This window comes from Opisthocomus hoazin, chromosome 4 (genome assembly GCF_030867145.1).
Source record: "Opisthocomus hoazin isolate bOpiHoa1 chromosome 4, bOpiHoa1.hap1, whole genome shotgun sequence".
NCBI classification, from domain to species: domain Eukaryota; kingdom Metazoa; phylum Chordata; class Aves; order Opisthocomiformes; family Opisthocomidae; genus Opisthocomus; species Opisthocomus hoazin.
Window position 1 is genome coordinate 28,162,963 of NC_134417.1, and position 286,988 is coordinate 28,449,950.

The 286,988-nt window shown below is 44.0% G+C and overlaps 6 protein-coding genes, 1 long non-coding RNA gene and 1 other non-coding gene across 14 annotated transcripts; 6 read left to right on the forward strand and 2 right to left on the reverse strand.

Annotated features, from left to right (window-relative positions):
• Positions 1-452: 452 nt before the first annotated feature.
• GMPS (guanine monophosphate synthase) lies at positions 453-30,353 on the reverse strand. Its single transcript, XM_075418430.1, has 16 exons — positions 29,961-30,353; positions 24,980-25,161; positions 21,320-21,434; positions 19,623-19,720; positions 18,485-18,588; positions 16,680-16,873; positions 16,209-16,374; positions 14,533-14,684; positions 13,902-14,075; positions 12,213-12,318; positions 11,064-11,179; positions 10,003-10,128; positions 8,771-8,886; positions 6,977-7,107; positions 5,181-5,353; positions 453-3,709 (listed from the first exon to the last, which is right to left on the reverse strand). The coding sequence occupies exons 1-16, from the start codon at positions 29,985-29,987 to the stop codon at positions 3,608-3,610; spliced, it is 2,082 nt and encodes a 693-aa protein (XP_075274545.1). The 5' UTR covers positions 29,988-30,353; the 3' UTR covers positions 453-3,607.
• Positions 30,354-30,521: 168 nt separating this feature from the next.
• SLC33A1 (solute carrier family 33 member 1) lies at positions 30,522-41,079 on the forward strand. Its single transcript, XM_075418431.1, has 6 exons — positions 30,522-31,342; positions 35,144-35,334; positions 35,989-36,173; positions 36,950-37,067; positions 38,405-38,620; positions 40,291-41,079. Exons 1-6 carry the CDS (start codon positions 30,586-30,588, stop codon positions 40,456-40,458), a joined length of 1,635 nt encoding a protein of 544 aa, XP_075274546.1. The 5' UTR covers positions 30,522-30,585; the 3' UTR covers positions 40,459-41,079.
• Positions 41,080-42,470: 1,391 nt separating this feature from the next.
• C4H3orf33 (chromosome 4 C3orf33 homolog) lies at positions 42,471-46,460 on the forward strand. Its single transcript, XM_075418432.1, has 5 exons — positions 42,471-42,554; positions 42,645-42,704; positions 43,759-43,912; positions 44,715-44,875; positions 45,317-46,460. The coding sequence occupies exons 1-5, from the start codon at positions 42,474-42,476 to the stop codon at positions 45,581-45,583; spliced, it is 723 nt and encodes a 240-aa protein (XP_075274547.1). The 5' UTR covers positions 42,471-42,473; the 3' UTR covers positions 45,584-46,460.
• A 3,665-nt stretch (positions 46,461-50,125) lies between these two features.
• PLCH1 (phospholipase C eta 1) lies at positions 50,126-132,625 on the forward strand. 5 transcript variants are annotated; one of them, XM_075418433.1, is made up of 23 exons: positions 50,126-50,186; positions 64,186-64,286; positions 87,669-87,815; positions 88,889-89,132; positions 91,091-91,220; positions 93,991-94,161; positions 101,118-101,211; positions 103,961-104,164; positions 105,741-105,861; positions 107,364-107,535; positions 110,381-110,488; positions 112,763-112,924; positions 115,645-115,716; positions 118,455-118,549; positions 119,238-119,338; positions 120,133-120,312; positions 120,398-120,505; positions 121,503-121,627; positions 122,078-122,162; positions 122,919-123,065; positions 123,470-123,549; positions 126,074-126,434; positions 129,480-132,625. In XM_075418433.1, exons 2-23 carry the CDS (start codon positions 64,208-64,210, stop codon positions 131,582-131,584), a joined length of 5,091 nt encoding a protein of 1,696 aa, XP_075274548.1. In that variant the 5' UTR covers positions 50,126-50,186; positions 64,186-64,207; the 3' UTR covers positions 131,585-132,625. The 5 variants fall into 5 exon arrangements, with proteins under 5 accessions (XP_075274548.1, XP_075274549.1, XP_075274551.1 ...); XM_075418434.1 differs by having other exon boundaries at positions 119,241-119,338; XM_075418436.1 differs by lacking the exon at positions 110,381-110,488.
• A 26,921-nt stretch (positions 132,626-159,546) lies between these two features.
• LOC142361262 (U4 spliceosomal RNA) lies at positions 159,547-159,704 on the forward strand. The gene has a single exon (XR_012763857.1). It is a non-coding gene; the product is annotated as a U4 spliceosomal RNA (small nuclear RNA).
• An 8,191-nt stretch (positions 159,705-167,895) lies between these two features.
• Positions 167,896-172,391, forward strand: STRIT1 (small transmembrane regulator of ion transport 1). Its single transcript, XM_075417494.1, has 2 exons — positions 167,896-167,908; positions 172,297-172,391. Exons 1-2 carry the CDS (start codon positions 167,896-167,898, stop codon positions 172,389-172,391), a joined length of 108 nt encoding a protein of 35 aa, XP_075273609.1.
• A 15,413-nt stretch (positions 172,392-187,804) lies between these two features.
• Positions 187,805-235,291, reverse strand: MME (membrane metalloendopeptidase). Of its 3 annotated transcripts, XM_009942383.2 has the most exons (22): positions 235,129-235,291; positions 233,635-233,670; positions 226,195-226,356; positions 224,498-224,578; positions 223,643-223,738; positions 223,419-223,537; positions 222,330-222,395; positions 218,833-218,967; positions 216,410-216,511; positions 213,284-213,420; positions 213,091-213,184; positions 210,200-210,328; positions 209,179-209,277; positions 207,269-207,349; positions 206,192-206,295; positions 204,917-204,975; positions 199,697-199,816; positions 198,901-199,034; positions 196,625-196,690; positions 192,848-192,943; positions 192,359-192,435; positions 187,805-189,135 (listed from the first exon to the last, which is right to left on the reverse strand). In XM_009942383.2, exons 1-22 carry the CDS (start codon positions 235,286-235,288, stop codon positions 189,036-189,038), a joined length of 2,253 nt encoding a protein of 750 aa, XP_009940685.2. In that variant the 5' UTR covers positions 235,289-235,291; the 3' UTR covers positions 187,805-189,035. The 3 variants fall into 3 exon arrangements, with proteins under 3 accessions (XP_009940685.2, XP_075274554.1, XP_075274555.1); XM_075418439.1 differs by lacking the exon at positions 209,179-209,277 and having other exon boundaries at positions 235,129-235,288; XM_075418440.1 differs by lacking the exons at positions 209,179-209,277; positions 210,200-210,328 and having other exon boundaries at positions 235,129-235,288.
• Positions 222,918-232,151, forward strand: LOC142361141 (uncharacterized). The gene is made up of 2 exons (XR_012763690.1): positions 222,918-223,063; positions 231,748-232,151. It is a non-coding gene; the product is annotated as an uncharacterized LOC142361141 (long non-coding RNA).
• Positions 235,292-286,988: the final 51,697 nt, after the last annotated feature.

Sequence of the window (286,988 nt, forward strand, 5' to 3'; positions counted from 1 at the left end):
CTGCCTCTTTCTTTGCAGAGGGGGAATTCGCACGCGGTCTTGAAACAGCGACCTCCTGCTCAAGCCAGCTGACCACCAGCTGCAGCCCAGAGCAGCACCCCGAGGGTCGGAGCAGCCTGTCCCGCTCCCTGCGGGCATCGCCAGGCGAGGTTAACGGACTGGGCTGCTAAAGCAGAGCCCTGCAAAAGGCTCTATACCCGTTTTTCAATGGAAATTACGCTCGCCATAGCGCAGAAGCACGCGCGAGGCGAGCAGCAGTCAGCACCCCACCCCGCTGCAGCGGGCGAGCAGCAGCTGTGTGCGGGCAGGGACGTCTCCTCACCCCGGGACGCTCTGCAGCCTCACAGCACGACCACCGCAAACCAGCTTGTTCAACCCCAAACAGACAGTCCCTTTATCCTGCAGTTCTCGACACGCAAGCCCTAAAAAAACAGAATGAAAACACGTCAATGTTCAAACATAATATTTTTATTTGTGGATAAAAATTAAGGCTCACAGTACTTTATCGTTTCACAAGCAGAAAAATGTTAAAAATTGAGAATGGTGGGGAACGCCCCAATACAAATTCCTCTGACTGCTGACATGTTTTACTGAAGACCCGAGGTGAACAATCGTAGAGGGCAGCTACAGTTACCAGCTTGTAAACTAGGTGCTAAATATGACTTCTGAAGAAATGTGAAGGGTGTTCTGTTTCTCTCCATTCTGGCTGTCCAATGCACGCAGATTCCACGCAAACACTCCCGAGCCGCCGGGACAATAGCACCGACCTTCCCAAGAACAACCCACCATGTCGACATCGCACAGCGCAGGCGTCAAACAGGGGGAAGAGCGCTGAAGATCACAAATTTCCTTTTGACAGGACAGTTCGATTCTAGTGCAATGGTTTATGCCTAAAATGTTCATTATTCAACTTTCTGGCTTAACAAAAACCCAAAAAAGAGAACAAAACCAAAGTGTGTTCCTGAAGAGCACAGGAATCGCTGCCAAGCTCCATTCCGTTGGACACGAAAGCAGCCCAGGTGATCAGAAGATGGGAAGAGTGCGTCAAAGCGCAGTGCCCACACAGAATACAGGCACACATCACGCCTCCAGTTAAGATGCAACTCCAAGAAGGACTTCCAAGGGTGCAACACCCAGTGAATAAAAGATTTCTGTCTAGGTAGGTGGCAGGTTTGTGGTCTGGAGGTACAACAGCTACCGTAACCCCCAACCCAACGGGCACCACCATCGCCACGCAAATTTTCTGGCTAGTTACATCATAACTGTGGGACTACATAATGATTTATTTACACAGAGACCAACTAAGCATCTCAGTCAAGACTGAGAAAGGTGTGGTGGATTTAAGAGGTGCTCTGTATCCTCTGCGTTACTTCTCAGTAACTCCTTCTGGTTTGCCCGCTTGCTGTCGGGGCAGCACATGCCAGTGGCGGCAGCAGCGAGAGCGAGCCTGCTTACAATGAGCAACAACCGCTACAGCATGAGGAGGCTGCAGGACTTCTGCACCACACGAAAAAGAATCTTTTCTTGGTGTCGCACCCTTTGCGACTGAGATGCCAACACACCCGTGAAAACAAACACTCCACAGCTTTTGCTGACGAAATCGCAAGCATACTCGAAAGCCATCATTTCACTGGGGAGCCTTCTTTCAAGATAAGCTACAAAGGAAATTTGTCTCCAGGAGAACCCACGCAGTAACAGATTCTGCCACAAGCAAACACCAATTTACAGTGGTTTTGACCAACAGCTCTTACAGATCACAATCCAGGAATGAAAGAACATTTGTATCGATAGTACTTCACTTACATCACCAAAAGCTCATCCAAAGGGCTCGAGGAGGTTACGACAGACGTGGGTGAGCATCACGACCCCATCTCAGACAGGAGGCAGCGCAGGTCCCGGTTCAGACAGAGCAGGGCTGCGTGGGGAGCCCGTTTTCTGCCCGCCGGGCTGCCGCCTCCTGCCTGTGTCCCCAGAGGGGTTCGACGAGCGAGCAGAGGGCTGCGACACGCTGTCTCCTCCCCAACGCGAGAAACCACCGCTCCTCAGCGACATGGGCAAAAGAATAGAGTCACACAGGTTAGCCATTTCCTAGAAGCAGAAATTAAACTAAATTCCCATCATGTGTAGGCAGTAAAAACAACAGGGAAATGTGTGTAAGCAAAAGAACACAGAACAAACACTTCCACCCATTATTCCAGTTCACAAATCTACGCAAGTGGGAATATAAGTAGCTACAGCCATGACATACTCCACGTTATTGAACAGTTTAAAACAAGTATTTTGCCCCATAACACTACGGTAATCTTGCAGCTGAATGAAATGCAACTGCTTAAAATAAAAAAAAGGATCAGAGGGATGAGCCTGGATACACGGCGACGGCTCCACCGGGACAGGCACCCAGCAAGCTGCTCAGGATAGGAGTGAACTGTTGCTTTCAGAGACAGCAATTGCAGGATGTGCTCAAAGCTCTCCGGCAGATGCAAATCACTTTGCCCCAACACATCCGAAAAGCACAGGCGTCCAAAGTAACCACCTCTCAAATTATTGCTGACTTAACTACACAAACAGCAGAATATGAACAACGGAAGGGATCTACACGGAACGGGCAAGCCACCTCCGACACCGTGACTCCACACTAACAACTACAACTATCTTACAGATCAAGATAAGCACAACACGTATTAAAAAACCGTAATTCCTGTAAAAGCAAATGCATAGAAAATCAACTGTCATCAAGTATAAGGAAAGCACCCCAGCAGCCGGTTGCGCAGCGTCGGAGGCCGGGAGCAGGATTCGCGGCTCCAGCAGCGCTGCATGACAGCTTTCCAAGCCGCCTGCCCGTTCCCACACCTCCGCCAGCGTCCCCAGCAGCCCACGAAGACGCTCACTGCCCAGCCTGCAAACGCCAGTGTGCAGTAAGGCCATGCCAACGATTCGCCGGTGTGCGCACGCCTGTCACCAACACGCACGCCTACCGAGCGATGCGGGGGGGAGTGAGGACGGACAGACAGATGGGGCTCGTTTCATCACATTTTAGCATTGCTCTTTCGGAGCTCAAGGGTATTGCCACAGGCTAACACCTCAAATAATACAGAACAGGCTAAACAGTACAGAACAGATACACGGTCATTCCACAACTCAACAGCACCCACTACTCCATTTGGCAAAATATTTATTTAGAATAAATCCGTTCAAAAGCAGTTGGTCACAAAGAATTCATTTTACATTTTGAGGCTGTAACAATGCTTTTGGTAGAAGTAAATAAACTGTCTCTTCTTACACGGCGTACAAAAACAAAGAGACGTTGAAATGACAGTTAACAATAAAACACATGAAACTGGGAAGAACTGGTAAGACAAAGGCAAAAGCAATAGGAATCTGTCTGCGCACCGGCAATGCTGCCATGATTATTTACCCGTACAAATCCTCAGCCCCACTTCGTCATCATCCCCAGCACAGCTCTTAACGGCAGGTTTACGCTCCAGGAGAGGAATCTGATGCGATGTAGCAGCTCCAGTCACTCTTTCACAGTACTGCATGTCAACACTGGGAATGGTTTCTGATATGATTTAGACTGCACACAGTACTTTAATAGAAAAAAAGTTAATTACTCCCACTCCGTAGTTCCTGGTGGCTTTGATGTCAAGTCATACATCACTCGAGAAATGCCAGGAATCTTCTTAATCTCTGCCACCATTTTTAACACAACCTATTGTGGAGGAGAGGGGGGAGAAAAAAAAACATCAGAAGCAAGCACATAAAACAGACCTAATGAAAACCACCCGAGAAAAGCTTAAAAAAAGGAAAACTTTGTTCACGCTTATTCTGTTACACACAAGAGAGAAAAAGCCTATTGCTACTAGCAGATCACTACCAATTAAGAAATAAAATCAGCTTAAAGAAAACCTCCAGCTTCACGGTATCTGCAGTCACATTTGGGACTTGCTGATTTTTGGCACTGACAATAGGCCAGGGTGTGGATCGCCACGCGCTTCCCTCACGGCAGCAGCTCTCCAGCTTCAGCGCTATTTCGTGAAGTTCAGCAGGCACACACGCTGTTACGTCCTGCTACCCATCACGTTCAGACTTCCCTCAGGCCATCATCTCCAGCTGAACCACCACACACAAAGCAACAGACCGAGCAAAACCCCTTTACAAACAAAAACCGGAGCTCTAAAGGTAAAAAAAACCAGAAAGAAGCATCCTAAGGGAAGGGTTTCCATTGAGAGCTATTCTCGAGAGTTCAAACTCACTTCATGCTAGCAAAAGTATTCCAGATGAGAACGTGCTGGTCCTTGGAGGCTCAGCTTCCTTAAAAACCCCACGGCTCACAGCAGTGCCACTTAGGTGACACGCTGCTCTACAGTGCACACAGAAGTGAAGCGATGCACTGCTCTCCATGGAAAAAGCACAGAGCATTTCTAGTCGGATACGATTATTTTCCCCATAAATATGGGTATTTTCCACAACCTCTACTATTTTGTTACCACATTATTACCTAGCCTCCAAGTGACCATTTTACATTGTGAAGAATGTGGAGGTTTTTGTTTGGTTGTGGCTTTCGTGGTGTTTGGTTGTTTGGGGTTTTTTTTAAACACAAACTGCAAGGTCAAATGAATCCTCATTTTATATAGTGGAACAGTTTGCACTGCAACTTCACCCTGAATCATTTCTTTTCAAATGGACAGGCTGCCTTAAAGCAGGCGACTTCCATTCCATGCAATCACTAAACAATGCCTATATGCTTGCAAAGTATGTTTAAAAAAAAAAAAATGTCAATTCCGTTCATCTACAGTGCATTCCCAGAAAGACAAAGTACTTGAAACCGGACATGGATAAAGTTTCCCAGAAAAATATGCCTGAACTCGACTCCTAAATCCTTAGCAACCTAAACAGAAAACAGCACGCTGAGATGTTAAACAGCAGGTTCGGGTAAAATCAGAAGTGGGGCTCAAGGGCAGTTCTGTACATCAGGACATACCCATCTGCTAGCGTCTCATTTTGTTGCAATTTTTTTCCCAAAACACCACCCTATTATTCCTAATGAATACTAAGAAAAAGACAAAAAATTGCAATAAAATCAAAGTCAAGGCAAGCAATCAAGAGAGAGGGAAGAAAGTTAAAATCAGTCTTCTACAATACTAGCTCATGTTGAGAAGAAACTTGAAAACCTGTATTACCTCTTCTGGAACCTCATTACCCGGAGTTGCTGCAATACCAGTCATAAAATCACTTGTAATGAAAGTTCGAATAACCACAGATCTTTGACAGGAAGGTTGTTTCTGTAGGGGGTCCCGATCAAAATGCAACGGTGTCAGTATTATTGGCATCTGGCTAATTTTTCCGGCATAACCTTCAGAAAATAGCAGTACAAAGTGCATTAATTTGGTTTAAAGACAGAAGTGTGACAGAAGTTTTACAGAATTTCCCACGTGTCCTTCAAGCTATATACCAAGAGCTACACTTGGACCTTCTGGGATCTTTTGGCTACTGTTGTCACACCCCAGACCACACTCCGTGGTGTAAACACTAAAACGACTCAAATTGCCACTCGAAATGATCTGCAGCATTTGCAGGCACGCAGAACAAACCTAGATAATCTCCGCTACCCCCGTAACTCGCTGTGAATGCAGTTTAAGAGCTACTTTCCTTCCCACATAACGTAAACATGGGGTTTTATCTATGCCCACATGAAGCCCAGTAAAGACCCGTTCACAAGTATCTCTGCGTCTCTGACATGTTTAAGAGAAAGCTCTTAGGTATCCCTGTTGCTGGGGGTTGATAGGTAACTCGACACTTTTTTTTTTTTTTTTAAATATCTCCTTCTGCAAGGCAATACACAGACCACCTAATTTCACTGTTTAAATGATGCAAAAGTTAGAGACTGAGGTGTGTGGCAGGCTGCAGAGCCAGCCTAACGCCGACGCAGGCGCTCACCCTCGGCTAGCCCCGGCCTGAGCTGTCAGCACATGGACTCTCTATCACCAAACGGTAACTCAAGTCTTATTTTTGGGAGCGACTCCTTCACACAAAGCCAAGTGTCCCCAGAAGTTAGCGAGACACATCTACAGCTTTACAAACATAATCAGCTGTGTTATGCTCAGCCATTTGAGGCTATTTTTATACAAATTATGGTAAGACAGACTTGCAAACAGAATACTTATTTTCAAAAAGACATAGCCTTTGTAACTTGATTTATACAAAATATAGGCAAGTCTGATGAACTGGTTCCCACACAGACATCTTCAAATATAATTAAGTAAAAAAAAAAAAAAAAACCAAAACAAAACACCACCACCAAACTCTGAACCTCGGAACTACTGTATTGCCAGACTGCGCCTGTGTACCACACCACAGGGCGTTGAATGATCCCTGGACACTGAGGGTTCGAAGTATCACCGCCTGCTAGCCTGAAGCGGTTGGGTTCACAGATACAGCTTTTACTTTAACTTAAGAAACATGAACCCACCACAGATAGTGTGCATCTCCATCACTAGAAACTCAGTATTTGGGCTCCCTTCTTTCCACCAAAAGAAAAAAAAAAAAAAAGGTTTGGAAACTACATCAAGCTTCTTCACAGTTTATTTACTCCAGCTAAATACTGATGAACGAGATCATCAGCAAAGGAAGCAATTCAGTTGACTTTCAGCTGGCTAACAGCACTTTTTGCAGGACTTTGCACTGCAGAGAAGCACCACACCTCTGAGCTCCACGACACACAGAGGCAAGTCTCAGCCCCCCAAAATACCCTAAAATGAATTCTGCTAGCAGAGAGGCTAGCAATCCCTGTCCTTCAGCTATCAGCTCCTACAACTTCCAGAAAAGGCTCTTGCCTGCCACCCCGTTAATTTATCACTTCTCTGGAGATATTCAAGCAGCTTGTAGATATTGACAGTAACGCTCTAACTACGCCCAGTTAGGTTTGTAGGGATCTTGAAACAAGAGCCTAACCCATGGGACAAGGTGATGTACCCACCAGACTCCCTGAGAATATTGTGGGCCTCAAAATCCGCTTGACGTAAGGTGCTGAGGACTCCTGTGGTCAGGAAAGTGGGGGTGACATCTGTAGGAGGTTCTTTGACTGGTGGACCGAACACGTAGACAACTCTGGAAAACAAACAGGATGGTAGGAAACCACATTTTGCGTACATAGAACAACACAGATTGCCTATAGACTGCCTCTTTAGTATTGCAGTGAGAAAATAAAACTAGGGCAAAAAGGCATAATACTTGATTTTGCTCCTTAGCTACTAACTAGAGCTTAACACACATATATTCTATAAATCTATCATGCCTACTAGCTTCAGAAGTCAGATGCATTAATTTATTTTGGTTTGCTAGAGACTAGCAATAGCCCCAATACTACTTATTTAAGAGAACAATCCTTTGAACAAAACCAGAAATACTAACTCAGTGTTATCAGAAAGGGTGTTTTTTTCAATTTTACTTTGACATCAGCAAAAGTTAAGATTGTTCTAAGAAAGCTACTTAACAAGTGCTTCCCATTTCTATCTTCTCTCCTAATAGAAAACCACCAAAAATACTATTAAATAGCAAACTTTATTGATAATGAATAGCTGTGTTTTCATCACAGAGCACTGACATGGCTATTTATAAATCTACACAACTGTATTTGTAATAAAATGTCTTCTGAATTCAAACCAGTCACATCAGCTTTGTCTTTTTAATTTCACTTATGTTTTACTTGTTGCAGAACAAACAGCAAAGTATAATATTGTCTGACGGGCCTCATACAAGGATTTACTACGACGTATTCACTCAAGTTATTTCAGTTTGTAGATACAAACCAAGAATACTTGTCTAAAATCCAAAGCAGAAAAATATGCAAGCTTTGTATTACAGACAGAAACAGGGAATGTAACATTGCAAGCACAGCTGGGCAGAAGTCCAGCTATTTCAGCGCACTCCTCGAACCGGCAGCTTCAGCGTCCCTGCGCACAGCAATGAAGGATTCTGAAAACATCCCCCGGAACAGCAGAGCTCCCAGGGCCGTGGTATATTCGGGAGGGTAGTGTTTAAGGACAGCAATGCTGTAAATCCAGCACATGCTTTGAAATTGCACACGCAATCCTGATTTTATGCCTTCTTCTGTTGCCTCTGCACTTAGTTTAAAGCAGGCTCTTGCAGTTCAAGATCTTGCCTTTAAGAACACCACCTCTTTCAGTAGGCATCACTTATATGACAAAATTCAGTTTTGCTATGAGCAGTTTCATCAGAAAGCCTACAGCCAGGCAAGGAGGATATGCATTCTCCAAAACTGATTTATTATCCAAGCAACTTCAGCTGCTAGAAAAATTATGGAATCAAATAGCTAGAAAATTCATCTTCACAAGAGCTCAATTAAGATTAAACTGCCCACCTCTGGAGCTCTCCTATATGCCATTAGAACTGACAGTCCCACATAAATTCCCTTTTTGGCACAAAGCAAAAAACCACTGCATGACATCCCAACCCACCAACAGGCCTGGAATCCTTCAAAAAAGATTTTGCATAAGTTACATTGGATGTTGTCTAACAAAGTGCTTAAAAAAAAAAAAAAAAAAGAGAAGATAAGCCTATCAATTTCTTTTTCAAGCTAGTAATTCCAGAAACAAACCTATGTTTTGATTTATTGTGTATTTGTAACCTCTGTATGATACACTTGTTCAACATACAAAAAAATTCTACCATACATTAAACAGGAGAATGCTTCTGCATGCTAAGCTTCCACACATTAAGTAGATCACTAAGGATAATTCAAAATACTTACCTGTTTATGTTGTGGCACATGCGTGGTATGAGCCTGGCAAGAAACATAAGAGACTCCCAGTGTGGAGCATCTTTACTAGAGATCCCACAAACATAGCTATATGAACGACAGTCACCCTATAATAACAAAAAAAAAAAGAAATTGAACATGGACTTTGCTGCCCAAACAGTCCATCATACCTTCCCATTCATCCTGTAGGGGCTACAGGACCATATTTTGTACCAACATTCAGCAGACACTAAGCTGGTGAAATCAGTATGCTGCGAGATACCACATGAATCAGAAAATACAGAGTAAGACAGACCTCTTGTGAGCTACCAAGAGCATATTAAAGGCAAATTATCCGAATGGAAAGAATCATATAAGGTGACCTGAGCATAGGGATTGACTGTATATTGTTATTTTGATAGCACCATCTGAAGAAAGCCTGTGATGGAGAACTCTGCTGGCGATACTGCTATTTAAAACAGTAACAAAAGCTGGTTGCACAGAGTTCCAGAAGAGACACACAAGATGAAGGTGCTGATAACAAATGATGTAATCCAATAGGGATAGAGACAGGTACTTTACAGCTTGACTGCTCAGTAAAGAAATCTCCCATGTTACTGCGCACAATTCCATGAGAATGCCAGCTCAGCGTTTGGTGACAGAAACACGAACCAAATACAAAGGACAGCCCACAAAAATTCCAGTGGCATTAGCAAAGGAGTGAAAGGAAAGAACACACCGTGTCACTGCGCAGATTCAAGCATTCCTGCATCCTGCACAGCCTGCGCTGCTCTGCTTCCATTCCTGACAAGGACACGGATATCGCACAACTCGAAAAAACGTGGGAAAGGGCAACGAGCTTGTTTAAACGCAGGGAACACGGGGGAGGGTTTGACCAACTCAGTTTAGGACTCCCCAGCCTTAAAGATGGAACCAGGATTACAGGAGAGGTCCACAAGATCATGAAGTCATGGAGAAACTGCCCATAAGTGACCAGCATTATTCAGCCTTGACGCTACCCTCAAAAACAACTCCTGGCATTTACTCCAGCGTCTGTTCAGACACCTTTGCACTACACCAGCACCAACAAATGACATCAACAGAGGCATCACAGTCACTGAAAGTTCATGTTCTTGAGTCAAGCCCTGTATTTTCAATCAACACAGCAATTATTATGCTTCACTGCAGCCTGCCACGCTGCTAGGACGCAGCTTTCAGAACATCCCCGGAATGGATCCATTTACCTGCACTCCCACAGTTTTGATTGGTAACAAGAAGGCATTCAGTGAATGTAGGCTTGTAATCTGCATCAGCTTCTCCTGGTCTTCTTCACTTGTACATGCTTTGACCCTTTGCAGCAAAGTATGTGGCTGTGCAATGATGCAGAAAAGTAGTTTTTAAATAAAGCCCTCAAGCACACAAACAGAACTCAAAATGCAAATAAAATTATTATAAGTAGCTGACTGCTTAAATTTAGTCCACATTTACCCAATGGAACTACTTACAAAATACCTTTAATTTAACAACTAAATTTTAGCAAAAGCAGATTCGACTGGACTGCATGTAGTTTAAGCTGACGCTCTCCAAGGCCACAGGTGAAGCTCTTTTCCCACGCGCACTCCCTCTTTCAAAAAGCTGTACTTTTCATCCTTGTTATTTCAGACACAGAACAAAGCATAACCTCTTCTGCTACACTGCAATTCAACAAGTTCTCAAGGAAATACTCCCCTTCAAAACAACTTCTGAAAGACTGAAGTTACAACTTGGACTTTGAGCAGACCTCTGCTAACCACTTTCCAGCCCCCTGTGGTTTAGTTCAAGTGAGCTTCCAGTAATCATGATGGTCGTAACAGTTAAGAGATTGAGAACTTAAACATCATAGACTAAATACGTCAGGTTTCTCTTCAGGACACCTGGCAAGCACTAGCTCTTCACTCCTGCACTTCCATTTAGACATTCAGAGCTTCAGGGCATCCAAATCTAGAAAGTTACATTATTTCAGGGAGGAAAAAATCTCCAGAAATCCTCATCTGCACACAGTTTAACTAAAACAAAATTTATTTACTTCTTGAAAGGTATATAGCATTCCATTTTCCAGAAATTTTTTAACACTTGCACCAGTCATGGTGCAAAAAATTCTACTGTACTACACTGAATGGCTTCAAATGAGTTGTACTGGCATGTGTTACTCCTTAAAGAGCACAAGTACGTGGTTTTAAACTTTTAGCAGCTTAAACCTCATTGCAGGCCACTACAGAATGATCATACTACTTTTACGGATATTAGAATTCAGCGATTTTATTACCTTCTTAACACTTGCAGAAAAATCTGCAACTATTTTCAAAATGTTGTTCGTTTCGGGAAAGTCTTTGCACACGTACGGCTCTTCAGCACATATCACTCTGATTGCTAGACCAGGACCTGCAATGCAAAGTTGAAAACAAAATTATACTAAATAACAGGAAAGCTGACTTTCATCTAAAACCATGACAGCATCTGAATAGCAGGCAATCACTGAGTATGGTGCGCTTTGCCATTGTACCTACACTTCAATTGTCTTTGCACCCCACGAGACAAAAATACACAGGCAGTTTATTCCAAAACAATCTTTCTGCTCGGTACATTTAAGCATTATTTACCTACACCTTACATTGGATGGCTGTGCAAAGCAGCAGTTAGTGGTGACGAATTGGGGCAGGTGGCAAGGCAAAGGGAACAGGAACTTCCTCCCCCCTTTCGCGAGGTAACTGGGATGAAAGAGCTGGTTAGAACGTGCACTTGAGTGCCCACTGTTTTTAAAGACGCCTGACGGCTATTCGACCTTTTAGCTACTCAGTACAAAAGCACACGCAATCTGCTGGAGATGTCTGAAGACAGCTTCTTGCATTGCATGCAATGCTGGTACATTAGCACAACGCCTACGTGCTCACCAGTGGCTACTACACACCCTGCAGGACAATTCTCAAGCACATAACCCCTTTAAAAGGACGTGGGCTTTGCTAGGTTATGCACTTTGAGGCTTTCTGGTGGAGGACGGTTGTTATTTTCCATGCAACCATCTTCAGAACAGCCAATGCCCCTTAGAAACGCAGGCAGATCCAGGCCATTATTTCAAGGAAGATACATTTGACAGCTCAGGCAGCGTTCAGCTGCACCTCCCTGATAATTCTTCCTTTGGCTTATACAACTAAAAAGAAATAAATGCAGCCATAAGCAAACTCAATTGTAGAACTTTTCCTTCAATCGCTATACCCAATAAAGCTGCTCTCAAATGCTCGTCCTGAAAAAAGATCCTGCTTAAGAAAAAAACTCTAATAAATCCATCAGCTTGTTCCTCTGTTTAGGGGCGAGTTTCATGCTGCAACATAAATTTATTCTACAGGTTAAGTATGTTCTAAACAATACTGATGTGATCCATAGCTCTTCACTAAGTAGCACAGACCGACTCTCCTACCTGGGAAGGGATGCCTGGAAACCAGCTCTTCAGGAAGACCAAGTTCTCTTCCTAGCACTCGCACTTCATCTTTGTGGAAGTCTTTCAGTGGTTCTATCACTTTACCCTGGGGGGGGGGGGGGGGGGGGGGAAAAGGCGCAATTTACACTCCAGCTTAAACACTCAAGCAAAAACCCTCAAATGTTTAGGGTATGGCAGTCAAATTGGCCTGCTTTTCACAGCATGGGCTGCCAACATTTGCATAAACACTGGAAAGAAAAGTACAGGTGAATGTGGGCTTTGTACAGCAGCTGCAGGACAGAGGAGAAGACAGCAAAGTTTAAACTTGTGCCGGAAGTATCAAGAGCTCAACCAGCGCAGATAAAGCTCTAAGGTAAAACTGGCTCTGTCTTCACAAATTTAGACCTTTCTTCTCTTTGCTAGATGTTCAAACCAATCTCCAAGCCTTGAAAATACTTTGTGCAGCAACAAATATCAGAAGTGTAGATCATTAGCATTACTGTCTCTCCTGTGGCTGAGCACTAAGTAATAACTGAGCATCTTCCAGCAGGGTTATTACATGATGTCTCGTGTGTTGGTTCTTTCTTATAATACAGTTAGAGAACTTACCATTCTAATGTCAGAAAACGCAAAACAGGGCAGTCTCCTACATTTGTTTCATATGCTAATACTTGAGCTCTGCATGAGAAAGGTATTCTGGACGTTGGACTAATCAGATCAATCGGGAGTATGACCAAAATGACAGGGCTTGGGCTGCTTATCTTCAGACAGTTCGACCTCCTGTGTTTGTACAGATGTCCACGTTGGGCCACTTCAGAAAGATTTGTACATTCTTAAAGTGGCAACTGGCAAACAGGTTGCATGCCAACAGCGCACTGCCAGCAGACAGCCAGTCAGGTTAGTAGCAACATGATGCAGAAGCTGCCTAAGAACAGAAAGAACTCATCCCTGTCGGTACCTGAAGGAACTATCCCCAGATTTCAACCCACTTAAATGCAGTCATTCTCTCTCAAGAGAGAGGAGAATTGCAGTGCTGAATGCTACAAAGAGGTTCAAGAGAAGGAGAATTTTGGCCCTCTCGCTCAACAGGAGCTGATTAGCATTGCGCTAAAGCACTGTCACCACTCTTGTCTGAACCCATGATGTGCCAGATCTGGACTGTTGGTATCTAAAGCCTACCCACTGACTAGCATTCAGAACGAGACACAGCAGCAGGAATACATGGCCCATCACATCCCGAATTCCAGCCGAACCAGAGTAAAGTTGTCTGAGATCAGTCTTAAGCTACTCTTCTGCTAAAGGTGTTTGGTACTGCTTTGCTTCCCCACCAGGACACAGGTTTGTTTTGAGGGTTAAAAGGTAAAAAAGCACGGAAAAAGCTTTCAGCTTGCAGTTAAGAGCACCGTTGTTCACACTGAATAAATTCCTGTTCAACCTGTTGACATCTTCCTCGGTATCCAAGGCAGGACAATATCCAAACAATTTTGACTACTTCGAGAATGTAGCAACTAGAAAGAAGTGTCATAAATTGCAACATATTATGACAGAATCTAAAGGGCCTCATCAGAGTACAGTCCCACCAACATGGGACAGTTATGCCAGAAAACCACAGAAGTTGTTCATTTTTGATGCTCAGCTTCATATCTGCGAGGACCAAAAGGATACACCAGCATCCTTGTTTTCATTTACCTCTTCTCTCAACTTTCGAATCAGTTCTGTGTCATTATGATGAGTTTTGATGACTTCAGCTTTGCCACTTGCAACAAGGGAAGCACTTTCAATGAGATCAGGTCTGAGGGTACCCTGAGCAAGAAAAACCTCTTCGGGTTTCAGATTCATTTCTCCAATAACTTCATTGGCAATCTGTAAGATGGAAAGAAAAAAAGAAAATCGTTCCGATTTACTTTTCAGTTACCAAAGGTCTGCACCATCACCACTGATAGCTGAAGGACAGAAAATGGCTCACCTCCAGCAAAGCAACAGAAGCACGCCCCAATTCACACTACCCACCAATGTGGTGAAAAAACATTACATACAAGTTTATGCAACAGAAATGAATGGCAAACCAATACAGTGTATCTGAACACAGAGGTGGATCTCCTACAATGCTTCTGAACCATGTTGTGACCACTGGATGACTGCTAAAAGATTCAGGCTTCGGGTAACGTACCAACAGCTTCTCAGGTCACCCACAACTCACAAGACCACTGATGCCACCGAGTGCACAGTGTTTTCAAACAAAAGAGGCTGACGTAGAAGATGTATCCAGAAATCATATAATTAAAAAAAAAAGCAACCAACAAATAATCATAAATATTACCTTAACAAAGGTGTCACCAATAATTTTTCTTTTTTCTTCAGGACTTGTAGTCATATTTAAGGTCTTGCTAATTCTTTTGCGTGGAGTTCTGTCTTCATCCGAGATGGGCAGAGTTGTTGTACCATTATAGAATGAATGAGCTGCATTCACCACTGTATGAAATTACAGGAATTTGTTGGCAAAGTCAGTAAAGATTTTTATGCAAGGTCGCAAAAAATAAGTTTGACTTCATCGCTTTGGAAAAGAAAATAAAAATCATTCCAGTCCTTTAACTATTAACTGCATTAGATAGGCCTGTTCCAATACCTCAACAATTAATTGTAACAAAAGCATTTTACTTCTCTTACTAACCTACTCTAAAGGGCAATTTTTTTCATATTATGAGGCTACGCAACAGTGTGAAAGTTCAGTTCTTGATTCCTCTCTGAGATTATGATTTACTTGCTTTCTTTAAATAGTTTACAGGATGGTCCCCAAGGCCTTTCTGCAACCAAAATTAAATGATGCACTATTTACTCATGGGACATTACGCCTTTTAATTTACAGAGGCCCTCAATGTAGAGATCAGCTAGGAGGCTCTTCAGCATCTTCTACCAGCACCGAACTCTTCGACCTACAGAAAGAGCACTTGCAGCAAAGGGATTCCCTCAATTTCGTACTCTGGCAGCCTGCCAGAGCCCAGGTTTATTGGTCTACAGAGTACAAGAATAAAACATAGATTTTCCACTTTAAAAAGTAAAAATAATTAAGAAAAAGACGCGTGTAGAACAAAGCTGAGCCTGTGCTGCGTAAGGATTTTGCAGGCCAATGTGGTGGATGCTGAGGTGCGAGCTCCCTGCCCTGCTTCACGCTGGCGGAAAGCTTTGCTCTCCGAGTACCACGCTTCCTGACTAAAGCACAAGAGAGTCACTTGACAGCAATACTTACGCACAGCCCCAGGAACAGGCAGCTATTACACATGCAATAAATCACCCGGGCAGTATACAGCAGCTCTCATTGTTTGCACAACTCACACACACACAATTCCTCTTCTCTGACCTCCCCGTACTTCAGGCACAAAAAAAGTCTGCATCGCCTTATCAGCCATGACAAGGTCCCTCCCGCTCTCTGGTAATACACTGCTGCTCAACAAGCTACTCCAAAAACAACTAAAATGCACCTATCTAGAAGTTAGGAGAGAAAAAAAAAAAAAGCCCTGAAAAATTTTGGCTGTAATCGCATTCTATCACCCAAACGAGCTCACACTTTAAAACGGAGGAGGTCCAGGACAAGAAGCAAAGCCCCTGTGGAGGACCGTTCACTAAGCTACTGAAGAAAACAGCAAGCACTGGAGTTTTGCAGCTGCCGAAAAGGATTACGCATCCATCAGCAGAAAAGTGACTGAGGGACACACCCACGGCTTCGCTGTGCCCCGACAGCGGATCTCGGACCTCAACAACTGACGACATGGGTCAGTTCACGGTATGCTCCAATCAAGTACGTACGGCTTAATATTTTAGGTCTGAAATTACATGAATCGGCCAGGGTTGTTTCAAATTGGCAACCATGCTCCGATATGTGAAGTACAAGAACCGCGAAGATCAATTCACATGAACTAAACTAAACACTAAAGGTACATTTCATGAGACTGGCCACATTGTTAACGGTATCAGGCATATTTAACACAATTATGGTACCTTTAACTTGAATCCCAAGTTTTTTGAGTGCCTCCTCCACAGACTGACTCTCTCTTTTGCGCATAAATCCATTATCTATGTGTACAGCTATGACCTGATCCCGGTTTAAAGCTCGGTTCAGGAGAGCAGTACACACTGTTGAGTCCACGCCACCACTGAGTAAAACCTAAGGTTGAGGAAAAAAGGAAAAAAAACCAAAATTTGGTCAGCTGTCTATAGGGAAAGTGTTAACAAACAATTCAGATACAACTATGAAGAGCAGAACAGACTGCTGACTTACAGTCAACGATTTGGAAGAGAACAAGTAGTCAAACAATATCTTGACCCAGTTGTGCAAACTTTCTCAAACCTGTTTAATGCACTACCCAAATCATGACAATTTTGCGCTTGTCAAATTAACCTGAGTAACCATGTCAGTGTTTCTGTCAGGCTTTTGCAAATAATCTTTCAGCTTCAATTCAACCTACTTACCAGCACTTTTGACGAGCCCACTTTCTCTTTGATATCTTGAATGCACTGAAGTTCTCTGTTTTCCACTGTAAAGGTACCACTGCATCCCGCAATATCATAAAGAAAATTCTTCAGGATTATTTTTCCATTGACTGTGAGGCTAACTTCCGGGTGGAACTGTGCTCCATACAGTTTTTTAGATTCATTTGCTATGCCTTCATTGGTGCAAAGAAAAAAAAAATTGGAAGTGAGCTGCATACCCAAGAAAGTCAAGCATGCACTTCGAGTGATTTATACTGCCACATTGTGCCACAAATCACCAATCAAAACTAAAGAGATTCTGGTTAAGATTAGGAATGAGGGTACTGTTACATATCCAGAACATACAATCCCTCAGAAACCAAGGAAACACTCAGACATCCTAGGAAAACCGTTATCAAAATAGGAAACCAGTGAGACGCCTTTTGTTTCCCTGCAACCAGTGGACACAGCCGCACCCCCACCAGGAGGGCTGCGCTGGCCAGGCTGTGCAAGCGTCCCGGCGCATGTCTGCCAGTGCCACCGCGCTCCTTGGAACAACGCTGAGGGGTTGCGTCGATACCTCGCATCGAGTCAGTGCTGGTCAGACTGAGATTAACAACACTGCAGGGAAACTGCCCAGTTCCAGCGACCTGCATCCATCTCCCAGCACGCTGCATCACCGAATTTTTGACCGCGGCTGGAAGCCCGGCCACCACCCCACCAGCACCGGTTTGCTTGCTTAGGCACAAGGAGCCGCAGGATTTCGTAAGAGCCCACAGGAAACGGCACAGGGCAATGTCGGGGTGGGAAAGGGACAACTCTGGTTCTAACGCCTACATAAAGCAGGATTAAAGGTATCGAAGCTCTGCTGGGGCTTGCACAATGCACACAGCAAACTTTACACGGCCAAGCAACTCATTGGGTGATCTGAGTAGGCAGGAGTTCTAGATTGCTTGAAGGCAAGCCAGAATATAATGAATGCTCCGTTTAATCTCAACAGCAGTTTGGAAAGAAACTTTCCGTAACAAAACATCTTTAAATCTTTTAAAAGGTCAGTTTTTCTCAAATTAGTTACTTCTCTTAAGAGCAGTATCTTAGGCTTTGGGTTTTTTTTAAATGAAAGATGTAACATAAACCAGGTGAATACTTTAAGACCTTACTAAGTGACTCAGCAAACTTAAGACCTCTCCAGGTCTCCCATCTCGTAGGAAAAAGACTCAAAGAGGCTGCCTGGCGTGCAGTAATTTGAGTAGCTTTCAAAAACCAGATTCTAAGGTCCTACATTTTTCTGGGACAATCTGTGTGTAATGTTTGAAACACTGCTTTCAGCACCAACATTATTTTTGCTCAGTCGAACATTCATCCAATAATATTAGTGACAATAACACGTTAAGCAAACTCTCATAATTAAACAATGTCTGACTTGTACTATTACAGTGCGAAAACCAAACTCCGCTTACACAGCACACTACAGTACACGTCTTCCTCTCCCCTGCCTTAAGGGCACACAATACTTTCTTTCGAAGAGAAACAACACAGGTATACTTTAAAATAATATAAACTGTAAAAATAAATTTTAAATTTTCCTTAAACCACCAATTTAAAACCAGGACCATTCATTTTCACGTCTATTTCCTTATTATCAGGGCAGGACAACGTGCAAGCAAGCACCAGAAATTGTTAAAAATAATTCACTTATCTGGCAATTAAATAATGGAGATCATCATTTGATTCTAATGACTGACTGCCATATTCTTTCCTTTAATGAATATTATCAAAAGACAATTTCAGTATAAAATAAATACCTGCTATAATGTTCCCAGACTGTGCAACCACTTTGAATCCATCAGCTACTTTATCCACGCTATCTCCGTGCGTGAGGAGCACGAGCTCTTCCTTCTGGAGGCCCCTAAACAAAGAATAAAAACTGGAATCTATCAAAAAAATTAAAAACCAAAAAAACAAACAAAAAAAACCAACAAAGACCTAACTACCTGCGTTTCTGAAAGCAGCCCTTAGGGAGCCCAATAAAAACACGTCTCAGTTGACCAGGCCGATTTGAAATACATGCAGGATTTTCTTCCCAGAAATAGTCACCTCCAACTCGGAGATGCCTCCGTCAGAAGCTGTGGAAGTTCTTTGCACATTCTTCATGCAAGAGGTAATTTATCTTAATTCAGAAGGGTGGGTTTATTAAAAAACATGCCAATATTGAAGTATCCCCTCTTTGACATGTAGAGCCACTTAAAGGCAAACGGGATACTTGAAGTCCTACTTTTTATTTCAATGAAGTGAAGTTTTCTTGCTCAAACCTAAGTGTTTTCAGGACAATTTGGGCACTTCGGAGTTTAGGCAGGGTATAAAGTTCTGCAGCAGCCCTACAGGGGAAAGTTAATAAAACTGAGATGCCGGGTATGAGTAAACTGTTAGAATTATTACAAGTAACTTGAGAGGCATTGACCAACTAACCAAAACTCTAATTCCGGTTTCGTAAGAACACAGCTATTTTAAGCGAAGATAGAAAATGAATGGTTTCAGATTTTCTGTTACTTTTCAAAAGCTGAATGGGTGCCAGCCCACACAAGGGTAATGCACTACACAGCAGAAGGAGACGAGAACTTAACACAAAGACGCTCACGCTGCGGCACACTTTACGGTGCCTCAGTGAAAACATTCTACTTTGAAATAAGGGGTTTACACACTATTCCAAGCAAATATATCTGCATTTCTAGAGTCCATTCAGAAGCTATGCCTAAGTATTTGTTTAAATTAGTAACTTGCTTACTCATGAACACAGCTGTAAAGTTTTATTAGGAATTATCAGATAAGCATGGCTGCAATTTATTTCACCATTTTCTATAAAATAAGCTTCCTCTCATCCAGACACCAATTTCCAGACTGGTGTTTCCAACATTGTTTTGGCAGCTTAGCATGTCTATGCACCTGAACAGTGAACATGTGTTATCCAGAGTAATGCTGAACACTCCATCTTCTCTAACGCTCTTCTTGTGCACCGTACCTCCAAATACCTTATTCATCATCTGTCAAAACAAAAATACTACATGAAAAAGCACCACACAATCTAGTACCACTTTACATCTCAGCCCGCCTATGACTGACAACAGCTCTAGCCCTCCAATATGTAACAACCTGGTTTGTCACGATTACACTCATTTAATATATCGCTTTCCCAAAATGATAAGAATTCTCTTCAAAATTAATCATTGTTCTGTACTGGGCTGGTTCCCTTCTGCCAGCATAGCTGGGGACCGCCGCTGCCGCACATGGTGAGCAGCAGAAATCCACCACACTAGACAATAAGTAGAGATTTGCAAAATAACCCATATTCAATAGTGTGTATCTATACTTGCACTTATAAATGGCTGCTCTGCAAAACAGCTGAGTATCTGAGGCCAGTTAGCATAAAACCAGTTAAGCTGCTGAACAAAAATCCCATTTATCCATCCTTTAGTTAAGGGCCCTCCGATAGGCTTAAACTTCTCAAAATCCAGCTCCTCAGCTCTGGAGAACCAGTCGAAAACTTAAGTCTCTAGAGTTATTTTTGTGACTTCATAATCCTTGCTGTATCACAGTAGTACAATTCTCAACCGGGTTTTTAACATCTAAAACCTCACCTTGTCATTTTGAGTTGGATATCTGCATTTCAGATTTCAGAAGTCTCACAGATTTTTTTTTTCCTCCCCTTGCAAATATAACTGGTAACTTAAAAAACATTTTTAGTTTCACCTTCCAACTACTGCAATTCTCAGAGATTTAAGACCTCATTTTAGACCTAGTTTGATACTACACTTACGGTGCTTAACTCATTTCAATCTTTTATAATGAAGTAGTAGCACGTTAATACACTCACTTGATTCGTTTCAGTAAAGTCAGCCTTCAGGAACAACCCTGCTCGAGGCTCGCTAATGTGGTTTTCAATTTGCTTGGCATTTTAAGGCACATTTTAATATAACACACGTTTCCCTTTAGAACAGGGAGTGCCAACATTGCATCCGTAATTACCGGCCTTTCTAAAGGAGTTTTTCCAGCCATGATTCAGCACCTCTGAAAGCCTAGTAAATCACTAACCCGGGAAAAAAACAAGATGCACAAGCAGAAGCCACGCATCCAATCCATTCCTTGTCTCCTTGGAAGCTTGTCTTTCACTCAGCCTGGATCTACTAGATCACTGCAGGATCACTGCTCAGTCCTAAGGCACATCAGTGTTTTGTTGGGGAAAGGTTTAAGCACTCTTAAGAACTATGCTAGGAACATTCCACGCCTGAAAATCAAAGGGCAAAGTATTTCACTTGTTTACGTGAGGGGCACATTTTCCAATACCAACCAGACAGAATTAGTTAATGACTGCCCAGTTATATTTATTGTGGCAAAAAAGGCAGTGTGGAACTCCATTCACAGCAGCTATGCAAAGACAAACCATTCATGCTCTTGACATGGCAGAGCCAAGAGAAGAACATGCAGTATGCTCAGTTTACCAATTAGCACTCTAAAAAGTATCTTTTGCACATGTGGCATACTGCTTATATTTGAAAAGCAGGTCCTTTAGAAGTTCATCTTCAGTTAGCATCAGAAACGCGGCCCAGAAGACAGCGGCAGACAAACATATCTCCCAACAGCACCTGCATGCCATAGCAGATTCCAAGAACTGGTTTTCCTATTGTAAATATCGCTGGGTCGAACCATGGTGCATCTTCTGCATACACGGAGTTTGGTCCTCCAGATATAATGATAGCTCTGCAGACAGGAGATAAAGAAAACATTAACTCAACTAACTCAGATACATCGTTTACTTTAAAATCTCTTTATTTGCTTTAAACATTGACAGTGTCTCATAATACTCCTAAGAACTCTCTAAATTCTAATATAAATTTTCATACAGATAGCCGAACACGTAGCTTAACTTTGCTATGCTACAGCTGTCAAAACCAGCAGCTTACCAGAGAAACATTTAATCAGTTTAAACAAAGTCAAATATAAACTGTCTTCAAATGTGACTGTATTTTAAATTCCTCACAGCCAAGTGCCAACGACGAGAGAAGCAAGATGGCTAGGACCAAAAGCAGAGTATTAGCATTAAGATGCACACACGTCACGATGTCTGTGCCATCTGGAGGGGACCTGCCTTCAAAGCACAGCCTCCCAAATTTCTAGAGCTGCTGAGAAAACGTCCCCTAATCCACCCTGATTACAGAGTGAGATGGCATTAGCCACAGGGTGTGAATTAAAGGTCCAACACACACAAGCATTTATGGTTTGAAGTTAATACTTCACGCTGTAACAGAAAATTAAAGCTTTTCAAAGGGGAAGAGAGAGCTTTTGCAAACCCTGGCAATCTGCAAGATGGCGAGCTGCAGAAGCCCCAGCCAGTTGAGCAATGCTTTCTGGCCCCAGCCCAGCGCTGCACACGGGCGTACCAGACCTTGGACTCACGTACTGTTTATTTCACAGAGAACACCAAATCCGTTATTAAGAGTGAGAAATGCAAAATGGGACGGGAGACAAGTTGCACATACAGGACTGAATGCATCCAGTAAAGCTTTCTTCTAGCATTATTGAGTGTTTGTCGCAGCAAAACAGACTGACAAAATAGAATTTTTCTATATTTAAGCGGCAGAAATGGGCAGTGCGCTTACAACATCTGTCCCCCTGGCAGAAATAATCCTGTAGTGACCAGCCCCTGTACTGAATGTCGCCTCTCAACCGCGGGCTCCCACCGACGCCGGGCCGGTCTGCCCCGCAGCCCACCAGCCCAGCCCGGGCTCTGCAGTGCAGGGGAGTGGGACAAGGCGGGGGGCTGGAGCCAAGGCACAGCGGCTTGCCCGTTGGCAAACACTTAATTCTTTATACGATGGGATCTGCAGGTAGGCTTTGGAATAAGCAAACAGCTGACACAGGCGTAGTCTTATGCTGACCAATCTCGACAACCAGTACCTGCTGTACATGTACGGGCACTTCTATTCAAGTCAGAGACACGATGAATTTCCCAAATTCAGACACTGCCAGAAAGAGCCTGAAAACTCGCCATGCCTGGTGGTATGACTGCTTCTAATAATTCCACATACAGAAGCATTTGCTTAAGGTATAGAACACTATTTAGTATTAATTAAAGGAAATAGACACACCTACAAATTAAACATTCTCATGAGAAGTCAAAATAGTTATACACTGTCCTATTCAAAAAGCAAAGTCTTAAAAATCTGCTTTTTTCCACACCAATTAAAATCCCACAGAATACAGAAACGTAATCCAATGTGCCCAAGTATTTAAAAAAATTTATGAGCTGAGGGTGAGAGAGGAACCTGCATATTCTCAACTGTCCAGGAGAAATTAAAAATAGCAAGGGACGTACATATTGAAAGTTGTACTGCAACGCCATGCAATTTCTTGCACACTTTCTTGCGTTGGTATGAACATACCTTTTTCTGATTTACCATAAACCTTACCTTCCAAAACCACTTGACTTAGCTTTGGAAAGCCTATTTGCAACGGATTAAAGGCACATCAGGAACCACGTAAAAATACCAAGAGCAAAAGGCATGCATTGATAGCCCAACCTCAGGGCTCGCGCCAGAGCTCAGACCCATGCCAGCAGAGCCCAAGTCTGCAGCACCTTCACAGCCCAGGACCTTGCGGAAACCACTGTTTACGTCTAATTTAGATCAACCTTGTCACTAGAGATTGTTCTGAAACAATGCAAATTGAGGAACTGGCTTTTTAAACATAACATGTAAATACAATTTAGCAAAACGTTCAGTCTTGCTGCTGGTCTCAAGCCTTAGCGCAGACCAAGGCGCAGCTCCCTGGCCCATTCCGTGCATGAGCTGCAACATGGAAACCTGACTATTCCCATGACACATGGAATATCTATCAAAATCCTGCACAGAACCACAAACTCACTTTTACAGCAGTCACTGAACAAAGGCGCCCAAGGGCCGGCATCAGCATTTGTTGAGCTTTCCTGGATGCAACTGACTGACTGAGACTGCGGACACATCCGGGTAACCGATAACCTGAAACCACTATTGTAGCCTTGAGCAGCGACCTTCTGAATGCAGAGGTTTTGCCACATTTTAGAGAGCAATTAGCTGGAATGACAAGTCCAACAGGTATAATTGCGAGACTCTGAAGAACCTTCAGCTGTGAAAAGCAAGGGGGAAGGTCTTCCCACTACAAACCTGCAGCAATACAGCGCAGGTCTGCGACTAAACGTCTTTAGTACTGTGCCCCATGCCTCAAATCCAACACAGAGGAGATGCAGGAATTCTTTTTAAATGAGTAATTAATTATGTCCATCCTTTAAAGACTTGATTCTTGGAAAATTACAAACAAGGTCTGAAAAGAGGAGGTATTTTTCAGAATTTCTCTTTCAGAAACACTCTTCACACAACAGCTACCTGACAGAGCCAGCAGTTCCTGGGTGTTCTGTTCTCTGTGTTTTCAGAAGAGATCAATAAGCTCCTACCTGACTTACTAAAATATACTGTTTACTGGTTCACTAATTACCATCGATTAGGAAAATGCAATTCCGCAGCAAAGCGCTGTCTTATCTGCTGTGGGGCACAACGGAGAAGCACACACGCACCGTATTTCTGGCTTTGTACCAAAGTGACAAGTAAGGTCTTTGATGATTTGTAGACTTCAGGGTATTTATTTTCCCCGCAGAGGGGAGAGGCATACCCTGGCAAGCCTAACCAAACAACAAAAAGAAATGTACAGCGTACTAAATAATTGCGAGACCTTTTTTTGCTGCAAAGAGCGAGTGGTAGTTTCAGTTATTTTTTTCAGTTGCTTCCCAGAAACAGTTTGCCATGGTTTACCACAATATCTTCAGTATCCAAGTTAGTTGTTTTTTTCTTTTTTTTTTTTTGTTTTGTTTGGTTTTTTTTTTAATTAAACCAAGAAAATTGTATTTTAGAAACTCACAAAGCTTGTTTTCTTGATTAATAGCTACCCTAGTTTAACAGGTAAAACAGCCAGACCATCCAAATATTTGCACACATATTTAAAATGCAACCTCTTAAATTATACTTACAAACGGAAATTATTAAAATGACATTAAGGCATTAAGAAGCAAAAATGCAAGATGTCTATTGCTGCACATGCTTCCCCAGCAAAACTCGGGTGTTTCTGTGGGTAAGCTGAAGGTGCGCTCATTAACAACATCACAGTGAAAGCTACGGGACATAAAACCCCAGTGATCGCCGCTGCCAGCACCTGGAGGTACTGCTAGACCGGAAGGGGAGAGCCGGCAGACCGCGGCGCCGCGGGAAGCGACCTACCGGAACCCTTGCTCTCTGATGGCGAAGGCTGGCGTCTCCAGAGGGAAGATCTCGGACTGGACGAACAGCTCGCGCACCCGACGATCGATGACCTTTCCGTACTGGGCGCCGGCATCCAGTATGACGACGGCTCCCTCGTAGTGGTGCTGCCCATCCTTCAGCTCTCCGCCGGCGTTCTCCGGCTGCGGACATCACTCGCGTCAGTGCTTTGTGGTGACACACTGCAGACCGCAGACTTTAAGCCAGATCTCTTAAATAACTCACGTCTGCAAAGCTTCCTACGGTTGACCGTATGTTAATTTGTGATTCAAATGATGAAGACCAGCCAAGAAACTTCTAAATTAAAAAAATCCTCAGGTTTACAAGGACCAGTAGAGGCACTGGCAAGCTAAAGGGGCTACACATCAACACAGCACATCCCTCCCAAGCAGCCTCACAAACACGACATCCCCACCCCCCAAAACAAACAGGGTACAAATTAGGGAAGAAAAACGCTAATAAGCTAACGAAGGCAGAGCTTTCCATAAATAAGGAGTCATCTGCCCTGCTCACCACTCCAGCTTTTTCCATTTTACAGTTCCACATCAAACCCCGAACACCCGATGATAATTAAGAGCATGTGCTTTTCTCTCAAGCAAAACAGGACAGTGCAAAGCCAGAAGAAAAATGGTTTTCCCATCACACTGCCTCATACGCTGAACTTTTACTTGACTTTACCTCCCGGAGAGAATAAAAGGGAGAAATTGAGAACAAACGTCTCTGCTAAATGATTTTAAAAAACCCCCAACTTTTGAACGCGGCATTCAAGCAGATTGCACATCGGAACAAAGCAGCGCTTCTCTCTGACCCCATCACTTACGAATTGGTTGGCCAACTTCAGCTACTCTGAAGGGCTAGAAAACACAAGGACAAGTTTCTCCTTTTTTTAAAAGAAACTGTGAAAAGAGGCAGCTATTGCATGGAAGTGTCCTTATCGGAGGATCTTCAAGGAAGAATGTGAACACAACCGCACTGTAAGACACCAAGAAATCCATGTAGAAAAAAATCCACTGCTTAAATAAATCACTTGCTTTGGGGGTGTTTTTCCCTTAACTTACAGCTTACACTATCTCCTTGCCAATGTCATTTGATCAAGGAAAACCTGGGAAGGGTTTTACTCCAGCGAACGCTGCCCCAAAACACAGCTTGAGGCTCATGACCATGTCAAGTTTTAATCACAGCACATTGGAGGCATTCTGCATGCGTGTACCAGGCGACGCAGCCATCGACCCGGGGCCCGCAGGAGGCTCCCAGGGCCACGGTCTGGGCTCCGGAGGAAGCTGGGGCAGCCTGCGGCACACCATGGCATTTCCACGGGGGTCAGAAAATCCCCCCACACCAAGCCCAGGTCACCTGGGAGGGGAGACACCTCAGGCAACCACCTCCAAATTAGTCAAGGAAGGCAAGCACGCTGCAAACTACCAAAGTTTACACCAGCTGGAGAAGGTTTTAGCCAAATTAAAGGACATAAGCAGAAAAAAAAATCCAGTGCTAAATCCCTCAAAAGCCTAAATCCAGGCTAGAGTCAGTTACTTAATGTCTTTCCTTTGGCTGGTAGCTGAGCGTGCCTGACAGGGAGCTCTCAATGACTTAGTCATGGGTCACACAACGAAACGGGCACATGTTGGAGGAGAGCAGGCTCCAGCAGCAAAGGCCCCTTCAAGCTCCCCAGCCAGATGGAGGAGGTCACCAGAACTGTTGTCCATCCCAGTGGGAGGGAGGGAATCACTTTTTTCAGAGTAACTCTGGGCATTTTCACCTAGCAATTTCTAAATTCACAGTTCTTGTGAGAAAGACCAACATCTTTATTCCTTCTCGATCCCATCTTGTGGCAAACACTACTCCTTGGAGCACTGTTTTTTAATAAAAGTCTTTAACTGTTTCGGAGCACGTGCTGTAGCTTGTACCATGCAGGGACAGAGCTCCACAGCTGTCTTGGTTTAGCACCTGAAGTTGTTTCCCAACCTGCAGACCACCCCAAGAACCCACAGCCGGAGTAAGAAGGGAAAGTCCAACTCAGGGAAGGCAGCTTTTACATTTTACATTAAAAAAGACTGAACCCAAGCCACTGCTGGCATCAGCTCAGCTGGACCGATGGCCAAGCGTTTACATCTGTAGCCAGTAAATAAATCCCATTTCTAGTGCCCTACCCTGAAGGCACTGAGCTGCTTTGAGCTGTCAGGTGTAGTTAGCTGGGCCCAAGCAACAGCTCTGGGGAGACACATGCCTGAAAACAAAAAGAGCTCCAAGTTAAACTCGGAGTAGTGTGAGAAATGTTGTGGAAGGTGGCATAAGTAGATCTGCATCTCTGGTGAACCTGCACCTTCCCTAGTTCTCCTCAGCAAAAACAGGCCAGTGACACAAACGCCTTCTTCACAAGGATGACCAGGACGAGCCTCTGTGCTGCCGTGACCCAGCCACGAGCGCTCAGCTCCGAGCCCTCAAACCCCTTCTCCGAGCCGCCCCTGCTCCTTCACCCTGTGAAGCACAGCATCGCTTCGCACAGCGATCGGAGGAACGCTTTCAGAGAGCTGCATCAACACTAGAATCACTTCTCAGTCAGTTACGTCGCCCTGGAAGACGGCTGCTTTAGGCTTCAAGTCACAGCTCATTCCCCCAGTTTCGCTGGGATTCCATTAATATCCTCCCAATATCTCCAAAACCAGCCCTTATTCACAGCTCAGAAGGTCTTTCCTCAGACGACGCTAAGGGTATTTGGGCTGAAACCCAGTAAAACCACTGCACCCACTGAGCAACACCGATGTCCCAACGGGGAACGCGTAAGATGAGCAAGGTAACATGCACCTCACCAGGGAGGGGGGGAAAGAAAAGTGTCAACCAGTGACCTTATAACTCACTGCTCCCTTAGATGTGGGCTTAGAGTAAATCACAGGCTGAAACCCTTTTCTCCCAGTACTACAAAGGGCGCTGCCCGCTGTCCCTTTCTCCAGTAGCCATCCTTGCAGCACGTCCCCAGCACACGTCCACGCCCCATCCCGGGAGGTAACACGGGCAGCCATCACCACGCAGGCCGTGCCAGAGGAGCTTTTGTACTTCACTTGTGAGCTGAAGTACAACTGCAAGGCGGTTCAGCTCTGAAGAGAGCCCGTAAGAAACACCACCCCAACTCATATGGAAAAAGAGGAAGGAGAAAGGCGGTCAGTCAGGACAGGATCTGGCTTTATTTACCTAAAGGCACAGTTCCAAGGCTAGAGATTCTGAACCCAAATTTAACAAGGGAAAGTCATTTAATAAAATCAAAGAAGGAACAGATGCTGTTAATGTGCAGCCAGCACGGCAGCTTAGCTCATGCGTTTGCAGACTGTATGCATGCCAAGGGAAGATGCTACCAGGCAGCCCAGCTCCCGCAGGGACAGGGTCTATGGAGCCAGCACCTCTCCCTAGTGGGGACTCTCCAGTTTAGAACAAAAGCTCTTTTCCCCCCTCAGCAGGGGCATAACCAGAGTTCCTCGTCTTCCCCTGGTCTATTTTCACAGAAATCTGGAGAGCTTCCTATTTTTGAGAGCTTCTGTCGAAGCTGGTTTGATGGTTGTCCGAAGCGCTGGGGCAGAGCAGAGGCACCATTCCGATGTCCCGAGTGGGACTCAAACCAGAACTGAACTTGTGTACGCCAAGAGAAAAAAGAGGGGAAAAAAGTCTATATTCAGCTAATGTAAACCACAAGTCACCCTGAAAACCACGTCATACGTGAAGGATCCCTACTGCTCTCCACGACTGAGAAAACCGATAATGCAATTACGCTACGGCAGCGCTGTATGGCCCGGCTGCCATTTGCCCGCTGTCTCACAGACCCCAGACCCAGAGCTGAGGCCCCAAGTGCCACCTGGACCGCGTCGCCACGCCAACGGCAGTGCCGCAGCAAGGGTCGGCCTGGTCCACCACCCCAGCTCTACCACCTCGCAACATGGGAGGGAAAAAAGCTTCCATCACTGTCAGGGTTTTTGCATCCAAAACAATGATTATCAGTTCTATGATGAGCTGTGGAAGGACACCTGCCATCAGGCTTGCGCTACCAGCTAAGCACAGCGCGTATTTTACTCCTTGGTGTAGCTACCTAGCGCTTTAAACCAAGTTTGCAGGCTCCTAACACTTCTGCAGCACCAGGGAGCTTTTCAGCATTCCACACGCCCGTAGGATTTTTCATTAAAGCAATTTATAATGTGCTTTAACACACAGAAGGATCATATTCTGGAGCATGAGGAAGCACCTGGCAGAGCCTGCCCACAGCAGCGGCCCCTCCATCCCAGCCTTCACCCACACCAATAACTTAGGACAAGCCTAAACCAGGAGCCTTGGTCCGGCACTTTCGAGCCTCCACAGGTTTTACCAGATTTTAATCGTTTCCCCATGGCACTGCAATTAATCACGTATAAGGACACTTACTCGTGTTATTTCAAAGTATAACAGGAAAGTAACTCCTTCAAACTCAGGCAAGGCCCGAGACTGCTACCGGAGCCCCTCGCCCGCTGACCCAACCAACGCAGGCGGATTCCCAAGGGCTGTGGGGACGCGGCCCGCTGCCCACCCCGCTCTCGCCAGCCCCGTCACCCCTCAGTGGGAGACCCTGCGGGTTCCGGCGGCCTGCCCAGACCCGAGGGGTCCTCGGGGGCCAGGGAAGGAGACGGCGGCGACGGTCGGGGAGGAGAAGTCCAAAAGCTGGAAAAGGGAAGGGGCCTTTTTGTTTTCCTGAAGGCCGAATCACTCGCAGGCCGGAGCTGGGGCGATGGGGGTGACCGGGACGGGCCACGCCGCGACCCCACGCGAAACCCCACCGAACCCCGCGAAATTGGTTAAATTCTCCGCCGGGGTAGGGCGGAGGGCAGGCCCCAGGCCCCCGCCGTGAGGTGAGGGGAGGTGAGGGGAGGCCCGGCCCCGCCACGCCACGCTCCCGCGGCACAACGCGGCCGGCGGCGTCACTGACCTTGGCGTCTCCATTGCAGAGGGCCATGGGGGCGGGCGGGCGGGGGGAAGCGGAGCCGCCGCCGCGATGAGGTAACGCCGCCCGGCTGCGCCGCCGCCGCCGCGGGAGGAAGAGGAGGAGGAGGAGCCGCCGCGGGCCGGCCCCGCTCCGCCGGAAGGGGCGGGGCCTCGTCCGGAAACCGGGGCTGGGGGGCGGTGCGGGCCGTGAGCGTGAGGGCGGGAACCGCCAATGAAACAAAAAAAAAGCGGTTTTGTGCGTCAGCGGCTGCCGAAATACCTCAGAAACGCGTCTCTGAGCTTCGGAAAGCGCTAATTCCCCCCGCGCGGGGGGAGAGCTCCGCTGCCGGGCCCCGAGCAGCCCCGGCCGGGGGGTGACGGCACTGCTGGCCCGCCCCGCGGCTACCGCCGCCCTGACCGGATCGCGGACGGGAGCGGGGCCGCCTCAGCCGCGGGGCGGACGCGTGACGTATCTCCGCGGCGCGCCAATGAGGCGCGGCCACGCCTGCGGCGAGGCTGCCGCGTGCCCGGAAGGGGCGGGGCGGCGGCAGTTGGCGGCGCGCGGCGTCCCCTCAGCGGCGGCGCCCGGGCCCGCAGTGCGGGCAGCCGGCGGCGGCGAGGACGGGAAGATGTCGCCGGCCATCGCGGCCAAGGAGGGCGGGCGGCAGCGGCGGGCCGGAAGCCAGCACCACTGCCTGGACGTGAGGGGCGAGGCGCCGGCCGCCCCGACGCTGTGCGAGGACGGGCTGCCGGGCGGCGAGGCCGAGGCGCTGCTGCCGGAGCCGGAGCCGGGGCGGCGGGGGGCGCGGGGGTTCCGGGCGGAGCTGGGCAGCGTCGTGCTGCTGCTGGTGCTGTACGTGCTGCAGGGCATCCCGCTGGGGCTGGCGGGCAGCGTGCCGCTCATCCTGCAGAGCAAGAGCGCCAGCTACACCGACCAGGCCTTCTTCAGCTTCGTCTTCTGGCCCTTCAGCCTGAAGTTGCTGTGGGCCCCCTTGGTGGACGCCGTCTACCTGCGGGGCTTCGGCCGCCGCAAGTCCTGGCTGGTGCCCACGCAGTACGTGCTGGGGCTCTTCATGATCTACATGTCCACCCAGGTGGACGCGCTGCTGGGCGACGGGGAGGGCCGCGGCCCCGACGTGGTGGCCCTCACCGTCAGTTTCTTCCTCTTTGAGTTCCTGGCGGCGACGCAGGATATCGCGGTGGACGGCTGGGCCCTCACCATGCTGTCCAGGGAGAACGTGGGCTACGCCTCCACCTGCAACTCCGTGGGGCAGACGGCCGGCTACTTCCTGGGCAACGTCCTCTTCCTGGCCCTCGAGTCGGCCTCCTTCTGCAACAAGTACCTGCGGTTCCAGCCCCAGCCCCAGGGCATTGTTACCCTCTCAGGTACTGCCTGGGTACCGCCGGTGCTGGGCCGGGGACGATCCTTCCCCGAGCCTGGGGCCAAAGCTCGGTTCGGAGCAAGCGGTGTCTTGGCGTGGTGAACCGAGCAGGTTTGGTTTTTCCCCGGGCCATGAGAAAGCAGAGCCTGAGGAGAGGCTGACCCTACTTCGGCAGGGGGTTGGACTGGGTGACCCACAGAGATCCCTTCCAACCCCGACCATTCTGTGATTCTGTGAGTCCGCGGCTGCACAGGCTGAACTGCCAGGCTGCTCTGGGCTTCGGAGTGTGGGAAACCTGCCTTGTCGTTACCGTGGCTGAGCTAAGCACTTTGGAGACAATTTTTCTTTTTTTTTTCTTCCCCTGGTTTAATGATCTCGGAATAGATTATATTTCAAAAAAGCCCAAGCAAACTAAAAGCTTTGCCTCTTTTTAAGGAGGCCTTTTAAGAACGTCTCCTTCTGGGAGGAAGGAAGGGGGAAATTAAAAAAAAAAAAAATTGCCTCTTCCAAGATGATATTGTTTGCAGAAGTAGAAACGGTAAGTGCTCAGGGTCAGCCATGTGGCCAGTTTCTGAAGAAAGGCCTTATTTTAGTAAATTAAGGGGGATTTTGGTTTCTCCTTAATGAATTAAATGTAGTCTGGTAATCCAACTGTAACCAGCTGTTAGTGTAGGGGCGTCTTCCGTTTGGTGGTTTTGGGGTTGTTTGTGGGGTTTTTTCAGAAAGGTTATATGTGGTGGCTGTTGTTAGGCATGTTACCTAGTAGATGCTTAAAGTGCATGTTTTGGTTGCAAGGTTGAATTTAGCCAGCACAGCTTATGGGAGAACAGGAAAAACTCACTGCTTCTGGTTGCAGCTGCAAAGTGACCATGGCCAGCAAGCAAGAGTAAATGCTCCTGGTTTTAGTTTCTTTTCCCTCTCTTATGTTGATTGCTCTGCCTGTATCATGTAAGAGAAAAGGTGTGCCAAAACGGACTTGAGTTGGTGTTTAAAGGTTAGTTTTTGCTTGCTGTCCTGCACCTATCTTATTGATAAATCAGGATATCGGTTTCCAAGACTGCTGAGCTTATTTTGTCTCTGCAGCTATCACAGTTGCCAGCTGGTCTTCCCATTCCCTTCCTCTTGATAACCCTATGTCTGGTCTATATGTCAGCAAGCACTGAGTAGTCCCCAAAGTACCCCTGCTGGTTTATTCCTTTGCTTTGTTTTCCCTTGCTGCGTAGTTCTCCCGTGCTGGCGTGTCTCTTCCCTCTTGCTCCAGCGGCAGGCTGACGTCTTTTACTGCTGATGCAACTTGCAAGTCACCAGTGTAGTTGAGAGAGCTTGGTTTGTCTATACTTGCCTCCGCTGTCCAGGTCTTTTGTTGTCTTGGTTGTTTCTCAGTACTGTTTGTATAAATGGATTTGTCACTATTGCATGAGTGCTGTCTCAAAAAAAAACAAAACCAAACAAACTATCCCCCTATCCCTAAACCAAAAAACACCAACGCAACCTGTATAACTTGTCCTGGAGTACTAACCTGGGTGGAGCGAGAAGAGCAAGTAACACTGACACTGTAGTTGCAGGGTATGTTTTTTTGGGTGGTAAAACCGGCTGCAAGAAACTTCTGTTCCCTTGCTCATGTGACGGTATGCTGCAGCTTGCTGCGTCCACGTTTCTGCCGAAGCAGCTGTAGAGCGGCACTGAAATGAGGAGGGCAGCCCTCTGGTCCCAGCGCTGGTTGGAGCGGGGCTCGTGGTGAGCCGGTTCAGGCAGCTGAAGCAGCAGAAAACTTCACGGTTTGGAAAGGTGAACGGTTTTCTGCCGGTTCAGGTCTCTGACCACTTTTGTTGTAGGCCGAGTGCTGACGCTAGGGAAGGAACAAGTTAGCACTTCATGGTCCCAAGTCAGCCTCGAGTTGCTGAGAAGCAGCAGCGTTTGTTGTTCGCCGGGCAGTCGCATGTCTGCCTGGCCCAGCGTGAGGGAGGAGAGGTGAAGCGCGGGCGCAGGAAGAAGGTGCCCCTTCCTCAAGGCAGCCCACGGGCATCCGGGCCGGTGACTGGAGCACCCTTTTTGCTGGGAAGAGGTGTGTGGCTCTGGGATTACTTAAAGCTGTAGCGCTGAAACACCTGGCCCCCTGGCCTGTACCTCCTTGGTGGTTATTTCCCAGCCTGGTCTGTCCCTGAACTGGTTCAAAAGTTTGCTTTGCCCCAACACAGTGGTTTATTTTGCTAGCAATAACGTAGAGGTGGAGACAAAACTGGGATGGGGCCAGGCAGCGCTGGTGGCACCAGAAACTTAATGGTAGAAATTCCTCGTGTAAACTACATTTTTAAAGCTCTTTTGCCTGTAGCCTGTTAGTGGACTATATGGCTTTTCTTTCCCCTCCCCCCCAATCTGGCCGTTCCTGTGTTGAGCTGCGGGGCTGACGTGGTCAGCAGTATTCATGCGGTGATGCTGAAAGCTATTTCTGTTCCTGTCCTCGCACTGCAGGTCTCTCACTGCAGTGACAATGCTGAGTGCTACTATTAAAGTACTGCTCCTGTACGTCTCTGGTAGACAGTAGCTGGCGATGAGCACAACTCTCTGAAAACTCATCTTTTACTCAAAAATACATGCTCAGGGTACCTTTTTTAAAAAGTGGAGAGAGCGATCTGACAGCATCGGTTATGAGATCTTCTCTCCTTTAGGAAAGGGAAAAGTAACTGATGTGGAAGCAACAGAGAATGGTTACAAATGCTTTTTTTTTTTTTTTTTCTTTTACGCTGACAATGCTAAGATACAGCTACAGTAGTCTTTCTGTGTTTTCTTCCATGCTTTGTTGTACTTGTTCTCTTCCTGTGCGTAAGAAGCAGCTAATAATTGCCTAAACCTTTGCACTGTCTTTGCCCTTTCACCAGCCCTTCCCACTTGCTTTCAGTTACCATGAGGCTTCGGGAGTTGCTTGTAACCAGGAAGATAAAAGGCTACTTCTGTCTCAACCTCTGCATGTTACTGAGTTTTCTTACCTCTTTCGTAAAGGTAGAGGATAGGATTCTTAGATTAATCCATTCACTGACTCAAAAAGTACTTGCCATTAAATATTGATGTGTTTTCACTGCAGCTGCTTTCAAATCCACAATTTAGCAAATGTTGTATCTGCTTAAAATAGAGCACTTGAGAGTTAGCAAGTATAATAGCCACTTAAAGCAGACGTATTCGAGTGACTCTGCTTGGTGGCTGTGTGAGAACCTGTGTCAGGACATCTTTATACTCCTGAGTATAAACCTGTGTTTCCTTCAGGTGGTAGATAGGTGCTGTGTAGGGAGCGTAGAACTGAGGCACGGAATAGTTATGTGACCGCACAGTGAATCAGCTGGAGAGTTCTGAACGACTTCTTCCTCTGAAATTTTTTCCCAATCTAATAACTATTAAATGTGTGTTTTCCTCCTTGCTCAGCTTTAGGTGATTGTGTGTGTAATCCTTCAACATTTTCATTTCTGTTTCTCCTCCGCCGTGCTTACTGTGGTATCCATGCGCAGAGCACCAGGGAAGCGACCCGGTTGGCGGCTGCTCCTCCGTCTGCGCTCTCGGGCGAATGCGGGGTGACAGTGAGGGCAGGGCAGAGCTGTGTTAGTTACTGTGTGCAGCTGTGTGCTTGTGGTTTGCTTTTGGTACCTGTCTTTAGGAGGGTCAACGAGTGATGGTTTTATTCAATTTTTCATTATTAGGTTTATATTGTTTCAAAATAACTGTGCTTTAGATACACGGTGAATTGTTGATGAAGTGTTGATGGTGGCTGCTAGAAAGATTTTATTTTTTTAAATTTTAATATTTTCCCCTCCAGATTTCCTGTTTTTCTGGGGAGCTGTCTTTTTAATTACCACTACACTGGTTGCCCTTTTGAAAAAGGAGAACAAGGAACTAACACCAACAAAAGAAGAAACAAAAGGCATCACTGACACATACAGGCTGCTATTCTCAATAATCAAGATGCCGGCAGTTTTTACTTTCTGTCTCTTGATTCTCACAGCAAAAGTAAGTAAATACCTATATGAATTGTTAGATGCTGATGATACAAGTGTCTGAAAGGTTGCCGAGTCCCTCTGGTGTAACTTGTTTCTCAGTTTTGCTAGCGGTTGTCATCAGAGTTCTGAATTTTCACGTGAAATTTGAAACAAAATTGCTTATGTCATTGTGCTAAGTAAGGTTGTACAAAAGAAAACGTTTGTTTGAGCTTTTGTGAGTGTTTACACAAGCATTAAAGAGAAGCTTGATTGCAGTCCAGTATTAAAGTAATTCGGCTTTAAACATTTTTAAACAATCAGGCTGTTTGGGTAGTCTGCAGTTAAAAGTACAGAAAATGTTTCTCTTAACCTAAGTGCTATTCCCAGAGTCTGCAGCTCTGTACAAACCAGGTTTCCGTGGCTGCTCGCTGGCCGTCGCGGATACCGACAGCAATACAGGCACAGGCGTGAAGATCATTGCGATGTTTAATCGTCTTGGTGTAGTTTTGGCACTGATGACAAGAACAGCGTGCAGGCGTGGAACGTTTCAGAACGGATTTGGAAATGAAATGAGACACAAAAGTGAATTGTGCTCTATCACGTTTCTCAATTTACTGAGTAAACGGAATTTCTAGCTAAACTGCCACTGCTTTCCCCAGTTTATTTTGTGTAACTTATATTGCAGGTTGGATTTTCAGCAGCAGATGCTGTCACAGGACTCAAACTGGTGGAAGAGGGAGTCCCAAAAGAGCACTTGGCTCTGCTGGCGGTTCCGATGGTTCCTTTACAGATAATATTGCCTCTGCTTATCAGCAAATACACAGCCGGCCCCCAGCCGCTGAACACGTTTTACAAAGCTATGCCTTTTAGGTAAAAACTAACACAGCTCGTTTGGCAGAAATGTAGCGTTTGGCGTATTCAGGCCAAGTATAGGATTTCTTGCATAACTCTGAAACTTCCAGATACAAGAAAGTGTGTCACAATTCTCATAGTGAGTTGAAGTCTCTGTGTCTTGTGCCTTGCTGAGGTAACGGAGAGCACAGGAAGCTGAATGAGGCTGACACGGGCAAGGAGACGTTTCGTTTCTGTGTGAAGTGTTTTGTATGGGAGTTTGCTTGTGGAATTCTAAAACGAGTGAGTGCAGCACGCTACCTCATGCTGTGACTCAGGATGTCATCTAACGCGTTTGTAATAGGGAGCCATTACTTTCACGTGTTCTTATGCAACTGTGTATGTTTTCGCAAAAAAAAAAAAAAGAAAGTAGGTCTTGCTCCAGCTGAATTTGGTTAGATACCTTGTGTGATGTGTTCTACAAAAAAAACATAAATTACAAAATCTACAAAACAAAAAACAATCTGCAAGAAGTAAATTTCTGTGTGAAGGGGCGGGGGAGAAAGCTAGTGTAGGAGATCTGGCAGTGGGTTATGCTTATACGGAAGAAGAGAGAATTGTTCAGGTGTAAAATGTTTACAAGTGCAGTGCTTGTCAAATATTTAGTATCTGATTCCATCTAAGAAATAGTTCTAACCATTTAGATAGAAACTATTTTAATGTCTTCTGTACGTATGAATGTTTGGTTGGTTTGTGTCAAGGAAACACATGAGGAGAACGACTTGAATTACAAATTATCTTTCTGACTCCTCCAGGTTACTGCTTGGTCTGGAATTTGCTTTTTTGGTGTGGTGGACTCCAAAAGTAAAACACGAAGGAGGATTTCCTGTCTACTACTATGTCGTAGTACTGTTGAGTTATGCTTTACATCAGGTAATGGACACTGTGTGTGGGAAGAGGAGGGGGGCAGGAGGGTGCTTCACATCAGTCAGCGAGAGGACTATAAGCGCCGTTACCTGCTTTTGTCCGTAGTTACCCTGGAATTCCCCTCAGCCTGGCCTGTCGTGCTGTATGGCTGTGTCTAGTGTCAATACTCCTGCCACTGTCATTTCTCCCTCTTCCATGTGCTCCACTGGACATCTTCTGTGGGGTTACTTTTAGTTGATCGGGTCTGCTTTTGTTTCGCAGACTTTCTTCTACCTAAAGTCTGCGAACTTTAGTCTGGAGCGAGTCCAAAGGAGGGCTACAAAAATGATCCGAGGGCTGGAGCACCTCTCCTATGAGGACAGGCTGAGAGAGTTGGGCTTGTTCAGCCTGGAGAAGAGAAGGCTGCGGGGAGACCTGATTGCAGCCTTTGAGCACTTAAAGGGAGCCTATAGGAAAGATGGGGACAATCTTTTTAGTAGAGACAGCAGTGACAGGACGAGGGGTAATGGTTTTAAACTAAAACAGGGTAGGTTTAGGCTGGATATAAGGAAGAAATTCTTTACAGTGAGGGTAGTGAAACACTGGAACAGCTTGCCCAGAGAGGTAGTGGAGGCCCCATCCCTGGAAACATTCAAGACCAGGTCGAACAGGGCTCTGAGCACCCTGATCTAGTTAGCGGTGTCCCTGCTCGCTGCGGGGGGGTTGGACTGGATGACCTCTAGGGGTCCCTTCCGACCCAAAACTTTCTATGATTCTAAACTAGAAGCTCAAAAGCATGGTGGAGTTGGAGAAATCCCAGCATTCTGACGGAGTTTCATAGGCTTGATGATTGGTGGTTGTGCTTATTGTACAGATCCATAAAGTTATATGATGCCGGTCCTAGAAAAACTCCATTAAGGATTTGGAAGGAACATCATAATGGAGCAGATCCAAAGCGTGGAAAACAAACACCTGATGCAAACTGGGCTTTGGATCAGAACTAAAATGTATGCAGTGCCTTGAGAGTGGATTTGAAATGCAGAAGTGTTGGGTTTATATCCTATTTTAGCTGGTCTTATCATACTTCAGTCTGATAACCTGAGCCATTCCAGTGCGTGTGAGTCTGGGTCTGTTTCAGCGTGACCCGAGACAAGCGGCAAGGCTACTGCTTGCTGTTAGTGGAGAGACAGACTGCAGAAGTATTTTCACTCTTGTGCAACCTTAACCTGTTTGGATGATTTTTCAGTCAATGTTGCTAACTTCAAGTAATCTCCTAGAACAGTTTTTATGTTAGGGTTTTAGTTGCCATCGTCTGTAACTGGGGAGACCTTACCCTCCCGTGGGTTTTCTTACCTCTTGTACAGATCACGCTGTATAGTATGTACGTTGCAGTCATGGCTTTCAACGCCAAAGTCAGCGACCCGCTGATCGGAGGAACCTACATGACGCTCCTAAATACCGTGTCGAACCTGGGAGGGAACTGGCCTTCCACCGTCGCGCTCTGGCTTGTGGACCCGCTCACGGTGAAGGAGTGCGCCGGGGCCCAGGAACAGACCTGCGCAACTACAGTTGCGGCAGAAGTAAGTTTTGGGGGCTGCGAAGGTCTCTGTGCAATTGGTTCCCAATGAAATGGCTTCTCTCGGTATTTTTTTTCACCTTTGAAAACCTTCATAGTGCATAGCTTATGCTTAAAATTTCCCACTAATGGAGCTGATTTTCCTGTCTGATGAAATAAAAGTCTGTTTATATCTTAATAACTAACATCTCTACCAAAGATTTTCAGTTGCTGAGTAGTTGTCCATTTCTTTCTGGGCTGGGATGAAAAGCCAGTGTTAGAAGCACTAGATTGGTGCCACGTTCTCTGCGGCGTAAGGAGGCTGTAGTTACGTTTTTTGAGAGTTAACCTTGCTAAGTTGAGAGTTCAGCACTCTGTTCTTGGCAGGCTGCCTGTCCCCCAGGTCCCGTAGGTTTTGTGGTAGGTTTTTGTTCCTTCTGTCTTTCTGGAGGCTGCCTATCTGGACAGCTCGATACCTTCTCCCGCGATGTTACTTTGCTCTCTGTCTTTGATCTTCGCTTTCCACGTGAAATCAAGCGGTGTGGCTGGCTGCCTTCCCAGCTCTGGGGAGCCCTGGGGAAGAGAACAAAGAACGTGCTGTGCTACTGTACGCAGGTCAAACAACAGGACGCAAAACTGCCTGGAAAGCAAGGTTTTCGCCTTCACCTCCTCGTGAGCTGATGAGAAATTGTAACGTGGCTGTTTGGAAGGGTGGCAGTGTTTTGGGGGGGGTTTTTTCCTGTACTCATGACTGAGGTTTATTTCAGTCTTGAATGTCAGGACTCTGGGATGTGGAGGTTCTCTGAATAAAAGTGTACTAGGAGTCAAGCATAACTTAGTTGAGCTGGGGCTGCAGTTCTTACTAGTTGCAGAGGGGACACTGCTTCTGCAGTGTGTGCTTTTTCAGCCTGTCTCTCGTTGGTGTGCCACTAATTAGTTTCCCTGTGCCTTTGCTGAACTTGAGTCCTTCCTCCTTCACCTCACTCCTCTGATTTTTTTTTCACATCCTCCCAGCTGGTAATGTTCCACCACCACCGCCGCTCCCTTCTTACTCCTAGTCTGATCTTGGTGTGTCTCAGAATAATGAAAACGCTGGCAGAACCTCGACTCAGAGGACTGATTTATCTTGGGATTATGGCAGTACTGAAAGCTGAACAATAGCAGAAACCGTCATGCGCTGTGCACTTACCCTTTAAATGCTGGAATTTTTGTCTTCCAGTTCTGCAGTTAAAAAACATCCTGGGCATGTTTTACCCAGAAATACACCGTGTTTTGTACTGTCCATTTGCAGATTCAGTGTGGTGAGATGCAAGGGTAGAATTTCTAAAGAAGCAGTTTGGATGGCAAGGGAAAAAAAAAAAACCCACCTTCTTGATGGGATTAAGATCAGTGACTGCACCTCCAGGCCTGCCTGAGCCAGCCTGGGCAGTTTCTGTTCTCTGGAGTTACCCCCTTGGGCCAAGGCGCTCCATTTCCCAAACGTTCTATAACAGTTTTGTTACTTTTCGTGCTGACAGTGAGCTTGAAAGCCTCTTGCTGACTCCATAAGAAACAAGGAAGAGTAAAGAAGTATATTTAGTCATAACCGAGAGCAAGTAAACAGCGGTGGCTGTCTAATGCCTGCTTTCTACAGGTCTGTGTTTCTGTATCTGTCAGAGAATGCTCAATGCACCACCGTCCGCTTGTCTCTTCCAGCTCTGCACAAAAGCTGGCGGTTCCTGTGTCACTGCCTTGGACGGTTACTACGTGGAATCCGTCATCTGTGTCGTTCTGGGATTTGGCTGGTGGTTCCTGCTTGGGCCAAAATTTAAAAAGCTGCAGGACGAAGGACAGTCTTCCTGGAAGTGCAAGAGGACCAATTGATGCATTTAAATACTGGATGGACTGGCAAGGTCATTTTAGTTTTATTACAAAGACATATCCCATAATCAATAACCAGGAATATAGGTATTTTTAAATGCCACATCCCTGAAAAACTGGGTGGCCGAGGCAGTGGTATGTTTGGCTGTGCTACCACTTCGCCTCCCAATACCAAAATGTAAATTCAGAAAGTAATTGCTAAAAAGCAGCACCTGCGTACCACACACGTACCTCCGAGCTCTGGCCTCAGAGCCGCGGCTGCCGGCGTAATCAACGCCCGCGTCGCCTTGCGGTGACTGCGGAGGAGCTCGTGGTGCTGTGTCTGTCTGAACGGCACCGCTGCCAGCGGCGTTCCGGCGCTGTGTTTTCCAACGGAAGTGATCTGGCACGGGGAGCTGACCCGGGGAAGGGTGTCAGGGGCATTTTGGCTCGCAGGTGAAGTGTGTTGTGCTATGGAATTCCTTGTGGGAAGAGAAATGTAGAATGTCTGTGGGCGTTGTTTCTTCTCACTTTCTGAACTGTAACCACACCTCCAAGGATGAAATGTTTCAGAGATTCTTTTAAATGTATTTTCTGGCTTTTATAAGCTTTAAAGATTTATAAGAAAATATTTTTATAAACAAATGTAATTTGTTTAATTTATTTCCGCTGTTTCAAAGCATTTTGATTTACATTTTCTTGATGAAAAATTGCTGTAAGGTCGGACTTAAGAGTGATGCACAATACTCTGAGCCTCGAGTCCTGAAGCTGCAGACTGGCTGGTGTAGCAGCTCGCACACGAAAGGCAGGCTTCCGAAGGAGAGGGCACACCGGCCTTCGAGGCGGCCACTCTTCCGAGGCAATGAATTGGTAGCGTCGGGTCCTCTGCATCACTAAAATTCAAACATTCAGTTTCAAAATCAGTGGAAAAAATGTGGCTGTTCTCAGCGAGGGGTAAGAAAAGACGATCAGCGCCTTTGAAAGTGACTTGATGACAAACTTGTCAAATTCCCCGTGAGCTGGGTTACCGCTTGCTGTCCCGCAAGTCCAACACGCGAAACCTTGTGGTAGAGCTGCCACAGACATTTCTTACGGAGGCTGTGTAGTGGAAACATTCCCGTTGCATTTATCAAGAATGACTTCCCTCCTGAGTGCCTTAGGGCTGTACAGCCAGCGCGCTGTACGCCCGGAGAGAGGGCACGCGGACACTGTTGGATGTATATGGTACATCGTTACTGAAACAGACAACTATTAAAAATACCTTTGAAAGGTACCTGGTTTTCGTTTCCATTCTGTGTCTCTTACCTTGTTGGTAAGGGAAGCGTGCAGCCCCGGCTTGGGGGTCCGAACTCCAGGGGGGGGCTGGGGGGCTGTCGTTACTGCGTGTTTCTGGAAACGGGTAAATCCGTACCAACTTCTGAGCGACCGGAGGGGACGTACGGCTGTGCAGACAGTGTCTGCGCGACACAGCGACCGAGGAGGTGTCCGGAAGACAACTGGGTGACCTAGCGCTTCCCTGGGCGCTGCAGCCTGCTCTCTCTCTTCCCCTCCCCACCGCCGTGGTCGGTGGGAGGCTGAGGCCGGCGTCTCCCCCGGCAGCCGCACCTGCTGGCCCTTGGCTTCCAGCACAGCGCAACCCGGCAAGCTCAGTAAAACCCCGCTGGTTTTACTCCCCAGACTCAACGGCCTCCGCTCGCCCCCTGCACAGGCACGGCAACAGCGGGGGAACCTCTCGGAGCTTTGTAGCGGAGGAGGGGAACCCGGCCCGGCCCGGCCCGGCCAGGGGTTTCCACCGGGTTAGCTGGGCCGGGCGATTCAGGGCGCGGCCTTGGCTCCCCGGTTCCCGCCCGGCCCCCGGGCCCCGCCCCGGCCGGCTCCCAGTGCCCGCCCCGCCCGGCCCCAGGTCCCGCCCCGCCCAGCTCCCGGGCCCCGCCCAGCGCCCCGCCCCGCCCGGCTCCCCGCCCCGCCCGGCCCGGCCCCCGGTCCCGCCCGCGCAGCTCCCAGCCGGCAGGCGGCGCTGCGGCGGGGCCGGGGCGGCCATGGCGGAGCGGCGGAGCGGGGCGGGCGCGGGCCTGGCGCGGCTCTCCGAGTGGGCGGACGCGCACCTCAGCCTGCTGCGGGTACCGGGCGCGGCGGGGCCGGGGGCTGCGCGGGGCGGCCCGGCCCGGCCCGGCCCGGCCCGGCTGAGCCCCGCTGTCCTCTGCCCGCAGAGCCTGAGCGCCGGGATGGCGGTGGCCGGGGTGCTGGTGCTGGCCCGCAGCGTGCGGATGGTGAGTGCGGCTGAGCCGCGGGGCTTCACGCCGGCGGCGGCTTCACGGCGCCTCCTCTCTTGCCAGAATTTCTTTTTTTTTGTCTTTTTTCCTGTTTTATTTGTTTATTGTTATCACGCCAAGGCGTTGCGCACGCGTGAACCGGGCTGCGGGAGCTTCCGGGGCAAGCGGGAGCAGGCTCCTGGCAGAAGAGCTGCCCCGAGAGCTGTAGACCTGGCAGCCCCCGGGTGAGGGGGTGTCCCCGGCAAACCCCGCACCGTGCAGAGATCGGTGCGTCCCCGCCGCTGGGCGCTGCGGGCAGTGCTGCGGGAGGAGGTCAGCGTTCCTCCGAGGCCTTCCCGCGCTGACAGCTCCGGACGTGAGGGCCGAATCCCGGGGGTTTCGCCAGCCCCGTGCCTGCCCTCCTGCCTGCACCCCAAAACCACCGGCCGCTTCCTGCCTACGCTGCCGCTGGGCTCGCTTTTCCTGTGCGACCGCGTGTGCGTCCCTTTTAGTCCTCCCGTTAATCGACGGCTGTGGTACCAGGTTTAATCTTCTAGTGACCTTTTGGAAGGTGTACGCCTGCTTGTGTCCCTCTCCCCTTCTGCTCCCTGGTCAAAGCCTGTGGTGTTTCTCTCCTCCCCGCTCCGCCTGTGCTGTCACTGCATCTGCCCTTGGCTAGCGTCTGGAAACACCCCTGGGCTTCCCTTCACCCCTGTTCCAGCGCCGTTCAGGCCACTTCTGAAACAATTCTGACGGTGAATCAGGTGGGCTTCGACATGCACAGCTCAAAAAATGCCAGGTTCTGTTCTTCCTCCAAACCTTGCTTCCGTGCCCACCCCTGATAGCGCAGATCCTGCGAAACAGGGAACGTCTGAAGTGTCTGGGAAGGCTGGCGCGTAATGGCTTCTGCAGCTGGTTACTATGAAATATATAGATATATACTTGTCCGTGCTGTCTAATAACAGATCTGTAATTTGCCAAACTATTTTAAGAAGAAGTTGGATTTAATGTGATTGTAGCTGCTCTACATCTTTTTTGAAAACCTTTGTCTTGGCCTTCTTTCCATCAATAGACAACAAAGTTTACCAGTGCTTTGGATATACCTGTGGAGTTTGTAGAAAAAAAGGTGAAATTGCGGGGGAAATTACATGGCGTAACGGAGAAAGGCCTGGAAGTCGAGCACGTTCCCATTAGCATTCCGCTCATTGCGTCGATACAGAGAAAATGTAAGTAAAGGAGCGTGAGGAGCGAGGGTGGGGATGAAACGTCGTCGTCGCTGTCAGAGCGGGCGGTGGCAAGCCTGGGAGGAAAGGCTGAGGTACCATTCTGGCGCTGCCTTTTGGTCTTTCCTCTTTGATTGTGCAGGTGGGCAACTGGGGAGTAAACGGCTGCAGTGAGGCCTGCGAGAAGAGCCTGCCGAGACAGTATTTGTGTTCGTTAGCATCGTTAGTGTGATATTTTTCTGGCAGCGGAAGCTGACACACAGGCAGCTCATTTGCTTGCCTAGCTCATCCCCTTCCTGGCAAAAGGACTCTGTTGGGGCTGCGTTTTTATTTGCAGAGGAGGATAGGACAGCTTCGTATACAAACCCCTTCCTGTGGGCAGTTCTTCTGTGGCCTCGCAGGAGTCGTTCGTCCTGTCTGAGAGTCACAAGCTTGCTTTGCAGATGCCTGCAGGCGTTGGTGCTCTGCTTGCAGATACCTGCAGGCGCTGATGCTTCTTGCCTGTTGTTTCTGCCCCTTCGCATAAAATGATAGTGACTGCTAAAGAAAGCAGTACTTTGTATGCAAAATAAAACAAATTAGCTTAAACTACTTATGCAATCTTGAATTATTTTTTTTACTGAAAGAGCAATGAGACCAAATTCTTACTTGTGAATAAGTAGTGCTCTGGGGAGCTAAAGTGGATTATTTTGCATTTTTTTTAAGTCCATGGCAATAAATCCATTACCGACAGCTGAGCATCTCTGCGAAGCATGACATTTCCTTTGCTGCATTCAGTAACGAAGCTCTCTCTTTCTGTAATCAGGGCAATTGAAAGGTCTTCTGCTGGTAAGGCTTGCTGGAGTGGAGCTGGCTCCGAGCGGCATGGCCTGGTTACGGCAGGAGTTAAAACCCGAGCAGATGGTCTGGTTCCAACTTCTGGGAAGGGAGGACTTGGCACTCGAGTGCCTCGTTTTAGTAAATAAGGTAAATAGAGTGACAAAAATTGACTTTTCTCTGCAGTTTTCAGTTCGACTGTAGTTGCACAATTCCCGTATCTCGGTCCATTTAAGGAATGTTATTGCTTATGATTTCTCTATCTTGACGTGAATTTTAAGTGTTGTGTTTGTGGATCTGATTTCAAGACCAGTGTTTTTGCAGACTGATTCATGACACGAGTGTGTTTCTCTGTCATGTAGTTCTGATTACCCTGATGGTTTGTCCATCAGATGTTCTCTCACAAGTGTCTTGGGTCAGTATCATGTTTTAATGACCAGCTGGATTCCTCTTCACTTGTAACTCTTTCTGCCAGAGAGCAGATTTAGCCAGAAGCAAAGCTCGTAACTCCGAGGGAGTTCACAGGAAAAAAACCCAACCAAGCTGTTCCAAAGGTGCAGTGAATGTCTCGGTTACGGTGCCTTTTTATAGGGTCGATTTCGCAGCGTGTGCTTAAACGAAGAGCTCCTGAGACAAGGGCTTGGCAGAACAGCGCGTATTGAAGGACTCCATCACGATTCCCGCCTGTACTTGAAACTTCACAAAAGACTGCTTCGAGCAGAGTTAAAGGCCTTGAAGAAAAATAAAGGAATCTGGGAAGAAGAAAGCTACTCTGAAAGAATTAGAGATCGTATAAGCAACAATAAACTTGTACAGACACTGAAACAATTTGCGCGCTGGTTTAGAAGCTCCATTTAAAGGTAGAAAGGGAGACTTGCTTGGAGGAGTGCCCGTTACCGATGTTACGCGCTTTACATAAAGTAGAAGTTTCTGATGAAACACAGTGCCATAATTTTGAGGCTCCCTGTCTTGAACAGAAAAGCTGTATTTCTAACCCGTATGGGATTGAAATCTAGTAGTAGTGTGCAGGCCACAAATTAAAGTGTTCTGAAGCTGAACTTCTCCACAGTAATGTCCTGACTGAGTTGTCCAGTTTTCCACTCGCTGAATGCCTACACAGCCATGGTAACCAACAAGGCGAAGGAGTCAACAGTCCCGTTTCTAAGAGGTGCAGAGTGGTAGTTCACAAAGGACGGCCTGATGTGCTTCTCCGTTACGGGGCATTGCTACGTAGCCCACGTTGGTTGGAAAACTCCATGTCAGACCTGTACAAAGCTTGTGGTAGGTGTTTACAGACAAGCATTTGGTTTGAATTCTGTTCTTAGACTACTTTGGTGTATAATTTGCGTTTTAAAAATCTTTCATCTTGATTAATGGGTTGCATTGTTACGGATATAAAAGGTAATTTGTTATGGCTGATCTTAAAAAGCCGAAAAGGTCAGAACAACTAAAGGTTCTCTGGAGGGGGGGGAATCATTTGGTATGTCAAAGAATATAAATTAACATGTCAGTAATCCAAATTTTCAGAAGACAACATTCACTTGAAGAGGAAAAAACTATGCTGTTTTTTCTGGTGGTTCTATAAATATCTAAAATTAGATGAAAGCAAAACTTTAACATGAAATTTGAAAAGGCGGACCATACTGTGCTAGGAACTGAAATTCTTGTTTTATTTTTGAAACACGTGCTGAGTATATGAGAGTGTATTGTTATTTATTTTGTAAATATTTTCAGAATAAAAATTTAATTTCCTATGTTCATTGTGACATGTTTTCTATACCAAGCACTTGACCTTTGTTTAACCTCCCACAGTCCCAATATTTATTTGAAGTGAAGCGTTTTACAGATTTTCTTTCTTTCTGGGTCATTCCTTGCCAATGAAATGCTAGGGAGAGGAGTGTGGTACAAAAACTTATTAGCTGAGCATTGCTTGTCTGACAATTTGTTGCTATGTCCTCGTTTTCTCTGCTGACTTCAGGGCAAAACTGTGAATCCCGAGATCCTAAAAAAAGCAGCTTTTCCTCGAGTGAGATCAGCTGTTAGTGCTTCCTTATTACTTTCATTCGTGGGTCCTCTCAGGGGCGAGGCTGCTCTTCGCAGAGCACGGTGGGCAGCGAGCCGTGAAGTCCCTGCGGCTCGCACCTCGGCATTGGAAACCAGTGTGGGGCAGAGGGGAAGCAGCTCTGGGCAGAGGCAGACCACGCCGGGAGCTGGAAACCAGGTAGCTGTGCCTGGTTAAAAAAAAAAGAAGGAAGAAAAAAAAAACCCGAGGCACGTGATTTGATGCATTGTGCAGTGAAGGGCTAGGGCAGCCGATGCTGTGGTGCTTGGACATAACAGGGAGACAGCCAGGGAGCCGGGATCGGCCCTCACATCCTCCAAAGCAAAACTCAAAGCTGACTTTTAACCCCAGGCTACAAATTCAGACTCAGCGATAATCCGCTACCCATGAGTAATTATAGCTGCTCCTGTTCCTACATCTGGGAAGTAGAAACAGCTTTCCTAAACTGAGCATAATTGTACAGTTATGATGTTTTTTTTCCTGTAATAAATATAATTCTACCTGGACTTTTCCCCTCTGTTTGGTAAATGAGTCATAGGAGGATTTATCACAAAAGTCCACTGCAAAACTGAGAGAAAAATCTCGGAACCGCTTGCTACATTTGTGGCAAGCAGAGGTGAAGCGTAGGCGAATGTAAACCAAGTTTGTTCCCTCACATCTTGCCTCTTAGCCCTGTTTACCCTCGATGAAGTTCAGAAAAGCCCTGGAGATTTTTCTAAATTACAGCAAATTGTTGTATTGACCTGCGGAAAGCAGACTCCACAATCTGTAGGATTTCCATTAGGATGTGGCTTGTGAAGGGTTTTTAAAAGGTGACAACACAGCTGCTTTATCATTTAACCTCTTCTTAGTTTGAACTAAATTTTTGAAGTTTCCTTCCCTGTATCTGTGGCCATGAGGTAGTCTAACAAATAATTCCAGAAGGAACTATGGAGAGGGATATATAAAACCTTTGAATTCCAGCCTCTGATCTCTTTTCATGTTTGCTGCACACGACAAGAAGCTTTGGTGATGTGCTCTTACTATGGCGCTTGGTCAGACTCCAAACCCAGGGAAGCAGCTTAGCATCAGGGGTCAGGGCTGTTAAAGACAGCACCAGTCTCACAGGGAGTAACCGACTGGTGTGGGACTGGAGACTGCAGTGACAACGGATTTAATGAGAGTCAACTCCTGTAATTGTTTGTTAATGCTGTTCTCCTTATCCTCCAGGGCTTATCTGGTTGTTTTTTTTAAAAAAACCAAACAACAACAGACCCTCCCCCCTCAAAAGAGCACAACTCAGTTCAAAGCTGCGCTTCCCATCTGTGCCAGGCTTGAGAGGTTGCAGATCTTGTCTCCGTGGGAGGCCCGGCCATTGAAAAACCGGTAACAGGAGTAGAAACAAACAGCTCTGCCGAACGGAGCCGAGGAGCTGGCTGGGAGGTCAGGGGGAGAAAAAGCATTTTTCTCCATTGTATAAAACCACCCCGCGCTGCCTCTGAGGAGCACTGTCCTGTTCCTTCAGCCACAGCGGCAAGGCACGCCTGAGTATTTCCAGGCAGATGATGTGGTTCTTGTGTGATTAGGAATAAGGACAAGAATTAAACTGTTCAGCTTATGCGCCTTCACCCCTCCGACTCTCAGTACGCTGTGAGCAATACAGCATCTTGAAAAGACCACAGGGAGTGAAAGGAGAGCCCTCCAAATGGCCGTTTCCATTAAGGAAAATATCCTCGGCGTCGCACAGGCTTTTTATTGCCGGCGCAGCAGGTAAGGCAAATGGTGGTCACAAACATCAGCGGCAAAAGCGGCGGGCGCGGTGCTTCCTGCGTCCTTTCCCGACGGACTGGCAAAGCAGCTCGGCCCTGTGCGTGGAGCGCGGCCTCGCCGTGACGGGCGATGGGCGGCTGGGTGGCAGCTGTGGTGTCACCTTCTTCCAGTCACGGCTCTTGCTCACAGCAACGTCCCGCTCTGCCGGAGCCCACGCCCGCTGCTTCCCTGCGAAACGCCCCGCGGTCACCCATGGGACCACTGGCTGTAAAAAGTTGTCATTTCGAAAGCAGAGTTTTAGACTTTACGTGCCCCAGCAGAGGAGCGTTCCCTCACGCCAGGCCTCTCGGCGGCCGTCGCCTCACCATGGGTGAGGGAAATGGGCGCCGTGCCAGTGCTGGTTACCGCGTCCCTGCCAACGCAGGTCCAGTTCTGGGCTCCCCAGTTCAAGAAAGATGAGGACTGGACTGGAGAGGGTCCAGCGGGGGGCTACGAGGATGAGGAGCGAACTGGAGCATCTCTCCTACGAGGAGAGGCTGAGGGAGCTGGGCTTGTTCAGCCTGGAGAAGAGAAGGCTGAGAGGGGACCTTAGAAATGCCTCTAAATATCTGCAGGGTGGGGGTCAGGAGGACGGGGCCAGACTCTTTTCAGTGGTGCCCAGCGACAGGACAAGGGGCAACGGGCACAAACTGAAGCAGAGGAAGTTCCAGCTGAACATGAGGAAGAACTTCTTCCCTCTGAGGGTGATGGAGCCCTGGCCCAGGCTGCCCAGGGAGGCTGTGGAGTCTCCTTCTCTGGAGATATTCCAGACCCGCCTGGACGTGGCGCTGTGCAGCCTGCTCTGGGTGACCCTGCTTCGGCAGGGGGGTTGGGCTGGGTGACCCACAGAGAGCCCTGCCAACCCCTGCCATGCTGGGATTCTGATTCTGTGACTTCATGGCAGGTTTTTAAAGGGAAAACGAAAAAAGCCAGTCAAACCCGTCGGCTTCCCTCCCCTTCCCCAGGGAAGGCCCCGCGCCACGCTCTCCGGCTCCCGGGGCCGGCGGGTCCTTCCCCGGGGCCGTGAGGAGCCGCGGCCCCGCCCGCCGCAGGTGCGGCGCTGCGGGCCGCTGTGGCCGTTACCGCCGGGCCGCGGCTCCCCTCGGCCCCGACCGCTTCCCCGCCTCGGGAGCTCTGCGAGTCCCGCCGTGGTCAGCCTCCGCCGGGGAGAGGGGCCCCGCGGCGCGGAGGGGCAGCACTGAGGGAGGGAGCGGCGCTGAGGGAGGGAGCGGCGCTGAGGGGCAGCGCGGAAGGCGGGAACGGCCCCGAGGGGCAGCGCGGAGGGCGGGAACGGCCCCGAGGGGCAGCGCTGAGGGACAGCAGCCCGGCGCCCCTCTGGCTCGCAGCGGACACACAATGGAGCAGGTTGAATGGGAGCGGACGCGGGGCCGCCGCAACACCGGGGCTGGATCGCCCGGCCAGCGCAGCGCTGGCGGGCGGGAGAGCGCTCCGCTCCGGGCCGGGAGCCCCTCCGGGTTTGCCGTGCGCCGGGCGGCGGAGGGCGGGCCGGGGCGGGGCGGGGCGGGCGGACAGCAGCGCCGTGCGTTTGAACGGGGGAGCAGGTTGCGGCGGCGGTGCGGGACGGGGCCGAGTTGGGTTCGGTGTTTTGTGGTGAGTGCGGCTCCCTGAAGCGTGGGCTCCCTGTGACGGCCGTGCACTGCGCACCCCTTCGGGAGCCTCCGCCGCGCTCTCCTCTGGGGAGTTACCGCCGGGTTCGCAGCCGAAAGTTCAGATGGGGGGGTTGCAAGGTGGAACTTTGCCCCCTCTCACGCACTCCCCCTCCCCCCCGATGCGGTATTGCTGCGGTCGGTCGGGCACCGCGCATCCCGCGGGGCTCGGTTACCCCCGGTCCGTGTAGGAACCGCGACCGTTCCCGCGCTGGGAGGTGCGGAGCGCGGCCGGCTCGGCCCCGTGGGGGGACCCGGTGCTGGGGGCTCTTGCTCGGGGGGCCGCGCCGGCGGTTGGGCCGCCCGTGTTTGTTCTCTTGGTTAAATAGCGAGTCACGGCGGGTAAACTGCGGTCGTTTGCGGGGCTCTCTCGGGGGTCAGAGCCCCCCCAGGTGCTGCTCTGGGCTGTGTCAGAGCGGCTGCAGCACCCGGCTCGGTGATGAGCTGGTACTTGGTGAGTTGGTGCTTGGTACAGGAGGTTTGCGCTGCCTGAGGCTTGGGGCAGGCTGTGTTAAACCAGGCTTGACGCAAAACCCCGAATCCGCCGAGAGGAGCGGAGGATGTCACCCGAAGAGTGTGGTGGGACATGCTTGGTCCTGACCCGGTGAGGTGCTGAGGTAGGTGGGGGTTGGTAAGAGTCCATCCTCTTGCTGGGTTGAGTCCTTTCTAAAAACACCTTGTGTGAGGGCTGATGACCTGCTCCACAAACCATTTTTTCAAGAAAAAAAGAAAGTACAATGAGCTGGGAATTACACTCCATGCGTGTCTTGTTGTAATTAAGCCACTGTATAATTCTGGGAACTTCCACTCTAGCTGACCGAAAAGTGCTTTAGGAGAAGTGTTATTAAATTCCAGGGAGAAAGATATAAACCTTATCTGATGAACTAGTCATAGGCTCTTTGTTTAAGCTGCGCTTGAACTCCTGAGTTACAAAGCACAATGTTTGCCTGTTTGCAGCGGACTCTCCTGATTTACTTGTCCTTGGGTCTTCTGGCCAAAACTTAGAGGAAGTGAAAGAAAACTTTGGGTGTCTGTTCTGAAATGTGAAAGAACACCTGCACGTAACATTCCTGAAAAGGCAGACAGGATTCAACGCTGCAATGAGATGCCTGCGTTAAAGATATTGTGGTATACGGAGAGAAAATGTGGGCTTTTGGGGAGGTGGGGTGCAGCAGAGTGCACGCACGCTGTTGAAAATCTTCCTGTTTCTTTAAACATTAACTCCCTGGAATAAGTTTGAGAACACTAGTAGGTTTGTTTTTTTTTAAACAGTGAAGGATGCTTTTTCTAGGTTCAAAAATGCCAGTAGGCTGTTACAGAAGAAAACATTATGTTTTATCAGTTGAAGATGTGTGACTTGTGAAAAACAATCTGACTGGTCGCAGACGCTTTCTGGTTTTATGCTACCTATTGTCTATAAAAATGGGGATCAGCTGGTGGTTTTTGGATCAAGTGGTGCACAACTCATTATTCTAACAATACTGGCTCAGCCTGGGAGGTTGCCTAGGGAATTGATTTAATGCTTGTGTCCTTTCACCCTTTGAAGCGGGTGTCCCACGATGACTTTGATCAAAATCACCAGTATTTGTAAAGGAGAAAAAAATTTTCACTTCATAAAAGTGAAAGAGAGGCCACCTGCTATTAACAGATCCCAGTTTTGCATGAGATGATCTGTAATTTAAACCACTGCCAAGAAATACCTGTGGCAGTAAAACAGTTTTCTGATGAGCATCAAAACACAGAATTAAAACTAGTGGTCTGTTCAATATTTAGCTTCCCCTTACTTCTGGGAAAGGCTTTAACACCAAAGCTGTGCATTTTGTTTGTCTCTGCAAAGTAAGCTTTCTATACATAGAATGGTTTTCCTTTAATAAAATCTGAATAAGGATTTTGTTTTAAGGTGTCACCCGAGATCTGATTCAATTTAAATTGATAACCTAGATGGCAAAGCCAGGGCCACATCTGCACAGGGTGGGGGAGTGAGAGTTGGATTTTTCTTTGTTTTGGTTTTTTGTTTTTTTGCTTTGGTTTTTTTAATAAACTTAAAGAAGTCTGAATGTTAAAAAATGTCACAAACGCTCCAGATTCAAAAAGCAGAGGTCTGTTTCCAGGTCTGTTAGAGACCTCTGGAATTGTCTTCAATAGGAGAGCTTTTCTTGCCTGTGTCTTCAGAGGAGGCAAGACTGCCATGCATATTTGCCTTGTAGGGTCTTACAGAAACTTCTTTTAGTAGTGCTTCAGATTTACTTGGATGTGTTTGAAATGAAGGTGCTTTGTGAACACGGTTATTACGGTGTTTTCCCTTGATGTAGTAGGATGCAGAGCATGTTCTGGGCAGTCTCCGTGGCCGTTGTACTGGCAGGGTGTTAAAGCCACTAACGAGCAAAGCGTGGTTCCTGCGGGTGCCAGAGCAGGGCTGAACGACGTGCTGGAGGTTAATTGGTTTGAACCACTGGGTCTGGACTGCGCTAGGGATGAATCTGTCTCTGCTTTCGAGCCCGCAAACAGAAGGTGCTTCCACTGGAGTACTGCTGAGGTGGGCCAGCGTTAGTGCAGTCTGATCTAATGGCCAGGACTGGGGTGTGTACTCTTTTTTTTCCTCTTTTTCTTTCTTGTTTGCTTTAGAAAACTGGAGATGTTTGCTGTAACAAAGGTGATTTCCTTGTTCCGGTCTCCATGGCCACTGAGGGCATTATCATTACTCCAGAGATCTGAGCTTGCCCTCCGCTGTCCTGCCTGACTTTGCCAGTCATCTGGCATTACAGAAGCACTATCTGGTTGTACCTGGGTAGCTGAGAGTCACGCGGAGCATGCATTTGAGAGATGGAAAGGCAGGCTGGGAGATCGTGAAGGTGAAGAAGTATCCGCTGCTGCGGACACGCACTTACCAAGGCTCCTACAAGAGCAGTGGGAGTACAGAGGAGCGGAAGGGAGAGGTGGGCAGAGCTGCTGACGGCCGTTTGGAAGCAAGCACCTGTTGCAGTGCCAGAAAAAGCCAGGGACGCGATGCTGGGGGTGCAGCATGTGCCGCTGCCGAGGCTCAGGTCCGCGGGTGAGCAGTGCCAAACTGCTTCAAGGGCCTTTGGCCACGTGCATTCAAGCAGTGCATCATTCTCGGCAAGGGACGTCCACCTGAGTCACTTCGACTTGAAATAACTCCAGGTTGCTTGCAAGAAATTTGAAGTGGGAACAAGCTGTTGTGTAAAGCAGTCCATGGTCCATTACAGACCTGACTGACTGGAACTGACACAAATTTCATGTACCCACGCACACCAAGTGTGACCAAGTGTGTCACTGGGATGGAGTATGGGGTGTGTCAGCTGTAACTGCACAGATGTACATTGCTGAGCCTCCTATCCATGTGTTTCCCACATTCTATGCTTGGTCTTAGTTCCAGCCACGGGTGATTGACACATTGATTGGTAGTGTCCCCACGAGAAAAAATGGAAGAACGTTGGCAGTTACGAACTGTGTCAGTTGATGATGAATGCAAATAGTCTGGCAATGTGAAACGTCCACTCCTTAGGGGCTGCACGTCGACTGATGGGTAGCCAACTACCGTACAAGGTGCAGCTCATCCGTCTACCTGGCTGGCTGTGTTGACACGAGTCTTTTCCAGGCATCGTATTTTTATCTTTATATTTTATCACATTGTTTGAATTATTCTGGGCTACAGGAGAGCAACATCCAGGATTTCATAGGTCAGAGCAGTAGCTGTAAGTTCAGCAATAGCTGCTTGAGCTGCTGAAATGGCAGTTTTGCCTATTTCAAAGAACAGTCTCATATATTAACAGTGTGTCTGAAAATGACTGTCCAAATTATTAAAATATTTATTTCTAGTGAGAGATGGGTACTCTCAGGTGTGATCTGGTGTGCTGCGTACCACCTGCTTTTTACAGGGTGTGTTTCTGCTGATGTGTTGAGGGAGAAAAGGTCCTTCTCAAAGCTGTGAAATGACCTACGGGAAAGAAATGTTTATTTTAATTTCTAGAAAGAGAATTACTGTTTTATAAAATTACAATAGGTAAGAATGAAGTAAGCTTATACTTCATGTTCATTATCATGACTTCATGTCTTTAATGCGTTGTTTTGCTGTTGGGAAAATGTCTTAGAGTCTGTGCCAGCTATTTTCGGAAGGTCTTAAAGGCGCATTATTAGCAGCTGTTCAGTGAATTTCTCGCCATGTTGAATCTCTGTAACAACATCTACTCCCTTCACTTGCCTTTTATGTTTCACACTCCAGGCAGAGATGCGCGTGGTGAAGCAGTGCTGACCAGAGCCTCAGCTAAAAGCAGCACTGGGTGTGTTCATGGGAAACCAGTGGTCTGCTTTTGCTGCCTCTTTCAATAGTTCACCCTGGTCAGCATCAGCACCACCGGACCGAGTGCTGTGAATGGGAGTTCCTTTTCTTGACCGCATGCGGTAGTGTGATTCTTTCGAGTCTGTGGAAATTTATCATCTCCTCTACAGGAGGTAAAGTTAGATTGTTTTTCCCTTGCCCCAATTTTTATCTGGAGAATTGAGGCATGAGCTAGGAATCTCTGAGAGTTCACAAACTGCCTCTGAGATTAATCAGTTCCTCTGACTTTGGGGCCATTCATATTGGGGTGGATGGCTCTTGGACCTGATAGTTCTGGGCTTGCCGTGCGTTCCTCTGCCTACTTTGAAGTGAGTGGTGGTGTTTATGGAAGAAATTGGAGAGAATATAGAAGAATCCCAAAGAGTATAAGAGAGTCTGAGGATGTGTTGTTGATGATGCATAAAAAAATAACATTGCCAATATGGTGAAATGAGTTCTCTCACTATGGATGATAATCTCCAGAGTAGAAAGGCTCTTGTGTTCAGTAGCTAGAGTTTGAAAACCTTTGTGCAGCAAAACAAATAATTTGGATTGGTGACTCGGTGTACAGAGAGCCGGCAGAGCAGCAGAAAGGTGCGCAGAGTGCTGTAAAGCTGTGTAAGGAAAACACTCATGTAGGCTTGTTCATATTTATTGGTTCCACGTGTGGTGGGATGACTTATGCTGAGCGCAGAGCGTGCAAGGTAGGTGTCTTCTGGAGCAGCACCTGCTGAGCAATAGAGGCAACAGCATGCTGCCCTCCTGGAAATAGTTCTTTAGATAGGAGAAAAAAAAATTCCATTTAGGCTTCTTGGGGAATGGGGAGCAAATGCTAATTCCCTTTCAGGGTCTGTTGCCATGGGGAGTCAGTTCAAATCCTTTCTAATGCCCTCCTCAGCAGCAAGTTGTGCTGACACATGCTTTTCATGACTTCCCAGAAAGAGCAGAGAAACGACTTGAAACAAAAGCTCCATCAGAATTAACACCGCCAGGAAGACTGAAGTTTGCTGCTTGTGAGCTGTGGGTAGGACAGAGAAGTTGTCCGTCATGGAGGCTGCCACAGCCTGCGCTGGGTGGGCTGCACGGCGAGGAACGGGGGCCGGTAACGGGGCCAGACACCGCGCATGGTGCTGTGCGGGGAAGCCTACCTGCTCCTCTCCTGGGAAGTGAAAGGCCAGTTTAGGGGGCATATTGTGGGCACCAGTCCGCTAGCTGTTGGGGTTCGGCTGAACCTTGCAGATAGTGCCATCAGGAGGGAGATGTGCAGCCGCCCCTGCCTGCGCTCTGTACCTTCAGCGCTGGCCAAGGGGAACTGTGTCCCCGGCAGCGCGTCGCTACCGGGACAAGACACCGAACTAGTACGGGACGACAAAAATAGCTGTGGTCTGACGTGGCGGTAGCGACGTCAGTGATGATAATGCTTCTTTCTGGCTTGCTGATTTGGATTGATAGTTGCTGTAAAATAAACAAATATTTAGGCGCAGCTTTCTCAAACACTTAAGCAAACTGACATCAAGGTCTGTCTTCATCTGGTGAACGATGTATGACTAAGATTAGTGTTTAATGCTCTAATGGGGGAATAGCAGAAATACCAGGTTAAAAAACAAAATCTGCCTGTTCAGGAAACCTCATCTATCTAAAGAGCATGTAAGTGCAGCATCTGTATCCCAAATACAGACTCTTTTGTGACCTTTTCCATTTGAATGGACAACTCTGACTTCTCAGAGTTTCCAGTTGCTCCCAGCAAAATCCACAGGAAATTTTTCTTTGCTACCGTGCTGGCTTGCGCATGTGGACGGACACCTGTACTGCCAGCGCTGTGCCAGCCCAGATGTTCTCGCCACACATTAGGTTAGGGAACTGGTATGGCAGAAGAAGAAACCAAACAAAAATCTCTTATTTTATTCTTCCAGACCAATTCCTAAGAAATAAGAAAAGGATCCGATACTGGATGTTTTTCTTTTCTATTACCAAGTATTATCAATAATCTTTTTTTCATGCTGGTGATATTTGGGGATAAATACTTGCCATTGAAACGGGAGTGTAACTCTGGGGGTACTTTTTAAGCTTTTTGTTTATACAAGAAGCTAACTTAAATTCTGGAAAGCATCCATACATCTATGAAGTAGTTCACATGGTAGCTAGGTGAACCTTTGTTTTTTAAGTTATGAGTGACACCAATTAGTGGGCAAAAATGCCTTGTGTCAGCAGAATGGCTCTTCGATCCAGTGCAGCTAACGTGCCTTGCCTCTTCTGCATGGCTCCTGTACGTGTAACTTTAGCAACGTTTATGGAAGTTGTTTTGACTGAATGTAGATATTTGGTGCTGGTTAAAGCGGAGATTTGCACAGATGATGTTTGGAAGCCCTAGAGCCTGGGTTTGTATGACGGTTAAATCTAAATCTGCATGAATTCAGACCAGCTTAAACGCTTAGCAATATTTGGGCGACTGGTAGTGGCTTAGTGAAATGAGAAGCCCACGACTGCAGATGGGTGGATACCCCATGAAATATTGTAATATTAGGATTTTATAATCTTCTCAGATTTCATTTTCAGGTCTAACTATGGCTAAGCTTTTCATCTGATGGCTACTTTGTTTTGTAGATGCTATTTAAAAAAAAAAATACAGCCCATGTTGTGCAGCAGCTGATCTCTGACAGCTTGAAGGTTGTTCCACCAGAGGATTTGTTGATACTTTCTTTAGAAAGTAAAAGCTTGAACTGGAAACTACAGCTCTTTTTCTGACGTATAAAGCCTGGAAAGAAGTTCCTGTTGATGGCTGCTGATAAACTAACCTAGCAGAAATTTTAACACGCTCCAGGGAAAGTAAGTTGGTGATAGCACAAATTTTCCTGGTTGTGTGTTGTGATGTAAACAGAATTGCAAATAACTGCACTCCCTCTCTGCAGTATCTGTTGAGCCCTTGGAGTACTGGGAACATGTTCTAGGGTAAGTGTCTGGTCTATTCTGATTTCCACTGCAATGTGTTTGCCAAGCTGCTGGGAGCTGATGGCACCTTTGGAAATGATGTAGAGCTTGATCTGGAACGGTTCTTTCTCGAGCTAAGAGGTTGTACAGAAAGACCAACGATCCCATCTGGGCAGCCTCGTTCTGTTCCTGAGGCATGCGAGTAAATCGTTCGTGTCATCTGAGACTTAAGATAAATTGGTTAACCTATCTCTGTTCTAGTAATAAACATAGGTCTGTTGTGAAGCTATATTGCTTAGCTTTTGAATACTACCCCAGCATTCTCCAAGGAAAGTTCAAAGTAGTATTTGTACTGCGATTTGGTATTTACTTTTCCTGTGTGCAATAACTGGAAGCTAACTGGATGCATGTGATGGCAGTCAGCAGAGATTCTGGGTGCCCCCACTGCAATCACAGCTGTTGGATTAAAGACCAGTGTTTCTCTCTGGACAGTGTATTTCTGCTGCTTAGTGCCAGCCAGATGGTCTTTCCGCCCTCCCATAAGGAGGTTGCTAATGCTTAAAAGGGTGTGCTCTGGCTAGGTCTGGAGCTAACACAGTATTATTTCCAATCACATACTTAGCGTGTCTTTCCCTTGACTCTGGATTGCTTGTCTCATTTCTAACCTATTTCTATTTTCCTTTATGATACTTTTCCTTTATGTCTCTTGTAGCAGCCGGTACCTGTCAACTACGTTTCACTGTAAAATTTATTATTAACAGATATCTGAAACAGGTGCAAGCTTCTAAAATCTGGAGCCCTCTGAATAGTCAGTATTTTCTGGACTTTCTTTTCTGCTGAAGACAGAATTGTCAGGCACGTGTGCTTTTTTTTAAACTTTGGTAGAACTTTTTAAAAAATATTTGTTTTTACTATACACCGTTTTGGGCTAAGGAAAAGACTAGTTTTTTTGTAAACCATAGTTTTAAAGTGTGTTCACTGGGTAGATACTGAATCAGAGATCTGAAACTGGAGCTGTGGTTTTGTCAGACGGAAGCACCGGTGATCTGCAGTATCTGTCCTGTTAGTAGGAACATTCATGGTATCAGAGTGACTTAATGTTATCTGTTGAAGTGCTTCAGAAACAAGAAGGGGAGAGGGCAGCTGAGAAAAGGTGAGATTAGCAATTTCTCCACCCTGTTATTACTCACTTAACTACCAATTAATCTGAGCATTCTCAAGAGAGCTGTGCAGGGGACTCAAACCTGTTCCTGTCTGGTGCTAAATGGACATGTGCTTAATACCCTCTTCATATTCAGGACCTGCACAGTGTCCAGGTTAAATATTGCAAATAAATATTTAGATTATGTTGCTACATTCTAAAATAGTTTAGTGCTAACCCTAACAGTGAGCCTGAGCTGGGGCTGTGTTTTGCTCATGTGCTGCTCAGCCTCCAGCTGCTGGTAGAAGGCGTTGCGATTCCCTGCAATGTGCCGAGCAGCAGGATGCTCCGCTCGCTGAAGCGTGGGGCTTTTCTGTGCCAGAGGGGAAACTGCAGAATACGGTGAGACCAGCGGCCGTCGGGTGTTATGGTTTTGGTCTTAAGCCTCTTGTAATAAGAAGCATCTGTCACAACCTAGGCAGAGTATGCGTATCCTCTGCCAACTTCAGAAGTATCTTGTGCGTTCATCTCTACAACTTTTATAATCAAATAATTTCATAAAGCATGCATATAACAAAACTTTCCATGTGAGAAGTTTGCCCACTATCTTGATAACAAAAAAAAATCATGTTTGTTCATCTCGTCTACCTGTGTCGACACAGGCACGTGTATATGCACGCATACAGACATGCATATGTGACTTAGTTTTTCTGTCAAATTTCTTTGAGCAAAATCGGTTTACTTCCATTAATGACTCTTTTGTAAAGTACAGTTCAGTGGAACTAATCATAGTTCTTGCTATCCTCTTTGGAAGAACATCTCTTATGGAACACAGCACTGAAAGTACTAAGTGCAGCTGACACAGGTTTAATGGAAATTAATCAGCTAAAATAGAAGATACAGTTCCTTCGAGTTCCTGTGTTTCTGCAGTCTGCATGATGGACTCCCTTGGTCAACTGACATGTTAATACACTTCATCCAGGTGTAAAGTAGATGGATTCTTGACACACTGGAGTAACATCTCTTTGCTCAGGTAGTGGAGCACTGTTTGCTTTACCTCTTGGAATGAATAGCGTCTTGTGCCAGGCTCAGGGCTGGACCTCCTGGAATTTTGCTTGTCGTGAAAGAGTGATACCCCTGAGTGAGGAAACCTGCAGAGCAGAAAAGTTAGGAGTGCTTTCAACTCCCTCTCTGAACTGGTTGCAGTATCAAGTAACTACACAAACTAGTTTTGAACTCAGATTCGCCTCTGTTCAGGATTTTGTAACGTTTTGCCAGAATAGTTTCGGTGGTACAATCCTTTCCTATTGAAGCATAATTTTATGCTTACTGGCATTTTATACTCAGGTAGCTTATTCTACATCTATAAAATAAGTTAGACCAGAATGGTATGCAGGTTATACCTGTATATGACGTAAACAGGAGGTTCTACTGTGGTGGTGGTGTTGTTGAAATGGCGCAAATATGCGTACGGTTAAGTCCCTGAGTGTTTGTTCTTTTGAAATGATGGGTCTTTGCCCCAAAGTGTGTGGTTGGTTGGGTTTTGTTTCCTTTTTTTTTTTTTGTTTTTTTTCGTTTTGTAGAGCACCGTAAGGCATAATCCTGGCTGGGCTCTCCCAGAGCTCTGTAACGGAAAAAGCAAATAACTTTGAGGGCCATCCAAGTAATTGCTGGTGTTTCTTAGGAAGATTTTTCTTACAGGGTGTTCCTGTCAGCTGATGCAGCCACTTTGGGATTCTGCCTTCATCCCTGACATGCCAGGGAGAACCTTTGTTCCAAGGGGCCACCGTGGTGTGGGAGAACCCTTTGTGCAGGAACAAAGGAGTATTGTGGTGGCATGAGCCATGAAAGGGAGGCGAGGGGGCTGAAGGGTTGCTTTTGGAGGCACTGCACATATATATATGTGTGTGTATATATATATGTATGTATGTATATGTATCAATAGCAATGTTTTCCCCACAAATCTCCCCCTGTGACATGAATTCTGTGTGGGAGCTGAGCAGGAGATAAGATCTCTTTTTATTGTGTGTAAATTCTTAGTGATGAATATTTGATAACGATTTTCTTAATTAAAACATGGTGGCTGCTTGTATTTTTTTATAGCCTAAAGCAAAAAGCCTGGCCATAGGCTGGACTGTGATCGTAATTACTTTAAATGTGTAGGAATAATTTTGATAGCTTGCACATTACTAATTAATGCTAGAAGAGTGGCCCCGGTTATGGCAAGCTGCAATGAAAGCTCATGGCTGGCAAGGGCAAAAGTCCAAGAAATGTAGAAAATGAGGTCTGGCAGAGGTAATGGGTATTACTGCTTAGTGTTCCAAATTGTAGTAAAATATCGCTTTAGTGTAAACAATACATGGGCCATAGACAAAACACATACTGTAATGGAGACTGTGATAGCTTTCAGATAGAGCAAAACAGAAACAGGCATTTTTGGCTCACACCTGTGGTGGATCATTCAGACCATCTCCTCCCCACTGAGGCAGCAACAGAGAGGCAAATCCCACCTCTGCAACTGAACAACCTACTCGCTAACCTGCAGCAGGAACATCGTAGATACCAGATCAGTATTTGCCTGTCAGTCCCTCATGCTTGCACTGATAACAGTGAACTAAACCTGAACATCACTTTACACGTTGTCACCGAGCTGTTGGCTTCAGCCCCATGCTACCTGGAGAAGAAAACCTTGCCACCTTCCAGAGCGGAGCAGCCCCGCTGAGGTGTCCGTGAGAGACCATCTAACCCAACAGCTTGCTGGTGGGAGAGGGGGAAGCCAGCTCCCCGCTACCTTGCCTCCATGTCCCAGGGTACTGCTATCCCTTCACAGTGCCGGCGTTGAACCTTCTCTGAGCTTGTTTGGCTTGCTAGCCCTCCACGAACAGCCTGCTTTTTTTTCTGGATTTGTGAGTCGAATCAGTTGAGAAGGTACCTGGTGAGTGACAAGAAGTGGCAGGGGTGGTGGCAGGGGAGAGGAGGTCTGCTCAGCCGTTGCAGGGGACTGCAATGGAGATGGGACTGGAGTTGTTTCCGGGTAGACCAGAAATGGCAGATATTTCTGGGCTCTTCACGATCAGCTGCTTCAGCTTCACCACTGCAGGAGGCAGCATTCATTGCACCGATGCATGGGGAAGGGGAAAAGTTCTCCAGGTGGTTCTTTTCTCTGATAGCTGAGTACAGTCATTGCGTCTTAGGTAACGATTGCGGCTAAATTAGTCATTAAGGATAATATGAGTTCTGCTGGCTATGGTTTAAGGTTACTTGTTTTACTTTTTCTTTTGAAACTGGCCCAGGCTGCCCAGAGAGGCGGTGGATGCCCCATCCCTGGAAACACTCAAGGCCAGGTTCGAGGGGGCTCTGGGCAACCTGATCCAGGTGAAGATGTCCCTGCTCACTGCAGGGGGTTGGGCTGGATGGCCTTTAGAGGTCCCTTCCAACCCAAACCATTCTGTGATTCTATGAAATCACTTCAGCAAGAGAGATCTGTGTTCCTCAGCCGAGCTGCAGTCTGGGTGTTTACAGTGTGCTGTGGTGTTTCATCTGGGGGGGTTTCGTTACTGGGCCCCGCCAAAGCAGTTTTATGAGGAGGCTGGGACAGCAGCGTCCTGACATCCTGCTAGTGGCTTGCTTGGACGAAGACAGTTGGCGTTGTCTGTGCCAAGCGTGGGCGAGGAAACAGCTGGGCTGACTGGAGCGAAGGTGGGAGTGCCGTAAAACGGGAGACCAAAGCAGGCTTGTAACAGGGAGGGGTACCTGGGTGGCTGAACCGCGAGTCTCGAGCTTGGTGAAACAGCAAAGGGAGAAGGAAGATCCTGTGAAAGGGTTTGGTGTCACAACAGGATGTCAAGGAGTCCATGGGGTTTTTCGTGTTTTGCTTTGGTGGTTTTTGTTTTATTTTTTCCACAGCAGCAAATGTGAAAGCAGTGCGAGCTGCTGGTTGGTTTGGCTGCACCCATACCTGCACACCAAGCCCTGCTGGGTGGGATGGGCTTCGGTAAGGTCCAGCCTGCAGAACAAAAGGCTGGAATTCTTGGAATGGAAGTTCGATGCAGTGTCTCGAAACAAATACAGCCTTGTCTCGAGTTATAACCACCAGCTTATTAATGAGTTAACTTCCACTGTTTGGGTCTCCGAAAATAATTGTTCCGATTGTTCCTGCTGCCCCAGATTGTGGCGGTGGAGCAGCGGGTGACTGTGATGGAAGCGCTCCCAGGGCTGAAGGGGGGTTGTTTGTCGCCCGGCTGTCAGTGACTGGCTTCAGTCGCTCGCGTTCCCCTCGCTTGGCTGGTCTTTGTTTTGTGCTGGCTTGCTGTGCGTTTCCATTTTAACTGGTTTATGAATATTATTGGCTGGATCCAAGAAAAATTGGCGGTCGGGGGCTTGGCCTAGCAGAGCTCTGGGGCCTGTGTCCAAAAGGACTGCTCTCCGCTCCCAGCACTTACTGGTGAGAGCATCTGCGGCTAAGTACCTGCGAATACTTTGATGGGCTTCTTGTCTGGTGCTGCTGGCACTGGAGGCAAAACTCGTTGCGTGACGGTGCTGAGAGCCTCGGCCCTGGCAGGTGAGCAGGGAAGACAGGGGCCAGCGTGGACCCGTGTGGGAAGGGTTGCTGCCCGGCCGCTGCGTTCTCCTGGGAAGGTCTCTGCAGTCTGCCTCCGAAGAGCGCAGTGGTTCAGAGACGAATCCCTGCCTTCCTCCTACGCAGTGACGCGCGCTGCTGCCAGCTGGGGAAGACGCTGGGTTCAGGCAGCAGTCGAGGCTCCCGGCTGCTGGGGTGTCCTCAGCTGGTGGCCTTTCCCGGGAAGGGCACGGCCTCTGCGTGTTCTGTTCGGTGATCAGCTGCGTGTAGGAAAGATGCTGAAGCAGACTGACGGTTTATCTCATGCTTCGGCAGCGGGTAGCATTGACGCTCTGAGTTGAGAGCGTCTCTTTCCTGCATGAAGCTGGGATCCCCTGGGGCTAGAGGACACAAGTTTTGCGTGGTCGATGTAACCGTGGCTTCTCCCAGGCGCTGCTCCAGCTGTGTCTGCCAAGGGCACGGGGAGTGCTGGGGGGCTCTGCATCCCTGCAATGCTACTCCAGCCCCAAAATCAGGGGGCAATTACCTTGGAGTCACCATTTTATTTAATAACCTTCGCTTGGGGAGGATGTACAGTTTTGTGGTGTGGTCTGACACGTCCGTAGCTCGTTAAATACAGCGCAGCATCATGAAATGGATTAAATCGATCCTCTCTCCCCGGCCCCACGTAGCCTGCGGGGGCTGGCTCTGCCAGCGGGACTGGCCATGGGTGCGGCGGCGGCCGAGGAGGGTGGGCTCCCCGCAGCAGCCCTGGGCTTATCGCTGCCAGGCCCCGGTGATCAGCCCACGTACCCCGGCCGTGGGCGTGCTCGGGGAGCGAAGGGCCACGCTTGGGACGCTTTGGGTGAGGCCAGCGAAGTATTTCGCATTAAGAGCACGGATGGATACTCTTGCAGAGCTGTGCTATTGTGATTTAGCTCATCTTTTGGCTGACGGTGCTCTGCTTGGTTTTGCAGGGTGAGCAGGGAGCGCCCCGCCATGAGCCCCCGGGCCCCGGAGAAGCAGGCCGCCCCGCAGTACTGCAGACACTTCCTGGCGGACAACGGCGTCTTCCACGGTGAGTTGGGGCTGCCCCGCGCTGCCGGCGCCCCGTGGCACCCCCGGCCCGGTACCCCCGGCCCGGTCGCTGCCGCGGCGGGGGCGCCAGGGGGCGCTCCGGGACCGCCGCCTCCCCCACCCCTGGCCCCGGTGCTGCGCGCGCTGCCTGCGTCCCGCGCCCCCTCCGCTCCCCTCAGGCGGGGAATGGGCCCGGCTCCCGCCCGGGGAGGGGGAGGCGGCTGGAGCTGCGCCGAGTTGAGCTGAGAGAGCCGCGATGTTTGGGAGGGAGGTGGGCTGATGGCACAAAGCTGGGAGGGATGGTGGATACACCGGCAGGCTGTGCTGCCATTCAGTGAGACCGGGACAGGCCGGAGAGCTGGGCTGAGAGGAACCTGATGGAGTTCAACAAGGGCAAGGGCAAGGTCCTGTACCTGGGGAGGAACAAACCCAGGCACCAGTACAGGCTGGGGCGGACCTGCTGGAGAGCAGCTCTGCGGAGAGGGACCTGGGTTTGCGGGGGGACGACAGGGTGACCATGAGCCAGCAGTGTGCCCTGGGTGCCCAGAAGGCCAATGGGATCCTGGGGTGCATCAAGAGGAGTGTGGCCAGCAGGTCGAGGGAGGTTCTCCTTCCCCTCTGCTCTGCCCTGGGGAGGCTCCATCTGGAGTCCTGTGTCCAGTTCTGGGCTCCCCAGTTCAAGAAAGATGAGGAGCTACTGGAGAGAGTCCAGCGCAGGGCTACGAGGATGGTGAGGGGGCTGGAGCATCTCTCCTACAAGGAAAGGCTGAGGGAGCTGGGCTTGTTCAGCCTGGAGAAGAGAAGGCTGAGAGGGGACCTTAGAAATGTCTCTAAATATCTGCAGGGTGGGTGTCAGGAGGATGGGGCCAGACTCTTTCCAGTGGTGCCCAGCGACAGGACAAGGGGCAACAGGCACAACCGGAAGCAGAGGAAGCTCCAGCTGAACATGAGGAAGAACTTCTTCCCTCTGAGGGTGACGGAGCCCTGGCCCAGGCTGCCCAGGGAGGCTGTGGAGTCTCCTTCTCTGGAGATATTCCAGCCCTGCCTGGACGCGGTCCTGTGCAGCCTGCTGTGGGTGACCCTGCTTCGGCATGGGGTTGGGCTGGGTGACCCACAGAGGTCCCTGCCAACCCTGACCAGTCTGTGATTCTGTGATTCTGTGTCTTCACCCAGGTCCTGCTTTGGCGAGTGTGAGCACTCTTGCAGTGTTTTGGTAAATGCCCGTTAATCACGCTTCTCTCCAGGCAACAGCCTGTTCCCTAGCAGGAGTGTGTAACTGGAGCAGCTACGTTTTGGATGCGTATTTGCAGTCTTACTATTCCAGTTACTTTCAGTCTGAGTATGTGGAGGGAACTGAAGTCCCCATTGGACAGTGACAGAGGTGGCAGTTCCCAACAGCAGGATATAAGGAGATGTATTCATATCCCCAGGAATGATCATGTTGCTCCTGAATCTTGAGAGAAGCTGGTTTCCTGTGGGACCGTGCTGGTCTAGATAAAAGGGTTGATGGAGCTTTTTAAGGGTTTGCATTTTGTCAGCGAGCCTTCTGATCCTGCAGGTCCTGGGATGGGTGGGGGTGAGCGGGCTGGGTGCTCACTCCCTTTCCTGATGGCAGCCTTGAGGTTAAGATTGGCCCTGAATCAGCAGACAACTAAATTGTGACTTCTGTCTGAGACCGTATTTTCTCCAGCACACGTAAGGAAATTGTACTTGTTTAAAACTTTTTTACGCCACTGGGAAATTAGGAAAGAAAATCTCATGTGAACTCTGCATGGGTGGGTACTGTCTGTTACCAGGGAAGGTGCTGTCATCCAGGCCCTTGTGATTTGCTGACATTTCAGTTGTGTTTTGATTGTATGTGTCCAATTCTAGTGTCTATTGATGGTAATTTACGCATGGTTTTCGTGATATTTTTTTTTTTGTCATTATTACTATCATAGTTTCATATTGTGACATGAAGAGCATGGCTCTTCAGGGAGCAAGCACGCAGAGCCGTTGATTACCTTATTTTTCTACATTTATGAATGCTAATGGTTAACCAGAAAGAAGCTTCCACATGTTTAGCAAATAGCTGGTTTTGTCTCTGCAGTTCTGAGAGTAGCTCTTCATACTTATTAGAGGCAGTTACTTATGCCAATTATCTCTTCTTCCTAAGTTCTCTCAGAAATATAAACCATTTGTTTAAATTGCATTTCCGTAATTGTAATTGTCTCTCTTAGTTTCTAATTTTAGCTTCTGGCCTCTCCACCTCTATCGAGACCCTCAGTGTCAATAGGGACTTTATGGCTATTGCTAGGATGCCATGTTAATTCAGTCCTGCTCATATTATCTAAACTGCACTCTTTTGTTCAGAGCAGTGGGCTAGTTCAGTTGTGTCAGGCTTGTCTGGATGGTCACATTACAGTGGCATGGTTATCATCTGTAATTGAACCTGTAATCTGGGAGAACTGTTGCACTTCAGGTGCAAGCCAGCTAGTTAAAAATATCCTGCTCCATGAGATCGTGTTCTTAAAGTGTAGGAACATCTTTCTCTGTAAAGACTTCAGGACTGGCAGCATCTACAGAGGCACATGATATCAACCTTGCCGCTCAACTGTGTGTGACTCTGGTGTTTCCTTCATACCCTGCTGGGACCTGTATTGCTTTAAGAACCTGAATGCGTGGCATTCCATTTGTGCACCTCCAGCTGAGGTGTTCAGTTCAAGTTTTGGGAGTAGTAAACATCTTGTTTTGTGTTTTTTAAAAGAAACAAAGAAAAAAACCCTACACCCCAAAACTAACCAACCCAAAAAAATGTCCCAAACCAACCAAAGGAAGAAAACACAACCAATTTAGAGCAATAACACCCAAACAAGACTGCAGCACTGCAGGTGTAACCTGTTGGAGTGCGTGGTACCTCTGTGTGACCATCAAAGAACCTCCCATGGAAGACAAGCAGGGAATGCTTCTGCTCCCGTGTGGAAGCCCATCAGCTGCAAGTGAGGAGGTGGTGGAGGACAAAGTGCATGAGATAAGGCAGCAGAAGGAGAGCATCTTGCTTGTGTGATGCATTGGTTGGAGGCAGAAGCTGTTCTGAGTGTAGTGGAGTAAGATGAAGGTGTTAGTGCTGCGAGGGCCAGCCCAGCAGTTCTGGTCAGCAGTGTTGGAACACGGGGAGAAAAAGACTACAGAAGTGACAGGAAAGAACATTGTATAAGAGGAGACGAAACGAGTCTGGTTTGTTTAGCTTGGAAAATCAGTGATTAAGAGGGGATGTGACTGCTGACTATAAATGTATTGTGAAGGGTAAGCTCAGGGAAGAAAATGCTTATTTGAACTGATGGAGGAAGTTGGCACAAGAGCAAATGGGAAATTGTCCACGGGTATATAAATAGGCGCAGGGAAAAACTAACGTACTTTGAGGTGGAGATTGTTAAGTTTTGGAAGAACCGTAAGAGCATCATATCTGTGCTCTAGCTATGAAGTTGTAATTAGCACCAAGCAGTATATTGACTAATGTGAATATAAGGCTGGAGAACCACTTTAATTGGTCCCAGTTCAATTCCTGTGTACAGTGAATACCAAATATAAACAGCAGTTTTTCCGTTCCATTCTGGAAAATGCTGCTGTACACAGATCAGGCTGCTCTCTACCACATTATCATGATGCTTTGAGACACTTGCGTGTTGTTAGGCAAGAGAAAACATTGATACACAACTGTACATCAAGCCCTTTCCACAGAGCTTTAACGGGTTGTCTTTGAGTAATGACCGAACACTCGTACATGTGATGCTGAGCTACTGTATGCATCCAAATTACCTAAGGATTTCTCATGATTTTATAGTTTTATTAGGAAAAGCTGCTAATAGCTGCATTTGCAGGATATTAAAATTCCTATCTGTTTATGTCTGAAATTTTTGGTTACAGAAGTGGAGGTTGCTACTGTGTATTGTACTGTAGGGACTCTTATCTGCCTAGAAGCAAAAATGTCAGTTTTCTTCAGTAACCGCGAGATACAGCACTGTGTGTGCACACAGAGAATAACAAACTGAAGACAGATCTGGGTTTAAGCTATTTTAGCAGTTTCTGTAGAATAGAGCAGAGAAGCAGTTACAATGTTCGGAATAGCCTTGAGGACTTACAAACCCGCTTTCTTTTCCTGTTGCAAACAGTGCCAAAATACAAAGTACATCATGCCTTTAGGCTTGGAAGAAGATATTTTTTTATTTTCTCGGGGTTTTCAAGCTGTAAAAGTGGATCATATTTTGTTTGTTTGCTGGCAATAACAATATAGGAATGGCTGAGTTGTCGGACCAAACATCCATCTACTTTGCCAGCAGATGCTGGGGCTAAAAGTATAAAGGGGAAAAAAACCCCGGTGTGTGTGTAATAACCTTTCCTGTGGCACAGGCTCCCAGTGCCTGCCGGTCAGCAACGCAAGTTCTTCCCCAGCTAGAAGCTGCATCTAGATAATTGTCTTTAACTTTACATCATCTGTATGTTTTTCTGAAGTTTTTTGGTGTTCATTCACGCTTTTGACTATCTGTGGGTGTTAACTCCAAAGTGTAAACCTTCTGCTTGAAGGGAAGCACTCACTGCCTGCAACCTTGCTGCATTCGGGCTGTGACGGGGGGGAGCAGGCTTGGTTGCTCGATTACTTCACCTTTGAAAGACCATTGACTGGGTGGACTGAACCGAGGGCCAGGCCTGTAAGGTAGACAGGTACTTAGGTCATGTCAGGCATTTTGGTAGCTTCAAATGTCTGCCTGCTAACACCTTGCTGAGGAAATGGATGGGGAACACTGGTGATAACACTTTCTTCTGCCTCTGGGAAAGGGGCAAGAATGGGAACTTCGTTCTAGATGTCAGTATTGAGGTCCTGAGCCACTGCAGTGCGGCTTTGATACAGTGCTGCCATGGACATCAATACTTCTTACTTCAAACGGCACTTTCAGATAGGCCTCTCCAACACTTGTCTCATGCTGGCACTAAGCAAACAGTATTTTTCAGTAATTATTTTGCCATCTGACAATGTGCGATGAGCTGTCTGTCCCAGCCACCAGTGAACTTGCAGGAGAAGTTTCTGACTGGTCATCTGAATTGCTGCGTGTGCTCCTAGTCTCTTGCTTCAGGAATATCCTGCTCATCCTTCAAAAGGTTCTTCCAAACCACCTACTGTCGTGGCTTCACCCCAGCTGGCAGCTCAGCACCAGACAGCCACTCGCTCGCTTCCCCCTGCTGGGATGGGGAGAGAACTGGAAGGGTAAAAGTGAGAAAACTCGTGGATTGAGGTAAAGGTAGTTCAATAGATAAAGCAAAAGCCACTCATGCAAGCAAAGCCAAACAAGGAATTCATTCACTGCTTCCCGCCAGCAGGCTCTGTTCAGCCATCGCCAGGAAAGCAGGGCTCCGTCACGCGTAATGGTGACTCGGGAAGACAAACAGCATCACTCCAAACATGTCCCCCTCCCTTCCTCCTCCTTCCCCCAGCTTTCTATGCTGAGCGTGATGTCATATGGTGTGGAATGTCACTTCGGTCAGCCGGGGTCAGCTGTCCCGGCCATGTCGCCCCTTCCAGCTTGCACTCGCGCGTGGGGTGCGGAGCAGAAGAGGCCTTGGCTCTGGGTAAACATTGCTCAGCAGTAACTCAGACATCGCTGTGTTGTCAACGCTGTTTTCAGCACAAATCCAAAACCTAGCCCCACAGTAGCTACTGTGAAGAAGACTACCTCCACCCCAGCCAAAACTAGCACACCTACCTACATACCTCCCAAGCTGAGGCAGAGGGAGACAGAAACTTAGTCCAAGGCAATTACTTATTTTGAGAGTTCATCTCGAAGATTTCCCAGCCCTAAGGGATGCGGTTGTGCATCGCCTGCGTTAAATGATCACCTACTGCGGTTACCCCACCAGTTGTGGACACTTCAGGAGAGATTGCTTGCGGCAGGTGGTGTTGCGCTGCTTTTCCGTTCATTTCTGAGGAGCTGAGCTTTTGTGCAAGTTCTTGCGGGATTTTTTTGCTTCAGTGATCTTGAACTTTTGTGCCCAATGAATGGGAACATAAAATGCATTGTGATTTTTTTTTTTTTTTTTTTTTTTTTTTTTTACACAGTAAAATGGTCTATTTTGGTTATTAGAGCACGAGAGTTTTGGGGGAACAATATTAAATCTTTGCCGTATCGCATGTATGCGTTAGGCTTGATGGTTGCTGATGGGCAATGCTTTATAATTAGCTCTGCTGAAGCCTCATGCAAGCCTTACGCTTGAGGCTACAGTGCTAAAGATGCCAGATGTAGACTGCAGAATTCAGGCTGATATCTTAATAGTCAGCTTCAATTTAGATTTTATAACGATGCTTGGGAAAGCAGGACAAGTTAATAGTGCAGTACTTTACATTTTGGTTTATGTTCTGATTTATGTAGTGAAATATCCACAGTTCATTCCTTGAGACAACCAGACGTAACTGAAAATGTATACACAAGAAATGCATTAAAGAATTTGTTTATTAAAGTTCACATAGATTTAAAAAGCGCCTGAAGAAGCTGCCTCTCGGTGCTTGGCTGGATGTGTAACTGCGATTAAGAACCCCGTGTCTGTCACTAGACGCATCCTTTGGTGAAAGAGGAGTTTTCTGTGTGGGATCTGTCTCAAACTGGTACATCAGGTAATTGAGTTCTGACACCGAGTGGTTTTCCCCTTCCATCTTTGCACATTCGTCAGCTTTCCAAAGAACTGTGTCTTCATTAATGACAAATGAGTAGAGTTGATGAAAGCTTTAATCTGATAAAAATGACAAATTTTTTTGTGCAGCTAATATAAAGTTTTATTCATTGCTAGCTGACTTTTCACGAGGCGGTTGTATTACAGTTTAGGTCTAAGATTAAATTTGGATGATGAATATGAAGATGTTGTTGTCGTCTTATACCTCTTACAATAAGCAGATAATGAAATAAGTTCTCTAATCAGCTTTTCTTGCTCTTTGGCAGAACTAGTCTTTGTACCAGTTTCTAGCTATTTTGACATTGGAAAAGGAAAAACCAATGAGCCAGAAAATTAATATTCTTCTGATGCTGTAATTTCAAAACCACTAAGTTAAATCATATTTTCATTTATTGTAAAACAAATATTTTGCAGTAGAACTTGCACTGTTGTGTCTCTGTCCAGTAATCTAAGCCTTGTGAGGTATGGTTTTTAGTGTTCAAAGCTTGGGCTTCCATTTGTGGCAGCTTTGGCAAAGGCTGATGCTTTTGGTAATAGATTTTCTTTAATTGTGGATGGGGACGTGGTGGGTTCGGGTGCTGCTGGGCTGCACCACAGCCGGTTCCCCAACGGATGCTTTCGGCCATGGCCGCCCTCCGGCACCCCGTCCAACCTAAAGCCGCGTGAGGTAGGATTTTTACCCTGGAACTACTGGTTCAGGTTTACGTGGCATGCGGGCATCAGCCATGCTTTCCAAGCGAGATTTTAGCCAGTTTTGTAGCCCAGCTGACTTGAGGTGCCCGGGGAGGAGAGGCCTGAGTGCAGCACTACCCACAGCTGGCTGTCCGTCCTGTTGGCCATCCGTCTCTGCGGGAATAGCTGCTGCTTGTCCCGTGGGCTCGCCACAGGCCCTTTTCGCTCTCAGGGATGCACCAAGGATGCTTCAGGGACAGGTTTAAGTACCTTTTCTTCCGGGGAACTAAAAATGTTGGTGTTGGTTTGGCCGCTGTAGCCCAAGACAAGCTGGTGCCATTTTGGCCCTCTCGCATTGCCTTCCCCACGAAACAGGCCATGTTTCCCTCATCTCAGCCAGAAGTTGTGAGCTGAACTACAGTGCATTTTAGGTTAAAACATATCTGTAAGTATGCGCATAGAAGAGAAGAATTACAGTTTGCAGATATTACAGGAAAACTTTAAATACCCTTTTTCTAATGAACTGACAAGGATAGTGCTTTGACACTGCCTGCTTTGTACCTGGAGGTACTTGCTCTCTTATCTCAGAATAATTCCTGTGGTTTAGTGACAGAATTTTTTTTGAACAGCAAATTTAGACTGGAAAGTATTCTAGCTTGGGGGAGATAGATTTTGTCTTAATGAACACCTTTTTAATAAATTCTAGTGCTTTGTAGCTGAGACTGTCAAAATCTGTCAGTGAGAGGGGGCTTGGAGGATGGTTCACATGTTGCTTGAAACCAGCTTAAGAAGTTGGAAAGACCAGACTTTTAGGCATGCAAGGCACTGGCAAAGTGCTCCCAAGGAAGGGCTTGTGGGCAGAAAACGTAAATAGGAAGAACAGGCATACAAATGAGTCTTACCTTTCCTGCCAAACCTTGTCTTGGGGTCGTGCGATACTTATGAAACCGTAGTGGCTGTTGAAAATACATACTGTTGTCTTGTGGTGATCATTGATCTTAATCTAATACAGGTAACAGAACAACAATTTTCTGTTGGGAAAGCGTGCTTGTCGCCATCAACTCTGAGACTTTGGTAGCGCTTTGCGTGCTGTGGCTCCGCAGAGCACTGCTGGCAGGAGCGTCGTGATCCCCCGAGAACAAGGGGGTGCATGTGAAAGCGAAGCGAGCTGGGAAGATCTGAGGGTTACTTGGCCACTGCTTAAGTAAGATGTAGGTGCAGTGTCAGGTGGTCTAAAGTGAACTAGTTGCCTTTTGGTTTTTCCCTTTGTAGATAGTCAAACTCCAGTGGTGTGTCTGCAAGGACACACCAGTCTTGGATTTGACTCTGACTGGCAGGACTGGGGATTGGATGCAGAACCTGACTTGTCAGTGAAGAGTTGTCATGGTGATTTTTTTTTTTTTTTTTTTTTTTTTTGGAAGCTGAATAAACCTACAAGTATTCTCATACCATTTGGCATATGTCTCCTGGATTGCACGGAAGTCTTCATCTGTTTGCTGTAATGTTCTTGTTAACCCATATAGCATGCTTTAATTTCTAAAGCCATATAACATTTAAGCAATTCTGTTTTTAAAATGAACTTCATTTTGAAGACAGAATAATAAGGATTGTATTCATGATTGAGCAAGGTTTCTTACAGAGCAGCTTTGGTGTTAAAGATGCTTGTGTATAGCTCCTCATAATTAATTAATAGAACGATAGGAGTGTGGTGTAATTTGCACTTAACACATGATCAAATGCAATCTGATATAATTAAACCATAGAGCAGTGACAGTTTTATTTTTGTTGTTAAATTGCAGCTAGAACACATCAATTCATTAGAATGTAAATGCAATGATAACTATCTAGAGGTTTCGCAGTGATGACTTCATCCATTAATCTTGTGAACTGAGGTGTGAACCAGTGGTGGGGTAATGACGGAGCTGTTGCCCTCGTTATAACTAAGAATGAGTGACACTTCATTCACATTGTAACTGAGAATGACTAACACTTCTCTCTGCAGAGCATGGCTCCTGCCATCCTCAGCTGAAAGTGCGATCAGAGGCATAAACTTTGAGTGCAGCCAAGAACAGTCCTACAGTGGCTATGGGGGGCTGTTTCATTTTAGGGGTTGCTAGCTGTGGTCAACACGCATCTTGCAGTGTGCTGCGATCTTTCGTGATGTGTAGTGACTGTGGGAAGTCTCACCTATTTGTGTTAGCAACAGCTAAGAGATAATAATTTCTGAGTAAGTAAAACGTGTCAGCTCCGCTTGTATCTCGTCTCCCATCTCACTCAGGTTCTACAGGCATGTAGAATCATGGTGGGGGTTTTTTTGGCTTGGGTCCTCCTCTCAGTCACACTGCCTATCACGTAACTTTTTCCTCACATGTGCTAGACAAATTTTGTCATCTTTTCTTGCTGTCACAATCTTTGAGAATACAGCTGGGGATTCCTTTGGTGCGCTGATGTAAATGTCGCTGTGTAAAAGCCAGCTGACTAGTGAAACAATTAGAAAATGCAATCAATCAAAGATGCGAAGCCTTCTATCTGGAGCCTACTTTATTCTTGCCAGCGCTGTGTCCCCTTGGGCCCCGTCACAAGTGCGTGCAATTTATGCAGGTCTGAATGTTTCTGCCCATTGTTCCACACTGACTATAAACCTGCGGATTTCAGTGGCACTGAGTTGGCTTAAACAAGGACGGTATTTAGCCAGTGGTGTGGTAATTTTTTACAGCTACTGGGAGAGTTACTGCTCAGCCATCTCGCAGGAGACGACTGGTTCTTACAAAATCGGATGCTCAGTGATGCACAGACTAAACTGTTTGCATGCTCTGTGCTCTAACTGGCCTGACTGCAGAACAGCTGCTCCCCCTCAAGTTAGGGACAGAGATGCGAGGAGGGGGCACAAAACCTGGGGAAAAGGAGTGCAGTCCACAGAGGGGGCTCTCCTTCCACCTCACAGAATTCTGTGGCTGCAGACGCTGGGAGTTGCTTTGGGCTGAGGGTGGTTTTTCTCTTCAGCATTCAGCCTGCGTCACTCTCCCATTCTTTAACTGAAGCATGGTAATCTGTTCCTGACCGGGCTCACAAGGTGCCAGCAGGATTTCCCTGCACTTGCTATAGAGCTCTTCTTCCCAGGCATTATGCACGCTTAATGCCCGGAGCGTCTTCATCGCTGTGCTGTGCATGTATGTCTCATACCAAAAGTAGTCGCTGCTCCTGCATTCCTGCAGCAGCAGCAGCACAGAGCAGATGCTTCCAGCTTCCCTTGCAGGCTGTGCTTCTCGGTTTTGAAGAAAGTTGCCCAGTGTTGTCTCTGGATTTGTGCTTTCCTGTCTCCATGTTATGGATCGTGAATATTTCATCGTTCCTCGTAAAGAGCAGTGCTGGCAATGTTCTCCTGTGCTTCTAAGGATTGCTTTCCCAATGTTTTAGCTCTGGAGACATGACGACTAAATTGAGGCTTCCCTGCAGTGAGAATTTCCGTTCTACTTGCCAATAATGCATGACTTACAAATTTAATGGCAGACCTTGAAGTATATAAAAATTTAAGTCCAGAAAAAGGTAAGGATGTTTGAGTTTGGAATTACTATAGGAAGAGCTCTTAACATTTCTGGAAGTGCCTGTAGAAAAATCAGGTAACTTTATCCTTACGATTGGCAAGTTACATACAATACTTATGTGGACATTATTAATGTGAAAAATGTTTATGTGTATTCCTGAATATTTAAGATGAAAACTTGGTATTTTTGTATTGACTTGAAAATAGATTTCTGCATGAAAACATGTGGACTGTATGTGAGATCCTGCTCCTATGCTATGGACAAACTGCACTTGTGTGGTATCTTAAATTATTACAAATGTATATGCCTTAATAAAAACCATTTTTGACCTTTTTATCAGTTTGTCATTTTGCCATGGCATAGCTTTCGATGGAAAAGAGTTTCTGGGTGGTTGTGGGTTTTTTTTTTAGTAACACTTATAAATAGTATAACACATATGCAAATAATGTGTGGAATTCTGGTCAAACAGCATTGGATGAGAAAGGTGTGTCTTTTGAAGAGTAGTAGGAGAATAATACGAAAAAGGAAGACATCTTGAACAACTTTCTTCAGTAACTTGTCACTTATAATGTCTGATTTTGTTCAATTTGAATCAATGATGGATGGGAAGTGGTTATTAGTTTAAGCCTCTAAGTGGATATAGAGCAAATCCTGCAGACAGAAGGAGAAATCATGGCAGATAAACTTTGTTTTTGTGTTTTGCTCATCATTAGTAGTGTTATATGCTATTAAACAAAAAACTTACAAAATACATTTAGCAAAGAGCTGGCTTTTCAAAATTGGGTAGTTCAGAAGACATTTTCTAGCAAGATTATTCTATCTATAGTTTAAAAATGAACAAACTAGCTTATCTGAAATAAAGCCACCAAAAGTCATGGTTTGTACTTTAAAATATCTTTTTGCCCACTGTGAAGCATGCTAAGAAATTTAAGGGCCATGTTGGGGTTGATATATACTGATTTTTTTTCTTTGCATTTAGCAGGGCTAATTTTATTTGATAAACATTTTCTAATTAGGGAAAGTTACTAGAAATAGACACAGCTGTTGTGTAAGAAATGGAGACTGTTTTAAGGAAAAGTCAGTTATTTGTGTATCTTCTCAGGGAAGGGTCTCCTGTGTTGGAGTTGGTATGCTACAGTTCCAAACACTGTATTTTTATTTTGGAGGTTTCGGTTATGGAAAACTCTACATTAAGCTTTGATGCATATGGTTAGGTAAAGGAGGCCAGGTGTTACTCCATCTGCTTTCTGAGATGCAGAAGGTAATGGATATATCCCCATTTAATAATTTACAAGAGCTAGCTTATTTGAAGGGGGTTTTAGGAACAGTCCTGGAAGAAAAGCATCAGGTTTAATTTTTGTAGCTCGTAAATGTGTGTGTATGTGTAGATAAACACATTTCATACTGAAGTACTCATTTGATGGTGAGATTCTGTCTGAGGTCATTTTGCGGTCCCTTTTCCTTAGCCAGATATAATAGCAACTGCCAAATTTCTGTAGATTTTTCTCGGTTGGTAGCACTACCATTTCTCTGTCTGGTGGAGGCGGTCACAGGATGCGGAAGCGACGAGTAGGACGCAGTGTACCTTTCACTCAGGTTTGGTGGCTTTGGTGTCGTTGGGCTGGTGGTGTGGGATGATGGCGGGCTCCCGGGGTGCACCCACATGCAGGAGGGTGACATGGCAGCGGTCTTTGGGTGTTGTGTCTTGTAGGTGTGAATGTATTCCCATGCTTGGGTGGTGGAAGAAGGCAGAGTGCCTGATCTCTGCCTTCTTTAGGTTGGTGATTACTTCAGCCTGCCAGCGCTGATGCTGATAGCAGCAGGATCGCACCCCTCGCGCAATTTATGCACGTAAGACTGCTGATATGATAGTGCCTGGGTAAAGGGGTAGCTGAACAAGCGGGTGCTGTGTGTGCCGCTGCCAGCCAGCCGTCTGACTTGGCTCCGCAATGAGTGCTCGGGGAAAGCAGCAGCTCCGTGCCCGCCGTCGGCTTGGCCGTAAGTTCCTACACAACTGCTAACCTCTGTGCCTGGGTAACGCGCCTGTGCCCAGAGAGGTGCTGGCAGTGGGACATCAATGGGCATGGCACAGGAACAATGATGCTGATGTCCCCTGGTTGTGGGTCTGGGTCTTCGTCTGACGGGTGGTGGTACTTTGTAGTTACCTTGTTGTTGCTGCTTCAGCAGAACCCTGGGGTTGCAGTCGATAGGGCTAAGCAGAGGTACATCGTGTTTCATTCATTCACAGGGACTATTGCAGCAGCCTCTTTTAAGGTCATTATTAGGCCTTCTTTGGGACTCTTGTATCTTCACATCTATCAGAGCACCTGTAAAACAAGTATTAAGTATACACTCTAGAATAGTAAGTGATACGTAAAGGAGTTAGCTCAGAACGGCATGCTCTTCTCAGTGGATATGGAAGGCATCAGCCGCCTCCTATGAGGAACTTGGTCATGTTTAATTCCAATAATAGCTTAAATCTATCACAGCATTATATGTGCTCACAATAAGTGAGTATATGCACAGGGCAGCTTTGAAAGGTTTAAAGCTTGGTGAAACCAGGGACTGGTGAAGGGAGCTTGCTGAAAATGTTCACAGCTCTTTCCAGCACTCAGCTTACCTGCGAGAGGAAATGTGTGTGCTTATTTTTCCTCTTTACCGTACATTTTGAAGTAGTCCCTTAAGAAGCTCATGTCTTAGAGGACAGCCTGTTAGTATGCAGGCAGCATTTTGTGCTGGTGTGTGTGCTTCTGGGATGACTGACCGTTAGGGGAAACTGTAAGCCGGCTTGTTTTACACAAGTGACAGGAAAGCCGGCTGTGGGTGAGGAAGTTTGTGCCTGTTCTTCGTCAGGTTGTTGGTATCCTCAGCAGTATAACAGGTAACTGGTTTGGAGGCATTTTCACATGTGAGCAGTAGAAACACTGATCCACATGAAACTCGGATGCACAAAACATCATGATTTTCGGTAATAAAATTACTTTGGTGTTTTAGACTGTCGATTCATTGTTTGTCCACAGGTGACTCACTGTTGGTGACTTGCACCGAGGTAATTTGAGAACAGAATAGGTAAACATGTTTCTTTAGCAAAATGGCTGTTTGAGGAGTGTAAATAAATTAGTTTGTGTCATTATTTGCATGAAGTCTGCATTTATTACTTTTTAAGGTTAATGAACTCCACCTTCAGTTCTGCTCTGCTTTTTTCCCCTCCTGCTCTCGAATCGAGACCCAGATGTGGGTTTATGTGGCAGCCTGAAGGGGAGGCAATGCTCCCTCCCACCCAGCCACTGTCACAGCCCAGCGCGACGAGCATGCTCCGGGTCCTGGGGCTGGATCCCTCTCCCACCCACTTCATTCTGCAGCCACAGCTGCTCTTGTGCCCTGTGATTTAGTTCCCTCGCCAGGCTGTGATGCTGTACAGGTGCCAAGATTGCTGTGACATAGTGCTGTTTGATAAATTTGGAGACATCACAATTCACTGTTTGTGCCGAAGCTGGGACGGTTTATCTTCTGCACGTCTCCTGCGTGAGGACAGGAGCAAGCTTTAATGAAGGGCATTCTGGTGGGGTTTTTGTATTGTTGTTTGGTTGGAGAAGTTAAGGGAGGAGTGAGATATAAAGGAATAGCGTATTTGGCAGGAGGAGGGGGGGTGAGGGGATCTGACCCAGCTCAGCCTGTTGCTGTGAGAGTTGTATTTCGTTGAAGTCCTGGGTAGTACATAAAGGATCAAGGAACAGGGATGACACCTAACGCAGTACAGCAAAGGCAGGCTTAGAACAAGACATGCTTGGTTCTGAGGCGTATGATCCTACTTCATGTACTTACTGATTTTTAGAGGGCAGACATAGGATTCTGGAAGAGAAAGAGCTTGTGGCTTACTGTTTTCCACTGTGACCTCTGCATCTAGAGGTGTAGCTCCTGGGCTGCCTTTCGGGCTGTTCTTTTTCGGTTGCTGTGAGGCCTCGGAGGAGAATCTCCTGCCTTAGCACTGCTGAGGAGCATGCACGGGGACTCAGCTGAGCTCCTCGGAGTGAGTTATTGCCACCCTTTCTGGTACCTGAGCAAAAGCTTGCCTAGCAAATGGGAGACCGTGGGGTTTCCTTTGGAGACACGGCCACAGACCCACAGAACGATGTCTCGTGTTCCTTGTGAAGGGTTATAGCAGCATGAGTATGCTGCCCAAGAAGCCACATTCCTCTCTGCCCATTGCTTGTCCTGAAACCTGCTGCTGAGGCTGTCCCAGCAGCACCTACAGACCTGTCCACCCATCCTCCTTGTTGGCAGGTGTAGTGGAAACTATCCTCCTCCCTTCCTGTCCGCTGCTTCTCCCACTTGCTCTGTAGCATCGTAATCAATTGCTATGCCCTCCCCACTGAGGGATCCTCACGCCATAATGAGGATTACGATGTGCACACTTGTTAACTGTGTTTGTTTAATAAAATCTATGTTCTTTGTTCACTCTGTTGATGTGACAATGTGTTTTGGCAGTTGGCCATGTCTGTGGTTAAATGATTGTGCTTTTCAGCATTGATAAAGAACTAATTCCGGAGTCTTAATGGGAAACTTACAGTCCTCGGTCATGCTGGGTTGCAGTGGCACCAGAGCTCTCAAAATGAGCAGCTTTGATGCAGTCTGGTTTTGAAGGAAGAGGAGAAGATCTCAGAGGTATTTACTGTGTTTCAGGAACAGTAGCAATAACATTCCTCTGTAAGCTGTCTCACAGTCGGTCTCTTGGCTCTGTGTTGGCAGGCAGTGGCCTGTCGAAGGTGCTTCCTTACGGATGAGGCTTAGAGCTGGGGTCCCGAAGCCTTGTGACTGCTCAGGATGCTTCAGCAGTGTCAGTGTCCAGCAGGACTGCAGAGAAGCTGCACCCCCTGAACGATCTGTTCATCAGCTGCTTTCCAAAGTGCTGCTGGAATGAGACCTGGGCGATAAATAGAAGTCTGCTGAGCTAGCAGCAGGAAGGTATCCTTGAGCAGAGATGGAAAACATGCATTATTCATTGTATCTGGGGGCTGCTCTCTCAGATTTCAGTTGCTGTACTGAAGTGTAGATCTCAAAAAGGGGATCATAGGCCCTGTAAACAAGGCACCGTCCTAGCAAGTCATTTTCTGCATTGCATAGGACTCTGTAAAAGATAGTCTCACTGTAGGAATAAGATTTATGAAGAAGGACGATTAAAACTCTTTCAGGATCTCTAAATGTGAAAGGAGGTGGGAGGGCTTAGTCTGGGAAAGGACTCTGGGTGCTCCCATGACAAGAATAACTATTTATTGTCAAGAGTCAGCTGTGGAGAAGGCATAGTGCAAAAACTTTTCACTTGTAATGTGAAAATAATATTAGTGAAATTGATCATTCTGGAAGCATTACGCTAGCAATCTCAATATGTTAGGCTGAAACAGCAGATATTATGAAGTATGTGTTATTCATAAACATAACTTCTGGGAGTTACTGCTCCCAAGTTTTTGTTTGGTTTTTTAAAAGAATAGAAGACCACACCAGAGAGTTCCCAGGCCTACAAAGAGTTATAACTGTGCTGATAGGCTTTGGTTTTCTGTGTTGTGGGTTTTTTTTTCCTTCTGGGTAGTATATGTTTTTGTTCTTAAGCTTCGCTCCTTTTTTTGTCTGCATGTTATGTAGTGAATTTACAAGCATGAGTTGTTTTTCAGATTTAATGATTTTCACTGATTGTAGGCCATTCACAGTTGTTTTGAGCAGTCAGTTTGTGTCTTGCTGGTTACTTGTTTTGATTCTTTCCCTTCTCGAGGGCTGAAATACCAGCGCTGTTTTCAGCTGGGCCGTGCAAGGACTGGCAGCACTGGCGTCTCTGCTGGTTGTGTGCGACTTCCTTGAGGATTTCTTGAAATTTGCAGAAGTTTGAGTTTGTCCATCTCATGTCTGTGGACTTCACAGACATTATGATTAAATCCACTGTAAGAAGCTTAATGTAAAATTCTGTGAGGGGTTACAAGAGTTGCTGCAAAGCAAATTAAAATCTGGGATAAAATATGAGATATGGCTATTAAAAATGTCCGATTCCCCCAGACCTGCCTGTGTGGTCTCTGCTCTCCTGGGCTTTTTGGCTCTTGTGTAACAAAACAGCAATCGCCAATTTGGTGACACTGGCAATAAACTGCGCGGTGTGCTGGATATTAGTGCTGTCCTATGGGATTTAGATAATTGTGCTTTCTGGGAGATAGAGGTAGGGAGTAAATGGCGTTTAATGGCATTAGCGTTAAAGCAAACTTACATCACACTCATGATGAATAAATGCTCTGAAACTGGGTGAAGAGTAGAGTTCAGACAAAGGAGAGTGGTGAGGTTTTTTTGTGTGATTACATCCAGAGTATCTTTACCACTGGGATCGTGACAGTTTAACTGCATACTGTTCTCTAATTCAGGGGTTTGTGTGCTTTTTCTTTGCACGTTTCTTCAGTGCCTGCTGCTGGGAATGTGCATCTATGTCAGTAAAAAATGTACTCCAAGCTGGATCAAGGTAGATGATTCCAGTGATGGGAATCCGTTGTCAATGACCAGCCGTCCACTTCTTGTCTAACAGCCTCACTTAGAGTTTGGTTTCTGAAAGTTTGGGGTTTTAAAATCTGAAAACTTGAGAGAATTACTGTGCTGGCGTTTGCAGGGGGGGGTTATATAAAGTAAGATAAATCAATGCTTTCCATGGCAGAAGAGCGGTTACGCTAAGGTGAAGAATAGATTCTGTTCTGGTTCTCAGGACACTGCAGTACCGTGAGCCACGGGATGCAGAAGTCCTGGCGATTGCGGGGGTGGGAGCAGCACATGGTGGTGGTGGTAGCGGGGGTCATTTGGCTCTTCCCCCTCTGAAGAGAGAACAAGCAATATACTCCCGAAGTTTAAAACTGAAAACGCTGGATGTAGGGGAGAAGAGCTGATGTTGCAGTTCAAAAAGCAACTTCTGGGTTTTATGGGTCTCTCATCTCCTCAAGCTTAATGTTGGCTTAGTGCAGCTTGCTGCATATAATTTAGAAACACAGTTTATATCCGCTTTCATAATTATACTTCTCATTGTTTGGTAATGCTCTTTGTACCTTATTTAATCTTTTTGTGTTGTCAGATGGCTGTAACATTAAGTCCATAAAAGCGAGACATGAGACCAAACCTTTTTTCTTTTGGTTGCACTTTGAAATATTAATTGTTTAACATATAGCAGTACAACGGGGAAAAATAAGATGGAACTCTTTTTGTGGACAGCATAAAAAAAAAGTTTTGATCTTTGATTTAAAAAAATAATCTGACTCACAACTTCAGTGGTGCAGTCTTAACACTCAGGTTGTATGACACTGTTACTAATGCTATGAAATATATTGATATTCTACTGTGTGTGTTTGTGAAGGGCCAACTGTATTCACTTCCTGAGGGCTTGCTGTGAACACTAGAGCTGTTTGCACGTAGCAGTTGCACACACTGCCCTTTGCAAAACAAATTGGTTTTACTGGCTGTCCCAAAACTGAATTAATAACTCACTATTTAAAGACCTCTGTACATTGTCTCATGGTTTTCTGGTGCTGTCTCATGAAAGTTGAAGGAAATGTGGGTGAGATTCTGCTCAGGGTGAGCCGAGTGCTGCTGTGGTCCCATGAGTAAACTTGGGACACGCATGGAAGTTAGTTGATACATTGCGTGTGACTTACTGCACCGCAGAGTTTAATGTGTGGGGCCTTGAGCTTTTTTTGTTGGGTGTTTTTTTGTTTTGGTTTGGGGTTTTTTGTTCAAATAGCTAACATCATCTCTTTGCAAGTAATGGTTCTTTGAAGGCAATGGTGGGAAAAAGAATGTTTTTAAAAAGTGGAATCCCATTGAAACTGGCTAAAAAAGTGAAATAAACCCCTGTTCACCCAAAACCTGCATTCCATCGAAATTTTGCTGTAGGCTTTTGGCAATAGAGAGTTTTGCCACGAATGATTAGGTAATAGTATTTTCTCGAATAACTAAACCCCAAAATGTAGCAGCAAAAAGATCTCAGACCTGCTGTTGCTTATTTTCAGGGTTACAGGACCGAGATGAGGGGCTGGGGAAGCTCTTCGGGGCTGAGGGCACAGCAAGACCAAGTGTTCAGGAGTTGGAGTAACTCGGAAAATCGTGGTGCGGTGTCACTGTCGTGTGCGGGCAGTGGGGCAGCGGGTGCCCTCCCAGCACCCCAGCTGGCGTCCGTCGGGTGCTGGTGCTGCTCCTGCACAGCGCCTGCCCGTTGGCTCCGGTCGTGAAGGGACCAGCGTACATATTTAATCTTGAATGAACGTGTCTTGTGGGGAGGGGATGTTTGTTTCACTGCTGTGGTGTGCCCTGTGTATCAAAGCGCGTTTCTGGTTTACTGAAAGTGCTGCCAGGGATGATGTTTTAATTCCCTAAATACTTTCTTTCTGCTATCAATTAAAGGGCCCGGCATGCCTTAAAGACTTTGTAGTAAAGCACAGCAGCAGGCAGATGTGCAGGTCATGCCTATCACTGTTGAGAATTAAACCAAATTAATTGAAAACTATTGAAAAGCAGGACTTGTAGGGGGAACGGCTGTTAAACCCGTGAACAGAGCTGTGGTTTCTTGCGAAAGATTCTCCTACGGTGCAATGCTAAGCTATTCCCTGGTTATTAAAGACCTGATTGCACATGGGGATAGATTAGAGCAGAGTTGGACGGAAGGTAGCGTTGGCTGATTTGGGGCGGATTAGAGTGCTTTTTGAACGTAAGGCCGCGTATGGCTAGTGGTCAGAGTTCCAGCTTAGTGTTCCCAGGCAGCAGCTTGATTTATTCAGCAGTGAGGAACAGTGTTCTCAGGTGGAATAAATAGCATCTGCCTAACGTGCAAGATTTCAGGTAACATCTGGACTTAGCGGGGGCTCAGATGGCTTTCCTCCTGGCTTCAGAGGGCTACCATGTGCTGGGGAGTGTGGCCACTTCAGAAAAAGTCCAGCTGGCACAGATGGGTTTGTATCTGGTTTACCGTTCGATAGAGAAGCAGCTCCTTCTGAAGAGACATGTGTTGCTTCCAAGAATGATTATCACCGCTTGAACTAAAAATTGAAAAATGCTCTTTGAAATGAGATCTGTTTTGCTTTAAGTGGTGATGGGGGGAGGAAAAAACAGACTGGTATTTCAATATTATTAAACGCCATTAAACTACAGGATGTCTGTTAGGAGGATTTTAGACTGTTAAGAGTAAGTTTGCGTAACTCTGGAAACAGAAGGGACTGTAGTTTTCAGATTTTTTCCATTTAAAAGTAAAGCTTTAAAATACAATGTGTAAGCATAAAGTTTTATTTGAATTTCTAGATTAATTAACTTTCTTTGCTCTTGTAACACACAAACTACGTTGTATTCTAGTTTAACTTCGTTTTCAGACTTTGGGGAAAAAAATGCACAGCTAGTCCTTGTGTTATAAAAATACCATATAATGGAAACCATGTCTTGCTTAGATTTTAATGTATGGCTGCATCGAGGAGCTGCTTCATTTACTCGGTGTTCATGGTTTATCTAGAGGATGAAATTTTTTCTGGAACCTGTTTTCCTATTCCTTAGTGAAAGCATTTTTTAATTGCTCTTCTGGAGCTTTACTCTGAACTGCCTCTGTTCAATAGCTTCACCTTATTGAGATGCTAATGCGTGGTGTCACTCCCTTGTGAGTGTCTGGCTAGAGACTGAAATTAGCATATTAGGAATAGATTTGGAAAAGACTTTGTTTCTCTGTGTGCTTCTATTTTATAAATAGCTTGAAGGAGAGGATGGTGTATTTTGTAAATGGTTTACAGAGTGGGCCTGTGAATGGTGTGGATTTTCTGTTACTGTAGTCCATTCTTTAAAGTGGATTCTTTCTGTTATTAGCACCTACACAGGAGGCATGATGCAATGAACTCTTACACATTTACTATTCTTCTTTAATTGTTCATGTTCTGATGGTATTTTCTTGGAAGTGGAAAAGTGCAAGCAGAAAAGATGGTGCTTTCTTAGGCAGTAGACTTACTGCAGATGGCATTTGAGAAATGGAGAACCTTGAGATATTTGACAGGAACTGGATTTCTTCCACTCTTCTCTATTTGTGAAAAAATTGTTTTAAAATCTGTTCTGTAAAACTTTCATTCTGAAGTCGACAGCTGAAAACATGTATGTGAAATGCACCTGTAACAATTACAAATGTGATGTAGAAATGTTTAGGCAATTGAAACATTGAGGAAGGAACTGGGTTGTCTTTTATGATTCCTGGTTTTATTGGCTGTGATTGTCTGAGTGTGGCCCATTTTCTGCTTTTCTTACATTAAAGAAATGTCATCCTCTTTCTTCTGCCTTTTGCTAGCTGTCCTCTACAACATCTTCGTGGAACCAATTTGTCTTCTGTGACAACTGTGCTGATAATAATAGAAAGACATGTTATAATGAGTTATTTTTATAAGACTTTTATGAATAACCGATAGGCTTAGGTGCAAAGAAGCAGATTTTCTGTGTTTAGTAGCTTGTTGCTAAACCTCTTCCTGAGCTAAAACTTTGTTGCAATCAATCACTCTAAAAGTGAAATAAAAAGGTGCGTGCAGTTTGTTTGCCAGGCTGATGCAGCAGTTCAGCTTTCTGTAGCCACACGCTGATACAGCCTGTTCTTACGGAGAGCCTTATTTCTGTGCTGGAGGACGGTTCTTGTTTGTTAGCTGTGAGTCCAAGGCACTAAACTCAGTTCCAAAGTGAAAGGCTCAGTCTGCCAAGAGAAGAGGGGAGGGGGGTGTATGTACGTATGTAGTAAGTTCTAGAGACTTATTTTTGCTTCAGTTAATCTTTCTTTAAGGTCCTGAGTTTTCCATCCCTGGTGCTGTAAAGGCTTGCCTTCCTGGTACTTTGTGCATCTTCAGATAGATACAAGTTTAAACCGCCACAGTCAACATGTGGATACAGTATAACATCTATTTCTGGCTTGATTTGTGTCACTTTCCTGGCTCACCTTAAAGCACTTCCAAACCCACTTATTCATTTGGTATGTGTGATGATTCAGGGAAGGCCAGATACTTACAGACATTATAAAGGACAATTTTATTGCAGTCACGCACATCTGTGGTGCCTTCAGAAGAGTTTGGTTCTGTTCAGCTTAACCCGAGCCATCTCGTTCCTCCAAGAAAGATGACAACTCAGCAAAACCACTGCTTGTGATGCAGCCCCTTGATCTGGCGTTTGGCTTGCCAACAAAAAGGTCTTTGTGTGAGGGAGCCAAGGGAAGCTGCTCCAGCGACGACGACTGTTCGTCCCGTGTTTGACGGACATTTAGGATGCTGCCCTGGCTGCGTCTGGCCCAGAGGTGCTTTGGAAGGAGCAGCAGGCTCGTTCTCCTTCACCAACAGCTGCGGGGTTGTGTGGGTCTCTGCTGGAGGACACGTTCTGGCCACGCTTCGGCCATGGAGGCGAACTGAGCCCGGCCACCACAGCATGCTCCAGCGTATGGGAGCACTGTGAGGTGTCAGCTGGCGCCCAGTCCGCTGCCGCTAGTGCTGCTGGCGGTAGGAGCTGAGGAAGCGTCAGGAGCTGCAGAACTAAATCCCAGCTCTGGCTGAGAGGCATGGGAGGGGGTTCTAGCCTTTGTTGTGATACTGAAGAGCGAAGTGGCAAAGAGAAGAAGGGCGATAAGGAGAAATAAAGACAGACCCAGATAGTATTTGGGAGCCAGCCAGAGGGTAAACAAATCATTTGGGAGGTGAATTTGGAGTGATATCAAGTGAGGAGAGGCTGTGAATGGATAAAAATAGGAGAATGTAATTTAGAGCCTGGAAATATTCTGAGATAAGAAGAAATGTTATCTTGATCCTAGTGTTTGGAGAACTGTAGGAGGGCAGATGTGAGATGAAATGGAAGAGATGGGTTTATTTTAGTCAAAACACAGAGAAACAAAGCCTTATCATCCCGGATGGGATGGGTGGATAAAAGGAAGTCATCACAGTATGCCATTGAAATTTGGTAGCAGGATGGAGAGGGTGTAAACGTGTGTAGTAGGGAGGAGGGATTCTGTATTTATAATTCTATTAACAGTTCTAACAATCTCAAAAGCACAAGATACAAGCTAAAGGATTACTGAGCCCAAAGGAGCATGGAGTTTGAATGATAATCTCACCATTCAAAACTTGCAGAGTGCCTATTTAAAATTACAGTGCTGTGTATAACAATATAAAAATATTTAAAAGAAGTAAGCATGGATTTTTCCTTCAATATATGGTAAAATTTTCTTTGCCTCCTTTGTCATGAAGGTGTTTCGACAGGTATTTTTTTTTTATTTTCCTATCCGGAGAAGCTAGTTGTAAAAAAAGAAAAAATAGTATGTACCTTACACAGCGATGACTGGTTCCTGTCATTAAAGGTGCAAGTCAAAAAATTATATGCTTGGCAGATGTTGGTAAGCCAGTAAGTCATTTTATTAGTGAAATTAGGTGGTCATTGAATCGAATTTATTCTGTTCTGCTTTGCAGTTGAAAGATGCATGAGTGTTATGCAGTCTGGGACTCAGATGGTTAAGCTGAAGAGTGGCACCAAAGGGCTAGTTCGTCTCTTCTACCTGGATGAGCACAGGACCTGCATCCGATGGAGACCGTCCAGAAAAAGCGAAAAGGCAAAAAGTAAACTTTCAATATTTCTTTTAATTTCTTGGGCAGTTCCGTATTAGAATATGAATTACAGAGGGGAAACCGAACAATTTTTTTTTGGATCAATTAAATAAATGCTTTCTGATGCTTACTTTAAATGTGGTGTGATGCTTACCTGAAGGTTTTCAAGCATGTGGGTAGAGCTTAACCACCTATTAAAAGGTCAAGACTGTGAAAGGAAGGGGGAGTGTAGTTTAGTCAGATGTCAACATTTTCTGTAGGTTTATATGAATTCTCAGCAAACTGAAGAGTGTCTTGATAACAAACTATGCTGAACTCTTTTCACTGTATATATCACAAATTTAAATACAGAACCTAGATGAGTTTAGACTGAGGTTTCTTAATCTTAACTGTGATAATTTTCTTCAGGCATTATTACATCTTGAAGTTATTGTGTAGCATTATTTCTCGTTGAAACTGTTCCTGCTGCACTGCTTCAAACTGAAAATTCACATTAGTGGCTTATTGAAAAAAATGAGGACTAGAAAGTCACAGAGCTGTCACAGAGGCTTGAGGTTAGAAAGAAGTGGTTGGGAAGGCTACAGATAGTGGCAGCTGGTGTTTTTGGGCTGGGGTGTGGAGGCTAAGAGCTGCTGTGTTGAACGGTGTTGCTGTTTGGAGCCACGGCGCTGGGAGCTGTGTTACCCTAGCGCAGCGATGGGTATCCCTCTCTTCCTGCTATAGAAAGCACAGCTGTGGTGGGAGCAGTGCCTCCGGAGCTACGCAATGCTTCACTGACTGATGGAAGACACTTGGCATCTGTCTCCTCGTGCTCCTCTGAGGATCCTGCAAGCCCCTGACATAGCAGGGAGCACTCAGAGCTTTGCTGTAACCTGCCTGTACCTGCACTGGCCTGCCTTTGAGGCACGTGGCGTGGCCAGAGCAAGGACAAGCCTGGAAATCAAAATGCCTGTTTGGATGTGGAGATGTAATATTAAGAGAAGTTTAATGACTTTATCATGAATAATTCAGAATTGCTCAAAAGCAGAAAGAAATGGGGTGGATATCCAAGCAAGTAAATTTTTTGTTGTCCTTTTTCCCCACAGTTGTCATCGATTCTATTTACAAAGTCACCGAAGGCCGGCAGTCTGAAATCTTCCACCGCCATGCAGAGGGGAACTTTGACCCAAGCTGTTGCTTTACCATTTACCATGGCAACCACATGGAGTCCCTGGATCTGATTACATCTAACCCAGAGGAAGCTCGCACCTGGATCACAGGGCTGAAATATTTGATGGCTGGAATAAGTGATGAGGACTCACTTGCTAAGAGACAGAGAACACATGATCAGTATCCTTTTATAAGCCTGAGCTCCAGCTTCTGATCCCATATTTCTGGCTTGTTTTAGAGCGATTTCAGCACCGGGTGTCCTTTCACCCCCTGTTGAGTGACCAAAATCCTTGCTATTGATCGCAATGGAAACTTGAGTTATGGGTTTGACGTGGACGCTTATCTGCACAATAAAACATCATCTGTGCCTTAGGGACTGGATCAAACCCCATTGAAGTCAGAGGATAGTCTTGCATTTTGTTAGTGAAATTCTTACTGAAGGGTCAAAACAGTCATTTCTAATTACCTCAATAAATACTAACCCAGCATGATTTCAGGATTTCAGTCTTCTGTTTGCCTGTCTTTATTCTGCTGCAGATTGTGAAGTCTGTTAGAAGACACTTTTCAAGATACTACTAATTGAAAACTGGAATTTGTTAGCCCCCTGCACAGTTGAAACCCTCCCTGTTTTTGGGAGTCTTTCAGTAAACTGAGTAGTAACTCCTGGCCACCTCTGTTTCTCTTGCTCGGTGTATGTCAGATATGTCTGTGTGCTTCTCAGCCTCCATTGATTGTCAGGAGCACAAGCCTTTAAAGCTCCTTAAATGTTTGTTGTAGCCTAGTAACCAAAGTGAACTTCTTGTAAAGATCATGTCCATTGAATATTTTCTTGTTGTGCTTTCTTTCAAAACAGTGCTGACTAGTATGTTAAATACAAAGAGCACTATTCCCCCTAAACCAAAAATATCCAAACCAAGTCCATTTTGATTAAAATCGTACCCTGTCTCTTCTGCCACACGGAAATCTACAGTGGTTGCTTGTAAATACTCTTCCTGGAGAATACACATACTTCAGGTATTTTTAATTTATATTTTCAGTGTTTAATTCTGATACAAGATAGGCACAGATCCATTTGGGGGATATATTGCTTGCTCTGTTGCACACATACTCAGCTTGCTATATTTATCCATGACTTTTCTGAGCTGCTATATGTTCTCTTCTGGTGAAACATCACTTCAGGTCTTGTTTGTGCTATCAAATGTGGCAGCTGGGACACTGCAGACAAAATGACCCTATACCGGTTCCAACTACTCTAAGAACTTAGCAAAAGCTGCAAAGGGATATGTGTGCAAAGAGGGTGTAAAAGGTACTGGTCAGAAAGCACTGTCCATTTTCTCTGTGCAGCTTACGATTCTGCGGAGTTGTTGCTGCCCTGTGGGAGGTGTGACACAAGGTGAGGACAGAGATATCGGAGAGAAAGTAGCAGACGAAGAAGTTGTCCAGAGATGGAAGAATTACAAATATATGGATGGAAGAACTGTGTGGCAGTTTTGGAGAGAGTGTGGAAAACCGAGTGGTTAATTTTTAATGAGGTTCTTAGGGTAAGCACAGGCTGAGGATAATGTACTTGGGCTGATTTCAGAGACTTTTCCTTATTCCATCCTCTTGCACGAGATTTAACATAATCCCTGATACTGATGGCTACTGAGCTTGACTCTTTTGAGTCGAGTCACGAAACCAGTATCCCCCAGATAGAACAGTCTTGGTTGCACCAGGTAGGAGGTACAATAGCAAATTGCACCAGGAGGCACACAGTAGTAAAAATGCTTTGGTTTGGCATCAGTGTGGGGAGAAGCATGTAGATAGCACCAAATCTTTGCCAGTAATGACTTTATATCACAGTGTACCCCAATAACTCTAATACAGGCTGTGGGAAGTTTTAATTCAAGTGTTTTGCCCAGAGTTGCAAAAAGACTTGAAAAAGACACGTTTGTGGAGGCTGGATTGAATAACACTCAGTTCTTCTCCCTCGTAGACATTAAGGTCATCTGCGAAAGAGGATTATCCCCTTGCCCAGAAGAAATAGGGCAGGGTCTTGTTCTCCTGAGTTTGAGCCTTGTCCCTTACCTGCCCAACTGCTCTGCCTCTCTGCTCCGTGAGGAATCACCTTCTTGTCCCTTTCCTTGACACGTTTGTAGCTGGGTCAAACAGACCTTCGAGGAGGCTGACAAGAATGGAGATGGCCTGCTGAATATTGAAGAGATCCACCAGCTGATGCATAAACTAAATGTTAACCTGCCCCGCAGGAAGGTCCGGCAGATGTTTCAGGTTGGTGGCCTCTAATGCACAGCATCGTTGTGGTAAGATAGCGCCAGTTACGGTGTGTTTCTGGACTGATCCAGAATGGCATCTGTGAGTTGGGACTTCAAACTCTGTCCTTTCCAGCACCTCACAAACTTCTTCGAAGTCTTAACCTTTCTGTAGAAAAGATGCATCAGAACATTGTTTTAATGACATGAACCACAGAGAAGACAATTTATTAATACTACTTTTTCAGATGCATTATTGTTTTAATCCGTGAACTGAATTGTTCTATGCTGGCGTTGATGGACAATGAAGTTACTCTTGTTTCAATTGAAATATTTTTTCACTTCCTTTATGGAAAATTATTTACTAGAAACTAGCTTTATGAAAGTAATTTTATTTTTTTTAACAACTTCCTTGTACTTGGCCAGAATCAATTTTTTACTTCTGTTGTCTGAAAACAGTTAGCATTTTCCACCAGCCCTCTTGTTTACTGTAGGAAAGGAAAGATAAGCCAAGGACATAATGGAGAGCAAAATAAAATTTTCTTAACTCTTTGAAAATGGTGCTATCCAAAAGCTGGTTTGCTATAAAACATGGGAAAATTGGAGAATCTTCTATGGTCAAAAGTGCTCTGTTTGTCTGGCGTAAAATCTGCATTAGAGGTGTATCTATGGAGTAGAAGTTACTCCCCAAAGACCTGAGAAGCGTGGAAACTGGTGGGGTTGTGTTGCAGAGGTGAATTCAGGCTGTACTTGTTCCCACAAATTATAAATGTTGTTTTAAGATATGTAGTAGATATAAAATGATTTAAAATCTCATTCAATACCAGATGCTTGAAATGATTTTCTTCTCAGCTTACTTGCTGTGATCTGAGTTTATATCTCGGCTGACAGTAGCGCTAACAAAGTGTAATGAAACGCAGCTCCCTGAGATCCTCGGGCTTTGCTGATATTGTTGGCTGCTGCAGGAGAGGCAGAGGGTTGTGAAGGCACGTACTGAGGGGAAAAAAAATGTAGTTCACGTGGCACTTTTAAAGTGACTAGTAAGGAAGTAGGGCACTGTAGCAACCATCAACCTTTATATAATCAGAGGCAACTTTTGGTTAAAAATCGTCTGGTTTAGTTATTTTTATTTTGCTGCAGTTGCTGCCGGCCTATACCTGAGTTAGTATCCTAGACCTCACAGGCATGGTTAGAGTTATAAAGGTCGAATATAAAAGGAGCATTGAAGGTTTGTTTACTGTTAGTCATTGAGCTCAATCCTGAAGGCCTTACCCCAGGAGCAATGCTTTGTGCTAGCCGTCCTACGGACTTCCAGGACTTAAAGCAGGATAAAGGGAATAGCAAAGTAACTCTGGGACACATCCTCACCCCTGCATCTAGCTACTCTGCACTGTTCTTGCACTTGCTCTGCTCAGCTGGTGCTGTTTGTGACTTGGCTTTACAGCTTCAGACGTGGCATACACAGCCCCCGGCCTGGGGGCGAGAGCCTGTGGCTCTGCGGGGGTGGCCAGGCTCATGAAGCAGTCCAGGTCCTGCATCTGGGAACAGAGGGTGGGACTGCTGCTTCAGTTGGGTCTACGTACTAGGAGTCACTGGTGTAAGCATGGGTTCCTGTTCTAAGTCGTGCTTCAAAGTTAAGTGACGTGTTTTGTGTGAGGGGAAAGTAAAACTGGATCCTTGGAAAGCAAAGCAGGCCTTAGATGTGGTTGTTGCATCTGCTATTAACCAGCTCCTCTTCTGTAGAAGTGAGGTTGAACACCAGCTGGAAGAGCTTTCTAGAGAAGGAAGAAGTGATAGCAGGATGAGGATACCCTCCGTCTGGAGAACAACTCCTGTTTGGTGTAGCACCGTAGAGACAAGCCAACAGGTTTAAAGCCAAGTCCGTGCTAAAAGGACTCTGCACAGAAGGTGTTCTGGCATGAACAGAAGGAAGCACCAGTTTTAACAAAATGTGACTTAGGAATGATGACGGGGGTTATAACTACAGAGGAAAAACATTATATACAGCTATGAATTTTGAAAGACATTATTCATGGGAACAGCAGCACATTTCTAAACAACGATTTCACTTTGTTTCCACTATCTGCTTACAGCCTCAAACTTAGCTCGAGTTGTAGGTTCCCTGAAGTTCGTTTTTCGTGGAGACCTACATAATGTTTGACAGCAGTTCTCCAGAATTTATTCTTTGTTTTGAAAATCCAAAGCAATCCTCTTAGGCAGATGTTCAGAGTAAAAAGCTTGTATTAACAAGCGTTAAGTACTCTTTGCTGCTTTTCCTACCTCTGAGGATAAACAAAAACTGCCGTCAAGACCGGGGCTATTGGGCTTATGTGTTGATGTGGAGTCTTGCTGCTACTGCAGGCTTCTCTCACCTATAGAGTGCTGACAGGTGGCTGAGAGGGTTGCAGTCTGAATTAACAGACAGGGTGAAATTACATTCCTTGCTATGTTTTAATCCAGGATAACTGCAGGGCATACAGGAGAGTAACAGAGATCAGAATAAAGCCCAGGGTGAGCCTCTATACATGGGAAACAAATTCAAAACTAAAGATGGAATTGAGACTTTCAGAGGGAACCTGTGGCTTTAGTGTAGTAACTGTTTTCACCACAAAATCCAATAGATGGTATTATAATTTTGCAGTTGTTTCTAGCCTACTGGGATTTGAGTCTGAACAGAATCTTGCAGATTAGAATTTATTAAGTTTCTGTTCACGTACATAAATCCACTTCTGCTTTGTTCCCTGAATTCACATGTGTTTAGCGCTTACCTGAGTGTCTTTATGTCTTAGGAAGCAGACACAGATGAGAACCAAGGAACCCTAAATTTTGAAGAATTTTCAGTGTTTTACAAGATGATGTCCTTACGTCGAGATCTCTACTTATTGCTCTTAAGCTACAGTGACAAGAAGGATCACCTCACTGTTGAAGAACTTGCTCAGTTTCTAAAGGTGGAACAAAAGGTATGGGAATGCTATGTGTCCATATGTATGTGCATATAAATACACTCATCTATGGGGAAAGGATTTTTATGGAAAAGCTTAGCTTGGGGCGGGGGTAAAGCACAGGTGTTGTGGCAAAGAAGAAATCTGAAAGCTTTATTGTTTTTTAAAAACTTATAGAAAGAGTTTGAACTTTTTTGGTCTCTGTGGTAGAGGAGAGGCAAGTGTAGGGCAATATGGTTAATGTTCGTTTAGGACGACATTCAGGTAACATTCACACTTCTTAGTTACAGCTGATTATCCTGTGTCTTCACATGGTTGCTTTCTCTTCCAAAGCTTGTCTGGATTGTTTATTGGTGTTGGGAGAGGACGTTTATATTTCCAGGAGACACCTTTCATGAGTAAAGGTCTTGGCAGAAATACTCTAAATTAAGATGATATGTGATGTGTTTTAAAGCTAGAAATACGTGACCAAACAAGAGCAGCAAACTAATTCTGATTATCTACAAATGGTTTGCCTGTGCGTGGCTTAATGTGATAACACGTTAATATGAATCTTTGTGTTTGCATATCCTTTCCTGTAAGCAAAGTCGAATCCTGCAGTACTGTTATGTATCCAAGGAGTTTCCAAGTATCAGTAGTAGTAGTAATTATAAGGACTGCTGCTTTTATTATGAAGACAGCAATTTAATGTCTTAAATGTGGCCTAAATCCTCATTGTATTATATCACAAAAGCGTAATCTTCCCTTAAAATTTAAAGATGGATATTGTACCAACCTGGCTGAGGGCAAGGTGTCCAGGATTCTATCCTTTTTTTCCCTTATGCCTTCTTTCCCAATTTTGCTTCAGGAAAGTCTGTTTTCCAGGCATTCCTCACAGATATGTGGGACTTGCACAAAGAAAATTGCACATCTGGAGGTTACATTTCTATCTGAAGCTCCTCAGAGAGAAGCAATTGAGAGACGTGAGGTTCAGGGAACCACAGGAACAGACACACTGATAAGGAATAATAATAGTAATTAAAAAAAAACCAAACAAAACAGTATGAAAAACCCCCAAAAAACAAACAAGGAAAAGAAGCATAAGTAGCTCAAGAAGCAAAGTTGGGTCAAGATCAGATATTTTCCACTGATGTGCTTTTGCACAAACTTGCTGAACAAAAAAAAAATCTCTAGCCATTCCTATATCCTGTTGATGCAGTGGAGCTTTTCATGCCTGTCTCGAAAAAGGCTGAATTACTACAAAAATTGTCTGTGGAACCCATGGAGAGAACTTGTATGCTGGACAGTGAGGAGCACAGAAGGAACCTTGTGATCTCTAGGACTCTTCTTTGCTTCTGGCAATTGGTCCTGGGTTGTTACCTCACCCCGTGCAAAGTATTGTTCCAAAACTACCTCATGAAAATAAATCCTAACATCCAAACCTACTTGAGCTTCCTGGCCATAGATGCTGTGTTTTGCCTGCAGTTGTTGTATAATCTCCCGTGCCATTCTGGGATACTGCCTGTGATGACTGCTTTTTTCTGAGTTATCCCTGGCATAAAATCTCAACAGACTGTGCTGTTTGGTTGCTGCATTTCCCCCTGTTGGCCACTGTAGCAATTCCCTGGCATGTACGACTGCCCCGTTCTTTCTTCCTCCCCCTTGAAACATGGGGCACTATCACGTCTCTCATCTCACTGTGATAGCCTCAACACACAGATTCTTGCAAGCAATCTGGTCCTGGCAATTCTGCTAATTACAACTTTAAAGTACAAAATGTTTTTGTGTTTTTCCCTGTACGATATTGCCCTCAGTCTTCTAAGCTCACTGCTTTTTCCTTTGTTTCATTTTTAATCACTGCCTTCTACTTGGGTTCACTTCAGTGGAGCACCCTTGACAGCAGCAGCAGCAAGGCTGACACTGATGAGAAGGCAAAGAAATGCTCCAGGGAGGACATGTTCCTGGAGATGCTGAAGTGCCCAGGAACAGCTGAAGAGCAGTGGTATGAGAGGGCACACAGGGACCTGGAGCAGGAAGGAAAACATGTGAAAGAGGCTGAAGAGCTGTCTGTGTGGGTGCACAAGGACATTATTAAACTACTGATGCAGCAGAACAAACAAGTTGACTGTCAAGTCTGGCATACTGCATCCTCTCCTCTGTCCACACACTACTCAAAACACTGAATGCAGACAGGGCTATCAGCTGTAACACTCTGCTCAACATTCCCTCCCTCACCCCCCAAAAATAGGAAGAGTAAAAGCATGATCTGCTGTAGATGAACCTCTTGGCAGCATATTGCAGAAGCACCTTGCACTTTCTTTGCGTCTTCCCTCTGGTCTTCCCACTTCCCAGTATTAACAGCGTTAGACCAGATTTACTCTTCAAAGTCTTCAGAACGCAGACGTGATAACAATGTCCTCGGGTGAGGCAAGTTTGCCTTCGGAAGCCGATAATAGTTCAAATCATAATGCGGCTCTGAAGTGCCTTCAACCAAACGGCATTTTGGTTTTGCTCTTGTCTGGCTGCTTGGAAATCTGTGGACAGCCTGTCCAACTCCATCTGCTGCTCTTTTGGCAAGATTTTTAAATATACTGCAGCCTGAGGACAGAACAAAAGCGGTTTGGTGGGTTTTGTTAGCTTGCCAAGCTGACTCCTTTTTTTAGGAGAGCTCCCTGTTGCCATCACTCCAGAGCCTGTGAGACAGGTTATTTGAACTTAGGTGCAGCTGAACTCTGCTCATTGCTATTGAAATTGCAATTGTATGGCTTCAAATGTCAGAAGAGCAGAAAGTAGGCTGATTTCCTGGAATGCCTTCTGGTCCTGCAATCCTCTTGGCTCAAGTGGCTGTGAGGAAGGAACATCCCTGGGTGTCCAGTCGTGCCTGAGTGTTGGCCCTTTGGGAGTGTCCTTGCTTAATAAACTGACATCTGATTTGGTTCTCCCCAGAAACCGGTCTCCTGCCAGATGATGGATTGCTTCCACAGCAGCATCTTCAGGCTCTTTTGACTGACAGAGCTGGTCTCATACTTGTTTTTGAGTGGCGGGGCTTGGGTGAAATAGGCTCTACAAACATTGTCTTCCCTGTTAAAGAACAGCTTTGCAGTTGCCAGCCATTCTGGACCTCCATCATAGAGTGAATGGCCTCATTCTGCCCTGGTCTTGGGAGCCCCACAGCGATGCTGCCCTGTGCCTGGGCGTCAGCCAGCCTGCGGCTGTTGTCTGATTGCTGCTGCAACGTCTGTCCTTCCTTCCTCCACTCTGCTGTACCCGTATCTCATCAAGGGCTTTTATTTCAGTCTTAGCAGAGACCTTTCTGACTCTTGCGCTGGTGGTTTTATGCAGGTACAAGGCTGCGTTGGTGTTACAAAGCTGAAATGGTCAGTTTTGGTGTTCTGAGGGTGAGGTTTCCTGTGTGCCTGTTTGCCACCTGCTGCCTCACTGTGGATCACTTACTTTGCAGTACAGTTTTCACCTGTCCTGAGGAAAAAGGACAGCCTGCTGAAATGGGGCCTCCAGCAGCATTCTGGGCGTGCTCCAGGAAAGCGCTGCGTGTGTGATGCGCCCTGCCGTACTCCCAGGCGACAGGAACCCGATGGAAACGCCAGTACCGCACCATCGGAGTGGCACCAGACCAGTGGCTCCGGTGGCTCACAGGCCTGCTCCTCCACACTGCCCAGTGAAACCGGTGGCAAAAATTAATGCCCCTGCTCATTTTAATTGGATTGAAGAGGAAGTTATTTGATAAAAATTACACCCTCAGAACACGCGCGTATAGTTAGGTAAAGCTTTTACTCACTTACTCAATACGGGTTAGCGCATTTTGAGTTAAGCCTGCTTGTGAGAGGAAGTTTACTCTTATTGTCTTCACTAATTATACAGTGTCACAGGAATAACTAGTGATGTGGTGAATAGTGAAAATGTGAGGAAAAGTGGAAAGAAGTGGGGATTAAGTACACTTTTAGAAAATGAATGTTTTGAAACAACTATACCTGCTCTCTGGGAAGAAGTTTTAAAGGAATTTAATGAGATGGTATATGCCAGGGCATGTCAGTATATATTAGGCTATGATCTGAAACAGTGTGTACTGAAGGATATCAGAAACCCGTATCCCAAAAGGAACAGGAAATTATAAGAATATCAGTGTTGGTACGTGGACTTTGGAGAGAGGAGAGGCTGTGGAGCTTGTTAATATCAGACAAGGAAGACCATATCAGATCATCATGCCTGGTCAATGCTTGCTGCTTTCCGCCATAATCCCTTACTGCAGCAACACAAACTCTCAGCTGGAAAGCAAGCTGATGCCTCCCTCCCTTTCTCATGCTTACACAAAAGGATAATCAGTATACTGATTTATGTGATGACTCGATATGTCATGACATTTTACACCGACATTTTGCGCTGAAATCGGAAGAATGTCTTTGATTATTTATATTTTGATTTTCTTATAGAACGATTAGCTGTGAACAGCTAAAGCCTAAGCTGTCAGAGCGCTGTTGACACACTGATGGGTTGGCATCGTGTCTAGAAATACCTGTCATTAGCATTGCACTTTTCTAACTTCTCCTTCCTTTCCCCCCCCCCAACTTCACTTCTACTTTACATTCCTTTCTCTTATTTCCTTTCCCATGAGAATGGGAAATGAGAACAACTCCACTTCTTAGCTTGTGGGCCTTTACAGGAGAGGGCTGTCCCACCACCTGGCACTGCAGTGTGCTGCGCTGCAGCTTCAGGTGACGTTAGACATTGGCATTAGGTTTGTCTGACTGGCTTCCAAGGTGACTGGTGGAATCAAAAGCAATTTCTCTCTTCCTTCTCCTGCCTCTTCACTGAAGATTTTAGGGCTAATGTTGCTTTTTTATAGGTTTGTGGGATCTTATTTTAGGGAAATTAATTGCTGGTTCATTTGCTTAAAAACCAAGGTCTTATCAGTCATTCAAAGGCTGATACTCTTTTAAAAAGAAACAACATATCTGCATCAAAATTAAAGCTTTTAACCAGGAATATAGAAAGTAACCCCTTATCTAAGAGGTTCTGGAAGCTCCACTGTTGCCCATCTTCAGTAATCAATGTATCTAAATACCCAGCCATCAACAATGATCATTACTATTTGATATTATTCCTAGTGGAATACTTTAAAGCTTAATGAAAAAAAAATTATACTAGTAGCCAAAGTTGTCACCTCTCTTAAGCTACAGTTAAAAAGCAGAAATCGGTGGACTGTTCCCTAGCAGATGCAGCTTTGGACTACTTAAACATTTTAATTCGTGGAACACACAAGTACCTTGCCACTCAGCCACTGAGGAGCCATTTGGGATAATGAAAAAGTTATTTCTAGCCAGCTTGTGCTGAGGAGTGGCCTGCTACGAGCAGTGTTTGCAATCAAACAGCAGCATCTCCTTGAGCTAGGATTATCAGTTATTTTCTGTACTGAATTGTTCTCGTTCCTGTTATCCTGTGTAATTCCTGCAGGTGTCTCATGATTGTTGGCTTAGCTAGGAGATATAAATAAAATGTTTGGAGAAGGAAATGGGCTGAGCCATGCTTTCCCTGGGCAAGAGGAAAAACAGAGGGAAGGGTGAAGGGGAGAAGGGCTGGAAAATATCTCGAAGTTTTTCAGCTCGAGTCACCACATGAGTTGAACTGCTCACTTGCCTTCTCTGACTGTACTTCTAACGTTGATGTGTCTGGTTTTGCCCTCCTCTGGTAACTTTTCATGCTTAGGCTGTGGCCTTTTGGGTGTTACAAGATATGGTCAGTCACGGCACCCACATTTCTTAGGAGGAACTCAGCACCTGGCAGGATCAGGCCCTTAGGGAAGAGCAGATCAAGAGAGTCAACCTACTTCTAGATTGTTGTATAGCTGGATGCTGATGCTGGGAATACTGAGCTCAGGATATAGTGGAAAGACTGCAGACAGAGCGGAGTAAATGGAGTTGGTTTTGCCATCTGAAAGAGAAGTCCCTGAGTAAGAGAACAGTTCACAGAGGGACCATTTTCGTATTTAAACAATAAATGTTCTGTAATCTGCGGGATGACTAACCTCACTCTTGCCTTTGCCTGAAGCAGTCACATTAACAGAGATGACACACTAGCTAAGAGAAGGGACTGTATGTTCCTTTGCTTCCAGACTGCTCCACGTGTCAGGGTGTTCGAGCTGACTTTGGCAAAGGATGCAAAGTGCAAACAGTAAACAGAATATTGGTTCAAATAAGCTGCCAAAGGTTTTAGTGTTGTCACTGACATCCTGTGATACTAGCAGTGGAGGAAATGAAATACACCCAATCTTAGTTCCAGCTTGGGTTCTCTACAACTTAAGGGGGAAAAGGTGGTGAGAAAAGGTGAGATGAGTGATGGAAGCGGCTTCTTTCCTTTAATTTTAGAGGAAATAGAAGTGTATGGCAATACTCTGGCCCCACTAGTCAGTTAGGACTTCATTTGGGGGCTAGTTGAAGCTGATGACAAAGCTCTAATTTGTTTCAGAAGAACCGCTGTTTTTCATTTCAGAATCTAATTATTTATCTCACAGCCTGTATATTACAGTGAACTCTATTGGAAGTAATGAAATCACAGAACTGGAAAATGCATGAAAATGAAATCAAACCCTGCCAAATCTTTTTGCATGTTTAAGTAGATTATATTAAAGAATATAACCTCATAGTTCTCATTTCAGCACTACTGCCCAGTACAACCATTATTAAGTGTGCTTTAGCATCTTTAAACTAAAATGACACAGCTTTTAAGTGATTGCTACCTCTCACTCCTATTTTTCTCCTTAAAGACAAGAGCCACGAGGCTTGTGCAGCACTGACAATAATCAAATCAAAATCTTGAAGTCCTTTTACAGTAGCATTACTGACTGTCCTGTTTGTGTTTGACTGAACTCAGTGTTTGATCATAAGGTTTTTCAACTGAACCTAGAAGCCTAACGTAGGTTGTGACATTCTGGTGACATGGTAGAAAAAAATAAGTGCACCAAAACTGTCATTTTTGTGCAGATGAATAATGTGACGTCAGAATATTGTCTTGACATCATACAGAAGTTTGAAGTATCAGAAGAAAATAAGAAGCAAAATGTTCTTGGGATTGAAGGTAAAGTTTTTGATTTTAAAATTAATTTTCTCTTGATGTACTGTAGTGGAATAGAAAACCTAACGGTGTTTTGATGCGGTTTATAATATTTGACTACAAGAGAAGGTTACATAGATGATCAGCAGTCAGTAGCATAGATGCATTTTTGTGAGACATGGGAGAGACAAGAGTAGCTGAGGTGAATTAGCAGCTGGTGTTAGACAGCAATACATCATAGCCATCATACGCTAATGTGAATGCCCTAGGCTTGCATGGATTTATTGCTAACTGTGTGTTTGTAAACCACAAACATAAAACATTCTGTAGCATGTATTTTATACTATAGCATGTTCTAACTGAAGTAATAAAAGCAAAGTTTTCATTCTGCTCTGTCTCTGTAGATCTGGAATTACTCCTGTACAATCCTCTGATTTATGCTTATGTGAAATGAAATACGGATAGTTGCATTTTCTTTGGGTTTTAATGCCTTATTCACCTTGTTTGCTAAAGCAATTGTAGATGGTATATTTATCCAGAATCTGACTTAGTAGCGAATAAAAGTCTGAATTGGAACGAAATAGATTAAATGCTGTGGCATGTTAATTTGCCCAGAAGATAGCTTTCATGAGGCAGTGTAATTTACATGGTGATTTTGGGGTGGGAGAGGAAGGAGGAATCTTCTTCTGCTTGGTTCTTAAACCTTGGGTGTGGCCTCCCAGATCTTAAACAAGCTTCCAGTGTGACCCTGAGCACTGCACTTAAACCGAAACAAGGAAAGCAAAATGAACAAGCTATGGCACTTAAGAAAATACTTCTGAAAGCATTTCTGTTCCTTTTAATCTTACTGCTGCTTCTCTTACGTTTCAGTTGCTTTCAGGGTTGGTATTGTTTGCACCGACCTTTGGAAATATTTTACATTTCTCATTCTCAAAGGAGGGTTTGTTTTAAGAAAAAACTTCCTCTGATCAATGCTGGTCTGATTTATAGGGATATAAACCAAGTACCATCTTCTCACCTAAACTTGCAGCATAGGGTAAAGTGTAAACTAGAGTGAAATTGGCTGAATCAGTGAATTGGCTGGCACGGCCCCACTGCTCTCTGTGCTGCAGTGCAGCCCTTTGGGTGGCTGCTACCTTGTCTGCCCAGTGTCTTCAGTGAGGGTAGCGCTTGTTTACAGCAAAAGAGTGGCATTGGGACAACCTAAGTGTCAGTGATAAACTGGGGGGCATGCAGGGAAGCATTTGCTTCCAAGTCAGGATGTCAGTTTGGCTCCTCTTTCTGTCCTGTGGTCAGTATAAATTGTCAGATCTTTAACGTTGGTAGGAGTGTGTTCTTTTTTGTTTTGTTCTTGATGCTGTTGCTACTTGCTGAAGATTGCTTCTCAACTTGGGACCCATGAGGCATCAACACCAGCACGAAGTCCTGGCAGATCTGCAGAATACCAAACCTATACTCTTGCAGGCATCCTGTCCTACATCTCTCCTGCTGCCTGGTATTTGAGGGATTTCCTCTGCCACCTTTTATTTACAAGATGTCACACTTGTGATGGAGCAGAACAGGATTGCTCTACCTGTTACCATCTCAAGAGTCTATTGAAGGAAGCATTGTGCACATCCGAATCCTTTGCGTCTTGCTGCCTGGGAGGCTGAGGTTCCTTCCCTCCCACCTACCCAGCTGTGTTCCCCTATGTGGGTCACTCACCCTCCAGGGCGCGACTCAGCATCCCAGGAATTTCAGACTGGTGCTGCCTCAGTATTCGACCTAATTTCCCTGTCATACTGATCCTTTAACAAGAATCAGGAGGGGTAGGGAATGCTGGTTTCAGAAGGAGAAGAAGGAGGAAAAGACAGTTTTTCTAACAGTAATAACTCATGATTTAGTGGCATACTGTCTAGTCGCAGTAGCATCTAGATGGAGAGATCATTTTTATCACTCAATAAATGTGAGGGAGGATATTCTCTTCCACCCATTCTTACAAAACCAGTAACACCGTCTTTGGTTCCACTTATTAGTGGAGTGCTTCTGTCTGAACTGCAGAAGGCAGTTTGAGCACACTTGTCTTTAGTCTGTGCACTGGATTTGGTGTAGGGAGCTGCTCCAGGGTTTCAGAGAATATTTACATGTGTGCATTTTTGTCATCTGCCCCTTTTGAGGGTCTGAATGAAACGTGGGACTTGAAAATAGGTTGGACAGTGGCTGTATTGACCTGTGGAGTTTTTAGTCTTCTCATATGGCTGCTATTTGTTACTTCCATGCTTTTCGTAGAATCCTACTTTCTTTTTGACTATTGGTTGTTAATTCGTTTCTGAAGAGGCTTAGCTCAATGCCATGTTTTGAAATGCTTGTTGTTTTGGTGGGGTTTTTTTTGTTTTTTCACAGTCGTAGATATGTCTTTCTGGATTATATTTCCTTTTTCTCGTTCAAAGCTGTTTGAAAATTGTCTGGGGACAAGGGTTGATCTTGGGAATGTTTTCTTCTCAGAGGTGTCGGAACTTCCATAGGCTTCAGAAAGAAATAGCTGTGTGTGTGCCAGCAGTGGGCTGAGTCTGTGCAGCCTCTTCAGTTTGCAGAGGAGCAGGCAAGCCACAGACAACAGTTAATACGCTGAAAACACAGGCTACAGGGAGATTAATCCCTGCTATGTGATTCGGTGGTTTTGGAAACACGAGTTAGCACCGGCAAGCGTGAACAGAAGCAAGTGTTGGAGTGCAAATCATTCACTTGGTAAGATACACTGCATCATGGCAAATCTGTTTCTCTTTGTTCAAAGGTTTCACCAACTTCATGCGCAGTCCTGCTTGTGATATATTTAACCCACTGCATTGCGAAGTGCATCAGGATATGGATCAACCCCTTTGCAACTACTTCATTGCTTCGTCTCACAATACCTACCTGACAGGAGACCAGCTGCTGTCCCAGTCCAGAGTGGAGATGTATGCACGAGTGCTGCAGGACGGTTGTCGATGTATTGAAGGTATATTTTTAGTGTAGCTTGCTGGTTCTGAGAAGGATGATGGATATTTCTTTGAAGCGCAAAGTCAGTGGCAGACTCAAAGCATTAATGCTTCACTGTCTGGTTAAATTCAGTGGTAAACTTCTGTTTTCTAGGAGCCTAAACAGGAGTTTTTCTATTGGGAGTGACCTTCTGAGACAAACATCATAGACACCACTGTATTCCTCGACCTGCTGCTGTGTTGTTATGCTTTTCTCAGTCAGTGCAAGTTTTCTGTTGTCCCGTGTTTACGTGAAGCATTTTTTTTGTTGCACAAACCCCAGTAAGGCATCTGTTTGGGGCCCAGCAGTTCCAGCAGAGCAGCCCCAGTTCTTCGCATTTGTTAGGCTCTGTGGTTCCCCCGTGCTGGAGGTTACCGCTAGGAGAACTTCCTAGTCCACACTGTTCAGAATGGCCTGAGCCAGCAAAGGTCTTTTATTTCATAGACTGAATGAAAAAGCAGATGTTTGCGTATGCACTTGCTCCTGCAGATGCGAGGGGAAGATGCAAAGTGCCTGCAGGAGGAGGACAGGTCAGCAGATAGTGCCTTCTGTCAGCAGAGCTGTGTGTCTGTTTCTGTCCCCATCTGAGAGCTGAGGAACTTGGTTTTGGTCTGCCACAGAGAGAGGCAGGGTGCCATTTCCTTGGCTGGACGCTGGTGGAGGAAAACAAGATGCTATTTGATAGCCTGGAGATTGTGTTGGATTCTTGATTAAGTTCTGCATGATTTAAATAATAACAAAGCATTAACATTTCTCTTTTCAAGATTCTGGATGGAATAAAGTCTTTTGACAAATTTAAGCTCAATATTAATTTTTTATGGCTAGTAGTACAAAACTCATCTCTGGAAGAACTATTTGTTAATCTGAATTTAAAAATTAGAGAAAGTGAACCTGAGAAAATTAGATGATCTCTCACTGTACTTTTCCCTCTGTAGGAAAGTTCGCTAAAACACACAGTAGCGTGTCATTTTACTTGACCTACAAGTACCTTGTAGATACTGTACAGCCTAGGTAATAGCTCTGTAGCTTTCTCTTTGTGGAGTTCTTAACTTCCTGTAGAGGCAACAGCAGTGACAAGTTTGGTGTGAATCTAGAGTACAGTAATTAATTAGGAAAAGTACTACTGTCCTAGTCCATTCTACAGGTGGTGGATTTGATGCTGCTCTTACTATAGTCAGTTATAAAACTGCAAGTTTATTTGGGAGTGGAAAAAGACTAAATGGCTTTTTAATAGTTTTTCTTGAGAAGCAGAAGCTGCTTTCCCAAGAGATAGCTGTAAAATTATTTGACCTATCACACCTCTGTAATTTTATCTATGAGGAAAAAACCTCAGTTTAAGAGGAAAAAAGAGTTTTAGATTGCAGATTTCTCATTTGATACGAGAAAAGACTTGTCTTGTTAGTCTTAACTCAGTTGGTCGGTCATAATAGACTGAATGAAACTTGTTGCCACCTGCATGGTTGATAGCGTACATGAGTTCTGCTGGCAAGCAAGATCAGCAGAAACGTAGAAGATCATGGGCATCTCTTAATGCAGAGCTTTTTTTGTCTTAATAGTGGATTGCTGGGATGGTCCAGATGGAGAGCCAGTAGTGCACCATGGCTATACGCTTACTTCTAAAATACTCTTCCGTGATGTGACAGAAACTATCAATAAATACGCCTTCATCAAAAATGAGTAAGTGTAGAGTCAGTTTTGAGGCTACACCTATCTGTTTTGTTTATTTAATGCCATGTCAAAATCGACAGTCAACATCAGGAAGTACGTCTATTCCTTTAAACACATTGCGAAATTATAAAGCTGATTCTCTGCCCCTGTTTATTGCCCGTGTCATATTTATTGTTCGACTGCATGAACTCTTTCCATCAATCAAGTTAGAAAGTTCAACCGAAGTTAGAAAGACCTGTCATGCATTGTAAACTCTAATATTAGAACAGTCTGAGACTGTTGAATATCTACAGATTATTGTGCTCCTGTATTTGAACAGAACTTCCCACTCATATCCACAGGGAAATTCTGCTTAAAAATCGATATTGTAATAAAAATTGATATTGTAATATTCTCTGCCTAAGGAAAACACTTCAGTAGGAAAATTGAAAAGCTGTCTCACGCACAGGAAATACTGAGATGTGGGGTAAAATTCAGATTCTATTTTGTTTGCCATAGTACTAAATAGTTTATTATGAAAACTGTGGCATTTAGCCATATATACACAACAGTCTCAAATCACAAGTGGGTGTATGGAATTTTTAGTAGTTCAGAGAGAATAAAGGGAAAATGCTTCTTTTTTTAAAAAAAGACAAAGAAATGACACAACAACAGGCACGGGGTGGGGGGAAACAACAAGCCTAAACATTTGGTGTCATTCATTAGAAATAGGAGCTGGTGAATTCAAAACTGAAAGACGTGGTTCTTTATTTGGTCTTTAGTTGGGCTCTGGGGTTTCTTGCCATAGGATTCTGGGGCTGCTGAGAGTTTAGAAAACAACTGGGCAAATTTGTAGGAGAAATAGGTTGTTACACACAGAAACAATGTCTCTAGCTCAAGAAACTTGAGCTGCAAATTCATGGAGCCTGGGAGAGTATTCTGGAAAGTATTGCCAAATAGTTCTCCAGAGTCTGGGCATCTTCAGAGATTTGGTCTGACTCAATATGGCCGCAGGTACGAAGACAAGGGCAAATCATTCATGCAGCTGTCAGTCTTGGGAAGATGAATGGAGAGGCGTTAGCAATGCCTTGGAATCTGTTGATTTCAGAACGCTTTTCTCCAGGAGCAGCTTGCTGATTGCTTACAGCTTATGAAGGCTTTGTACGTGGCTTGCAAAGGAGTAGCTAACTTCTGCTCAGCTACGTAGAACAAAAAGGCTTTGCGTTGCTGATGAGCTTTGTGGCAAGTTTCGCAGTGCCTTGTGATTGGTGATCATCGGTATCAAACGTCATCACGCTCTGCGCTAGTGGGTGGGGTTGGAGGGAGCGGGCAGAATCGCCTGCAGGGACTGTCTGAGGGATTCTGACAGCAGGGATTTGGGAGCTCCTGTGCAGAGTCCTTCCCACAAAGTGCATTTGTTTCCAGACTAGTGACAATGCAAAAGCAAACTGCTTAAACCACTTTATGTGGTAAGCTGTGCAGGTCTTCTCTCTCAAAACAGTTATGACAATGTCTGGCGGTTTTGTTTCTAGGTTTCCAGTGATACTGTCTATTGAAAACCACTGCAGTATTCAACAGCAGAAGAAGATCGCTCAGTACTTGAAGGAGATATTTGGTGACAAACTGGACTTGTCGTCTGTAGTCACTGGAGATTCCAGACAGCTTCCTAGCCCTCAAGATTTGAAAGGGAAAATCCTAGTGAAGGTAACTTGCTACTGGCTGCGTGTGCAAAATGCAACAGAAGTCAGCACGTGATGCTTATTGTAGATTGTCTTTGGCTCTGGAGAACCAGTTCAGCAGTACCATGTGGAATAGCACAGATGCAGTAAGCAAGTTAAAATACTCAGCTTTTCAGCGACGCTGAAAAAGAATTTACCCTGGACTTGGTGAGTGTCCCAGAGTACTTCTGTAGGTGTTTCAACAGGGAGGTGATATCTACAGCAATGGAAAGAAAGTTCTTTCTGTTTCTTAAGCATCTTACCTGACAGTCTTAAAGGCAAAGGTGCTTATTTTTAAACCTTAGCACCAAGTCAGGAGAGCAGAAAAATGTTATAAACCGCATCATTACAAATAGAAGGAACTGTGACACAGTTACCTGAACCTGGTATTTTCTCTTTTTGACATTCCTCTGATTTTTTGTTAGTGGATATTGTTCTGTGTGGTTCATATCCCTACAGTATCTAAACATTAGCCTACAGTCTCTTCTTGGACAAAGTGTTTTGGAGTAATATGAAAGTGTCTGAAAATTTCTTGCATTTTCTTGCATTCCCCCCTCACCCTACTATGAGCAGTAGTTCATGAAATGAAACTGTTTTCACGGTTCATCAGCTGTGTTTATGAAAGAGCAGTGCTTCGGAAGGTGGCTGTAAGGAGCAGCGAGGGAGGAGGCCCTGGAGCACTGAAGTTAGTGTTGTGTGCAAGATGAATTGTCTGAGCCTCTCAGAGTAAGCGGGTTTGCTCTGGAAGGAATTTCAAAGACCGAGATGGATATAACAAGAAAAAAATGCAAGGCAGGCCTTTGAGAGGACGATTAATAGAGTTGTAGCTTATTAGCTTGTCTAATTTACTTGGACACACGGGGACAATTACTTTGCTGTGAGCTCTTGAGATACTATTTTTCCCACCCCCATCCTGTCTGTCAAGCTGGCTACAAGGATGGATAATTTTTGGTTTGATGTTAGTTTGAACACATTTCAACGAATAGTACAGGCTGACTCTGAATTAGAAAACCTTTTGAGTGCTCAACTGTGACTTTGAATTTCACTGAATCAGTTTTCTTGTGTAACTGCTAGTTAATGAACTGTGTGAGCATGTAGTGTTGGTGTTTTAGGGAGTCAAACAGAATAGTATGTAATGCCAGTCGTGTGACAAAGCCCGGCGAACCTGGCTTGAAATACTCCATCAATGCCCAAAAGGCAAGAGAGGGCTGGTGCTGTGCTGTTCTTACATGAACTTTTGAGCTGGCCTTCCTAGCACGCTTGAGTTTGTAACTTTAGTTTGATTCTTCAGCTAACAGTGTAGGAACCCTGTGAGTAGTTACAGAATGGCATGGAGCTGAGTTTTTGGAATGAGGAATACTATTTTCAGCATCACATATTTAGGAACCACTGCCTTGTTGAGAAGTTTTTAATCTTTTTTGCTATTATTTTGCTCCATTTTATACATTTTCCTTTGAAACACAGTATTGATTCATTAGCCAGACAATTTCAAGTAATGGCATAATTTTCATCTTACTAGTCTGCATAAAGAGTAATTCTAATAATAATTATGGATTTAAGGCGGTAGAAGTGTGCCAACATGAAGTGAATTTGACCCACTCATTAGCAAGGCAGCACTATTAATTTCAAAATGCAGTCTATAAGTCAATCCTCTTAATTTCTGCAGAAGTCTGAGTGTAATTCTTAACTGTCTCTGTCGCTGATGAAACAGGTAGACTGCAAACATTTCTGCAATCAATGAGGAAGACATGGAAGTAGTAACCCAAAAGGTTAATAGGGGCTTTATTAAGTATCAGATGGTAAAGCAAGAGGCAATACTGATAACTTACAGCTTGGGAGGTGCAGACTGGATGGCCAGAAAAGCTTTTCCAGCTGAGGGCAGTGCAGCCTGGGGAGAGGCCGCCCACAGGGCCAGGAGAGTCTCCACCCTTGAGAGTCTGCAAGACTCATCAAAACAAAGCTCATCTGGAGCTGGTGACGATCCTCCTTTAGTGGGAAATTGGACCAGAGATCTTCAGAGGTCCCATAGCCAACATTTCTAACGTTCTGTAATTGGGCTTCACTGTAAGTGATCACACAGGAGAATAAAAGCTGAATGCTCTGGAAAGGATAATCTGTTGGAGCCCTTTTTTTTTTTTTTTTTTTTTTTTTTTTAACCCAGAATTAGCCAATAACCCCAGTTTGATGCTCACCACTCTAATCAGATGTTGGAAACTAGACATGGAATTAATGTAGTTCCTCTCTAATGTAGGTGTATGACTTTCACAGTACTGGATTAGCAACTAATTTTGGTTTGTTGACTACACTCTTGCATGAGCATGCAGTATTAAAATGGGCTTTGCTGCTTCCTTCATGCTGATGGCTACTTGCAGTGAGTTCTTTTGTCTGCATTTTCCATTCTGACAAAGAGCCTATAACAAAATTCTAGCTTCTGATTTCTTTAAGTTTTGTTTTAAGTATACAACAATCCGCTTGCTAGGGCTAAACCCGAAATATCGGAGAGTCAACTCAAAAAAAAAAAAAGTCCCACAACCCACAAAAACCCTCTTTTGGACACTTGCTGGCTTACTCCAGAGATGGGAGACTATGTGCTTTTTTTGAAAGAGCTTGCAAACATCTTTCAGTAACACACTCTTCCAGAAATACTGAAATTATCACCTGTGATAAGCTAGATCTGTGAACCAGTTTGCCCAAGACTCTCTGAAAACAAATTCCATACTCTGGTCACAATTTACGTAAGGAGTAGTTGAGGAAAGGTCTATTCTGGTCTTTGCACTAAATAACACTGACCACGTGTGCATTTATTGTGAATAACTTTTTCCTCATTTTAGGGTAAAAAGTTGCCGTACAGTCTTGGAGCAGATGCTGAGGAAGGAGAAGTTTCAGATGAGGATAGCGCTGATGAAATTGAAGACGACTGCAAATTAAAGCCCTGCTATGTATGTGCATATACACGGTTCCCAGAACTGTTACATCTCCACATTCCTTACACGCGTCCTCCATAATCCTACATACAGTTGTTAGCAGATTAGAGGTTTTAACTTTGATTTCTAAGGCACGCCCTTAAGATACAGAAGTTCTATAATTCCACATTTAGGTGGAATGACGTTGTTTGGCAATGCACACTTTGTCATTTAAATCATATGAATAACAGATTTAAGTACTTCAAGTACACTAGACTGAAAACATTGATGCCAGCACTTCTAAGCATGCCAGACTTCTTTCAGATATGAATGAGTAGTACTCAAAGCAATGGCATGATGGAATTGCTACACAATTTCTGGATTAAAATTACGGAAGGAGACGTACAGATGAAAAAAAACTTGAGGTATCAAACATTTTTATTTTCAATCCTTCTGTTTCTTGTTTTTTGACACTGAAGATTGCTTTCTGTTCCCTTTATTTTTTTAACTCCTCATTTCTTTTTCTGCGGGTAATTTTAATGAATGCATTTTTTTGCTACAAACTGAAACTGATGTGCAATGCTAATACACATTATGCAGCAGGTGCTTTTTTATAGTCAGGAGGCAGCTTTGCTTTACCAATTAAAACTTTTGAACAGAATAAATACTACCTAGGGAGATGCAGAAAGAATAGATCAAATTCAAAATAATATTTAGCAAGTCTAATGTTTATCTGCGCTTTTGAATGTGGCCCAGTGAGTTTGCCCTGTTGCTACATGGAAACACCTATCTGTAGTGCTCATTAACTGCTTTTGGTTTGTATATTGAGCTTTTAGTTTGTCTGTATCACTTATGCCTGCTATTAGCAATTGAAGGATTTTCAGAATAGCTTGGGATTTGCTTTACGGGTATCAGAAGTCCCCATCTGAGCGGGTTCAGAGGAAGTATATGTTTATGTTGGTTCTCCCCATACCCTGCTGCTGCTGAAATGCTCACGTCAGCGACATCTTTTGCGGGATTCATGTACACCACACAAAAGGGCCGGTTTGTTTGCTTTTTTTTATTTTCAGCTCTAAAACAAACAAACCCCCTTTGTGCTACTGGACAAATTCATGATTAATTCATTTCTTAATTATTTAGAGGTTAGATTGCACTTGGATGTCATTCAGCACATGTGTTCCACGAGACAGCCTCATACAGAAGTACAGCCTGCCAATAAATACTTGAAGCATGGGACAAAATCAGCTTGCTCCGAATGTTATATTTCTATTTGTATTTATTACGGAATTGGAAATACTTGGCACTAATTAATTTTTGGAGAAGCCTGAAGACTTGCAATCCTATAAATCTTTAGGAATATGATTGGTTTTAAGTATAGGTACGAACTCCCACAGGTTTAAGTTCAGGGAAATATGTATATGGAATGGACATAACTCTACTTACTTATGGGTGTCATAAGGTGAGATAAGATTGCTCAGCCAGTTCTGAACCCACATAGTGCCTGATTCGTTGTCACATGCTGTTCAACAGGAGCAGTCTGCGTAATCCATGTATGCTTTGCTAACATGGCTTGAGCACTTCTAATGAGACAATGCTTTCTTCAACAGGAAGACCTAAGACAAAATTTGGCAGACCTTAAAGCCAGTGCAAAACACAGTGTGTCTTTTGGGGCTAGAAAGGGAACATGCTAGGACAGAACAGTTGCTTTCCTCTCCTGTCTCAGGAGAGGTCTCGCACCCCACGGACAGAGGAGTGCTTAGGTGCACGCTGTTGTTCTCCAAGATCCATTTTTATTTTAAGCACAGTGTGTCAGCGACTGGTTTGTGTCTGTGTTGTCCACACGACTGTTGTTACCAGTAATTGCTTCCTCTGTCTTACTGTTTGGATACCGTTTGGAGCAGACACTGGATGCTTAGGTTGTCTGAGATTTTGGAGGAAGTGTAAATGTTCACCTGAGGATTCGTGGCATCTTCTGAAAGAGAAGGTCAGGCTCGTGACTGCTTTGAAACAAAGAGCTAATGCTAGGGCCGGGTTTTGGGGTCATCTGCGGGGTGGACTGTGCTTTGGTGAGGCAGAGTAAATTATACATCAGGAGGACTGAAGAGAAAGAGGGAAAATGGAAATGGCAGTAAAAGCCAGCCATAGAAAAGGCAAAATCTGACAGAATTATGCAAGAAGCTTTTTCTTGCACAGAGAAAGGAAATGTTGGGAACACTGCATGGACTGAAGCGTGTCTAATGCTCCCCTGGGCTGTCCCAGAAGTGATGGACGTAATAACCTATTTTAACTGGACTTCTTAATGTCTTTCAGAGTAATGGTGCCACTGAGCACCAGGTGGAATCTTTTATAAGAACGAAACTGGAATCTCTGATAAAAGAATCCCAGATCCGGGACAAAGAAGATCCCGACAGCTTCACTGTGAGAGCCCTGCTAAAGGCAACTCATGAGGGTTTAAATGTGAACCTGAAACAGGTATGTGGGTCCTTCCCCTTCGCTGCTCTGTGGAATATTGGACAATGCAACGTGTATTGCACGTTTTCAGATGAGAAAGCTGATAAATTATGAACAACTTTTGAGAGTTTGTTTTATCCAAAATGAAAACATGGAACTACTTCAGGAAAATACCTAACGAGAGAATTTGAATGGTCCGATCTGAAGAGTATGTTGTTTCAGTATGTTCTGATCTCGTTTATTCCTTGTAAGACTTGGAAACACCTAGTTCAGTAAGTACCAATATTGCAAGCATGTGTCAAGCAATTTGGTTCGTGTCTAGGTTAGTGGGGAAAGTTCCTTTTTCTATTGCCTTAGTCCTATTGAAACTGGCCATGGTAAACTGAAAGTGTTGTCTGCCTGCAGTGCTGATGGCTGTTTTGTACCGCACTAACCCACAGCATTGTGCTTTTGCTGCCCTAAGCAACGTGCTAATTTTTTGTGCCCAGACTGTTTTATATCAAGAATGGTATGTTTCTTTTCCCTTTTGACATCAAACTAGTTTTGTAAAAGAGTAAAATATATTGGAATTTTGAGTACATCGATAAACAGTACCTTGAATCCGTGGTTACCATACTTCCACCTCAACCGGATGCAAACCCCTGTTATGTTAAATACAGAGTGAATTGTTCTTGGGGGGTGTGCCCACTCTGTAACCGGTGTACTCTGAAAGGTCAAGTGCACGCAGCTCTGCTTGCTGCATGTCTTCCCGCTCTGTAGGGTGTATGTAGTTCATGTCAATCTCTTTCTCTGGGGCTAGACTTAGTAGACTTTTGCCCGAGGCCAGGCTTGACTACAGAAAGCATACTCAGCTTGTGCTGATGCTGGAGACGTCTGGTCAAAGCTGCCTCGTGGTGGGGAGAGGCGGGAGGAACGCAAAGGATGGAGCCAGCTGACCCCGCAGAGAAGGATTGTTTTCCGACCCTGGCTTCGCAGTGTGAGAACAGAGTTAGCTTGCCCGTTCCCTTTGGCCTGCATGAGGTCGGAAAAGTGGGATTTCAGCGAGCAGGCTCCCTTATGTGAGGAAATATGGTCAGATATGAGCCATGTCAATACTGTTTTCAGTTAGAACAATTACATTGGTATGGTCTCTGGTATCTGGAAAACGATTGGCCCCGAGATAGCATTTGAGGGGACAGGGGGTTTTGTTTAAGGAACGCGGATTTCCATAAGGTGTTTGTGTTGGATGTGATGCTTGAGATTACCCACTACATGTCATGGGCATGACCAGAATACTGAAAATACTTCAGTAATGCAAGTGCGTTATTCAAACATCTGTCAGGTAATAATATAAAGCGATAAAATTTTCTGATGGACTTATTTTAAATCAATTATTTGAAATTGAGACATCTCTTCCCTTGCTGCACCAGTCCTGTGTGAAGACGGATTGTATGGGACTTGTTTTCAAGGGTCATACAGCAATACAGAGCTGAACAATTAGCAATAATACGTTAAGATTAATTTGTAGCAACTGTTGACCTAGATGGGAGAAAACGAAATGGTTAAAGGTTGTGGTGGTTTGGTAACTTTGTAACTTATTAGCTACCTTTGGTGGTGGTGTAAAGCTCTTTTCTAGTAGCTACTGTGTAGCTGATGTACCAGAATGGGATCTGGTGGGAAATTTTTCTGTTTCTTTGCTGGTCAAATTTCATTTTCCTTTACATGGTTACTGATGTGCCTTTCATTTTCCCAAAGACTTGCTGTTATTTTAAAAAAAGAGCATTCACAATGCAAGTTCATGTACTAAGCTCCAGTGGATTTGGGGGGGGGCAAGGGAAGAGGGCAATGTGTACGGAACTGCCAGTCAGGCCTGATACAAGGTTGGGTTTGCTGTTGAAACTGTCAACTCCCACTCTCACCTGAGGGCGAAAAGTACTTTTATCTGCTAAGGTTGCCTTCTACTTTTTACGGAGACTTTCAGCATGAACTAGGAACAAATCTTTGAATGTAGATACAGAGATTATTGACTTTCTTGGACCTGAAGAAACCATCTACTGCCCTTAGTGTTATGGTAGCCAGAAGTGAATTCCCACTCGGCACTGAACAGGGAGTAGCTGGAGTTCACAGGACTTACTGAAACGCTGGGGGAATATTCTTCAGTGCCTTTAGGTCTTTGTTTTGCTCTTTAGAAGATGAAGGGATGTGCTTTTCTGACAGAAAAAGCTAGATGCTGCCAGGAATTATCAAACTGATTTCTAGGGGCATAGCTATAAATGTGAAACTTGGACTTTAGGCTGCTTATGAAAAGCCCACATCTATCTGTTAGCAGGGTTTTTTCTTTTTTCCCTTTTCCTTTGTGGCTATTTTCAAGTACACTTTCAAATGTCGTTGCATTTTTTTTGTTGCTTACCTGTTGTTTGCTGGACTGTTACTTCTGCATGGTTGGTGGTTGACTTGAGTCTTAAGGTTAATACTTTTCCTTATTGTTAGAGGAGTGCTAAGCTATCAAGTACAGAAAGAAATTAGAAAAGTCCTGTAATGAGATTTGGGATTTCAGTTTGTGTTCACAGATCAGTATGCTGTGTTTAGACTTTAACTTCTGTTCTCATGGGCAATCACTATACTCTTCACATAGTGTATCAGGGTGACACGCAAGAACTTATTTTAGCTTGAGACTATGACTTTTCGAGACTGTAACCGACTCCTCGAAGATACTTCTGAAGGTATCTAGTAACACTTTTTATTGCACTCTCTCTATACAGACCCTGGACACGAAAGAAGGTGGGAGAAAGTCTCATAGTCGATCATTAATGGGCAACTTTGGTAAACACAAAGTAAGTAAAACGAGAGACTCAGTTTAATGTTCTAGATCTGACAGCATTCTAGATACACTGGGTATGTTTTATGGCTTGAGACAAGCATGGGGGGGCAGTGGAGAAAGACTATATGATTACACACTGTGTATTTATTGCTGCTCAGAAGAACACAGCTGCTAGCGGTATGGAGAACCCTTTAAAAATAAGCATGCGAACTCAACAAAAAAATCTTGCCTGAAAAGATCATCTTTACTAGTGATGTGGAATTGCTGATTTTCTGGTCGAATGTCCAGCAGCCTTGGTGTAACCTTGGTGCAGTCCTGTTTTCCAGACCTCTGTCCACACAGCTGAAAACACTGGTTTCATTTGGGGCCCAGTTTGACCCTGTTTCATACCCTGAGCAGCACCGCTTGCTTGAAGGAGGGACTGCTGTGACCGAGTGCCGGCTCTCGGCTCCTGATTTGTAAAAATGTGTTCTCTTCTGATCTCTTCATGGTTCTGCCTGTAGTATTTATAGGCTAGTGTAGCTGCTAGGTCAAATTGTCTGCTTCGTTGGGTCTTGGCTGTGGCAGCTCTGCTGAACCAAGCAAGAGCTGATATAACTCAAAGGAGTGTGAGGTTTCATTTTACAGCTGGACAGCTAGCAGCCACCAAAAGGGACAGGGTGTCCATGTTTCCTCGAGTTCCCATTTCCTGACAAATGCGCTCCTGTCACCAGCCTCCCCTCTTCCCACGCTCCCACAGTGCCCCGAGGCTGGGATTTACTGAACACATAGCCTCAGTACGAGCTGATTCAACCCAAAGCTTCCTTTCTCCCAGAGTCAATTAGCAGATACCGAGTGAGTAAATCAGCAGACAGGCACGCAGTGGAAGAGGCGCGTGGCAGGTCTGCAGCCAGGTAGCTGTGCCACCGCGTGCTTCCCCTGGCCCAGCCTGCTGGGTGCCTGCATTCTTCCGCAGCACTGCCCGTGGGGAGAGCTGCAGCCGAGCAGGGAGAGCACTCTGTAGTTGGTGGTCTGAGCAGCAGGTTACACAAAACAGCAGTTGTGAAATACTTCGTAGAACTTAATCAGCCCCCAGCTCATCTGCCCTGAAGCCAGCTAGGAGCCATCAGAAAGCCCCTAGGCATACAACACCAAGACTCATATTTACACATCAATTATAAGCTTACTCAGTTTAAAGTGGTGATATTTCTTTGAAGAGCTTTAGCTAAGTGCGCATTATTCACTCAGTATGTGTTGAGATCTGCAAGTACCTGTTGTGCATGACAGCGGACACTTCACATTGTCACCTGTGTTCACTGGTGGGAAAACAAATGCTATGGAACGAGATGTCACAGGCAGAAGCCAGCCACCAAGAACTGCAGATTACACTGAGGGCTGGGAAGTATGTGAATAATTTAATTACTTCAACTGGTTGTTCTAATGGATGTAGCAGGCTGGAAAGCCCATTTGTTTCATCTCTGCTGAAATCGATAAGACAGAGTATATATAGATTTTTTTGTTTAATTTTTTTTAAATACTGATTGTATTGTAGACAGAAAGGATGGTTACTATTGATATTTTTGCAGGTACAGAATTATCCACCCAGGGATATTGACTTGTGATGTTTTCAGCCAGCTCTTGTGCCAAATGTGTCAGCGTATAAGCTCTTTAAAAACTGCCAGTGGAGGAACAAAGACACTAAGGCTGGCAATTCCTGCAAGTTAACTGCAGGAAACATCCACAGTGCAAGACCTTTAGATTCCAAAACTGAACCATGCAAGTGATTTCCAATATAGTCAACTTTATTTCAGCACTAAACACAGCAAGCTAAATTATGTACATTATTGGCGTATCACAGCAGGGAAAAGAAATCTGTGCTCAATTAGCATCTAGCCATATGAGCCAAAAGGATAAGGAGCTCTCAGTTACATTGTTAATTACCTCTTGATGAGAAGGGAATTAAAGAAACTCTCACTTGAAGCTATAGTTAGTGTTACAAAAGATGCAATATTGAAATTGGAAACTTTATTAAGTAATAGGTGCTTATGAAAAAAGGGTTCTTTTGAGACTTGAATGTTTTTATCATAGCTATTTACTGTATGCTGTAATAATTTAGAATAATTTGAATCCTTCAATGTGTGTGTTAAAAGGCAGCAGAAGGAAGAAATTTGAGAACAGTCTAGGCAAAATTTTCAGCTTCATGGATGAATTTGTTACATTTTCTGCATGGGGGAGAAGCATAGGTAGGTGTAAGCAATGCACTGTACATTTAGATCCTACTGTGTGTTGCGGTTAAATATGATACGATCCGTTAGAATTTCGGCAGGACCAGTGCCAGTGTACTGGAGACAGTGGAGCAATGTTGTCCTCTCACACCAGGAGGGAGCAGAGGAGGGAAGCTGCAGAATACACAGTGGCCTGCAACGGACTGGCCGGTTTGCAGAAATCCGTTATCTTCAGGCTTGGATTTGTCTGCTAGTCAGCAGATAAATGTGCTCTGTTGGATCCTTGGCAAGATGTGGAGTGAGGTCAGGGCACAGGTGCTTGCTTTGTGTTGGCTTTCCTTCTCCGCACGTAGGGAAACACTCGATGTACCGCCCAGGGTTTTCTGCTGTCAAACCCCCGGGCATCATTCTGTGTCCTTGTCAGATGCTGGTCCTGTGCTGTAAACCTGCTGCGGCTCACCCACTCTCTGGGCGTTAATTGCAGTAACGAGAATTTATAGAGCCGCCCCATAAACTGACATAGCTGTGCTTGATTCTGTCCCAACAGAAAGCTGTGAAGGCGGCACCCAAATACCATAGTGCCTCGGATGATGAAGAAAGCCAGCAGCACTCTTCGGGGAAGGAAACGGGGCAGCTCCACAGGTGAGCTGTGAATCTCCACAGTTTTAAAGCTAGAGGTGTGTTACTACTACCAGTGTTTGTATGTCACTGCCTCAGGGAAGTCTGTTCTTAAGAGCAGGTCGGTTACGACACTGCTGTTGGGGCATATTTTGCTGTGGTTGCTGTAGCCTGATATTTTGATTCTGTAGGTTTTCATAGGTTGGAAATAGCAATTACCATTAAACTGAAAAGAAGCATGATAGTAATGCTCTTCTAATGGAAAAACGCGAATCTACATTTTGCATGCTGTAAATAGTGCTCAAAGAAAACTGTTTAGGCTAAATAAGGGTACATCGCAGCCCAGCCAACTTTATTACATCTGAGAACGTAAAGAAAAAGCAATCAGAAAAGAATGAGAATGCATTTGTTGTCACTGAAATGTTCCTTTTTCAGATACAGCTCAAAGCTGTCTGCCTTGTTTTTGTGGAGCAGAGCCATGGTGCAGCTATTTCATTATGTTTTAAATGAAACATTTTGTTTGTGTAGTGTGACTATAGAGGTGCAAGGGGAACAGACATCTTGGAGCCCTCTCGAAGGAGGAGTGTCACACGTGGTTCCCTGTTCACAGATGTTTATTTCCTTATTGATGAAAAGAACAGAAAGGGGGATTGAAATATGCTTTACATATTGAATAATTCCTGATTTGTTTCATATATTAAATATAACTCAGCAGACTGACTCGTCGAAGGAAAACGGTGAAGCTGTGCCGAGCTCTGTCTGACCTGGTGGTGTACACGAACTCTGTGGCAGCCCAGGACTTATTGGATGACGGTAAGGCTGCTGGCACGAGACTTACACATGCCTTATGCACTTTTCTGTTTGGATTGGAAACATGCCTGTGTTCTTAAGGTTTCCCTTGTTTTTCAGAGATGTTTTAAAAGCAGAGTAGTTCACTGCCTGTTCATTTTACTTAAAAGATGGTGAAAGAGTGAAGCACCACCTTTTCCTTCCCTAGGAAATCTTTCCCATGGTTTCTTATGCCATTCATGTTTTAGTAGCAATTTTAGAAATGAAGGTTTTTTCAGAGAACCCTTTTCTGGTTTCACAGTTTTATGGAACTTGTTATCATCTTTTAACATTAACAATTTTAAGTAGCACTTAGAAACCTGATAGATTTGCATTGAGGTAAATAGATGTGTTAGCTGTTCAGAGAGTCTGCAGCTGTTTCACTGGACGTGTGAGAGGCAAAATGGAAATCGAGGAAGCTGCAGAGAGGTTTGTGGGAAGGTCACCCAATGTATGTGAACAAACTGTGTGTGAAATTCTGTAATTACTATTAAATTCATTCCTAATTTAATAAAATATAATGGGAGAAATTAAGGAGGGTGAAAGCACTGTGGAGAAGTCTGGAAACTTGAGCATAGAACAAAAGACCCTCCTGGAAGGGGAAGCTGGTGCCCTTCAGTTACACAATGTACATGATTTGCATGTGATACGACGACAATCTGTCATTGTGACTCTGGACTAATGATGCTTCATTTGATTAACACCAGTGCACCTGAGCTCAGGCCCCTGTCTCCTGAGATCGCTTTGTAACGCGTTTGTGGGTTTAACAATACACACAGGATCGACAGGGAATGTGCTGTCGTTCAGTGAAACAAGAGCCCACCAAGCAGTGCAGCAGAAGGCCGAACAGTTTATGCTTTACAACCAGAAGCAGCTTACAAGGGTCTACCCATCAGCCTATCGGATCGACTCCAGCAATTTCAATCCTCTGCCTTACTGGAATGTTGGTTGCCAGTTGGGTAGGTGTTGCATGAAGAACTTGCTTCCCGCATCTTCTGTATGTGCTAAGTAAATATCTTACACCTAAGTCTTCTCTTTCAACAGTGGCGCTAAACTACCAATCTGAGGGACGTGTGATGCAATTAAATGATGCAAAATTTAGGGTAAACGGCAACTGTGGTTATGTCCTCAAACCTCAGCAGATGTGCAAAGGTAATGTCTCACTAAACATTTATTACTGTGTCAAGCCTTTCGGCCTGCATGGTGAAGTTGCCAAGACACAAGAAAGAAAAATACGAACATATGTAGAATCTTTCAAATTTCCCTAAATTCATAAGGTTATTTTACTTCAGAATTCATGTATTTTTGTCCTCAAAAAATGGTGTCTAACTCCCACACTAAGTACCAGCATACAATCTCTTGCTGCTGTTACAGATATACTTTGAGAATTCCATCTTAATATGTGTTTAAAAACAGAAAAGGGCATCCTAGGATAGCCAACTGCAAGCAAGGAGGAGGTATGTAGTGGCCCAGGACTAAGTATCCAGGACTTAGTCCAGCTCTCAAGCAAGTCTGTGGAATTTTGTTCCCTTTAAAAGGGATAGGTTCAGTCCTCAAAACGCCTTTAGAACGGGAGCCAGTGGTTTCAGTGTTACACAATGACAATCCTTCCATATTTTGAGGACTTAGGATCTGATTGTGCCCCCAAATCTCAAAGTACTTTTCTTAATGTGGCCATAAGTAGTAGAGGCATTGATTGAAAGGTGCTTGAGAAATGGTAGAGGGAGTTTCGGTGCTTGGAGCAGGCACTGTTGCTGCAGGAAGCAGCCTACTCAACCCTAGTTGCTTGCCCTCATTAATATCTGGGCAGCTTGCAAGAACTGTGATCAGAGTGCTGATCTGGGTTATAACTATTGTTTTTTTCAGAGCTACTATTTTACAGAAGAAAGTTTTTTTCCAAAGGCGTCTTAATCTTGCAAAACCCTACTGTTAAAGGGGTCCTTTCTTTCTTGCAACTGTGTAAACAAGGGCTGCTCAGCTCAGTAAAGATTGTAAGGAAGTGAAATGGAATTCTAAAATTCATTAACAGCTGCTCCATACTAAGTTAGTTGCTTATGACTGAATTTTGGCTATGTATATGCATCTTGGAGGGTGATATTTATTCTGTGTATCTTTTTCCTTACACTTCCCATTACTTGCCATCTTTTAGGCACATTCAACCCCTACTCTGCTGATCCACTTCCTGCCAGTCCTAAAAAGCAGCTTATCCTGAAAGTCATCAGTGGCCAGCAGCTACCTAAGCCTCCTGACTCAATGTTAGGAGACAGGGGAGAGGTAAGATACTCTGATACCAGCAAATGCTTCCACGAGAGGTCCTGGAGTGACGTGGCGGCGTGTGACTCAAAGAAACTTCTCCTTATTTAAGCACACCCGATACATTTCAGATGTTGTCAAGCTTTTGGTCACTAAATACTATATTTTCCCACAGAGTCTGTATCCTACGCATGGTGTTTAAGAACTAATTTGTTTCGTATTGTGAACGTGACTTCACTTTTAGTGAGAATTAGTCATAGCTGGCCACAGCTCTTGAGACTACCAACCATACATTAACTTGCAGTTCATGAGGCCATTTCCCATGGCTGTGCTGCTTGAAAATCCATGCAAATCAAAGGTTTTTAAATTCTCATATGAATTTAAATTAACTCTCTGCATGATTTTCCTTAAAAAATGACCTTCGCTTATATCATTGGCTTGCTTTTAAAATACTTTGTTTTTAAAAAATAGATAATAGATCCCTTTGTCGAGGTGGAAATTATTGGGTTACCTGTTGACTGCTGTAAAGATCAAACCAGGGTGGTTGACGACAATGGTAAGATAATGTAGCTGATCTCCTCCTCTTAGAGTAAAATATTAAGTAATTATAAATGATTCAGTATCTGTTATTACTTTCTAAATTGCAAAACTTTTTCCCTGATGAAATCAGATGAATGTATTTTAACATATTAATTCTGCTTTCTAGACAGAATTTCTGTTGTAGGGAGACAGACAAACAAGAGGTGAACGATGAGAACACAGTGTCTTTTTCCTGGATTATTCTTAAATCTCCTTTATGCAGAAGCTCCAAATATTTTTTTATTTATTTATGTGAAATACACGTATAACTTCAATTTAAATGAACACAAATCACGTCCTAGGCAGGTTCACTGCCACCTCGGTGTTCGTGGGAAGGAGGTGAAGAGCAGAATGGGACAGCCTCTTGTGGCAGAAGTGGCTATCAGTTCTCATAGGCAGCTGCAAAACCCTGGGGAAAAAAGGAAGTAGTTCCTCTTTATTTTGGTCTGTCATTAGCCTGCCATAGTTTTGCAAAACAACAGCTTGCCTCGGTATCCCTGCCAGCTACCTGAGCAGAACCATTTTGTTTGTAAAAGCAGTCCAAGAGATAGATCTCTCACTTTCATTAAAGGAGATCGAGAGTGTCTAGATCTAGATAAGCAATAAGTGATGAGTATTCATTTGTGTATTTGGTGGTCTTATTTCTTGTGCCTCTTGCTATGTATCATGAAAGTTGAGGCTCGTGCTGGCAAAGGACTTGCTTCCCCAAATTTCTGTTCTGTGTGTTTTACAGGGTTTAATCCTGTTTGGGAGGAAACGCTCACTTTTACCATCCACATGCCCGAAATGGCTTTGGTGCGATTTCTTGTCTGGGACCATGACCCTATTGGGCGAGACTTTGTTGGACAAAGAACTCTGGCCTTCAGCAGTCTTGTGCCTGGTTAGTCCCACTTGTTTGCCTTGCCTTGGAGATTCAACTAGAGAGCAAACGCCTTTCAGCTGAAAGTTTAAGATGAGGTTATCAGCATAGGATGTGTGCTTATATCTCTGAGGCCGCGGGTATGAGCTTGGACAATTCTCCTGGTATCCGAGGGTGGTATATTCACCATTACTTGAAGGAGTTTGGACATTTGTGCTTTTGGAAATTACTACTGGTGTCTTATTTATAACTTGGAGGCAGTTTGTGCTGGGGGACTTGGAAAACCTGTGAGAACATGAGATAAGTTCTGCTAAAGGATTAAGGTGACTTACTGTATATATTTCACTTTGGTAGACAGCCATTGCCAGTTGTGCAATAAGTGCAAACTGTTGATCATTAGTGGTGCAATATTTTTGTTTTACTAGGTTATCGTCATGTGTATTTAGAAGGGCTGACAGAAGCATCCATATTTGTTCATATAACCATTAATGAGATCTATGGAAAGGTAGGTATATCTGGAAATTTACATATTTTATAACTTTTTTGTTTTCATTCTTTTGATAAAAATGGATTTAAATGTACCACAGAACCTCACAGGATTCTTGTGATTTCTAAATGATTTTTACAAGTTAGGTTCATGGCATTTGGCACGTTGGATTAGCAATGTCTAGCACTCTCTGGCACTGATCAGTAATAAAGTTTAAACAAATTATTTTGATGATACAGCAATGAAAAAGCACAGTGTCTGATTCTCTGTTGTCCTCAACTTGATGTCTTCATTTATACTTGTATTTGTGTAGGTATCTACGTGCTGCTAAGCATCAGTGTGCTCAAGGAACCCAACTGGAGTCCCTTATTCGTAGTGTTTTCTCTGAGGAGCACTGAGCCAGGGCGCGTGTTCACAGCACACCCATGTCCAGTCAAACACTCGGCTCTCTCCAGCTGAGCTGCCCCCAAGCCAGCGCAGACAGGCTGCCGTCGGAGTGCTGAGGAGGCAGGAGGATGTAGCTCGTGGGGTGTGGGTGGGTTCCTTGCACGTGATCAGCAAGGAAAGCAGAACGTACTGTTGCTCTAGTCTTCGCATGCACGTACTTAGGAATGTTATTACTGTTAGCACCTAATAATTATCAGGTCTAGATACAGTAAGTACATTTCTTCAGAGTCTGAAACTAATTTTGTTTTAGAAGTGAATGTGGAGACTGTAACTGCACCAGAACATGGTATTTGACAAGCTATTTTTAGCAGCTAATTTAAGCTTTAAATCTTTTACGTTTTAGTGCATACATTTTGCTTTTCTGCAAGATTACTGGTTTTAAAACATTTTAAAAATGAAAGTAAAAGCACCGTGCTTTTTCTCTGCATTTCTGCTTCAGCTGCCTTCATGAGCAGTTTACAAGAGGTCATTGTAGACTGCACAAAGAAATTAAGGCCATATTCAAGAGGATGCTAAAATAAAAAAGCCCTTTGTATTCATAAAAAAAAACACCAAAAAAAATCCCACACACATAAAAACCACAACCAAAAAACCCCAACTTTACGAAGGGTATAGGCAGTTAGCCGCCAGTCTTTCTCCTTTTTCAGAGTGGATGCGGAGAATGTTATGTCAAAGATGTAAAACCACGGTTCTGCAAGCACCCCAGGAAAGCTCAGTGGAACAGAGTTAGAAAATAACATGGATAAGGCCTGGGGGCTGAGATTTAGTATAGTCTAGAACCACACTTATTGCCACTACCTTTATGCTCAGTGATCTGATGGGATCACCGAATCATCGAATGATGGCTCACCTGGACGTCTGTCTCGCTCTCGGCATCCTTGTCTCAATGTACCCGTCTGCCCTTGCCTCCTGCCAGGGAGGGTGGTGGAAGGTGGTGGAGGGACCGGCACTGGCTGTACCAGACCTGCACGTGTTCTGTGCACAAAGAGAAGTTTTTGGTATTCAGGGTAGACTTCCTTACCGCTAAATCAGTGCAAAAAGAAAAGCAGTGGTAAAGAGCTTGGAATGCATCTGCAATATAATACCTAGATCTGTGCACATCTGGGTCCATCTGTGAAGTCACCTACTGTTCTGGTGACTGGCTGTAGGGGGGGAAGCCTGTTTGGCTGTTGCTCTTGGCTCACGTGCTCTTCAAAGAAGAAATACACTCAAGATAAATAGTAGAGCAGCTTCGCAGGGAAGACAAAAGAAGGAGGAAGGGGGGAAGGCCCACTGAGATTTGATCTGTGTATGACATAGTCTATTCCTCTCGTGCTTGCCTGAACGGTGGGCTGTATTATTGTTCCTAATGTATAAACAAAGGCTGAATGCCCACTTGCACCCTTATACGTGAGGAAATCTGGTGAAGTTTCTGAGAGAGACTAGCATTAGACTAATACGTAGTTTTAAATTATTTGCTGTGGAATGGTTATATTTACAGCTGATGTACCTTATTTGCTTGTATCACAGTCTTGAAAGCATTAGCCAAATATATTTGCATTTTTTTGCCTTTCAGTGGAGCCCTTTAATCCTCAATCCCAGTTACACAATATTGCACTTTCTAGGAGCCACAAAGGTAGACTTCATTAGCATGCACTTTGCACTTGCTGGGCACAGATTTTCCGAATGGTTCCTAATCGCATGACCTGCAACTACCAAGCTTACATCATTCTTCATTCAGACTCTGAAACATCTGAATATTGCTTTGATGAAGCCCATGCATAGAACTCCAAGTTAATGTGTAGCCTGTCACTGCGGTGCACTTCTTGCAGTCTTGTCATCTCTGATTAGGAGACTTTGAGCAAACCTCTCTCGTGATTGTGGCAGGCTGCCATCCTAATGAGGAGAAATATAGACATGCATGAATTCATGGAGACCTGTGCTGATAGTTCCTTGGTCAGAGTAGACGTGAGTTGCTTGGTGTGAATTTTTGCTTTGCTGCATTTTTAACTTTGTCTTCATCATTCATAAATAGTCTGAAAGCAGCCCTTTTCATTGTACTCATCATAGAACAGTCTGAACTCACTCGAAACTGTGGTTGTTCTTGTCCTTTCAGAATAAGCAGCTGATAGGACTCAGAGGGTTGTTTAACAAGAACCCTAAGCACAGTTCTGCTGAAACCAGCGGCCACTCTGTACGGAAGCGATCTATTGGGGATCGAATTCTCCGGCGCACAGCCAGTGCACCAGCAAAAGGTAGAAAGAAAAGTAAGATGGGTTTTCTGGAAGCTACTGAAATTAAAGACAGCGCATCTGAACCAACAGACCTGAAGGACAAAGAAGGAGTGGTAAGGCGTACCAGCCGGAGTTTGCAAGCACGTCCCGCTTCTATGCCCGTGGACAAATATCTCCTTGTAGGACTGCCATGCCCAGAAGATGAAACTGCCCAAGATGCCAAAGGAAAAGAAAGCACATCTGGTAAGATGCTTCCAAAATCACTATTAAAAGGCTTAGTTCTGCGGTCCCTACACAAGGAGTTTTATTCAACTCAAAAATTTGAGTTACTGGGCAAAATTATGCATGCTTAAGATTGTAGTATTTTAACAGCTCCTTAAACTCTTCGATAGGTGACACAGTGGAAAGCTGTCTGCTCTGCAAACTAGGCAAATGTATTGCAATAATTTCGGGAAGTGCTCTTAAAAGGACACTTGCCGGATTTCTTTTTGTAATTTAAGAACCACACTTCATCAATTTCTGGTTTGCTACTGCCTGTTTACTTTTGAAAATGGAGCTGCTGGCTTGGTGGGTTTCCTCTCTCCATTTTCAAGGAGGAGGAACAGCGTGCAGTGTATGGTTTTGGGAATAGTGTGTGTAAAGACTAGCGCAGACTTTGAAACAGATGTAAAAGTAGGCCAAACTTTGTATCTATCAGTCTTTTGATATTCTCCGAAATTAAATCAAGTAACCTAGGTTATATGTAAAGCGTGTCTTAGGATAAAATCTTGGTCTTACATTATTGATACACAATACAATTTAATTCTTAAAATAGCTCTTATGTAAGTGTCTTCAGCAATAATAGTCCTGGTTTTGAAACCCAGTTATTCCCATGACTACAGGAAAGTTAGTGTTTGACCCCTAATAGTGATTTACTGGAATATTTCAATGAGCCTTGGAAGCTTTGAATACAACAGCTTGTAATTCATTAGACCTGCTGTCTAATTATCCCTAGTCCAGGGTGTCTGTACTGCTTTTTGGGGCCGTTGGTTGCTTGTTTGGGAAGAGTGTGTGCCCTCCTGCAGGCCGTCCCTGGGAGACGGCAGGGCGAGCTAGATGCTCGGCCGCTGCCAGTCCCGACAGCGCAGCGCTTCTGGCGTCAGGGCTCCGCTGGGCGGGCGCGGGGCGGCCAAAAGCACCGGCTGTCTGCCGTCCCAAGGTGCCCAGAGCACATCGAGACCCTCTCTTGGCCGGGGGTGACGGAAACACTGCTCTGCTCAGAACAGTGTCAGCGAGCGAGCAGCAGCTTCCAGCAGCCACCGGAGCCAGCCTGGAATAGAACTCCCAGGCACAGATCAGAGTGTGTTGCTGAGCCGCCGTTGTTCTCCTTGCCTGTATTGGCGGCTTTGAAGGAACAGATAACCTGGACATCACCTTGTGAAAGAAGTTACTGAGGAGAAAAAACAGCAAGCAAAATGAAACCAATTTTTTTTTTTTTTCCTACCACTCTAAGAAGAAACTGTAGACAGAAAAAAAGGTATTCCTAGTAAAGGAAGTGAACTCTGAAATGCTGTCTTCTAAATTGAAATATCCTCTAGATAAGCCTGTGAAGATGATACAGCTCAGCCGTTCTTCACAACAGATGTAATAATTTCTTAGGTATTTCTTCCTAAAGATGCTACAGACAAAGACACAAAATTCTTTCAGAAGAAACTTCTACTTTTTGGAGGTCACAGGTATTCACTTATAGCAAAATAACCTTTGCAGAAAATGCAGGCCCTGGTGAGATGGCCTAAAAAGCTATCACAGGGAATGAATTCTGACCTTTCTAACTACAAGGGGACTAGATCCTCTCTACTGGGGCTTCTGTAAGGTTTGCTCTGTAACCCCTGGGGAGGAGGACTGGCCACCTTAGACATAAAGTAGTGAGGCATGAAGAAGATGAAACTCCAGATGGAGTCCTCCCCTTTCCTCGAGGGACCTTCCCCCTGCTCTGTGCCGCAGGGCCATCCAGGGCTTAGCGGTGGACACAGAGAAAAGCAGCTCGGGCCCTGTTTGTTGTGGAAGCACTGACCTCGCATCGTGCTGAGAGGAGGTACGACGCAGGCTTGTGCGCATACAGGAATAGGCTTGGGTATTCTCAGAAAGTAAGCTCAGCCTAAATATTTCAGAATGGGAAGCGGCTTCACTGTCAGGGAGGTCCTAGTCAGATTAAATGTTCATTATCACAGGATGCCGTGAAGAATGGAAAGGGCTGGCTGTCCAACAGATCTTTCTTGCTAAAATATTACGGCTAAGCATACCTCTACTGTTCTAATTGGAATTACACGAAGTGGACAGCTTGTTGTCCACTTTCTCCCCTGTTCTTTATAGAAAAAAAAAAAAAATCTACAAATCAAAGAAATTTACGTCTCTTCCATACGTACCTAGGAGCACTGGAAAGCTTGAGGAACTTTTTGGGTTTCGGAGATCAGCCTTTTAGTGTCATGTTCATTAAAAATAGTTCTTACTCTACTGAGCGGCATTCAGTCACTGTTAATGAATGATGAGGACTTCTCTTGTTTCTCCCAAGGGTACCTGATTTTTAGCAAATGTTAGAAACAGTATATATTATGCCAAGCTTACATCTGTAGCTTGATTAAAAGCTCCCTGCTTAATTAAAAGCTCCAAAGGAGTGAGTCACGGGGCTCAGATTTGGCTTATAAACACAAGTAAGAAGACTTGGTGGAGAAAATATCAAGTGTATATTTTTTATGGAATTAAAAATCGTGCTTTCATTAATGCAGTATGCTGGTAGAAGATCAAAAATTAAATCCTTAAATTGTAACATTTTACAATAACTACAGGTAAAATACAGTCTGGAGTCCATCTACTTGATGTTTTTTACTTGGCTTTTTTTAAGCATGCATCTTGTTTCCAACTGTTATGTTTTTTAACAGAGCTGTTTTGTTCTGTCTTTATTGCCATGCTTCTTTATAGTACAAATCTGAATAGGAACACAGCTGAAGGTAATACCACGTGCAAGCTATGATATGGTACCTCATTAACATTATTTGCAACAAATATTACATCATGTGTTTGATGTAATAAACGTTCAAAGGAAGTTTCAACGAAGTGCCTGCAGTTATATTTTTCCATTTATTCATATCACTCAGATAATTTGTACTAAACCTGCACAACCCCATAATTGAGTTCTGTCACAACTGTACCTAATTTTGCGTTCTCCATTTGTCTGTCTGAGGACAAAATAGTTGTTAATATGCAGAACACAATATTGTATGCAACTAATATGTTTCTTATTTAATTTAGCCAACAGTGAGGACAATACAAATGAGAAGGAAACAAACCTGAAACAAACTGTTTTTCCATGTTCTGAGAACAAAGCGAATACTTCAAACTTGATATCTCAGTTTAAGAAGGAGAATGACCAGAAGGAGACGACAGTTGACTCTTTAGTACCACCTCTACAGAAGCAACTTGAAAATTCAGTTTCTGCAAGTGGTGTAGCTGAAACAAATCACCTCATAGACTATCAGGAAAATAATCTTTCTGATGAAACTGTCCCTCGAATGCAGGACTCTGATTCCGAACGTTCTACAGAAATAAAAGATGACAAAAACTGTGCAGAAAACAAAAAGGAAGGTGACACAAAAGGGTCTAAGGAGCAGAAAGTAACCCTTGTGGGGACTTCCCTTGGTCAAAACGTAGAGATGGAAAATCACAAATGTGACATCATCAAGAAAAGCACTGCAGCACCTCTTTCTTTGGCAGATGTATCTTCTACCGTTTGCTCTGATGTTCCTGATTTGCACTCCACTTTAACCATGCAAGACAGTGACATTTCTCGCCTGATAGATGAAGTTTCTCTAGAGAATGAGAGTGAGATGGATAGTGCTGTCTCAGCTCTGATCGGACAGTTTGATGTCACATATGACCAAACTAATCTTGCTGCAGTCTCCAGCCTCCACGGCACTAGCAGGCAGACCTTCAGTGTGATGGCTACACACCCACACATGCTTACTGCGGATCTTAACAGTCCCTTTAAGCACAACTTTCCTACCACAAAATCCATCAAATCGCCGTTATTCTCAACTCCAGATACTACCACGTTCTGCAGCCCTGAGACTGCAGAGTATTCCATGTACGCGGTTGTCCATGAGGCAACTCTTACACCAGCTTCCGAATGTAAGACCCCCAGGGAATTTCTTTGCAAGAAAAAGTTACACAGTATAGAAAATAACTTGTCTAACTGCCCTTGTCCTTCACCTCTCTCTTTGCTAAATGCACATCCCAGAAGGAAATGTGGAACAAGCTGGGGAGCGCCGCAGTCTGCCAGTTCTTGTGCTTCCAATAGCCTCATCTTTGAGGAGACGCTTGTTGACCCTCCCACTGGTGAAAATTCAGAAAGCAGTAGCCTTGTAGAAGTAGATGGGGATTCTCAAGATCTCCTGGTAACTGCGTGTGAGTACAAAAGGGAAGACATGAGCCAGTTGGCTTCCCCTTTGAAACTGAGGCAAAAGCAGGATGCTGGGCATGGTGGTGAGAGGACCTCTGGGAATCGTGCAACTGCTGAGCTCTGTGCTGCTGCCCTGGACTGCTCGGGTAACTTCAGGACTGCAGGGAGTCAGCTCCCTTTTCCAGCATGTGAAAATGTTGGCTTTTTATATCATCATCGTGCAGATAAGCAGAAGAATGTATTGTGTACCTCCAAGAGATCCCAGCTCAGCTTACACTCACCGGTGCTCCAAAGTGCTTTGGCTTTCCCACCTCCTTCAGCCATCAAGCAGACTAGCCCTTGCAAATCCAAGAGTCTTGGGGACTTGACATCAGAGGACATTTCCTGCAATTTTGAAAGTAAGTATCAGTACATAAGTAGAAGCTTTATCTCATCGGGCATGAGAGACAGGAAACTTGCTGCAATGAAGAACGAGAGACCTCATTCTGCGGATGCTCTGACGGAGCAGCTGAGGAGGCTGGTGTCCCTGGACCAGGAGGACAGCCATCAAACGCTGTACGCCATGCAGATTGATGAAGACTGCCCAAAAGCGCTGGTCAGAAAGCTGTCATCCAGAAGCCAGAGCAGAGTGCGGAACATCGCCAGCCGTGCCAAGGAGAGGCAGGAGGCTGCCAGCAAGCAAAAATCTTCGAACACAAGTAGCATAGCGGGGGTTGTCCTTCGGAACAAGCCTGCAGCATCTCCCCACGTTATCAACAGGCACTCCACAGGCTCGTACATAGCCAGGTACCTGAACGGCTTCCCTGGCGAGGACGGGGAGGGCCGAGGCATACCGGAGGGTGCGTGCGCTGCTTTGCACTACGGCTGTAGCGACCAGTTGTATGCACACGATTCTGTTCTGCAGCTGGAACCCAACAGTGATGATCAGCCTGAAGTTTATTTCCTGCTGAGACTGTAGATTGTATAAATGTACATCTTTAATGTTTACAAATTACTTCATTGAAATGAAGGATTTTTAGCAAGAAGTACTGTTTTGGGGGTTTAAATTATTTAGAAATGCAATTTCATTCTAGTGATTCAGTCGTGATTCAACGTGCCCTTTTCTGTCGAAGCTTATGTAAATAGAAACCATGTTCCATCCTTATGTATGTATTACTTTGATTTAGAAATTATACCGTGAAAAAGTCTGGGGACTTATTTGCATGCAGTAAGCATTTTGTATTTGTAATGCATGTCATTTTAAAGTCGAGCACATCTGTGCTCAAAAGCCTAACACTGCAACGAATACAATGGTATTCTGTTTTCCTGATGTCCTATCCTGCTGTTTGGAAACACATTTTCAGTGATCACTTCTGGCCTTGCGTGCCAATTCTGCTACGGCGTAGTGCTTTCTGGGGTTAGACTGCTGAACCAGGACTCGTTCTGCCCCACCAGTGGCAGTCTCCAAAGGAGGCCCTTCATTAGCAGCACTGTGTTCATTCTGACGTGTACTAAATCATTAGTATTAATTTTACAGGTTTCCATGTGTGAACTATGATTCTACAGCAAACAGTTTGTAGAATTAGGGTTAGTCCAAATTTGTGAGTAATGTGTAGACCTGTCTTCTGCCCACTCTGTGGAGTATAGCAGTCGTCTTCATTTTTGGTCACCGTGTTGAACGCTCATTTCAGGACAGAGTGCAGTGTGGGAGCAATTCTGCATTTATGAATGGAAAACACCTCATTTCTTTATGTTTTGTTATGTATTTTTGTTATTGGTTGTGGGTGTAGCTTTGGTACAGTAGCAGTTCTGTTTCCTGTATATTTGTAATTTTATTGCTGAATTGTTGACAGTCAGTGGAATATTTAAAGCTGTCATGGTAGAGTAACTATTTTGACTGTCCATCTTCATCTTTTTCTATGAATGCTGAAAGTGAATTGAGTGAGTAACCTTGAGCACCTGAAGCTTCCCTGTAGGGAACAACATAGCTTTATTTTAGTTTTAAGATATTCTTTGCCTTTGCTGTAAGTTTTTTCTTATATGTAAAAGATGTACCTTTTACCTTTTTCTTTTGTAATGCAGAGTATTATTATTCTTGAAAACATCATTAAAATAGATTTTTAAGCACTTGGTTACATGTTTACTGAAACTAGCAAATTCAGTAATGCTTAAACTAACACTACTTAGTGCTAGAAATCTGCAGCTGAGCTCTTTTCTGGATAGGAATTTGTGTTTATTGAGTGAGTCTAACTGCCTTCATATTCCCATTTTGTTCCAGTAAGGGTCTAACAGATGCATCGGACTGCTGTTTTGATCACTTGGGAGAGAACAGGGTATTTTCAAAATAAATAGCATTTTTCCGTGGAGGAACAGAACCAGATGCAGGATTAATGCCTTAAGCTTTGGACCTCAATTTCTACCCCAGTACTTGCGATATAATTCGGAAGGTGCCATTGAAGCCATCTCTAGCTTCAGAGAAGTGCAGCAGCTCCGTGCCTCGGAGTGTCGGAACTTGGGCCAGTGCTTCTTGAGAGAGAGATGCTTTCAGCTTGCGCCTTGCCTGTAGCTTGTCTGCTGCGGTGGTTTAGAGACTTGCCAAGTGAAAGAGGGGATGCGTGCAGGCTGTGGTCCGCTCTGCTGAATGCTGCGTGCCACGGGTGCTTGCCTGGTGTATCCAGGTACATTTATTTGCATTAATGGAACTTGTACATTCTTTGGAAATAACTGCCATTAAAAATGCCTTGTAATTAAGCAAGCCATATGATCTCCATCGCAGGAGATGAAAGAACTAATCTTGATTTGAAAGTTGTTTCTAGTGTTAATTGGAATTCATTTAGACAAATTGTATGGGGTGTGCAGGAGATTAGCATAGATTATTACAGTGGTCTCTCATGACTAAATCTCTTATACTTTCTTCTTAATTTCAGAGGTTAATTCAGATGGGGACAGTTCTTTGTGTGAAAGTGAAATTTGAATAGTGAAAGAGAGCAGGATTTCTATAGTGTAGGCTCAAGCCAAAGGAAGAGCTTGCTCAGTAGTCTTTTCCTGTCTCACTGGGCTTAGTGTTGTTTTTTCTGTCCCACTGAGATTCAAATTATATTTTGTTTGCATAAGTTTCATTTTGGTGATGTAGCATTGGGATGTGCCAAAACCTTCTGACTTCCCAGTGCTGAAACACTCTGAGCCTCAAAGAAATGGAGTCAGAGTATGCAAGGTGTTGAAAACTCTTCTTGTGGTCTAGCACAGATGAGAAGGCAAAGAGTACTTGTGTCAACTGCCATTAATTTCTGTTCTTGAGTAATCTGTCGGGCAGTTTGTTGGCCTGGATATGGAAAACTGATAAGAAAGACAATTTTTATGTCTGTTTGCAAAGGTGATATTACAGGACAGAAGTTTTCAGTCTGCAGAACTTTAATTTCAATAGGTTGTATCCAGAAATGGATCTGGCCCTTAAATGTACATCTTCAGTGCATGCAGAATGCATGAAATCGCAAGTAGTGAGTGTAGGAGCATGAAGGTACCTGTGTTACCAGCTATGCCTGCACAGGGAAGCTTGGTGATGTGCTGAAGTAATTTGAATATCAGAAGCAAGTGTTCTGTATAAAATGTTTGAATTGGAGAGGGGTCTAAGCCAATGTCAGAGACATTATCTCTTGCTTTTATGTTCATAATCGTAAAAGAAAAAAGATTAGTAGTAAACATAAAGTACTAAAAAGTCATTGGTATTTTCGCATATAATACATTTGGATTAAATTTAGTATTTTGTATTACAGCAAGTGCGCCAGGTGTCTTTACAGCATAACCATTTGACCATCTCTCTCTCAACTTACTAGAAATGGAGAGCGTTCAGACTTGGAAGGAACACCTTGAGATCCAGAGGAGCAGTCCATGCTACCCTTGCAGAATAGGCAGGTGAAGAATACTCCCCAGGACTGACATGCTTTCTGTTTTCCTGTCAGCTGGAGTAGGGTGCAGTCCAAGCACAGTCCTGTTGCTCTCTGCATGCCAAGTCAGAAAGTACATCTGCTCCCCAGAGTCGCTGGGGTGCCTCCTGTGCTTACTGTTAAGTATGTGGTTAAGGTCTTCACAGGATTAGGAATTGTTCTATAAGTAGATGTCAAAGATGCTTGAAACCTCAAATTGAATTTCTGTTTCTTTTCCAGATGAGAGTGTGTATAAACAACAACTTATCCTTTGCTTAAAACTATCCATATTGCTTCTGCATCTGGAACTTACAAATAGTAGAAATGTAAGGCAAGGACAAAAGATGGAACAGAAAATTAAAGACATCATTCATCTGGTAAACCATAAGCCAGTACTTTTTTGTGTGCGAAGTGGGAGGTTAAGATGAATTGGAGATGGGCAGACATCACTCTCCAGTGAAGTTTCTTGGTGTAAACCCACTATTTTAAAGGAGATTTACTGCATTCCATACCAGGTTATAGCCTCACTTCCAGTGGATTTTATATCTATTCAGGATGTCTGTAACTGAGTAAGCTTCATTTTCTTTCGTGGAATGGAAGGGATATATTTTTTAATTCACAAGTACATTCCTATGGTGATGAGAACTGTCATTAGTGTAGAATACCAGTCTGTTGCAGGCAGCATCTCATTTCTAAGTACTGGGCCAAACACATTTCTGTATAACTAAAAGGTCTGATCAGGGGAGCGATGCTAGGGATAAATTAGCCTGATTAGATATAAAGTTTTTGGCATGTTAAAACAGTGTGTTGTAGTTAAATACCACCCACTTTTTCTGCAAAATTCTGATCTTTGGCATAAAAGTGAAAATATGGCGTCCCTGGTCCCTGCATGCCCTGGGAATCGCTGCCGCTGCTGTGGGCGCACCAGAAAGCAGCCGTGGGAGAGTGGTCGGGCTGTAGCTGGTGCTGAGCTGGGCTCGCTGGCCGCTGCCCGACAGGCTGGGGGTCAGCCAGTGCCCTAACTGCCCACTTCCAGCAGGAAACAGCAGCCTCCTTGGGAAGCTCTTACCAGCCTGGAAGCAGGCTCCAGCAGCGATGTTCCCGTCACAACGCTGGCCTGGCACGTCTGACAGCTGCTGGTCCTCCCGCGTCTGGAGGGTGATGTGGTCTCACTGGTGAGTATTAGTGGTAATGAGCCCAGAACTGGTGCAATGTGCCGTAGTCGTGGTCTAACACTCTCAGAATTATAGAAAGCAGTTTGTCACAAGGAGTTTGTGCTGCAAAAATGATTGCAGTGTCAGAGAAAATCTAACCCAGAGGTGATAGGCTTTATACAGCGATGCTAAAACGTGATGCAAAAGAACAGGAGGAATGGGGCAGTTTTGGAAAACTAAAGAATGGTTACTCCAGTAGCCTTGCCTATTGGATAATAAAATAAAGGGACACTATCAAGAAATCTAAGCACTTTCTGAACTCATCTCGGTCTTTAAACCTCTGTGAGCATCTGGTGCGTAGATTACAAGAAGCATTGTATAGAGCCAAGAGTTTTAGATCTATGGAGAGAACAGACCAGCAATCTGCAGTTGGGATGTTCATGAGGCCATTCATTTTGTAGTCCTTCCCCAAAATTAATTAAACCATGTACGAACAAGGCTGCAGCTTTTTGAAAATCCATCTAGTGAAGGCTTTTTTGCTTTAGAATCTATTGCAAACTTCAACTTATTCCAGTGCTGATTACTCTCAGTGCTTGAAAACAAATGTTTCTGGTTGACATTTGTCTAGCTTCACTTTCCAGCATGAAATGATGTTTTGCCTGACTGCTCAGTTGAAAGGCCTCTTACCACCCAAGTTTCTCTCTCATAAACATGAAGTTACAGCCTTCTCTTTGACATCCCAGATGGGTCAGACCTCTGAAGGATCTCTTTCTAGAAGATCATCCTAACCTTCACAGGAGACCTCCTGGAACAAGTAAGTTTCTAGCAGTGTTCAAGAACTGTAGGCACCAGAACGAGTTGCAGCATGTCGAGGGCAGTTATATCAGAGGAAAGCATGGAGATAACGTGATTTGTACCAGATTATGTTTATGTTTATAATATGAGGGCATTTAATCTTTTTGGCTGCGATACTGCAGTTGAAGCATCTGTTCATTGGGCATCTATCATGTCTTGCAGCTATTTTTTTTTTTTTAGTTCTTTAGAGGGTGGAGTTCTACTTCTGTAAATATAATTTGCATTTTTCTCCTTCTGAGATTGAGGTGTGTATTTTCCCTTGCTACCATCTTACCTTGCTGTCCAGCTCAGAAATGTGCTGTTTATTATTTTGCTTTTAACTCTTTCTAAATAAATATTTCCTTAATTTTTTTAGTTACTTCCATTACTTTGCCCAATTTTTATATCAGTCTGTTAGGCAAGAGTTCTCTCTCTTGATGCATTTAGTCTTTTAAATGCTGGTACATGTTAGTTTTATTTCAGCCCTGTGCAACTTTCTGAACAGTTGAAAATTCAAAAAATCAGGTATGGGCACATCTCCCTCGGCCAGTTATTTTCACACTCTTGAGTGTAAGGGCTTGTTGATTTGAATGGGTTTTTGTTTGCCATTTTTTCTGTCATTTTCCCTAGTTTTGAACAGAATTAACTGATCGTTGGGAACTCTTTACAAGTAATGACCAGCTTTTGTGTATGTCTATTCCTAAACATTCAATCAAAGGGCCAGGGCCAAGATTTCTTTTGCACAGCGAAGGAGGCAGCTGGAAATCAATTGCTGGAATGGCTGAGTGCTGCTGGAGACCGTGGCCATGTTAGGATTATGCGTTTTGCTGCAAGGGGTGCTATTTATCTCTTTTTGCAAAACAGTGAATGACCTTTGTGAAAATGAAAAGCCAGTGTACCGAGAATGATGCAAATGATAACTCTGTTGATTATTTCATACTCTTATTTCAGAAGCTCGGTTGTGAGGTAGCAGAACACAAAACCAAACAAAGGTATTATTCAGTTCAAACCCTTTCTCTTGAAAGGAAAGAAAAAAAGCTTTTGAACAGATTCCGAACTTCTGTAGTATTTTATTTCCTGTACCTTCAATAGCAATTGAAAGTGGATTATTTTCCTCTAGAACTTCCTATTCAGCCTGTCTTCCGTCCTAACTGCATGTAGGTATAAATTAGCTGGAAGAAACAATTTGTTTTCTTCACTAAGGATCTGTACTATTCCAGTATGTCTCACCAAGTATTTTTAAAAGCAAGAGGATGTTATGAATGCCGAAGGTGTTTTTATCCTTTCTTGTCTAATGCATACATTTATTGCCTAGCAGGAAAAAATGGAAGATGGGGATAAGCAATTATTTTCACCTAGTGAAGGCTAGTGGTTCACCTTCTAGGTTAGCAGGCCTGAATTACTTTTCTAGTTAATGAAGGAATGCGTAACGTAATGTGTTCAAGAATCTGCAGAGATTAGTTAATAGCAGTAAAAATGAGATTGGAATATCACTTTTAAGAAATTTTATTTTTTAATTCAAAAGCAAAAGCGGTCTCTAGTTACATTTATATGATTGTTTAACGGAATATCGACTGCCTCTGCTTTTAAGAGCAGTACAGCATCCTGCTGGTGTTAGGGATCCAATTTCACATTCTTCCCTAGTGGCAGAGGAGCCTGTGTTCTGATAGAAATGCACTGCAAAGAGGTGAAAAGATCTGCTAGGGAGTTTTTCTGTCTCTGCTGTTCGTCATGACAGGCTGGGGAGGTGTTTATTGCCCAGTCAGATTCACCACTGACATATCCAACGAGAGGTGAAGCAGTAGCCAGAGGCGTGATTCGTGTGGGCCGTGGGGTGGGGAGGGTGTTCACTTCAGGCATTCGAACGTGTGAGAAACAGAAGCGAAGATGTTGGACAGTATTTTCAAAAGCACTTGTTTGGTTTTGGCCAGTCACGCTGCGCTTCAGCAGTGCTGAGGTGCTGTGACGTGGCTGACGTGGTCAGTCGGGTGAGGTGGTCAATCACGTTCATTGTTCAGGAGTGTGATTTTAATTCTGGATTTTCAAGATCAGGTTTTGTACAGTCTGCCTGTACGGCTCTGAGAGGATGGCAAAGCTGCCCAGCACTCGAGGTGGGATTGCTGCTGTCTGGAGAAGCCTCAGCTTTTCCAAGATAGTTCAAAAAAAACTGAAAACAAACAACAAACCCATAACCCCACAAACCCTCAGTTTCTTTTCCCTGCAGTTCTTGTATCAGCTGCTGCGAAGTTTCCTGCTGTGAGGGGCCAGCGGTGGGTGACGCGTGGATGCTGGGCGGACACGAACGAGCCCAAGGCTGGTTTTGTTGCCCTCTGGTTGCAGAAGGGTGACCGGTTGTTAGCGTGCCTTTTTCTGCCCTCATCTGTCCCCATGATGACTGGGACCATCTTAAATAAGATTAAGTTGTAAAAGAATAAAACATTTCATTTCAAAACAAGTGAAATCTACTGAAAGAACAGCCAGAATTTCCCCCAGAAGCATGTTGCGTCGGTTTTATTCTCAGACCGATGATTGTTAGGATTGGTTTTGATGAGATTTTAATGCTGTTCCTATTTGCAACAGGGAAACAAAGTTCAGGACCCTCAGTCCCCACCTATGAGACAGTGTGGCATGGTGATTATGCTGATTACAGAACTGCTTAGACATGCAGAAGGAGAAATAAATTGAATTACTATCAGAGATTATCTTTTATACTCCTGCGTTGATTGAGACAGAAATAAATTGAAAATGGGCAGTGCCTGCGCTGGCCTAGTTGAGCATGGATTTGTTTTTATTTCTTTTTTTACTGTAAAAAGCCATGGAAGTTGAAATGTGTTCTTTAGTATGTGAGTTTAATATCTGGTATAGCTGTGGACCGAATGGGAAAATCTGCAGTCCGGATACAGCGTAGAGCTGCGTTGCCTCACCTCTGGATGTCTGTTCAGGAGCCCTTTCATGTCAGCTGGACAAGTGTCTGTCTGTATGTGTGAGCAGGGGTCATGGAAGGGGGGCGAGGGAGCGCAGCTGTAGCTGCTGCAGTGGCTGCGTTAGTCCTTTGCTTAAGGAACAGTTGGGATTTTAATGTGTAAACCCTTTGCAGCAGAGACTTGTCTTTATGTACGCCTTGACTCAGTCGCTGCTGTGGTCCTAACAGTATTTCTAGGGTCCAGATCCAGCCTGAGGGCACAGTCAGCCTCTTCTGTGAGTGGAGTTATGCTGACCGAACGCCTGCCCTTGCTGCTTTTGTTTGCGTGTAGGTGTGTACAGCGAAGACAATGGGATAAGGAAAGGTGAAAATGGTCCAAGTTTGAGATTCTGAACTGACTAAATTTTTAAAAGTTGCTTTGCTGAGCACTTGCAAATAAATCCTGTTTTTCCTGGTGGGTGCTTTGAAAAGCAATGTGAGCTTCCCTGTCAGACTTCACAGAATCACAGAATGTTCGGGGTTGGCAGGGACCTCTGTGGGTCATCTAGTCCAACCCTTCCGCCGAAACAGGGTCACCTACAGCAGGCCTCAGAGGACCTTGTCCAGGCAGGTCTGGAATATCTCCAGAGAAGGAGACTCCACAACCTCCTTGGGCAGACTGGGCCAGGGCTCCGTCGCCCTCAGAGGGAAGAAGTTCTTCCTCGGGTTCAGCTGGAGCTTCTTCTGCTTCAGTTTGTGCCCGTTGCCCCTTGTCCTGTCGCTGGGCACCACTGGAAAGAGTCTGGCCCTGTCCTCCTGACCCCCACCCTGCAGATATTTAGAAGCATTTCTAAGGTCCCCTCGCAGCCTTCTCTTCTCCAGGCTGAACAAGCCCAGCTCCCTCAGCCTCTCCTCGGAGGAGAGATGCTCCAGCCCCCTCCTCATCCTCGTAGCCCTCCGCTGGACTCTCTCCAGTAGCTCCTCATGCGATGACATGCTAATAGTTTCTTCATAATTAAAACAGGAAGATCTAATCCTGGCGTGCAGGGAACGTGGCCGTGTACAAACTGACACCATGAGTGGGAGCTCAGGTGTCTAAAGCCCCAAACAGTGGGTCTGGAACCTCCCTGTGCTCTGTGAGCAGTGCAGCCGATCTGCTTCCCCACGGCTGCCCCACTGCCAGCCAGGGCCACCTCGCTGCTGCCTGCTTGCGCTGTGCAGCGCTGCCGGGGAGCGGGTGGGTTGGAAGCAAATCCCCCCGGCTCAGACGAAACGCTGGTGCGGCGTTGCGGGGGACTTGCTGTTGTTCACTGTTGTGACCAGCGCTAGAGATCAAGCGCTGAATTCGAGCTGCTCCGTCGCCTTTGTGTGCCAGGTATTTCCCCGAAGCTCAGCAGTGGTCTGGAATGGCAGTAGTGGGACACTTCATGTATGTACATCTTCATATAGACTTCAGTTTGTCAGCAGTCAGGCAGTATTTGTGTGATCCCATTTTAAGGAATAATAGTCTTAAGGAAGCACATTTTTAAGGGCAACAGATGTCTTGAAGCAGATGATTAATCCATGCCTCGTTTTCAAGCACTCATTTGACTTACAGGCTTTTTAAAGTGGATTCTTTATTTTAATTTAGTGCTTCACATCTTAAACATAGGCAAAATCTTATTTCAGTTAAAGGTGTATTAAAGTGACACTTTCAAATTCAGTGGAGCAGTTCTGCTGAAAATTAACATTGCGGGGAAAACAGAATATAGAGTTGCAGTGTGTCTGCAGTTCATGTTCATTTGACTTTTTATTTTCAGCACTACTAATATTTCAGTAAAATGAAAACGTAGTTGCATGCAGGTGAATCCTCCTGTAGGGCAGAGTTCAGACGAACAAGGGAATACAAGCAAGAGCCAAATTCAGGTTCCTGAAGTCAGTGCAGATCCCGGGTGTAACTGTTGAAGTCGATGGAGTTTCCCCTGGTGCCTGCTAGGACGGGAGGCAGTTTCTCGGCTGCTTACCCAGAGTCAGTCCACTTAAAGATGTTTGAAAGGAGAACACTGGAGATGGAAGTTTAGTTTAAAACATGTCTGAGGTGTCTTGTACTTTTCCATATCTGATCTTCAAACAGAGGTGATGCTGAGTAAGGAAGGTGGTAATTAATACCCTGGTATTTATTTTGTCTTGGGACTTGGATGTTAAATATTTAAAATATATGCCTAGTCGTCTTAAGGGTGAGGGCACATGTGCTGTGTTTTGAATTCATTTAAATAAATAGTAGCTATATTGACCCGCACTCCCACAGTTTTCCTGTAGCTTGAGTGAGAACCTAGTTATGCATAGCATTTGCATAAAATGAGGCTTTCACATTAATCAGCTGCATTCCTAACCCTGGAAGATAATCGCTACGATTTTCTGGTTTGCTCTGTGTAGTCGGTGGGCGAAGGTTCAGCCCACTTGGATGCGTATTGCCCTCTGGAGAAGGCTCCAGCCTCTGGCTGTCTGCGCAGGGTGCGTAAGGGTGCTGTCTTTAATTGGATACTCATTAGCTTGCTAAATTTGGAGTGGGTGCAGAGCTGGTAGTCGCAGTGCTGGCTCTTAGGTCTGTGCACACACACACAAAGTGCGCGACGTTTGAGGGTGTTGATGAAGCATGAGCAGAGAGAACCTGCTGGCATGTTAGTTTACCAGATGAAGAAATGTAATGCTACCAGAAAGTCTGTGCTGTTCTCCAGAGATCTTGTCCTCATCTAGAAGGGTTGAAGTGAACGCAGGGAATCTGCTAATGGGATACAAAAACAAATGTGAGAGCAGTTTGGGATCAGGCTGCCAGCAGCCTGCAAAGGGTAAAGGGGACAAAGACAGCAATGTCTCAGGGCCACATAAGCAAAGCCAGGTGATGGAGAGTTAGAACTGCTGCTTTGGTTTGCCCAGTGCTCGAGTGGTGGGAACACAGGAGCCATGAGACCTTTGTTGCAGTGGGATCCTTCCCCGTCCGCCACAGCGTGAGGAAAAGTTGCACAGGAATTAATCTTTCTGGATTTCCTTGAAGCCAATATGCGTTTTCATGAGATAAACCAAGATTTACTTATTAATATAGATTTTAATTTGGGAGATAAGTCCTCAGCAGTCTCCTTTGCCTCCAGTCTCCATGCTCGGCCTCTCCGTGCCAAGCACAGCACGGAGCCAGCTTTGCGGCAGGAATACTGCTAGACTTGACAGCAGGACTGAAGGGAAAAGGCCTGATGCACACATGTCCAGTAAATTGTCCCTTTTATTTCCTTGCTGAAAAGCACTTCTTTTTTTTACTCAAAAGATGTGAAAGCCTCTGTTTCTTTTGCCAGTAATTCAAGTTCATACATTATCGGGCCAGAAGGATGCAAGCCCTTCTCTGCGGTAGGTCTCTGCTAGGGATCACGCAGAGGGGTTCAGGCCAGTGCCAAATGAAATGGTTTCTATCTCTTCGACGGCTTTGGCAGCACCTTCTGTTGCACTTAACAGAGATACTAAATGCTTAGCAGGGCAAGTAAATACAAGCAACGGCTGACTTCTGCTTCTGAATGCAAAGCTTGAAACAAGGAATAACTTCATGTATTTTGTTTGAGCTATGTAACAGTATAAATTAGACCAAAATGCTTAGTCGTTGGTCATACACATAAAATATATTTTCATTTGTTTTAAAGTGAAAGAGTTGTGGAGAAAGTGCTGATATGACTTGTAGAAAACAATGCTGTAAGCATGGCAGTTCTGTGTTTCTGATCTATTAGAGCTTTGCCAGGCTCACCAGTCCAGAGGCTGCCGTTCCTGAATGGATTTACGTTCTAGAAAGACTTCTAGTTTCTGCCAAGCAGAACTTTGCTCTGTAATTCTGAGTAGTTCAGAAGTTAAGGAGCTGTGTGTATGGAAAACTCTTTGTCAAGGGGCTTGGTTTCATATCAGGCTGGCAGCCCCAGGCTCCATCAGCCTCCAAGGTCCCTCGTCGTATTCTGGGTAGGTGTTGACGAGGCCTCCAACAATCTCTTCGTCCCTTGTGGCTGTAGGGCAGCAGGAGGTGTTTGCTCTTGTCAGGTGAATAAAATAACCTTTCATTTAGTAAAAGGGATGGATCCAATCACCGATGCAGCAGGAAGAAGACCAGACAAATCCTGTCTTTTTGCCTCCCAGAGCCAAGGCACCGAAACAAGTGCAGTGGTGTGTGGTCAGGGTGCTGGCAGTACACTCTAGTATCACATAATTCTGAACAGTATGAATTTCTGCTCCAGGTGTTGCTAAAGGAGGAGAGGGAGGATGATGCGTGCTTGCTTGCTGCTTGACGCCAGCGAGTTCAGGGCTGGTCAGTATCAAAGCAGGCTGTGCTGGAAGATAATGCCTGAAGAAGGGATTTCCAAAAAGTTTGTAGCTAATTATCTCCATAAAGTAAAGCAGAACAACACAATAGTGGCAAGAAAACTGTTCTTGAGATGCTACACACTCATTTCCTCATTTCCTAATGACTAAACAAGTCATTAGAGAAGTAAAGCAGCATCTTTGGAAAAGTCTCTGCTTGCTGGGTGATCTCTAGCCACCCAAGAGGTATTCATTTCCCTGTGTGCATGCCAAAATGCTCTGGCAGCAGAGTCAGGCCGGTTCAGTAGAAACGACACCAGCACTAGAGAGCCAGGTTAGCCTCTGTGGGTAAAGGAGAAGGAACAAGGGATTTGAGGGAGGGGGAAGAAGACTTCTTTGCTTGTTAGAAACTTGTTCTCCATGCTTATCAGAAGACACGAATGTCTTTTTCCAGGAGCTGGACCCTGGCGAGGGGGAGTCAGATCCCTCCAGCTCTGCCCTCCTGTGCCAGCTTGGACCGGGCTTGCCCACGTTCACTGTGAGGTCCGTGAAAGGCAGGCCCTGTGTTCTGGAACGTGATCATTTCCAGAGATGGAGCAGCGTGGAAAGGCTTGGGGGAGCTCACCTGTGTTTCTCCGTACTCTCAGGATGTTGACAGAGGGAATTTGCTTCTTGCCTGTACTTTTCAAGATGCACGTGGTTTAGAGCAACAGGTTTTTATCATTACAAGAGTACAACAGACTGGAACTTGGATGTGAAAGAAAAATAATCCTAACAGAAAGCACACTTGATGTTTTTATCACGTGACACTGAAGTAAGCAGGATTACTGAGTGTGTAAGTCCGTTAAAGCCTTTATGGCTTCCTCTGAATGTGAACTGAACTTTTAAAGCTGGAATTGAAACTCTAAGGGCAGAAGGTACTGCTGCAGCACTCGTGTGCACAGAGTGCCAAAGAAAGGTTACATCCTCATCTTCGTTCTTCTGTGACAGTATATTGTCTCAGTAGTCTTCTGATACTCCAATATCTGATTAAATTACAAAGACAATTTCCTGTTTTGCAGCCACAGCTCTGCTGCATCAGATGAGTGACTGTGCTTGCGCCCGCGCTGTGTCTGTATGATGACAACGGCGCGAGTGCTGGGTCTGGAGGAGGGGAGCAGCTGGGATACTCTTACACGGGGAACAGCAGAGAAAGGATAGCAAGGTTCAGCCTCGACCCAGAGCCACTAAAGAATCCAGAAGGGTTGGTGTTCATTCACGCCCTTCCAATATAAGACCAGGGAGGATATTCCAAAATGTTTTAAAACTCCTTTTGGACTCTCTTGCACACAATTCCTTTGAAAAACAGAGAAAGCACAAGTCGGCAGGAACACCTTCAGCTGTGATGTTTGTCGGATTCCGGGCCCTCTAAATCCCTCTGTTTTTGGACTTGGCAGTGCTACTCTTTGTTAAATAGAAGTCTGGTCTCCTGTCGAAAACAAATGCATGCTAAAACAGTTGATGCTTTTCTTCCTAAGAAAAAGAAGTGAAGCTGGTGTTTCACTTCTAAGAGATTCTTTGGTCTTGTGATTTTTGCTTTGAATTGCTTCTCTATATAGATTTGATTCCAAATACTGATCAATGACAGTTGAAATATTAAAAAAAAGAAGCCAGACTACCTCTAGAATGTCCTGTTGTTTCTTTTTTCTTCTTTATTTCTTTAAGCCTAAGAAAAAGTAGCTGCCAATACGTTCAGTGGCTGGCGAGTAAAGTGCTGTCAGTAAATCTGACTTGCTGTGAAATATTAGTAAACAAGCAGTTACGTTAACAGTAGCCAAGTTTAACAAGATCCTCACTTATTATCCTGTCATTTTTGAGGAAGAATATGCCATTGCTGTCAGATCCATCTGTTCAGTCGCACAGCCTGTGCATACAAATCACCTAGGCTCACACATGGGGAAAGACTTTGGAGAAATCTGGAACAGAGAGCAAAAGATGAATAGAATATCTATTAATAAAAAGTTAGCACTCAATTTAGATAATTGAATGTCTGGCCAAGAGCAGCCAGGCTTTGTTATGTTGTGCGTCGTGGTGAAAAATCTGACTGTCTGGCCCAATGCAAACATGATTTGTTGTAGCACACAGAGATCAAATGTTATCTGCAGCTTGTTTCAGCACACAATGATATGGAGAGGAGGCAGAAAAGAGGACGTTGCTGGGAAAAGCCAAGAAAGAAAAGCAGGTAAGAAGATACCAGTTTAAACTTCCCACCCCCGACAAATTAACCTGATCACTTGCCATAAAAATCACTGCTAGTGTAGTGGGAATACCTTGGAAGCACTGGCATGGAAAAATTAACATGCTAGAGAAAATGCAAGGGATAGATGCATATCCTTAATAACATTCTATGATTGTTTATCCTATTCCATCAAAGAGCTGCTGGCCAAGAGAATAGGAGAATAGTTGATTGAATGGTCTCTTCAACAAAACCCAAAGGTCACTGTCAGATTCTGCTGGGATGTGTGGAAATTGGGGGCTGGTAAGAAGTTGTGTTCCTGTTCCTTCTGCGGAGGGGAGACCACTTCTGGAAAAATAATTGGGGAATCCAAACTGGGTATCACAATATTTCAGTCACCATCAATAAATAAATAATGTTTTGACTAATTCTATAACCAAGTCATTAAAAAATTAATCCTATTACTGCTCTTTTCCGTAGTGGTGAGGCCGTCTCCCACCGCTGTCAGACCTGTCTTCTTGCTGCTTGGGTACAAACGAGCTGAACAGGCATTCAAAGGCCGTGCTGAAAGGACTGGCAGCGGAACGGGGTGGAGCGACAGCAGAAACGTGGTAGGATGTGGACAGAAACTGTTTGGGGTTCTGACCTGACTCCCTGGGCAGCGCTAGAGCTTTTGTGGAACTGGGCAGAATCACGAAATAGCTGCCAAGCAAGCATTCATTAAAGGTTGCGAAGTTGCTTGCTCGGACATTGAGGACAGATCCAGCTTTGTGACTTCTGCACAGCAGATTTAAGTTCTGTCACTGCCAGGTGTCTGCTGCAGACTCTGGCAGGGACCATCACGTATTTGCGGAACAGACTTCTGTCAGCAACTGCGTTGTCATTCTGGTGCCTTTTGCAGTTTGGGATTTTTACTTGGCTGTCAGTGCAAGCCTGATTAATACTCTGAGCCACTCTAAACTGAGAAGCATCCTTTCATTTCCATGGGACTGGTTCAAACCTCAATGTATTTAATAGATCTGTTTGGAGATACGGGTGTCAGGTTTGGAAGATTTAGTGAAGTCACATGTTCTCTGGTGTCAAAATTTGTTTAGAATTTCTCCTCCGTCGTCTGTCATGCACAGTTCCTCTCCTTTTTGCTATTCTACACTGTAGAGGAAAAGCTGTAGAAAGTGTTCTGTAATACTTCTGTGGCGGAACAGGTTGCTTAGCTAAAAAAACAAAACCCCAACAGTTATTGAACAACCTCTCTTTGATTTTAGAAAAATGATACAGCTAGCTGTTTTCCAGTCAGATTTCCCTTACAGCCAGCAAACACCCTGCTGGAACAGACCACATCTGAGGACACTTTTTGGTTGGGGTTTTTTATTTTTTATTTTGACACTGGCCAGTCCATATGGCCTCTCCATGTGGCAGCCCTGGCGTATGCCACCCTGCATTGGTGGATTTATTATGTTGTCAGGACTTAATACGCCTGTTCATTAGCAACTGGTGTTGCTAGTAAGACAACAGAAATGATCTGCCAAAGCTTTCAGCTAGCATCTGTCAGAGCCAGAGTCCAAACGTACTCTACTTGGTGGCACATGTGAAGCTTCTGGCAGGAGGCTTCTGGTGGCAATTCCTCCTCCACCATGAGTGAAGCACATCTCTCTTGCTTGTCTCCACAGCCCGGGGTGCAGGCAGAAGGAGCCAAAGAGGGGCTGAGCACATGATAGGACAGATGAGCCTTATGTCCAATGGTCAGTCCTTCCCGCGGTGCATTTCTTGTCCTGCCCGGGCTTCATCATTGCAGCTCCCACTGCTCCAGGACAGCTGGGAGAGCACGCAGTAATGGGGTGACCCGAAATGTTTTGAGATTAAGGGAGGGGGGCTTATGTTGGGTGTTGGGGTTTTCGTTTTTGTTTGTTTTCTTTCCTAGCCTGAGTCAGAGACTTTGTTCTTTGCCCTTTCATAAATGAAAAAAAAATTTTGTCTGTACTGGAGCAAGCTGCAGGGTGGCTTTCGATTTCTATGGCATGTATTTTACCTGCTGTTTGATCAGCTTAATTAACAGATTGCAGCGTGCTGCTCTGGTTTTGACAGAGGGCTTTGCTGGAGCTGTGAAACCGGTCGCTTTGCTTATGTTGGGTTTTGCCCCTCAGAGAGGTGGGAATTGTCTGGGATTTTTACTCCACCCAAGCCCAGAACAAGCATGTGGGCTGTCCTGGTTTGGGTATGTGGTGGTGGCTGCCCCAGGGAGGACCCAGCGGCCAGGCTGTTGGTTTGACCAGGGACAGCAGGGAGTGCAGCGGTACCTGGGCAGGATGCGTGCGAGCCCGTTGCTGGCTTGCGGTGTTAGGGCAGGGGTGAGTCGGAGCTGCCAGCTGTGTGGTTTGAGGCAGCCAAAGGAAGCAGACGATGTCTGTTAAAACCTAACAAGGTCGGCGTGTGCATGGCAGTGTAGTCTGTATCCTTGGCTGCACCAGAGATGTGTCGGATCCTCGAGCGAGGTGGGGACTGTCCAGCTTCGCCCAATCCAGAGAGGGATGGAGTCAGCCCATGGGAGCGGAAAAAGCAGAGTCACGCTCCAGCGGGCTGTCAGGCTAGGAGTCTCTGGGCATTTTTATTTTTTCATTCTGGATGGGAGCATTTAAGGTAACACTTGATCATTATTTTTTCAACTTTTTTGTAACTATGGAGACGAGGAGCTTCATGAAGCAAAGCAGAAGCTCTCTAGGTGCAGTTGGAACTAGCTCAGATGTTTCTGCCTCTTTTGGCCCCTTGTCAAATCTTTTTAATTTTCTGGAAACGGGAAAAAAGAGAGAGTGGCATATGCAGAATATTATACTTTAGATTAAAATTCCGTGGAATAAACATGAATGAATCTGCATTTGAAAGCAAAGGCTAACTCTCAAAAGCCCCTCTCCCACAGCCACTGCTCTGAATATGAAAGGTGCGTGCTGATAAATTCCGCAGGTGGGGCAGCTCTTTTGTCAGACAGGCAGCACCCGCTTCTCTTTAAAACAAAGACAGGAGGACCAGTACAAGAAATTACAGTAACCGAGGAGATGGAAAATTTCCCTTCCTTGCCTGATTTCTTGCACCTTACCTACAGTAATTCAATTATTACTGAATCAGGTATGATAAATTATTTCCTCGGTGTTTGCTTAGGGAGTTGTAGCATGTTTACTCTTGGAATAGGGCTGCAGAGAAAAATGTTTCATGGTTTGTTTTTTTTCTTAATTCAGACTAAAAGTTCAGTTTTAATCACATGTTTGTGAAACAGGCAAGGCAGTGGCTGATGAGTCCTCTCATGAGCTGGGGATCTGTGCCACCAGCAATTTTATTCTCTAGGATAAGTCCTTGAGGGAGCTGAGCTGCCCTGACCAGCGGCCCCAGCAGGAACGCTCACCTCCGGCCGTCCTGGGCTTCCCATTCGGGGGGAAAGCTGCGGCAGGAGCCTGGCGGGCTGCTGAGGTGGCTGTGGGGAGAGCAGACTGAAGAGGAGATGTTTCCTGGGTGCGGAGCAAAGGGTCTCTGAAACAGCAGTGGAACCTGTCCCGTAAGGAGAGCCCATAGGAGGATTCCTCATCCTTTGCTTCATTTGTCCAGCACCTGGCTCGCTCCTCAGCCTGCGCTTCGTTGGGAATGAGCAGCACCTTTCCCCTGGGCTGCTGGCCAAGAAATGAGCGGCTGCGGAGCAGAGCGTGTCTTGCTGAATTTGTACAGTAAATGTGTTTTTCCTCGAGAAGGTGATCTGCTGCATAAAAAACAGAGACTGTGCGAGCCTGACTTGCGTGTAGAAAGATTGTTCACAACATCTCGTTGGTGGCAACAGTCCCTGACTAGCTGGGAGGGGTAAGGCAGCAATCCATCGCTGTAGCCGTGTCTGCAAAGATGCTCCAGAGATGCATGGGGGAGGAAGTGCATTTGTGGCTATGCAAATCCATTAATTTGTGATGCAATGAGTTTTCACATGTGGGGAGACACAAGTAATGAATGTGATGAATATGGATGAATTGGAATAGGATTTTTAAAGTTATTTGGAAATGATCATCAGTACCGCTGCAGTTCTGTAAGATTTCAGCCTACTTTATGGTTCTGAAAATTGTTGCAGGTGATGTTTTAGTAGCTATGGGAGAATTGTTTTATTTTCTCTGTATTATACAGAATACTGAATTCCATGACCACATAATAAATGTCAGGAACAAATAAATGACTAATTCATTGTAGCAGTAGTGCCAGTGCCATAAAACATACGTTAATAAATGACAACTGTTTAGACAGACTTGAGCCACACTTACTCTACAAGTATTTTAATTGCAGAAGGGGGGGTTTTATGAATGCTTTTTTTATAAAGCCAAGGAACCACTGGCAGTACTTGAAAATCAGGCAGGATACTGCACTGGAAGTAGCCTGACTGTACAGGTTCAAGTAAGGTTCGTTACAACTGAACGAAGACGTGAGGCCCTAACACCCCGTCTCGTCTCCGTAGGGAGCTATTGGCTTCACTTCAGCAGTCTTGTCCCAAGTCGACTCTACTGTTGAAGGTAATGTTGACAGAGCTACCAAAACCTTTCTTTTGCTACCTTGAGGTATTTTGTACTTTTCCCTGCCTGACATGACCTCGGTGTGGGAGTCAACTGCCCCATCATTGCTAAGAGGATACAAACTGTGTGGAAGAACTCTTCTCACCCCATCCTGCGACGTGGCGAGGTGTGGGTTGGTGCTGTTTCACTCCTGCTTGGGACAGTCGTATCTCCGCTGAGAGCTGGGTAGCTAGCCAAAGCTGGGGGAAGCAGGTCTGGCAGGCTGTTCCCCTAAAAAATAAAAATCAGTGATGGTATCAGGTATATTGATGCATCTTTCGTGCAATGACATTTCTGTTAACCAGAATACACAAAGTAAATGGCAAACAGTTCTTACTCATCGCCCCCTCCTCCAGCACTGCTCCTACAGAGCCCTCTCCCGCAGGGCCAAGCACGGCTGCTCCTCCAGCTGCTTCTTGTCTCTGCATCTGCCTCTGTCCCCTGCTGAGCTTTGTCTTCCCTCCTTCCCACTGAACTCGGCCACAAACAGTACGTACCCAGAACCCCTTTGATCCTGAGCAGCCTTGTCTTTCCTTCTGTTTTGGACAGAAATGGACTTTGAGGTGGTTTCTGTTGCAGAGCAGCTCAATCTCTGCGTTCCTCTAAAATGTGACACGGCGGTAACTGCCCTTACCCCTAACACCAGGGCCCTGGGCTCGCCCGCTGGGGCTTTTGAGAGAAGACACGAAAATCAGCTGCAGTGATGCTGTCAGCTTGCATAAAACAGAGTCTATGGCATTCGGCATCTTCTTACCTCATTAGGTAATATGAGATAATGTGGTACTGGAACCAGGAGTGACAGCGTTCCAGCTCTTATATGCTTTCATTATTTTTTTTTTTTTTACATGAGATGATCAGTCTTGCAGCGTATTGAAAAAAATACTGGGTTTTCTCCTTAAAAAAGCAATACTACAGATGTTGTGGGGGAGCAATCACAGGTGCAGGATGTACCAAAATGCGTAGATGGATTGTTCCAAAACAGGCCATTAAGAATCATTCAGAAGAAAAGTTGGGAAAAAGATTTAATAAGGAAGGAAATGATCTGGTTTTGGTTTTTTTTATTTGTTTTCTTTTCCTGGCCAGTGGTCCAGCTGGATTTCTCTTTCCTTTGCAGTTTGCTCTGTGAACATGATCTTACTGATTCTATCTGTGCGCACTGAGGCCGTGTATTTTGTCGAAGGAGCCTGACGTGCAGCAGCTGCATTGTGCCGAGTGTGTTAAGCCCCACAGCATCGTGCAGCAGAGTACAAAGAACCACCCCAGGGACCGGATCCTGCGTCTAGCTGCTTACAGCATGAACAGTTTTTAAGTGGCTCCTAAAGCAGTGAAACTAATGGGTACGCATGTGAGAGCAGAAATGTCATCTACCATATATAGTTTTGGGATATATTGTCTGGTGAAAGACAGTCCTGTAATTTAAGACTTGTGTTTAGTTTAAGATCCGTGTCATTATGATGATATTTACCCCCAAAGAGAAAAAATTAGAGAAGCACCAATAAGGTGATTGATTTCAATGACTAACACGGCATATTAGACATTCTTTGATAGATGTTAAAATTGGCAGTGGAGAGTCAGAGACTCTTTGTAGTTCTGGTATCTCCTTCAATGAACTTGGAAACAACTGTTGACAGCAAATTAGTTAACAGCACTAATTGAGCTAGAAAAATAATGTCGAGAGGATTAGTATAGGCCAGGAAGCAGCAGAGCAGTGTAATAGCAGAAGACAAACTAAATCTATCCAAACAAGCAGCCCGCTAATGCAGGTCCCAGGCGGCATTGGCATCATTGCATTAGGAGAAGGATGAGGCTGGAAATTCATGGATTTAGTGGGTTTCTGGAGGACTGGCCCTGAGGTGGCAGGGGAAATTAGCGGTCTGACTTTCTGCATGCTTTTTGGTTTGAAGGAGATGTTGATAGGGAGCGAAAAGGTAACCATGTTCCTCAGATGCCTGGAAGGAAGCCTGTTCTGCTCCATAGATCTCTCCTCTTTTTTTTTTTTTTTTTTTTTTTTTTTTTGTTTGTTTGTTTGTTTTTTAATGAACTTTGAGAACCATACATCCGCCTGACAGTCAGAATTCAATGTCCTGCCTGGAGACGAGGTCGGTACCAGCCAGCCTTCAAGCCCATTGCACGTAAGGCCTTGCTCTGCACCCCTTCTTTGCCTTTCTGCCCCTTCTTCACCTAAAACTGTCTTTTGATTGCGTGAGCCGAGCTGAAGCTCTTCCGCTTTGCGGGGAGAGCGGGAGCTACCAGGCTACTGCTGCCCCCCGCTTGTATCTGTGCAGTCCCAGCCCTGGTTTGTCCCAGGGTTTGTCATAACAAGCTGCACGTATGGGTGTCGAAAAGTAGCAAAAGAACTGATAAAATATGCGCCCAATATAAATTCATGAGCAGGGTAATGCAATGGGATCATTCCAACGCAAGGGTTATTTTCTACTTGCCTTTTAAATTTGAGATATTCAGAACAGGTTGAGAGTTTTGACATGTAATAAAATCCTGACCTGTTTTCCACCAAATTGCAATTGTACAGCCTTGGCTTAATGATATATTGCCATCTGGAATCGGGTCAAAGCAAATCCACACACATTATATAACGTGAATTGGTTTATACAAGGAGAAGGGGATATAATATCTTAAGCCTTTTAAATGAGGGATAAGTGCAGTACTGGGAATTTGTGACTATTATCTCTTGCTAAATTTTAAAATGCATTTCCAGGTGCAGTATTTAAAGATGAGGCTGCCTGTTTGACATCATTTGCTTTCCTGTGCCTGGGAGTCGTAACTGGTAGGGATGCCAACAGACTGCTGCCCTGCGGCTGGATCCTGCTGCGGTCAGGTGCTGTTGTGATGAGCATGGTAGCTGTACCTGGGCTCTTCCTCCCAGCCAGAAAAGGCAGCAAATCAGTGATTTGCCAGAGGGAACAGAAAGAGTTGTGGTTTAAAGCCTAGGCTCTCCTATGCTGTCCATGAAAGTTAGTCAAGAACTCCAAAAATAGCTCCTTCTCTCAGTATTATTTACTAGCCTGGAGAGAATTGCCCAAGCTTTTTTATTTTAATAGGAGAGAGTCCATTTATTGACATTTCAAAGCATGTTGGCTGCTTTGGGGAGGCTAGAGGGAACTCCATGTGTTGCCAGTGCTGTGCCAGGGCTCAGTTCCTCAGGTACTCTCTAGAGTTGCCATGCCGCTCCGAGGTGATCTCATGCTTCGTTCTGCAGTCTCAGTGCAACGTAAGCCTCGGTTGCTGCCTCCCTGAACTGGTTTTTTTGACCCTCTGTGGAGTGAGGCCGGGCTGTCTTGCAGATGTACATGTACATAAATCATATCTTGCGTTGACACTTCAACAGCGCTTCGAGAAGAGGAACTGGGTGTTAGTGGAGCCCTGCGGAGCTGCTCGTGTGTGGCAGTGTCACGCAGCCCTGTCGCGGAGGAACGGGAACACGGATGTGTTGTGCGATGCCGTACCGTCACGCCTCACACTGCGACCGCTCCAGCTGCCGAGCCCCGGGCACCAGTGCAGTCGGCGTGACATTTTCTGGGATAATACTTTCAGGTGTCTCAGTTGTGAAGGTTTTCTTCTGTCATTACTCCACTTTTAGAGTCCAGGGCATTGCATAAACAGACCAAAACTCTGACCTTGGTGACTTGCACATCTAGGTAACGTCGTGCTTGTGGGGCCGTTTCCGTGAAGTGGCAGGGGTGCAGGGCGGCAGTACTGTACAGGGGAGTGAAGTTCAGGGATTTCTGCAGCAATAGAAGTTAGGTAAGAATAGGTCAACTAAAAATACAGTTCATGTCAACAAGTCTTGTGTACAAGCCTGAAACATGACGCGTTGTCAGTCGTTAGCCCCCCAGATCAACCAAGCGGCCTCGTGCCCCGGCGCCCGGACAGCAAGCGAAAGGAATAGCGCTTCTCGCCTGTTGCTGCCCTGAATGCGGTCCAGGCAAACAGCCACTGGGAATTGTTTCCACATGATGACACATGGCCAGTTAGAGATGAGATAGTGTCACAAAAGCCCCCTCTCTATAGCTGGCATGTAGGCAGTTGTCAGGCCCAGGACAAAGGCCAATGAGTAGGTTTTGAGATTACTTTATTTTAAGTAGGTTTTTTATGCTGTCATTGCCATATGTGTTGCCTCACTTGAGGTCATGAGATGATTCTGCTAACATCTGAATGTTACGGTTTGTGCTGCCCTTGTGCTTTCCCCAAGGAGACAGTTGCATCTGCAGCATCTGGGCTTTTTGGACAGAATTGTTCTTTCCCAGGTCCTGCAGCTGCGGAGCTGTGTTGGCAAGGACAAGAGGGTGGCATGTTTGTGACCGTTCCTAGCTCCTGGAAGGAGTCACAGAAGCGATCATCCAAAGATCAATTTTAAGCTATGTGTGAAGGACACTGGTTTAGTGGGAATTCTCTGGGATCATATTTAATTCACCTGAGCTTATTTTTAAAGTATCTAGAGCCATACTGCCAAACCCTGCCCTGACAAGCGAACCCTCCCTGCCCTGCTGACTGCTGTACCATGCAACGCTATGGGATGTGGCCACCCGTCCTCGCGAGGTGCAGGAGGCCCTGGCACCTGGAGCTCCACAGTCAGCAGCTCAAGGGCAAAGCACCTGCAGGAAGAGCCACCAAGGAAACGACCAGTACGTTACAGATTGTTAATGTAAGAACTTTACACAATTAAGAAATACGTACTAATTTATCAATACAGAAAGATAAAGTATAACACAGGACACTGAATATTAATTATCTCCATTTGAATCTCACATAATATATACAGAATTAAAAGCCAATGTAATTACCTATGCTACTAATTGAATTAGCATTCATTTAGAAGAAAACATCCTTTGACATCTGACAGCATTTAAACTTTGCATTGCTTGTTCAGAAATAGCTACCAGGAAAAGAAATAATCAACTCCGTTTAGGGACTGAACAATTAAAAATATTTTGAAATTAAACTGGTTCCTCTATTTTGTTCCAATGCATATGCTCACATAAAAATAAGCATTGGAACTTTACAATTCTTGTTTTGCATGAATAATTTATTTGCAAGATAGAAGGTAGTATTTGTATTCACAGAACATACTTGAACCAGTCATCAGCAGCATCAGTTTCTCTGGAGGGGAAAAGTAAGTGAATTTGTGCTTCATTTGGGGCTTTAGTATGTTCTAAACTATCGCTGGCCGTTGGTGATGCTACTCATTGTTCATGTAACAAATGGAATATTTTAAAATGTTTGGTGATTTTGTAACTTTCTTGTCAGAAAATGTAACTAGTTCAGAGCACCTGCTGACCTGTCAAAGGCATTGGTGCTCAGATAGAAATACATCATTCTGAGACAGTCACAAAACATTAAATTCTTGTTATCTGTCAATAATATAAACCAGTATAGATTATATATATAGAATCTATATATACCCTCAGAACGGTTGTATTCTTACACGCACTGAATACAGCCCATATTTGCTGTCTTGATGGATTTTGCTTTACATTTAAATGTCAAGGTAACTATTAAAATGCTATTTTTAGAGATTATCCCATTACAAAAATCTTCCAAAGTATCTTCTTTCCCTTTTTGTCCTAGCCTTTGGGTGTTATCTGTCTGCCTTTTTACTGACAGTATGATTTTAAAGCATTAAAGCCATTACAAAAGATAACGTGCTCTGGATGAGGTTTAAAGATAGCCTGCTTGAGTTTGGTATAAATGAAACAAAAATGAACTGCATCTCAGGAAGGCCTTTTACTGAACTAAGAACTTCTGCATTTTTCAGCAATTAACTTAAACTAGAGTAATTAAAGTGATGAATTTCTGTGTAAGGCAGGCCTCACAAAAACTGGCCCTTGGCCTTTTGTGTTTTGGAGAAGGATTTTATGAACCCACCTGCCTGTACTGGCAAGGTGAAGGCAAATTACTTCTCCGCTCTGTGCCACTGCCACCACTTCCATTAGCAATACGAACATTTACTTGGTTGTGTATAAATGTATAGAACGAAGTAGAATAATGGATTAAAAAATATTTTTTTATTTGTAGAAGTGTATTCTGATCTAGTTCCCTCCCCAGCCGTGTGGCCTGCTGCAGGATCTCGCTGCCCCTCGGGCTGAGATGCGGCATGGGGACCCAGAGCAGGGTGCGGAGGGGCTGCGGGAGCAGCCTGCGCAGGAGAGGAGCTCAGGAGGCAGAGCACGGGCAGTCCCTGCTCAGCGCAGTGAGTGTCCGGGGCCTCTCTTGTGTGAAGTGACTGCTAACTGGTTATCTTAATAAAACAAGCTGTCTCTGTTACGTTGCTCATTAAATTTGGCATGGCAATGCGAGCACACAGAATGCTGTCAGTGTGTGCATCCTGTACGTATTGCCATGTGCAACTTTTACTCTGTGCTAGTGGAAGAGTGTATATAAAATCAATTAAACCCAGCAACAAATAACACCAATTCTATCCTTTCGGCAGAATTTCAGTTGTGACACCCTTTGTCACTTGGTGTGTGTGTTACAAGACCAGCTGATTTCCTGGAGGAGAGACAGCAGAGTTCTGTCGTTTATTCTTTGCTCCATGAAAACAAGGGGAGGGTGAAGAGAAGTGGTGTGACAGAGATGTAGGGAATGGAAGCATTTCCCGGGGCAGGGCTGTTGCAGAGAGATATTATAGAAGAGCTGTATTCCAAATGTCGATTAAATAGGGATCTTTTCTCATGTGGTGATTTTAAATCATTTTCTGATGTCTGTGACTATGATATATCATCAGTAGACTGGAAAAGGTACTGTTCCTCATGTGTTTAAGAAACAAAACCTTGAGAAGTGTGTGTATCTGTGTGGGTGAGAGAGGAAGGGAGAACTGACTCTGTGTTTTCCTTCTGTAGGCTCTGTATCCTAAGAGAGGAGGTTTATGTCCAAAAATCCAGGACACGATAATATTTCTTCTATGTAAATTATGAATTTTTTCCTTATAAAAGTACATACTTAGTTTTTTTAATAATTCAGGTCTATTTTTTCCAAGCGCTCCGTACTCCCCGGGGCACACGGCTGGCCAGGACTGCAGGGAGGGGTTGCCATCTGCTGGCAACCACCCACCCCAGCCCGCAGCAGGAGCATACCACGTAGAGGTACTCCATATAGGGCTACAGCTTGATATATCCTCCATAGGTGAAGAGCCTGATGCAGCCCTCCCAGGCATGAGAGAAGATTTTGGGTAGCGGGACCTGACTCTTGAAGCCCTGGAGAAGATGGATGACTTGCTGCGATCCCAGCTATTCAGCCTAACCTCAGCAGTAACAAATAACACGAGCTTTGTGTACCATGGACAAAGTGAGGTGAGAAGATCTGCACGGGTATGTAGCTCCTGCATAGGAAACGCCCTGAACTTGTTGCAGTGGCCAGATTTAACTGGTGCGTGCTCTGGAAAAGAGGAGGCTAATTGTTGACCCTTGTTTTAGTGATTCAGTAACAGAACTGGCTTCTAAGGTGCAGAAAGTCAAACCCAGCAAATTCTGGGAGCTCAGTCTGGGGCAAAACAAGTTCTCGGTGAAAAACCTACAGAATGAGAAAGGCAGGGGAGGACTGAGGTCAAACAAACACCAAAATCTGTGATTCTATCTGTAGATACTGCTACCAGTTACTCAAGTGATGTGAGCAGTAGCGAAAATACCAGTGCTCAATCACTGTTTAGCATCTCTTGCCTTGTCCACACAGGTACTGCAGGCTGGGGATGGTGAGGTTCAGGTGCCCCGCTTTGTTTCCTCTGACTGCACTAAGATTCATTTGAACAGGGGCAAAGACACCCCAGGGTGAGGAAATACTCTGCTTTTTTAAAACCCCCAAACACTAAGTATATCTTTCCTGAGAAAAGGTTTAAGTACAGCAGATTTAGTTTATAAAAAAAAAAAAAACCACAAAAAAACAAAAAACAACACACACAACAAACCAAGCCACCCCGTTTTCTGTGGCCGTAGCTCCGGTGCCTCAGGTGACCGCTGCAGCAGAGCATACTCTGGGCTCCCGTCTCCCTTAAATCTGACATCGTCGTGCCTGTCGCAAGAGGGTACTGCAGCACAAGGGTAGGAGCTGCTGCTCTTCACGCTGCCTTGTCTGAAGGCCTTGGTGCTCACAGCACGTGTGTCGCTAGTAAAGCTGGCTATGTCCTTACAAATAAGGTGCTTTCCTGTTAACCTGTGCATGGAAGTGTCAATTTTTGAATGTTTTCAAGAACTTTATTTCTGGTTGGATAAGACGTGGTAACATTTCAATGGCTTTTGAAGGCTTGCAAAGCTTTTTTGAATTAAGCGATTTGTTCTGGTAATTTTTAAAATGTGTATTTTCCCCAGCACAGAGGATTCATTTAAAAAGGAAACTGTAACCTACAGAAAAGGAGAGGAACAAAGATCCATCTCCTGTTCTCCCACAAGTAGATGGGTGGCAAAACGAGGGGTCATCTCCACAGATCTATAGAATCCAGGCAAACTGGTGCCCAAGTGACCTGGAAAAGAAGGGAGAAAAGGACTTGACTCGTTGTCTACGAAATGCCGTGGAACGCTGAGCCAGTCTCTCCCGGAGGACAGTGCCGGATCTGGCATCAGGATCATGCGGACCGAGCTCGTGCCCAGCAGTGGTGAGTCTGCAGGGTGCAGAGCTCTCTGCTGCTCGCAGGAACACAGTTTCCTCACAGCCGAGTCTCAGCTGGTACCCTGCGGGGTGTCTCTGCTGACCTGAGTCTACTGCTGCTTTATCAGAAGATATTTTCTGCTGGTCTTGAATTTTGCCCCTTTGCACTACCTGCCAACCTTGTTCAGGCTTGCTTTTTCCAGTTTTTAGGAAAAGGGAATCCTCATCTGTACAGGTAACAGCAAGGTATCTGCAGGGATTTCTGCTGGGGAAGGTGGAGTTTGGGGGGTGGCTTTAGGGCACAAAGTCCAGGGCTGGCTTAAGTTCAGTTCTGTTGTGCTTGTCTAGTACATAGGAAGATGTAGAACAAAAGAGTCTGAAGAAATCCTTCATTTTGTCCTAAAGAGAACATTGAAATCATCTTGCTCCATTTTATCTGCACTGCTTTGTGCAGTGGCAGTATCGTAGCCAATGAGGTTAATCCGAGGCGCGATTATTGCTAATTGAAAACTTTTCCCAGTGACCCTCAGTGGAATGATCAGATCAAGAAATAAATTATTTAAATCTTAAACACAGCATTTTAGAAAGTCTTTCACAATTCATGTTAATATATTGTTTTTTCTTTAGCCAGTTTGTGTTTGCCATTGTATTCCTTGCTGGCATGATCTAATGTTCTTTCAGAGGACACAGTAAGATCAAATCAAAATGTTTTCAGCCTGTGTATGGCTTTGCTCAGCACATGAGCTGAAGTCATACAAGCCAGCATTTGTTCTTGAATGCAGTATCTCCAGTTTAGTGAGCTGTTTTCAACCATTCAGGGCTGAACCAAGAACAGGAACACGCATCCCAGCTGAGCAGTTATTTGTTTTTCAGGAGTTAGAACAAGGAACAACCCAAAGTGTCAGTTAATGCACAGCTGATGCCATCTCCTTGTCTGGGCACAGCTGGGGTGTTGTGGTAAAACCCAGGCGCTTGAGGATAACAGTCCCCTTGCTGGAGCATCCCACGCCGCTCCTGGCTACCTCATCACCATCTGAAGGAAGCTTTTTTCTGCCCGTTTGAGTCTGAAATGATAAAAACTCAGGGTATGTGAGCAAGAACTTTCATCTTGACCTGCAAGAACTGTCCCTTTGCGAGCCAGGGAGCTGGGCAAACGGAGAAGGAATCAGTTGGGAAGCAGCACAGCAGTTGTTCGTCCCGTTCACTCTCCCCCGCCGCTGCCCTTGTGTGCAGGCGATGCTGGGGAAGGGGGCAGCTCTTGGCGTGCCCCGTTTCACCGGCCCAAGCGGGAAGAGCACAGCGCGCTCTGGTTCCTCCAAGCAGGTCAGATGTGGATGCCTAATTTCCGCTCTGTACTTGCGACCGTCAGTTAATTGCCAGTCTGTAGGATGAGAATTGGAAAGAATTTTCAAAAAATAGTGGAAATGACATGATGTGCCTTGTTTTCTTTCTGCCTGGTACCCTACCTCCAGCGGATCTGGAGCCAGAGGAAGCTTTTCAGGCCAGTGTCAGTGGAAGATGCAGGGACTTGAACACAGTTGGCTTTGTGAAGATGGGTCACGGCCACAAGTACTGCAGAACAGTACAGGGTCTGTCCCTGGTTTGGGGGCAGTGGGGGGCTCCTCTTGGCCTTTGTCCAGTGGAATGGAGCAGTAGCAGCGGTTACGACTCTGGCACCTGGCTGCTGCCGAACACATCTCCCACGCCTGCACTGAGGCCTCGTCCTTAGGCTGTTTGCTGCATACAGGGTGCACTACAGGGTACCGCTTCTTATCCAGAGAAAGAGAATGGAATAATTACTAACTTCAATTTTTTGTGATAGCAGAAAAATCACACAGAAAACATAAAGCTGGAATTTTAACTTGGGCTTAGCAGCATGGTCAAGAAGTTAAGATCCAGTGGAAATCCGAGCAACACACTGAATGCCTTTAAATTGTGAGGAAAATGCCAATTTTTCTTCAGCTGTCACACTAAAAGCCACACCAACAGGTTACACTACTGTGTAAATCATAAAATGCATCCTCCAGAAAGCTGACATTTCCCAAGTCATAAATCCCGCGCTGATTCATGGTGTGTGATGGGTTGGGTTTCCTTCCTGAATAATAATCACTGGAGAGGGAGAAATTCAGTGGGGTTTTTATATGAAATATCTGAAACTTGTGCTGTCGCTGACCCTGAGCTGGGCAGCTTGTGCTGCTGAGCTGTTCCTGGGGGTGTTTAGTGTCCTGCATGCCCTGCAGCTCAGCAGCAGGCGAAGGTGCGCAGCACTTGGTCGGACAGGGCTCCAGAGCTGCTTTCCGTCTCTAAATATCTGCGGTTAGGGACGCCCGGCTCTCTGCTGGGGTGCTGCCATCCCTGCGGGGCGGGCGGTTGTCCGCGGCCTCGGCAGTGCGGACTGGGCTGCAACCCTGCTCGGGCCACGGTGCCCATCGAGACTTTGGCTGCTGAAGTGGCAGCTTTGAAACCTGGCGTCGCCTTGCGTGCTGTAGTGCAGCTCGCCTGCCAGTCGTCCAAAGCTTAGGCCTGAGAAATCCAGCTGAGACAGTTTCTCATAAATTATGTGTCAGGCAGATTTATTCACAGTAATTATCGCTGTGCCAGCTAGCGAGGTATTTACCGATCGCTCAGCAGCCACTGAAATGAAACTATACAAAGACAAACCGCGCATTGTTATTGACATTATTTTTAGACACTGGCGGGGAACTAATCCAGAAATGACATTGCACGGGTAGGTGTCTACACTGATAGTGCCATTTCTCCATTATATTTACAGCTTTTGTTGTCAGGGATCTCAGCATCCAGCTGAAGTGCTCTGCCAAGAGAAATGACGTGTACACCCTGAGCCCAAGGAAACAGTGTGTGGAATTAAATATTTAGTAGCTGAATAAATGGAATTTTTCAGGTCTTCAGTTGCGTAGTTGTCAAATAAATCAACTATCGGTCTTTATTTTCATGATGTCAATGTGAGTGGAAGTAATCGCTAGCAATTTTTAAGGGAGCTTTCAAATGCTAAGATTGGTGTGACTAATAAAACGCATCTCATCAGACAAATTTTCCACACATATCTATTTGGTGAATGCAATAACCTGATACTTTCTCACATCTTAGTCTGCAGGTCACGAGAGAGTATGGCAAAGTAATAAAACAATTCAAGGCATTTAAACGTGGCTTTTGATTTGCTAGTAAATCAGGGGGACTTTTTAAAGGAAAAAGCTCAACTGAAAGAAAGAAATGTGATACTAAAAAAAATAGTGCCGTTATTACAAAGCTATGAAGACTTTATTACTTGGAGCATTCCTTTTGCGACGATGAGTTAATCTGTCCCTCGGATCTAATATAGAGTAGCATAGCCTACAGTTGTTTACACGAGCTGTCTGGGATTTGTAAAACTGAAAGCATTTCTTCGCCAGCCTACTGAATGCTGCGTGTAGTCTTTCAGACGTTACAAATATGGGTAACAAAAATGTAAATTTGACATTCTAATACTTGATATCTAGGTACTGGTGAAATGATGAGGATTAGAATGTACTCGAAACATACGAGCTGTTTCAGCAGTAGATATTGCCAGTTTTCTTTGCGAAAGGGGTGGTATTTTAAGGAGGTGTTCTGATAGTTGCTTCCCAAACGTCAGACACTAAATTGCTCAAATCCAGCAGAAGTAGCACAGCAAGCGCATCCATGTTGTGGTTACCAAGCAGCTGATCTTTGCTTTCCCTATTATATTCCCAACACCCCTCAGAGGGGACTGGGCTGTGATGAAATCCTGTCTCTGGTACAAAAGGGGAAGAGTTTGCCTCTTAATGAGGTGATATGGGATTGTTTAGAGTGAAATCTTTCCCTAACATGTTGTCTAAGAAAGCAGCGCTGACTCGGGGAGAGGAAACACGAAGCGCACGAAGCTGAGATCCGGGATCGTTGTCTCTGGCGCTGGGCTCTCTGAGCACGCACAGCCTGTCTTTCTGCTTCCTGTACCACCCCGTGTGTGCAGGACAGCGGGTGGGCTGAGGGATGTGGAGATGCCGTCGTTCCTGATGTTAGATCTGTGCCCGTTATTCTTACAGGAGAACGAATTGCCAGCGACACATTGCGGCAACGCAGCTGTTGGCCTTGTGGCCCCGGTGTTAGGTTAGCCCGCTGGAAGGCTCTGATGTGACCAGCCTGCAGCTGGAAGAGCTATACAAACGTGTCGATGCTAGTGTTGGCTGGATTTTTTTTGTTTTCCTTAGGCTTGGACTCTGGCTTTAGTTGCCCCCTTGCCCGCTAACTTTCTGTGAGCGCCTGGCTGTTGGTCCCCTCCGTGCTCAAGGGTGGATGCTGCAGGTCCCGTGTTTTGCCCGCAGACATGGCAGCACCGACAGCTCCCCGGGTCTCCCCTGGCAGCTCTGCTGCAGCAGCAGTGAGGCGGCTGGGGCGAGGATGGCGTCAGGCCTGTCAAGGGACAGCAGGCTCAGACAGCTCCTTTGTACCACTGAAGGAACAGCCAAAAGATAGCCAGCCGTGGAATAATGCACTTTGTGTGGTGAGGTGGGATGCTTTTGAACACAGCTAGGGACGTTGTTCCTTCCAGCCCTCCACGGCAGCTTTGGCACCCTGCAGAGGGTTCTCCCCACTGCCCGTGGCCAGCAGCACGTGCGGCCACACTGGGAGCAGCGGGAGCTTGTGAACGACGGCATTCATAACTTCCAGCCAGCCAATGAACCCAACAGCTGCCTCTGCTTTTTGGTTTTTTTCTTTTCCCCTTTTCGCAAAGTCCACATGGATCTCAAGAAGAGAATTTGGTATTTTCTAAAACATCAGTACTGTTTTTCCCCTTAAAATTACTTCCTATTCTGGAAAGACTTGCAACCCTGCTGGCTTACTCGGTTCCTCCTCCTGATTTTGGCCCTATTTCACTTAAAGTACGAAGGCATTTAAAGCATTTAAAGTGCATTCCTAGCTTTGAGCAGTTAACGGGACTGAAATCAGAGAGGCTGCTCAAAAATGCTTTAAGTGAGACAAAACTGTGTGAGTACCTCAGTGAACTGAAGGCTAAAACAGAGCTCTCATTTCTGATCCCAACTAATCATCTGAGTCTGAGTATTGAGTATTTCATCATCCCACCACAAACAGAGGAAAAAACATATAAAAATTAGAGTGTAATTTGAAACACAAATAAAAATGAATGAATTGTTTTTCTTGCGTTTGCTCTTTAGGAGGCAAAAAAGTAGATGGTTTTTGCCACAAATCATTCTCTGGAGTTTTTTCTTAGGCATTGTGTACTCTCCTTGTTTTCTATGTTTTGAAACTGTTGCCCTGCTGTTTCTTTGGCGGTTGGACCGAGAACTATTGTAGAATTTGTCTGCAGTTCATTCCTCCGTTTCAAACAGAAGATGTGTTGTTTAAAATAATGTCTATATTGTTACACTGTTCTTTGCTGCAGTTGCAACTTTTATACCCTTAACCTCATGCTTTAGACTTGCAGAACAATACTTACTACGCTTGCAGCTAAATTAGGGTAGTAGTTAGCAAAACTGTTGTGAACAGCAATGACTCTCTGTCCTTGCTTAAGGCAAGTAGGCCTGGAAAGATCCCAATGTGTGAAGGTCAGATTGTCTTGTTAGGAATATATGGCTCCTGGTAGAAATTATTTCCATTAGATCAGATGTGTCTATATATAATTAGCAGAACCAAAACAGATTGGCTTCTTACGGGAACAGCCACGCAGCCAATGAAGTTATTGTATCAGAGAGGTGTGTTTTTCAACAAATATCTTGCACAGAGAACAGAATCATATTTCTTTTTACAACAAATTGGATCTTGTCCCAAAAAGTCTGCTCTATAGCAAAGCTAGACAAAGAATCTAAAGCTCGCATTTTATTCTTGTGTCTCAAAATGATGTGATACGTTTTATTGTGCCAAGCACAGTTTGGTGTTATGTAGCCCTGAGTTTTATTTTAAGAGTATACCCATTTTGGACGAGCAGTAATGAAATCACTTTCCTTACGTGGTGCTTGGGGAAAGGCAAGCATTTTTTCAGGAGAAGTGTGTTGCTCAAGAATGCGGAGGACCGGCAAAAGCCAGCAGTGGAGACACACTAGGCATACCCGTACCAGAGACTGCGGTACTCGGAGAACTTGCTGTTTCAGTTATTATATTAGCATGCCCATTTGATCATACGGATCTCTAGAAGGCGGTGGAAGTCCTTTGACTTGTTTCCCACTGAGCCTTTACCGTCAAGTCATCTTTACTGGAGATGCTGCAAGTGCTGTCACAACTGCTGGGAAACTGCCGGTGGGAAATTCCAGAAAGTAGCTGGTCCTAGAAATTCTGCTGGTTTTAACATGATGTTAAAATCTACGAAAAAGATGTTATGACATGATGGCTCTTAATTGGTAGACAGGAGTTTCAGGTCCCGAAAAATCTTTGAAGTCCTCGCTCGTGCTAGAGGAAGGGTGAGTCTGATCCTTCAGCCAGCAGCGTCCCTGCTGTCAGCAGAGGCTAGTTGGTGTGGACCTGCTGTGAGGGGGCAGACAGTAAAGCTTGATGTTTCTGTTGCATCTGCAGAACTGGAAATACTGCCTCAAAGCAGCTGCTTTGATGTATCTCATCGTAGAAACAGAAACACAAGAGCTGAATAGACAGTGAGCACAAACTGACTGAGGAACAGGTCGGTCAAGATACCGACTGCAGAAATTGAAGAAAACTTCCGTAGGTGACATGGCTTCACTTCAGTTATTTTTCTGTAATCGTCATCTTACAATTCATGCCAAATTTGAAAGACTAAAAATCGGGGACTGTTTATAGTATGCAATGAAACCAATCTATACAAAGCTAAATTCATCGCTGATGTAAAACAACTGTCTCCAGTAGAGTTTTGCCAGCGTTGAATGCTGCTCGATCGCATTGTGTATGTTAGCCTGGTTTCTATGATACTGATCATAGCAATACAAATAATTGTATGTAAAATATTCCACTGCCATTCATTTTTCTTTTTTTTTTTTTTAATTCATTCCAGATGAAAGTACTCTGCAGATGGACACAAGTCGTGTAGCCTGGGGCCCACGGTTTCTATTCTTCCACCTTGGATAAAAAATATTATTCCTGTAAAAATAACCAGCCATTTCATTGCGTTTCCTCTGGGTATTCTGAAGGCTGTCTCTCCCAGCTGTTCTGCAGGTGTGGCACTGGGGATGTGTCCCGCACCCTCCTGCTCTGCCTCTGCAGTCACGGAGCGGGCAGGGGATCCCTGGAAAGCAGCTCCTGCGTTCAGGAACAGACCCTTCCTTGGGACGGATGGGGATTGCGTTTCCATTATAACTAGTTCCAGTCCTTTCAAGTTTAAATACTTAAGTTATGAACCTGCTTTAGTACAAGTTAGGTCATGTTGGTATGAAAAGCCAGGATTTTTTGCACATGGTGCTCTAGAATCTAACTTTGGCTTATTTGCTTTTCTTCAGGCTGTTTGGTAGAACAGCTCCAAGGAAGATGTGATCTCCACAGCACTTGTAAGGGAGGAAGCAGTTCTGAAGAAAGGTGATAATAAAAATTTATTTTTTTTATGTAAAGTACTTGATCTTTAATCAACAAGCACATAAGGAAGGGATAATCTCTTCCAGGAGATCTGCATGATGTGTTTCTGAGCACTGTTTCATCTTCTAGGAGCCCACAACCAATTCCCCTGAACTACACGAACATGCAGATTTGATCTCTCCAAAACATCCTGTGCACCTGCTGTGTAGAACAGCTTTTGAGCAATGATTTGTGTCCTTTTCCACTCCAGAAACACCCAGGAAGAATCCCCGTTTCCTTGAGTATCTCAGCACAGCTGTGAAATGGGATTACGTATAAGCTTGCTGAAAGCTAGAGAAAATCTCCTCCTGTGCCTGGAAGCATACATTCGGTGAGGGGCTTTTTGCTAACGTGTGATGCGCCTCTGGGTTCCTCTGAGTGTTCTGTACAGGACTTCATTTCCCTAACAAACTTGGAGTGGGTTTCTTACGCTTATTGGTCAAAAACTGTGGCCAGGATCCCTTCGGGGGATCTGTACGCGGAGCTCTCCTTTTACGCGATACGAGCTGATGTGCAGTTTGTCCTTTTGGTCAGATCTGGCACTTGTCTCTGTGGTTTTTTTTCCTCTTCTGAATTAGAGACTGCAGTTCGCAATGATTTATCCTGTTTAGGATAAAATCATTCTCTGATTATTTTAGGAATGTTCCTCCCTTCAATTTTGTTATCCACTACCTATAGGAGTCGTGAAAACCTGTGACTCTGCACTGTAACCTTGCAGGTGGAAGAGGCTAAACATACCTCGTGCTCTGTGGAGTACAAGATACCCGGTGATGCTTAGCAAGTAACTAATAACTACAGAGATACACAATACAAGGATTACCGAGTAGGACTTGGCTTGGTTTTTTGATAGGGGAGACTAAGAACAAACTGGATCCCTGTCATGCTCCAAGTATGTGGCTGCACATAAATATTACGTGCACTTATCACGTGGTGTTTCATGGCTGTCAAGAGACCATAAAGTGTTTTTTGCCCTTGTTTCTCTCCCTCTTCAAAAAATAACTTCTCCTTACTCAGTTTTCTCTGAAACAGATGTGCAGTTGCAGGAATAGGAAGAGGTAACCTTGAATCCCTGGAACTCCTGCCTTTTTAGACAATTGAATGTATGTAGCCAAAACCTGGCATCAGTGAGCAAGGCAGCTGCAGCACGTTCCAAATATTGCTCTATTTAAAGCATCCCAAGACTCACAAGAACAACTGCAGAGGCAAACCTTAAAACTTGCCAATAAAAGCGGCCGAGGGAGGGATGGCAGAACCAGGTAAGATGCACAGTTAAATGAGAATATAACAAGGTATTCTTAAAATTCGTAAATCTGAGCAATGTAATGTGAAAACACTCAGCTATTTGTATTCTTGTCTGATACACTATATATTTTGCTTCTCGATAAGAAAGTGTAATCAGTTTAAAAGCTAATTCTGTTAACAGCAAGGACTTTAAAGTAGCTTGGGTTCCTCCCATAATTCTGAATTCTGCTGGTTTTGTTTTCTTTAGGTTTCTTTGTAGTCTTTTAAGTTTACTAACATAATTAAACAGAACTGTGTAAAATGAGTTATGTTTGACAGTGTTTTAAATATACTGTCTGTGTAGCTGAAATCTGAGTGTAATGCTAGGTGAAAATATAATTTAGATTTTAACCCCACAAAGCCCAAGTGGCAGAGCAAAATGAAATTTTAATAATGCCCTTTTCATTATAAGCACATTCCCACTTTCTCCAGGGAGAAGAGGCATCTTATAAAAAGGCATTTTCTAAAAAGGCATTTTATGTTCATTATCATTTTCTGTTCACTTCACTGTAAGAGGTTTGGATGGTGAAACAACTGTAAGTTTAAATATGGTGTGAGCTGTGCACACGGTTATTCAGGTAGTACTTTTTCTTGTAAAAGTAACTTCTTTATACATCTCCATAGGTATATAAAAAGTTTTTAAAGACTTTTATCTCCCTTTTTTTGCACCATTACCACTGATATCTAAGAAGTATAGTGGAATTCTACTAAACTGAGATACAACAGGACACTGAATGCTGTTTCTTAATTTTAGTTTTCATTGATAGCCACAGAAATTATACTGATACTGGTATTCCACCAGGAATTAGTATTTAACCATATTTTGCATTGGTAGGATGTGTATTGTCATTTGTGTCTAATTTTTTTTCCTAAGAAAAGTGGCCATGATCACTGAGATGGAGCAGGCTGGCGCCAGCACCAGCCTCAGAGCGGCAGCGGGAGTCGCAGCGCCTGGGCAGCTGGGCTTGACTGCCTCCCGCCCTACCCCGGGTTAGAAATGGTTGGGCAACCTCGCTGAAAGGAGTAACTGCAGGGTGCGCGTGGTTCTTCAATAAGAAGCTGGCAAATGCCATCAGCACAAAAGCCTGTCCACATCAGTTCTGTGGTTAAATTAGATTTTGGAGCACCACAGCCTCTATTGGCAGCACATAAGGAACACAGGAAAACTTGTTTGTTGGGGCTGGCAAGAGCTGTGGTCCTCTGGGCATGTCCACGCCTTCCCCCCTAGCCGGCTGAGCAGTGCGGGTTCAGACTGCCGTCCTGGCGACGGGTCGGTGGCTTGGTTGTGTGCGTGCATGTGTAGTCTATATGAGATAAAATACAAAGAAAACTTACGGACTAGCTGAGGCATTTTGGAGTAGGGAACACAAGACTGCGAGTTTGAGCTTGACAGGCTCAGGCAGGGAGACATTCCCTTCTCCACCTGCCAAGCCTCTGCCTGTTTAAAATAAGTGGGAGTCTTTCCACCAGGTATCTTGGGGCACCATTGCCAGTGTCGGACTCAGACACTTCAGGGTAAAGGCAGCTCAGGGAGACCACAGGCATCATTTTGCTGGTAGGAGTTTTGACCAACTACAGATGGCAAAACCAAACCAACTTATGGTTCTGGATAAAAGGTAAATCCCAGAAAAAAAGAAAACAGCAATCAGATGACATTTATCAGTGTATTTAGGTTGTATTTAGCTTGGAAGCCTATGCTGCTATGTCCTGTAGTTGAGGGATCCTTGGCTTCACTGTGGTACTTGGGCATCCTGTGGTGGACAATTCCAGGGCTACCAACCTGCAGAAGCATGGTCATATGCAGAGGAACCCTGCTGTAGCACAGCAAAAATGCTGTGTGTTTGCTGCTCTGTTTCTTTTAACATAAATTCATGTTTGAAGTAGAGAAAAATTACTATAATGGGGGAAGAAGAAAATAATTTGTAGCTAGAACGCCAACTTACATACATAGATCACAGTAAGATTGCTTTATTTATTCTTGCTGCCATCCAGAATTGGCTTTTTAAATTTCAGCAGGCTCTGGCTCAAACCCCAGAAGCCAGGGTTTGTTTGCTTGGGCTGTTTAAAAGCAATACTTGCAACTGCTCTTCAACAACCTACATTTCCCTCCGTATTCTGCTTTCACGTGCATTCGTTTGAGCAGCGATTAGAATATATCATAAACCTCACGGTTTAGGGTTTAGGCTGGTTACCTGCAGGAGTCAGTAAAGACTGATTTCTTTCTTTCTAAAGCACAGCTGCTTAGAAGCGTTCTGCTCCTCTGCTGCTAGTCCCTCCGCACCCCATTTCCACGTGGGGCTGGAAAGCGGACAGTGCGGATGCTCTCTTTCTGGCTGTTGGTGTGCTCAGCCCTGCTCCATGGGAGGGTAATGCCCGTTCGCAGGCTTAGACTCAGGATGATTTTTCCCTTGGACCAAATGTTGGGACCTTGGATTTTGTCACCTCCTTCTGAGGCCTTATGAAGGGGTTACCTGCTCGGACGTCTCACCCAGCCAAGCCCTAGCCTTGTGCGTATCTCATGCTTCAGTCTCTCCTGCTTGTGGCGTAAAATATGGTCTTGCAAGCAGTTGCTTCACCCTAACTCAAGTCTTGGGGTATTTGTCCTGTGACATATAGGAGATCAGAGCAAATGGTCTTAAACTATGAAACGCAAGTACTCCCAGTGGCTCCCATGAAACTCTATCCCTCAGAGCCAGCTGCTTGCTGCCTCATGACAAATGCTGGGCGCAGCGTTCCTGCTGACCCATCAGGACTTGCCTGCCTCTCTTCTCTCACCGCGTTTGAGCTGGATCTCCTATGACAAAACACCATACTCAGCAGGCACAACGGCAACTTGGCAGAGCTCTGTCAAAACTCTTCCACCTACCTCGGAAGGATCCAGCCCTGTATTTGTAGCAGGACCTTTAGAAAAAGGGCAAGTAAAGAGAAATGATTCCCAACAGAAGTAGCTTTACCTTATAAAGTGTCAAAGGAATAACAGCCTTTAAATGAAGCTGGTAAGGGACTCCCCTGTGGCAAAAGGACAGCCCCTTTCAGAGCAGGACTTTATCTTTTTGCTGTGTAGTTGCTTACCTGTTTAATATTTTTATGGCAGCACATGCAGATTTTCTATCTATATGTCCTCTCTTTCGGTAGATATACCATGCAGTACCATGCAGTATCATGGTGAGACATGTTTGTGTTGTGCATAGCTTTAAAAGAGCAATGTGGAAAACCTTAAATTATTAAGCATCCCTCTGAAGTGTCTCTGCTTGATCTAAACTGTGCAAGGTGTCGTGAATAGTTTTACATTATTTATTAATCCCTTCAAAAACCTGGAAATCTTTTAACTGCAGAAAGGTGTGCTTTAAAATGTTGTAATATATTGGTAAGTAATATGATCTCAAAGGTCGATGCGCTGCTTTCTGGCAAGCAGCTGCCATTTGCTGGAAACTGATGGAAGGGTCTTTGAAATTCTGGTGCTGTACAGAAACCTATTTATACAAAGCGCTGGTCCTGCTCTCTGCCTGCTCCTTGAGGAAGCATCGCCTGCAGCGGGCTCTACGTCTCCGTGTAAATGTTTAGCTTGTTCTAGCACTGGTGGGCAATGCATGCGAGATGTCCCGTGTTTGTGCCTGGCCCAGCTCAGCCGGGCGGGTGGTACATTCACATCAGAAACTCTTCTGCTATTTCCTTACCTGAAAGCAGGGAACATCCCTGCGGTGGATACTTCCATCACACTTAACCACCCCGTATCGCTGTAGTGACAGGATAGGAGCGGGCTGAGTGGGCGCCGTGCACACAAAGCCTCGAGATGAGCTGTGAGCCGCTGGCGCACAGCCACTGGCAAACGTCCCTGTGGGGTGTGGGAACTCGTACACCATCCCCGCATTGCAGCCCCAGGCGCGTGAATCTTACGTGGGTGCGATGTTAAATAATCGCTGTGGTTTTTATTTACTGTTGCCAACCTAATGAGACTTCTAGACGGTGCTGTACGTGTCAGGGATTGAATCACGAATCTGTCAGGACAGCTGCTAACTATGAAGTCCAGTACAGATGTTCTCCTGACGACCTACAGAGACCAAGGACAGAACTGTGCCTGTCTCCTCCCTGTACCGTGCTTCTTTTGGAAGTGCTAAGCCTTGTACCTATCTGGTTGCAGAGACTGTAGCGTGGAAATCTCTTTGGGCTTACGCTATGCATTCTCATTAGAAGGCCTGCCAAGATACGGCGACTCCATGCTCAAAATAGCAATCATAGATACCGTGGCCCAAGCTCACAGGTATCTTTGTGCTGTGATAATCGTGGTTGTGATGATTAATTTAGTGTTATCAGCGTCACTGTAATGTGCCCTTTCTGAAAAAGACCATCTTTCCTCTTTCAGCCCAAGTCCCACTGTCACGTCTCGTTGTGCCGATACTCCTTGCGGTTGGCTGGATAGTGGGTTGTGCGCTGATGGTCTACATCGTCTTCTCCTGATGGAAGTAAGTGGCTTGCGCAGTATCATATACCATCCATTCTTTCTTTGGTTTGCACTGCCACTCTTTAAAACGTCATTTTCTTTGTTTTACAGGACAGAAGAACTTACACTGACATAGATTAGAAGGACCTGGAAGTGAAATTGAGATTTCCAGTGACTCCAATATCTATAAAATGAGTTATTTTTAATATCGACAGTGTAAACATGGTGTATAGGTTTTATCTACAACAAAGCTTTGAAATGCTAATTAGAGCATTAGGAAGAATCATCACACCAATTTCCCAGTTTTCAAATAGTCTGCAATGGAGCGAGTGGTTTTTGGAGTCCAGTGCTAGGTCAGATACCTGCCTGTTCTCCAGCCTGCTTGGAGTTGCCACCTTGAATTTAAGCAATTTTGGAAACAGTTTTCCCAGAGTTAGTGATGCAATGGTGGACAAAAAAGTGAGTTAAGCTCATTTATGAGGTGTGCCGAGGTGAGGAAGAAGTATCTCAATGTATTTGGCCAAGTTTTAAGTGAGTTAAGAAGATTTTAAAGTTTTGTAGTAAAAAATAAATTACTGAATTTAAAAAGCTGTGGTGGTACACTCTCCCTGTCCCAAAATCTGAAGTGTTAGTGTCTAAATAAATTTTCTGAAACTACATTGACTTCCTTTTTTAAAAAAGCAAACAAGGAGTCATACAAGTATACTAATACAGAAATCAAAAAAAGTGCTTTAGAAAAATGAAAGGTGGACAGGGAAAGTTACCTGGAAGCAATGCATCATAAAATGTATGACTTGAACTTTCTAAATCCTAAAACATTTGGTTTTTATTTAATAGTATGTAGATAAATGCCAAATTAACTGCTGGTCTTTTCTGTTTACATGATGTTCAGGGCCCAATTTTGTATTTTTCCATTGGCAACCAATCCAGTTCTTGTCAAATTAAATACTGCTGGACTCGGCGGGCACTGAACTGGGTCAAGACCATGTGGAATTCCAGCCCTGGCTTCTGGCACGCCGGCAGCCCCCTTCTGCCGGCACCAGCCCGAGTGCAATCCAGGGAGACTGGAGAACAAAGCTAGAATTCAAAATGAAACTAAATAACTAGTCTGGAACAAATGCAATGTAATAGGTGAAAATTCAATTTCTACACCCCGCAGGAACTGTTAAAAAGCACAAATACAGGACAGGGAACTGCTGGCTGGATAGCAATTTTCAGCAAAGAGCCTGGGAACTGCCACGTATCACAACCTGAATTCAGGTCAGCAATGTCATAACGCTGGTGTGAAAAGTGAAACATTGTCCTGGGACAAACAGCAGAAAAATGGCCCAAGAAATGCATGAAATCAGCCCCGGCTCTACCAGCAGCAGTAAGGGCCGCCGGCCTGCTGCAGCTGGCATGGGCACCACAGGAGCCAGCCCTCGGCCCGTGGGAAGGAACTCGGGGCAGAGCAGCCAGAGGGAACTGAAGTTTGTAATGTTGTAACCAGTGAGAAAATGAGCGCACTGGAGTGGTTCAGCCTAGAACAGGGCAGACTAAAGAAAGTGCAAGTCTTAAATACTTATATCGGACTTTTTGAAAGAGGAGGGGAACAATCTCTTCTTGGTGATACACAGGGCAAGAAGTAATGAAGAACCAGCAAGTGAGATTCGGGCTGTCCTCATGGTAAATGCACAGAAGTGCTGGAAGATATTTTTAGGCATAATAATCAGTATTATTGTTGATTACTGGAGGCCTTTAAAAACAGGTGGACAAACATCCCTTGGGCGTGCCACGCAGCAGTACAGGTGATCCTGCCTTCATGCCGAAGGGCAACTCTTTGACGTCTCCTCATACACGAGGCCCTATGGCTGTAAGTACTCCCACAAATTTCTGCGGGACTGTTTGCGGAGAGGAGACAGAACCGACCGGCGGCAACCTCAAGCAAGCTCTACTTCCAACATTAAGCTTTTTGGCATACAAGGAAAACATTTTAATACTGGTGCAGTGTTAGGAAAAGTCTGTCTAACAGAATAGGAGGTGAGCTGTGGATCACGCACGCGGTGCGTTGGTAAAGCCGTGTGAAGAGAGGCGGCGGTGCTGTTGAGCAACGAGACTGACCATGGAGCCTGATGTTCAAATGAATCCATTGCACGTCAGCCATCTCCATCCAGCCGTGGACTACACAGCGGAAAGGGCTGAGCCTTCCGTCACATATCTAATGCTTGAACTTCGTATGTTCTTAAAACCTGCTAGATGTTTCCTGAGTCATTAAGAGGCGGAAGAGGCACGAGAGAACCATTTCTTTAGTTTGATCCAAGGGGCAGCTGGGCCCGTTCTCGAATTTCTCAGGTTTTTGCTCCACTGTCAGCGTGCTCACATGCAGGTACCGAGGCAATTTGGACTCACCTACCAAACAAGGACAGAGGCTGAGAGATCGCAGGTGCAACAGGCTGTACCACACTAGCACTGTGGCATTGCATGGCATAGCAAAACATAATACACTAAACTGTCTGAGCCTCAGCCATCTGAAGGTGTTGTAGTGTTGCCCCAGTCACCTTGGTATGGTATTCTTAGGCCTTTCTAAAGAATCTTGGCCATATGTGACATGTTGTTGAATATCAAACTTCCTAAATAGCTGCTACTGGCTAAGGAACTTCAAACGATTTAGAAACAGGCAAGACATTAATTTCTTGTGAGGCTTGGGGAAGTATTTTTAGCCTTATTATGGGGAAAATCTCTTGGAATATATTATGAAACAGAAACATGTATGTCCTTCAAAAAGAAAACATCAGACTTGGTTAAGGTTGGGAGGTCTGTTGTACAGCATAGCATGTCTAGAATTGTGGCTCAGACTCACCGTGGCCTCCTGATTATCTTGTACCTAGGGGTTTTGTCTTTTTTAATTATAACTGGAGATAATTATATTCATCCACTAGATAATGTGCCTTGAGACCTTCCAGTGACCTGGTCATTTAAATCAGAAGTGATCATCAGATGATCTGAGCCACTGCATTTTCACAGACATCTTTGAGCTTTTGAGCTTGAAGATTTTTATACTATAATGTTTCAGTTCTCTGAAGATTAAATCACCAATAATTCAGTCCCCAGTTAGAGAACTGATTGTGGGAGGCATGTCTTGAAGATCCTAGCAGGATGTATGTTTAAGGGAATGTGAAAATAATCCTAATGACCCTTGATGTGGTTAGTTAAAGAAACTATTTTTTTGACTTGTGCTCATTCAATTTTTATTATTTTGAGAACATGAGAAAGGCCCATCAATCAGATGTCCTGTCTCCATCTGCAGTTGGTGTCTGTTATCCTTTAGGAATGGAAACAAAAAAGAAATATACTTGACCATAGTGCAACCATGAAAATTCCTTTGCAACTCCAGCAGCTATTGGCAGAAGCACTGAAGCGTGACGTTCAGTTTTGGGAATTGTCTTAACACCAAGTTACTTCGGCTGTGAATGAACTAAGGGTGAAGGGGCAATCATGTTTCATCAAATGCCCTGAAAGAGAGGGGATAAAGCGTGGAGTCTCTTGGACAGCTGGAGGTCCCCAGTCTCTGCAGGACCTGGTGTGTCCATGTGAGGACCTCCAGCATCACCAGCTGTTTGCTAGTCACTTCCAGATGAGAACAGTCATCCTAACTCACTCGCACCCATAGACTAGGTAAGCCAAGAGCCTAGTTTCAGCATATACTTCAAGCAGATACCCCTTTATCTCATTTTAAAGACCAATGCCTCATTTTCTAAGGCTGAGACCATCCCGATTGACACTAGCTCTGACTGAACCCTAGGCAACAGGGAGCCTCCTTGAAGCCAGAGGTAGGTGCACAAGTAGTTCAATTCTCTTGGTGCTTTTTAAAATCTCCCAGAAAACTCCATGCTGTGAGAAATTAAGTGATTGCCATTGTATGAAGTCCTGGGCTGTGGCTTGTCTTACGAGCTCATTCTTCCTTTTGCGAGCGGACAAAGCCCGCAGGGAGTTTCTCACTCTGTCCAGCTTGTCGGCCGTGTTGGGTTTGCATTACGCCGGCAGCTCTCCCGCAGCTGCCTCGCAGCCTTGATCGGGGCTCTGAGCGGCCACAACGAGGAGCCACAGGGTGACTTCACAGCGCCCACGTACCTGCTTGTACATCTCAGTTTAGTTACCAGGCACTGATGGAAACAGTTCTGAAAGATCCAGTGGACCCAAGCACCTTTTTCAGGTTTCTAGCAGCATTTGAAATGGAATGTTTCACATTAAAATGTTACAGAGCCAAAATATAAACATTACAATATGGTTTAGTTTTACCTGATTTTCAAGAGTGGAAAGATCTGATTTGGCAGAGCAAAATAAAATAACTTTCTAGGTTGGCTTCATTATTGTCAAGCTGACTTGCTATTTACAAAGTTTTTATTATTGTACAAAATTGTAGAGGATTATTCCAAGAAAATATGGATCCCACGCGCTGTTTAAAGTGCGCTGACCACTCTGCAAAGGGGCCTTTTGCAACCACCTTCAGGACAGCCCACTCGGGCGTCTTTTCATAATGGAGCTGTACAACGTGCTGCTGAAGCTTCCCACACTTGCAGGGCTGAACTGGGTAACAAAAGGTTTTTTTTTTCCTTCTGGAAAAATAAAACGAGTGTATGGGTGCTACGTTTTTTCTCTGAAATGGAGAGATGCTGGTGATTTAGGAGAAGAAAACATCCACATTGAGATTTCTACCACAAATCAGATGCATCACTATTGAAGCGTGGCGATAGCTTCAGCATTTCTGTCACTGTGCCAGTACGTAGGACACATGCGCTGTCAGGAGGCTGGGGAGGGCTCTGGCTTCGTTGCGGCGTCGTGCCGTTGGGGTCTGGGGAGCTGTGTCACATCCCCCGAGAGCCGCTTCTCGATGAGCAAAGGTGGCCCGTGCGTGTTTAGGGTGGGCAGATTCTCAAGCTCCCTTTTCGTTTCTGTTGGTTCCTTCCAGACAGGATGATGTTTCCTGTGCTCTAAGATGATTTCCACTGATTAATTTATTATTCATCTTTTTATTTACAGAAGGTAAGTGGGAACATTTGGGGTCCTGTTGCTCCAGAGAATGGCTGCCAGGGGTTTGCCCCATGGCCTCTGCCCAGCTTTCCCCGTTACCCCTGCACAGCTCTTTGAGGAAGCTGATTTGGGACGGGTCTCTGTCCGTCTGTCCCGGGACGCTGCGCGCGGCTTCCTGGTCACTGCTCCAGTCTTGTTCACGTTCGTTTGACGCTCGTGATCCGCTTTGAGGATGGAAGCACCCACGAGAGCGCAGCGGTGCTCCCCTCCCCTGCATGGAGAGCGGAGCCCTCGGGCAAAGCCTGCCTGGGGGCCAGTATGTCTGCAGGCGGCCTTCCCGCTCCGGGCTGCGCCAGAGGCCGGGCCCCGCCTGCCTCCGTCCTACCCCGCAGGAGACCGGTGCAACCGCTCCCGCCTGGCCCAGCCGCGCCTTCCCGCCCGCGTTTAACAGCACCGGTACTGCGGGTACCACAGGCAGAGCGGGGAGGCGGAGTCCCAGAGGCGCTCTGAGGGGCGGGGCCGGGGGAACCTTCTGGAAGGGGGCGGGGCAGCCTGAGGTGCCGGCTGGGTGGGGTCAGTGGCTGAGGAGAGGGTTGCCGCCAGCCCTCCCTCCCTCCCTCCCTCAGTCCGGCAGCCCAGAATGCGGCTGCAGCACCTCACCCGTGGCAGGAGCCCGCCCAGGCTGGCCCCGGAGCCGCCTCGGGGCCTTTCAGCCCTGAGCCCACCCCAGGGGCCGCGTCTCAGCCCTGAGCCCGCCGCAGGGCTGCAGCGGGGGAGGCCGCGGTGCCCTGGCTCAGACCCCCGACGCCTCTCTTTCCCTTCGGTGGAGATGGGGCCGGCGCTGCGCCGGTTGGTGTGAGCCCCGCACGCAGCTGGCCGGCTCCTCTGCCTTGCGATGGCCGTGGTGTTTCTTCCTGTGAGAGGACATCCAGGCCGAACACGGATCCTCCCGAAGGCTGCAGACCCGTTCCTGGCTCCCGTCTGAGAGGGCGGCGGAGGCTTTGCAGCCAAATCCCTCTACTGGGGTCAATAGCATGTGATTAATTGCATTTTCTTTTAAAATACTTTTCTTGTACAGAGCTGCAGAGAACTCTGGTTCCTGTGTGAAAACAGAATCACAGGATTGTCGGGGTTGGAAGGGCCCTCTGTGGGTCACCCAGCCCAACCCCCTGCTGAAGCAGGGTCACCTACAGCAGGCTGCACAGGACCTTGTCCAGGCGGGTCTGGAATATCTCCAGAGAAGGAGACTCCACTAAGTTTCTCCCTTTCCGTGAGAGGCTTGTTTCTGTTTGGAGCAAGCACTCCAGGTCACATAGCGAGATGGCATTTTGGCAGTTGCAGGTGTTGTTTACTGACAGGTAACAAACTGCCCTGGGAGATTGATGGCTGGTCTGGGTCATCCGCTTTGCCGGACGTTGCTGTGCTCTGCCAGCTGTAGGAGCTGGAGGTGAATCCATCCTCACGCTGGCCCAGGTCGGAGGCGCCCACCTCCCTCTGCAGCTGCGGGGCCATATCCCAGATGGGCGCTTTGAATGGCAGGTCAGGCTTCATGGCCGCCTCCTGCTCTGCGCGCAGAGCTGGGTGCGGTGAGCAAGCAGCGCTTACTGGAGATCAGGACAAAGGGTCTCCTGAGGGCTGGGGCCCATCCTTCACCTGCAGCCAGCTCTCCAAAGTGCTTACTCTGTTCCCTTTGTCTAGGAAGAAGGTTGTGGCTCCTCGGTCGTGTGCAGAGAGGTCAGCCTGTACCTGTTTGCAGTCACGGCATATTGGTTACAATCCATCAGTATCAACATTTTTACAGCAGCAGTGCTGTAAAACTCCAGATCGCCTCCAGATCGCAGGCTTTTGAGCCTGGTGCTGTGCAAGCAAGTGCCGGCAGCGGCCGTTTCAGTGCCGGTGGTTTATGAGTCGAGCTGCAATGACAGGCTGAAGGGCAAGCATGGTTTGCACCCATGATGGCCTTTTCTGTTGTTACTTATGAAGCTGTATGATTTAATTAGTGATTGCAACCCCTTGTATATCAAGATAGCTGCGGTCATTGGGTAGTCTCAACAGGATGAAGTGGTTCTGCCGGTATTGTATGCCTCAAGCCAAACTATTTAAAACTGATGTAACAGCTTATTAATTTGATAATCAAATGGTAGCTACCAGTGCTCTGTTTAAGTATCTTATTCTGGGTGGTAATGAAGGCAGGAGGTCACCAGAGCAGCTCAGCACTTGGATGAGTCCCCTCCTGGAGAACGGCAGTTGACTGGAATTAGGACTGTAGGGCTGACAAAGACAGCCAGGTTTACTGACTCCAGTCCTGAAAGCTGTCCTCAGCAAAGGTAGGAAGTGTTTCTTGTACACCGGTGAAAACGCTTTGGTGAGTCTGTACCCTTCTGTAGTTGCGTCTGGTTGAAGATGCACTGGCCAGCTGGTTTATTCAGGGAAGAGCCAGGGACTTACTGCTGGCTTCCTCGCTGACACAAGTGCTTCCATAACAGCAGCTGTGAGTTATGCTTTCTGCCATCCATTTTGTCTAGGTTACCATAGCTCATCATGGTGATTAATGACTCTGCCTCACTTCATCGCCTTGTAGCTGGACTACAGGCATGTAATTCATGCGGGCCTGAAGCCCAGTCTGTAAGAAAGTCCAGCCTAGCTTAGGAGGTCTCAACACCAGCAGGACAACTGTCTTCTGCTCCTACATTAGCTTCTTGTAAAACACTAAATCAAGTTGCTGGTGTCAGTCCTTATGTTCAAGGCCCTAACTGAACCAGTACCAGAATATCTAACCAGTTCTGGATGAAGAAGATAATTGAGAAATCTGTTTTTGAAGCACTGTGTAGCTACCAGAAGGTGACCTGTGTGAGAGGAGGATCTTTCTCATGACCTGGTTCAACTCTGGATCGAATTCTGACTTCTGAGGTCCAAGAGAAACCACGTGATACCATTTTCTGTGTGCACCATACTTGCATCTTCAACCGTGTCTTCTCCAACGTGAATACATAGCAATGCTTGGATGTAACTGAATGAAAGTGGATGCTGTATTGCATGTCCACAGCGTAGTGAGGAAAGCAGTAGCAAGCTTACTGTTGTTTACTATTCCACTGGTGCATCGTGGTTCCGATACCAGACTTGGAATAGATATGGGACATTTTATAGCAATGAAGTGGAAATAGATCAGGGTCTTCTCAGATAATCTTAAAACTTCATCAGTAAAATCCCCATATATGGAAGGAAGCCTTAGAACAATAAAACGGCTGACTTAGTAGCCTTAAGTATATAATCTCACAAAGGATGATTCCAAACTATTTTCTTGTTTTCTGTTGTTCCCATTAGTGTAATATCTAATTGCTACGTGGGGGTCTGCACGGGCAGGGGAGAACATACTGAATGGTAATGTTGTCTCCAGGAGGTCAATGTAAACCCAAAGCTGTGAGTGGAAACTTGGAATAGTGTCAGCATGAGAAATGTTGTCCTAAGTGTATGTTTGGTAGCTTCTGCTACGTTGTGTGGTGCCGGTAACGGCTCTGAGGGGGTTGTGTTGTTTGGAAGTCAGCGCACATATTCCTTTCCTGGACACAGGGAGAAGTTCCCTTACCAGAGGCAGCCATGCTTGGTGCGAAGTGTACTGAGCGTTCGTCATTACACAGCAGAGTCCCAGGCAGCAGAACAGCCAGCTGGGCCTGCACGAGGGAGTGAAAGTCAGTTCAGAAAAGAGGAGGTGAGTGGGACTCCAGGGGCACAGATCCAGCCTTCTGCCCATTACTGACTTTGAGAGGCTGGTCTGAGCTCATTAGCTATTAAACACTGATTTTATGAGGAAGACTTTTTTCTGTCTTGAGTCACCACCATAACCTCCTGCCATATTTGGTTCTGGTATCTTGATGTGTGATGTGACAAGAACAGCTTGAGTTAATGCAGGCCAAAGGAGACATCAAGACATGTGGAATCTGAATAATTTGGGAAAAATCTGCCTGCTGTCAAAACTCAGGGTTTTTTTTGTTTTTTTTTTTTCAGTGATCATTGTTGCCACTTTCATTTGTGTTCTGAACTGACTGCTCTATGTTCTGTGGAACGTTGCTCCAGTAGTGTAAAGTTGGTTGTATTACATAAAGTAATTCCACATTCTGTTCTGCTCGCTTACAGCATGACTGACTCAATATCTGTGTCTTTGATTCTTCTGTAGCAGAATTTATTCCAGTGCCTCCTGAAAAATAATTTTTTGGTTAGTGGGCATATTTAATTTTCAGATAACTTTTGAGATACTTTAGTCTCCTTCTATGAATATTACAGCTTCAGAATAAATTAAAAAATATTTTTAAAATCATTCTTTCTGTACTACATTAGCACGGTAGACACTGTAGGTTGGCTGTGTTCCTGTAGCAGTTGTCTTCATTGCCTTTCTTACAAAGTCAGTAAGGCCTGTAAGTGTGACAGAGCAATAAAATGACCCATGGATTTCCCTGAAACACCAGTAATCAGCGACAGGCACTGAGCCCGTGCGCGTGTCTGTGTGAAACACAGTTGTCAGTGTGGATGTAAGGTCACTGACGATCGGCGTGGGGAGGGGCTTCACTTGGTGAGACCACATCGCAGAGCAGCTGGGAAGGGTTTTGCCTCCTTGTGGAGTAAGAATTCCTCCATGGTTTAGCTAAGAAAATGAATTCTGTACTTGGTAGTCTTTGTCAGCAGCTGCTCAAGTGAGAAAAGTGCTGGGACACATCCAAAGGAAAATTAACAAATACTGTGATATATTACAGTAACATCAGAACTTTCCCCGCGTTGAGTTAAAATGTAGGAAGTCCAGGAGAAGGGGGAAAGAAGAACAAGGAATTTGGACTCTGAATAAATCCCAGAGGAAGAGCTCCCCAGTGCTCAGCTTTTCCTGGGAGGGCAGGCCAGCAGTGCAGATGTTGCTGGTGTGCTGGGGAGGCCTCAGCATCTTCTGGGTCAGTAGCTGAGCTCTGCAGCGGGGAAAAAGGTTAATCCCAGTTCCGTGGCAGTCTAGCCTTGGGCAGTTTCATTTCTGGACATCTGGGTCTGATAAACCTTTCATCCTGTGTCCTGTGGGTTTCTTGGGTTATCTTCTTGCTTTCATCTGAATTCGCCACGAGCGAAGGGTGATTTTTAAGGTAAAGGACTGACACCAAGACACTCCATCCCTGTGAGAACTGAAATGAGGGTATGGTAGCTTTCGACTAATTTAGGCTGTGGGGGTGCTGGAGTCTGGAGGGAACAAAGTGCTGGTGTCTCCGCCTTCAGTTCCAACACGGCCTGTAGGACTTCAGTTTTCCTCCAAAGTATGCTGACTTCTTTCTTTGCGATTAAGCACAACGTTGGGGAAAACAGTTCTTAAGCAATTGGTACTCATTGGCTATTTGAATAAAAAGCTCTCTTAGCGATGTCACAGAAGATGTGTGAATCCATTGTGGCTCCTCTGGACACAGTATGTGCCCTATCTTATTTACTTCTTGCTACATGGTGATTTTCCACTGGATGTTACAAAAAGATTGAGAAAACTCAGGTTTTTTGTATTTTGGAGTTAATTTAAAGGCCCATGATTCAGTATCTAAAACTAATAGGTTCAAAAAGGAAAAAAAGTAGATGTAGCATATGTAGGAAAATCAGTAACACCCAGATAAGAAGAAGCAGTGGTGGAGGAGTCGCTTGTCCAGAAGAAAAAAAGTCCCTAAGGGTCACTATCAGCATCATCTTCATCATTGGAGCTTTTCCGTGGGCTCCGAGTCGAGTGGTTGGTGAGCGGCCCCAGGGTCTCCCGGCCCCTCTGGGGGTGGTGCAGCCCCTCCGCACGGCCTCGCGGAAGTCTGCCACGGCGTCAGCGAGCCTGTGGCCCAGCGTCGCTGGGCAGCAGAAGAGAAGCTGTTTGTGAGTCGCAGCATCTCAGCAGTACTTAGATGAATTATTTAGTGATGGCTGTGTATTACGGGTGTTTGGTAGCTGCTTCGTTAAGGCATTGTCAATTAATTGACCAATGCTAGTATTTATGCATATTTTATATCATCCCTAAAGTTTTGTCAGCCTGCTGCTATGGAAAGTCAAGTGAAGTCAACTGAAACAATCACAACACATCTGTAGAACTATAGCAACTGACTCTTAGATTTTACAGAAGCTGACAGTGATACTCAAAGTTGTTCATAGCAATTTTTTTTTAGGTAAAGTTGAGTGTGCTTTTTTCTGCAGAAGTACGAACAAATGGAGCTGTTGCCCCATTGGATCCTGCTGTATCTCACTTTCACTGTTTATTAAACTTATTTTTGAGTTTAACTCTGTCCTTTCTTGCACTGAAGTAGATCAGAGAAAGCTGTTAAATAACAATACTTTTTTCCTACCTGAAAACTTTCTTTTTTCTGTACATTTCATTGATGTTGACAAGGATGCTGTGATAAGGCAAAAAACCGAGCTGACATTTCAGCCACAATGAAAAAATGTGAAACGTACCCTGAGAAAGGGATGATGCTTCCTCCAGCTTTTCCCTTCACATTTTGATGCTCTCCACAGACCTGCAGAGCTTTTGGAGGGATAGGCAGGGATTGACGAGGGCAGCCTGACCAGGTCGAGGAAAGGGACTGCGGTGGTCCTTAGGCGGCCTCTTCTAGACCGCAGGGTGCAAATCCTGCTGGATGTGGAGCAGCCTTCCTGCAGCCAGGTACTGGAAAGGGCTCAGCAAGGCCAGCTCGCAAGTGAACAGCAGTTATTTTACATCATTAATTTAGCTACTCTGTTTCATCCCTTTTTTCCCTGATGCTAAGGGCATGAAGGTGATAGATGTTACCAATAGTTAGCCAGTACTAACTGTTTACACAAGGAGCGTTTGTACCATACTACCTCAGCTTTTGGTTGCTCAGTGCTTGCTCAGGGTTTTGTAACTCCAGGTCGCTCTGCCAGCAGCAGACAGGTAGGAGCAGATGTTCCTGCTGTATTGTAACTCTGAAGAGGCTGGATTGGAGAGTAGACCTACACAACAGCTGGCTCCAAAACTGCTTTTTGTACCAAAGAAAAGAGTGCCAAAATTTGTATGATTGTATTTAAAGGAAAATACATCGAGGGAGAAGTTGGAGCTTAAATGGGCAGGAACTGAGGAAAACTGCTGCAGACGGACTCTGTGACTGTGTGGTTATTTGCGAGGAATTCATTTCTCTAAAAACACAGAAGGAAGATGACTTAAGTAGCTGGAAAACAAAAACCAAGAATAAAACTATTGAGAGTGAGGAACCAGAGGAAACTAACAAGGAAGAGATAGCCCATATTCATCCACAAATCAAGCTCCATTTAAATTCTCATCAGATATTAACACTTTTTTCTCTCTTCTAGGTACGGAATACTCTCCCTTCCAGAAATTCCTTGCCTTCCACTGAGGTAATACTGATTTTTTTGTTGGTTTTTTGTCTCTTTTTTGCTTTATTTGAGTCTTTCTGGTTTTGAACATTGACAAACACACGCTGAGGCACACTTCGCAAGGCGCTAGTTAAATTCTTTTCTACATCTTGTCACAGATTCTTCATATCTGTTGTGGTCATGCCAACTTGAATCTAAGCATCTTTTCAGTAAAACTGAAACACATTTTCTTACGCAATGTAGCCAAGTGAGGTAAAATTTACAGAAAATGCCAACACTTTAGCAACACAGTTTTTGTGTTAGTGATACCATGTTTACTGTTTTTAACTTTCGGCAGTAAATATGCCAGTTGACTGAATATAGAGGTGCCTCGTGCCAAGCTCACGGGAATGCTCAAAATGACCAGTGCATTTGCACACAACTTGAACTCCTACACTGAAACCTGGTAAAGTGTTTAGATGTGGAACTGAAGAAGCAGTAAAACATGAATGCTGCTCTGAGTGACATGTCCTTCCACCTGGTTGGTAAACGCTTTCCATGGCATATCTATAGATACTTCCCTGACATATTAGCACTGTGAGAAGGAAAATCCTGTGATGAATGGTATATTCTGATTGTCACTGCTTGTTTAATGTCAGATACCTCACATCTGAATGATGACTGCTGTGGTTTTTTTTACACAGACCTGAATTTCTCTTTTGCATGAGTGAGGAAATTTTAATTGCCACTGGTTAAAGTTTGGTTTCCAAGATATGTATTTTACATTTCAGTTTTCTGTTAAATGCTAATACAAGGCTTTCCTGCACTCAGCTGATGTGCCTCGTGAGCTTTGAAGACTAAACTGATGGTGTATGATGTGCCTAGCCCCAGGATTGGTATTGGGAGATGCTGAGCTTCAGAGCAGCACTGCAGATGATGTCCGTGTTTTCTCTTGGTTCTGGCGTGTAGTCGCTTCCTCCTGGGGCTTATTTCAGCAGTCCCCACACAGTTCTGAGTCGGCTGCTTTAGCCAGGAGTGAAGCCAACCCTGCATCTATTTTCTCGCCTACTCCAGAGGGGGAATCAGGGAATGGGCAGCCTCCTGTGCACCTACAGGCTCGAGCCGGTGGTGAGTGCAGCCTGTGGAGCTGCGTGAAGGAGGGAAGGGGTCTGTCAGGGAGATGTTCTTGGAAGAGATACAGATGCGTGGCCATACGTAAACAGAACCTTTACGAACAGTTTTACTGTTTAGGTTCCTACACTGACCAGGTCCTTTTTGCTTAAACCTTTCTTGTTAACTTATACCAAATCATGGCATGCTTGCAGGTTGTTTTCTAGACGTCCATTCACTTGGTTTCCTGGTTGCATCTAATGAAAGGGGGAGATTTCTGGCCCTTTGTGCGGTCAGCAGTGCTTAGTCAAACTTTGCCATTTCTTCTGGTCGTATGCATTGAGCTTGCTTTGTATTTCACACACTTCTTTCCAAGCTCTAGCTCGTGGTTATGGACGGATTGTCTGTCATAAAATAGATGGGAGGGGGAAGCAGTGACGAATGATGGTTTGGGGAAGCCAGTCTTGTAACTGATAAATGTAAAAGCTGGGTTCGATGACATGTCTAAAGCCAGCTGCCAAGTGTATCTCCGTTTTGTTTCCTTAAAGACTATCTGTTGCTGCCCTGGCCCGAGCGTTGCTGGACACTTTCCATGCGGGAAGCTTTATTTCTTGCTGTGATGGTGAGAGAAATGACCATAACCTTGGTAGTGTATATGAATTCACCTCCCCTGCTCCCTGAGGAGCTAGCGTGAATCAAGATGCAATGATTTTTATGTGTGTTCTTCCAAGAGTGCTTGGAAGTGAAAAAGCCTTCACTGTGTAGTACACCTGCTGTTGAAAACTACAGGTAGAGATCTGTATCTCCAGCAATAAATATGCTCTTCTAGATTTCTGTCTGTCTAGTGGGCAAATGAAACATGAGGTGTATCGGAACAGCTTGCTGATGTGTTATTGAACAGACATTACAACTGATCTATCTGTACTGACTTACTCGTGTTTTTATAAGGAATATATTATATTTGCTATTCTAATAAATACTTATTAGTTATTCTGTATACATTGACTGTTACATTTAATATTATTTATTCTTTTAGTGATCTATTGCTTTATTTAGTTACCTTCTGAATTTCTTCTCGATCCTTGATGAGTGTTCCCCTGACTAGCTGTGAAACAGGGATGATGGTACTTCCCGTTTCATAGTTTTATGGCCTGCCTTTGTAAAGGATTGAGTTTCTTTTGGATGTCTCAGGTTAATGATGAAAAGTATAGAAAGTTCTATGACAAATACATGGGGAGGAGTGAAGACGGGGGCCCAGCAGAGAGGTAAAAACCCTGTTAACATAAATGTTTGGGTTTTTCTACTGCTTTCCTCTAGCTTCTACTGTTTCTCCGCTCTTTGCTTCCCTTTTGTGGCCAGGCGTGACTTCCAGGCAGTGGTGACTGGACAGGGAGTGGTGTGGGTGTGAGGTCCCGCCAGGTCCTGTCCAGGCGTTGGACACCACGGCCCTGCAGCAGGGTCTGTAGGAACTTGCTTTGTGTCTGGCTTTGGCCTCTCAATCTGCCAGGTGCACCGCAAGCAAAGATCGTTCCACGGCTCCTTAGGAACCGCAGCTACAGCGACCGTCCCTCGGGCAGCCACGGAGCTGTGCTGGATGCTACGGGAGGCCTTCGCTGCTGCTCTTGCATTACGCGTGGCTCCGCCGGCGGGAAATTCATGAAAAGGAATCTATTTTCTGCTCTCTTTGACATACTGTTGGGGCAAAGTCTTGGAAGAGGAACTTTTGTGCAGACAATTTTGGTGTGATTTCCTTGGATAGTAACTAACCTACTGAGATCTGCTCTTAAACTAGAACAAAAGGATCTGAGTTCTCCTTTTGTCAGTTGTTATAGATGTTGAAGTGTGATGCTCAGCGGCGAGTACAGAAATGTATTTGCAGAGAACTTTTTTTTTGTACTTTTTTGTTGCATATAAAGAAGACACATTGCATTTGGCTGATAATTTCAGTTTATTATCAAAATGGTTTTATCAGATGACAAACTCGGAAAGCTAAAAGGAACATAGGTTTTTAAATACACCTATTATAGCAGTCATCTGAGGTATCTAGTACTTATTTTTGGAAATCTGTTTGCTTTGATATACAAAGCAGTAAGTTCCTTTGCAATCTGCATGAGGATGTTTAATACATATCATGGCAGATTTAAAGCCTTTTACCTTCTTACTTAAAGCTCCGTTCCTGCAGTCAGCTGCACAGCTTTACTGATGTTAGGACCAATGTCGAGCAGAACATGTACAAATTATGTGCAGGATCAGACCCTAAACACTGAGAAAGTCAGCCTGAAAACTGCAATGTTGGTATATTCCGCTGGAGAGCTCACTTTTGTAGACTTTGTCTTATTGCCTAACACCATGCTTTACTCAAACTTCCCAGTTCTGTGCAGCCGCTGATAAAATATATTACAATACTTCAAGTCAAAAGTGTAGCTCAGATTTAAATATAAAAACTGTGATTTATACATTACTAGAAACTTTAAAAAAGACCAACTTTAGAGAAAGCAAGAAAAAGCTTAGAAAACTGTGAAAGGGTCTTTGATCACAATCTTACAGATTACATGTTCAAAAATTAATAAATTACCTACAATTTCAGTTTGGTTGGAAAGCAGTAAATAAACTGTTGTAAATAGTGACTTGAGAAAATACACACTGGAATAATTAGTGAGTAGTTACTTTACTTAATTACAGCAGGTCTTTGGACTCCTCTTGTATAAATGGTTTCAAGTAAAAATGAAGACGTCTGGTAGAACAGATGTATCAGAACAGCAGAGGGTAGAAAGCCTGACACTTAGCATATAAACTGCTGTCTCATTATCATGTTACGATGTCTAAAACAGTGTGTTACTTAGTATTTCCTTCCTCTGCTTGATCAGAAACGCGTTCACCGACCAGTGGGAGATAATGTGTTCTACTTTGACATTTTAAAATAAATCCGGAAGGCCGCTGGCCAGCGGGGAACAGGATTAACCACAAGTGAAACGTTACTGTACACTGTCAAGTGACTGAGATTCTACAGGGCTCGGTGATAGGAAGAGCAGCTGATCGCTGCACTGGCATTCGGCCTTCGTTTGATGTTTTGCTGTGTGATTCTTTTATTTTTGCCTGTTTACTAAGAATTACAGTGGCTATTCTAGCATATTTCTCTGTTTTCTTCCTTCCTCAGAATTAGTTCAAAATTTCTCTTTTTCTGGAAAGCTTCTCAGGACGCAGCATTTACAGTTCCGTCACCAGACTCGGCACTTTTTAGCAGGATCCATGTAGTTTGTCTCGGTGCATGAAAAGGCTTCAGAAAATTCCGGAGAGTTTTGCAATGATCCTATGACCCTTTAAAACAAAACAGCAACATCTTGTCATTGTTGCTTGCCTTTGTTTAAAACAAACAACAAGACCCATATGATCTAACATCTCTTTTTGCGTCACCTCAAAATTCTGTGGGAAACACCCGTTTCTGAACTCTGACTGTTGCTTCTTTTCGCCTCAAGCAGTGGCTCTATCTCCTCTTTCCAGTTTGTGTGGTCGCTGTTGCAGCCCCCCCAAATACAGGACCTGTCCCTGCTTCCTTGCTGGCCCTCACAAAACTCCACTTATGTCACTAGGAACACATTTATTACCTGTCGTTAGTTTTCACTCGGCATTTTTTCAGATGTGTTTTGCTGACAAGTTTCTTTGTGAAGGGAAAACAAAACCCTGCAGCAGAGGACTGTGGTGTAACATTTCAGTGAATGTTTATTCACATTTTTACACCAGTTGAGTTTTAACTAAGATCGTACTGCTTCTCTGGGCCTTCTCCACAAATGTTCCAGGGAATGAGTTTCCTGGAAAAACGACTCCTACACAGAACAGCTTTCAAGTGAGTATGAGGCCACTCCAGCTAATGCAGTTCTGTGTGTGTAATTGTGAACATATGTGACTAGATCTGCTAGGAGTTGCTCCTTCCTTCAGCGATGGAAATGCAGCATGCACGTACCCATGCAGGAAAACAGCTTCAGCTTCAAATGGAAAATATAAGTACTGATGCACACTGACTGTGGACCAGGAATATTTGAAGAACTGTTTCTTTGAGTGATTTGTGATTATTCTGTGAATAACCTTAACCATCAGTCAACAGAACCAGGAGGTGTCCACAGAAGTCGAGGTGCAGTTCAGCAGCTGACACCTGCAACGATGTGACTATCTCTGCAAGCTGAAAAGCACGACGACTTGCTCACTGGTCGCAGCAGCCAGCAGCAGCACAGAGAAATGGTTACAGGCGAAGTCATGCATTTAAGTGATCTAGCAGCACTTCGCTGCTCTTGAGGACTAGGACTGCTAAAACGGGATTTTGCCAGAAACAGAGCAGAAGGTATTTGGGGTGCAAGAAAATTCTACTTCTGTTTGTTATTAACAACCAGATAAAACAGCAGTGGGGTAAGAATCTTGCTTCATTTACTAATACCCCCAAACCACAGGGATTTGGTACATAAGCAGGGCTCGAGCTGTAGCTATTACTGTACTTGCTAGGTTTTGATTTTGCATGTTAACACTCGGATACAGATTCTCTTTTGTCTGCCTTTGACAATTACCTGATCTAAGGTGGCTTTCTGTTAGCTTCTTATTTTCCTAGTGAACAAAAGGTTCCACCTGTCCAGTACTCTGAGTTGTCAGCCCATAAACTAAAATTGCACTAAAAATTAACAATTTCTGTGAAGAGCTGCCTGTCCTACCTGTAAGGAGAAATAACCTGCAGTCAGTGCAGCAGGTGTTAAAACAAACCACCAACAAAAAACCCACCCAAATAAAAAAAAAAAAGCATGCTGGGAGCTATTGTGCCATTTTAAGAGTATGTCGTTAGGCAGTAGTTTTGTGAGTATGTCTCGTGTGCTGAAAAGCTTTCTATTTTAAAGCTCTTAGGTGGGCCTCATCCTGCAAATTGCTTCACATGCTAAAAATGTTAGTATTTTCTCATTAATACTTATGCAAGTCCATATAGGGTTTATAGCCTTTCATATTGATGTCAAAACAGCACACCACCTGATGCAATATATCAAAGATGTACACAAATATGCCGAAGTAATGAACTTCAAAGGACTTGTGACTTGTACAAACCAGATACGCAAAGAGGAGGCACAGCTCTGGAGAACTGCTGGAGAGCCTCGTTAGCATTGGGACCAAATTCAGCTGAGGGCAGGACTTGGGGCATGACCTGCCTCCGGGAGAGATCTGCAGACAGGACAGAAACCACCCACGGCGACATGCCAGTCAAGCAGCAAGTGAAGGAACAGTCACGGCTTGCGCTAAATATTTGAGGATGTGGGATAAACAAAATAATTCTTTGGTGAAAAGCTGCTGAAAGATACTGGAATTAATGTACTGAATTGTATCAGGAGAGAAACCAGCTATTGTGTATGCGAATGCTGGCGATGCCACAGCCTTTCAAAGCTAACAGATGTTGTGATGTCTGCATTGCTGCTTGATCTCATGGCATTTGACCAAACAGATTTATTAGAGCAAAAACATTGTTACGCTGCTGATGAATAGGTGGCTCTGATTTAAGTTCAAAAGAAAAGATCCCAGTCTGGCCCAAAGACTTGCACCCAGAACAGCCAGGTTTCTTGCAGGACTCCACTGAATTTGAGCCCACCTACTCTTGGAAAGGCTGACCCAGTACACAAGGCAGAGAATACAAATTTGCTTATTGCACCAGGGCGTACAGGTTTGTTACTGATTCAGGGGCCCTGATCTTCCACCTAAAACTCACTTCTGTTCCAGTTACAAGAGAAAACCAATAGTGACCCTGTGTAACAGCTGGGGCACAGTGGAGCCAGGGGCCTGGCCTGCAGGCGTTTCCAGTGATACTGTTAGTGTAACAGCGAAGGCGGGCTGATCCACTTGGCTGGAACCCAAGAACGGCTTCCTAGCTCTAGATGGCAAAGGCATGGACAGAAGATCATCTGTCCATGATGAATGGCAGCATTACTGTTTGAACCAAGAGGAATTCTTCTCCATGCTCGGCAGAGTAATACCCTTTGCATGTGACTTTAGAGGAGGACGAAGGCCATCCGTAGCGTTTGGTCTTAACGAGAACCCTGTCAGGAGCTATTGCGAGAGCCAGGGGACTTTGGGAAGAGCACTGCATTCCAGAGACAGTCACGGGGACTCTGCTGTAACAGTGACGCACGTTTGGTAACAGCCGGGTGATGGTGTTTGTGTCCTGTGACAACGACTGCTCAAAGCTTCTCAATAGTTTTCAGTTAATAGAATTAAGTTGTATCATCTCAAGGGTGAGGACAGCTCCCCCAGAGCCTTATTCTGCCCGCGGTGCCTCCTGGGCAGAACTGTGCCTGCTCCTGCCAGCACAGAGCCGCGCTGGGGCTGGGAGGTCCCGAGGGACAGTCTGTCCTGCTCTCTCTGAACCAGCGTCAGTGGGCTGTGCCTCTCTGTCTGTGTGACATGCCTACAGCTACCCTGGTAAGCGCAGCCTAGCCTTTTGCGTGGAGTTCTTTAAATTCCATAGCTAAAAGCTGTATTGCACCTAGGAATTGCACTGAAGATGATTATACATGCTGACCTGAATTTGCCCGGGCTGTGCACGTCAGTTTTGATGGAGTTCACAGCATATTCTGGTCTGTACGTTCCACACCATATCTACACATGTAACCAAGAAAAGCATTTGTTAGCCATAAGATCATCCGGGAAGAGGCCTGCTGTCATTTCACTGTGAAATACTTAATGTCATGAGCATAAATTTCACATTAGAACACAAAGAAAAAAATTTGCATTTTGTTAAAAAAAAAAAAAGTATAACATTGTCCTCAGACAAAGGCACTTGGGCACAAGAAACTGTCTACCGCACTTACTTGTGGCTGAATTAATTTATTTAGGGAAGGTAAAAATTACCCAACACAACGTCATATTCACTGCTTTGTAGCGAACACTGCTCTGCTCAGCAACTCGGCCAGCTCTCAGGAAACCATGACAGCCAGCCTACTCTTTCTGACTTTGTTAGACTGTAACTTCCAGAGATTTTCACAGCCTTCGCTCAAGAAGCGTAGCATACCTGTGCGAAGTTCAGAAAAAACAGCTGTTTGTGGTTCATTTCAAGACCAGGAAGAAGTTTTTCTTTTCCGTGCTTTGCCACAAAGTTTTCATAGGCCTGTAGAATGAATTGAGTAGAAATGTTACAACTTCCAGCCCAGACAGCCAAATGAAACGATGACAAGGGTTCTTTGACATAATTAATCATGGACTGCCTCAGCCATCCATCTTACCACATGCCACCTTTACGCAGAAGATGACAGGACCATTTCTTGGTACTGTGATAGCAGGGGCCTGACCGAACCAAGACAGGTTTTTCACTGAATGGGCCTTACAGCAGTGTTTTACACCAGCTTTAGTGACACTGCCTGAATTATATTGGAATAAATAGCAAGAGAAGCAGGCTTAAAGAAGGCAATTTATCGTAGCAAAAAGAAATCAAGGCTAATAGAATTCAGAAAGCTGGGTACACCCAGATGACAAGATTTTTGCATAACTATGCATCTTTTTACAAGGGAAGAAATCAAGAATGCAAAGGAGGACAGCTGTCTTCTGAAATACAGTAGCTACAGAGAGTTAGTACTGTTTTTCAGCAAGCTTTATAATAATTAATGTATTAAATTCCATTGCACTGTTACATATTTACCCAGCAAATGCTTTCACAGGGTTAATTAATGACTGCATAAAGCAAGGTGGTTCTATGTTAAAAAAGCAGAATGTGTTCTGTAATGGAAATGACTGTGAGTTTCGCTGACACCAGCTGAGGGGTCAGTGTAGCGAGGCACCAGCAAGCTCTGTGCTAACCCAGCCTCCAAACTGTCTGGGTTCCGAGCTCGCTCTATAAAGATTCACCCGCAGCAGCTCTGTCTCCTGTAGGCTCTGTGGGTCAGGCACAAGGTGAACCTTGCATGGTAAAGAGCGACACGGAAAGACATGGTGCTGGCTGCTTCCTTCCGCACAGCCCCGAAACGAGCACACCTGAGGTGTCCTACATGATCTGGGGTTTCCTGTGCGTGGATCCCGGGCTAAGTGACCGTCACGGGCAACCCTGCCTGCCTCCGCTCAGGGAGGCTCAAATGATCTCCAAGATGATCAAGATGTGGTCAGAGGGTTCATTCCTCCCCCATTTATTCATCTTTCCCTGTTCTTCTTCTTTCCATTAGACTTGTGAGCTGTGGCAAGCAAATTCTTCTTCTCGCTGATTCCCCAGAACACATATATTTGCTGTTGTGCTTACAGTTTGGTTTTCTCTCCGATGTCTATCACATAAATACATTACCTATTTTTTTGCCAACTATTGGGTTAGAGTCTAAAATACCACACTTAAGGTAAGATACGCTTTCCCTGTATACAATGCAGAGTTCCAGGATCCAATTTTACTACCACAAAACTGATTCTGCAGGGAGAAGACACCAAAGGATGATGTGATGAGGAATCACATGGATAAGATGAGGGGTAACAGGTACAAGTTACTCTGGGGAGATTCCGATTGGACACAAGAGGAAAATTTTTCACAATGAGAACAGTCAGCCATTGGAATTCTCTCCCCAGGGAAGTGGTGGATTCCCCAGCATCAGACACTTTTAAGATTCAGCCGGACAGGGTGCTGGGCCATCTTATCTAGATTGTGCTTTTGCCAAGAAAGCTTGGACCAGATGATCCTTGAGGTCCCTTCCAACCTGGTATTCTATGAATCCATGAATTTTATCAATTATCTAATGTCACATTATGAAAAGCAGATTTTTTTCATGGTGGTTTTGGGTTTTTTTAAATTACAGAAGACTTTAAACCTTTCCATAGTAAGAACAGCTGCTTTCATGTTTGTTATGAAGACCACGTGTCAAACAACGTGTTGTTAGTATATCATTACTGATAGAAAGATGCTGGCAAACTGGAGAAACGTTCTGACTAAAGTCAGTGCCAAAACACCACATGAGTAAAACCAATCAACTGCACAAGTGCAAGTTGAGGAACGAGCAGTTAACAGGTCTACTGAAAAGGCTCCAGAAGTCTTAGTGCATAACAAGCTGAACATGAGCAAAGAGTGCCACAGTATTGCAAAAAAGGCAAGTACCATACTGAGATGTATAAACAGGAGTCTATTATATAAGATACGTGAAGTAATCCTTCTACTCTGCTTGGCACTGGCCAGGTCTCAGCTGGAGCACTCTGTCCAGTTTTGGGCACTGCACTTCAAGAAAGATGTGGACCAACTGGAGAGAGTCCAGAAGAAAGCAGCAAGAATGAGCAGAGGTCTAGCAAACATGACCTATGAGGAACGATTGAAAGAATTGGGTTTGTTTAGTCTAAAGAAGAGAAGTCTGGGCCTTCAAGTATGTAGCAGTCTTGAAATACATGAAAGGTCATAGAAAAGAAAGGAACAGATTGCTCTCTGCTTCCACTGTTGAAAGCAAAGACGTGATGGCATTCGAGCTACAGCAAGGAGGAAGCGAAACGTCTCTTACGGTATGCTGGAATGATACAGAAATGGTTGATTCTACCTGCTAGAGATGGGGTGGACTAGATGACCTCCCACGATTCCTTTTGGACCTTTTTTTACTGTTTATATGATGGCATGATAATTATAAATATATGTATATATATACATTTGAATACTTCTGACCTGATTTTTCTCTGGCTACTCCCATTCCTTTCAGAAAGACTATCCCCTTTTGTGGGTTTGTGTTGTGGTTTTTTTGAAATGCACAAATGTTCCAGCAATTGAAGATCAGACTAATCTACGATGCCATACTGATGCCTCTTTTAGGCTTCCAAATCATTCTTTAAACTCTCACCAGTAACTGTATTTGCCCTCAAACATGTGTATTTCTAGTGAAGTAAGTGTTGCTGATGGCTTTGTTTGCAGAAGCTGTGATGGTAACTTCGAGAAGCGCGAGTTGGCCCATGCAGCCCAGCGGGCACTTTGTTGAGGAATGGCAACACTGCAGTTGTCAAGTGTTGAGTATTTTGCCATGGAACAAGGTGTTCAGGGAAGGAGAGGGAGGATCGCGTTATGAAGGCCGGCAACCACCAGATCTGCATGTAACAAGAAAAGGTCACAGAGAAGCTGACTTCCTTCTCGCCTCTCAACCCGCAGCCACAAAGAGAAGCCCTCTGCTTCTGTTACGCTCAGTCTCCAAGTTGGCCAACCGAAGGGGTTAAGCATCTGTTTCAGGAAGAGAATGAAAGGAAAGCCAAAAAGCATACAAGCTCCATGGAAGGCTGAAAGTGCAGAAGGCGTCCAGATGTTACTGACATCTTTGGACACCTGTACAGGGGACGCAACTCACTTGTACAAGATGATATTTTGAACAGTTTTTTTGAACAGTGAATAGTGTTCAGTGTAGGCAGAGATTGTTTACGGGTAGAACTTAGAAGAAAGTCATTCTGTTCCTCCTTCCTGGCATAAAAAAGCTGGTGAAGACAGATTGCCAGAGGCAGACAGCTGCTCAGTATCATCAGTTTAGTTAGGTGATGGTCCAAGTGTGATTCATTGAATGTTTTTATTCTACAAATTCCTTATTCACAAAAGGAAAAAAAGAAAAAAAATAGAGAGAAAGTAGTCAGGTGAAATAGAGTGCACCAGGAACAGATTGTGTGTAGAGTATGTATTCTGAAATAATTCATAGGATGAACGAAATACCGTAGCGGGTCAATAGTTTTAAACCATGCCTTGATGACGCAGTAGGTATGGTCCTGTCCCTGACACAAAAATCATGCTGCTTCTTCAAAGGCGCCAAAATTAATTTTCTTAATCTATGATGGTTTCAGCTAAAATAGGAAAATGGATACTTCTTACCTTATACGCTTGTCTAACACCCCCATTATCAGCAATGTTTTCTCCTAGTGTGTTGATTCCACTCAGCTGTAAAACAGAAAGGAAAAGTACAGTTTTCTGAAAAGAGCTTATCCAGGACCTGTAATGCCAAACTTTGGGAATTTTTCACATTTTAAAGGCAAGAATTCCCTTAAAATCTGAAGTTTTAGCAGAAGATTATGTTAACATCTCTGAAAGTCTTTGTCTCCCTTGTCTCAAAACCCATGTGGATACCATTGTTCCCTAATCCTCTTCCTTCCCCTACAGGCAGCTTTTTAGGCTCTCCTGTCTCTTTTTCCCAGATTTTCTGATGCTTAGTCATTGTTCATTCATTATTCCTATTTCCTCCATGTCTTTAACCCTCAGTTTCTTACTACAGTTCCAATCAGAGGTATCTGTCTGTATAGTCTACAAAAGAAGTTAAAAATCCAAACTCCAAACAGTTGAAAGGATCAATTAACAGACATCAGTGAATCTGCTAGAAAGTATTTTTCTGTATACTAGGCAAGTTAGGTGGCTTCTTGGTACCAAGTTACATAGAAGAGACCTATTTAGCTGGTATAGTATTTGTAAGTTAGTGATGTAGCACTAAAGATGGTGAAGCTGTGGTAATGAAGAATCTGTAATTTTATTTTCTAAAAATTATATTCTCAAACTTTAGCCCAAGATATTGGGCTATGATTTTCAAAGCTGCAAAACCTAGAATCAGCATTAGATTGAATTTAATGTGTGAAAAAATGGCAGAAAATTGTGTTGAAATATTCTTCTCTATTTTTACTGGCCTCTCCAAGTCCCAACAGTTTAACATACAGATTAGGAAAACCTCAGGGCTGGAAGTTTTATCTTTTCTCTATTTTGTATGACAGAATTTATCGTCAGCCTCCGAAGAAACAGACTGTAGTAGTCAGAGAAAGAGCTTCTTGTGTCTTCTCATTCACCACTTAGCCGTAGGAGATCCCATCCAAGAGAAATTTTGTTCCTCACAGAAAAACAGGTTCAATGCCACATGTGGTTATCCCGTGAAGTCCAAAATAAACATGCTGGATGTTAAAAATAAGTGGTCTTCCACAATGCAACGCAAGAGAGTGCTCCTGTAGTAAGCTGCGCTCCTTCCCTTACTGTGCAGCAGTGACCCAGGGGCTGACACTCGCTTGCCATGTCGCTTGCCGTCTGGCAGAGGCAGGACTGTGACCCAAATACTGTGCTGGTGCAGTACGTGCCTTGGCTGGCAGCGATGGCAGCTCAGCTAGTAACTGTGGCGGCAGGCTGCTATCTGGAGCTTTGAAATACGTGCCCTGCTGCCTCTGACAGTAAACTCACTATGGCAGCAGGGTGGGAGCACTGTGAGGGTGGTTAAACTGTCTCTGGATGATTAAAGCTGGGCTGTGCGCTAGAGACGTTGCAGGTGCAGCAGCAGAGCATTGGTCACCCCCAAAACGACACGCTATGAAGTGCTGCGTTACGTATACAGGGCTGTCTCCTTCCAGTGGCAGTCCTGCAGCTTGCATTTAACGGGAACAGGACTGGTCTCCTGGCCAGTATGAGTAACTATGATATCACTGTTGCCTGTTTCTGCGAGTTAATGGGATATGGATCTTGATGGGACACAGAAAAGACCTGATCCTGCTACCCGTCCTCATGAAATTAGGGCTTCCAGGCACAGACACTACACTGAGCACCTAATAATTGTAACGGTGCAGAATGCTACAAATGCAGCCACACTTAGAATGCTTGGCTTTCCTAAATCTGCGTATCATCTCTGCCTCTCCTACTGTACCCTGGTTCTTCTCAGACATTTGCGCTCTGTAGTTCAGATGTTTCTTTGGGGGGAGGAGCAAGAAACTTTAAGTGAAGGAAAGCAGCAGGCAGGATTTGTTTTGATGGGGATATATATTATTTGTGCACCAAGCTTTGAGGAAATGAGGTTCAAACTCCCAAATTTTTTTTTTCTGTTCCTTTGTGGAATTAAAAAAGAGCCTTTGAGGGCTCTAGGCTTCTAGGGCAAAGGCTTCTGGGACTTCCACTCATTCAGAACATAAATCCTGCCTCTTTCAGAACAGTCAGTGTCTGTGTAGAGTTTTTACCAGTATCTTCAATTTTAAGAATCTCTTTGCTTGCCTTTTTTTTTTTTTCTGGTGTAGGGGTGACCATAAGCCAAGAGAGCACTCATGTGAATAAGAGTTTGCATGTTTAGGACATAAGATTTTGTGTTTCCTCATTAAAAACAACATTGGTAGTTACAAATAAATATGACATACGGGCTGTCCACCTGCTAGGTCCCATGAAAAGTTTCCATACTGGTACACCATACACTGGGATAGCTCCTTAAAATTGCGGGCGGATTCTTCAGTCCACCAGTCTAGAAGGTCTCCATTTTCATTAAAATTTCTGCCTGTAATAATATGTTAACAGAATTATTTATACAGGAAAAGAGGGTTTTGATGCAGTAAGAAGGGTAGCAAGTAAGTACAGTCACTCATGCAAAAAATATTGCGGTAATGAGGTAGGCATATGGATGATGCTTTTTTTTTTTGCTAAGAGGGCTATATTTCAGCAGAGCAAAAAAACAAATGAATTCAAACTGAATCAGAAGATGGGATTAAGGCTCTCTTAGGAAGCCTGGTATGGTTCTGACCTGTGACTCCACGCTGGATTGATCATAGTGCAGGTCTAGACATGAACGATGGGGCTGGGCAGCAGGTCTGACAGCTAGACCTTGGCTTCACACCTGTGCCAGCCTAGTGACACGCCATCCACAGTTACGTGTAGTTTGTGATGGGGTTTGAAGCAGCCTTTGGGCAACTATATTAAAAGCCCTCGTGTGCTGCAGGCCCACATGCTGGGCTGTTGCTGCAACCTGGCAGCTACAGGACTGTCTGTGGGATTCTTTGGATTGCGCTTTTGGGAGTCATCATGGGGAACAATACTGTAAAGCTTCAGAAACCCAGATGTGGTCATCTTCATTTTATGTGCTCTCTGGAACGATTAAGCACTAAAGCATGTAAAACATTCTGTGCATTGTGAAGTTTTGTAACTAGAAACTCAGTGCCTTACCATTGTCATCAAACCCATGCGTGATTTCATGACCGATGACCATGCCTATGCCACCGTAATTCAGAGATTTGGGCTGAGATGCACCAAAGAAAGGGGGCTGCAAAATGCCAGCAGGGAAGACTGCAAAAAAAAAACCCCACAACACAATTAAGGCACTGCCTCATTATCCTGGATATGCAGTGTGAACAGACCATTTTTACGGGCTTCAACCAAAGTCCTGCTGTTCCCTCAGATTTACCTGCAACAGTAAGTGAACTGGCACAGGGTAATAGCTGTAGGATAGTCGGAGCAGATCAGCAGGACAACTCCCCTCTTCCGACACTTGCAAAATCATGATCAGCTTTTACTTTGTTACTGTTTTACTTTGCAAAAAAGCAGTTTACTTTCCAATTTACAGCACTTAGCATTCTCAGACTCCTGTATCATTATTAAATAAACCTCACAACAGCATGAAAAGTGGGAAGGTGTTCCCCTAGAAGAATAAATTACTTGATCATTGCCCCCACCACAGATCAATCTCAGAGAGCGGAATTTGTTCTTCCACAGAAAGTATCAGGAACTCCCACTAGAACCAATAAAAATAGGCCAAGGTGGCAATGAACAAACTCAAACAAAGCAGTTCTTTTCACCCACTTCTGTGCTCATTTTTCTAGGCTTCTAAGAAACAAATTAGTAAAAAGAAATCATGCTGCAATTGTGATCTTCTTATAAATGAAGAATTAAAAAAAAAATTCTCTAAAATATTCAGTTCCACTTTGTATCTCATGCAGGCCTTTTCCCTGTACTTCAACCTGCTGCAGCAGCATGAAGTATTAATTCTCACTGTGAATGAGATGTATGTAACTCTACAAAACCTGAAGAAAAAAGAGGAATTAGGTGACAGTTTTCACACAGCACAAGAAAGAAAACAGACACTTCTTGCATTTCAGCATAAATCCAGTACAGTTCTAGCAGTTTCTGTCAAGATGAGAAAGAACCAAGGGAAAATTGAAAAACAATAAATAGGTTAAAAAAGAAACTATTTCTGCTGTCCTGTCCAAACTGCTGCCTGCTGTCACAGTAACTACTGCATTGTTACTCTGACATGGAATTAAATATCCAAATGTTTTGATGTTGTTATCAGAAAGTATTGAGAGTCAAGGCAAGATAGTAACTGCCATACTGTGTGACGGGCTGTTGTGATGACCGGCAACACCGCATGGTATCTGGAGTGTACAGCACCAGAACACTGCTCCTTTTTGGAGATTACTGCTAGCAAGAGGTTTACACAGAATGATACACATCAGTCCTGGTGGCTTGGAATATTACAACCATAACTCGCTTGGGGCTCAGCCTGTCTTTTGCTTGAAACCATAGGACCGTCTTCCCTCCCCGGAGGCAGACAGTTCCCCAGGACTTTTTGTTCAGTTTAATTAACACCCTGTCACCTCATCCATTTTTAGAGTAAAATCCCAGATCCATAGATTTTTTTTAACTTCATCTCTGACTCCTGCTACATAATACAGGTCTGAAGTGGACAGGCATTCCTCCTGCAGTGGGGTACATTTGGAGGAGAGATTTAAAGGAGAGAAGTGCAACTCCTTTGGGATCTGCAGGGCAGATTGTACTTCTCAGCTTTACGATGCGCGAGGCAGGAAAAGGCATGCAGTGCGTCCCTCAGAATCTGCGCTGCCCTGGACAGCAGCAGAGAACACGCTGCTTCTCCTCTGCTATGTGTTTGAGAACAGCAATGCTGTCAGCAGGCCTGACGGCTGCCCAGCTTCCCCCCAGCCGCCAGAAGCTGGGTCAGCTCGGTTCCGCGTACCTGCCGCTGGGTCACAGGTAGCTGGTACCGAAAGGAACCTGCAGTGGGCTACCTCACCAGCAGCAGCTCGGCTGATTGAGATTGAGCAGCTTCCTTGTGATCTGTGCTGCTGACAGAACAGTGAAGATCAGACCATATTAAAATGTAAGAACAGAGCTCTCAATTCCCTACATATCGTGCACAGAACTCCTCTTTAGAGGGATTCTTTTTTTTAAAGCATAATACTAAGCTAATTCAGAAATCACTCTAAAGATCAGACTGCTTTAATTACCCCGTGGCATGCCATAGCTAAAGGATGAGGTAAGAATTTATGGCTCATATTAACTGCCAGTCACCAGTTTCAGTCTTCCGAATCATGATTCCTTTTCTACGAATTCCTGAACAAAGCTATTTTAAACAAAGCCTTCTGAGCAGATTTTGTGCTAAAGGTTCAGAAAAGAGCTAAATGCTCACTTCGCTTTACCAGCTGCCAACCCGCCTGCACTGTCTTGCCATCCTTAACCAAGCAGTGCCAGTCAGGTAAGTCAACATTTTTGTCTCTGTGAAGTCCATCTTGGATTTCACAACGCTTATTTCATCTTTTCCCTTCAGAACCCACTGCAAAGCCAGAACAGTTTGGTTTAACTGGAGAAGGTCATGAACCTTGGCAAATAGCACCAAAGTTTTGACTAGGACACGAAACCTAAAAAGAGGTGAGCATTGTAGCTGCTGAATTCCTAGGCGAACAGCACCATTTGTAGTGGGCTGTATTCTCGTGTCCTGTTTAGGACTGCACCAACACAAAGAGTTCTCTCCGTGCCTCCTCGTTCTTGCCTGCGTGATGTTGCAGTCCCACTGTGCCCGGAACAGTTGGTCTCTGTGACTCTGGAAGTGCAAGCTATTGCAAAGACACAGGCGACCAGCAGGAGAAGTCAGGATCACAGCTGCAGGAGTCCACTTAACAGATCACCTGACTTCGTAAAATCTGAAAATGTAGGACTGCAGGACTGTTTAAAAAATCTTCTTCAATTCTTCAGTGGGGAGAGAAATAATTAAAAAGGAAAAATCCTTTTGGAAAGCTTGGCTTAGTTTGTTCATTTCTTCCATTATAAACCTGATGCTGTTCCTTTAAACCTGCACTTGCAGAATCAAGACTTGCATGATCAGGGGTACTAAATGAGCTTTGTTTTGATTGTACAGAAAACACCGACTGTGAAAATGTTAGTATGCTGTATTAAACACACTCTGTAAAAACTGAGGAAAACTGCATCCATTTGGCTTAGCGCAGCTGTGCTTGCAGCCTGAACAGCAGGGAGTGCTTTTCACCATGTAATAACGGATGATCGTCAGCCCCACAATAAAGCTGCAGATGAGCTCTGGTGCTACTGAAGTCCTGTGGGTAGCGGCAGAGCAGTGACGTTATGTTTGACACGAGTTTTATAGGAGTCCAGTGGAAGAGAGCACCTGACATTTTTCACCTTGATTTAATGGTTCATTGGATAAAAGAAGTGGGACTGTCGGAAGTTAAGAAGTGGTAATTTCATCCCTGGCAATGAAAATAATGTCTCCACCAAATATTTCCTTTGGAAGCCTTCGTAAATAAACAAGAAATAAGATAGTTTCATTTCTGTGCAGAGCCCTGCAAGACAAGGTTTTTTTCTTTAGAGACTTGTTTTCCGGAGTTATACATGGATCACAGTACCTCACTAATGGCTTAGCAAGGACACTGCCATTTATGAAACGTGGAGAATGATGATATTTGCAGAACAGACACGACAGAAATATTGTGAGGCATAATTCATGTTGTAAAATGTTTTGTGACTCTTGAAAGACTGCATCATTGTGCAGAGAGCTGGTACGGTTCACAAGATGAGAAGCCTCAGTGCTTCAGTGCAGTTCAAATCTTTAGCTGTAATGGATTTTTTTTTTTTAATTTCTTTAAAAGCATTTTAATGCTTTCTCTTCTATTTTAAGTTATTTTTAACCATGGATGGTTTTGGGTAGGCTGACATTAGAAATGTTTATACTCAAAAGCATTATAAAGACTTTAATTGTACTGAACTCTTCTCATACTTTTTAACTTTGGTTTTTTCCTTGGTTTAATCTGCCAGGTTTACATTTTCATTTTTTCAACACAGCAGAATTAAATGACATATCAGACAGTGAACTTGAAGTCATCTTGCAGATTTTAAATCTAAAGAACAGCAATTAAGGATGTCTCAATATTCCTTAAACTTTTTTAAGCCATCTGTAAAAAATCTATGTCAGAACTTTGCATTTAAGATAGCTATCACTTAAGGCTTGCAGTTTGAATGGGACTACTCAAAGTAATACTAGTATGGAGCTCTTATGTGCTGTGGTTCAGAATTAGATCCTGAAGTGCTGTAGATAAGAAAGCTGGTGAAAGAATTTCTGAGTAAACTTTGTCTTTCGGGAAATGCTGCTTTCATTGAGCCCCAAGTGTTGTGTTCCAACTGTCCTGATTATTTCTACATACAGAAGGTGGTGACAGAGCCGTGCAGGATTTCTGCCCGCCCGGGACTTGAAGCAGCTCTGGAGCAGTGTCTATACGCTCCAGAAGCCGTGACCCCTTAAGTGCCTGGTCCCATGCAGACAGGACAGCTGGCTCAGCAGAGCTGCTGTGAAGCCGACTGCTGGCGTCTGTCTCCTGAGCACTGGGTCTTACAGCTGTGGATGGGAAAGTGCTGGAGATGAGCAGATGGACACTGAGAATAAGCTGGGGTTTGCACTAATATTTGAGCATTATTTCAGCATCAAATGCAGAACATTTGTTGCCTTGATAACACAACATTTGCTTTAGACTGGTCTCACTCTCTGTAATTACCCTTATGGGAAGAAAAATATGCTGCTTCATGAGAACAAGTATGGGGCTGCGTTTCTCGCCTACCGTGTGAAATGTTAGGGAATTCTGAGCAGTTCAGTCAATGAACTGGTGTATTCATTAACCAGCAGGATGAAATTCAACATCCTTCCCAAAGCCATACCAAACAAGCTTGCACAAAGGGATTGTGAAGGGGCTATAAGGAGTGGAAGCCACGTGTACCCTGTGGCAGGAAGCTCCACAACTTTCCTTTAGTCAGTGTTTCCTTCAGGTAAGAGTGGTACTGAACTCCCTGTTTATCCCTTCAAAGAAGGCTGCGGCCGTCAAATTTACTTGGCCGTTAAACTCCTAGCCACTGCACACTGCTGCTGCTGAATCCCAAGCCTCTGTCCTGGTTCTGCACACAGGCAATTCAAAACACGAGGAGAAGAAAACACTATGATGAAACCTCTTGATTTTGCTGCACTAAGGCCCTTCTGCAACCCCCATAATATTAAGGCTGTTTCACTTCTTGATTTTAAAAATACATACACATATACATATAAATAATTTGGCCACTGAATCTGTATCCAGTTAGTAAGTTGGTAAACCTTACCTATCTGATTTCTGCTTGCTGAGTAAAAGGCATTGACAACAGCTGCTCCACTTATCCACCTAGCAACAACAGAAGAAGAAATGTTAGAATTTCAGGTCGTATCGGCAGAGTTAATGATTGCTGGAACAAATCTGCAAATTAAACAACAGAATTGCAGAATAACTGAGGTCGGAAGGTACTTCTGGGGACTGTCAAGTCCAGCGCCCCAGTGTGCTCAGCCTCTCATAGTATGTCAGACACTCCAATCCCGAAGTCATTTTAGCAGCCCTTTCCCTTCGTTATCCAAACTGATTGATGACGATACTTAGGTTTTGTTTCTATTTCCACTCATATAGCAGCATGGTACAGGCAAAATTCACCATACAAAAGAAACTGAAACACAGAACCTGAGGTTATAATGGTATCTAAACATTTGGGGATAATAGAACTTTTTAAAGACTATTTACTTAAAAGGATTTCTGTGTCCCCTATCATTGTCATACATCCAGCTATCTCAAATAATAATTTTATTTTATTACAGTTTATTACATTTATTACATTTTATGTTATTCATTTATTTTATTATTTATTATTATTTTATTACATTTTATTACATTTCCTTAATCTTTTCTTTTTTAGACTGTACAAAGCTAGTTCTCTTATCCTCTCCTCAAGATAGACCCAGCTCTACAGCCCTTAGTCAAATGAACAGTCTTGCAAAGTTAGCATGGCCTGTGGTGACCACAGCCATTTTTCTGATTTGGCGTAAATTAACTTCCAGACGGGTCCGAGCTGAGGCAGGAAGAGTAGCCAGCACAGCTAGAGAATGTGCCGTGTCAGTCTTTTGGTACATCTGCATTCTACAGGAGTATTTTCATTCAGAGCAGGAGTACATTTCTGAAGTAAATTCCTGCTCATCCTCATTTAATCGTGCTTTCTTTGGCTCAGCAATCTCTGAGCAAGAGAAATGAAGTTCTCAGGGATGAAATTAATCTTTCAGGTGACCTTAATTAAAAAGCTGCTCTCCATGAGTCCACTTCATCCACTCTGGGAGTGACGGGACCAGACTAGACCTCCTCCAGAACACTTCACCTTCTACACTATCTCCCATTTTCTTTGCCCTACTTGCTAATGTAGGTCCAGCCTTTGAGAAACAAGCAACACCCTCTTACCTGCCCTCTTCATGGAGGAAAAAGTGCAGAAGGAAGGTCATTAAATCATCACTGATTATCCTCCGAGTACCTTCTTGTGTGGAAACTGGATGAAAGACTATACACAGTGTTTTTAAATACTTACTCCTCTTTGTCCACCTTTTCTCTAAGCTTTTTCAAACTTTTCTTCTGGGCAAATACTAAATTTTGAATAATGTTTTCAAAGTATTCTTCTTCTTTGTAGTTCAGCTGGAAAGAATGAGGGAAAAATACTTAGTGGTGGTGGTACTGATTTGCAATAAAAGACACACGGATCTGGAAAATCTAGTCTTAAGCATGATGAGATAAGCAACATGTTTTTAAGAGTATATTTTGATCTACAATTAGAACTTGGTTTGCAGTGCTCTGCTACATCACAGAGTTGATATTATAGCTGGATATATGCTAGCAGCTCTATATTTTTTTTCAGAGATCTTTATTCCCTCTTTATATATATATTTTTTTTTCTGAGTGGAGTTCAACATTTGTTGGTTTTGACCCTAACCTCTAGGAGTTACCCGCTTAAGCTAGTAGCTACCAGCCTGGTAAGCTGCAATTCCACCCTAGAAAGAGCACATGAACAAGTCTCAAATGGTGTTTTAAAAAGCATACTTTGGTTTTCTGTCTATATTTTTCAAGATTAAAATCTTGACTTCTAAGACATATTCTGCCTGAACATGCATATAAACTAAATACATTAGTGAAGTTACTCTTACAAATGAACCTACAAGGTAAAAGAACTGTGGTCACACTTTGCAGTGAAAAAGCTCAGATGCAGTTTAAATTATACGTGCAGTCCAACGTCATACTTCAGAGACCATTTTCTCTGGATAAACAGGCACAGTTACTAAGTTACGTGTACTTGCATCCAGTTCAACCAGTGTTACATCAGTCTGTGGCAGATTTAGATACACCGGACTGAACAACACAGGCTCCATGTTTTATTCTAGCATAATTCCCCTAGAATTTATACATTCCCTTGAAATACCACCAAATACTTATCACTGTCTGTAGTGGATCAGCTGTACCACCCTGGCGTTTAACACATCCTTATTGACACCTGTGCAACTGAGCACCAGCTTGAGTTATTCTGTGATATGGGTCGGCTTGGCTATGAAGGCAAAATCGTCATTTTTTCTCTAAAGACCCTTTTCTAATTACACTGCTTATTGCGGATACTTACCTCCTGGTACTCACTGTTCAGCTTGCTATCATCAGTCACGATCTCATCTGGATAACCAATCCTCTCTCTAATTGCTATTGCCTAGGGACAAGATAATTTGATATCCATAGCAAATCCAGCCATATATTACATAATAAATGCAATATGGAAGCAACTGCAGAAACCCCAGAATGTTAGCTGTATATAGTTTTTGTACAAATTTTTTTTATTCATTGAAGGCACTGTAAAGTTTATGGTTAATTATAACAGTGGAAAATTCCAGAAAGTATGTTCTGCTCCTTGCTTCGTAAGTAAACTTACAGAAATGTGCACAAGACAGCCAAACATACTTCAGCTACGCTTTTGAGTTGAAAGGCTGCCTTAAGGAAATAGTAGATCTCCTGAAACATTTGACATATTTTACAGCACCTAAAGTAGAAATGAAATTAACAACTGGACTTTTTTTAACTTCAGTACCCTATAGGAAAACAATTTTACAAATTTCCAGAAGTTTGACTCAGTTTGGGTCTGTATCTGTATTTCTTAACTAGCTCCCACATCTCCATTGGAGTGAAATAATTAATTTGCATGTTCACAAATTTGACAGTTTGAAGTCCTGAATGTTTTTTAACTCAAACCTTACTCAGTTTCTTCTGATAGCCAAATATTGATTTGTACCTGATGGCAATGTCAGGAGTAATTAAAAAAACCAAAGAACAAGTGATTCTTTAGCACTTCTTTCTACTGTTTCCATATAAATATGTCCTAATAAATTTAGAAGTAAAATCACATTATTCATCCAAATAATTTTCTGTTGTAGGTTATTCCCACAAATGAGTGAACAATATAAGCAACATGTAGATTGTGTGTTTCCTGATCCTAACTTTTCAACACCTTGCATCTCATTTTGTCAATAAATTGTTCATAGCAGTGGAAGTATTTCATAGACTTTGTACAAAAACTGTCTGTGTCTCATCGTAGTACAGAATTCATTCAGAATTGTCAGTTTACCACCTGACTTACGTCGCCCTCGCTGAGCTGGGACTGAGCAGTAACTGTCATGAGTGGTATGTGTAGCTATGGAAGTAGCACCAGGAATGTCCACAAGCACCAGTTTGCATCACTGCGTCTTTCCTGTCTGATCACGTCAGAATCAGTGCAAGCTCACTGGCTGCCGTGACCGTCTCAGCTATCTGTTGCAATCGTAGCTTTTTGCGGACTTTTCAGTCTAGAGGTTTTTGATAAACCAGTAATATTTTGATAGTTATTTCAACTGTTTTTTCTAAGATTTTCTAACACAAAATTCTGGAGGAAAATGCCAGGTCCTGGTCTATAAGTAATAAACCCATGATATTTTCCAAGCTTTTTTAAAATTAAATGTTAATAATTATCATTAAAAATGCAAAATTGAAGGTTATTATATCTACAGTATAACAAAACAGAGATGTAATAAACAGTTCTTTCAATTGCTTCACTCCCAATGCAGGGCTCTCTGCAACTGACTTCTGTTCCTTACTGCAGACTCACATGGACTGCCTGAAGCTACGTCTTCCCTTAAGAGAGAACTCACTGATGATGTCCAGCCTTTGGTTTGACTTCTTGTTTCTGTCCTATCGCTCCTAATAGCTGGTCAAATCACCATAAATCATTCCTTCTCATTTTCAGTATTACTTTCTTGTAGATATTCATTATCTAGCCCCTTAATCACTGATTTGCCTGGAAGGTCTTAATCTTATACACAGACTCCTCCATTTTGTGCACCTGTCTCCACAGAGGCCCCTTCCTCTGTAATCTGGGTCTGATAGAGGAAGTCTGGAAGTAGATGTAGTTTTGTATATATAATGTAGTGATAGATGTTACTGCTTATTTTTTTTTCAGGAAAAACAATTGAAATAATGGTTTTTATAGAAATGCACAACTTCTTAACTTACTTTTTGTTCTGCTTTCTTTTTGGTTTCTGCATCCATCCAGGTAAGTTCATCTAAGGTTTTTATAAAAATATCACGTATATCTGCAATCATTTCCTCAACCTTGGAAAAATATAAGACTGTTACAAATCCACCTAAAATGATCCAGTTATTTTTCCACAGTCATAGTTTACTACAGACTTGTTCTGCCTGCACTAGTTGCTTGAGTGTGTCCTGTTTATGGGCCACACTCAAAATCTGGAGCTAAAGTTAAGCAGTACTTTTAACCTGTCCTGTGGGAGCAAAGGGAACAGGCATCAGCTCACAAGGCAATGCCATTTACAGCTGTTCAGGTTATAAAAAGTCTGTCAGATACCCATCTGTTGGACGTTGTGCATCTGATCAAATTATTGTGTGCACGTCAACCACAAAAAATGGCAGACCTTAAGCCTGGATTACAGTAGGATCGATAGGAGGACCCTAAGACTTAACTCCAGGTTAATTGTCAGCAATTTTCTGTTTGTCTGAAGACAAACAGGAATAACCAGCTGACCCTGCACCCCAGGCTGGCAGGATGTGAACTGGCGTCAGTCTCAAAGAACAAGCAGTGCCTGCTCCTTCCAGCAAGTCTGTTCCTTGGGCATGCGTGTTGGCTTGCGCTCGGCCCGTTGTGCGTGTGCCGGGGTGCTTTGGGAACAAGGGGAGCAGGCAGATGCCTCTCTCCCTCCAAGTGGGCACACGTAATCTGCATATTTCACACGTTACTTCACACTGCGGTCGTTTGCTTGGAAAGCAGGCCAGCTCAAGACACGTAATGCAGAAGGACTTAGGCACAAAGGGATGCCTCTGCCAGCACTTACGTTCTTGTTACTCCTCAGTGGTACACTGATTGAGAAGCAAATCTGAAGGTTAGGTTTTTTAGAAAGTGAACTTGTTATATAGAAAAGGTTAATAAAAAGTGTAATCAAAGCTGTGTCAACAACCGCACGGTGACAGTGAAGTGAAACTTAGATGCTACACAGGCAAAGTTTGCTAAAATCTTTACCACATGTTTACTGTCCCCAGAAAATGCTTCCTCCACATATAATCGTCCCACTGCATTCTCCATGTTGCCATTGACATAGTTGGCACAACGACGCCAAACAGCAGTTTCTGATGTTGTGCCGTACAGTGCCTGTGAAACATAACCCTCAGGTGAGACAGTGACATGGGGACCCTCATAAGGTGAAGCAGAATGGTGACTGACTGGCAGACATGTTTCAGAAGAGCCTGGCTGACCTTAAATACATGCATTTAATTCACGTTTGTGCTTACGACAGTGAAGTGCACTCACTCAGCAATGGAAACATCTGGCTGAGGAAATACAAGAATCATCAGCAATATTGTTTACCCTTTTAAAACAGGAAAGGTAGAGAGAAGAAAACTACTCTAAAAGCTAAGAATGGGAGATGTTGAAGAGGAATACCCTGACACAGAGGTTTCACTGTTCCAGGGATCAGTACAGCAGTTCTAGGCTCTGACAGGGCCATTGTGATTATGCAGCAAACTGATTTCTGCAGTGGGCAGATTGTGTTTTCCAGCCAGCCAGCAGCTGCTGCTGTCAGGACCTCCCACCTTTGGGAGCTTGCGAAGCAGAAGCTTGTTTACTCTGTGTGATGTTGCTACAAGGTATGCAAGGATTTTGTCATGATGATGCATAAACACGTGACAAAGCTGAGTGGATAATACGTGACACCTGAATTCAAGGAATATAACAGACAGTGTCATTGTAGGGCAACTCTCTGAAGTTTATATACTCTGTAGTGAAGCAGCTACCCCTCTTCAGAAGTACAGATCAATGACTTCTGGCGTTAAAAGCTCTGTAACTGCTATGCCTTGAATTACTTGTATTTTAAAGAAAAATTACTAATGTTTCTTTTCACCCTAAAGCATTAGGGACAGAGAAACAGTCTTTTGAAAATGTTACCAGCACACCACAGCACAGAGATGTCTTCTGCAGGTCTCCCTGAAGAGACTGTGGTGGTGGAGGTTGTGGTAATTCATTACTGGCACATAGCTGAATAGACTAGAAAATCTGTCGGTCCTTAATCTGTGTCTTTCTTAGATACTCGCTGCACACATACAGGCTGCATCAGTAGTCATTTGCTTACACAGCAAAAGTTTATGTAGCAAAAGTAAATACAACCCCTCTCCTCCAGAACTTAACCAGCCTAGTGTCACCAGAGGTGCACAGGAAAGGACCAAAGTGGTGCTTTCTACAGCCACAGAAACTTAGCTGCTCATTAGTAAAAATGACATGCAATTAAAATGCATTACTGTGGATTTGTACATGTGCAGGGCTGATGCATCTGAAATTACTCCTCTTCATCTCATGGGGCATAAATTCTCAACTACAACATCGTAGGGAACGCTCTTTTTTTTTTCTTCAAATAAATCTTGGAGAACAAGAAAGATAGTGGTGCGCTGCTTTGGTGGGAGTAGCTGTGCCCTGCAAGTATTAAACTAGTGTCATGATACTGCTCTGCATGCTCTTCCGCCCCGGCCTCTGGGGCTCTCGCCAGCAGAGCTGCTGGAGGGGCACCACGGTGACCGCATGTCACAGAGAGAACTGACACCAGGACGCTGAGGTGGAGAGCCAAACATCAGTGACACAGAGGGACAGCACGGCCCCTCAGTAACACAGACAGGCTCATCTACACCTGCAGTCGCGTCATCTGTGGAGATCTTTTTTCTGGTTTCTTAAGGAAGTGGCTGCAGATCCAACGATCCTTCTGCTAGGACCCTGGTACCTTCTGTAGCACACTTTAGGCAATCTGTATTTATAACACATGGAGTTGTGAATGAGTGAGTATCCAATTAGCTACACAACCCAGAAAAAAAATGGTATGGGAGATTATGGAATGCTGTAACTGTCCTAACATTTATATTGGAAAGCAAACTTAACAAGACAAAGGCCACTTTATTTCCACTGCATTTAGTGTGAGAAGCTCCAGCTATACTATAGCATATATTATTAATTAATTAGCAAACGATAGTATATTTTTATACATAGACTGTGGGAAAATCTTTTTCTGTTTTTATTTCCAACTTTGACATTTTTCTAAATGAAGCTTCCTTGGTGACGTCCTAAGATGTACTGGGGGATGAATTTATGGTGTGCAAAGCACAGTATTCCCTGATGATGCAGACTAAACAAGTATGAGGCTTTATGTTAAAATAATTTCATACTTTAAAGAGTAGGGGAAAAAGCCAATTATCAGTGAATAAGACTGCCCCATTCAGATATATAAAACAGACGAAACTGAATGTTCGTTGACTTCCTCCAGTAATTATTAACTTTTTCTGTAACAAACAGAATCTCCTTAAAAAGCTGCATATGCATGTTTAAGTATTTGTAATGTCACTAACAGGTGTAACAAAAGGGCCCTAACCCTTTTTAATGGAGCTGAGCACACTTACAAAGTAGAAAGTTCTACTGTGGAAATACAGAGGACTTCCATCTGCAATCCGTTTGTGAAATTGTGCAGCATTTCCTTAAAAGCACTAAAATGTCTGCAAGATCAAATGACTGAAAAATGAGGTTAGGCCCATAATGTTTGACTTTGGATGCTGAAGAGTTTGTAACTAATCAATCAAAACATAGAGTAATCATTTGCAAATAAATGGGACTGTTCTGTTACGAAAATGAAGATTAATTTATTCAGAAAAACATGGAGACCAAGTACCAGAACAGCGCTTTTAAAATCCACTCCAGCTATCCAGCATATATCATATAAATTATGTGTATGCTCCAGTAGAAGCTTCAGTGAAAACATCTAGCTTTTGTATGAAAATTCAAAATACATTACATTTTTATATACTACAGCTACATTAAAAATTATCTTCTGTGGTTCACAAAAGTCATTTTACAACTCAAAAAGAGATTAATTTCTGCACCTTACGAAAAGCATTCCTTGTGTCCTTGTAGTTACGGCTTAGGCTGTTGACCAGATCCATTACGAATCGCCAGATCATGTAATTTTGAAGGTCTCTGTGTAACAAAACAAGAATAACAAGGTGGTAATGTTTTTAGGCTTTTTAAGTTTACTGGAAATAAAATGCAAATTACAAAACCACCTAACCTACCTACCTGGGAGTGTATTTGTTAAGAACAGACTTCAGCCTGATAAGGTATTCTGGATCATAAACAACGACATGTTCAGTGTTCTCAATGTTAATTTGTACAGTTGACATTATATCATTTATGAATTTTGACCAGTTGAATACCTGGAAAATCAATATGCATTATTATATGGTTAAATCATACAGAAACAGTAGTCAGCTGGCTTTTCCAGTTTAAATATGTTTGCATAACCCAAATGCTCTGCCTTTATTTTTCCTAATAGCTGCACTACTTGTAAATGGAGTCGTCATAATATTAACTGATCTGAGACAATTTATATCATCTGTGCTCTAAAATCCTATTAAAATAGTGTGGTGTTTAGCAGAAAGGGTCAAGACATTGTTCTGACTTCAGACTAACAAAACAAAAATGTTATGACCCTTTCCTTTTAGTCTGGAAAAGCGGAAATGTATTTTAAGCAAAATTTTCAGTTGCCTTTTTGCTGTATTTGGCTAAGAGCTTTTCAATCAAGGGCTGACTAAAAGCCTGATTTCAGTACAGTATGTCTGTGTCTGTGGGGCAGTCAGACTCGTGGTGTACCTGCCAATCCATTCTGAAGCATACGGTAAGGACTTGTTCTGAAGCACACTGAAGTCCATAAAAGGATTGACTTTAACAGGATTTAAAACAGACACACCAAATCCACTATCTGTCATGAATTTTCCTCTGCATGCCACGTTACTAGATACAGGAGAAGGAACGGATTCGGTAGCAGGTCAGACAAAGGCTGGAGTTCTTGTTCGTGTTCTGCCCCTCCGGTCCTCAACCCTGTCTTCTGTATGCTGCATTCACCTTGGCGAGAGGCCCTTGCATGCGCCAGTACCTATGAAAGTTACTTTCTGTTTTCATTCTGTAGTGTCCACCTGGTCTGAACAAAGCGTGATTTTAGTGTGTGGGCGCTCTCAGCTGGAAACTCCTACTAGTTTGTCGATATGAAAAGTGATTTCCCTGTGGTAAGTCTTTGGTTAGGAATACCAGTGGGTGGGTGAGAGGACTGGCTGGAGCACGCAGCATCATTCTCCTGCCTACCATGAGAACGCGGACTGTGGTCACTGCGGGGCTGCACAGCGCCGGGGTCAGTGGGCAAAGCAGCCAGACCACGTCCAGCCGCGTTGCTGTTCCTCCACCACCCAACCCGTGCAACCGAGCAGGATCAACGGGAGGTTATAACCACCTCCCGCTGCCCAGGGAGCTCACCACGCTGCAGCTGCTGTCGAGCAAAGTATTTTCATAGGCACTAAGCGTGTTACTTGTCTTCCTCTGCACGATACCAGCAGAGACAGAGAGATCCTTCAGCGTGGAATACTATAGACTGTACAGTGTTATCTATTCCTCCAGCAACTCCTCCATTCACTTTTTTAGTAAATGACACTGATGTGACAGCTGACTCTCCATACGCTGCTTCAAACTCTCCATAGTGGCCCAAGGTCTCCTGGTCCACGGCCTCTGCGGACCACCGTTTGATGGAGAAAATGATTCAGAGCAGAAGCTGAAAATCATCATCGAAACTCTGCAGTGCTTTTACCACATTGCGTAGGTACTCACTTTGATAGTGAAAAGAAAGGTGTTACATTTAAGAAAAACAGATAATCTTTGCACTTTTTTCATAAATTGTTTTGTTAATTTTTAAAATTTTTGTTATGCCTATTGATGTATTTTTCCCAGTCTGTATCTTTTGACAAGAAAGTTTTATTGGAAGACGTAACGTCTTCCATCAGACAAACTAATGTAGCTGGGGAAAGCAGATGAGCTTTCAGGAATAGAATCACTTCAGGTTTGAAAGAGAAGCAGCAAACTTCAGGCTAATCTTAGGAATAATTGCTGTTCTATCCTTAGACCATTACAACAATGCTACCAACTCCCATCAGGTGTCTTTTGAGCATTTTGGGATAAATTTAGAGCAGATGATTATTGCTGATCTGCAGCACTCCCCAGGAACTAAAAATAACGAGGGCAATACCATTCTGTGACAGGAGAAGTCAGTTTCTGACATTATGACTGTAATGGTAACTGTTCAGCTAAGACCTGGGGGAGAAGGTAAATTATGAAACAAATTAAGCAAGGCAGAAGTGAACTGTCATAGAATTTAAAGCTGAAGAATTTAAAGTCAATAAAAATAGCAGTGATTGTGAAATTGTGGTAGGAATAATAGTATTTCATAGCACCTTACTGGCCTCAAAAGACTGAGCAATGCACTCCTGCCAGTCAGCCCCCAGTGCTTTCCACGGGACGCATCAGTTAACCTGCACGCCTGTTGTGCAAGGTACTGAAGTAGAAGTCATTTATGATAAAAAATATCCACATCTAGTGAGACTTGATGTTACTGAGGAGGCACACCTACGTTATCAGATCTATGTGCTTTAGCTGAACTTTGTGGTGCCACGAATTAAAGGTTATCCTGCACAAATGGCACACGGCTCAGGGTACGAGACAGGGCAGAGCTGAAACATCCGGGGGGAGCTACAGTGGGAGAATGGGGTGAATCTTCCTGATTTGTAGTCATGACTTCTGGGCTCCTTTCTGCTTGCTTTGGGAGCCCGTCTTACAGAGCGAATGCTGGAAAAAGAAGAGTTCTCGCTCTGGTGAAATAGAGAGGGCCTGAATAGTCACGCTACAACGCATTTCAATCAATTGGTGGCTACAGTCTTAACCTGTCCCGGGCCCCCTGGAGCTGCGGTGGTAATTATAGGAAAGGAATTTATTTGTACTCTACAAAGGGTACTCTTCTGATTTCCAGCAAGTGCTATGTGTGTGCAAGTTTTACAAGATTTGCCATCCTGAACCCACGAGGGTAAGTCAAGCTCATGGTATTTTTTTCCTTTGTCCTTTTCCATCTGTATGTTAAAGCAGAGGGGCAAGACCTGCCTTCAAGTTAGGAGAAACAGTGGGTACTGAAGCACAGTCCTTTACGTGTAGTTTAATGTTACCAGATATTTAGGTAATATAGCGTGCATGTCAGGTATCCTGTTCAATTTCAAATGATGTCTAAGCTCAAGAAAGAAAGGTCTTTAAAAGAAAAAATTGCCAGGCTTCATGGTTTAACCTCATCAGTGATAAATTAGAGGTTGAAATATCAGATCATGGATCACGTACCTTATGATCGATTTCCAGTGAGAAGTTCTTTTGGAGTTGTTCCAAGGTCATTTTATTGTATAGCAAAAGTGGATCATTTCTGTCTTCAGATTTTGTTGTTGCCTGTCAAAGTTAATAATGAGAAAATTACTAAGTACATGGAGTCAGTTCACAGGAGTTTTGGTAACTGCAAGTAAAAAGAAAGAAAATGAGTATTTCTGGCTTAGTACATTACTGTAGGCTTGCATTAACTGTAAAGTACCTTACATGTAAATATGGACAGCATTTTATAGATAAAAAGTATATAAAAGGATAGATTAAATTAACTCAATTTCTGACAGTAAAATGGAGCTTTATTTTTTGGATTAGTTTTGTGTTAGAGCATCAACAGCTCAGGCTGTGCAGGACCACTGACTGGCACATACACCCGTACCACTCAAAGCCCTGAGTAGACACTATTACCGACAGATACACTCAACATAAGAACGTGCTCATGATACTCATGGGATGATGCAAGGTGCAAAATCTTGGGAGAAGGGAATAAAGGGGGTGTATTTATTGAGTATGGGGCAACCAGTGTGCTGCGGTAGGCATGCAGTGTGAGCGTTCCGATCAGGATGCATGTGCTGAGACGTGCTTTCTGGAACCACTGCATAGAAAGGGACTCGTAACTTATAAGTCGGATCAGATCTATGTTAGTCCAGGCAATGTGGTTTTGCACCAGTGTGTTTAAAACGTGCATACATCAACACCTTAATGGCACGACTGTATTAGGGCCATTTCTTCTAGTCAATCAAACTGCCTGACTGCCAGAGAAGTCTGTCTGTGGTGGTGCTTTATGAGGCAAGTTAATCACAGGAGTCTCCAGACAGCAAATGTCAGCAGGGAGGTCTCTGGAATTAGGGTGTGGACTGCATAGACTGAGAGGAGGCAAAACCAGCACCTAATGGTAACTGCTCCCTTGCTCTCTGGACACTCTCCTGGATATCCTTCTGTTCTTCTCCTCAAACACTAGCGTGTCCCTAGCCAGGATGCTTCTGCAGGTTGCTGAAGTGCATTCTTGTATCCTGTTGTACCTTGTTCTCATGCAGAAGTACCTTGTGGCAGCATCAGCACCTGCTCCCCTCACACTCCACCCCCTTTTAACTTCCACTTTCTTTGATGGCAGAGAGAGAAAACGCAGCTACACAACTACGGGAAAAGAGTGATCTTGTGATCCATGGGGGTAATTCATGGGAGTACATCACTACTGCCTCGAGTACTCTTAAATGACTTGCTCCGGAGCGAGAATAGTAGATTCTACCTACTTAAATTGTTCTGAAAAATCAGTCATGCCAAGTCTGATTTTATCTCTCTCTATCCTTTTTGAAAAACATTTATCTTCTGCTTCCTCTTTACTAATCCATTATGCATTCAGTGTTTTTTCTGTTTTCTTTAACAAATTCCCAAGAGCACAATGCCAGCTCTCTTCCAGCAACATTCAGGCTGGTGCTGAGTTTTCCATGAAAGAGGTTAAAAACTGAGGCAAGAGCAGCTCACGCACCACCAGCTGTACCCTCTACCAGCAGCAGCTGTTGTAGAGACATTTCAGTTGTGGTTCCCTTTCATACTCCCCTTCAAAACCTTCTCCAATGTATTCCTTGTCTTGTAATATTATTCCATTTCTGATCTAAGCCCAGAGGTGTGTTTCTCGGGAAAATGTGAGGAAAATAAAAATCAGATGGTTTTAGTTTATACAAATGGGAGGCACAGGGCTTCCTCTGCCAAACGTGGGCCCTCACTATCAGTGTAACTTGAAAAAGAGCCAAAGCTAGAAAATTTGTATTTGGCTTGGTTTACATTCATCCGCAGCTTCAGGTCCTTCTGAAATGTTTAATAATCATAAGCCATGGTTTTGCTTATGAATGCTGGAATTTCCATTTGTTTTTCTCCGTGCAAGTTCAAATTCCAGCTATTTCTCCAAGCCATATTTTAATGGAGAACATTGTTTGATTAAAAATGCACTTGGAACAATCAGCATTGTGGAGCAGCCTGCGCAGGACAAACATGACTTTGTGCTGCATGGCAGGCCAAGGGCCGGGGATCTGCTGCTCTGCAACCGAACAGCCCACGGGGAAAAAAGGACAAAGGGAGAAGAGGCCCCAGAGCGTCTCCCAAAACTCACTTTCTAAAACACAAACAGAAACCGAGTCTCTCTCTTGCTCCTCTTGAGGGGCATCTGTGTATAAAACATTTTGCTATTTGGAAAACAGCTAAGTCAAATATTTGCCCTTGCCCATTAGAAGGCACGTCTTTCTTAATATGTGTTCCTCTTAGGTGTCCCATTTTTGGTCAGCTTTTGATCCCACAAAATAACACTACAAGTAACAGTTTACAGTTAGCTTTCTTAGGTATTAAGAAAAAAGTAAGTTATTTAAAGGACACTTTAAAAATGTTTTTCTTACATTGGCAATCTCTTTCTCCAGGTCCATAACTCTTTTCATTTGTTCAGAAATCTCGCTCTCGTTGAAAGAAATATTTCTTTCTTGTAGGATTAGTTTAGCTACAGAAATCATGAAATCAACATAGGCAGAACATGCCTGCAGGAAAAAATACAAACATTTTAAAGACAGAACTCTTCAAAGTACAGCATACCTTGATTATCTTTTAAGATTTCATCTTCATTTTTATGAACTACAGTTCTTTATCCCTTTCTTAAACAATTTAATAGTAATTTATTCTGAAATACTGTTAGATCATAAATAGAAATTAACTTTGAAAATTCCCTTATGGAAAATTGGTCTATAATTTGCAGCACTGTTCAAAGCTAAACAGTCTCAACTACTGCACTGTTTTCATTACTTAAAATGAGACATTTGTACGTCCATACTTAAACCATCACCGGTGTTTTTTCTAGCTCGCTTTAATTACAACTTCCAAAAATACCGCTTCCAAAGAGCAATGTTCCGAGAAACATAAAACAGAGAGAAATGCTGATGGACTGTGTCGAATTAGCATTGTGGGAAAATTACTCCCAGAAGCAATGTACCTCCTCTATTGGTTCTTGGAACATTTACAAATCATGTTGCTGTATCTAAATTTAGTACATCTAGATATACTGTAGACAATATAGTATATATTAAATTTAACATCTCAGAATTCACCAAGGATAAGAATGGAAATATTGAAGTATATTCTCTTAAATACTACACTGTCAAATATCTACAGATCTCATTACACTTTATGGAACTTAGTATTATTCAAACGCCTCTTTAAGCCACACTCATTTTTCTATTAACAGAAATGCTGTTTTCAATATGCTTTTTAAATGCAAATAAAAATACATAATATTAGAATAGCTATCTAATAATAAATCTGTTATGCAAAATAGCGTAATCTACTAAGCGATAAAACCTAGGATTAATAAGGCACGTGTGTCATCAACTTTATTAATAGAAATATTTGGGCAGGCTCAGCTCCTAAGGCGGCAGGAGGCACCCTTTGGTGAATGCTGCCTTTACACAGCCATTCTGGTCAGTACCTTCCTCGCCAGCCACCTCCTGCCAGCCTCCCGCCCCGCCAGCAGCGCTGTGCTGCGCCAGGCTGCGTGCGCTGCGGGCTTCCGAGCAGCTCCCCAGAAGTCCTGACGGCAGGCTTCAGAAAGACAGGTGGCTCACAGCACCGCGAGGGACTGAACTCTCAGTGGTCTTTTTAATCAAGATAGATTGTTTTACCAGAAAGAGGAAAGCCCACGAAACCACTGACAGCTACAAGTCACAGAAGTGAGCACATACCAAGCCTGTAAATGCCATTTTAAAATATCCAAATACAATTTATAAGAATTCGATACAGACATTACCCCAGATCAGTAAGCCAAAAGAGATCTTCAGGTAGCAATCAACAGACTTCATTTTTGGTCTAACGTGCTGATCATTGTATAGGTAGCAAAGAACTAAGCTAATTTCAGATGGACTGTATAAATACTCTCAGGTATTTTAGTGAGAACTTAGATGTCAGAAGAACTCCTGTATGAACAGAGGTGTCATATATCTTACAAGAGAAAAAGATTTTAAAAATATCTTGTTCACAGATTCCACTTGCAGCTTTGTGGTGGGAAGTCCTGACAAAGCCAGAGGTTAAAGTGCAGGCAGCAGATATCTTGTTGTCCCCATGCAGCTCAAAGTGTAGAATGACACAGCAGGAAACAGAGCCAAGAAAAGGCTGCTGTCAGAGTGCAGGCATTGAAAGGAGGAACGTCTCTGCCTGAAGTATTCGTGCTTGTAAGAATATTATGATTCTGCCTTTCAGTGATAAATCTCTGCATTTTTTCAAAATACTTTCTCCTCTACTTTCCAGCAGTGGCAAGGAGGATGATACTGTCTGGTAGGTCAGGGATTAGAACGGGAATTGTCTTTTAGTGCTGCAGTTGATGTAATAGAAGGAAGGGAGCAAACTGTGACACAAGAGCCAGCTCCTAGTGGCCACAACACATGATAATAATGTAACTGAACGGTTAATATGGCAATGATTGTCTTTACTAGCATATGATTTGTAATTAAATGTAATCAGTATTAGAGTATTAACTTTTAGCATGTCAGCAAATTACTTACAAAACGAAAATGTTTTGTATGCTTTCTCATTGCTTCTGCATTTAATTACACAGACGAAAACTGTCTAATGAAAGGTTACTGTGGTCACAGTTCCAGCTACCACATGACTTCAGCAAATACATAAACTTCAGCTCTCGAGGACTTAAAGAACATCCAAGATTAGCAACAAGGGATCCACAGTGTCAGTGCTAACAGGCTAATTAAAATGCGTACAAGTAATAACTAAACATGAATTAAAGAACAACAGATGAGATTTTAGGTATCTGAAGCAATTTCTGCGATATCACATACTTTTCATTCAGCAGTTGACTTCTTAGGGAACTGTGATCTTTTCAGATCTTTCATGCAGAAAAGTGTGTCTGGTTCTGAATGGTTCTTTTTTTTCTTGGTAAGCCTATTAGTGCCATGATTAGTCCACCTGGACTCCACTGACACCTGCAGCACTTGCCAATCGATGCCAGTCGATCATAGTTCAGCAATGGCATCCTTTTTGTAGTGACAGAACAGGGGTGACCCACAAGCACTCCCATTCTATGGCAATACAACTTTGACAGTTAGGAGGTACCTCCTCATTCAGCTGTGAAGCCTAGCAGAAGCTGTGAAGCAAAGCTAAATTGTTTCATGTTTATTTCCTTCCAAGAGGTCCTGCACAGTCAAGTAGCTGTTCCTCTTCTAACCTGCATAATCAGACAGGAATTGTGCCGAAAAGCTAGTACTTTTCTTCCACATGTATGTTCCGTGGTCACAAGAGGAATGCAAGAGAAGGGAAGGGGAAACAGGAAAGGAGGCAGGTCGAGATGCCTGGGCTGTAGTGATGCCAGAGGAACGCGCAGTCTCCTCACCCAGCGCAGAGACAACTGACGCACTGGCAACCAGAGCCTAGACAAACACCCCTTGGCTCCTAGCGCAGCCAGGAAGATCAGACTAGTTCACTAACATTTATGGTGTAATATTATAACAGCTCATCTCAGGGCACGTGTTACGCTCCCTCCCATTCTTAGCTCACTTATTTGTACTTGCCCTTAATCTCGTTTCTCAATATCCTCTTCATTCCCCTTTAGGCTCTGTTGCCTTCTTGCTCACTGAGCCATGTTAGAACTTCTTTCTGCAGTCTATCACACATGCTGTTCTCACCTGCAGATCAACCTGGTTTAAATGCTCATCATTATTACCTTTCTCATTCCAGTTTCACCAGTTCTCCCAGTGATGTTTCCCAGGTGCAGTGCTGGCATCTCTTTGGGGAAGGACTGTTCCTGCTCTTTGCCTATCCCTACCCTTGAGGATATGTCTGCCTTGAAAATATAGGCTAAAACTTCCAAAATGTAGTCAGCGGTCTGTCAGCTTCATCTTACCTCTTTGTATGCGCCAGTGCATTCATAGTAGTCACGAGAAGGCAGGCCAAGCCCAGGCTGATCAATCTATAAATTCAAATTAAAATTAAAAAGTGCATAAGGACAGAATGGCATAGGACTGTACTATTCTTTGGTCGATCTAGGTCGCTGGTGCTTCACTCTTGCCAAATTATCTTCTGGCCAAAGGGGAGTTTCTCTCTCATCCTGTTGCGCTCCTTTAATTCTTTTCACTCTCCTTATAATTTTGTATTTCTTTTCAGTCTTTTTTTTTTCTGTTGCTGAACAACGCATGCTACGCATAACCAGCATGAAAACAGTGGATGTACAGAAAACAAACCAGACCACTGACAAGCAAGGCAGTTACTGCATCTTTGAAATTCATACATGCAATGCTGTCAAAGGTCTAACCACCCATTGACAAGAAAGATTAGACCTTTGCTCTTGTAACCGTTCCATCTTAGGAGCAGCTGGTGAAGATTCACCGTACGTAATACTGTCCTCCTCCGGCTTTGCCATTTTCAGAGATCATCTTACATTTACAGGCAGGGCACTCTCGACATACTCCTTATGTAAATGTTTTCAGCCACTTTCACATCTGTGCCAGCTGAGTGCAGGTCCCGTTAGTACTCTGGCATCTGAATACCTTGTAAAAACACAACCCCCTTTGTGGGCTTTCTGCCTGTGGGACCGTAGCCCAGGTTTTCAGTGACAGAGCTTTCTGCCTGAAGTACATGGTAAGGAAATCATGTTTACTTATTTGCTTGCATGCATGTATAAGTAGATCATGTCTGTCTCCTGTCCAGTGTACACATAAATTGTCTGTACATCTATATACGTCTCTGTTGTTCTCATCTCACTGAGAATAACAGCTTATGAGCACAGAGAATAAAGATGTTAACATTGAGAATGGACACTGTGAAACTGATCATCTGAGTTTGAAAACTACATAGATTCACAAACTTACCTACAGCTTACTCTGGTAAAATTCAAACCACTAATGTTTCGCCTGGTTAACATTTGTGTCTATGCCTCTAGTTATTTTGCTGCACACTTATGATCAACAAGGCAATGCCACCCAGGGAGACTTACATGAATGATATATGCTGTGGAATTTTTATCATCTGTGCCAACAAAAAAATTAATAAGGACCTTTTTCCCGTATTTGGAGTTCAGCTGTGCAATAGCTGTCTCAGCTGTCCAAGCAGTACCTAAGCAAAAGAAAGGTATACTCAGTCTATGGTTTTGGTAAGCAATGAAAAGTACAATAATTTAGATATTTTAACTGGAAAGGAAACAAACACAGATTATCTTACCATAGGAAGAATCCCAGTTAGTTGTTGCTACAGGCCAGTCAGATAAATCTGGCAATAAACTGATCAAAGGCGTTCCACCTCTGCTATCAATGGTAGCTTTTGGAAAAATAAAATGAGTTACCATGACATTTTAAAACACACAAATGTTATACTATTATAATGAGTTCAGAATAATGAAGCTGAGAAGTACATTTTCACCATCACCACGATAGGAGTATGCTCTGATGTACGACCGTGCTTTAACATTTAATTTTAAGAACATGTTTCAGTCATGACTGCAAACAGCATATGCAAATCCTCGCAACCATGACATTGAAGAACTATTGTATTTTCACTCTGCCAATAGCTTGAAATAATAGTTTTGAGAAGTATTAAAAACATTATAGAAACTATAAGAACATGGCACTTAGGAAGCCCTGCTAACTGTTTTACTGCTCCTCATTCCAGTGGCAGCATCCAGCTCAAATTCTTGAAATAAATGATCGATGTCCCTGTCTTTCTAGAAGCCTGGTATGCCAGTTATTTTCCACCTCATCCCTGATAATTTCTACAAAAGAAGTTAACTCACATTCAGCTGCAAGGATTTGAGATTAAGTATCTGCAGCAAACTGGTAACTGAAGAGTAATGTAAGCTCACCTAAAATATCAAAGCAAGTAAAATAGGAGAAACAATACTAATTTTACTATTGACATTCATATTTGACTCTACAGAATGAATACATTTTAGTTTTCACAAAGAAGTTCTGAAAAATTATGCATAGTAACTAGGAGGACGTAGGTACAGCTGACTGTGAAGATGGGATTCTTTGATGATATTTATATATCCTATACGCAGTAAATTCAGGAGACACTTACTTTCATTTATGCATGACTTGTACAGAGTTTTTGCCTTCTGCACTGCTGTTATATCATTACTACTTGGTGTGTCGAGGACATCTGAAACACATAGACAGCAAATATACCTTAACATCTGATCTTTATTGGAAAGATACTGAAGGAACCATAGAGGATACCATCCTGAAGACCAGAGGGTGGACGATAAGTGCTCCCTGTCCATCTCAGATTCCAGGGAAGCTTCGCCTTTCAAAAGCTGAGGGGAAAAAGCTCTGGAGATCATATGGCTTGCAATTACATCAGTCTGTGTTAATATATTAAGCATAAAACAGTCAGATATATATTCCATGGATCATCCTTGGTGAAATACAAATGCTCTGGCTTTTCAGGGACAGTTTTTAGGTGACCACGTTCTTGTGTGAAGAGAATTGCTGCCAGGGCCCTAAGTGTACCAGCAGGCTCTAACTGCCTTTTCATCTTTTCCTGTAATTCTAATCTGCAGTCTCTTCACTGCAGCCAGGAGTTTAGCTGTTTGTGTTCAAGGTGTGCTTTGGTATGGTGCAGCTGTGTGACCATCGATCATGCTTCTGTGAAAACAGCTAAATTGTAAGAAAGAGCCATAAGAAGCCTCATCTGGTGCCTCCCCTTGTGCACCCTGTGCCTGTTGGCTCAGGACCAGCAGTCCAGGTCAGCCCCTTGCCCATAGCCCTTGTGCACGCTCTTCTAGGTGTGCTGGACCTGGCCTCATACCTTGCTGAGCCTGACCTTGCCTGGCTGACTTGCCTGCAGACCTGCTGCAGGAGTATGGACTTGTCTGGTGATCGTGGGGCTGTTGGCTGAACCTGGTCACTGTTGCCAGACCTGCTCTGCTCTTCTGGTTTGGGTCCTGTGAGACTGAGACCCTGGTCTGTGAGGCCTCTGTCCCTGCCTGCCTCGAGTCACAGTCAGCTCCCAGCCCGCTGTCCCTTGTAGGGCAGCCCACTCTTGTCACTACAGTTACTCCACTGACTACTTTACAATTGCTTTCCTCCCCAGAAACTGAAGCTTAAGGAACACCATAGCATCCATAAACTGCAGCCTGGCAAAACCAGAAGATATACAAAGTTAAAAAAAGATATTCAGTCTGGAAAGAGTGGTTTGAAGAACATTTCATGAGCATAAACTGACTTCTTTGACTCTGTTATTTTCATCTGAAAAAGGGGAATATGAACAATTTGACACTATTACATTTTGTGCAAAAAGGAGTATTTGTATGTTTATGATGAGACTAGTTAGAAAATTGCTTGCCTGCTCTTTGGGATTTAGCTGATGGCACACAAATATGCAGGACATCGGGCTGCCAGAGAGCACCTCCCAGCATTTCAGCTGGCTTGGACTCAGGCAGACGTCTTTCTTCTTCACCTAGCTTGGCTGCTATTGTTAGTGCATGAGGGTAATGATATGGATTTCAGTGGTTATAATATGCAGATGAGCACACAGAGTCCAGATACCAGAAAGGTCAGGTCTGGTCAGCTCCGCTCCAGTGTCAGACACAACAGCATAACTTCCACGGCATTCTCCAAGCAAACAGTTTGTGGTAGATTGGTCCTGAACCGAACACAAAGAAACTGAAATACCTGGTAGTATTTTAAGCTTTGCTGGACAACCACATCTTATTAGGATAACATGTAAGCCAAAGAAGAAACTTTATATAGTCTGTAAACATAAACCCCACTGACCTTTTAAAACAACTTCTAGTTCGTCTCTTAAAATGTCAAAGTTACTATAACGGGAGCTGGTTTCTGGAATGACGTTCCTCTTAAGCCATCCTCCACAGGCATATTGGTAAAAATCATTACAAGGCTCTGCAGTGGTGTCCATGTTCTCAAGGATTCGGGCTGCTGTAATACGAGACAAATCAAGGCTTAAAGAATCTTTAGAGAAAATAAATGAATACATTGTTTGCTCTGAAGAAAGAAGTAATAAATACATTTCCTTTAGTTCAGAATAGGCTTAAGCCTACTTGAATGTTCTAGACCAAACAAAGTACTAGCTGGTGAACAATGAATTACTATCCTTTACTACCCATAACTTTTATACTTTTCTGTTGCCTGTGTTTACTGATGGGTAAACTGACTAACGTTCCTACTCCCTGCGAGTGGTTGCTTGGTTTTAAATAAAATGGAAGATGTTTCATTTACTGCCTTACACTTCTTTATATTGAAATGTGGTAAAAAGAGAAATTAAAAGCACAAGACATATCAGAGGTTAAATGTCCACCGTAATGTAATTTAAGTAATTACGTATGACGGAGGCTCAACTGAAGGCCATCTATTTCAGTAAAATTATGACTTTGTTGTACCGTTTAAGTTATTGTCAAGAAAGTTTTCCTATTAATGCTTTCCTGAATCCACACTGATATTTTAGACCTATTCCACGTTTTATTCTAGAATTGATACTGCCTCTTGCTACCCCTATTGACCCTCCTGAAGTGTCTTGTCAAAGACTAACTGGTCACTGACTGATTGTCACATGGGATTCTCCAGTGAAGTCTGACTCCTTGACAACAGTTTTCCAGCTGCTGTTCATAAACCTCCTGTGCTTTTTCTTTTTTGTATTCCTCTTCCACCTAGACTGTGCTCACCACTAGTATGCTAGCACAAAGACTCTCATGGAAAGCAAAGATGCTAGGAGTCAAGCAACAGCTAGCGGTACTTCTGAATTTCCCAGGATACTGAATATCCTTCCCATTTTCCAGACATTATTTTTAGTAAATGGTGAGGCTTGTGATTTCAAGCATTCATTCCTCCCACATGGGCAAGTCAAATATTTATAGTTATTTCTCCAGTACTTTCAACATTTTCCATGTCTGTTATGCTGGTGGAAATGAGAGGTGGATAGACAGGCTCTAGTATTTATGTTGACTTGCCTCCCCCCCCCCTCCTCGTTTTTCTTGGGATCTTCAGCTGGCTTAAGATTGTTATATTTGAGGCCAGCAGCTGATGATTTTACAATGTTCCAGTGCTTGGAAGATGGAAAAAGCCATGAACACACACATTTTCAATTTTAGACTGCTTCAGTAGCATAAAAAACACTGCAGAAATAGGTACAATGCCTAACACCTGATTCTTTTCCTTCTGAAGTTAATGGCAGGCTGACTTCGATTTGAAAGGATACAGCATCATGCCAACAGTCAGAAATGGTGGAATTCAGTCCTGTTTTTACTAAGTTTTACACTTGCTTTTTACCCATTCTTGATAAAGCCAAGCATCCAGTCCTACTGTCCAGTCTATCAGCGCAAGGAATTTCTCCTCTGCCTGTAAACTTGGACAAGAGGCAATGGGCACATACAGAAATAAGAAAAAAAAAAACATTTTGAACTTAAGAGAAAACTTCTTACTATAAGGATGGTCAAACACTGGAATGGGTTGCCAGGGAAGTTGTGCAGTGTCCACCTGGGAAATAATCAAAACCTGACTGGACAAGATCCTGAGCAACATTCTGCAGCTGACCCTGCTTTAAGCAGGGCCATTGGACTATCTCATCTCCAGAGGTCACTTCCAGCCCCGAGTACTCTGTGACTGTGCAGACTGTGGTACTTGTTTCTGTCTAGTTTGTCCTGCTTCATTGAGCAGAAGGGGAGTGTTTTGAATGGTGCACTTTATTCCTGTCCTGGCTCCATCTATTGGCTGTACAAGAAGAAGATTGCTAGTTATTGCTGACATCTCCCGTTTTAAGGGTATGCTTATGAATCTCTCTGCTAGGCTGGAGCAGCCTCTGAAGGGCAACACTGTCCCTTGGATAATCTTGGCACACGTTAGTCCAGCAACAAAGACTTTAATAGCCTGGACCGGACATGACTTCTGGCTCATGCAGAGCAGTGTGCCAGCCCTGCCAAAAAGTAATGGCAGGATAGAGAAATCTGCTGACACCAAGAAAAGATGCCTTTTATCCATTGTCTTGTCACTTTTGCAAGAAAAACAAACAACAAAACCCAGGAGAAACCCACATCTTGCATAAATCTGAGGAATTATTAGCAGTCTATATAATATCCAACCTTGCTTTAACTGTGTAATCAGGTTCCTCTGTTTGTAGGCAGCATCTGTTTAGTCTTCCGTGCCTACTACTGTCACACAAAAATAATCACCTATCAACTTCTCTGCTGTAAAGTCCAAGCTAGCCAATATTAGCTGATCAACTTTTATCAAAGCTTGAAGTTTAAATACTGCAAACGTGACAGAAAGAGCTCAGGCATGAGAACAGCAGTCTTTCACTTAGGGCTTCATGCAAAATACGTGTATTTAGTATTCCCCTTAAGAGTGTAACTTGCACATCTGAACCCGAAGATAACCATTCATTATTTGGCTGATACCACAGATATATTAAAATCAATGAAATGTGATTTTTTTAATCAACCAAGCCCAGAAGCATAATGACACATGAATTGCCCCTTCAAAGTCAGTGGGACCAATTAGGCTGGACAGATTCCTACACATGCTGTAAGTTATTTATAAGCTGATGCTTGTGCCCAAAGAAGCTTTATGGTAAGTTCATGGCTGTACACACTGAGATGATTTTGCTCTGGAAACAGCGTGAGACTGGTGAATATTTTGTTATTTTGATTCTAATACAGGTTAATTCATACATATACAAATACAGACATTGCATGGTATACTTTTCATTAGTCCTCATTACTGCTTTGAGGAACCAGTGTTTGGGTTTGTTCCTATTCTCACTTGTTTATTCTACTTCCTATCTGTCACTGAAGAATGTAGGGCCTAATCTCAATTACTTTTAATGATTAATTTTATTGTAGTACTCCTGATTGCAAATTGTTGCTTTAATAGCTTACAAATAAAGCAGTAAAAGCTGACATAACAACCAGTGACCTGGGGAGGACACAGAAGAAACACAATATGCTTACCTAAGTGAAATTGATATGAGAGACATCAAAATTCCCTACTCTCATTAGTCTGTGCCGTCTGAGCTCGGGAAAATTAGCAGAGAGTATGTCAGCTTATTCCAAAAATGCTCAAATGTAGCAATTACACGGTATCTTCATCTGCTACACTGCAACAGATTTCGCAAACCTTGATAACATTAGCATGCGGTTACTGATATTTCACCCTGTGTAGAACCAATTAAACTGTCAGTACATTTTTTCTTCTGGTCATTTATTTGAAGCTCGTCTATTAAATGTACTAGAAATTCTCTCAGTATCTTCACTTTATTCTTTCTTAGTGGCTTGTACCTATCACTAAATTTTGAAATTCATTGCAAGAAACTGCCACAGTATTGATTGGTTCTGGTGTAAGGCATTACCATTTCGCTTCATGTCTATTTCTGATTGTATTTCTTGAAAGACCACAATAAATTTTCCAAAGTTAAATACTTCTTGCTTTCTATCTGTATCTATCAGACTTCTCCTGTATGTTATCCTACATGGTCTGGAAGAAGCAGCCAAATTAAAGATGAAGAAGATTTGAAGTAACATTAAACTTGTAGATTCATCACAGTAAGATCATTATTAAACAACAGTAATACAGTTCATATCTTTGTTTAAGCACTTTACATTGCATTTTTAAAATACAAATTAATTTTGTTATTAAATTACATAATTCTGACAAGCTCTTTGAACTATTTTTGAAGCTCTTTGAGCACTGAAGGCCTGAGCAGATGCCAGCTAACCATTCTGGGTTTCTGATTCACAGCATTCTCCTTCTGGAGCCAAGACCTCTTTCACTCTAGTGACCACCTAATCGAACAGGTCCTCTAGGTGATTACGTCCTTACCACCACTTCCCTCCCTTTTCATCATCTGACAATATTTCTTTTAATGGCCATATAAGTGTGAAGAAGGCCCAACACTTCTAGAGCAATTTCTGCCTTAAATGCATTATACCGTGGTGGGACATGGAAATCCTGGCTCAGTTAATAAATAACAATTTTTAATTAAAACTGGTCATTCCCAACTTTGCTTAGAGCTATCCATTCTACACCATTTACAGGCAGATGCAGTATTTGGCACTGACAGCTCTGTAATGGCCAGCACACCCGAATGTCGCAGGGGGGCTCCCTGGTCCTGCACGGTGAGGTTTCGTTGCCACAACAGGCTGATGGGCCGTGCAGATTTTTTGCTGCTTCTGGTAATTGACCCTTGCTAGGCAGAAACACCTACTAATGCTGCAGGTCCTAAGACGGTCAGAAGCAAGTGTTCCAGTTTGACGTCATGGCTTTTGCGTCTGTTTAGATCTTACTTGAGGTATAGCCCCACAGCTAAAACTTAACTATAAAGATTATAATTTAATGAGATACACTGGTTGCCTCCCAGGACTCATACAGTGTGGTATGTAAATACCAAGTATTAACACCTTGTAAAATACAAAGCTATCTTTTGCCCAGTTGTAAATTTTATGTGTTCCAGGCTGGAGTGTGCAGTTCTTGCACACGTAGCAGTAGTTATTCGCAAGAGTAGTCCCCCTGTCTGCAGTGGATCAGTTTTTGTGTCCTACACAGGGACAGCAGAAGGAGGATTACAGAAAAGCTCTAGGAAGTCCATTAGCTCATTTTCCTGCCAGTAGAAAACCCTTTCATGGAATACACGTACAGCATTAGCCTGGCATTTTACGTCTTGAGACTGAATGCTCATGATTTCTTTAGGACTTACTCTTTCAATTTTTTAACTAAACAATTTGTATAATATGGAGCAGATGATAGTGAGTACATGAGATAAATGTGTGAATAAAATAAAGCTGTATTTAACGGAAATGTCTAGCTGAGGAGGGGGAGTGATAGAGGGGTTTTGGTGGGCACCTGGCACTTATCCAGGCTAAACCAAAACAATCTCTATTGAATTGAGGCAATGTACATTTTTTTTAAAATGCTCCTTTTTCACCCTGTTATGTAATTTTGTAAGCCTGCATTTTTCCCCATCAATGGCCTTACTGTAATCCTTTCACAATTTTACTTCTGTATTGATAATCTAACAAATTGGTAAGAATGTTTATTTATTCCCTTAAATATTTTCATGCGTTTAAATCTTTTGATGGAAGCATAAAAGAGTGAAACTCCTCCGCTTAATTCATTTAGCCACTTCTTGCTAGAAATTCAGTTTACATTATGTCTTATTTCTGCAAACCTTCTACTGCTTTTGCTTTTTGAGGTCATTCGTCATTACGTAGTCTGTCTGAACTTCTTTTTAACAGATATGTGTATTTAGCTGAAAACAAGCATCTTCAGAGATCAAAAAAAAAATCAAGTAGATAACTAATATGAACATATTTCAAACCACAGCATGGGCTTTCATGGTGGCAGAAAAACACCTTGGCAGTTTAACCAAGAGACAGCGATGGCCACCTGAAATAACTCCCGTAAGATTCTTAGACTGTGCTGCTGACAACATGCAGTTACTGAGACAACGGCGCTGGGGCTTCACCAATGCCTGACGCCAGCAAGGACTGAGGTGTGGCGGCAACCATCCTGGCTACTTTGGCTACTGTCTAAAATGAGACCTAAAATGAGTAGTCCCGTGGAAGTAAGGAAACCAGTAGAATGATCTTTCTACACTGTTCCTGGTATGTCTGCAAGCCTAAATCTACAAGTCAAACCTTTTGGAAGCCTCCTATGGGGCACTGTGTACCTCAGATTCCTTAACAGCTGTACTTAAATACACACACTTTTGGCAACAAGCTAAAGCATTTTTCTTGCATGTTGACTGTCAAATCCTTTATGACTCCTCACCACCTCTCCTGTGTCTCCTATTGACATACTGGGTCTCTGGCTCCTCCTAGGGCTGTCTTTTCTCTTAACTTCCAGAGGGGCCAGTCATAATGTACAGAATCTACATAAAAGTTACAAGTTCCACTTGACATGAAGGTAACACACAGCTATTAGAATGTTTATGATGCTTTTGAATGGGAGGTTACCAAGGCTGAACAAAATGCAAGATGTTTTCTTGGTAAGCTGAGAGGTCACATTGTGGGTGCTGGGAAATGATCCATGGTCTGAGCTTCTATTTTAGATTTCTTGCCACCCTCTGTGACTGGGCCACAGCCTTTGTGAACTGTGTGGCCAAGTTATTCTAGAGGGGTGGAGAAAGCAAAAGAGGAATGCCTACCAGAAAGTAGCACCAAGAGAGTGATTTCAGGGGTCCCATCTTCGGAAGGTTCCCAGAAAAAGAGGGGTATACAGATATAACAAGGTGATTATACACTGGCAGTGAAGGGCTCTCCTCCTGACTTGGAGAAGACTGCTGCAAGGGCATGAAGAACTGTCAACAGCTGGACCATGGAAAACAGCATGAAAGGAGCAGGCAGGGCAGAGCTGGCATACAGCCCCTTGAAAGGCATCTTGGCACGCCCGGCTAAATGCTCCTTTCCTTTGAGGAATGGGAGAGGGAGGCTGCTGCCGAGCCTAGGATCAGTCTGTATTAATGAGGTGCAGGAAGTGTTATAAACAGAATGGGGACATTTAGAAGTAGACTAGGCAAAAAAGGGAAACCAGGATCTGGAGGAGAAAACAGAAAGGATAAGAGAACTATAGATGAGAGGAAAGGGAGAGCATGGACAGCCTCCACTTTACCTACCACAAGAGGATATGGAGTATGGAACTCGGCATTCCTCTGATGCATTTCAGTAGCTTTCTAGTAGAGTTCAGACCAGGACAGAAACTAAGATTTTTTTTTTTATGCAGTTGTTGCTGAAGGCTGAAGTTAGCTTGTCAGACTATAAAATTTGGGTTTTCTTCTGGACACGAAGATTAATATTGCATTGCCTCAAAGAGTAGTATGGCATCGTTAACGGCTATCAATGATCAAGACTGTCTTTTAATGTGCCTTCTTTAGAGATACAGCCTCTGCTTGAATTCTGACTTGGAGCTGGGTGTGGGAGGGAAGAGCCATCTTCTGATTGACTGCAACATTTTCTGAAGCTGGAGGCATTCTTCAGAGTCTGTTTCTAAATCTTAAAGTAGCCAGACCCTGATGACTTTGTAAGATCTGACAATATCACATCACACGCTTTTACATTTGTAGAAGAAATATGCTAAGAAAATTACTTTGGTTAGCAGATCTCATGCCTCAATGTGCCATACTTGTCTGCAGTTAGATGGGAACATTACAGGGTAGTAATTCTGTTTGAAAATGTAAAAATTAATTTAAAAGGTATATATTTTCATTCTTACCTGATTTTATACAGTCTGATGTCTTGCAAACCCCATCTAAAAGAAGATACAATCACAGCTTAATTCTGTAATGAATGTCAGTATACTACAACCTACTGTAAATGTTATTTTTATTGACAGTCGCTTTAGAATTGCATTTAATTGCCGTGTACAGTAAGATAAAGATGAATGGACACCTTACACTCAGTAAGTGAATATCTATAGGATCAGGCTCTAAAAATACCATCATCTTCATCCCTTTAGGGTCACTCATCATGTGGAATTTTTGTAGTCATCAGAGTAAAATGTTCTTTCAATCAATTAGAGGTGGGAAAAATATTATTTTTATAACAAAGAAGAAATTTAGAGAAAAATGGCACATAGACTGAGGACAGTTGCAAAGTCAGTTTGAATTCAGCAACACCCTTCAGTGACAAAAAGATTTTGGAGGAATTAATTGAAAATTCTGAGACATTCACTCTGAAGTCTCCTAAACAAAAGACAACATTCAGAACCAGGAAAATTTTTTCTTTTGAGACTTTAGAAATAAAACACTTTTTTACCTTTCATTTCAGAATGGCATTTTTCCATTCCATAATTGAACTAGACTATAATAAAAATTTTAAACAAAATTATTAACTACTTTAAGATGAAACAAAGCATTTCATTTCCAATGTAAGGAAACATTCTAATTTGACCCCATATGGAAATTTTAGCTTCTCTGTATTATCTTTTCAAAAAAATTATCAGGGTATTTACCCCTGAACTGAATTATTTTCAAATATTTTGGTATGGCTGCTGAATCACAAAACCTCTTAGGATGACTACACTCACTACAAGTCCTTGCCACAACAGCCTGTAAAAGGAAAAAATAGGATTTTCATACATATACAGGAATATGGAAGAAACACTGTAGTCTGGTTTTCTTCAGCAGTGATGTATTTTATAGAGTTTTTTTGCTTACTGAAGCAATAATTACAAACAGAAGTACTGCAAACAAGCAGATGTTTTGTGCTTACCACAACTTTGTGTGAACAAATAAATTTATAGTGTCCGTGTTGGGAAAAAAAGTAGTTTTGTGTCAGTGTCCAGCAACAGTAAGTGTGGATGCAGTTTTACATTTCCGATAACTGTGTCATACTGTCTAGTAACATACTTATGAAATATGATTATGATGTAGCAGGTATTAATCATCTAATTTTATATACTGGGTAAGGTACAATTTTCTATTATTGGGCAAGTATTTCTGAGCTTTTATTTTCTTATGTTTTTTCTTATGCTGTACATGCCACGCAAGACAGTCTTTGCTAACACAACATTTTAATACAGTGCAACTTCAGGGTTTTTTTTTTTTACTATACACTAAACACTGTATACATACTACATACACACAATGTAGATGCACTACATACAAAAAAATGGATTCTATTTATTAAAGCATTTTTTAGTAATTTCCTAAAATGCTTTTATATTCATATGTATTTGTACATTCAAAGACCGTTTACGTGTACTCACCATCATACGTTGCATACAGAACTATCATTGTGATCGCTACAATAGCTAGCAGAATCACTACAACAGCTAGCCCTATTTCCAGGCCACTCCATCGCACTTTTTTCTTTGGTTTTGGAGTATTCATTTCAGTTATATCCATCTGGCTTTCTGACTTGCCCATAACCCAGCGTCTGAAAAGGAAAAGGGAGAAATCACTGCAGGACTTACACTGAGCCACAGGTCTTCAAACGGGCTGCTCAACTGCACAGTAACAAAGATGTTTTCTGGGCGAGTTTTCAAATTACTTGCAACACTACTAGAATGCCAGTCATGAAATTCTCTCCTTCTCGCACACACATGCACACACACAGGTACGTACCATGCGCTATTTGTCACTTACAGAGCGGTCTTCCTTCACTTGAAGAGGTGACCAAATAGAAAAGGGAGGCACATAAACCAACACCTGTTTTTAAAACGTACCTGTGTGATTTAATCTTGCATGATGGTACAGGAGTTCACAAGCAAGCAAAAAGCAATTCTCCCTACTTGAATAAAAATTAACTTAATCTGCCAATTACTTATCTAATGCCAAAGGTCAAAATATGCCATTGTGCTTTGCTGTCATTTCTTAAAATATTATGTAAGCAATTCCCCACTACAGCTTTACAGCTAAAAATAGAAAAAAAAATTTCAGGCTCTGCTGGGAGCCTGTCAAATTCACAGTGAAGATAGTGAGTCTTCAAAGTAATTTTTAAAGAAGTGCAGCCAAGCCCTCTCTTTTGAGGTTAGAGCACTGTAAATTAGAAGTAACCACAACACCTACGTGCAGAACTGATGGGAGCGTGAAAGGACTCATGCTTGCTCATGGAATGTGTATGCAATAGTAGATATCAAGATTTTCTTTCCATCGCCCTTCAGAGATAACTCGGGCACGTTTGCAGTACTGCTGCTACAGTTCTTTGCTCTCCCTTCATCTGCTCCCACTTAGTTAGGGCCAGACTGCTGACAGAGCTTCAGATTCCTATACATACAGCAATGTCTTCTCAGCATTTCACAATGAACACTCAACACTTGCTGTTCACAGCATTTCCTGGGGATCTTTACACCCACGGATAGAGCACTCACCCTTTCCATTCAGCGGGGAAGAACACGAGAGTTCCACTGGGATAAACACTGGAAACACCAGCACCCACCAGACCCCTCACAAGGTCAGCCAGTGGTGCAGGTCAGGGCATTCAAGTCCTTGTATGTTCATCACACCCTTTTTTCCCCCGCTCTCTGCAAGTCGGTGCAACAGCAGTAAGGGAACCCTTCTCAGTTTCTGCATCCATTCAAGTCTAAGACTTGAGCATAATTATTTTAAACTGGCTTGTATTCATCTTTGTCTCCTCAAGCTGCTACAATCCTTCAGGTGCACACTTAGCTTTCCCTCCGGACCTTCTCTTTCTGCCTGACTGGTGTTCCTTAGCTTCCAGTAACTGTCTTCCTCTCTGTGACGTCCACCTCACCTAGAATGCTAGCTCCTCCACTGCAAAAACGTGTCATTAAAGTCTGTATGTCTATTAATAATATAAAGATGTCAAGTAACTCGGTATTATGGACCTAAGTAAACAGAGATTTTGCCTGCCACGCGTTACGCAATACCTGCCTCAGTGGATCCTGGGACACCGTCACACTGACGGTTTCTCTAAATGAATGAGAGAACATTTTCTTTCAGCGTGTCTCACCTCCCCTTTTGTCACTGCTCCCTGGGCATCGAGATGCACGGAGGGACCGGCAGTGCCAGAATCACAGGTCTGCGGTGGCTCGGGAGGCTGGAACGCTGCACGCTCTGCCCAGCCTCTGACTTCCCCAGCCCATCGGGACCATTACAACTGCTTTCATTTTCCTCATGTGCTGCTGCTTTTCTCTGAAGAGTAGGGTTTTGGTGAAATCGGGAGGTGGTTTCTGAGACACAGGACTGAAATCCCACAGAACGAGGCAAAAGAGCGGGCTACGTAGAGAAATTTGCCCTGCATTAACTGTGAGCTATAAATTCCTAGATAATAGAAGGGCAAATTAGCCATGACACCCTTCTCTCTTCCAGTCATATTAAGCAGCAGAAAATGTTATTTATATTGACTAAATAGTGACCAGTCCCCAGAATCCTCTGAAGACCTGGAGCCTAATTTAAGAAGTGACGCTTATCTTCTGACTCTGATGGTGTCTTCAGAGCACTGAAAACCCAGTTCGTTAGAGCAGCAAGAAACGCTGTACCTTTCGTCTGCAAATCTGTCCCTTACAAGTCAGCTAAGTTTTTCCAAGTGAGCTAATCTTTCTGTTCCCGCAGAAGTGTTCCTCATGCTTAAAGGCATCCCACTGACTAATTTTAACTGCTAGTTATTGAGAGAACTTACCCCATCTGCATTAACAAACACCAGGTGTGGTGGTTGTTCTCTATATACAGCTTCTTTATGTGCTAACTGCAGGCACAGCAAAAGTCTAAGAATAATAAAAGCAGGTACCAGCCCAGGTGTTACGGCTTTCTCACATTCCTCTCGGTGTGATCCCCTCTCCTCTGCCTGCTGAAGCTTCGACAGGACAGGCAGCTGGAATGGTTTTGCCGGTCCCCGGGCTCGGTGGCAGAGGGAGGCGATGCATCGGCTTTTCTCACAGAATCACAGACTGTTCGGGGTTGGCAGGGCCCTCTGTGGGTCCCCCAGCCCAACCCCCTGCCGAAGCAGGGTCACCCAGAGCAGGCTGCACAGCACCGCGTCCAGGCGGGTCTGGAATATCTCCAGAGAAGGAGACTCCACAACCTCCCTGGGCAGCCTGGGCCAGGGCTCCGTCACCCTCTCGGGGAGGTGCACTTCAAACCCGACCCGTGGCTTCCCGGGCTCTCGGCGCGGGCTCGGCACCAAACGCAGCACCCCGCAACGACCCCGCCTCGACACCCCGCGCGGCGCCGGTGCGCTCCCCCGGGCCGGTGACACGGCCGGTAGCGGCGCCGCGCACGCCGGCCCCGCCGGGGCTGCCCCGGGCCCGCGCATCGGCTGCCGGGCCGCTGGGTGGCGCCGCGGGCCGGGCCGGGCCGCCCCGGGCGGGGAGGGGCCGCCGCGAGCTGCAGCCGCGCTCCCGCCGCAGCGGGCAGGGCGCCAGGGGGCTGCCCGGGCGGACCCGGCCCGACGGCACGCCGCCCGGGGACCCGACTTCCCGGCGCCCGGAGGCTCCGGAGTTCGGGCCGGTCAGGAGTCCCCGCGGGGACCCGTCCCCTCCCGCCGGCCGCCTCTCCCCGTACTCACCGGCTGGCGCTCGGACGGCTCCGGCCGCGCGGCCGCCACACGCATCCCCGAGCAGCGCCGGGCGGGGGCGGCGGGGCAGCGCCCGCGGGTCCCGGGGGCAGGCGGCTCGGGGCTACGCTGGCGGGGCGCCGGGCGGCCGCCGGCGGGGCTCAGCGCCCGGCCCGCCCGCGGGCAGCGGCAGGGGCGCGGGGCGCCGGCATCGCCGGGACATCAAAGTGCGGGGCGCTCCCCGCTCGCCGCCGCCGAGCAGAGCGGCTGGCGCTCAGAGGAGCCCCTGTCCACCGGCTGCCGGACCAGCAGTTCTCCGGGCGACCTGAAGGCTTCTTCCTCTTCGCGATCGTACAAATGGGATGGGGCAGGAAACAAGCGAGCCTCCCCCCCCGCCCCGAACCACGCTCTCCACCTCGCAGAGCTTCCCCCCGCGCCGATGCGGAGGGAGCGGCGGGACGGGGCCGGGCGGTGCCGAGGGGCGTTCTGGCCGGCGGAGCTGCCCCGGCCCCGGCCCGGGACCGCGGGAGGTCTGCGAGAGCAGCCGGCGCCGTGCTTCCTCCCCCGGCTCCTCGCTGCTCTCCGGTCAGCTCGGAGGAGGAGAGGGGCGATGCACGGGGAGGGCTAGCGGCTGCAGCTCTGCGGGGCTCGGTGCCTGCTTCCGTGCGGGCTCGCTGCCGGTGTCAAACCCATGCAGCCACGCACCCGCGGCAGGCTCCTGCAGCCGCCTTCCCCGAGCGGCTTCTTCTCGGGAGGAGACAGCTGTGACTTTCGCACAGAGAGGCAGCCCCGAGCTCCGTCATAAAAATATCAAAAGATAATCCGTTTCATTCTCACCAAGTTTCATTTTTACTAATACACTGGCAAACATCAGAGGAAGCGATACGAGTTGCTGTCATCCCTCTCGCCCAGACCAGATACCGTACTCGCTTTTGCTGCCTTCCTAAACGCACCTTCATTACCTCTGAGGCAGAAATGGCAGCCGAAATTTCTGAAATATTTATTACCAGCTACACACACTAAAATGTCTGCTGCTCGAGAGGGGCAACCTCTCTCCTCTCTAAGAAAGGTGGAAACCGAATACTGACTTCTTTAAGGAACTGCACAGCAAATGATCCGCAGAGCAGATGCAGTGAAGAGGGGAGGCTGGTAAGGTATTAAATCACTGAGCATTACCTGTAAAAATGAAGCACTCTTGCAAAACGAACATCTGAAGAAGGAATAAGAACAGATAAGGTTTTATTCACCAAAGATAAAAGTACCAAAAATAGTCAAGAAAAACATTTCAAAAAGTCTAGAGAACAAAACCACTGCGTTTTCTTGCAGGCAGGAGTGGGGAAAATGCTAATTATACCCTTTCCAGAATCAGTGTTCAAATTGATATAAATATCTCACTTTTGACCTTTCCTGCATTAATTCTTGCAGAGCTCCATCCCAGTTACCAGCACAAGCCACCCGCTCCAGCAGGTCAGTCCTGACGTTACCCGGTGCCTTAGAGTCAGCCCGACACAAATGACAGAAAATGTCACCATGCAACATAAGAATAGAGGAGTCGTTAAAAACACACGTGATTTTGTAACTAGATGCCTACTGTACAGCCTTAAGTACAACAAAGCTTGAAGAGCAGAGGGTCATGTGTGTGAACAGACTGAAGTAAAACGGCAAAAAAGGACTTGTTTCAAAAATTTTAGGTGAATCAAAAAAGTGTGACTGTCACCACAGAGAGAGAGAAAAGGGAGAAACTCGACCGGAAATCTGTAATTAATCCAAAGAAGACTAACGTACCTGACGGGCAGTGTGAGAGTTTACACTCGTGTAGAACCTTGTGCTTGGAAAGAGGGATTAGACATTTGCATATGCGCAGGCTACAAGAGGTGTGATCTTCGAGTCAAACAATGGGATTCCTGTCTGGGCCTTACTTAGGGAAAACTCCCATCAAGTCAACAGTGTAAGATCCTGCCTAAGAATGAACAAAGACCTGTTATCAATGCGCCGGTTGACAACTGGAGAAGCAAGGACAATACATTGTATTAGGCCTGTGCTACAGCCAAAACCCTCTTTGGTGAGCCCAGCAGGACGGCTCTGCTGCTGCCCACTGCCCCCAGCTCTGTGCCCGCGCGGGCCGCTCCCTCGGCCCACGGGACGGCGTGACAGGGCACTGCTGTCCTCCGGCCAGCCACCCCGGCACGCCCCAGCCGAACAGAGGGCTTTCAGGAGGTGGCATACGCATGAAGTTCCTTCTTTGGCTGACTGTCAAGCTCCGCAAATGAACAACTTGTACAAATAATTCCTAGCTGAGATTAAGAGTGTATTTAGTCATTTTTAAGCCCTATAATTTTAGGGACAATAAGAGACCTATTGCTTCATTCTATTAATGCAAATGCCCTACATGTTAATAAGACGTACACCCAATGCCAAGATGAACCATCATTCTAGTGCTGTAATTTCACAAAACTGAGATATGAAACAAAAAAGCAAACCAACAACAGAAAGTTCACCTCAGAACTGAAAAAAAAATGAAACCTTCACATGTAGAGATCAGAATAGTTTGTACTTATAACCTTCCTGAGTGGTCTTACGCTCAGATAATCTTACTGCTTTCAGTGAGAAGACAGCAGGATTAAGAGTTTGCAGGTCCATCCTTTAGGGGTAAGTTTAATGTGATCTGGCACTACTGCTGGCAATTCTCGGGACTTCTGATAGACGACCACCAGGTTGAAACAAATACATGGTAAATTTACAGAACCAAATAAAACTCAGCATACGACTCAGAGAGTCGGATAATGAATAAAGAGTTAATGAAAGAGCATGCTATCATTAAATCAGTGTCCTTGAAAAATAAAGGTTTCTGCTTAATATTAATTTGAGAGGAGACAGTACTACTATCTCTTGACAATCAGTGCCTAGGGAAGTATGCTTCCCCAGAAACTGCGCCCGCAGGTAGTTCAGAACAATGTACAAAAGTGGCTGCACTGTCCAGCCTTCAGAAAAACAAACGGCGTCACAACAGCTCAACTTCAATTCTTCATCAAGTGAAGAAAAGCAAATAAGCCATTCAACATCGTTTTCTCCAGTTCGTCCAAACTAACAACAGTAAGACCTTATTCTCAATATGACCTCTGGATGACATTTAGGAAATTAGGCCTCATTTACATGGCTATGAAACAACATTGGTGATACTCGTTTTATTTCCTTTTGGGAAAGCTCACTTTCCCAAAGTAACAAAGTCAACGTTCAAGAAACACACAGCTGCCAACATTAATGCTCCCTGTGTGATTTTGACCGCCCATCTTAATCCTGCCGATCTCTTCTCCCTGTCAAGTCCTACGTCATAGGCAGCAAATGGGCAGTCTCCTGCCTTCCCTCCTTGGCCCCATGTGTGTTCAGCGCAGTTGGACTGTGAGGGAATTTGGATGCTGAAGCCTAAGCCAGTGAGTGTTTGCTCATTTGAGGTTTTTTTCTCAGTAGGTTTATAATGAATCCAAGTCTGGGTAATTGCTCATTCAGGAAAGCAAACAGCCTAGGTCTCAAAATATTTGCTTCAGTGCCTAAATTATTCAGGTCTAATTGTATTGTATTACAAAGCTTTGTTAGTCGACAGGCTTCGTAGTGCGACTGATCTGCAGGTGTTTGCAAGCCTGACAAAATGCTTGGCTGAAAAGCAGGTGGGGTTTTTTTGGCTGTTTTTGAGCTTGCCTAAAAGCCACACACAATGCTTCAGTTAACGCAGGTTTAACAGGCTTTTTGGGGTCCTGAATTTCTCGGCAGCCCTGCTGGCAACCATAGTTGTAAGCCTTACTGGGAAAGCGGTGGGCGTTTTGTGGAAGAAACGGGTAAAAACTGAAGTGGGGTAAAACCGCATGTGACATGCAGACAGCATGCAAGCTGATAATAATGTAAACATAGAAGCAAAAGGTAAGAGGCAGAATTCCAATGAATTGACTACCAGGTTTCCTGCACGGTGCAGATATGACTGTGCAAGGCTTAGTCACACTTTTCCGGTTAACTTTAAAACCACAGCGTTGCGAAAAAATAAGCACAAGCACAGAGAGGCCTTTACTCCAGCCACAACTGGAACTACTAGGGACACGGAACATGTGAGGAGCCAACACACCACCACGTTCCCCGAAGCACAGCCACCCCACGGGCGAAGCTCCAGCCAGGGCAGGGGCCTCGCCTCAGGCGGCCTCTGGCCCGCTCCCACCCACCTGCGCAGCTCCACACGGAGCGGCTCTCGCACCGGGGCCAGCGGTGCAGCCCCGCCGGCGGGGACCCGAGCAGTTCTGCTGCCCGGCCGGCCGCAGGCTGCGCACTCAGGGAGCACGGACACGCGTGGAACAAGCGGCACGGCGGCCGTGACGGGAGGCCCCCGCGCGCCTCAGGCCCCGCCGCGCGCCCAGAACCTTCTGGAAGTCGTGCGGCGGGGCCGCCAGGGGGCGCCCGCCGGGCGGCGGCGCTGAGGCGGCGGCGGCGGCTGCGCGGGCTTTGCATGGGCTTTGTGCGGCGGGGCTGGGGTCGGGCGGCCGCAGAGAGCTCGGTAGTTGCTGTGCCCGGTGTGAGCTGTACCCCTCGGGGGGAGCGCTCGGATCCGGTGGGGCTGGGCGCGGCGGGGGCCGGCGGCTCGCCCCTCGGCAGAACGGCGGCCCGGCGGGCGCCCGGCGCCGCCTCAGGGAGCTGCAGGGCGGCGGCGGGCGGTGCCTCGGCGGTCATCGTCGGTAGGCATGGCGGCATTGCTGTCGGTAGCAGCACCAGCGGCCATGCTGCTCCATTTCTGCGTTTTCCTGACAACGTCATTCACATCTAAATGTACGTATGTCTCTTTCGGAGGAGTTTGCTGCTTGTATCATCTTGAAAGCCTAAACTTCGCTTGTGTTTTGTTAGCATTGCCATCATCTTTATTATTCTTAGGCTCTTGGGGTTAGTAATTTCCTATTTGCGTGTATTGCAGAGCTTGATGTTGCCAAAGAACCCTGTGGCTGGGGAGTGGAGCGCTACGCCAGGGAAGGGACCTGTGCGGTGGCAGTCATGATAATGTGGGATGTGTTTTGGGGTGGTTTTTTTACAGGAGGTGCTAGAGAGTCAGTAGCAGTACTGATCAAAGAGTGGGCCATGGACTAGGAGATACATGGGGACCATGAATGTGGAGAATATTTTGGATTAGGAGCTTGTAAAGCATCTTTTTGTTCTGTATTTCTCCAGGCTAAAATGACAGCAACTAGATCCGACTAAATACTGAGATGTAAGGCTAAGAATACGCTGGGCTGCAGCACTGTTTGAAGCTGAATTGCAGTGTTTGGTGTGTCACAAGATAGTGAAATTTACCAAGAAATAGAGGAGCAGAGGTTTTTGGATCTGTTCAATAGTTTACGGATGGCTCAGCCATCCAGGCGGTGTTATCTGACCAGCCTTACTCAGCTCTGCAGAGGCCTTCAGGCTGGAGGCCTTGGAGTGACGTTATGAAAGGGCCTGTCCTGTTGTTGACAGAGGGTACATGAATTCAAGCAGGTTTGTGGAAATACTTACTTCTAGTGAAACACAAAACAGGGCTATTTTGAATTCCTCCAAGGTTCGAACTGAGTGTGTTGTGTAGTCTCCAGAGGCACTGGTGTTGGTATAAACACTAATGCAAGGATTAAAGCTGACTCTGTCTGTCAGTGCTTGTCCTGTGTCTCTTTTATTTTGTGTTTCTGACTTCCCCATCGTGTGAGCAAAGGTACAGTAGGTATCATGTAGTAATGCAATAACCAGTCATTGCAAATTTCAATTCTTAGTATGAATAGTTCAGAAATTTAAGATAGAAGCTAGATGTTTTCTGGAGGACATGGTAGTGTTAATCAAGTGCAGATTAAAAGTCATGCTTTGCCGAACTTCTGAGGAGAAAAAGAGGGTCTGTGAGATGATCTGTTGCATTAAAGAGCACCCAGAGACATAGGACTGGCTTGGGGAAAGAGATGACAGAAGTCAAGCAGCTATGTGCTATCACTGGACATGTCAGATGCCTTGCCACCTAGCCCCAGATCTGGAGCAGCCTCCAGATGGCACAGGCAGCTTGCCCTAGGAGAAGTATGCCCCTCTGCCCCTGGACAGCGAGACAGGCTTCAGCCATGGCGCCAGAAACGTGGCATGACTTGTATGAAAGTTCTGGAAGTATTGCTGTCCATCCCAAGTCCTCCCTCCAAGCCCTGATACTGCTTCACAAAGGTATGTGCCTGCCAAAATGTCCCTGTTGTGGTAACTGTGGTTGCAGAATATCTTACCCCAGCATGGGCTTGGCACTGGCTGAAACTGTTCTGTTTCAGAACCAAGTTATAAAGCTGTAGCTAAATGCGCTGATGGGTGAAGAAAGCTTACCCATGGTACTTGAGAGAGATGGACGAATTTTGTTTTGTAGTAGTGGAACAGATTCTGAGAGTGAACTGAAGTTACCGGGAATAATGAGTCTTGCACTTGGTGTTAGAAATTTTGAGTCATACTGTGTGAAGTCTTATGTGAGCTCTTCTAATGTGGATGCCTGAGAAGCTGGCGACTGCTGTGCCATACAGTGTCAATGCTCTTTCCGAACAGTCTGCCTCTTGAGTTGCACTCAGAAGAGCTCTCATATGAGTTGCCTCTTCCAGGTCCACTTTTCTTCGAGTGTGATAGTTATCTGGGTGTGTTTGGAGACCAAATATTTCAGTAGTCTTCACAGCTGTTGCTGAGTTCATAGAGCCGCAATACCTTTGAAATAACACGGGCCTTGTTGCTTTCTGTAGAGGCTTATAATGAATGTCATCAATACTTCACCAAAGATGTGTTGAATATCTCTTCCTAGGTATCTCAGTGTGAAAATTAAAAGTACAACAAAGAAGCAAGAGAAAAAATATTAACTATTTCAGCAGACTAAAGTGATAAGACTTTTTTTGGGTTTGTATGCCTGCCTTCTATTTCTTTTCCTCACATGCACAAATCTAAGCATCCTGTCCAACAGTACCTTGAATTATTGTTCAGAATATCAAACAAATTCTTTATTAACTAAATATAAATAGTAGGACAAAGCAATGCTGCATGGGAGTTATGTATAAGATAGCACTCTGCTGAAATACTGCATGTCTGTATTGTGTGCTTGACCACGTTAGATTGTTGGTAGATGAGGAGGCGTTTATCAGGAGAGGCAAACTCTTTGAACAGATCAGAAAGTACGGGTTTTCTCAGTAGGCTGGAAAAATGTCAAGACTGGTACAGCCACTGATCAGGTTATACCATGCCGAAGGGTGCGATTCTTTTCGTTGTCATATTCTGTTAAGGCAATGAGTCATTGATGTACTGCAAGCCTAATAAACATGCTAAACACTAGAGGCCATGTTTGCTGTGAGTGTTGAGTACAGTTACAATCAAGAAGATTATTAGGGCTGGAAGGTGTTCAAAATGAGAGGAAAGAAACATCTAAATTTAGGATGACAGATTAAAAATATTCAAAAGTAATGTTTAGGTCACTGGAAAACAATCAGCCACAGTTTAATAAAACAGTAATATCCCCTTTCCTGGCATAGTGGCAAATCAGTGGTCACATTTTTCTGTTCTTTGTTGCTGCTTGCACCCAAGATTAAAGTTTCTTTTTGCCATCCAAATGACATAAGCAAGTAGTCTGCAAGAAAGTAAGTTCTGTTTCAGTGTCACAGATTAGCTGGCTCCATGTCCCTGGACAATGAGATAATTTGAACAAAGTCCATGACTTAAATGTCTCTTTCTGGTCTTTTCATAATCCCGAATGACAAAGTACAAGACTTGCATAACAGGATTACTGTATGGAAAATAGGGAGAAAAAACCCCTTGACTCTGGACTGTCAGAACACAGCGAGAGTTGTCCTGTGCCAAACCATCCTGCTTAGTTCACATTACATAGTAGATCTGGGAGAGAAAAAGAATAGTGTTTGCTAATGGTTTAGGTTAGTTTTTCTACCTTAAAATATGAAAGGGCAAAGACTCTGTATGTGTGATTCTGAAAATGGGAAAATAAATTTCCACTGATTGTCTCAGAGAAGACTTGTCCTGCCTTTGCCTGAGCCTGTGGCGAAGCTTCTAGTAACTTCGACAATGAAATCAAGACCTAGGACCTCCTTCTGCCCTGAGAAACTGGGCCATTTAGTTAGGCGCTCATGTGTGGTATTTAGTTGCATAAAAAAGCACAGTTGCAGGTGTCTGAAGATACATAAAATTAAGCACATATAATAAAAGCAAATACCTGCTCTGCATTCAGCTTAAAAGGCTTCATCACGCCTCTGCCAGCTGCAGTTCTGCAGCAATACCTACTCCCTTGCAGCGACTGGCTGCGGCCCCTGCTGAAGAGGAGAGCCAGAGCTGGTCCCACAGCTTTGTGATTTAGAAATGTGGCGAGCCATCAACATCGTAACATCTTTTCTCAGTTTACTTGTGCTTGGCTAAGAGATAGCTTATACAGTGCAAGCAGTATTCTTTTTCCCCCTTTAGTGAAACATCTTCCCCTTTATCTTAGAGTGTTCTTTGCCTTACTGCTTAGTCTTTTTCGATTGCCATTTGCTTTTCTCATGCTTTTGGTTTGTCTGCTCTGTGAGCCTGTTTTCACTTTAGTTTGCTGTTGGCTTTGTCCTTTTTTACTCTTCCCTGTTTCACTGAAGCTATTAGTGTAAGGTGGATCAAATAATTTCAGGGCTAAAGCAGACCTTTGAACTCACAGAGTTTAATGGATTTGTAATTAGGCCATGTATCCCTGTGAGAATGGGCAGTCTGGGAATTTGCCAGGATTTATAGGGGGATTTAGTAGCCTGCTAAGAGTTTCCAGACCTGTTAAATTCCTGAAGTTTTAAAGACCCCACCTATTTAGGCAGGGAAAGATTTTGAACTAGGACGTCTCTAAATACACATAAAACTGAGAGATGAGAAGCAGAAAAATGCTTATTTTGCAGAGAACAAGGAAAAATTTTGAAGTTTTTATAATTTAAAGTGCAGAAGTTTATTTTTTTAAATTATTGTGGTAACACATGGCTGGCTTAAACCCTATGATGTGTGTTTTCTCTCAGAATTTGTATTTGCTTATTTGATAAGATATTAATACTAAAATACACATTAACCATGCACTAAGTATGCGTCATACTGTATGTATATATATATACATACAGTATATGTACATAATACATAATTGTTTAAAAAATGAATACGTAATTGTTTAAAAAAAATCATGGAGTGTTTGCTTTGCTCCATCCTATCTGTTTGCCATTTATAAGGTTCTGTGGCATTACATCTTTCTGTATCTTTTGGGGAGATCAGATAGTGTCTGTTAAATGCCAGCTTATTTTATTATGAAGTCCTAGTTTATTTTTACTCATAACTGAGAACAGGTATGAGTTGGTGTTTACCTTCCAGAGAGGAGGGGCAAAATACATAGAATCTAAAACTACTGTCTTCCCCCTACTCCACATCTCAGTGCTTTGGATTAAGCTTTTATCTTGGACAGGGCAAAGGGTAAGGGAAAGGAAAGGCAGAAAACAAATGGTTGGTTTTCTCATAGTAGCACAAAACTGCTATTTTTTTCTTCCAGGTCAAAGATACCCAAAACAGAAGTAATCCTGCTTCATTTTGTCCAATGCCTATCGTGTGAAAAGACCACATAGCAATAAAACTGCAACAGCTTACCTGTACAGCAAAGTGAATGTAGAACTTTCTTTGAATTTGACCTGTTCAGATCCATTTTTGGATTAGCAGTGGGTTTGACTTGTAAAATTTGTCTCTCACCTCAAATTCAGAATTTCTTTTAACTGTAGTTATATCAGCATCTCTCAGACTTAGTTTGGGTCCATACCCGTATCTCCTGCCTGCAGCAATCTGAATGCACTGGTTGGTGTTAAATCAGTTCATTCCTGTGGAATGTTCGGGTCTTGGAGCTACAGTGAGTTTAAGAATATAAATTCAGCCGTTTCTGGTAACCACTACAACTGCTGTCTCTGTTACCTCCCCCATTACTTGACTGATGGCATCCTCAGTACTAAACCCACATGTTTCTAAAAATGCTGATTCTTGTGAGTAGTGGGATAAACAGAAAAAATACTGGAGTCTGCCTTGTGCCTAATAGCTTGTTTTTTATCTATATAAAGAGGTACAGTGAACTTTTATTCTCTTATTTACACAACTTCAGAGTAGCTCTGTCACCTGTGAGTAAAGTAATTCCGTTGCAGTCTTTGGCATTACACTGGGTTTATACCACTGATCGTCCCACTTAACAGCATAGAGTTTGGCCTTCTTTAAATGATAGCAGCAGCAGGAGTTAGTAGTTCATTGTGTCATGCTGTGAGTTCATAAAATATAATCAAAGCTATCAATCTGAAGAATTTCTGGAAAACAAGTTTGCAGTTTAAGCATCAAGCACGAACTGTCCCTTCCTCTTTCTTCACTGAATTAGCTTTTGAAAGGCCAAGAGCTGCTGCAGAGATAACAAGGACTGAAGAATTTACAACAGGTGGTACCAACTGTGCAAGTACAACTCCCAGCCAAAATAATCTGACACCCAGCTGTGGACAAGCCTGGGGGATCAGGGAGTGACTTAGGCGGAAGTGAGAAGAGAGAATCTCGCTGAAGAACCAAGCCCGTTCCAGAAATGTGTTGTTATTCTCTCTCACTCAGTGAGATAACCCCAGGGAATGCCATGTTAAAATCAAAAAAGACTTCTGGTTTGATGGCTAGTTAATGTGTTCCTTTCCTATCTGGAAAGAAACAGCAAATATGAAGTGCTATATCTGGTGATGAAGGATGCCCGGCATAGCGTGAGCAAAACTAGTGAGTTGGTAATGGAAGCATCCCTCTCAGTGCTGTGCCGTAACAAGGCCCTGGTAACTCCAGTGAGGCTTGTAACTCTGTTGGAGGAGTTCAGGGGAAGTCTTGAGTCCAGTTCTGCCACAGCCCTTGCTTTGCGGTGCGAGGTTGGTAACTGGAACCACTCCAGGCTGGTAGACACACACACAAAGTTGGACGGGTGCTTTTGCGTTATTTTGGAGGCTGCTACAGGCTTACAGTGCAGACATGGAGAAACAGCTTAAGTATTTTAGGTCTTGGTTTCTTCACTGATGGTGGTGGTAATGGTAGACACTGTATCAGTGTTTGCCAAGCAGAGGTCCGGTAGATAGAGAAAACTAGACATCAGTAAGACCAAATTCTGACAGTTATTTTTATAGGGGATAATAGTACCTACCTACTTTGGGTGCATGGCAGTTCTTGCTTCCTTCTCACCATGTGTGAAGTTCTAGAAAATACACTTGTTTAAATTTCTTTGTGTGAAAACTGGGACATCCGTTCTTCATTTCTGAGGACTGGAAATTGTAGTATTTACTTTGCGAAAATTCTTATGAAATACAATAATGTGTTGATGTAATTTCTGCATGTTTCCATAGGTCTTTAAGTTTTTTTTTGTTTTGGAATATTGTTATAACTACAATTGGACCTTCACTCCAGCAAGACTTCCTCTGAAAAATATTCAGAAATTCTCAGAACTACTACAGTTCTTTTCCTTATTTTCAAACTTTAAAGATGTATTTCTGTCAAAGCTGTTCGTGATTTATATGAACGAAAGGAGCAAAGTAATGGTTACAGAATAATGCAAGTCCTCCGTAAATGCATGGCTAGCTTGTCTTGCTTTGTTTCTCTTTAGTCTGTCTGTATGGTTTTACAGCATTCTGAATCCTGCAGTTTCAAAAATCGGCTCCAGCAAGTCTTCCCTCCTTTTATTTGATACAGGGATGGTGTGTCTCTCCAGCAGTCCGTTCTTTCTGTGGATGATCCCAACCAAGCACAAAGTTTGAAAGGCTCTCGTGGTAGAAATCCACACTTGCCTGTTGGGAAGGTCCTACACAACCTCTCCGAGGCAGCAAAGGAAGGATAGCTCATCGATGAATTTGTTCACAATGGAACTTAAAGCTTTGCTAGTGGCAATGAAACCAGGGGGGAGACCATGGAGGGTAAGAGCTAGTGTTAATCTTTCAACACAGGCAGTACACTTGTTTGGTGCTTACATGGTTTTTGTGGTACCCAGTGGCATAAAATGCATCTTTCACTTGAACGATACAGTTCAGACTTCTTGTTTTACAGAACAGTACCTCTGAGCTGTGACTCTCCTGTTGCTGTTTCAACTTGTCAGGCTGTGTATTGCACTGAGGTGTATTTAGCTTAGTGAGAGAACAGAAATGAATTTACAGCATCGCTGTGTTCATCTGATCTTGACCATCTTAAGAACCTAGTGCACTGTGTTTGCCTGGTGTGTATTTAGACTGTTAGTCTTGCCCTGTGCATTTTTTTATTTCAAACGTAGCATAAATAAACTTCCTTTTACATTGTGAGATTTCAGCTTTTCCTGTTTACAGTTGAGAATTTCTTCATAGAGAGGTTTCTTTTACCTTATATTTTATTCAAACTTTTCCTGACAGTTTTGGGTAAATATTGTATTTGCTTATGCATCACTTACAGCCGTTACTTTGGGAAGATGAGTTCAAACCATGTGATACGCTGTGTGACATTATTCATGGTTTTTCACGGTCTGGATGCTCTAATGTTTATAAGTTAGATTTGTTTCCACGTGAGACAAAACTTGTATGTCCTCAGTATACCTTATTGCCCTTATTATGAATTTTTGGTTACAGATGGGAATTTGCTTTAACTATGCAGGTAATGTTCTGCTCTGATAGAGATGGCTGAGCCAAAATAAAATTCACAAGAATGTTTGTAAATATTTATTCCCACCTTTTCCCAGATTTTTTCTGCTGTATGCTCCTAAACACTTCTGAAACACCCTGCTATATCTCGGATAGCTTAACGTTAGGTGTCTTGGTAGTGATATTTTACCTTTTATCTTACGGGTGGGTTTTGTTTTTTTTCAGCCTTTGTCTGATGTGAATATTAGTTTCTTAAGAAGCTGACAGATTCTGATGGGATGGTAGAGGAAAATGTACTGTATCTTTTATAAGATCTACTAGGTAGAGTGAGATTAAAATTTGAAGTGTGTGTAAGACAAGACTTGAATGTGTACTAATGTGATCTATTTTGGGTTTTGTTTGGGGTTTTTTTTGATGAGCTTGTACTCACTGGAAAAACCTTGCTTGCATTCAGGTAAACATTGAAACATTCTGTAATAATTGTGACATTGGCTACGGCTTTTCTCTTGCCAGCATATTTAAAGCTGGGAAGACTCATGATTTTTGACAGGTGTAGCAAAATCATTGCTGATGTAGTCATCTTAATATTTCAGTTACATGGAGATTAAAGGAAAAGATTTCTCAGATTTTTTTTGCTAATAATGATTAAAATAATGTTTTTTCATTATCTTTCATATGATTTGATGGGAACTAGAGAGAGTAATCCAAATTTGTTTGGAACTTAAAAATTAACCATTTCTGCTTGCAGCATTGTAGGAGTTTAGAAGTTTGAATCAGCTGCTATCCAAGTAAGATTTTCATGGCTTTTTTAAGATGAACTCTTAGTTTCCATCTGTAGTTATTTTAAAGGTATTGACAAGTGATGCTTTGTTTTTATTTTTCTTCTCATCTTGTGGTAGAGAAGCACAGTAATTTTTGCAGCATAATAATAATTAGTCTTCTGTATCAGGCTCTAATAAAATAAGAATACACCTGAAGTTCATTCGTTTGAGCTGAGATGCACAGAAAGCTTAGAAAGCCATGAAAAGAGGGGGATATAAGATACATGGATATGTAATATTTCTCTAATATTAATGAGGCTCTGGAACAGGTGTAGTTGAGTGTTGTTATTCCTCTTCTTTGACCTTTGTTTGTCCCACGCACAATCACAGCTGAGACTTTTGCTAAAAGAAAATTAATGAATATGTTTATTGCATTTACTGCAGCTGAAAATAATCACAGAAAACGTCAGTCATAATAAATGCTTCAGTTACAGTGTAATTGTTCTGTTCATTTTGTTAAGCTGTGACCTGCTTTGTTTTTATGTGTCTGCTTTAATGGAAAACCGCATTAATAGCCTGCTGTGAAATCGTGACTTCCTTGGGGCTAATCAGCTGATCTCTCAGGAATAACTTAAAAACCAGTGTGTTAAAAGGAGCTCCTGGCACATTTCCCTTTTAAATACTAATAGCCTTTCCAAGTGACAGCCTAAGTAAGATATAAGATGGAAGCAAATGGAAGCTTATAGAAGCTTGTACATTTTTGGAAATACAGTCATTGTTATCCTTTGTTTTGAAATGCTAATATTTTACTCTTGCCAGAAAAAGTCTTTCTCCAGTCTGGCTTTTGTGAAATTCTGCAAGGGCACTGCATAATAAACACAGGACACAGAAAGGCAAGCTAAGTTGCCAGACATCTAAGTGGTAGGTGGGCAGAGGTGTCCGTGAAGTTGCTGGAAGCCGAGTGCCCAGAAGTACTGAAAACAAAATATTTCATTTTGAAAATATTGTTCACAGTGGTTTTCAATATATTTCCTTCGTATTCAGCATGACACGTCTGAAAACCTGTTTTTGATTCTCTCTCTGCATGTGAGCGTTTCTGCAATACTACTGCATTTTCCAAGTTATTCTCACTGGGCTGTTTGTTTTTTTTTTACAGTAGAAAGAAGCAGTGCAAGAATGTTTGAAATCTTGTAGGAGTTTCTAACATAGCATATGCTTCTACCATTTGTTTCTGGGTGCTATTTAAGATGATGCAATTTAACATGCTAGAATTATCCTCTGCCAAAAAAATTAGACATTTCTGGGTTTTGTATTTTCTAAACAAGAATTTTCTGTGGTTACCTGACACGATATTTTCAATGAACATTTCTGTTTTCTAGAGCTGGAGCCATTTATAGTACAAGTCCCACCTGCTTTTGCATTGGAGCTTGAATTTATAACTTATTTATGCGCTTTTTAAAAAAATCTAGTCTATCTTAGAAATGCTTTCCTCCCCCTTAATACAGCAGAGAATGGGTTTAGTTAGGGTCCTATGAACATGCTGATTCTTTATCAATCAGCTGCCATGCTTACTAGGGATTTTTATTTAGTATACTCCATTTCCCATGTGACCTGCTGAAATGATATAACTGAATGTGAGTTGACCATATATGAGGGAATAGTGAAATGTCGTTGTCTGAATATAAATGGAAGATACTTGAAACTGTCCAAGAGCAATGCCTGTGGTTAAATGGATGCTCTGAAGCATGGAGCACTGCCACAACAACATGACTGTCTGTTAAAGGACGTCCTTCTAAGTCACTTTAATATTAGAAGAATGAAGACTGGGAAGCAGCCCCAAGCCTGTTAGTGGTGTAACTTCAAAGCATGTCTGGCGTTGGATTCAAAATGTGAGAACTTGATCTCAGAATAAAATTCTAATAAATTTTTAAGCAGGAAGTGTGGTTTGGGATAGATGTGTCATGCAGCTCCCCAGCCGAAATAAATCCAAGACTTAAAAGCTGAGTCTTAAGTCAACTAATACAAACTGAGAAATTAGCTTTTATTTATATGAAGTTCATTGATGAGTTAATGAAATGGAGTTTTAGTGATTTTTCTGTATGCTTTAGGCATGACTGTTGAAACGCTTACTGTCTGGAGTCTTTCCTTGGAGTATGATGGTGAAGTAGATTTGTTCTGTCACCTGCAAAAAAGCAGACAGTTTGAGAACCTCACAGAGCGGGATCAGCACACGAACAGAACAGTTCTCCTTCTCTCCAGTGCTCTGCACTATTGTTCTGCTCAACATTAAAGAGGTGCTGGTGTCTGCAGCTCTCACTGAGCTGGGCAGAAGGCAGGGTCCTGCCACATCTGAACACCAGGGTGGCTGTCTCTGTCCCGTAGTCATGCCTGGTCAGTCATCAGAGATCCTGCATGCACAGGGTGACTCCCACCTGTCTCTTTTGATTCTGGGCTTTGGATCTGCTTAATCACTCCTTACTTGATGTTCATTTATGCACATTTTCCTGTGTGCGTTGCATTTTGTTGAGGAAACAAGCTGTACTGTTGTTTAAAGAACAAGAAGGCAAGGTTTACATGAGGAGGAAGGGTGAGAAAGCATGACTGTAGTCTGGCAGGTTACAGCCTTCCTCAGTAAGATGGAGGGAGTCCTGGGAACTGCTCTTCTGTTCTACCTATTTTAAAATAAATATGTAAACTGTGACTTCTGTATTGCAGCTTCCAGCAGATGGAGAGAATACTTTTCAAAATGCTTTACTGTTGTTACTAAATAGAGTGAAGTTGCTCGTCATAGAGGTGGAACGTTAAGAAGCTAAAGAGAGCAAAACAATGGACGGTTTGGAAATCCGACTTGAGTGTTCCCATTCTTTCTTCTTCTAAGGTTATACTTACGTATGTTTGAATACCATCCAGTGTTTCAAGTACTACCTTACATAGGCGATAAGTAACACTTTTTGTTCACCTTTTACTACATGCATAGGTAGAACTTTAACAGTATAGATAAATTAAAATTGTAGTAGATAAAATAACTTCAAATCTCATTCTCTGCAGTACCTACGTAACCATTTGGTACTTTTGATGTACTTAGCAAAGAAAATTGCATACTTTTGGAACGGCTTTTGTAGAAAGGTAGGCTGCAGCTGGACACTGCCATGCAGATAAAGCAGTAAATGTAGGATGGTGGTGTCCTGATGTGGCCACACTAGTAACGTTTTAAGGTAATTCACTGCTTAATGTTACTTACAAAGAAGAAATGTGATGGAGGGATAGGCCAGTTCATTATCGTAAGGGAAGTTTTCTCAGCTATGCTGTCCTATTGATGATGGTAGAAGTAATCCCGCTGTGCAGCACAGCAGCAGGAGGTTTGGGAGAACTGAGAATGTCAGCTGTGCCTCCTGAGATGAAACGGGTACCTCTGAACATAGTTAAACTTAAGTCTTTAGAAGAGCGAGAAAGATGGTGTGCTCACAAGGGGGATGGCTGGCTCGTTTGATGGGCTGGATCAGGGTATGCTGGAATCACAGAATCAAAGAATGTTCAGGGTTGGAAGGGACCTCTGTGGGTCATCTAGACCAACCCCCCAAAAGGTACCATCTGTCCAGTTAAATGTGATTTGCTTTGAGCTGAGTTTTTTGGGGAGTTTGCAGAGACTGCATGGGGGGAATATGTCTAGGAAACTTTGCCTTTAGGTTCTGTCAGTTGAGTAGGACCTTTAAAACTGAAAAATCTAGCAAGGCTGTGTCTCAGCATGTTTTTTTTAGCACTTTCAGTTCTAGCTTGACCACATTAGGGGAGGTGGTCAGAAAAGTAAACTGAACTTTAGAGAAACAATATGTCAGGTAGTAATTACACTCAGGGTAAGAATGAATAAGAGTTTCCTAATGAAAAGATGTTTTGCAAGTAGTTTTCACTTACCAGACTGGCTGCTTTGCCTCAAGTATTTTGTATCAGTGTATTGATGTATTGGCATGTGTCTCCTGCTAATCCATACGCTGTGAGTTGTGTGTCCAGGTTGCAAATAAACTCCAGTCATTTTCTCATCGCTGTAACCCCACTTGCCAAGCTACTTGTATTATCAGGTTGAAGTTTCAAGCACAGTTTCTGGTCTCCTCTCTGAGAGATGAGTGAGTAATTTTTGGAAGTTGTAGGGTGGAAACTAAGCCCAGTGGAAGAGATGGGATCTATGGGAGAGATGTATATACAGTTGAGAAGTTGATTTAAGCTTTTCTGTATAATAAGTTTGAGAGAAAACAAGGCACAATCTTGTGCTGCTCATGGTGAAGTCTGAGGAATATAAAGAAATACTTAACTTCATAATCTATCCACATCTCTGCCATTCCTAGTGAGCCCACTCTCCTAAATTAAAGGTGCTATGTATGTAGTTTAAATGTATCTTATTATAATAGAATCTTCTCTTTGCTGTTTTTAGGTTTAGCAACTGTAATTTAGATTTCATATTTCCATCTGAAGTTAATTGTTATCGCTTATAGTTCAGAGGAAGCTGCCAATGGTACCTAATCAGGAGAACTCCAGCTAAATTATGCCTCATGTCAGTTAATTTTCATTTTTGTGCCAGTGTTCAGAAGAGATCCATACCATCCCATAAACAAGAACAGCATTATTTCTTTGGGGAAATTATTGTGTATATGAAATGAGATTTTTGGAGTGAAAATTTCTTCTGGCCAAAAGCCACAGTATTTTGGTTTTACTATTTTAAAATAGTACACTTTTGGCAACCATTTAAATACATCTTCCCAACATAATAATTTTCCATACACATTTTCCCCCAGAATGACAGTTAGGGATTGGGAATAAAAAGTGTTATTTTAGGACACAGTGGGGGAGAGAAAGAAATGCTGAATTATACAGAACTTAAGCAAAACACTAGTGCATTACAGCGCACACAGAAATAAATCCAAAGCATGATAGCCAGTATTGGCACCCATCAAAGAATTCCAGACCCCTTTATAAACGAGCAGGTCTGTGTTTGCTCTGATAAGAGGCTTCAGGCTGTCAGACATCCACAGTACTCAGACAAACGTCTCCTGAAGAAGACAAAATGCTTCTGTCTGCTTGTGGTACGTTCTCAATCACCTTTGTTACAGTGATTGTGTTGGCTTCAGTATCTGTAGGAACACAAACGAGCAATCATGAATCCATGTTGGGGGGCGGGGTGTGTTTAAAAATGTGAGAGTTCCAGCTTGTCTCCAAGGATTAAATATATTCCATGTTGACAGGATAGTAAATAATAACAAGAAAGACCCAGATAATGAGATCTTCTGGCCATTATTAACCTGAACTGATTTTTACCAGCTCCTCAACATATATTTGAAACTTCTTCATAGCAATCTTAAAGAAAGATCAGAGCATTGATCTGTTTCATTATCGCAGTGGCTGAACATGGCGAGCGTGTGAAAGTACTAATGTACTGTAGAGCACTGTAGTTCAGAAACCCAAGGAAATCACAAAGTAAAAAACACAGTTGTGCAGATGCTGTCGACTACTGGTGTGGAATGCAAAGATTTCAGAAAAATCAATGTCAGGCTTCAGAAACAATTCAAACTCTTAAACCAAATGAGATATTCTTGATGTGGTTATAGAAAGTTAAAATTTGTTCTGATGCCCTTCTATCATTTTTCAGGTTACCTCTCAGTGGATGGAGCATGGCGGACAGTTTACTCTTGAGGTGACAAGTACAGGTCATGGCTCCAGACAGGCCAAATACAGAATTATTCTCCTTCAGAGAACTCCATCAGGAGCTTTATTGGTATAGATATGTAGCTGTATTATGCGTTTCTGGAGTCTTCTGTTTCCATTTGACAAATTACTCCACATAAAGGTGATGACATTCGGTCTAGGATTGCAGAAAGTTGTTTTGCATATAATTGAATTCTGTTGAACCAGGGGGAGGTGCCAAGCAATTTGGTTCTTAGTGCAAGGTATAACTCTTAAAAAACTCAGAAGATAGTGCTGAGGCAGCACTGAAGTTCTGGAATGATTCTTGTGGCTGTGTAATCTCCTAACGTCACAAGGCTGAGAGAGGAGCCAGTGCTAAAGTTTCTGTGGAGCATCTCTACTGGGATGGCTGTTGTCTAAGTGTTCATTCAGCCACGCAAAAGCATTTCCTGTTTGTTCAGGCTTTCTGAGATTTTATCCAGCTGCTTTTCCAACTTTTCCCCTCCTCTCCTGTTCACATTCTGATATAAGGAATATGACCTCATTGCCCCTTCAGTGCCACGTGTTCTTTTGGGCATTGCAGAGTAACTCTTCCACTCCATAGTGCGACAGTTTTGTGGTGTTTATTGTTTTGTTTGTTTGGTGTTTATACTGAAGGTACCACAGCAGCTTGCTTACAGTTATCCTGCGAATTGCACACAGTTCAAGTAACCCCAATTTCTCAGTATCTGATGGGCGAACTGGATATTAATGTTATGACTTTGTTATGTGAAAGCCAGACAAAAAGACACAGCAACTTCATTTTTGAGGGGGATATTCCTGTGACATTTTGTGGTTCCTAGAAGAAAGACTCAGACTACAATTTTTGTCTGTCGTATACCCTAATGATCTCCCTACCACAGAGGACAGGATTTAGTTGCAATTACTGATCCTCTGCTTCTCTCACTGTTGTACCAGTGGTATTTGCATCGGTGTATTTGTGTCAATACAAGTAGGTGCCCTAGTTAGCAACCTTAACTGCCCTGCTCAGTTGTTGAGGTACCTTCATGTCCTGGTGATTATTCTGCAAACAGTACGTTGGTTTCAGACAAACTGTGTGACGAAAAAAGCTGGGCAATGCGCAGAGCAAATGAAAGCTCCTTTCTTTCTGGTCACTTTAGAGGACTGTAGTTCGTAGTGCAGGAAGGAACGGAGTGCCTTGTTGCTAGAAATTGCCAGGTCCTTTGAGGAGATTGGTCTGTTGACTGCTTTGAAGGACTGTTGGTTTAAGTCAGTAGCTGCTAACAACATAGACAGCTGTAAAATCTTCATCCATAGTGGTAAAGTTCACAACAGATTTTGTTTCTGATTGTCTGTGGCTGATAAGACTTTTGGATGCGCATCAGAAATTGCGCCAAAGATGAGTCCTTCCTGTCACAGTCACGGCTTTCTCACCTGGACCGAAGTAAGGCAGGCTGTGTTATCACCCTTCCTTGCTGAGATAATGAGGAGTTGGGGAGTTCACTGGCAAAGCAAGTGGAAGACTTACTCCCAGTTGAATCCTGAATGGAAATAAATGCATTTGTCCCATGCAGCCTATTCTTAGAGGCTGTTGTTCTTTTTTTGAACTCTCCCAGATACAATCAGTGGGAACTGTTAAGGTCAAACACTTTGAAATCTGAAGCAGAAATGTCTGCAGACTTTAACGTTCACTTCTCAGTTTTGTTCAGAATGATTTGACTAGGTCAATGCTTGAGATGGAATGTAACGGTGATCTTGTTGAGCAAAACTGAAATGAGGGTGTCTGAAACAGCTCAATGAGTGAAAATATAACTTGGTTGCTGTTGTGTCTTTGTAATAGGGAGGATGCTGGATGTTGCTTTTCTGTTCCATGACTAGTCTGTATCATACTTAGCATGTTTTAAATGGTGACAAGGTCATCTAAAAGCTTGCAGAAGTAGCTTTGTGTTTCTTTAGTCAGTTCTAAATACGAAATACCCATATATGTTGTTTGTATACTAGGTGACTGCTAAGTGGAACAGAAGAAGTACTTGTATTTAAAAATGAGTATCTCTTCCCCCCCCTTCCAAGCTGGGAGGCTATGTGTATATTCTGGCTGTGTCCTTGTAACTGCACTGTTCCTCCCGTAGTTCTGAAAGCTCTGGCTAGTGGTTCTCAGCCATTTGACTCACAGTATTATTACTCAGGCTTTCATTGACAGAAGTTCAGCTCTTCAGCACTTCGACCCGTGTCCTGTTATTAATACAATGGGTGACATAATAGCACGGACTAGAATTCCAGCGGCGTGAGTGTATGACTCTCAGTAACCAGGGGTTTGTCTCAGTGAGATTATAAAGTCTGAGCCAAACAATTGCAGACCTCATTTCCACAGCTTGGGGTGGGGGTTCTTTGTCTAGCCAGTACTAAATTACCATGCATCAGGCTCGTGTGGTTTAGTGACTAGACTATTTTTAGAGTCTTGGTGTGCATGAGTGCTGTGTGTCAATCTTATAAACCATAATCTGTTCAGATGGTCCTATTTCACCCATGTGTGAGACACTGTGTTTTACGTTACGCACTCTGTGAGAAGATGGCCGTGGGATGTGAGTTGACACTTAGATTCAACAAGCCATTTCCGCAGTTCAACTGGAGGGTCTGTTACAAAAGCTAAAGCCCAGTTAGCATGTGTACAGTTACTTGAAGTGTGATTTTTTTAAAGAAAAATCCCAACAACTCTGTTAGTAAGCAGTTCGATCTGGTTGCCAGTTCAGTGTAGTGTTCAGAAAGAGCTGGCTTTGAACAGGTTTCATTTGTGTGCTTTTGGTTGGTGGCACTGGATACTGTTATCACCTTCAGAAATAAATTCTTCCCTTCTTCCCTTTACTTGATGATTGGTTGTTAGCTCACCTCAGTAGTCTTGCCAAAAGAGCTAGTCTTCATATACCTTTTTAATTTCTTTTTGTATTAAATCTTCTTTGATTTTCATGCTAAGTATTCGCACGTGGCCCACCCCTTTACTGTGTTGTGTTAATGTATTAGCCATTTTGTTAATGCTTACACAAGGAAGACATTTGCACTTTGCACAAAACCCCCCGTGAATAAACTTCTACCTAAAGTTTGACATCATTAATAGAATTTGTGATTTCTGTGTGTATGTAACAGGTAGCAATACTTTTGTGGTGGGTCGTATGAGATAATGAATTAAATTTGTCATGCAGTTTGGATCAGTGTGCTTGCAAAATTAACTAAACCAATCAGGCAGCTGGTAATATTTTTTGAACAAGTTACGTTTCTTTTTTCCCAGTATATGTGGATTTTCGCTCTACAGTGTATATTTATTTGAAACCTCACAGAGGCAGCATTAAATGCTGGACCACTTGTATGTTTTGGTCACATATCGTCTGATGTTTGAGTCAGGAAACATGGTACTTGTGATGATGTTATTTTAAGGCCTTTAATTTCTTTTTGTATTTCTTACTGATCCTTAGAACTCTAAAAATTCAAATATAACATGGTTATAATTGTTCACAGAACTCACCTTTACAGGATACAGCTCTCATGTAGTTGTCACGATCAGTCTTAAGTATAATCAGCTTTAGTACAGAACACCCTTCAGTCTTCACCTCAGCCAGTTAGTCGCAACGTGGATCAAGATCAGTCCTTTAGTCTTCCATCTGCCCTTCCTTGAAGTGCCTGGGCTGTTCCGTTTCCTGGGAGTGTTATCGGATTGGCTCACTGGAAGACCAAGAATTATATATGCCTGTTGCAGGGGGTAGAGGGTACACTGTGAAAAAAGTTTGCAACTGAGAAACTTCCCCACTCGTTGCCTCTGATCTCTGATATGTTGATGTTGTTTGGGAAGGTAAATATTCCCACAGCTGTCACTTTGGCGCTTTGCAGCACTGAAGGTGCTAGTGTCTTCAGCTGCATCCTGTCAGTTGCTGCTCTTTGCAAGGAATGTCCTGTTATGTAGGTCCTCAGCTTAAAAACAGCGTATTTTATTGTATGCTACTTTCATTTTCTAGTTCGTCCATGGATTTAGATTGCTATGGAGAATAAAACTTCTGTGAGAAGACAAATCTCAGCATAAGCAGCTGTTGCAGCAGAATAGAGATAGATGTACACAGATGAAAAGCTCTGTGATACCACTTGGGCAGCAGATGCCACATGTCTGGATTGTTGAGAGCAAGCTGGTTGGGGAGTTACTGGGGAGTGGACTGTGCCTTTGAAATAAGATGGCAGTGTAAAGTCAAGATGGCCATGAGCCTGTATGTTCTGTGGAAAGAATGTGTAAATTCAGCTTCTGTGAGGAAAACCAAGAAAACTTTGAAGAATTGGAAGAAATCAGAGTATAACTGAGTCATTCGGTTTTCCAAAATACAGCTGAAACTGTACCATATGCTGTGTATCCTGACTCAAGTTCTTGTTATTTATTTTGAGTCAAATTCAGGATTAGTGCAAGGTGGACTTGTATTCTTCGAAGTTGACAGACTTGCATTCATTCACACACATTTGACTTCAGCCACTCAAATGATTGTAGACGTTTTATGGAATTGCTAACAGTGAGTCATAGATCTAGATTAAGAGCCATGGGGTTTGCTTGTGCAAATTTAGTTGATGGCAATGATGAAATGGCTCTGCCAATGCCTTAGTAAGAGAACTCTCTCAGGGCTACCCTAAACTAGTTACATTCCTTGTAGTTGAGTATTACTATGGCAAAACCAAACCCCATACCTGACAGTCTTGCTGGCATGCCCGGTAGAGAGAGGAAAAGCTAAGTAAGCACAAAATTCCAGTTAATTTTCTTATATTAAGTAGCTGCTTCTCCTGGGTTGAAGATGTGCACTTTACACGTGGAAGTTCCATGTGTAGATGTGTATCCCTTGGATGCTAAAACCCTGTATAAAAGTTAACTCCTTTTTAATAGGGAAGTCTAAAGAAATATTTCTTCTTGCATCTTTTCTACTTGATCCAGTTGGAGATGCTTGGATGTGATAATTAAAGGCTAGTCTCTGTATGGCTGTTCTGTGGGTATTTGGAAAGGGTAAGCACAGAAGAGAACCAAGGTATGTGAAGCAGGTATTAAATATTCTCCATGTGTTGTATGTCTCCAGTATATCTCCGTGTGGTTCTTAGAAGGAATGGGGTGTGGCCCTGAGGAGGATGTGCTACCTGAGAAATTGTTTTGACAGCCATTCCCACACTAGTGCTGTAAAAACTGCTTGGTAAGCTTCAGCTGAGCTGCCAGAACCTGCAGTATTGCCATGGAAATCCTATTCAAGTGACACGACTGAACTCAAAGGTCGTTTTTAATATAAATCATTATGTTTAAGAGTAGAAAGTCACCATAAATACTGATAGCACACTGAATCTTTTGCCAAAATAACATATTGCGTATGTTTCTTTTAAGCCACCTAATTAAATATAGATATAAAATGACTGGTGTGATTAATAATTGAGCATGCCATATCAGACAGCACACAGTCTCTGTACAGTGCTTCATCTGGTCAACACTAGATTCCGTTTCAAAGAAAGTGCTCTGAAATACTACAAGTGTTACAGGGTTTTTCTTGCTGGGAGTTGTTACTGGACTGCTTTGTCTGGAAAACTGTCAGCTTTGTGGCTGTCAAGGGGAAAATAGATGCATCAGTGCGGTAGCTCTCCTTGTGTACGTAAGTCATGAGTGGAGAATGAATAAGTGTGAACATCAATAGCATATGACTATGCAAGAGAAGTGGTGTGCCTGTGAAAAGGAGTGCTCTTGGTTTATAGAACCTCGGCAGCGGTTTGAAAAATAACCTCTGCACTGAAACATAAGTGGTCACGGCCCTGTTCCTAGGAAATATAGGATGGAAGGGAAATATCTGGTCCTTAAACTTTTATGAAAGATTACTTGGTAAATAAAGTACTGGACTATCAAGAAATTATTTGGAAAGCATTTTTATCTGGCAGTGTTATCTCCAACAATGAAGTAAATGTTGGAAGAGCAGTACTAGGTGAAAATTTGTTTTGGTTTCTAACAGTGCTCCGGCAGTGGAAGTTGTAAATTCACTCGTCTTTATCTTCGTGTCTATTTTCTCTCTTCATCTCTTACGTTATTCTGACTTCAGAGACCACCTTTGACTTTTTTCATTTGTTTTCCTTGACATGCAGCAGGCTGGTGTAAATTTCTGATACTTCAACAGGACTGTAAGGGCAACACATTCAAAAATAATGAAGGCAAATATTAACAAAAATTCAAAAGCTTTCTGGTAATGAGGTTTTTATCTATTTTTTTTCCAACGTAGTGCATCTATTGTATTCATTCACAAGAGAAGTTATTAAAACATCATAAAGACTTTAAAACAAAGGTTAGCATTAGTTAAGAGTAATGGGAAACTTTAGAAGTTCTTTACAAAGACTAACACAAAAGATAGGAGTTTTTGGGATTTTTGTTGTAAACTGACCATGTTTGTGAGGAGTAAAAATAATTCTGCCTTACAGACTTAATCTATACTTTTTTTCTATTCAGAGTTTTTCTTCAAAGTTTGCCCAGCATAGTGGGCATGTCTAAAGAAAGCACAAGACTTAGTTCTATGATGAATCAGAGCCGGAGCACGAATTCTTATGTGCTTCTTTTCTCAGAAAACCTCTTGAATAAAACAAGTGACCAAACACGGCAGGAGCTGGTACTTGGAGTAAAATTCTCTCTGCTCTCTTTTAAAGAAAGAAAATAAGAATTATATTGGGTTTTTTAAACTGCAGAGTAACTGCTATGTATAATAAAGAGTCTCTCATGCATTCATTAAATTCAAAATACATATGGAAGTAATTTATTATACACAAGGAACAAAACAAGAGGAAATGTGTAAATGTCAGAAATGATGCAATATGACTTCACTGTCCTTGAACATCAACTGAGTTTAATTAAGTGTAAAGCTAGTCCAGAAATTGCCACAGTTCTTCAAATGTTTCTTGTTTTTAGCCAGGTGAACTGTTGGAGTTATTTGATGATTTCACATGCCAGAGAAAAAGAGTGATTGAGTTGGAGCAGCTCTTAACAAATCTCAGGGGTACTAGCCTGGCTGTGGCGTGTTGCTGTGAAGAAAGTCTCAGCCTCTCAGTTTCCATAACAGCTGGCTAGTACCGATGCACCTGCGTAGGCCACCGTGCTACAGCTGATGACTGCTGCTCCCAGGGTGCACGAAGATGTGTTGGAAGGATTGTTCCTTGCATCAGCTTTTGTACCCAGCTATGCATCTTTAAGGACAGACACATTTGGTGTCACTGACATGGAAGAGCTCAACTAGGATTTCAAAAGCTGAAGGACATGATGACCTGCAGCATAACTGGTATTCCGACAGTTTTACAGGAAAGAATAGTTTAGGATATAGATTAACTTCTGTGCTTAATCTCTGTTGCCATAGCTGAAGAAAATGTTTTAGTATGTAACACCTAGAGAAGGCAATGCTGCATATTTTTCTTTAGATCTTCTGGCATCTTAAGTAAACTGGTAATTACACCTGGCTACTCTTCCAGGTATGGGACACAACACTGCACTTTGGAAATTCATGTTAGTTTTTCAGCTGATAAGATAGCTTCAATCTAAACACAAGAAGTCAGATGAAGTCTTACTTCTTAAGATACATATATAGATTATGTTATCTAAGATCATAAATATATGACTTCAGATAGAATCAAGAGGCAAATCTCACTCGTCAGATGAAAGGAAGCAAGTCAAAACTGATATGAAAAATATGAAAAAAAAGCAAAACTGAATGAAGTGTCTGAATTCCCCCACAATATGTTCTACAATGTATTTGCCAATGCCGAATTGCTCTAATTTTGAGCTGAATGGATTGCTTTTTGTTGCTGAGTTATTCAAACTGGCTGTACAATGTGTGAAGAATGCTCAAATGCAATGTTGAAGCAACGGTCCCCGTAAATTTTCACTAGTTACCTAGTTATGGTTGGTATCTGACAACATAAATGTGAATCACAAAATATGATTCTGTTGCACATGTGTCTGAATAAATGCAGGTGTTTGGCAGCAGGACTATCACAGACCCCAAACGTACAGTCACAACAGAACATCTTTTGTTGAGCAATAAATGAAATCTTATTCCTTCCATTTGCACCAGATAAAACAGCTGCAGCTGGTGTCGCCTAACCAGGGCGATCATTCGGAAAAAGGAAGCAAATGCTTTACCCTTTTTCTAGGTGTTTCAAAACGTGTGTGGCCATGAACGGGCAGCTCTGCTTTCTAAGCGCATGCTTAGTGCAGGGCTCAGAACACTAAGGCGGCTAGATGCTCCACAAATGAGAGAGGGTTGAGTTTATACTGCACACAGACTTTACACGTTGGCCCTAATCAGCAGCCAGAATAGTGCTTCAAACACCAAGTATTGCAATTCTGAAAGGTTCCTTGTAGCATTTCCCACTGCCAGGTTTTTAAGAAAGTTTGCACTGAAATATAGGTTCACTGTGGTATTTTTGTGCTTTGAATATTTGAAACCCAGGTCTTTATCAGGTCTTCTGTTCCTTCTCTGTTACAACGTTGAAGAAGGCATAGCATGTCCTCTTTGTTCGTGTGTCAATATCAAATGCTTTTAGCAGCTCGGTGGCTAGGATTGTCTAGAGCAGTGGAGTCCAACCTTGGTTCTGGGGTGGGCAGAGTTCCGTAAGAACACCCTGCAGGGTGTGAGTCACACCTGGCCCCTCTCATGCTGCATTTGCTTCAATCACCCGACTGCGAGCACATGGGGATGTAACTGCTGTCTGTCTGTAGACCACACAAAAGCATGTGTCCTGCTGTGACCTGTGAGGGACCTGGGAAGCGGTTCAGCTTGGAATGGGACCAATGGCTGAGTGTCCTGTTCTGAGCGGCAGTGGCCAGCAAACTGCTGATGAGGCAGTGCCACCTTACAGCTGTCCTAATGAACGTGTGGTGGATGTTTTTAGCAGAGTTTCATCTTTGATGAGTGCGTTCACAACCGTCACAGATGCAAGTATACATTTCCCTACCCTGAACTATCACCAAGGTCAGGTTTTACACCCTGCTAGCAAAGCATTGACAACGTTTTATTGTGTCCAGTTGACAGAATTACATTTCAGTGAAACACTATTTTATCACAATTTGTGTATTTCACTGAGTATATTAAATAAGCAGCTTGCTGCTAATTCAGTATTACAATTTCATCCTGCTCTAGTTTGTGTATTTGTCTTTAACATGAGTGTTTGATTTGAATCTCATTGACATCATTGTTTGTCAGGAACAACATCTGATGATCTTTGATTTCATCTGTTCTTTGTGGTTTGGTCTCAGTGAAGACCATCATAGTAGGAATAAAGGCTCGACCCCTGCCGTATACTTCTACAATGATATGCATCTGTGTTATAAGCAGGAGGCATTTCAGCGAACATGCAGTGCAGGCTGCATTCTGGAATGCTGCTGTCTGAATTTATAAAACAGATGTTTTCTTAAACCTTACTATATGTGAAAATTGAAAAGAAAACTGGTGGATGAGGTATAAAGTAGAATCAGTGACAGTTATCTAGATGAAACATTTTTACAGAAGTGTTTCTTTTGATAAATGCTTCATAAATAAATGAACAGTGGACTGGTGGGTTCTGTGAGTGAACCTTCTTGGGGTTTGTAGTTCTGAAAGTATTTGGTATCGGCATAACCTGGCTCCCATCAGTCAGCGACACAACTCCTTTTGGATCAGAAGAGGTAGCAGAATGAACCATGACGTGAATGCTTCAGAAATCCTGCTGCTTGCAGGATTTTGTCTGTCTTAGTCCTCCCACTCCTTCAGTTTATAAAATTTTATTGCTCCCTTTTAAAAGAGCTGTTGTTACTTTGATAGGGCCAGTATTCCCACAAAGTAAGGCCCTGAGGCACAACTGGAGGAAGTTACAGTGACTGATCCCTGTGGAAAAAGACTTTCCTGGATTCTCATTATTAGAAATCTTGTTACATCAGAAAGTTTATTTTGTTCATTTAATGAACCAAACTAATAATAGGTCTTTTGGATTGAATTCAGCCCAGGAGTGATGTTTTCTCACTTTATATGGGTCACTATTCATACTCATTTTAGTCTGAAAAGTAGAACCCTGTTTGGATTATTAACTTTTGCTTGGTGACTTGATGATTAATTTGTACCTCAACATGAGAGATTCTTCCATTGTCTTTTTCCTTTTTTCTGGTGAAAAGACAGTTATATTAAAGAAATGGATATGAACATCACAGTGCTATTTTTTTTAAAAAATAGGTGATCCATTTTTTAAGCTAGTATGGGACAATCATATTTATTTGATTTGTGCAATTTAGTTGATGGTGGGTTTCTTGTTTTTCAAAGAAAAAGATTTTACTGTATTGGGGTGGATTTCCATGAAGTCAGAAGCCCAAGGCTGCACAGGAATATGCTGAATTTTCATGTGGTCACCACATTTCCATGCGCAAATCAAATTAATTGTGTGCATGTTTTTGCTTGGGGCCTTGTTCTTCTATTTTAAAAGGAAGGAGTCTTTTATTTCGTTTTATTTTAACACAGCCTTTCTTAGCAGTGCCTGCAGATCAGTTTGACTCTCTGCAGCTCGTGTTTGCTGTGGGGTAGTGGGAGAGACAGTGGGAAAGTCAGGAATTAGACTGTATTTATGCTTCAGGACTGCAACAAAGCCCAAAGGTGCAACAGAGACTTCGTTCCACAAGTCCATCGTGCCTTTATAGCCAGACTGGGCTCAAGCTGCCAGCAAATCCCACCAGATCATCTTGGACCCCTTCTAAGAAAACACAGAGAGAGAATGCTGCAGCAAGGGCAGATGAAATACATTGAAACAGTGATGCTGTTTCTGTAAGCAAGCACATTTTAGCTGAGAATGTAACCAGAGATTTAACCAGAGATTTCTAACTTACCAAGTGGTCCCAGGGATTTTCACTCTGGTGTTTGGAGGGCAGTCAATCTCTGAAATAGCATAGGTGTTTGTGGTTTCTTGGCTTTTCTTAAAATACAGGCATAGTCTGTCCTAACCTGTATCTCAACATATGGCCGGGAAGGCTAATATAATAGATAAAGTGTTCAAGGTTCAGGCAGTTAATTTTGTGAATGTAGAAATGGGAGCAGAGGAATTGATACACTGTTTTGAACTGAGTTCAGTATAGAATGTAGCCATGACTGGAAGGACAGATCGTGCTATTTTTTGGTTGGTATTGCGAATTGAATGGTAATATGTTAGGCTTACAAGAGGAATCTGAAAGAGCTATGTGAGAAGAAAAGCACATGAACTGCAGACCTCTCAGTGTGACTTACCTGGGAGAAAAGGAAAGCCAAAGAAACACAGGTCTGGCTGGTTGGGGGTCACGTTATCTCTGGGGGTGTCCTGCGCTGTCATTATGTGATTGAAACTTGGCAGTTTCTCTCTGCTCTCAACTTTGTTTATTATTGTTATTACTATTGTAGTTACCGTCATCCAATGCACTTTGCCAAGCTAAACTGCAGCATTCTTGGTAACAGAATTCAGCATGTTTAGACTTTTTTCTGCTCGCCTGTCAGGTGAGTCATACTCAAGGTATCCGCACTTCGGCCTTTTCCTGCTGCCCTTGACCGGCACGGTGGGACGTGGCTGCTGAACAACAGTTTTGAGAAGAAGGTTATGTGAACCTGCATATCCTATTTTTCCTGGTGGCATGTGCCACTGAGAAATAGTGACGTGGCCAAACTGACCGTAGAGTATGTTAGTATTTAATCACCCTTGTTGTTTGCCGTGTAGCAGTGTTTTTCAGTATTGACAGATAAAGGTGGCTCATGTGTGGGCCATGGAATTTGTAATTTAATGCAGACACTCCGCTGTGGTGCCTTGCCAGTAGGTGAGTGTGGTCTGAGTACTGCATTATGGAAAGCAGAGCATGTCATCAAAGTGTGTGTTGCATTCCTAGTTATGTCCTGAAAGCTGAACTTGGCAGGCAATTTTATGAAATAACTAGAGGAAGGTAGAGGCCTATAAAGTGATGCTGACATGTGGATTGTGTTTCAGCAGGCGCCCTTGGAGAGAGACATTCAGTTCCCAAGCTTTTAAGACATTGTGGAGAAGAAAAACACACTGACTTCTAAGCTTCCAGCTACATGCACTAATTATGGCAGTACTTGAATATGAATGCCAGATCTTTAATGAAGTACAGGAACAATGCTGAAATTATACCTGCACAGCCTGATATAATCAGTGTATTTGATCTGTCAGGAAAGAATTTAATGCAGATTGCTAAAATAAAACTGACTCTTCCAAAGCTCCAAGAAACGGTTCCTGCAAAGTGTTACTGCAGCTGCAAAGCTCTGAGTCCCAGAGCCTTCCAGTCTGGGTAGCTACGGAATAGTCTCAATCTTTCGGTTTGGTCAGGAGATCACGAAAAGAACCGTTGCTCTTACAAATAAGATTGTACAGAGAATAGTGCTTTTCCCTTCCACCTCTGTAGGCCTGCGCGTTGTGGGGCAATGTTACAACCAAGCGACCTGAAAGACTGGCATACCTGTGGTTACACTGCAGCCCCTGCTGCGTAAAGACACGTGTTGGCTGTGTGTCAGGAGAGTACTGTTGTGTAGGAAACGATACTTCTGTGTGACAGAGCTGCAGAGCAAGAAGATTCAGTCTGTGCTGATTGCTGAACAACTCTTAATACGGAAATTGGATCTCATTTTTCAACATGCGCTCGTCAGTTAGGAGCTGTGGTGTGTGATTGACATGACTGGAAATTGGGCGCAGTACTTGGGTGTAAGGCTAAAGGAAAGGATTTCCATCCCTGCAATGTCTTCGCGTCTCACGCAGATGGAGGGTGTGGTGCCACTCACTGGTATTCCTGAGAACAGTACACAACACCTGCTGCACTGGGACTCCACGGCACTCCTGGATGGGGAAGTTCACTAAGTTAGTTTCCTAAACCTTGTGATTACTTCATTTTTATGTTTATTCCTTGCCTGAATCTGGTTATCTTGATTACTGGATATTATTGCCAATGCAAACCTAGTATCCGCATTAGCTGGAGGAAGGAAAACTCTTGCCAGTTTCCTTTGACAGTTCATCTTCCTGCTATCAGGAGAAAACATGTTTTCCATCAGGAATAACAATTTTTTTCCTGTAATGAACCACAGTATCTTCATTATGTGCCACTGATTAATCAAGTGAGAGAGAAGACCTGTAGGATTCTTGGTTCTTTTTTCTTTTTTTTTGATATTAGATGTTTTTATTAGGAATAGCCAGTTGCCAGCTTAGCTGGTTGTACAAGAGTAAGAAATAGTTTGCATGCCATATGCGTATATGTAACGTTTTGTTTTACTATGAATCCTGGCTCTGCTGTTTGTGGAAAGTTTGTTGATGCCTGCTAAAATCTGCAGTACATTGGAAAGTCACTTACACCTAGTATCCGCTGTTGGCTGGCAAGATGCCTGTGTGTATCTTACAGAAAAAATATATAGTCAGACATGGAAGAATTTAATCAGGATTCAGGATTGGCCCTTTGAGAGAGAGAATTTTGTTTAAATAGTGTAGTAATTGGTTTGGGAGGACTGCAAGGTAATCACTGTAACTTTTTTCTTGGATTGGAAAATTTAAATTCCTCTCTCTGTTGCACAGATGATGCCAGATTATGCATCTCTCTTTCTTCCCACTCCTGTTGTTATCTTCAGTGGCCCCAGTGGGTTTTTCTCATTATCGTGAACCAGTGGTCTTACTTTATCTGGCTGAGGAGAATGTGCTCCTTGCCTCCCTCCCTCCCTCTCTCCCTCCCTCCAGTGCTTTCTGGCTCCAGAGAATTTGTCTGTTAATTCTCATTATTAGGTCCCCTGTGCATTCCTGCAGCTTTCCTCTTTTAGGGTCCTTTATTGCTACATTTCCTCTTCCCTTTGCTGTCTCTTTCTGTCCATTTACATATTCGAAAAAAGTTCCTCAACTCCGCTGTTTTTAATGTTTATACAAGCTGGTTCACATGAAGGAAATTAAGAAGTTGTTTAGCCAAACTGTCTTGCTGCACATTTTAATTTTCTAGATTTATGATAGAGCAGCTGTGGCTGAATCCCATTTGAAAAACTTTTGGGATTTTTTCCTGCAAGTGTGAAATGATAGAAACCCTTGGAAGAGGAGAAAGATTTTATCTAAAGCAGTAACAGTAAAACCTGTTTATGTTCAGGCTGTTTGTAATACAAGACTGATGCATTCTTTCACCAGGAAATTTCTACCTAGAAGAATTTACATTCTGATCAGAAGTAAATCTGTAGCTTTTGTGTTTGAATACATGTAGATGGGCCATATTTTGCAGTAGAACAAACTTAGCAATGTCACACTGCTTCTTCCCTCTGCCAGATTTCATCTGGGAAGAACAGTGAAGTGGTGTGGACACAGGGAAAAACGATACAGAATTAACTCGCAATTTATTATTTTTATGGGAACCTAGCACTTCCAGGTGTTTTCAGCAGCAGTCATGGCCTAGCTTGATATCTAGGAATGCTGTTTTTTTAACATAAAAATATGTACTAACCTGAGCTTCAGTTCAACAGTACAGGAAGTGGAGAAGGGTGCTCTTAGAAGGAAACGCTTCTGGCTTCACAGACATTGTAGGTCTGTATTGAAACAAGCAAAGAATATACTAAGGAACCAGACAACATCAGCTTGAAATGAACAGGAACGTTAAATTCTAAATAGGATTGACAATAAAGTAAAGCTACTCTACCTCCTCAGGTCTTTGAACAACTTCAGCAGCCATCCAACTCTTCTATTTGCCATCAGTCATTGCAAGCATGCAATATGTTTCTTATAATAAAGATACGTCTTTATTGCATCTTTTCTAGCACAGTTTTTAGCATTGTGCCAGAGTTTGAGGCAGGTCAGTTTTCAGCCTCAGGGAGAAAGATTGTGTAGTGTTGCCTGAGATGTCACTGCCTAACCCGGTGGTAGTGATTTTAGCTTTTATGTTACCATGAAAGGAGAAAGTCTTTCTAAAAGGTCATAAATGTCTATTATGTTTTTGTAACTGGAAAAAGAGAAGTCTCTTCTACTTTTCCATTTCTTGTTGAAGTGGAAAAGAATCAGTGGCATGAACAATGCTTGACACAAGGTAAGTGTCAACAAATCTTTTTACTGTTTGATTCTTCTTCCCAGCTGTGTGAGCAATTTCTGCTGATTCCCCAAGAAGACGAGTGGAGGGAGTGTTGCTTGACAGACAGCTTATACAAATGTAACTGGTTTAGCTGTGATTTCACTGTTCACATTCCTGTGTTAAGAATGAGGGCTGTGCTCTAGCTCACAGAGTGGGGTTTTCTGCTTTCTTATGGGCTGTTATTGTCTAACCTGCCATTTCTGCTTCTAAAAAGAATCAGATAAACAGAGGTAATAAAAACTCACTTATTGGCACAGTCAGGTCTTAATTATCATCACTGATGGTGGAGAATAAGAAAACAATACAAATTTATGATGAAAAGCAGAAGACTTTCCCTCAGGATCAGCCATCTAGCTACTCTCCTTGCGAGTGCCAGTTTGTTTCTTAAGCCATTTGCCTATTTGGTTAAAGACACTGGAAACATCCCAAAATCCTTTGGTTGCTGGCAATCCCCAGGATGATCTCGGGAAGTTAACTTCAGAGGTCAGGGCACTGGGCCAGTTTACAGCAAAGAAGTTTGAGCACAGTTGCTCCCTAAGAAGCCCCCAAACTGCTGTTCTTCACCAGAAGGTATGCCCGATGATTTTAGCATTGACTGAAAGAGGGAGGTCACGTGCAGTTTGGCTAGCACACCAAGCAGGCCTGAGTGTTTGTGAATCCTGCGTACGTGTGCACAGATTGCTCACAAGCTTGGTACAAAAGCCTGATGTCGCAGTCACCATCTGATCAGAAATAGTCAGCACTGAATTCTGCCCTCAAGTAGCTGAAGGAAATTCCCTGTAGAAAGAGTTCAGGAGTGGACAGTGCAGGAAGATTTGATGTAAAGGACAGTCTGGGTTTGTGTAGTCTTCCCTTGCTAAGTGAAGTAGCCTGTTGACATCCAAAGTAATTTACGTAGCATAAGAGATCTGTTCTCAAGAAGAAGAGACCTTACAAGGTCCACAATTCTGAAGTGTCAACAGAACACCAGTTCAGATTCAGAAACTGAAAAGTTTTCTTCAAAGTTGAATAGAACAATTGTCATTTGGATCATGATGCCACATGTTCTGGTACTGTTACAGCTGTAGTTTGCATCATTTTTTTACTTCAGGAGAACTCTTAAGTTAGATTTGGTGAACTCTGTGAGAAGGTGTTACAACTGGTACTATCACTGATAAAAATAAAAATCATACTGTTTGTGGTGTATGAATGGGGGGTGTCAGGCCTGTTTGGGTTCTTCTTCTCCGCCTTTCCCATTCCTCGTGAAATCATCAGGATTGTAGAAAGATGCTAGAAGTTGGGCTCCATATATTTTGGCAATGCTTCTAGAGCATAGAATCATAGAATTGTTTAGGTTGCAGGCGACCTTCAGGATCATTGAGTCCAACCATAAATCTAACACTGTCAATTCCACCACTAAACCACGTCTCTAAGCTCTGTGTCTATACGTCTTTTAAACACCTCCAGGAATGGTGACTCCACCACTGCCCTGGGCAGCCTGATCCAATGCTTGACCACTCTTTCAGTAAAGACATTTTTCCTAATATCCAATCTAAACCTCCCCTGACACAACTTGAGGCCATTGCCTTTCGTCCTATCACTAGTTACCTGGCAGAAGAGACCAACCCCCGCCTCACTACAGCCTCCTTTCAGGCAGTTGTAGAGAGTGATAAGGTCCCTCCTCAGCCTCTTCTCCAGACTGAACAATCCCAGTTCCTTCAGCCGCTCCTCATAAGACTTGTTCTGCAGACGCTTCACCAACCTTGTTGCTCTTCTCTGGACAGGCTCCAGCCCCTCAATGTCCTTCTTGTAGTGGGGGGTCCAAAGGTGAACACAGTGTCAGTCACACATGTGACTTTTATCATACATTTCTTTTTCCATAATCATTACACAATGTCTGTGTATTCCTGACCGAGTTGTTGGGCAGTGCTGGTGTCACAATTTAAAACTGCTGAGGTCATCAAAATGGAATTCCGTCTTATGCCCAGGTTCTGTGGTCAAACTCAAAATCCCTTTACACCACGAATGTAATGCTGTTGGCAGACGAAGTTACCACACAGTTGCCGCCCAATTCACTCAAAATACAGTTGCAATTTGTAGTGAAGGAAAATAGGCAGCCAGATCTGTAGTGAAAGAGTAACATAGTCAAAGCACTGCATCACAGCAGTACATGAAATGTCATTTTGAGAAGTTTTTGGGAAGCAGTAGGGGTTCATTAGATGTCTGAAAGTATTATGTGATCCTTTAAACATCTTTTGACCTGAAGAAAACACAAGTTCCTCAGTGAGACTGGTAAAGCATTACTTTGTTATCTTCACGTACCAGATACAAAATTAATGTGACCTTGGACTGTTAGGTGGAGATAGGCAATTTATCGCTGAGGAAGATCACAATTTGAGTTTTTCTTCTAGGTTGTACTTCTCTGCGTGTCACTGTGGAGGCTAAAACCACAGGGGTTGAACGTGGTGCCACTGATTTTTATCATTGACAGAAATGAATACTCTGTCCAAAGTGCTTTTCAAGATGGTATTGATTTCTTTAACAAAGCCTTGCTACTTTACTGCAGAGACTGTTATCTGCACTTCCATGACTTCAGTCTTTAGAAAGTGGTATTTCAAGAGCAAATCCATCTCTGACAAAACCTGGTTGTATAGATGGACAATTACGTATTGAAATGAAAGGCCCTGTGAAGAGGCTTACGTATATTCTGATGCTCTGGATAGGATTCACCATTTACTGCCTCATTGATCCATAGTTAAAAATAAACTCATAACTGGCTGACTAGGATTTAAATGAAAGGTTACTGCAACATAGCTAAATTAGTCCAATTTAGTTTAACATAAACTAAAAAGTTTAACATAAACTAAGGCAACGACAGCCCAGCTTGCCTTGGAGCTACTTGTCCTGTTGCCGTAGCCAGCGTGCCCCACGTACCTCGTTCTGACCGGGCTGTGGAGTTGCACTGCCCTTGGTGAGATCAAGAGGGCACAGCCTGGCATGAAATGTCAAAGTATCAACTGACATACGGCAAATGCAAATAAAAAAGTGGAAGAGTGTTGTCATTTTTACTTTTTTTACTAGCAGGAGGCAGCAACACCCGTGTTGCTTTATGTCTATACCTCAGAGAAACACAGGGAGAAAACTAGTTTTCAGTCGCTGCTGTGAATTGTTGGAAGCTCTTCCCTCCCTGCTGATGGACGTGGGTAGGATAGCCTCCTCTGAGGGCCACGCATGCAGCGCGAGGTCAGAAATCTTTTGTTAGTGTCTAACAAGGCAGACGTTGTCAGGGCATCAGGAAATACCAGAGCAGAGCGCCGGATTCCTGGTAATGCTCATCTCCTGTGCAGCACACGGTTACCTGCGAGATGTCTGACGGTTCCCGTTCACAGCTGGGTGGAAGGAGGCATAAGCAGGTAGTGACTTAGATGTCTTAGGCTGAATCCTTAGTCAGGGTCCTCCTCTAATGCTTTCAGCAATCGGGAGGACAAAAAGGTATTTTTTATTTCCCTGCACCCTGCAATGAAAGTAAAAAAAGAAAAGGAAAAAGATTGTGTTGAAGCGAAGCGTGAAAATGAAACAAATCCATTTTCCATGGCTTCTCCAGCGTGATTTTGCAGAAAATGCAGAAATGTTTCCCTGTGAATTACCATTTGATGTACTACTGCTTCTTTCTACGTAATAAAATGGTAAAAAAATAGAAGCTTTAAATAATAAAGGAGGAAGATGTTTGTACTGGGGATGAGCAGAGTAGTCCCCAGTTTAACTGATGTAACTGTACATTCATTCTGGACCTTTGTCAACACACATTAAAAATCCTTCAGCATTTCAACCCATTTGCTTTTCTAAGAGAATCCTGGGAGATCTCTGCTGCTAAATGAATGGAGAGGCACAGCCAGTCTGGGAAAGGAACCTTTGAATGTTTAATTTTTCTGTTGCGTAATGCGCGGTGTGACACACGTGTTGTCGCAGGAGACATCTTCCAGAGCAGCGGTGCACTGGCATGGCGGGTGGTCTGTGTGCTCGGGCCATTCTCGTTGTGGGCGTACAGGCCTGGAGCAAGTCCTGCGGGTGCTGCTACCTGTGCAAGCAGCGTTCAGTGCAGGAAGGGTTTATGGCATCTGTGCGTGCCGTAGGCTTCCGTTGTTTGCTGGTTTGTTTGTTTGTTTTGGGGGTTTTTTGGCGTGTGACCTGAACGCCATTAGAGACTGGAAACGCTTTCAGGCAACTTTGAATCAGCCCTTTGATAAAGGCGGTGTGGATGAAGTGTCAGGTTTTGTTCCTAATCCTCTGGTAGTTACACATATTACAGGCATCTCAGCTTACGATGGAGATGGACTTCAGCTCTTTTGTGTTGAGCTTACGAACTCGTGAAAATAAACTGAGCCAAAGACCATAATTTTGTTACCACCAGAGTCTATTTTAAAATGCTTAAATAGATGTTTCATATACCGGTAAAGCAAGATTATTTTTGTACCCGGTGACTTAAAGGGAATATATGCACGTGCATGAACTGGAAATTTTAGAGTTTTCTTCGTACATATTTGAAATTTAGCGAACAGCAATGCTTCACTGTGGGTTTTAAGGAGAATTTTACTAAAAATCTTACATAGAGAAAGGAAAGCACAAAAATTGCCAGGCAATTTTCACAACTTGGCCATTTTCAAAGGGCAGAAATGTTTATCTGCATCATGCTACACTTAAAAACTATCGCAGCAGTCAGCACAATTATTTTTTATATTAAAATTCAATTTATATTATTTTCCTTTGTTTCTTCATCTGGATGTTTTTCTGTGCACAACTACATACCATACAGGAAAGAGGTACGAGGTGTCCATCTGAAGAGGGAATGGGAGGTTTGGTGGGTAATAAGCAGCGTGTTTGCCATTGCTGTCAGCTGCTGTGTGAGACCTAGTTCAAAAAGTCGGACTTTACGGGAGTGCTGTGGGTTGGGTTTTTTTGACCAGCAGTTTTCTGCACTTCTGCTTTAGTGCAGGTATGAAGAAATACTTTCCGGAGCCTATCTGGGGTGTGAAGGAAAAAATTTAAAGTGTGGTAGACTGCCGATCTACCCAGCCATTCTGGGTAATTGTCGATGTCATTGGCAGGCAGCTGAGGAGGCATCACATTATGCTGGCTTCTACTTTATTTGAACTATAAATAGAGAACTGGAGCCCTTAGGAGTGAAATGCTCCCCTTCACTGCCATTGAATAACAGCTTTGCAGCTTTCCTCTGCCGCACGTCTGTCGTAAGTGATGTGTTTGTCCTCACGGATGACTGTACCTATTGCAGACCTTTTTCCAAAAGCTGAAGGAGATTGCCCAGCCGGTTTCACGTTAATACAATGCTTTCTCATTTCCTTCCCCCCCCATTTTAAAATTCTAACTTAGGGCTATCACGAGCCCTTTTCTACTGAAATCAGTAGTAGTTTTGTGCCTGGAAAAGGCAAAACATCAGATCCTGAGGTCATTTTAGGAAAAAAAATCCCAAAATAAACTTGCGGTAGAAATCAGAATATATGACAGTCCCACCTCTATTGTCCTGCAAACCATTTTTTGAGTCTCATAGTTAGTACTCAGACATAGTGACCTGAGAAGACTATTTCGATCATTCTTGGTATTTTACTCCATTTGACTGCGTAAGTAGAATATGGAGAGAAAATAGTTTTTGATTTGATTAGTCAGCACAGTGTGGCTAACTTCACTGCGTTTGAGGTTAGATCAGTAGATGTGGGAGGAACATTCGCTGTCCTGTCCCTTACTTCCATCACAATGTTTTCTTACATCTTCTATCTGTGGGTGTAAAGCTAGCTTTCAATTCTTCCAAATAAAAAATGTGGCATAAATATTGATTTTGCAATAGGATTATTTTTACGAGGTTTGCCTTTTAGCTCTCAAAAAGGAACAGGTGACATGAGTTCCCTGTATAGAACATGAAGGTGCATTGCTAGAGTGGAAGGGAATTTTTCCCGTATAGAGAGGCCAATATCAAATGCCCTTCGTTACTCTGTGCGTTGGCGTTGTTTGGCCAGTCAGTTGACATCCAGACTTCACTTGTGTTGGGAGCTGAAGGCTTAAAGCTGAGCCCTGCTTAACATTAGGTTTTCTCCACAAATCCAGTGAGAATTGAATATCGAAGGATTCTTACTACACCGTTACTGAAAGTTGAAAGAATAATGGTTTTCACTTTCACGCTTTATTGTTTTTGTTTTAACTGGATGTGCTTGGCTCCTGTAGAAATGAAAGACTAATGGAAAGAGCTAACTGCAATATAGAGAGTTCTGTGAAAGCTTTCTCAGAAAATTCTGTTAATGCATTGAAATCCCGGAGATCTCAGTAGCATCCAACTTTCTAAATCCTGTGGAATAGTAGCTCAGACTTTCCAGAGTGCGCGCAGTAGGACCTGAAGTCATACTCCACTGACTTATTTTCAGACTTTATCAAAATTTCAATGTTTAGCTCACGCTTGGTAAAAGTTTTTTGAAGTTTCATAAATCTTTTCTGTTCTTGATCTCAACCTTAAGTGGGCTCCAGTGAAGGATTTTATATATCAATATTACTCTGCAACCAAACTGAGATTTTTCACAGAAGTGATTTTTAGATTAATTGACTGGTATAGCTGTAAGCTTTTACCTGAATTTGGATCTAAAGCTCAGAGTGAATGAAGTGATTTTCATCTTTGCATTCCTCCACTGATAAAAGCCTCTGCAGTATATTACAGTCTAATGACAGAACAGTTTTCTTGCTCCTGTAATGTAGCAACCCAGTTAGAAACATCTGGTTTAAAAATATTGGGAGTTTTAGATTTGCTGAGTGAGAATTATTCACGTTAAAAAGCATGAAATCTCTATCAAAACCTAATAGATGTTGCATGAGAATAAGAAACGGAATTTTTACTTTGATAGCAGTTTAGATTTCCCTCAAATGCCATCTCCAAGTTTTATATCTATACCTGCATAAGCAGAAAGTAAAATTAAATCTGGGCAGGTTTTCTTTTTGGATTGTTTGCTAAATATCTGGTGGATTTCTTTCAGGTTAAATTGTTCCCTGGCATTCTGCTTTGGGAGGCTCCCCCTCTGCATCAGGAAAGTGATCTTTCTCTGAAAGGCACAGATACGATCTACCACAGAAGTGCATTTATTAAACCAGATGTTTTATGTATATTGGAATGATGCGCAGCATTCAATGCAGAACTAGACTCTAGAATATGATCTCATGGCAAGCACATGACAATAAATGGTATATAAATTGTTATCACTTACAGGAGTCCAGACAGGACATTTGCTCTTCTGCCATTGCCAAGAAAATTGATCATAATTTGCGTAATGCTTCCAACTTCCATTTTATTGAATTGTGGCTGATGAAGTTGATGCATTTGATGTACCACTGAACAAAGAAAAAATAAAAATAAATCAGTATTTTTTGTATCCTGCAATAAAAGACTGTATTTCCACTAGTTTATATCACTGCAATGGGAAATTTTAAGAGAATAAATTCGTTTGATGGGCCTTAGTTATCTCTTATATTTATTATTATGAAGAATGGATTTTGCTGACATAATTTTTCATTTTTATAAATCAAGCCTTGTAGTAGTGGTCATGTAATGCAACACTGTGCTATGTACTTTTCAGTAATCAAAATTCTTAATTTAGATTTGTTTTCATTGGGCTAAAAATTGAGTTTGATTCCTTTATTACCTTTATTTTACACTTACCAGGGTCCACTAGTCTTTGGGCAAGGAGAGAGGTATGTACTGTATACCCACTGTATATTGAGTAGTTTTAGAGTTGAACCAAAATTTTATTTTGTTTTAATTTAATTTTATTTTATTAATTTTTTCCACGAAGGCTCAGTTCTTGAGTAACTCGCAGAAATTGCAGAATGTAATGTCAGATGTAAACAAGTGAAGCCAGAAATCCTCCAGGAGGGTGATAACAACAGGAGAAGGGATGGTGATTGTGGAAGCCTGAAAAGCCACAGTTGACGAGAAAGGTTGTGATTGATTCGAGACACTGCTGTTGTGTCATGACTGACAGCCTGAACCTGAAGAAAGTAAATAGGAAGGATTTATTCATGAAAATGTGTGTAAGATTAAGGAGAAACCTGTGCCTTCTGCCATGAATTTGACCTCAGGTAGCACCATGTTGAGTTAGGATGCTGAGCACTTCACAGCAGCGCGTTTTTCCTCCGTGGCAGGGACCTACCCGAGGTGTAGTCGCCCTGGTGGCACGTGCCCTGTTCGGCTGCCAGCGGTGCCAGGGGAGTGCTCTGTGTGGGCGGCCTTCTGGCAAACACCCACAGCCCTTTGCTTAGGAGTGATAAAAATCTGTTTCATTGTAAACAAAGGAAGTTACTTAGGGTGCCTGGAATAGTGAAGGGTGGGTAGGTTCAAATGCTTCCCACAAGGAACCAGCTGAGCTAGTAGCTCTTCCCAGGAGGAGGTTCAGTCCGCTTCCAGGATATGCAAGCTGCCCTAGACTAATCCGTGGGTCCTTGGCGTGGAGGCTCTTGAGGAGTGCCGAGGGAGAAGTTTTCTTGTTTTCCCTTGTCTTGTGCATCTGTATGGATCCAGGGGTACCTGCCCTGTGACTTCATGAAATGTGGGTGACCTGGCTTAGGTATCAGTGACAGCAGGATTGGGTTGGAAGTTGTGTGGCCTCTCTGCGAATGTGTACCCACTTTCCTGAAGTGAAGTTGTGATAGAACCACTAAACCAATCCTCTACACAACAGTACATTTTAAAATCAGAGATGTGTTCATGAAACTGTGAAGGTGAACTGCGTTCCTGGTGAGTGCCCACCAGTCTTATGGTCGAAAGGGACACTTGTGACTGCTCCGTAATCAGAGTGCCCCTGGCCCTGCCAAGCACAGCAGATTCGGCGAACAGCACAGTGGGCTCAAGGGTCTTGGCTGTGACATGACTGCCATGCCAGTTAGCCCAGAATTGTGCTTAACCACCACCTGCATTCTTCTGCAGCGCAGGTGTTGCTTAAATCTTTTATTTGAGGCCTTAACTTATTTAGTGTTGGATTCCTGGGAGGCCTTGCACTTGCGTTACCATGTTTTTAAGCACTGCTTTATGTAGAGCGTGGTCTGCATTTCTGCTTTCGAGATGAACAGCAATCTGTGTGCAAACACTTAGTTCTGACATTCCTTTCTCCTGGTGGGTTTTCTTTGCCGATTTCTTGTAGGATGCATTCATATCACTCTTGAAGTACAAATAGTTTGGCAGAGAGAAACAAATTGTCTGTCACTGAAGTACAGTAACCACTCTTACTATTTTCACAATTAACTGGTTTACAGATGTACCCTGAAGAGGACTTCTTTCAGAGCGACGTCAGAAAATACAGGCGTGTCTTAAAGAAGTGCTTAGTGAGCAGAGCAGTAAAGACGACTTCAGGGCATGGTAAAAGATGAGAGAGATGAGAGTAAAACAACAGTGCTATAACTCAGCTTGTGGGAATGTAATTTCCCCAGTACGCACATCTGCTTATTAAGGTGTTGCACTTGCTGAAAATAATAATCAAAGATTGTGGAAAGTTTTAATTTCATGCCATTTTTTAAAAAATAATTTGGGACAGTGTGATTTCCATGGATTTTGGGTGAAGTTAGGGTACTGACTGTTGAATTTGATAGATTGTCACACAAGGACCAAATCAAGCTGAAAGAAATTGAAGTTGTAGCTGCCATGTGGCCTATGACAACTGTAACTGCGGAGAGGGATGATCCAAATGGTTTGGCTTCAAACCCTTTGATTTTCCTGCTCACTCAGATCTGTTCAGGCAACGCCAGGTCATCGTCTCTGCTTACCTTCCACAATTAGCTGTCACAGAAATTTTAGAGTGCATTTTACAGAGGGAGACACATTCCCACTGCCAGAATATTCTAGTGTTGTTTCACAGTAGTGCGAAAGGGGTCTGGAGGAATCCCTGGAGAAAAGTTCTATTGTCCCCTATGGTTTCTTTATGAAAAGTTTGAACTTGTTGATTTACAAGATTTTAATGAAGGTGTATATTTTTGCAGAATTTGTATCAGAAATAAAGCAAGCATCTACCAGCAAAATGTCATGATGCTGTTGCTGGTAGCCATAAGCAGACGTTGTTAGTTCAATTTTGCGAAGATATTTATCTGTCTGCATAGCATTCTGCAAAATCTTTGAGAAAAAGAGAAGAATGACAAATTAATGCTTGATTTGGGTTTTAACATAATACAAGCTCTTTCTAGCTTTCTCCAGAAAAGTTTTTAAGTAAATAGATGCAAACATTGAAAAGCTACTGTATCGCACAACAAAGACTTACAGCTCTCTCTAATTCTGTGATTAAATGTTTAATATTTGGAAAAAATTTCTTGCATATATTCTCACAATAAGTATTAAACAGGGAAGAAATCTTACTATTAAACCCCGGAAACATTCAAGGCCAGGTTGGACAGGGCTGTGAGCAACCTGACCTAGTGGAAGGTGTCCCTGCTCATTGCAGGGGGGTTGGGCTGGGTGGCCTTTCAAGGGCCCTTCCGACCCAAACCATTCTATGATTCTATGAAAATGTAACAGGCTGAGATGTTGCAGAGGAGTTGGATCATTGTATTAAAAAAATCAGTTTAGCTGAAAGTTTACAAAGAGCTGAAATGCTGGAAGTTGATGATAACTGTTTCCCCCAGAAGATACTGCAAATCACAGAACAGACTGTAGCTCCTCTTTTAAATGAAATACATATCACTAAATTTCATATGTGTACAATTATAGGCAAAATATCCACCTGTCTATAATGAAAATAAATATGGCTAGCAGAAACTTGATAAATAACTGTACTATAGGTAAAGTAATTTTTCCCTAAATGGAAACTGGATTATTCCAGAAATCAAAATTCTGGGACGTTATTTGGAAGCAATACAGAAGTGAAAGGCATCAGTGCAACTTCTGTGATCCAGTAACCCAATTAGGATTGACATATACAAATGACCTATTTCTGCTGAAGACTCTTATTCAGTTCCCTTTCTTTTGCATGCTGTATTACTGCATCCGTAATATTCTGTCTTTATGGGCCAGTATACAGCACGATTAACTATAGAAGGAAACATACAGAACGCATACTGACATCCATGTGAAATAATGATAGCAGAGATGCAGATTCTATCATCAAGCACATAATTAAAATGGATGGTTCAATGAACTTGAGTCTTGAGATGTCTTGGAACAATCTTGGGAATTTTGCTTTCTTCCAAGACCATTCCATTCTTTTGAAAGGGTCAGCTGAAGAGGACAGGAGTAGTATGAAAGAGCGAACAGAACTTTTGCAGGAACCAAGTTCATATGTCTAATAGCAGAAGAGACTGTCATGGAACATTCAAAGGCACATTTCTATGTGATTTTTATGTTATTAGTGAAACTAAAATAATTACTCTAGCTATATTTCTAATAGTCATTGGAAGGAATAGGCCAGATTCCTGGTACCAGGCTATTTTTATACCTCTCCAAATGGAGCTGTAAGTGGGTGCAAATTACCTCTGTAACTTAACAGGTGTGAGTATATGCATCCCACAATTAGAAACATTTCAAAGAAGGGTTGATGGAGAAGCACTTGCATGAGCAGAGCACACTGCAGATTTATTAATTCATTATTCCCAAACTTTTACTTTTTTTCCCTCTTCTAGAAAACAGTAGAGAGAATTTGATGTTAAGGAAAGACTGATTGCACAGCACTGGAGACTAGAATTCTGTTTACACGGTGAACAGCTTTGGTGAGTATTTCTCTGACAATTCAGTCAACACGCCTCTGGTTGAATTGTGAGTCTGTGTGAAATCTCTGGTCACAGTCCCTAAGTCCTTATTTAGCTTTTGCTCAAAACTTCCTCAGACAGGCTAAGATCAAAATCAGATGAAATTCTTTTGTTTAATATTTGAGTGAAAAATTCAGTAGCCTCTACTTTCACACACAAGATTTTTGAGCATCCACTGCAGCTGCCAGCAAGGGTCGTGCCCGTAACGTTGGCAGTTAGCATTGTCAGCATTGGCTGGCTTGAATTTGCCCAGTCTTTTTTATCTGGGCCCTGAAACAGCTGTTAAGGGGCAGTGATTTCTGGCAAGTTGTGATGAGTTGGAATTAAAAGTAAAGTCATCCTGTTTTCAAAACCGCATACATTCTCCTACACTCCAGCTCCCACATATGTGCATTCTTGAAGAAATCTCTGTTTGAAGTAGAAATAGTTTGCAGCAGCATGGAATATTTAATCAAAGACGGTACTCACTTAAGCCACACATAAATGGGTCAAATTGCAGCTTGAGGTGCCTTCTCCGAACTCCAGTGCTTGTGCAGAGGCATTCACGGCATGGATAGCTGCTGCTAGAGCTGTCTGCGCTAGTTCCTTGGCTCTCGTTCCTGCAAAGCTGCCAGGTGCAGAAAGAAGGACGTGGTGTAACTCTGACCTTGTCTGTGTAGCAGTGGTCCAGAGGGTTTCCTTTTAAGTCACTGTCTGCACAGAAGGGGAGTCAGAAGGGCATGTTGGAGTGTAAGTTTGGGTATATTTGTAGGTGGGGTAGACCTTGGTGTACTGAGTTGGTATCCCACCAAAAAATAGCTGTGAGACATGATCTCTCTGCAGTGTAGGCTAGGGAGCTGCTAAGGTCATCTAGACTCGTGTCTGTCCCCATTTGAAGGTGAACAGGATATGAGAACAGAAAATAGCTCACAATTGTCACCAGCATTTTTCCTGTCTTTGTAAATGGACAACTCAAAATGCAGCAATGTTGACTAGTGCTGCTTTTATTCACTATTGGAAAATAACCTATGTAGCCAAAATATTCATGAGTGGGTGAAGGTAAAAGAGATTTCTAACAATTCTGTCTTCCCTATCACCTGTATAGAAATGCGCATCCAGCTGTCCCAAATGGGACTACTCCCCTGAGAAATTTTGGATGGTAATGAGAGCGGGGCATTGCTAAAGCATAGCTACAGTGCTTTAAAAGTATTGCATCCAGCCCTTGCTTGCAAGCTTACAGTTTCTGTTCGCACTCTGCTGCACTGACCTCATCGTCTTTCTGAGAAGCAGTTTCCTGATCTGTTGATGAGGATCAGAAAGCTTTCTCTTCCTTGGAGACGGCAATGAATTCAAGGGTGGAAGTTCTGCTATCCAGTGATGGGAAAGGTACAGGCCCATAGATCTTTATTAAAGTTACTGCAAGTGGAAGTTGTGTCTTTGAACTTGTAACATACTAATTGGTATGCCTGTAGACTTCAGGGAAGTGGCGATCAGAGTAAATTCTCTGCTATGAGGGATGACTAGAACCTGAGGACATAGATAAGCTGGTGTTACATACGATCTTGACAGACAGAGTCCTAGAAATCCAGACATTCTTTGTAGCATGCTACCAGGGCTGTTGTTTTCAAATACATTTTCCAGAGCTATCAAGTATGAGATTAAAAATTATGTAATTGAGGATATTCTTGTGATTCCAATTCATTTAAACATACACAGGTACAGTGTAGACCTTTGTATGTCTAGCAGATATAATGGCAGTCAACTAGGGGAACTGTCTGGGGACTCAGGTGATTTTGCAATTCCCACCGAATTTGAAGGTGCTGGTCTTACAGGGCAAACTGTACTGTTTCAGAGTCAGAGGAGCAGTCTCTGTCTAGGCTGCAGTCACCACAGTTTTGTAGTTTGGATATTGGAAGATGAGAAGGCCTACTGGAGTGAGTCAGTCACGTGAACTTCCACTGAAAACATTAATGTTTAATTTTAGATCTTTTTTTAGCTCCGGAAGTGAACTCGGGGATTCTGCTTCTGCATTTTAGGTCTCCAGTGAACCAGGTCCTGAGATTTTGGTTCAGTCCTTATTCATGTCTGATTCAGTCAGACTCCCACAGATTTCAGTGAGAAAAAAAGGAGTGATCATTTGTCATAAAAATTACTCAGGATACTATGTGTGCATGCACCACAGTTAAAGATGTGTTCTGTTTAAACCAGTCTACACAAGTCCATGTAACGCTTGAGGCACTGTGAAACAGCATGAAGGTACGTCAAGGAATACTGACCACTCAGCTTACATTACTTTAAATTCCTCTCACACTAAAGCTTGAACTCAGATGGAGGACACATAGAATTTGGCTTTGGAGAGGTCAAAAGAGAATGAAATCTTACTTTCTGGGTGGTGCAGCAAATGTCTATGGAAGACAGAGATTGTAATTATGCCATCTAGTCATTGGGACCTCCTGCAAGTACCCATAAGGGCTGTGGGAATTAATACAAGGAAGTGAATGAAACTGTGTGGCTGGAGCATCAAAGAGTTCCCAGCAGCAAGGGTGGACACGTTTCCATCCACTAACAGAGAAGCACAGGTCAGCAGCCATCTCTGCTTCCTACCTTGGCGCTCAGCAATGGTAGGATTTCATCCTGGAGGACCCCCTAGAGAGATAACAACACTTTGGAAGTAGAGGCCTAGCTGAAACCC

Excerpts from the sequence above, each read along its gene's own strand:
- GMPS (XM_075418430.1), bottom strand. The coding sequence starts at position 29,987 with ATGGCCCTCTGCAATGGAGACGCCAAG. Across the intron at positions 21,435-24,979 it reads ATCAGAGAGCAAGGGTTCCG|AGCTATCATTATATCTGGAG; the intron begins GTAGGTCGCTTC and ends TCCTGTCTGCAG. Across the intron at positions 16,874-18,484 it reads GTCTGGGAACATTATAGCAG|GCATAGCAAATGAATCTAAA; the intron begins GTATTTATTTTA and ends GCACCAATGAAG.
- PLCH1 (XM_075418433.1), top strand. The coding sequence starts at position 64,208 with ATGAGCCCCCGGGCCCCGGAGAAGCAGGCCGCCCCGCAGTACTGCAGA. Across the intron at positions 94,162-101,117 it reads TTCTAAAGGTGGAACAAAAG|ATGAATAATGTGACGTCAGA; the intron begins GTATGGGAATGC and ends ATTTTTGTGCAG. Across the intron at positions 112,925-115,644 it reads TAAATGTGAACCTGAAACAG|ACCCTGGACACGAAAGAAGG; the intron begins GTATGTGGGTCC and ends CTCTCTATACAG.
- MME (XM_009942383.2), bottom strand. The coding sequence starts at position 235,288 with ATGGGCAAGTCAGAAAGCCAGATGGATATAACTGAAATGAATACTCCA. Across the intron at positions 222,396-223,418 it reads CCACAGCATATATCATTCAT|ATTGATCAGCCTGGGCTTGG; the intron begins GTAAGTCTCCCT and ends TTGAATTTATAG. Across the intron at positions 192,944-196,624 it reads GTGTTAGACAAGCGTATAAG|GCCTATGAAAACTTTGTGGC; the intron begins GTAAGAAGTATC and ends TTCATTCTACAG.
- SLC33A1 (XM_075418431.1), top strand. The coding sequence starts at position 30,586 with ATGTCGCCGGCCATCGCGGCCAAGGAGGGCGGGCGGCAGCGGCGGGCC. Across the intron at positions 31,343-35,143 it reads GGGCATTGTTACCCTCTCAG|ATTTCCTGTTTTTCTGGGGA; the intron begins GTACTGCCTGGG and ends TTTCCCCTCCAG. Across the intron at positions 35,335-35,988 it reads TCTTGATTCTCACAGCAAAA|GTTGGATTTTCAGCAGCAGA; the intron begins GTAAGTAAATAC and ends CTTATATTGCAG.
- C4H3orf33 (XM_075418432.1), top strand. The coding sequence starts at position 42,474 with ATGGCGGAGCGGCGGAGCGGGGCGGGCGCGGGCCTGGCGCGGCTCTCC. Across the intron at positions 42,705-43,758 it reads TGGCCCGCAGCGTGCGGATG|ACAACAAAGTTTACCAGTGC; the intron begins GTGAGTGCGGCT and ends TTCCATCAATAG. Across the intron at positions 43,913-44,714 it reads TGCGTCGATACAGAGAAAAT|GGCAATTGAAAGGTCTTCTG; the intron begins GTAAGTAAAGGA and ends TTCTGTAATCAG.